Source organism: Cervus canadensis, chromosome 1 (assembly GCF_019320065.1).
Source record: "Cervus canadensis isolate Bull #8, Minnesota chromosome 1, ASM1932006v1, whole genome shotgun sequence".
NCBI lineage: Eukaryota > Metazoa > Chordata > Mammalia > Artiodactyla > Cervidae > Cervus > Cervus canadensis.
In genome coordinates, this window is record NC_057386.1 from 45118890 (window position 1) to 45385566 (window position 266677).

General features: G+C 46.9%; 8 protein-coding genes, 1 long non-coding RNA gene, 3 other non-coding genes and 1 pseudogene across 22 annotated transcripts; 6 read left to right on the plus strand and 7 right to left on the minus strand.

Annotated features, from left to right (window-relative positions):
- Positions 1 to 10269: 10269 nt before the first annotated feature.
- On the plus strand, positions 10270 to 34043 carry LIG3 (DNA ligase 3). 5 transcript variants are annotated; one of them, XM_043480856.1, is made up of 20 exons: positions 10270 to 10406; positions 12717 to 13264; positions 15221 to 15364; positions 18110 to 18316; positions 18933 to 19084; positions 19903 to 20069; positions 20169 to 20246; positions 20747 to 20915; positions 22250 to 22405; positions 23795 to 23926; positions 24309 to 24388; positions 25319 to 25406; positions 26428 to 26505; positions 26748 to 26871; positions 27435 to 27577; positions 27905 to 27979; positions 28630 to 28776; positions 29245 to 29452; positions 29797 to 29879; positions 31044 to 34043. In XM_043480856.1, exons 2-20 carry the CDS (start codon positions 12721 to 12723, stop codon positions 31275 to 31277), a joined length of 3009 nt encoding a protein of 1002 aa, XP_043336791.1. In that variant the 5' UTR covers positions 10270 to 10406; positions 12717 to 12720; the 3' UTR covers positions 31278 to 34043. The 5 variants fall into 5 exon arrangements, with proteins under 5 accessions (XP_043336791.1, XP_043336800.1, XP_043336787.1 ...); XM_043480865.1 differs by lacking the exon at positions 31044 to 34043 and adding an exon at positions 30043 to 30191; XM_043480852.1 differs by lacking the exon at positions 31044 to 34043 and adding an exon at positions 30043 to 30191 and having other exon boundaries at positions 10301 to 10402.
- Positions 33866 to 108298, minus strand: RFFL (ring finger and FYVE like domain containing E3 ubiquitin protein ligase). Of its 5 annotated transcripts, XM_043480901.1 has the most exons (8): positions 108052 to 108298; positions 107452 to 107588; positions 55967 to 56154; positions 45166 to 45558; positions 41302 to 41385; positions 40223 to 40433; positions 39015 to 39038; positions 33866 to 36530 (listed from the first exon to the last, which is right to left on the minus strand). In XM_043480901.1, exons 3-8 carry the CDS (start codon positions 56144 to 56146, stop codon positions 36349 to 36351), a joined length of 1074 nt encoding a protein of 357 aa, XP_043336836.1. In that variant the 5' UTR covers positions 56147 to 56154; positions 107452 to 107588; positions 108052 to 108298; the 3' UTR covers positions 33866 to 36348. The 5 variants fall into 5 exon arrangements, with proteins under 5 accessions (XP_043336836.1, XP_043336827.1, XP_043336817.1 ...); XM_043480892.1 differs by lacking the exon at positions 107452 to 107588; XM_043480882.1 differs by lacking the exons at positions 107452 to 107588; positions 108052 to 108298 and adding an exon at positions 87406 to 87539.
- Positions 108299 to 114948: 6650 nt separating this feature from the next.
- RAD51D (RAD51 paralog D) lies at positions 114949 to 128989 on the minus strand. 2 transcript variants are annotated; one of them, XM_043480911.1, is made up of 10 exons: positions 128697 to 128985; positions 128362 to 128423; positions 128055 to 128173; positions 123463 to 123544; positions 123072 to 123206; positions 122458 to 122553; positions 119921 to 120011; positions 119723 to 119793; positions 115996 to 116160; positions 114949 to 115831 (listed from the first exon to the last, which is right to left on the minus strand). In XM_043480911.1, exons 1-10 carry the CDS (start codon positions 128776 to 128778, stop codon positions 115718 to 115720), a joined length of 1017 nt encoding a protein of 338 aa, XP_043336846.1. In that variant the 5' UTR covers positions 128779 to 128985; the 3' UTR covers positions 114949 to 115717. The 2 variants fall into 2 exon arrangements, with proteins under 2 accessions (XP_043336846.1, XP_043336855.1); XM_043480920.1 differs by lacking the exon at positions 115996 to 116160 and having other exon boundaries at positions 128697 to 128989.
- LOC122425649 lies at positions 117476 to 117602 on the plus strand. Its single transcript, XR_006264943.1, has one exon.
- Positions 128990 to 130471: 1482 nt separating the features above from the next.
- On the plus strand, positions 130472 to 142080 carry FNDC8 (fibronectin type III domain containing 8). Its single transcript, XM_043480930.1, has 4 exons — positions 130472 to 130742; positions 138538 to 138904; positions 140908 to 141144; positions 141661 to 142080. Exons 1-4 carry the CDS (start codon positions 130534 to 130536, stop codon positions 141811 to 141813), a joined length of 966 nt encoding a protein of 321 aa, XP_043336865.1. The 5' UTR covers positions 130472 to 130533; the 3' UTR covers positions 141814 to 142080.
- Positions 142081 to 143695: 1615 nt separating this feature from the next.
- On the minus strand, positions 143696 to 152262 carry NLE1 (notchless homolog 1). Its single transcript, XM_043480875.1, has 13 exons — positions 152184 to 152262; positions 151910 to 152053; positions 150213 to 150430; positions 149553 to 149632; positions 148637 to 148713; positions 148366 to 148463; positions 147856 to 148048; positions 147161 to 147296; positions 146948 to 146994; positions 146041 to 146243; positions 144404 to 144563; positions 144220 to 144290; positions 143696 to 144037 (listed from the first exon to the last, which is right to left on the minus strand). The coding sequence occupies exons 1-13, from the start codon at positions 152211 to 152213 to the stop codon at positions 144025 to 144027; spliced, it is 1470 nt and encodes a 489-aa protein (XP_043336810.1). The 5' UTR covers positions 152214 to 152262; the 3' UTR covers positions 143696 to 144024.
- A 6508-nt stretch (positions 152263 to 158770) lies between these two features.
- Positions 158771 to 190481, plus strand: UNC45B (unc-45 myosin chaperone B). Of its 2 annotated transcripts, none has more exons than XM_043480945.1 (20): positions 158771 to 158922; positions 159603 to 159770; positions 160469 to 160505; positions 162564 to 162739; positions 164167 to 164256; positions 167949 to 168116; positions 168946 to 169114; positions 170936 to 171106; positions 173569 to 173740; positions 176645 to 176945; positions 178201 to 178295; positions 178448 to 178589; positions 179302 to 179442; positions 180934 to 181061; positions 182122 to 182188; positions 183006 to 183119; positions 183453 to 183568; positions 184682 to 184799; positions 187843 to 187998; positions 189679 to 190481. In XM_043480945.1, exons 2-20 carry the CDS (start codon positions 159603 to 159605, stop codon positions 189937 to 189939), a joined length of 2790 nt encoding a protein of 929 aa, XP_043336880.1. In that variant the 5' UTR covers positions 158771 to 158922; the 3' UTR covers positions 189940 to 190481. The 2 variants fall into 2 exon arrangements, with proteins under 2 accessions (XP_043336880.1, XP_043336889.1); XM_043480954.1 differs by having other exon boundaries at positions 158836 to 158922; positions 159527 to 159770.
- Positions 190482 to 190833: 352 nt separating this feature from the next.
- TRNAE-UUC lies at positions 190834 to 190906 on the minus strand. Its single transcript has one exon. It is a non-coding gene; the product is annotated as a tRNA-Glu (tRNA).
- Positions 190907 to 214626: 23720 nt separating this feature from the next.
- Positions 214627 to 218789, plus strand: LOC122433364 (annotated as a pseudogene).
- Positions 218790 to 226347: 7558 nt separating this feature from the next.
- LOC122449429 lies at positions 226348 to 233043 on the minus strand. Its single transcript, XR_006271940.1, has 3 exons — positions 230015 to 233043; positions 229031 to 229298; positions 226348 to 226389 (listed from the first exon to the last, which is right to left on the minus strand). It is a non-coding gene; the product is annotated as an uncharacterized LOC122449429 (long non-coding RNA).
- LOC122425660 lies at positions 229023 to 229185 on the plus strand. Its single transcript, XR_006264946.1, has one exon. It is a non-coding gene; the product is annotated as a U1 spliceosomal RNA (small nuclear RNA).
- Positions 233044 to 233844: 801 nt separating the features above from the next.
- Positions 233845 to 258345, minus strand: LOC122449459 (schlafen family member 12-like). The gene is made up of 4 exons (XM_043481028.1): positions 257938 to 258345; positions 238797 to 239875; positions 237824 to 237904; positions 233845 to 234542 (listed from the first exon to the last, which is right to left on the minus strand). The coding sequence occupies exons 2-4, from the start codon at positions 239848 to 239850 to the stop codon at positions 233962 to 233964; spliced, it is 1716 nt and encodes a 571-aa protein (XP_043336963.1). The 5' UTR covers positions 239851 to 239875; positions 257938 to 258345; the 3' UTR covers positions 233845 to 233961.
- LOC122434086 (tripartite motif-containing protein 6-like) lies at positions 248247 to 250897 on the minus strand. Its single transcript, XM_043457577.1, has 2 exons — positions 249784 to 250897; positions 248247 to 248266 (listed from the first exon to the last, which is right to left on the minus strand). Exons 1-2 carry the CDS (start codon positions 250772 to 250774, stop codon positions 248247 to 248249), a joined length of 1011 nt encoding a protein of 336 aa, XP_043313512.1. The 5' UTR covers positions 250775 to 250897.
- Positions 258346 to 266677: the final 8332 nt, after the last annotated feature.

A 266677-nucleotide genomic window follows, 5' to 3' on the forward strand; every position in this document is an offset into this window, starting at 1 on the left:
CCCACTATTCCCATCACACATCACCTCCTTCTCCTTGGTGGCAGCTCCCACTTCTCGAAGGTCAGGCAACTGCCAGCTTTCACACCTCATTCAACTCTATGGCTGGCGTCTGAGTCAAAAGATCATTAAGGGGTTCCTTGGAGCTCTAATCAAGCTTAATATTTATTTTTTTAACATGTTCACATATTTATTTTTGGCTGTACTGGGTCTACATTGCTGCCAGGGGGCTTTCCCTAGCTGCAGTGAGCGGAGGCTGCTCTCTAGTTGCAGTGCATGGGATTCTTATTGTGGTGGCATTTCCTGTTGCAGAGCATGGGCTCTAAAGCTCTGCTGCTGCTGCTAAGTTCATCAGTCATGTCCGACTCTGTGCGACCCCATAGACAGCAGCCCACCAGGCTCCCCCGTCCCTGGGATTCTCCAGGCAAGAACACTGGAGTGGGTTGCCATGTCCTTCTCCAATGCATGAAAGTGATAAATGAAAGTGAAGTCGCTCAGTCGTGTCCAACTCTTAGCGACCCCATGGGTTGCAGCCCACCAGGCTCCGCCATCCATGGGATTTTCCAGGCAAGAATACTGGAGTGGGGTGCCATTGCCTTCTCCTGGGCTCTAAAGCTCAGGCTCAGTAATTGTGTAACATGGCCTTAGTTGCCCTGAGGCATGTGGGATCTTCCTGGACCAGGGATGGAACCCATGTCCCCTGCACTGGCAGGCAGATTCTTAACCACTGGACCACCAGGGAAGTGCAAGCAGAACATTTACAGCCTAAGTCTTTTTGCACATTTATATCCAACATTGTCAAAGATACAACATAATGAACATCCTCCTGAGGGAGGTTTATTACTCTCAGACTCATTCACTCACAGGTTTCATTCATGTACTCATAAACACTTGCACAGTGCCTACTATGCACCAGCTCCTATTCTAGGCACTGAGGATAAAAAGATGCATAAGGCACCGATGTCACCCTTCACAAACAGGTTTGTGAAGTCTGGGGTGGTGTTCTATTGGATAGCACCACAGAAGTGGTGTTGGGGCCACTTGCAATTTATTTTTGGCCACCCCAAGACATCTTAGTTCCCCAGCTAGGGATCCAACCTGTGCCCCCTGCATTGGAAGTGTGTAGTCTTAACCACTGGACCAACACGAAAGTCCCCCTCTTTTGCAGTTTTATATTCTCTTGTCACTGCATTTTCAAAAAACTAAACCGTTAAAATTAATGTGAATAATATATCTTACTGGACCCAACATATCAAAATATCATTTCAACATGTAATTAACAACATATCTTACAGTCTTTTTTTGATAATACGTCTTCAAAATTCACTGTGTTTTACACTTATAGCACATCTTGATTTGGATTTTTTTTTTTTTTTTTTTGCCACACTGCTTGCAGGATCTTAGTTCCCTGACCAGGAATTGAACCGAGGCACAGCAGTAAAAGTGTCGAGTCCTAAGCCACTGGACTGCCATGGAACTCCCCATGGATTTTATTTTAATTGAAGTGCAATTGATTTACGTGTTTTGTTAGTTTCATGTGTATAGCAAAGTGACTCAGTTATAGATACGTGTTTTCTCAGATTCTTTTCCATTATAGTTCATTACAAGATATTGGGTATAGTTCCCTGTGCTATACAGCAGATCCTTCTTGGTTATCTATCTTATATATACTGTGGATATGTTCATCCCAAACTCCTAATTTATCCCCCCCCCCACCCCCCTGCCCAGCACATCTCAAAAAGGACTGGCCACATTTCAAGAGCTCAACAGTGATGACAGCATCTAACAGCACAGGGACAGGGAAAAAGTCAGACGCAGTCTAGTGGACTTCCAAAACACTGTAGTAAATGCAGTGACATTATGTTCAGGATTGCTCAACCTCCAGAGTTGGACTTGAACCTCCAGTGACCTTCCAGCCCCAGACCTGTTCATGCTGCCAAACACAAGAGACTTTGCCCACTTCAAACAGTGACCTCATGGCTGGCCTCAACCAACCAAACAATACAACCAAAATAAAATTCATCCTCTTACTCCAAATACCTCCTGCTCTCTCATTTTCTCTCAGTTGATGGCACCATTATCTACCTGTTCATTCAAGTCGTCTATATTACATCTTCAGACAAATGAGCACTTTACCTAGAAATTTAAATGCTTATCAAACGATGCATCCATCCCAACTAACTGAGCTTGTCCAGGGCACTTACTTTCACATGCGAGTGTGTGCTCCTCTGTTCTTTGTCTCGTCACAACAAGAGGGGGAGGCACAGAACCGAGGAGCATACACTCGCCTGACATCTATGGTGCCGTGACTCGGGTTTAACCTGGCTGAAACAACCTCCACGCGGAAGAGGCCAAGTGCAGCAGGAGCCCAACTCAGTGAAGGTCCCGCGGTAGAAGCAGAACGCGAAGAAAACCCAGCGCAGAGGAAGGCCCGTCGTGCTAGAAACCGGGGCAGCGAAAAACGAACTCAGCAGAAAGCCCACGCGGCTCAGCCTCAGATTCCAGAAGACCTCCGGTTAGGGTAGGAGGTCCTCGCTCCTATGGCTGGAAGGACATGCCTAACAATTACAGTCTCTTGTTTCCCGTTTCCTTGAACTCCCCCGCGAACAGGCAGGCGGCAGGGGGCGCAATTGAGGGACTCTGGAGAGGCTACTCTTCGGTGTGTTCCAAAGGCACTATCTGCTGAGCCCCAGTAGCGGTTACCCAAGCCGGTGGGCATTCTTCTGTCCTTACTCTTTGTGCCAAAAATCAGGCCAATGAAAACTGAGCACAGGTCAGATATCTAGCAAATTTTCCAGCAGGCTATGAAGGGGATTCCTTGGCACATTCTTCCCACTGCTTTTTCCTCCTGTCCTTCAGCTCTCTATCCCGGGACGCAAGCCCGACCAAAACCCAGGATGCCCGACTCAGGCTCTGAGGTCTTATTGCAAAAATTCAGTAAGAGACAAAGTGGTAAGTGGGAGGTGCATTTGTTAGGATTCAGAGAGAAGCACATGCTTCAGGGTGTGGGCCATTGCTGAGGGCAAGGGTTCAGGTCGTGGAATGCAGCCTAAGTTTTGCAAGAGCGAGGTTAATTCATATACTAATGAGTGGGAGGATCATCCCAGCTATTGGGGAACCACCCACTTCTCCCTCTGTTGACAGTGCCTTAGGGCTGTTCTGCCACCTCTGGGTGTGTCTTTTGGTTTACAGATTTCATTGGACCCAATTGACTTTAATCGGTTTATGTTATGCCCTGGTGCTATGTCATTCTTTCAAAGGTTGTGCTCTATCCCCACTTCCTTCCTGTTTCATGCTCCTTTCCTCAGCCCCATCCGGGCCCACAATGTTGCCTCTACAATCTACTAGAGGGATAACCAGAAAATAGCTGGCCTTGGGAGGGAAGAACTGTATAATATCCAACCCCTCAGTCCTACCTAGCATTGGTCACACTGGAGATCTTGGGGACGCCCAAACTCCAGTCCGGAGGTCCCAGGAGGTCATCACGCCTTGACCTGCCTAGGGATCTGGTCCTCGAAAGGTTGTCACGCCTCAGCCTTTCGGGGATCCTCTAGTCCCAAGGGTCCCAGGAGGTCGTTATGCCTCGACCTGCCTGGGGATTCGATCTCTAGGAGGCTGTCACGCCTCAGTCTGCCTGGAGATCTGCATCCTGACCTGGGGACGCCTGGCTCTCAGGTTGCCACAGTACTAGGTAGGATGAGCTTACATCACGGTATCTATTCCCATCCACGGTGGACAAACTAGCAATGAGTTACAACCCCTTAATTCTATCCAGCACTGGTCACACTGGAGATCTTGGGGACGCCCAAACTCCAGCCCGGGGGTCCCAGGAGGTCATCACGCCTTGACCTGCCTAGGGATCTGGTCCTCGAAAGGTTGTCATGCCTCAGCCTTGCGGGGATCCTCTAGTCCCAAGGGTCCCAGGAGCCCGTCACGCCTCGACCTGCCCGGGGATTCGATCTCTAGGAGGCTGTCATGCCTCAGCCTGCCTGGACATCTGCATCCTGACCTGGGGACGCCTAGCTCTCAGGTTGCCACAGTACTGGATAGGATAAGCTTCAAAAAGCCTATTAGTTTTTTTCTTTTCCTTTTCCTCCCTAACATGACTGTTTTTCAGATGGGAAATAACCAATCCACTTCCCGGCAGACGCCCTTGAGATGCATCCTTGATAACTGTTCGATCCTCTAACTCTGAGGAGGAATCGTTTAAAATTCTTTTGTGCCACTGCGTGGCCACCGTATCCACTGGGGGCAGAGGAACACTGGCCCAAGGATGGGACTTTAAATTACAATACCATCCTGCAATTAGAATTCTTCTGCAAAAGACAAGGGAAATGGACAGAGATCCCCTATGTCCAAATTTTCTTCAGACTGAGAGATATGAAGGAACTTTGTCTTAAGTATGGGATTGTTGTACGCCCTAAAAGTGACCCCACTAGGCAAATGGTGTTAGGCACAGGCAACCAAGAGAAGGAACCTCCCCCCCCCACCCCCCACCCCCACCCCGTGAAGGCTCATCTCCGACAGCTCCTGAGTTGCCTGGTGCTTCTTCCTTGTATCCAAGCGTGCCTGCATACCCAGGAGCACCCCCTCCACAAAAGCCAGCTCAAATATGTCCCTTAGTTGAAACTGGAGGAGAATTCGGACCAACCCGCATCCATAAACCCTTCTCCCTCTTAGAACTAAGATCAAACAAGACCTGGGAAGCTATACAGATGACCCAGGCAAATATATAGATACGTTCCAACATATTACCTTGGCCTTTGACTTGATGTGGAAGGACATCATGGTCATATTTAGTCAAACTTTATCCGACCCTGAACACACTAGGATCTTAAAGGAAGCCCGGAGGTATGCAACAGGGCTTCACATGTCAAGCGATAGATACCCAGGAGGGGAAACTGCAGTCCCCTCCTCCGATCCTAACTGGAATTATAATGACCCTGAGCACATCTGGGAAAGGGATCATTTTCTAATCTGTGTAAAGGCAGGACTGAAAGCAGCCCAGCAAAAAGTAATCAGCTATGCTCGGGTCTCAGCAATAACTCAGGAGTCCAATGAGAACCCCATTGCCTTTCTAGAAAGGCTAAAAGAGGCCCTCCAAAAGTTTACCAATTTGGACTTAGACTCTTATGAAGGACAGGTGATTTTAAAGGACAAATTCCTGTCCCAGTGTGCATCAGATATCAGAATTAAGTTACAACAGCTGCAGCAGCAGGACCCTGCTGCCTCTCTAGATGAGATGATCCAGCCAGCCACCAATACCTTTTATAACAGAGAACAGGAGAAGGAGGCCAAGGCCCAGGAGAGGGAGAGAAGGAAAGAGACAAGGCATGCCCAGATGCTGGCCACCCTCCAGGGAAGCCCTATGGCACACCCCGAGTCCCTGAAGGACAAGGCAAGAGGCAAATGCCTAATCTGTAGACAGGCGGGGCATTGGGCCAAAGAGTGTCCTAACCTGACAAGTCTCCTAGAACAGCTTGCCACAAATGCCATCAACTGGGACACTGGGCGGAACTCTGCCCTGGGGACCCAAGAGCCTCAAGATCAAGCGCCAAGCCTTCCCTCACAATGGTTCAAGAGGACTGAAGGCCCGCTCCAGCCAGCCCGCCTGTCACAGATAACCATCATGGGGCTGGAGCCAAGGGTGCAACTGGATGTGGCAGGTAGGTCCGAGAATTTCTTGGTTGACACAGGGGCTACCTACTCTGTCTTGATCTCCTACTCCGGAGCCCTCTCCTCCCAAACCTGTACCATTTTGTGTGCTACAGGAAAAGCAACTACTAGAAGATTCACCCAAGCACTTCTTTGTTGCTGGGATGGACAGATATTTTCCCAGCAGTTCCTGATGGTCCCTGAGCGTCCTACTCCCTTAATGGGAAGAGACGTACTCACTAAACTGGGGACCACCCTTGTGATGGGAAGCTTTTCAGCCCCTAGGGCCCTATAGCTTCTGGTTACTACTGAGGAACCCATTACACCTCCAATAGAGAGAGAGCAAAGACTATGGGAGGACAAAATTAACCCCCAGGTGTGGGACCAGGGGATCCAGCCCACCAAGCTGAATCGGTCATCATTGTCCTCCGAGATCCCACTGGGTTTCCTAACCGGAAACAATATCCTCTCAAATGTAGGGAGGGACTACAGCCTTTAATAAATAAATTCCTTGCTTGTGGGCTATTGGTCCCCACCAGTTCGCCATGTAACACCCCAATCCTCTCAGTAAAGAAAAAAGATGGAACCTGGCGAATGGTTCAAGATCTCTGGATTGTAAATAAAGCCGTGGTCCCCCTCCATCCCACAGTACCTAGTCCCTATGTAATCTTGGGAGAAATCCCACCCAGTGCCAAGTGGTTTACAGTCTTGGATCTCAAAGATGCATTTTTTTGCATACCACTAGCTAAAGAATCCCAATATCTTTTTGCCTTTGAGTGGGAGGCCCCAGGAGAAAGACACCAACAGATGACTTGGACAGTATTACCTCAGGGGTTCAGAGATAGCCCCCACTTGTTTGGACAGGCCCTTAGCCGGGATCTCCTAGATCTGGACCTGGGACCTAATGGGAAAATATTACAATATGTAGATGACCTACTAATCTGCTCTCCAGATGAGAGAAGTGCCCAACAACATGCAATTCGGGTTCTAAACTTTTTGGCAGAAAGGGGATATAAATTCTCCCGTGCTAAGGCACAGATGGTCGAGACAAAGGTCACTTACCTGGGAGTTCAGATTATACATGGGTCCAGGAGGCTGTCCTCTGATCCCGTACAAGGAATCCCCCAGTTGCCCTCCCCCACGACTTGAAAACAATTGTGAGCTTGCCTGGGACTAACTGGGTACTGTAGAATCTGGATACCCAACTATGGTCTAATTGCCCAGCCCTTATATAAAAGCTTAAAGGGACGAGATGATTCAATCCCACTAATGTGGGGAACTCCTCAAAAGAAGGCAGAGGCTACACTAAAACAAGCCTTAACTCAGGCACCTGCCTTGAGGTTGCCAGATCCAAAAAAGCATTCCAACTTTATGTCCATGAAAGAGAGGGAATAGCCTTGGGAGTGTTAACTCAAAGGTTGGGATCTGAGCCCCAGCCTGTAGCTTACTTATCCAAGAGACTTGATCCAACCGCCCAAGGCTGGCCCCCCTGCCTTCGAAATCTTGCAGCTATTGCAATCATGATAGAAGACTTTTTGTTTATGTCAATGACCTCTTCCTAGATCCAGAGGTTCAGACCCTCCAGTCTTATACCATGGCCTTTGGGCAATTCCAACAGGATATATGCTTGTGGGGTATGAACCAGGACCCAAAAGACGCTAAGGAGTCACCACTATATGCTCCAGGGACTCAAGTCCTAATTAAAGTCTGGAAAGATGGGTCCCCAAAGGCTCAACTCCAGCCCACATGGAAGGGCCCCTACCCTGTAATACTTTCTACTCCCACAGCAGTCAAAGTGCCAGGACATGACTCCTGGATTCACTACTCACGAGTCAAGCAGTGGAAGAAAACAGAAGAGGACACTCAATACACCTGTGAGCCCCTGGGAGATCTCAGATACCTATTCAGAGCTACAAATGAGTGCCATTCTAATAAACAATCCCAAAATCTGGTCTCTGGGGATAAGATTTCTCAAGACAGCTCTAAAGAGCCAACACAGCTTGGCAGAGATTGTACTCCAAAACAGACAGGAGATAGATCTTCTCATCCCTGAACAAGGAGGGACTTGAGCCATCCTGGCAATGTGAATTTGAAATTGGCTAATGCCCCTACTAGTCCTTGTTATGCCATACTGACGCTGCTAGTGATTGTTCCATGTACTGTCAATTGTCTAACCTGTCTTGTCTCTGCCCAGGTCAAGCTACGGCATGCAGCGCCAGTTCAACAAAGATAGAAAACTACAGCCAACCACGGAAAATATCAGTCACCCTTAGATGGCCACCACTATAAGGACTCTGAGGCCTGAGACTAGCAAGAGGGGGAGGCCCAATGCCCCTTGCCATCCGAGTTCAGCAGGAAGTATCCAGAGAGACTTCGACGCCCCTATTCCCAAAGAATTGGGCCTCCCATCCCTTGAGGGGGGAATGTTAGGTAGTTAGAATAGGGAAAAGGAGTCCAAAATGGCGGTGGCTAAAAGACCTGGAAGGGAAAGCCCGCAAAAATAGAACAAAGGAAGGTCCAAGGACCTCTCTCTCTCCCTCTCTCTCTCCCTCTCTCCTCTTCCCGTCTTTGGATCGAAGTGCCCTCACACCTCGAAGATGGATTTTCCTGCTATCATCCAAATAAAAAGAGCTGTAACACTGAGCTATAACACTGATTTATTTAAGAGCTATAACACGGTCTGTCCTCCGAGAGCTGTGACCCGTCGAGGGGCTTTAATGTCCGTCACTCCAAATCTTTGTTGTGACGAGACAAAGAACCGAGGAGCATACACTCGAGTGACACTTGTATCGTTCAGGCACTAAGTCTTTCGACTCTTTGCAACCCCATGAACTGTAACATACCAGGCTTCCCTGTCCTTCACCACCTCCCAGAATTTGATCAAACTCAGGTCCACGGAGTCAGTGATGCACCCTTGTATGGTGCCATGCTGATCTCTGTGTCATTCCATTTTCATGTTCTGCCCAAGCCAGCACTGGTTGACTAATTCCCTCACTGCTTCCTAAGGCCCTTAATAGCTCTCCATCCTCTATATAACAAAGGGCATGATCTTTTTAAAAAATTTTTTGGCTGCACTCCAGGGCATGCAGGATCATAGTTGCCCAACAGAGACCCAACCTGCACCCTCTGCTGTGGAAGCCAGGAGTCTTAACGACAGGATCTTTTTTACAGAGCACAGAATATTCCCCAGGGTCTGACCTTTGCTTACCTAACAATGCCCAGTTGCTCTACCTTTCCTAGACTGTGAACAAGTTCTCTCACCTCCTCTGAGTCTGCTATCCTTTTGTAAAAACAGCCGTTCCAATCTCTCAAAAAGTTGACCTTAAAGTTAACCTGAGGTTTAAAATAAATACACTTAAACAACACACCATCAAGGGTTTACTGTACCCATGACTCCTTAATACTGATACTGATTATCTGTATCTATCTGATACTGATACTATATCTGTATCTATCCAGTGTCCCTTTTCAATTCAGTAATATTTACCAAATACTTACCATGTGCTAAGCACTTTGCAGGACACAAGACAGAGAGAATACAGAAAAACAGAATAAATCTTTGCTTTCCCCGAGCTTATTACAATATAGTCTCTCAACCAGTACCTTTCAGTTCAGTTCAGTTCAGTTCAGTCACTCAGTCATGTCCGACTCTTTGCGACCCCATGAATTGCAGCACGCCAGGCCTCCCTGTCCATCACAAACTCCTGGAGTTTACTCAAATTCATGCCCATCGAGTCAGTGATACCATCCAGCCATCTCATCCTCTGTTGTCCCCTTCTCCTCCTGCCCCCAGTCCCTCCCAGCATCAGGGTCTTCTCCAATGAGTCAACTCTTTGCATGAGGTGGCCAAAGTATTGGAGTTTCAGCTTCAGCATCAGTCCTTCCAATGAACACCCAGGACTGACCTCCTTTAGGATGGACTGGTTGGATCTCCTTGTGGTCCAAGGGACTCTCATAGAGTCTTCTCCAGAACCACAGTTCAAAAGCATTAATTTTTCGGCGCTCAGCTTTCTTGACAGTCCAACTCTCACATCCATACATGACCACTGGAAAAACCATAGCCTTGACTAGACGGACCTTTGTTGGCAAAGTAATGTCTCTGCTTTTTAATATGCTATCTAGGTTGGTCACTTTCCTTCCAAGGAGTAAGTGTCTTTTAATTTCATGGCTGCAATCACCATCTGCAGTGATTTTGGAGCCCCCCAAAAATAAAGTCTGACACTGTTTCCACCGTTTCCCCATCTATTTCCCATGAAATGATGGGACCAGATGCCCTGATCTTAGTTTTCTGAACGTTGAGCTTTAAGCCAACTTTTTCACTCTCCTCTTTCACTTTCATCAAGTACCTTTAAGGACTAGATAATCTCTAACATAAAGAGCAAATGAGGTAAATTGGCAGGGGGTAGGGTAAATGCCCAGAAGTTGAGAACAGTATGCGCCTCAGGGCGCCCCCACATCCCGGCACCTCTGCTTTCTCCAGTCGCAGTGGCACTTCGCGAGCCAAGCCCATGGCCCAAGACCTAAGCCCTGGGCCTCATTCAGAGCACCCAGGCCACCTCCCACGTGGCAGGCAAGGGGCGGGGACGCGTGGCGCAGCGGTGGAGGTGGGGCGGGGCCTGGGCCCCTGCGCCTGCGCGCTGAGGCCAGCTCGAGGACCCGGATTTAAAGAGACAGGCACTACAACCGTCGTGGCTGCGCGCGGCCTGTGGGCGCCTGGTCCGAGGCCTGAGGTGGCGCCGGAGCCGGGAAGGCAGGTGAGGGGGCGGCGCGGCGGGGCCTGCCTGCGGGAAAGGGGGGCGGCCGGAGTGCGGGGCTCGGCGCGGCCCGGGAGCCAGCCCCCGGTCTCCTCCCCCGCCCGCCGGCTAGCAGAGCCCCGGGGCACACCCTCCGTGACGTGGCGGCCCCCCGGGAGTCCGCGGGGGTTGGCTCCCGGGACCCCCGCGGCCCCACGCCGGGAAGGCAGGGCGCCCCCGCGGGGCTCCTCTGGCCGGGTCCGCCCAGCCGCCGCCCGAGTCGGGGCGCTGCGGACGGAGCTCGGGAGCCTCTATCTTCCCGTCGCGTCCCCTTCAGCCTAGCCCGGGGCTGTGCTCTGGCCGCCCCTCCGGCTCGCGTCGAGGGCCTCGCTGCGTCTCGCTCTCCCCGCAGCCCCGGCGGGTAGCCGGTGTCCCCTCCCGAAAGGGGAGGCCCCTCCGGGAGCAGCGGCCGCGGGGCTCTCACTTCCCGGCCCGGCTGCGTTCAGGCCTCAGCGGTTTCCCTTCTCGGGTCCCTCTGAGGAAATGCTGAGTGGCGGCCGAGGGGGGCCTGTGAGCCAGGCGGAGTTCCCCAAACGGCTCCGTGCCTCCTGGTGACCAAGCGCCTCCCGGACCCTGCGGAGGGGAGGGCGCGGCTAGGTGCCGTCCCCCCGGCTCCTGGAGTCCTGGGGGCGGCTTTTCATAAATCGCTTTACAGGAAGGTGGTGAACCTTAATTGTTTTGTTTTTTTTTTCTTGAGCGCCTCTTGCGGGCCTGCTTACTTTCACATACTCTGTGGTTCAGCTTCTAGGGGTTTACAGAGCCCTTTGTGAAGTTTCATGAAAACGTTGACCGTTTCTCCCCCAAAACGAACAAAGCTGAATGCGCACCTTTTGTGTACATTTGCAAGGGAGTTCAGAGCCCTACCCCCCCCCCCCCCCCCCGCCATTCACCCATCCACAGACCCATTGTCATTTTCTCCCTTCTCTTGAGGTAGATATTTTGCCTGTTTTAGGAATAAGAAAGCGGACTCGGGAGGTGAAGGGAAATTCTCAAAAGATAACATAATCCCAGAACTGCATGGTCACACTTGTGCTCGCGTTTCTGATTCCCAGTTACCTGCTGTTCTCTGCATCACGTTTCACTTCAGCAAGTAAAGCCTGCTTTTCATTATCACCCACAAGCAATTTGACGACAAAGCCGGGTGCAGGCTGAAAATAACTTCCAGTCTGTTGAAAGTTGGAACTGGGAGGATACTTTAGAAAATAAGGATAAAAGAAAGTGGGGGATACTATGTGGATATGGTCCTTGTTTCCATGTAGACTGAGCGTTTCCTTTGATTCTTGCTGTCCAGTTACTTGAGCATTTCCAGATTGAATTTGCTGAGTTGTAACCCGGCTTATTGCACACAGGGAGCCTTTGCTTAAAGGATAATCGCTTCATTGACTATATAAGGGCTTTATTCTTAGAATGACAACTCTGAGTTAGATACTATTATTATCCACATTTTACAGTTGAGGAAATTGAGGAACTGAGAGATTAAGGGAATTACCAAGGTCTTATGGCCAGTGAGCTAGGATTTGAAACCAAGGGGTTAGGTTTTAGGCTCCATTTAATTGCTTCTCAAAATAGGGCTTCTGATTAAATCCCAGATATATATAGTGGCTTAATTATTTTCTGAGGATAACAAATATTTTATATTTCACATTAAAGACTTCCTGAAAATAATATCTTTTTTTTTTAAGCTGCACCACTTGGCTTTCAAGATCTCAGTTCCTCCTCCAGGGTTTGAACCCTGGCCATGGCAGTGAAAGCACTGAGTCCTCACCACTAGGCCACCAGGGAACACCCAGTGTAATTTTTCTTGATGATTAAAAAGAAACTTCAGAATCTTATTATGCTGAAGGGTCACCATCCATTTTAAGGCTTAGGGTTTGCTGATGGCCTGAGAAAGGGTTTTATGTTACTTGAATTCTCTTGATTGTGATTTACTAGATATACTTTAGAATATATCTAAATGTTCAATTAGGTCATTGAATGTCCTGTTGTAGACTGAATTTTCCTGTACAGGAATTCTTCATCCTGTAGGCAATAAATCTTTCATACCTGGCCTTCCCCGGTGGTCCTGTGGTTAAGACTCCAGGCTTCCACTGCAGGAGGCGCAAGTACAATTTCTGGTCAGGGATCGGACAGCAGCCAAAAAAAAATCCTTCATACTTTGGGAAATGTTTGGTTGGTCAGCATGGATTATTGTGTTAGGATGTCAGCCTTTGAGGAAATTAGAGGCCTAGCTCCTCTGTAACTCACTTTTCTGCCTCTCCCCCTTCCATGCAGCTGTATGACTTTGGCTTTTAAGATCCTCCTCCCACCAACCCTCCGTGCACTCAGGAAAAAAGAACTGTTCCTATTCCAAGAACATCACCGGCCTGACATAAGACACTTTGGCCAGTGGTCAGAAACAGTTCTTCTTGGACACCACCTCCTCCAGAGAAGAAAGCCTGTTCCGTCCTTCCAGAAAAGCAACCTAAGACCACGTGCCACCTACCTTGTTTTCTTGTCAGGATCGCATGTGGGACGCTGCAGTGGCCCCTGTGAGATGGCAGAGCAACGCTTCTGTGTGGACTACGCCAAGCGTGGCACCGCTGGCTGCAAAAAATGCAAGGAAAAGATTGTCAAGGGCGTATGCCGAATCGGCAAAGTGGTGCCCAATCCCTTTTCAGAGTCGGGGGGCGATATGAAAGAGTGGTACCACATTAAATGCATGTTTGAGAAACTGGAGCGGGCCCGGGCCACCACAAAAAAAATTGAGGACCTCACCGAGCTGGAAGGCTGGGAAGAGCTGGAAGAGAACGAGAAAGAGCAGATAAGTCAGCACATTGCAGGTGGGGTGGAGAATACTGCTTTCTCATCTTACTGGCTCTGAGAGGCAACGAGATGAGAGTAGAGCCCAATTTCTTTCTTCCTGTCTTTTTTAAGTTTATTGTTCAGAAATAACTTCAAACTCACAGGAATGTTGCAAGAATAAAAATAGCACATAGTACAAAGAATGCTCATGTTCACCTTTTTTTTTTTTTTTGCTGCGCTGTGAGGCTTGTGGGATTTTAGTTTCGTGACCAGGGATTGAACCCAGGTCCTCAGCAGTGAAAGTGCAGAGTCCTAACCCCTGGACCTCCAGGGAATTCCCTCAGATTTACCTGTTGTTAACATTTTGCTCTCTTTGCTTTATCATTTGTGTTCATGTTTGTGCTTACTCTTTTGCTCTCTTTGTTACTCTCTTCTTCCACACAGGTGACTTTTTTTCCCCCAGAACCATTTGGGCATGCATCATGGTCCTTTGCCTTTAAATACTTCAATGTGTATATCTTAAAAATAGGATATCGTGACTGTAATACAGCTATCAACCAGTAAATTTATCTTTGATATAATGCTTTAATCTACCATCTGTATTCTAGTTTTGTCAATTGCTCAGATAATTTATAACTTTTCTCTCCCTTCAGTATGGAATCCTGATACAATATCAAGTATTGCACTTAGTTGTCGAGTCTGGCCTCCTTTAATCTGGAACATCTCTGAGGTCTTTTTTTTTTTTTTTATGACATTGACGTTTTTGAAGAAAAGAGTACCTACACTATACTACTCCCTTTTCTCTCTCAACTTATTTTCTGTGTGGACTCAGATTACTACTTTTTCCTGGTGGCTTATCATTATCCTGTACTTCTTTATTAATTTGGTACTAAATTGTCTAATATTTAGTCAGTTGGGAATCCCTTTGAGCTAGTTTTTGTCCTTGATGTCCAAATCACTTTTTAAAAATTGTTTTAAAGTACTTCCTTGCCTTCTGGCCTAACAGTATGCTCGCTCTTAGGATTACCTATCTCAGCCGTGAAATCAGCCATTTCTCTGAAGAGTCCTTGTTCCTGTTAGTGGGGGAAATGGCATTAGAGACAAAAATGTTGATACTCTATGTCCTGGGTGCCATGAGATATCCTTGCTTTTGGGCCCTTTCAGCAGACAGAACTAGAAAATACATGTTTGTATATTACACAAAAACATATATGTGCACATACATGTGTATTCAAATGTATGCTATTTTAGAAATCTGACACTGATAAATCCAGTTAGTCCTTTCTGACCTTTTATGTCTTTGTAATATTCATGTCTTCAATTCGGTTTAATTCTAGTTAGTATAGGGGGACTAAAATGGACATCTGTCCTTTTTCTCTGAGAGGAAAGTTACTTCAGGGAGAAAACTAATACATTTTTTTTCCCAGCTCCCCTCCTGCTCTGCCTAGCCTTAGCCATTGGCTTCAGCCTTTGTTACTTCTGGACCCAGCTCATTCAGAGGAAGAAAAATGCAAGGGAGAGTTAAACTGTCACACAGCTCAAATAACTCAGCAGCTACAAGTTTTCCTGCACGTACCAGATCAACATGCTCTGTTTATCCAGCTTCATTTTACTTTCTTGTTTATCTTTAAATTGGGGCTAATTCCATAAGCTGAGGTCCTCACATTTTATCTGTTAACCCATAATTTCTGACTTCCTCTGAATAATCTGAAGGTTTTATGTGAGATAAGGGGTGGAGAGTATTGAGGAATATTTAAGTTACTAATAAAAGTAAAGAATAACTGGGTCTTTTGTCCCTAGAACACCCTCTCCCCAGTACCCTAATACCTACTACTTCCAGTCAAGAAGACCAGCCAGCCAACAGTCACCTTTTGGTTAATACCATGGTGGTAACTTAGCTAGCCAGGCTGTAAGAGCAACTGATAGAGTCTTTGAAAGCTTTCTCAGGGATTTTTCACTGAAAGATATTTCCCCTTCTTTTTGGGGCCCTACAGATCTGTCTTCCAAGGCAGCAGGCACACCAAAGAAGAAAGCTGTTGTCCAGGCTAAGTTGACAGCCACTGGCCAGGTGGCATCTCCGGTGAAAGGTGCCTCATTTGTCACCAATTCCAATCCCCGGAAGTTTTCTGGCTTTTCAGGTAAGATAGGTTAGGGCTACGTGAGCTGTTGTAGCCCTTCTTTTAATTAGGTATCCCAGGATACCAAAATTTGGTACTCTGGTTAAGAGTGACCATTCTGTGCCATCTAGCCTCCTTAATACAGTTGACTATTAAACATCACGGGCATTAGGGGCTCCAAATCCCCTGCGCAGTTGAACTTCCAAATGTCATTTATAGTCTGCCTTCCTTATCCGAGGTTCCACTTTATGCATGGTTCCACCATGCCCTCAGTTCTGCATCCCTGGGTTCAATCAACTACCGACTGTATAGTACTTATTTGCTATTGAAGAACTCTGCGTGTAAGTGGACCCATGCAGTTCAAACCCATGTTGTTCAAGAGTCAACTGTAATTTGCTTTCATCTGAGCAGAGAGGTAATGGCCAGCTAATTCTCAGCACCCCACATGTATAGCACTTTGTATATTTTAATCTCTGTTGCAGCAAAAAGATGTTTGTTCCGTCAAGACTTTCTCCCCTTGAAGTAGTTTACCTGGATCAGACATTAATACAACCTGCCATTGACTTCCTTGTTTTGGGGTTTTGGTTTTTTTTTTTTTTAATATTTATTTATTTATTTGGCTGTGCCAAATAAATAAGGTCTTAGTTGTGGCACACGGGATTGTTTATCTTTGCTGCAGAATGCAGCATCTTTAGTTTTGGCATTTGAACTCTTAGTTGCAGCCTGTGGGATCTACTTCCCTGACCAGGGATCAAACGTCAGCCCCCTACATTGGGAGCATGGAGTCTTAGCCACTGGACCACCAGAGAAGTCCCACTTCCTTGCTTTTTGATAATGGAAGAATTGTGAGAAATTGCATCCCTCCACTTGCCCAAATTGGAGATGAAAGTAGAGAAGGGAGATGTCCTGCATGTCCTTGTGTAGCAGACAGCGTTGGGCTGGGGGCTTTTGCATGTGTGGTTTCATTTGTTCTTCATTTAACGTTGGGGAGTATTTTTATTAGGCCCATTTTATGAATGAGAAAACCAATGCTCAACGTCATTATGGAGTTTTTAATAGTTACCCTGAAGTCTGTTTAACTTCAAAACCTGTGCTTTTTTACTCTCCAACCTGTTACCTGTTTTATCATTCTTATGACTGCCTCAGCTAAAGAAAATAAAATCAAAACTCAGGGGCTCAGAAGTTGTTGGAGGAGGTTGCTCTGTTTGAGTAAAAGAAGCCCAGACTTGAGGTCAGAAGACCTCGGTCCAGGTCTGAGCCTCTGTGGCGTCATCTGTGAAGTGGGAATGGCAGCACCTACCTTGTGGACCCCATGGTATCTCACAAGGAATAAAGAAGAGAAAGTTGCAAAAACAATGCCTGACTCTATGATTTTTTATCATTTTTAAACTCTGAGGTTTGCTTGGTTTTTGCCTAGTGGTAAACCAAAGATAGAAATATGGAAGAGTTCAGGTGACAGTAAGGACAGTGTATTTCTGGAAGAGCTTGGTTCTGGGGAGGGAATTTCAGGGAAGGCAGGTGTTCCATTTCTTCCAAGCTGCCGAACAGTGACACTTTGGAGATTTTGTCCCTTAAAGTCCTCTTTAAATGCCAGGTCAGAGATGAGGATAGATTTCTAATTTATAAACTCCAGGCAAGAAGATGCTTACATCAGCAGACAGCGTGGTAACGACTGTCTGCTGCAAGCTTTCAGGGTGAAATTTACTTTGTAAATGGTCACAAGAAGGTAACAGGATCACTTGAGAGTTGTTTGGGGTGTCTGGAGAAAAGTCCTCCTTGTTGCCTACCTTTTTTTAAAAAATTTTATTTATTTATTTGTTTGTGTTGGAATTAGCTGCAGCCTGTGGGATCTAGTTTCCTGGCCAGGGATCAAACCTGGGCCCCTGCACTGGGAACTCGGAGTCTTAGCCACAGGACCACCAGGGAGTTCCAAATCTAGAACTTTTTGTTATTGTTGTTGTTAGTCGCTCCATCGTGTCTTAACTCTTTGTGACCCCGTGGACTGTAGCCTTCCGGGCTCCTCTGTCCACAGGGATTTCCAGACAAGAACACCAGAGCGGGTTGCCATTTCCTTCTCCAGGGAATCCCTTCTGACCCAGGGATTGAACTCACGTCTCCTACAAGTCCCCTGCATTGCAGGCAGATTCTTTACCACTGAGCCACAGGGGAAGCCCCCTTTCGTTTTTACAGGAAGAGAGAAGAAAAAGTGGTGCTGGGGGTGGTGGGGAGGGGCAGGGGGCTAGTGATAAGCGACTGAGAATGCTTCTGTCCTCATGCCTCGGTCTCCTCACCAACAAGAAGAGGTTGAGCTAGATCATCTTTAAGGCTTCTTCCAGTTCCAACAATCTGCAGTAGCAGTAGTTTCAGAGTAACTAAGGCGTCCCTTGATTTCTTTTTCCTTCCTGATTCCAACTTTTCTGGGTTCAGCTTTGCAATTGCACTGAGATCATCCTGACCACTCTTGGCTTGAAAATGGCCTTTGTTCTTCGGTAAGCACTCATATAAAGAAATACACGTCAGCTGGTCCTTTGCTTCAGTGTGAGGCAGTTGTTTCTTTACTCTTAATAGCTGTGAGATTTGAGGTAATCACTTGACCTCTGTTTTTTCACCCACAAAATATGTATAATGATATCTGCTCCCAAAGGGCTCTTTGGGGAGATTAAGTAAAGCTACACATAGAGAACCAGCAGAGTGCCCATTAGTTTGTCTTGCTTCCTTTTCAGCAAGGCAAAATGAATTATCTCTCCCTTTTTCTCTCTCCAACAGCCAAGCCCAACAACTCTGGGGAAGCCCACTCCAGCCCTACCCCCAAGGCCCCTAAGACAAGTCTGTCCTCAAGCAAATGTGACCCAAAACACAAGGATTGTCTGCTGCGTGAGTTTCGGAAGTTGTGTGCCATGGTGGCTGAAAATCCTAGCTACAACACGAAAACCCAGATCATCCAGGACTTCCTTCAGAAAGGCTCAGCAGGAGGTGGGCCTCGAGCACCCTGGATGGGCTTCTCTCAAGAGCTCAGAGTCAGGGCCGGCTTCATGGGCACGTGAGCTGTACAGTTGCACAGGCCTCGTGCTTGGTTTGATGCTCTGCTATTTTGCTGTCTTGAAATTCATTGTGTAGCCAAATCTGTTCCAAACACATGGGCATCTTTCTTCCTTCCTTTCTCTGCCCCCTAGGAGGCCAGAAGAACCTCTCCCATTTGACCAAAAGGAAAATTCACTCTCCTGTTTGATTTGGGTTCTGTGAGCCACTTGCACAGCTTGGAATAGAATCTCCCAACTGTGTTCCTTTTCATTCGTCTGACAAATGATCGTTGAACATCTGTGATGTGCCCATCACTGGGAACACGACAGTGGAAGTCATGCCTCTGCCCTGCAGGAGTTCATCCAGGGGCTAACAGGGAGGCAGACTCACAGACCCCCAGCTGCTGAATGCCGTGGCCTCTGCCGTCGTGGTGAAACGCACACCCTCCCCTGAGGGCCTGTGCGGCGAGGGCAGCAGTGCAGACATCTCTCTTGGTTCTTTGAGTTTATGTATTTATTTGTTTAAGCTCCATGTCTCAAGAAAGGTTTCTTTCTTCTGTCTCCTCCAGATGGTTTCCACGGCGACGTGTACCTAACAGTGAAGCTGCTGCTGCCGGGTGTTATTAAGAGTGTTTACAACTTGAATGATAAGCAGATTGTGAAGCTTTTCAGCCGCATTTTTAACTGCAACTCAGATGACATGACACGAGACCTAGAGCAGGTCAGAGAAAGGGGAGGGTAGGTGGATTCCAAGTGGGGTTCTGCTGAGCCAGTCACCTGCACTCTCTTTTTTTCTTGGTGGAGCAGATACTGTTTCAGAAAACTGAAACCCACTTGAGCAAGCTTTCATTATGAGAGGAGTTGAATGGGAGGCTACAGCTGTTAGTTTCACAAGGTTCTGAAGAGTGGACTTAACATTACTGCTGAGCCTGAGAGAAAGACCTAGACTTTGAGAGTGGATCTTGGACTTCCCACTCTCTCTCCAGGGACTTTTGTTCTAGACCTTTATTTGGCCACACCATGTGGCATGTATTAATAGGGTCTTAGTTCCCTAAAAGGGATCGAACCTGTGACCCCTGTGCTGGAAGCTCTGCGTCTTAGCCACTAGCAGGGAAGTCCCTCTGGGCCTTATTTTTTCCTTGCTTTTATTTCCCTTATAACTTGGGCTTGCCATTCAGTTTTGGTTTGTCCATGACTCCAGGCTTGGCACCTAGAAAATTGCTGTCCAAACACCCCCATAATCTGATGACTGTGTCTGTCTCATAATTCAGATTCTAACAGGACTCACATTGGCTTGGCCCTGCATTAGTTTTTACATCATTTCTCAGCTCAGGCAGGTGGCCAGATCCTGTGGTGGATGGAGGTGCCGTTTCTAGGAGCTGTGGGTGGGATAGATTCTCTAAGCAGTGAAATCAATATTTGTGAGTTTCGGACAGGAGCAGTGATTGAAATCTCTAATTCACCTGTAGTCATGAGGGCTTGGGGGTTACACACGGCCACTTTGGGGTTGTTGCATGGTATTTTGGTTTTTGGAGACAGGGTGACGTGTCAGAGACAATCAGAGTCTTCTTTGAGCAGAGCAAGTCTTTCCCTCCAGCTGCCAAGAGCCTCCTTACCATCCAGGAGGTGGATGAGTTCCTCATGCAGCTCTCCAAGCTCACCAAGGAGGACGAGCAGCAACAGGCCCTGCAGGACATCGCCTCCAGGTGGGGGCACTGCCCACTGAGGATGGGCCTGGGGAGATGGAATCACTAGGGAAGGAAGGTTTGGGAGCTTTTTAAGTTGAATGTGCCTCTTCCCTCTAGGTGTACAGCCAATGACCTTAAGTGCATCATCAGGTTGATCAAGCATGATCTGAAGATGAACTCAGGTGCAAAACACGTGTAAGTACCAGGTCCTCTGATGGTGGAAGCTGCCCATTTCCTGTGCTATCAGCTGGTGTCAGGACTTGGAAGCCCCAGTTTGGGTTTGAATCCTGATTCTGCTTTCTTCCTTCCTGTGGGACCCATCAGTTGACCTAGCTCAGCCTCCATTTTCTCGTGTTAAATGGAGATAACAGTACCCTTTTCACAGAATTGTTAGAGTCAAACATAGGGGATATGTTCAAAAAGTATGGTATGAGTTGCTTGCCTACTCCAGCCCCCTCTTTGCTCGGGCAGCATCCAGGTAGCATGGTATCTCAAAAGAGCTGAGTTTTCCAAGATCTTTTTCTCCTGTGAAAGTCTTTAGACAGTAGGACATAACCACTTCCCCATATATTGGGATCCCAGCAGTTATGTCCTCTTGTTGCTGGACATAACATGTTGCAGCATATTGCTACTATCCAGAGCAATAAGGTCAAGAACAGTGGTGTTTGTTTCCTTGCTCCTATTGGCCTCGGCAGGTTAGATGCCCTAGACCCCAATGCCTATGAAGCCTTCAAAGCCTCGCGCAACCTGCAGGATGTGGTGGAGCGGGTCCTCCGCAACGAGCAGGAGGTGGAGAAGGAGCCAGGCCAGAGACGAGCTCTGCGTGTGCAGGCCTCTCTGATGACCCCGGTGCAGCCCATGCTGGTAAGGACCTTGCTCTTGCCCTGCTTCCTGCTCCTGTGTGAGGCTGCTACCCTTCCCTGGGAGACCTGAGAGGGTTTGATGCTGAAGGCCGTGCAAGAAAGATGGCTGGAAGATTTCGGGGAGGGAAGAGTAGAGTTGCAGCGGGTGTTTCTCCTGGGGGAGATAGCGTGAGCAGTGGAAAGACCTGAGAACTCAGCCATCTCTGCCCTCAGCCAGCTGTGGAATCTTGGGTGAGGTCCTCAGTCTCTCTTGATCCTTAGTTTTCTTAGTAAATGGTGTCTGAAGTGTCCACCCTGAGCGGTTCATCTGTCATCTCTCCTGAAGTCAGGTGGATATGTGCAGTAACTCCTGAGTCTCTGTGACTTGCCCTAAAGTAGCTCTGAGAGTTGGTGACAGAGCCAGCCTTCCTGTGAGAGGGTACCTTAGGTCTCCTTTTTTTTTCCTGGAAAGAGAAGACGCTTAAGGAATGCAGACCAGCTCTCCTTGGGCCTCTGCTTGTTCCATGATAAATGGGATTTCCTTCCTGGCGTGGGTTTTCCTGTGTGACAGGACAGGCCACGCCTGCTGCTGTGCCTGCTCCGAGCACCTTGGATTGTCTCAGTGGGGTGCACTGCTCTTTTTGGAAGCCTTGTGGTGTGTGCCTGAAGTGCTGGTCTAGGGTTCTGTGTTGGGATAGCCAGCACCAAAGTAGTAAGATCGCCACTTGAGGGACAGGACCAGTCACCTCCATTAGTAGACTTTCTGATTTTTATAAGAATTTTTTTTGGAATCTGTTCCACAGTCTCATTTGAAGCATGGCATAGCTTATACTGGGCTTCCTTGGTGGCTCAGTGGTAAAGAATCCACCTTCCAATGCAGGAGACGCAGGTTTGATCCCTGGGTCGGGAAGATCCCCTGGAGAAGGAGTTGGCAACCTACTCCAGTATTCTTGCCTGGGAAACACCATGGACAGAGGAGCCTGGTGTACTACAGTCCCTGCGGTCACAAGAGAGTCAGATACAACTTAGTGACTAAACAGCAACAATAGGTTACACGCTTACTGGGTAACCACCCAGGCTTTGGAGTTGGGTCTAGATTCACATCTCATTCCTGCCCTTCACTAACTGTGTAATAGAAAGTGAGCACTTAACCTCTGTGAATTTCAGTTTTCTCATTCATAAAGTGAAAACAATATATCGGAATATGACGCTGCCCAGCCTTTTCACTCCCTCCTGCCCTGAGGGTGTGCTCTGGCTAAGGGGCCCCGGGCTCCGCGCTGTCCCTGCCGAGCCACCTCTCTGGGAAGAGCACCTGTAAGTCTCCAGGCTTGTCCTCCCCCTTCCCCCGCCTCCAAGGCTGAGGCCTGCAAGTCCATCGAGTACGCCATGAAGAAGTGTCCCAACGGCATGTTCTCTGAGATCAAGTATGACGGGGAGCGAGTCCAGGTGCATAAGAAGGGGGACCACTTCAGCTACTTCAGCCGCAGTCTCAAGCCCGTCCTGCCGCACAAGGTACAGACCCCTTCCTTTCTGCCAGGACTCTTCTGCCTGTCTCTAAGGATCTCAAAGCATGTATTCCAGTGCCTTTCCAGCTCTGGTGCAAAATAGAATCTGTTTTGTATTTGAATGGAAGGATGAATTGATTTACTCATTTTTGGAATCTTCGAATACCTTGGGGCTGCTCAGGAGGAGCAACCCAAGAGCGTAGCTGGGGGTCAGCCATCGTGGAGCCTAGGGGCAGTGACGCCAGGACAGCGAGTTCAGCCGGTGACAGCTTGCTGTGCTTGTCCTCTGCCGTTCTAGGTCCTGTGTGCTCGCCCTGAGCTGCGTCACGGCTCAGGTACAAAGAGCTGTTAGGCAGCCAGTCATTAATTCGTTCAGCTTCTTTTATTTTTACTGTTTTAATGTTTTGTCTGTGCCACACAGCATGCAGGATCTTAGTTCCCCCAGCAGGGAGCAAACCCGTGCCCCCTGCAGTGGAAGTACAGAGTCTTGGCCACTGGACTACCAGGGAAGTCCCCTGTTCAACAAATATTTATCAAGGGTTGATGCCAGGCACTGTCTAAGAGAGTGGGCATCCAGCATTTAATGAAAAATTTCGAAAAAGAATGGAAGTTCTGTGCCTCCAGAGGCTTACATTCAGACATAAACACAATCCCATGGGGGCTTCTGAGACCCCAGCTCCTGCCCTTAATCAGGGGGCACTGAGAACCTCACCCCTTGGCCCTTCTCAGCTCCCGGGGCCTCTGGGATCCCTTGGGGGTTGCCCAGGGAAAAGCAGTGGGGACAGCCGGCTCCAGTAGCTGTGGGGTGGGTGGCCCTCCTGTCCCTGCTCCCCCTTCTGTCTTTGCTCAGAGTCCCAGGGGAGGGGACGCCCACACCCTTGCCTGGCCTCGCCTGCCTGGGCAGTCAGGCCAGGCCGTCAGTTTGGAGTGTTTCTGAGAGCTAAGCACGACCTCCTCGAGCGCACTTGGGGAAGACCCGCCTCATGTTTTCTCGCTGCTCCTAAGGGAGTTCATTTCTCTTTTTCCATCCTTTTTCCCACTGGTCTGTTCTGCACAAATCCCACCTGCCCACCTTCCCTGTCCACCTTCCCTCCCTCTGTTCCATGTTTGTCTGCCTCCCTTCTTCCCCTCATTTTCACTTTCAGACTGTTCCTTTTTCCTGCAAATGCGCTGCAGCCAATAGAAACTGACCCCAATGTGAGCTTGATCTCTTCCAGGGTCTGGGCAGAGGTCTTGAAACGTAGCTGATTGTTCTTGTCTGGCCAGCTGCCAAGACCTAAGTTTGTTTTGCACATCAGCTAGGCTGGCACATATTGGTGTTCTGTGTTCCCTCAGGGGCCCGGCTTTTGCTTTCTGTGTCCTGGCTCCCTCCTCTGAGTGACCCTTCTGCCTCCAGGTGGCCCACTTTAAGGACTTCATCCCCCGGGCTTTCCCTGGGGGCCACAGCATGATCTTGGACTCTGAGGTGCTCCTGATCGACAACAGGACAGGCAAACCACTGCCCTTTGGGACTCTAGGAGTGCACAAGGTACTGGCTCAGGCCCAGTGAGTGAGCGTGAGTGTGTGCAAGAGTGTGTGCTTTCAGTCCAAATGCAGAGGAATGTGTCGCTTACTTACGGTCACGCTTATCTTCATCTTTGAATTGGTACTGACTTTAGCCCTAAGTTTAGACGTGTTTTGTTTCTGTGTTTTGCATAAAAAGACCTTATAGTGGCACCTGGCTTATAACTAGGTCGGTCTCCACTTAGGACGTGTCTGCCAAGCGCCCTTATGGCCCAGAGGCTCCACAACACAAACACGCGTTATGCACCACACGCTTCAGAGGGTCTGGGAAGTGGGCTGCTTCTCCCGCATTCCATGCCCTCTTACTTTTGTCCCTCGTGTACCTATGACCTCCTTTTCCCTTACAGAAAGCTGCCTTCCAGGATGCTAATGTCTGCCTGTTTGTTTTTGATTGTATCTACTTCAATGATATCAGCTTGATGGATAGGTGAGGAGTCTGTTTTTGATTCCTGGGTAGGGAGGTGGGGGCTTCAGATTTGAAAGGAGAGAGGGCAAGGGGCTGGTGCTGCAGCTCTGGGCCCAGGCGTTGCATCGGGAACGAACAATTACTGCACAGCCGGCTCCCCATTCAGTGTTAGGAAGAGCCAGTGTGTTGACTAGATCTCGACTCTGAAAGCTTAAGTCACAGAGGAAACCCTGCCATCCACAGCAAAATGGACTGTTTACGAGATACCAACTACGAGCACTGTAGGGTTTCAGTTTATCTCTTCAAAAGCATCTCCGGGTGCGTAACACAGATGAATTTCAGTTCAGAGGCTTTAGTCTTGGGAGAGGCTGACAACCAGAAGCTTGCCATTGTCAGGCTCTGTGGTTGGGACTACCTTCGGGATAACTCACAATCTTGACCTCTTGAGTCCCAGAAACCATTTTGGCCCCCTCCTCCCTTAGAGAGGCATCCCTACCCCCACCCCAGCCCCCAGCCCTGAGTTCGGAAGGGGAGGGAGATGGAAGGAGACAGAACTGCCAGGGGAGGAGCTGGGGCTTGGGCTTGAGGTCCTGAGGCCGGTCAGCCTGCTGACCCACACACCGCCCGCCTGGGGCCTGGAGTGAGACAGTACAGCCAAGGAGAGTCAGGGCTATTCTTCAGAGGGGACCAGGGTTTATACAGTCTGTCTGGGCTGATGAGGTAGAGACAGGACCTATAGCAGTGAAGTGACTCTGTGCCGCAGCTCATAACCATCCATCTTTGGTCCCGATGGAGCCCTGGTCACCCTGGATGGGCAGAACTGAGACACGAGGGCCCAGAGCCATGGCATGCGTCTCAGGAAACCAGTCCATCCTTGTCCCCATCTCTCCTCAGAACTCGGGGGGGTGGGGGAGCATCCAGGCCTGACCTCAGCTCTCCTGTCCCCCTCAGGCCTCTGTGTGAGCGGCGGAAGCTTCTTCATGACAACATGGTTGAAATTCCCAACCGGATCATGTTCTCAGAAATGAAGCAAGTCACAGTGAGTGAGGATCCCACCCTCGGCAGAGCAGAGTGCCCCATGGGTCAGACGTGGTTGGGAGAATGGGTATTAGTTATTTTCTTAAGAGGGAGGCTGATGTGGATACGAGCAGAAATTGGAGATATTGTGGGTTTGGTTCTAGACCATCACAGTAAAGCAGTATCACAGAAAATAAGTCATGTAACTTATGAATTCCCAATACATAGAAAAGTAACATTAACACTCTAGTCTATTAGGTGTGCAATAGCATTATGTCTAAAAAAACAATGTACATACCTTAACTAAAAATACTACTAAAAAATGGTTACCATTATCTGACAACATTTTGTCAAAAAAAAGAAAACACAGTATCTGCAAAATGTGGCATAGCAAAGCACAGTAAGACAGGCTGTGCCGGTGTTCATGAGCCCCACCGGGGAGGGCGGGGCGTGAGAGGTCCGTGCCAGGTGGGCGCCCAGTCACGGCTGAACTGGCTCTCTGGTCGTCCCTGCTCTGCCGGTGTTCATGAGCCCCACCGGGGAGGGCGGGGCGTGAGAGGTCCGTGCCAGGTGGGCGCCCAGTCACGGCTGAACTGGCTCTCTGGTCGTCCCTGCTCTGCCGGTGTTCATGAGCCCCACCGGGGAGGGTGGGGCGTGAGAGGTCTGTGCCAGGTGGGCGCCCCGTCACAGCGGAACTGGCTCTCTGGTCGTCCCTGCTCTGCCGGTGTTCGTGTGCGAGCCCCACCGGGGAGGGTGGGGCGTGAGAGGTCCGTGCCAGGTGGGCGCCCAGTCACGGCTGAACTGGCTCTCTGGTCGTCCCTGCTCTGCCGGTGTTCATGAGCCCCACCGGGGAGGGCGGGGCGTGAGAGGTCCGTGCCAGGTGGGCGCCCCGTCACAGCGGAACTGGCTCTCTGGTCGTCCCTGCTCTGCCGGCCCTTTTGTTCTTGTGTTCAAGTCAGCGTGTTTGCAGCAGGCGCTTAGCTGGTGTGTGAAAGGGAACCACCTCCACCTCGCTGCCAAAGCCCTTCTCTGTTCTCCCGCAGAAAGCTTCCGACTTGGTGGACATGATCAACAGGGTGATCCGGGAGGGGCTGGAAGGGCTGGTGCTGAAGGACGTGAAGGTAAGGTGGTCAGGTCCTTTGCTCTCTTCGGCCCTGGCCAGGACGTGGCTGTGGCAGTTTGAGGTGCTCGGGGGGTGCCGTCGCAGGATTCTGGTCTAAAGGCTGGGTTGGTGCTCGTCGCCTGAAGGGCCCTGATGGCACGGGAGGGCACTGCGACAGATGCCGGCTGTCATGTGAGCAGGTGAGACGCCCCTGTCTCAGCGCCTCCATGCCCGTTTGTGGTCTCTCTTGCCTCCCCTCAGGGAACTTACGAGCCTGGAAAGCGCCACTGGCTGAAAGTGAAGAAGGACTATTTGAACGAGGGCGCCATGGCCGACACAGCTGACCTGGTGGTGCTTGGGGCCTTCTACGGGCAAGGGAGCAAAGGTCAGGGCAGCCTCTGGCCCCTGGGGTGGTGCGTCTTTGAAAGGCACCACTCAAGGCACAGGCCGGCCTTTTGCTGGCTGGATGTGCTGGCATGGCCAGTCGTGGCGTCCGGAGCTCATGAGCCGGCCTCGCCCATGCCGCCTCAGGCAGGAACAGGGGGCGCTGCAGACCCAGGCCGGGGGAGGTCAGGCAAGAGTGCCCTGGGCTCGCCGGCCCAGAAAGACACCAGCCACTGTTTCTTCAAGGCCTGGTGGCTTTCTCCTCAGGGAATATCTCCATTTCCTAACTGGAGGGGAAGCTGTGATCTGAGGAAGTAGTACTCACAGCATCTTTCTGGGTGCCAGGCACTATTCAGTTCCTTTTACCCAGCATTCAGTGTGATTGTCCCGAATGCACTGAAGTTGGGACTCCCAAAGGTTAACCTCACATGGCTAGTAAGAAGTGAATCCAGGAGGTGGTCTCCAGCACTCTGATGCCAAGGCCCGGGCCCCTTCCTCCGCAGGCTGCCTCTCACAGGGCCGGCGGGTGCCCTCCACCCCCAACCCAGTCCCTCCTCCCCCCAGGTGGCATGATGTCCATCTTCCTCATGGGCTGCTATGACCCGAGCAGCCAGAAGTGGTGCACGGTCACCAAGTGTGCAGGAGGCCACGACGATGCAACGCTCGCCCGCCTGCAGACAGAACTGGACATGGTGAAGATCAGCAAGGTGAGGGGGGCCCTGGGGCCCTGGCCTCTGGACCAACCATCATTTCTGAGACGGGCAGTGTTGTGGGGGGTGGGGAGGAAGCTGTAGGTCTCGCTTGTCTCCACAGAAAAGAGAGCTGCTGCTTGCATAGGAGCAGTGTTAGGCCCTCAGATCCTCTGAGGACCTGGCCTGTGTGCCCTCCAGGCCTCAGCCTCTCTGGGCAGGGAGGATGCCAGGGGTGAGGGGCAGCCTTTTGTGATAAGTCACCTCTTCTCACAAGCCTGCCACCAAGAGCACATTTAAGTCCTGTTTTGGCAACAGCCCAGGACAGCATCCTTTCTCCTCTAGGATCCCAGCAAGATACCCAACTGGCTGAAAATCAATAAGATCTATTACCCTGACTTCATCGTTCCAGACCCAAAGGTATTATCCCATGGCCTGGGGTTCTCCAGCCCCCAAAGTGAGTTTGTACATTGTCTAGTGCCACAGAGACGTCATCTCAGCATCACTGACAGTCCACCCCGGGGTGGGGAGCCAGGTGACAGGCACAGAGATGACCAGTCAACACTGAGGGGTCATCCTCACCAGAGAGGAAGGGCCTCTCCCTCCTCGAGTCACAGAGGGTCTGTTCTAACGTGGCCTGGCCCAGTCGTCCTCAGACAGGGAAGCTGAGGCCCGGGGGAGAAGCGGGGCTCTCGAGGCCACACGGCACCAGCTGCGGGGCTAGAACTTGTCTCGATCCTGTTACCCACTGCTGTTTCGGTCCCAATTGTGCTCTGTTGCTTTTAGCTGGGCTTCCAGGTGAGGCTCAGTGGTAAAGAACCCGCCTGCCAAGCAGGAGACACAGGTTCAGTCCCTGGGTCAGGAAGATCCCCTGAAGGAGCATATGGCGACCCACTCCAGTATCCTTGTCAGGAGAATCCCATGGACAGAGGAGCCTGGCGGGTTACAGTCTGTGGGGTCACAAAGAGTCAGACATGACTTAGCAGCTAAACAGCAGCATCACCATTGCTTTTACCTGATTGGAAGGTGTTTTCTACTTACCCAGTGAATGACCTGACTTCTCCTGACAGAAAGCTGCCGTGTGGGAGATCACAGGGGCTGAATTCTCGAAATCTGAGGCTCACACAGCCGATGGGATCTCCATCCGATTCCCCCGCTGCACCCGAATCCGTGATGATAAGGACTGGAAGTCTGCCACGAACCTCCCCCAACTCAAGGTGCCGGCGCCTGGGCTACGTGTGTGTCCTGTTCCCCCCTCCCAGCTCTGGCACCCAGGGCACCTGCCCTCCTGTGTCCTCGTCTTCTTTCTCCAGCGTGCTGAGAGGGGCCAGGAGGGCAGTTACTGGAAACGGGGAGCAGCACGTCCCCCAGGAGAGCGCTCTGCCTGCATCAGGCGCCCTGGGCAGCCCTGGGCCCTGTCTCACAGCCTCCTGGGGAGGACTTCCCTCCAGGCTTCAGGCTCCACATTGCTGAGAGGGACTGGGGAACAGAGAACAGTGATCTGTGCAGATTACTGCAGAAACAGGGCCAGAGCTAGAAAAGCCCTGAGGAAGCCAGCTGCCTTTGCCTGCTGTGTGTCCTCCCATCATTTTCCTCAGCCCTGGGCACCTAAAACAGACCACACAGGTTGCCTGAGCCCCGAGGCTGGGAAAGGAGGGATAACCCGACATTCTCCCCCCTCTCAGGAGCTGTACCAGCTGTCCAAGGAGCGGGCAGCCTTCGCCATAACGGCAGGGGATGAGGGGAGCTCCACCACAGGGGGCAGCAGTGGGGAGAACGAGGGCACCTCAGGGCCGGCTGTGCCTCACGCGGCCCCGAGAGCCTCCCCCAAGCAGCCTCCCACCAGCGCCAAGAAGGCTGGGGGCAAGCCGGGCGGCTGCACCAACAGAGGTGGTAAGGAGGGAGGGAGGGGGCTGGGGCACCGAGGAGTGGGCGTGGGGACGGGGGCCCGTCTCCCAGCAGAGCCCTGAGGCCCTGGGACCCCCTGTCCACTGCAGCCGGCGTTGGCTGCGTTCCTGCTGTGCGCATCCGACGGCCAGCCGCTGGTCTGCAGGTTCCCCTCCTGCGCTGCACAGCTGACAGACAGGGCCCCTGAGAGCCATGGGGGCTGGGGGTGAGCGCCTCTGCTTAGGGCTCAGCGGACAGCCCCTCCTGTCTCACCCGTGCTGATCGCAGAGGGGCCTGACTTCACAGCTTCTGCCCTCTTCTGGGTTCTCACCCCGAGCTCTCGCCTGCAGGCAACCCGCCAACTGCAAAGCCCTCCCCTGTGAGAGTGGGAGTGAAGCGGAAGGCTCCCGATGCGACCCCGTGCCAAGCCAAGGTGAGGGTGTGCGTCCCGCGGGCCCAGCCCTTTGCACTTGGCCTCTGAGCCATGAGCAAGGTGTGGTCGGGCTGACTGCCCACCCCCGCCCCTGCAGCTCCCCTGGCCTTGGGCAGGGCCGCAGTCCGCTGGCTCCACCCTGTGCCCTCTTGTTGCCTTGCAGAGGCAGCCCGCCAGCAAGCAGAGAGGAAGGAGAGCTGTGCCCACAGGCAGGCGATAGAACAGCGGGCCCAGCCGGCAGGCTGCAGGGACCCACCCAGCTGCCGGTCCCAAATCCCAGTTGACATTAAAGGGGAGAAAGCCCAGCCTGGGTGTGGGAGTGCAGCCGTGTGAGTTTGTGAACAGGGCCAGCCAGTGAGGAGCAGGAGAGGGCGCTGTTTCAGTGACCATCCTCCTCTCCTCTCGTACTCCGTGGTCAGTTTGGTGTGACAACCGCTACTGAGCGCTTACCAAGGCCAGTGACTCAGTTCTACCCTGGAGGCGCTGCTGGCTCAGAGGCAGACAGAGGTGTCGGCATCCGGTCAGGACAGGGAGGCTGTGCCACCCCGCCCCCGCAGTCAGTGTGGAGGTCGCCGTGGCACCCGGGGACCTTGCTGTCCTTCCCCTCCTGAAGCCCTGGAATCCATCAGTCTCGAGCAGGGCTCCTGGCCCCTCGGCGCGCACAGGGCTGCTCGTGGGTCGGGCAGCATCACTTCGAGCCCCACAGGCCCTGCCCACCAGTCCTTGGGTGGTTCCTGAGACATGTGCTTCCCCTTTTCCAGGTGCCTGGTGGGGACCCGTCCCCTCACCCCTTTTCCTCTCAGCAAAGATGGAAAGGCATGTCAGTCATGCGTAACCTGGAGTGGCCGGAGGATGGGGGTTTTTGGTTTTTTGTCTTGTCTTGGCTGCACCAGATCTTAGTTGTGGCACATGGGGTCCTTGTAGTACGTGGGACCTATTTCCCTGACCAGGGATCAAACTGGGGCCCCTTGCACTGGGAGCTCAGTCTTAGCCACCTGACCACCCAGGGAAGTCCCAGGATGGGGGTTTTAGGCCGTTACTTTTTCTCCTGTAAACCCTTTCCCCATGTCCTGACCACTAGTCTCCATCTCTCAGCTACTTCCCAAGCCGGGTCAGAGCCATCTGCCCCAGCCCAGCCCGGCCCTGACTGCTGTGCGTTTGCAGGTGCTGCTGGACATCTTCACTGGAGTGCGGCTCTACCTGCCGCCCTCCACGCCAGACTTCAGCCGCCTCAGACGCTACTTTGTGGCATTCGATGGGGACCTGGTGCAGGAATTTGATGTGGGCTCAGCCACACACGTGCTGGGTGGCGGGGACCGGAACCCCGAGGCCCAGCAGGTCTCCCCGGAGTGGATTTGGGCGTGTATCCGGAAACGGAGGCTGGTGGCTCCTTGCTAGGACTGCCGCCTGCCCCTCCCTCGGGTGTACTCCCCACTGCACTGCTTCTGGACTGGGCGCCGGCCGGGCGGGCGGGCAGGCGCCAGCCGAACCCAGGGTGGGGGCCGCTCTCTCCACCAAGCTATGCATCTTCCAGAGCCCACCAGCCACGCGTGCTGTCTTCCAGACTGGAGTGAGTTGCTGTGTACCACCAGTGAAGTCAGGTTCTCCTGCCAGTTTACATAGGTCTTTCAGATCTGGGTGCTGGTTTTGACCTTTTTTTTTTTTTCTTTGAAAAGAAGCTTTTTTAAAAAAAGAAAACTGGAACCCCCTCGGAGTTCTCTTTGTCCTTCCCCAAACACCTCCTATAATTCTGGTGATTAAGGAATGGAGGGGAGGCTGGCTGTTGAAGTTCCCCTTCTACTTCCAGGCTCCTTTTAAAGTTGTATTTAAAAGAGTATCCTCAGAAATGCTTATAGTGGGCAAAACTTGTATTCAGCCTGGCCATTTTTGCCAGGAATGAAATTGCATCTGAAAGAAAACAAAATGGATTTTTATGTCTCGCTTCTCCGTGCTCTCCTGTTAAACAGTGTGTGGGTCCCGGTTTGAAGGGAGGGGAGCAGAACCAGGAAGGACGGACAGGGAGGTGGTGTGGGCTCCGGGGCCGTGGGCTCAGGAGCCCACCCCATCTGCAGACAGGACCGCTCTTTAGAAACCCACCTGAGGACAGATCTCCGCAGCCTGCTTATAGAGAACGCCTCCTGTGCCACTTGAGGTGGACTCACGTGAATAAAGGGAAACCAGCACAGACGAGTCCGGTTCAGAACTTTCTACGGCACCAGAAGCAGCATCCTGGCAACCTCCATTGGCCAAGGGGAACCAACCAATTCAGCTGCTGAGCATGTAGAACATGCTGGTGACACAACTGAGAGCTGGACTTACCATCTTCAGCTTCAAGTAGTCACGTGAGGCGAACGACGCTCACAGTGGACACTGCAGGTACAGACAGAGCTGGTTCGAAGCAAGCCCTGAAAACTAAACGGCTGTCACCCAGAGGCACACGGACCGGAAGTGCACCTGAATCACAAGGTTGCTGAAAAGAGGAAGTGGACTGAAGGTGCGGCCGCGCACATGGTGATCGAGAGTTGGGGAACTCAGCCCAGGTGTGTGGGCCCTGGCCTCTGCCTTCAGGGCCTGCGAGACACCACCACAGCCTCACGTCTGTGCATTACTGTGTGCACTCTGGTCTGAGTGCAGGCTTCTCATGTCAGCATCTGGTTCTGAACTGGCTTCCATCTAGTTCTGAGGGGCCATCCTGTTTTTCCTTATCAATAGTCGGCAGGCTGCTTGTCCGACCCCTGGAAGTGAGGTGACTGTGGAGTATACCTGAGTAAGAGGCTAAGCAGGGGCCACTGCCTACCCCCTGCCTTCCAGGGTAATCAGCTAAGGTCACTTCAGCCTGCCTGACCTGGGTTTCCACCTGCTGCTTGCAGTGTGTTAGGAGGAAGGGGCAGGGGGAGGTGCCCTGACGCTAGGCCAGGACATTTGGGGTTTCTGAATAGGCACCATTCAGTCTGGCTTCACTGTTGAGAATAAGACACTTTTTATTCTATCCTCTGTGGAGACAAAAGCTGCTGCTCCTCTGAGCACTGACCTACATAAATTTTCACCCCCTCTCCAGCCTCCTCAGGCCAAGCAGCTGGACAGAGCTCTCCCCTCAGGATTTTGCCTTTGCTTGGCTGGTCTCCAGAGTGCACCCACGCAACAGAGGGGGTCATTTCAGTCGTGAGCTCGGCCCCTCCCCACCTCGCTGGGTATGTTGCTTCAGCTCAACGTTCAGGGTGTCGGTTTCCTTCCCGTCTTTCTGATCCGTGTTCCTCTTTGCTGCTGAGATTATATACGATTTTGTATCTCACAGACCATAAGCAACATCATTTTAAACCTCCCCAGCAGGGTGCTGGAGGCCTGCCCTCCTTTGAGCCTTTGTTTACTCGCTGGTTGGCAGCAGGCAAGAGGTCACCCTGAGTGCTGAACGGGTCAGCCGCCCAGAACAATGAGGACAGAGTGCTGTGGCTCAGCCTTGAGCTTCTACGCCCTTCTGGCAAGATCCCTTCCTTCTGCAGTCACAGGGCAGATCTGCACTCAGTCCGGCTCTCCCAAAGGCTGTGCTCTCAGGAGTCCCCTCCCCTGCGCACTGGTCAGACAGGTGTACCCACCTGCACGGAGACAGGGCACGCTGCCCTCGAGGAGGGGCCGGCCTCTGAGCCGCAGTCCAGCCATCTCCCGGGGTTGCCTGAAGACACCTGCGCACCCCACCCCGGCTGCCCTCAGACTCCTTTCCACCCACATCTTGAAGGTCTGCTCCTACCAGATCAGGGTCCATGTCTGAACTCGATGCTGCTCTCTGGGCTTGGTCCTTTTTCCTGCCCAGTGCCCATCCTCTTCTGGGCTTTCCCATGCCCAAGGCCACATGACCCAAGCATCTCCAAAAACAGCAGTCTTGCAAGAGCAGGCCTGTGTGCATACAGCCTGGGATTAGCCTGTGGCTTGTGAACTCAGGTCAGTCTTAACTATGACACCTGGCGTCCTCACACCAGATTGGACAGGCATCTATGTTGAAACTTTATTACAAAATTATAAAGCAGAGCTCTGTAACAAAAAATACACATTTGGGTTTGGTCTAACACCCAAGTAAGTCTGAGAAAAATCTTAATATAAGCCACTTGAAATAACACATTCACGTCCAAAAGATTTCAACAAATTTATACAATATACATTGAGCACTAATTCCTGTACAGCTTATTCTTTCTTGTTTGGATCCAGCTATTCCAATGTATTATGAGCCAGTCAGCTGTCCTGTCTTTTAAAACAAGTCGCAACTGAAATCTCAGAACAATCAGCAAAAGCCATGGGATAATGGAAGAATTAGATGTTTCCATGGTAATTAAGACCAAGGATCCATGAGGGGCAGAAGAGAGTATCCAAGGATAAAAATCAAGTTTGCTACCTAAGTTAGATAGTAACTGAAATGGGATCTTAAGAATTCCCAGCCTTTATTTGGTGTAGTAATAAAGAAGATACAAAGCAGGAGTGGGGGGGGGCGCGCTTAGGGTTAGGTTGTTTTAACACCTTTTCTCCTAAATGGAAACCTTCACCAAAAGGGATTAGAAGACTTAAAGGCAAGTTCTTTCTCCAAGATGAGTAAATGACATCAGTTCTGATTCTTACTGAGGTTACAAACCAACCATCAGGATATTGTTAACTCATGTCTAAGAGGGAAACTGGGAGGTAGGGAGTGGTAAGGCCTCAGCAGAGAAAGCAAGTTTTAAGCAGGGAAACAGCCAGCTTCTGCCCTGAAGTTATTGCTAGGTTGTAGCTGAGCTGCTATGTGCAGACCTGTTTCACAGTGGAACTAAGGAGTAGCTGAATTCTTTGTTAAACTGGTAGGCACCGTAAACTATAGTATTTACTGTCCAGCAGAAAGATGGTGTCTTTACAGGGAAATCTCCATTCCCCCCAGTTCCTACAAAGGCTGTAGCCCAAAATCAAACTATCTAGGACTTGATATAATGTCAAGGTAGGTGGTTTAGTGGTTGATGGAGAGAAAGCATTAAGTATATCCTGTACCAACCAACAGGTGCCCTTACAGGTTTCCCACTGCTTTCCAAAGTCGTGATTGGTTCTGGTCTGAGAGATCTCAGCTGTACGGGGTGGGAATAGGGGTGACTGCCGAAGCCCTCAGCTGTCTGAGGGTTTGCATAGCTCATCCAACGGTAATGGCGGCACACGCAGCTCTTCTGATAGTGCACAGAATGTATGTTTGGGCTTGGCTAAGCTTCTCCAGCAAACTTGAGCTCTTGCAGTGGTGAAGAGACCCTGAGAGGGCTCAAGAACAACACTCACTCATTGCACGGCCCTTCCTAAAGAGCCAAGGGAAAGCTTCTTCCTGACCTGCCCCTAAATCAGCAGGGTGAGAAAGGAAATGGGATTCAGGAGTCCCTCCCAACCTGGGGAACAGACACGGGCAGCTGTCTGCTCAAGGGCTGATACCTCTGAGTGCTCAGTCTTACATGCTTGTCTGACGAGTAGAATACGCCCTTTGCCTAAGTCTCTTCAGTGAGACCTTCAAGCGAGACCATGTTTAAAACCTCCATGGGCAAGAGGGACCTCGTACTCAGGGGAAAATGGTTTAAGGCTGTCCGCTGGAGAAGTCAAAGCCAAGCAGAGAGCCACTGCTTCCACCCAACGCTTTCCCTTTTTCTCATCAACTAAAACAGGATGGCACAAAGTCAGACCCCAGGAGAAGCAGCAGAGGTGACCCACGTACTGTCTTTCACAGACTGGAATCTCCCACCAGTCTGAAAGTCAGATGCTTTGCTGACTCCCAAGGTCAGCTCAGGAGAGGGAGAGCTTCCCAATCCAGCACTTCAGGAAGCAACTCTTAATGACTTGAGGTTTTCCAATCGCATTTGCGTTTCATTTCTCACCAGAAATAAGTTTACTGGTTCAAATTTCTGTCCCTAGGAGGATCACTATTGGTCTGGTAAGCTACCATCTTTTTGGTCTAAAGAAACAAATGAATTTTAGGTTAAGGTATCAAGATACTTTAGCAAAGGTCGGTTAAAGCACAGGGAGCCAGAGAGACCAGAAATGAATCCAGGTGTGCCGGGGAGGAAGAGAGCTGTCCCCACCAGGACTCCTAGTGGGTCAAACAGAGGCACGCTGCTCAGGGGGGTGGGCGGGCTACAGGAGGAAGGGTGAGACTGTTTAGGTTCGCAGAGGAAGGGAGGAAGATATGGTCGAAATTCTGTAAAGTCCTCTCCATCAGTTACCATCGTCACCCCAAGATCACCAAAACAGGGACTGGCCTGTGCGATCTGTACCAGTTTCCACTGGCCTGGGGCTCGGCCAGCCGCACGGTGTACCTCTGAAGCAAGACAGGCATGCCCAGAGGTGACAGCATCTTTGCTCGCCCTGGTCTTGGGAACACTGCACACTTTCTGGTTAGCTTGCCGTCTGCAAGCCGGCCCACCGTGGGCCCAGACACCTGGAGCTCTGTCCCCTAAGGCACTGCAGAAGCCCGCGCGAGCCCTCAGGACCGGAAGACGTGCACGGCTCGGATCACGTACTGCCGGCAGATGGGGCACTCGTTCATGCGCTTGCCGCACTTGGTACAGGTGACCATGTGGCCGCACTCCAGCAGAACGCAGTCGATGGGCGAGTCCATGCAGATCCGACACAGGTTCTCCTCCAGGCTGGACGGCACTGCTCCCCCTGGACACGGCAGAGGGAGAGTAAGGAGACTAAGTGTGTGCGCCGGAGGCACAGCCCCCCAGATCCACACACCCCACTCAGGGACAAGGAACCGCCTCCCTAGGAACTAACTCCACCCGCTTGTTTAATCTGCACCTCCATAGGTTAGGCTATAGATATGAAGAGTCAAGTACTTATAGATCAAAGACATCCCAGAACATGAGAGTAAGGCAAAGGCCTCAAAGCTTAAAAAGAAGTAACGTTCAGACAACTGAGGCTGCAATAAAGCCAGGGAGTGCCACAGAGGGACTCGATATTCCCTGAGGCAGAACATGCTGAAAAGATATAAAGCTGGCTGAGAAGAGTTTAGGCATCAACAGAGTTGTAATGAACAGCTCGTGGAGGATCATGAGGCTCTGTAAACATACCCCCAACTGAATAAAGCAAGCCAAGGACTGCAGGGCCCCAGCTGTGCCACGGCCTGCTTCCTCAGGCTTCCTCGGAGGAGACTCCATGGTCCCAGAGCCCAGCAGAGACTATAGCTCCCTCTTCTCTGCTTCCCACACACACTTCACCCACACCCCGTGACTGCTCCTCAGCGCCTTCAGGATTGTGAGTTTGCCTCCTTGTCTCCCCACTAGATACGGACTCCTAAATCCAACAAACAGAATCAATTTCTACTGAGGTAATAATATACTTAGCATCTGCTGTGTGCTCTGAGGTCTGACAGTCATCTTGAATCCCTGAAACCAGTCCCGAGATGAAAGTGAACGTGCTAGTCTGACTCTTTGTGACCCCATGGACTAAAGTCTGACAGGTTTCTCTGCCAATGGAATTCTCCAGGCAAGAATACTAGAGCAGGTTGTCACTTCCGCCTCCAGGGGACCTTCCTGACCCAGGGATTGAACCCGTGTCTCCTGCACTGGCAGGCAGATTCTTCACTACTGAGCCCCAACAAAAACTATGAAGTAGGTACTCTCGTTACTCATTTGATAGGTGAGGCAAGTGAGACCAAAGGGTTAAGTAGCTTGCCCAAAGATTCAAATCCAGGTAGGCTGGCTTCTAGGAAAGTGGCCTGAGGGCAGGGACTGCGAAGACAGTACTAACTGCTCAGCACACAGTTCTCAACAAGGCTAACCGGCTTATGCGAGTGGGAGACACTAGGCCTGAGCTACATCCTAGGTCAGCTGCAGGAACAGAACCTTCGTGTCCCCAAACCCAAGCCTTCCCAGCACGTTTTAAATGGCAGCATGAATCAGGCAGCCATAAACAGGGAACTGCTCTTACCACAGCCACCTCTACGGTCCCACAGGGGATTCTCATACTCCACTGCTTCTGCACTTCACCTGTTCCTTGGACTATTCATAAAGTCAAATCACTTCAGGTGGGCGGGCTGTGAGGCAGTGAAACCTATTTACTCCTGTGAGGAGTTGATGGCCCTAACAGGGAACGCTTGGAAACAACTGAACAATATAAACACCTATATATATAAATAGGAATACCTGTAGATATAATAGATAGTATGGGCTATATAAATAGCTCATCCGTAAATATATAGATGAGCTGGAGTAATTTACAGAATTTCATTACAGATTACTTCTGTCAAGATTAACAAATTTAACTCAGTTGCCAGCATTCTCCCAGGGAATCAGAAAGACCCCAAGTGGATGGCCAAACTTTGGTATCAGGTGAGGGTCTAGAACTCCAAATGCTCAACTCTCGGGAATGTATCAGCCAGAAGACCATGCCCCATCCTGAGCAATATGGTGAGAGCTCTTCCCCAAGAAAGGATGTTCTCAGAGTAGTGTAGGGGCCTGAAAAGCACTTTAAAACTTTTTCAGAAGACACTCCAAATTTTTCACTTAGTAAAACGGATGTATAGCCTTGAGGCTTTCACAAAAAGGTCTAGCATGTTTCAGAGTGATTGCATCTGCAGTCAGATTCCTGCAGTGCATTCTGGGGGTGCCCAGAGACCTGTGGGTGGTCTTTAACACACAGGTTGGTACATGGCAGCTGAGTGCCACGAAGTATGCTATACACACAAGGCTCTCAGCTCGCCACTCCTGCTTTTCAGCTGGTACCAGAAGCTGACGAACATCCCAAGTGATTTCCCTGAAGGTACACACAGAGACCCTCCCATACAGACCAAGACGGAGTGAAAGCTATGGTGCCTGAGCCCCAGGACTACGGGCAATGCACCAGAAGTGCCACCCCTTGGCTTTGCTGAAGATTCTACAGAGGCTGGCTTCTGAGCTCTGACAACCAGAGGCCTGCAGATCAGGCTGCCCGAGGTGTCCGCCACTCCTGCCTTCACAGGGACAGGGATGGGAATTTTCAAAGATGCTGAGAAGCCCTGGTTCCCAGTGAACATCCCCCCCAGCACCGCTCCCCCGCCGGGATGTGGATATGCTCAGAGTTCTCAGACGGCTAATAGGAATCAGGGCTGAAGGGGAGGAAGAAGAGTGAAGGGCCTCAGCCCGACGCGGAACAGTAACAGCTACGTACCGTTTTGGTCTTCAGCGCTGCACACTGCAAGGGAAGGAAAGAAGGTGTCTGAATACATGATGACGAGGAAAGCCTCCAGCCACCCTGGCTTCACTTCCGAACTCTGACCGCTCTCCTGCTGGGAGCCAGGCCACCCTCCTCAGACCCTCCACACATGGGAGACTCACCCACCGCCCCTGCTGGGGTGTCTGGTCTAGTCTTAGAAAAAGGGCTTCCACTGCTTTACCATGAACAAAACTGCCAGGCAGGAAGGAGAGTGCACAAGCACAGTGTCCTTTTTCTCTGTTGCCTCGGAAGCCGGCGTTAAAGCCAAGAAAGGAGAAGCAGCCTGTCCCGGTTGGCCAGGGCGTCTGGGTGCGACTCCCCAGAGGCTCCATCTCCTAGTCCCAGGCCCTTGTCCCTCTTTTGGGGAGGTTCTGGGGACCGTCCCAAAGGGAAGAGCCTGTGATCAGGTGACCAGGCAGATGTCCCCTAACTCTGATGAATCTAAGCTCCTGGGAGAGGAGAACCCGAATCTGACTTCAACTACTGTGAGCAGGCAAGTCAGCACAACATGGACCTGCAGGACCCCAATCAGCTGGGGAACGAATGGGTGAAGTCATTTCAGGAAATGCGGAGTTCCAGACAGCTAGACTCTCTCCTGCAGGGCTTTTCTGCCTTGACTGGTACAGTCTTCATCTTACCACGAATCGGCAGCATGGACATAACAGCAAGTTTTTTTCTTCCCCAAACTCATTTGACTACAGACCTTGTTTTACTGTGCATCACTCTAAATGATACCATGGAAAATGCTTTGGAAAATGAACAGCCCCAGGCAGACAGGACACACACAGCGTGCCAGCACCTGTGTACAGAGTTTGAGTATGTCCAGAGGTAGTGGTGAGTCTGACGGGGCGACCTAAGGCAGGAAAGGCCATGGACTTAGATGCAGAATTCCTCAGGGCCAATCTAGGCTCTCCAGTGAAGGGAAGATGCTAACAATGCCTATTTCACAGGCTGCCCTGAGGATTAAATACATATACATGATGCCTGACCCCCACCCGGGGAACTCAGCTCCAAAGGACCGTTATTATTAGAGGATGCAAATGCATAAGGTGGCTCCTTCCTCAGCTAAAAGCACGGAAATCGAGTCAGGTCGATGTGGACCCTAAAGCGAGAGAGCAGGCGCTCTGGAGCTCTGCGCTGCTGCCGCCCACACGGCCCCTCACCCAGGTGCTGGAGTCCCTTCTGGTCCTTGTACAGCCGCGTCACCCTCTCCATCAGTTCCCACTTCTCACAGCAGCCCTTGTAGTTGACGAAGTTGCGAGCCAGGATCTCCTTGAGCTGTCGCACAGTGAGACCTTCGATGTCCTCCAGGTCGGTCAGGTCAGACAGCGAGGCCCTCCGGCCTGGGACAAAGCTGTCCTCTGAGTCGACGGACTGCAAAGGCAAAGATGGGATGGATGGGCTCCCCGCCCCCGCCCTCATCACTCCCAGGACCCCAGAGCTCTCATCACCCTGTGCTTTTGGTGACTGGCCTCAAGGCAAGCAGGAACAGGGGCACGTGGAGGATTATGTGGCCCCAGGCTCTGCATCGCCAGACAGACCTCCGTCTCTTCCTGCCCCGAGGGCTATGCTCAGGCCCAGCTGGCCACAGACCCACCCCCAGGCCAGGCAGGAGGAGCAGCACCAGGCTGAGGCAGGTGGTTTTGGATCCCGATTCCTCCTCTGACTGATGCTGAGCAGTATCAAGCATGATGCTCACCCCTCTGAGCCCATCTGCCCCCCGTAAAGAGGCGGCAGCAGTCCCACCACCCGGGCTCCCCGTGGAGATGGAACGAGGCAGCACGAGAGACTGCTGCGCTCGGCCTGGGTCTTTCTCCCCTGGAGAGTTCTGCTTTCCCACAGAAGAAGCCCGCTTCCCAGGCAAGGATCCTCTCTGCACACCGGAGACCACAGCTCTGCGGCCCCACGGCAGTGCCCTAAATGCCCTCTCATCTTTCCTCCCGATTATCTGACCTCCTTCCCCTGACAATGGCCACCGTGTGCTAGAAGCAGAGGAAAAGAACAAGACTGGCACAGCGGCACCAGGAGCCTGCCCTCCGGCTGCTCCCCAGTCTCCATTGTGACACGGACCGCTCCCGAGGTTCACCAGGAACGCTCACTGAACACCACCCCTGAAGACAGGACTTCAGAAGGACTGTCATCACAGCCTGCTCCTCCCCTCTCCCCCGTGAGGCCACCCAGAGGGTCCTGACGAGAACAGCAGCGGGAGCAAAGGCGGAGGCACAGGCGCCGCAGGGCCCACCTGGGTCTCGTCCTCAGCAGGGGCTCCAGCCGTGCGCTCCAGGTAGACGGGCTCCTCTTGGTCCTGAGACACATGGCCATTGGCCTGCGGGGAGAGAAAGATGGCGTCACATCCGCAGAACTGTCCCAGGGATGGCATGGGGCTCTTGCCAGCTCACACCATATCCAAACGCACTCCTGTCTCCCCGGGAACCTGGAGTCTCCCTTAATAGCATTTTAGAAGCCTGACTCTGTCAGGCAGGGAAGCGATACGCATAGATTTCAACTCTAGAACAGGATGGCATTAATTCTGCCTACTGCCAGGATGGCATTATCTGCCACTCACCATCGGTGTCGGCTCAGCTTGCACTCAGCTTGCGCACTCCGAGTGGAAGGAAGATCACACGGCCCTCCTCTGCCAGACCGCTGTCAAGTCCGTTCCTGACCCACTGACGCCAAAATGCCAACCCTACAACTTCCGCCCGCCATCCCTGGTTTTGCCCCCAGATCAGTGTCAACTCTTTTCTCCCCAACTGTTCAAACTATGTCTTCACTTCTGCCACATGAAATCTCCCCGGCTTCCTCATCTGGCCCAGATAAGATAAAAGTTTCCAGACCCTCACCACGCCCGCACCCCCCGCCTTCTGGCTAGTTACTGCTCTCATTAGAAATTCTAGAAATATGCTCAAAGCAGCAGAGTAGACTGTTACTAAGAGCTATCTTAAAACCCAGTCAAAACTTATTTTAAGGCATCAAAGAGTCTATTAACCTGAGACTATATAAGACTAATGCCTATGCTTAAGAAGTTTCATTCGGCTCAGAAGTCTAAACTCTCAAAAGGTTTCCCCTAGGTATTCCTTCAGGTTTTGCCACAGAGTAGTCAGAACTGGGAGCCACAAATCCCTCACCTAGATCGTTTCCACTCACAGCCCCCAAACAGGTGATGGGTCTGGTGTGAGCCCAGAGCAAAGAGGTGTTCGAGCTCACAGGCCTTTTCCACTGGACTCTTCAGAGAACCAGCAAAGGGACCACCTGGGAAACCAGTCACTCACTGCCCCCGCTGCTCACCTCAGGTCAGAATGCATAATATGGAGCTAATTAAGAAAAGGCACGCAACCACAACAGAAATGAAGAGCAGAAATAACTGTCACCAAAAATGCCAAGTGACAATAAGCTCCTGTACACAGCACACATGGACAGAGATGCTTCCCAAACAACGCCCAGATTTTTCTTGGCTTTACGTCAGCGTGGCACCCACTGGCCTCCTGGTGTCACCTTGGAGTTCCAAGAAGCTGTTAGGAGCCTAACCTCTTCCTAAGTAGCCAGTTTCTGTATGTCTTCTCTTTTCCACAAGAGAAACACGGTCTTGTGCTGCAGAGTACGCGCCTGTCTTTCCAGTGTGCCCACTGGCTGAACCCAGGTCTCCAGTGAGTGTCTGTCCGCAGCTAGCTCTGGTCCATGCGCTTCCTTCACTAGCAACTACTGCCGGGGCGTTACAGGCGCAGGGAAGGGCCCCGGTGGGCGAGCGTTGCCAAGCAGACGCGCAGCCTGTGTGCGGCTCGCTACAGACTGTCAGGCCGCCCTGCACAAGCTACTGCGCTCGCCCTGTTTTTCTGGCTGGCAAAATGCAGGCCTCACCAGAACAGGGGACGTGAGCTGACCTGAAGGCCTTCTGGAAACATCAGAGGAGAAGCACCCAATGAAGCTCTGGCACATGGTGTGACCTATGCGTGCAGTCTGCAAACTTCTGATTAATCAAAGGAACCCACTTGAAGGTTCTTTCAGGGAAAAAAAATTCCCTCGAGGCACTCTACTGGCTCCCCATAAACAGAGAGAAAACCCTGGACCAAGCAAAGGGAGGCAGTCAAGACAGGCGGCCCCGCCTGTCCAGCAGGCAGAGCAGAGCCGAGGGGCAGTGGCGTCCCAGGGCGCGTGAGGGGAAAGCCCGCTCAGACCACATGCGCTTCCTGCAGGGGAGCGTGCGGTCACAGCAGCCTTCATGGCCCAGTGCCCGTCAGGGCTGAGTCAGGGGCCCCGTCCCAGCAGAGGTGGGGGTCAGAAACGAGAGACGGCAGCCCCGCACGTCCTGTGTGGGGGACGACAACACTGGCATGCCTGCTCTGGGCAGCTCAAAGCCCTTCAGACGTGGGATCACGCCGCCAGTCAGTCCTCCCCACATCCTGGCAGGAGCCAAAGTTGTCTGGATTACTAACCTCATTGCCTTGTTAAAGGCTCAGACCTCCCGGAAGTGACCCGAGAGTCAGTGACCAACAGGATGTGGAAACTGGATCTTCTAGGTCCGAATCCTCCCACTGTTGCCCAAGTCAGATGACTAAAAGGCTCACTGACATACTGAAGGATAGCTACAGGACGTCACCACGCCCCGATGACAGTGATCCTGGCACTTCGGAGGTGGTTAATACATGCTCACTGAATAAACAAATGCATGGAAAAATAGCTCCTAGAGACCCAGCACCTGGAAGCTAGAGGCTGCCTCTTCACCCAACCCTCCCCTCTCCCCACCATGAGCACCTAGTCTGCAGAGCCGGCCCTCTGCTCACGTCCTGGGAGCCCACTTCCTGTCGGTCCTAACCTTACAGGGTCCCCTGGGGCTACACACACAGCTTCCAGCTACCTCCCATCCTCTGTCCAGTGCCTCTGCCACTGGAGGCGGGGGACCACTTCCCCCGTCCCCACCCCAGACCTCTGGCTGAAGCCTCCTGCCTTCCCGGCGCTGGGTCCTCCCCCGCTCCCCACCGAGTGTGTGGGTGTTTGCTTCCTATCTTATAACTTGACACCAGTCTTGCTGTCTGACACCCTATCCTTTCCTCTTTCACCCACCTCAAACCTCTCCTCAGTGATAACCACCATTCAGAGCATTGTTATTGTTTAGTCACTAAGTCATGTCTGACTTTGCAACCCTATGGACTGTAGCCCACCAGGCTCCTCTATCCATGGAATTCTCCAGGAAAGAATGCTGGGGTGGGTTGCCATTTCTTTCTCCAGGGGATCTTCCTGACGCAGGGACAGAACCCAAGCCTCCTGTGTCAGTGGGCGGATTATTTACCGCTGAGCCACTGGCATCACTCGAATCCAACAGTTGGTTTCCACACCTACTTCCCCCTCAGAGGGCTTTCTCAGCGTAGAAGCGACATAATCCTCGTTTCTGAGCTTTCCAAGCCTGGTTCATAATTCAGTCCAGGTGCTGCTCTGAGCCCACCACCCCCAGACCCTGCTGGGATGCTGACAAGGCTGCCTACTGTTCAGTAGCCCTCCAACCACACCCCAGCCCAGACAGCGCTGGCAGGGGCCATGCTCGTGTCTCAGTCACAGCGTTTCCCTCCTCTGCCTTGCCTCCACATACTCTTTTTTTTGGCCTCACCACACGGCTCGCAGAATTTCCCCAACCAGGGATCAAACCTGTGCGCCCTGCACTGGTAGCTCACAGTCATAACCCCTGGACCACCAGGGAAGTCCTACGTGGTCCTTTTTGCTCCCTTGCGCCTTGTGATGATCATTGAGGAACCGAATTCCCCGTTGGCCAAGGAAGACCATAGGGTGAGAAAGCAGGAGGGTAATCTGATCAGAACCAAATGTGGAGACCTAACAGTGAATTTTCTCAAAATGTTTCTAGAACAACCAATTTTTTTAAACTCTCTAAATGGGATAGGAACCTATTACAAAGAAACAGAAAAACACAAAAACCCAGTACTGTGCATCCATCTAAGAAAAGCCCAAACGTGAGTCTGCAGTCCAGAAAACACCCTCCGTCGGCGGTAGGCAGAAAGGCGTCCCGTGACCCACGCACTGAACCCCTCTCCCATGGTGCGGGGAGAGAGGGACCGGAGCCCGCCCTGGAGAGATGGGAGGCCGCGCGTGGCTGTACCTGCTGCCGGCCCTGCGCCTGGCCGGGGGGTGCAGACGGGAGGCCGGGTGAGGTAGGCGGCACGGTGCTGGTGTGGGGCCGGGTGAGGAAGGCCTGCTGCTCGGGGAAGTCGGGGCCCAAGGGGGGCGCCTGAGTCCTGCCCTCCTGGGAGATGACGGGCTGCTGGCTGAGCACCAGGAACACCAGCTCCTCCTTCTCCCGGCACATGTCGGTAGAGATGTCGTGGAGGCTGAGATAGTCCCTCAGGTCCTTCACCTTCATCTTCATGAGCTCCTCCCGCCGGAAGCCCGTGGCGCAGACGCGCTGGCAGAGAAGGCAGAGCCGGGGACCGGCCCCCACTTGGCTCGAACAGGTGGTGCAGAAGTTCTTCTTACAGTCCAAGCAGGTCTGCTGCTTAAGAGCGAGAGGCAGAGAAAACCACATCAGACCGTGCAGACAAGACAGCGTGACAAGGGCTGGGCACGACCGCCCATGACTCGTCCTTTCACTGGGGGGTCGGGCCACCGGGCAGAGTTTGGGGTCAAACCCCCGAAGAGGCAGCAGGGCCCGCGGGCAGGATTCCACTGGAGGCTCACGTCACTCATGCTACTCACTGGTAGAGAAACAGGCTGTTAAATAAGAGTGACAGCTTCAGGATAAGAAAAGCCCTGCCTTTTATGAAGTCTCCCTCCTCCGCTTCTTGTGGAGTCACCTTGGGGCTGTAACTCAGCCTCTCTGGCCCTCAGTTTCCTCATCTGTAAAGTAGGGGGTGATGAAAACAACTACTTCATGGGACTGTTGTCAAGTTAAGAGATAATGCACTTAGCATATCGGACATGTGAGTCTTCCATAAGTGTTTAGTGTTTTAATTATTATTTCTAGGAAATACAAGCCAATGATGAGAGTCAAGATTCAAATCAGTATCATGGAGTAACTCTCCTCCAATAATTGTATTTTGTTCTATACTTCTCAATACTGTACAATCTTTGATAATTACTACTCCAAATATATATATATATATATATAATTAAATGACTAAGGGGCTAATATGTGCCAGAACTGGACTTGGCTTATCATTTAGTTCTGAAAGCAGGTATTTTCCTACCTCCCTGCTTCCGGGACAGAACATTCGAGGCCTGGAGAGACGAAGGCACATCCTGAAGGGCAGGCAGGGGACGATGGGTCTGGGATTCACACCTGAGGTGGGTCTGGGTTTGGTGCCCACACTCGTGCTCTTTCCACCCAGCCGCAGGACTGACTCAGCCCCATGCCAGACCCCGCCGTGCCTGGCCAAGGGCCTGGCTCTCCCTCTCGGAACTCCGCAGACACTGGGGCCCAGGCCCCCGCCCTGCCCCGGGAAGGCCCACTCCGAGTGCTGGGAGCACGAGGCTGCATAAGAGCAAACCCAAGACAAATATTTAGTCAGCGACAGGAGGCCCTCGGACACGAGGGGGGAGCTCTCGTCTGTGGAAGTACAGGGTGTCTCGGGCGGCTGACGAGAGTGCCGGGCAGGCGAGCTGGCACCGCCTGGCAGCAGCTACTCCCGGCATCACAGACAATACAGGGCACCAGGGCGTGCTCGGCCCCCAGAAGGCAGCTTCCGGCCCCTCGCCCCAGAGGCTGAGCAAGCGCAGGGACAGCCGATGAGCCCTGTTCCGGCCACGAGCAGGCCACATGCCACCACGATGGTGAGCCCTGGGCCCCCCGCGCTGGTCCTGAAGAGGCGCTCACTAACCCTTTAGAGAAATGAACAACTTTTCATCCTGGGGTGACTTCAGAATTAACCTAAATCTTTCTGCCCTCTCTTTTCTAAGTATAGAAAGCTGTTCAAGCAAACAAGAATGCCCAGGAGACTCAGATTCCCAGAGTCGAAATCACAGGCCCTCTGGTGTGGCGCTGAAGAAGTCTGCAGAGCGGAGGGGGTTATATTTAGTCTTTTCTAAGTGTCGTTTGAGCAGTAAAGGGAAGCGAACGTAAGGCTGTGACTGCTGACACTTGGAAAGACACATGTCAAGCTCCCTCACTCTCCACCCAGTGATAACCACACAATACAACGTTCACATGGCTGCACGCACTTTAGAACAGTTCTGGGACCAGTCGCGCTTGGGTGGAAAGGAGATGTTTTGGAGTACTTTGGGGGTTCAGTCACATCTAAAGCTTTTCTAATGGGCGATAAGATGTGTTTAGGATGACACAGTGAAATTACAAGGCTTCCATGTCATAAAGCTGTAGGTCCTGACATGGAACACTGCTTACATCGGTACAGTTTGACAAGACCTAGCCTGACACAACTGAACAGCCCCGAGTTGCTCCATCAGCCAGATCTAAACAGCTGTCTTCTACGGTGTGCGGCGCACTGGATACCAGATCAGAAAGCAAAGACAGCAACCCACCCAGCTCCTCCGCACCCCCCAGGGGCTCTGAAGCCTGAAACACACCTGACAGGAAACAGTAAGTCAGTGCTCGCTTGAGGCTAAAACCCCAGTTTGAAGAGTCAGGAGAGAAGAAAGGAGAAGGAAAAAGCAACTGTCAACAAATGCTGGCAGAACAAGTAAAGGAAACACGTAAGTATAAATTCCAGCAAATGGTACACGCTGAGTAGCGAGGTGGCAAGAAAGATGACCGAGGGGAGCCCGGGTGCCCGAAGAGACACCCGGAGCACCGGCAGGAGTGCCTGCGTGTGGCTCCCCTCTGCCAATCCACCCTTCCTCTGCTACCCCCCACCCCAGCCCCGTTCCCTGGCACAGGCCAGGCCCATGTTCTCAGCCCTCCTCCTTGCCGTCCTGCCCAGAGGCAGCCCCTCCTAGGAGGGAAAGGGCAGCAGGGACACGGTAGGATTAAGTCCTGGCTGGCTGCATCCCCACAGGGGGAACTTTGCAAACAGACAACTTCCCAGAGCATCAGAGGCTCACCTGCAAAGTCGGTGCTCAAGACTTCCCTGGTGGCTCAGTGGTAAAGAACCTGCCTGCCAATGCAGGAGACACAGGTTGGATCCCTGGTCCAAAGAGATCCCATGTGCCGCGGAGCCACTAAGCCTGTGTGCCTACAAGTACCGAGCCTGAGCCGTAGAGCCAGGGAACCGCAACCAGCCCTCACGCCGTAGAGCCCGTGGTCCACAAGAGGAGCCACTGCCGTGAGAAGCCCATGCACCGCAACTAGGGAAAAGCCCTCGCAGCAGCAAAGACCCAGCACAGCCCCAAACAAGAAAAAAACAAACAAAATGAAAGTCGGATGCTCAGCCTACCTCAAAGGACTACTCAGGTACTACATGAGCTAATGCACAGCGAACCTCAGCATGAGGTAGGCACCCCACCCAGTAAAAGGTAACACAGTCACCTCTAGTTCCCTTCCCCTTGGGCCAGGACCAAGGAGCCACTCCCTCTTTCTACTCTGAGACTTGATTATCTCTTCCATGTCTAAAAACACAACCTCCCTGCCAGGCCACCCTATCCTCCCCTTCCTCCACCTGGTCAACTAAAGAGGCTGGGCGCCAAAACCCCTCCAAAACCGTCAAGGCTGCTGCTAAACCACATGCAGGTATCACCAATACAGACAGGATATGTTACTTCCAGCTAGTCCTGTCCTGCAATTTCCAAGACTGGAAGCTCTGGGAAGCCAGGGCTCCATATTTCTTACGTCCTCTCTTATAAAGTCCTTAGTGCTCACTGGGTTTTGTACCAGTGAGCATTCAGCAAATACTGACCACAATGAAGAAAGGAAAAAGAGACAGGAGGATCCATGTCATCATTTCAATTCAAACACTTCAAGAAAAGACATTTTGAAAGCTTGCAGCTGTTAAATGCCAAACCCTTGAGATAAGATGCCGATCCACTCAAGCACGAAAGTACAAGTGCAAAACTCTCATAGGAGAAAACATCCTTAATATTCACAGAATTCACTGTGAATTACACAAAATTAATCCGTCCCTTTGTGGCAAGAAAATATTGTACCAATAACCATCTTTTACCTTCCAACTGGAACTTCCTTTCCGCCTACAGAAGCTCTTCTTGGGATTTGCCTGGTGGTCCAGGGGTTGAGAATCTGCCTGCCAGAGACACGGGTTTGATCCCTGCTCCAGGAAGATTCCACGTGCATTGGAGCATCTACTGAGGCCACGTGCTGCCAACAACTGAGCCTGCGCTCTCGAGTCTGTGCTCCGCAACAAGAGGAGCCCGAGCAACACAACTAGAGTCGGTAGCCCTCCCCCAACTGCAACTAAAAAAAGCCCAATCGCAGCAACAAAGAACCAGTGCAACTAAAAACAAACAATTACTTTTTTTTTAAGTTGTTCTTCTTGGTACAGAAGCTTTCTTCCCGTCTCCTCACACAGCTGCGCCTTTGCCCTCATCCTCCTGTCAGACTTTGAGCTCCCTACTGTGGAGGGATGACTCTCTTCATCTTTACCTTTCCAGCCCAGGCAATGCCTAACACACCTAACACGCTGAATATTTTTCACTAACTAAGAAAAAAATTACTTTATTTTTTAATTTTGGCCACACCAGGCAGCTTGCAAGATCTTAGTTCACCGAGCAGGGATCGAACCCACACCCCCTGCAGTGGAAGCTCAAAGTCTTAATCGCTGAGCCACCAGAGAAGTCCCCAGAAGTTCCTTATTTTACTCAGTGCCATGCCTCATTTTAGACAAGACTGATATCCTGGCTTCTTCGGTTTGACCTCCTCCTCCATTTCATCCGTCTTCGCCGCAGTCCCCTGTATCTTAGTAGCTGAAGTGCCTTTTGTGTCTGAGTCTCTTCCTTTTCATCTGTAAAATGGGTTGACAACCACTCCTTCACAAGGTCTGGCACAAAGAGCCGCTCACCAGATAGAAGCTACCTGGATCGGTCTCGGCCTCCCCCAGACCAGGCTCTGGGAACTTCCCACTGGTGTGCAGAAGTTGCCTCAGTGCCTCTCCTACGGCTCCGGCAAACCACCCTCCCCGTGAAGCCATGTCCGCCTGAAATACAATCAGTCCGGCTGTGGCTTTGTTCAGAATCCTTCAGCGCTTCCTTGTGGCCTGGTGGCTACAGGCTCCTCACTGTGGAAGCCCTGGGCCTTCACTACTGAGGCCAACTTTGCTGCCCTCACCTCCCCAGTACCCTGCATCCTGGTTGAACAGGCCACGCGCTCTTCCCAGGTCCAACCTGCATCTGCTCCACCTCTGGTGCTGTTTCCTCAGCCACTGCTTTGCAAATCAACAAGCCTTTCTCTGTGGCTAGAATGATCCCTTTACCAACAGTGCCTGATGCCCTCATACTTAACTTATGCAACTGACTCTTGTTAGTTCTTTGTAAATGGAGGCCTCCTTAACCAGACAGTAAGCTCCCCAGGGGAATGCCCTATGTCTTGGCCCTCTCTCCACAAAAGCATGACCTCTAGCTGCTACCACGCTGCTGGGACAGAACCGGGCCCTCAGTGAAACTCTTCAGCATGGAAATGCCAGCCATAGAGTGATGAAAGTAGAAACTCTCTGATCTACTTCCTCTTTTGCAAATTCTTCTCAACAGTCCATTCATTCATTCATTCATTGGAAAAACTGTATTGCCCACCTACCATGTCAGTCTAGATAGACACTGGGAAAAACTTGTAGGCAAAACCGACAGAATCCCTTACTCTGTGTACCATCTGAAAAGACAGGCAGTCCATAAACACATGTATGTTGGGTGGTTAAAACCACTATGAAGAAAATATAGCACCTTCCCATCCCCACCCAACCATCCCTCTTTCTTCTGGGGCCGGTTCCCTCATCCATCCACTTTCCCTCTTCTGGCTGACCAATGTCAAAAATGTGCTGGATCTCCTGATTCTCCCAAGTTGTTTTTTTTTTTTTTTTTTTTCAGTTAGAAGATACAGAAAGAATCAGGGCAAAGGCTAATAGAGTTCTGCCAAGACAACGCACTGGTCATAGCAAACACCCTCTTCCAACAACACAAGAGAAGACTCTTCACATGGACATCACCAGATGGTCAACACCAAAATCAGATTGATTATATTCTTTGCAGCCAAAGATAGAGAAGCCCTATATAGTCAGCAAAAACAAGACTGGGAGCTGACTGTGGCTCAGATCATGAACTCCTTATTGCCAAATTCAGACTTAAATTGAAGAAAGTAGGGAAAACCATTAGACCATTCAGGTATGACCTAAATCAAATCCCTTATGACTATACAGTGGAAGTGAGAAATAGATTTAAGGGACTAGATCTGATAGAGTGCCTGATGAACTATGGACAAAGGTTCATGACATTGTGCAGGAGACAGGGATCAAGACCATCCCCATGGAAAAGAAATGCAAAAAGATAAGATGGTTGTCTGAGGAGGCCTTACAAATAGCTGTGAAAAGAAGAGAAGCCAAAAGCAAAGGAGAAAAGGAAAGATATACCCATTTGAATTCAGAGTTCCAAAGAATACCAAGGAGAGATAAGAAAGCCTTCCTCAGAGATCAATGCAAAGAAATAGAGGAAAACAATAGAATGGGAAAGACTAGAGATCTCTTCAAGAAAATTAGAGATACCAAGGGAACATTTCATGCAAAGATGGGCTCAGTAAAGGACGGAAATGGTATGGACCTAACAGAAGCAGAAGATATTAAGAAGAGGTGGCAAGAATACACAGAAGACCTGTCCAAAAATATCTTCATGACCCAGATAATCACGATGGTGTGATCACTCACCCAGAGCCAGACATCCTGGAATGCAAAGTCAAGTGGGCCCTAGGAAGCATCACTACGAACAAAGCTAGGGGAGGTGATGGAATTCCAGTTGAACTATTTCAAATCCTGAAAGATGATGCTGTGAAAGTGCTGCACTCAAGATGCCAGCAAATTTGGAAAACTCAGCAATGGCCACAGGACTAGAAAAGGTCAGTTTTCATTCCAATCCCAAAGAAAGGCAATGCCAAACAATGCTCAAACTACCACACAATTGTACTCATCTCACACGCTGGCAAAGTCATGCTCAAAATTCTCCAAGCCAGGCTTCAGCAATACGTGAACCGTGAGCTTCCAGATGTTCAAGCTTGTTTTAGAAAAGGCAGAGGAACCAGAGATCAAATTGCCAACATCTGCGGGATCATCGAAAAAGCAAGAGAGTTCCAGAAAAACATCTATTTCTGCTTTATTGACTATGCCAAAACCTTTGTGTGGATCACAATAAACTGTGGAAAATTCTTCAAGAGATGGGAATGTCAGACCACCTGACCTGCCTCTTGAGAAACCTATATGCAGGTCAGGAAGCAACAGTTAGAACTGGACATGGAACAACAGACTGGTTCCAAATAGGAAAAGGAGTACATCAAGGCTGTATATTGTCACCCTGCTTATTTAACTTATATGCAGAGAACATCATGAGAAACGCTGGGCTGGAAGAAGCATAAGCTGGAATCAAAACTGCCGGGGGAAATATCAATAACCTCAGATATGCAGATGACACCACCCTTATGGCAGAAAGTGAAGAGGAACTAAAAAGCCTCTTGATGAAAGTGAAAGAGGAGAGTGAAAAAGTTGGCTTAAAGCTCAACATTCAGAAAACTAAGATCATGGCATCTGGTCCCATCACTTCATGGCAAATAGATGGGGAAACAGTGGAAACAGTGTCAGACTTTATTTTTGGGGGCTCCAAAATCACTGCAGATGGTGACTGCAGCCATGAAATTAAAAGACGCTTACTCCTTGGAAGGAAAGTTATGACCAACCTAGATAGCATATTAAAAAGCAGAGACATTACTTTGCCAACAAAGGTCCATCTAGTCAAGGCTATGGTTTTTCCAGTGGTCATGTATGGATGTGAGAGTTGGACTGTGAAGAAAGCTGAGCACCAAAAAATTGATGCTTTTGAACTGTGGTGTTGGAGAATACTCTTGAGAGTCCCTTGGACTGCAAGGAGATCCAACCAGTCCATCCTAAAGGAGATCAGTCCTAAAGAGTTCATTGGAAGGACTGATGTTGAAGCTGAAACTCCAATACTTTGGCCACCTCATGCAAAGAGTTGACTCATTGGAAAAGACCCTGATGCTGGGAGGGATTGGGGCAGGAGGAGAAGGGGACAACAGAGGATGAGATGGCTGGATGGCATCACCAACTCGATGAACATGAGTTTGAGTAAACTCTGGGAGTTGGTGATGGACAGGGAGGCCTGGCGTGCTGCGATTTATGGGGTCGCAGAGTCGGACACGACTGAGTGACTGAACTGAACTGAATTACTTTACAATACTGTGACTGTTTTTACCGTACCTCAGTATGAATCGGCCACAGGCATACATTTGTCTCTCCATCCTGTACCCCCGCCCTTCCACACCCCAACCCTCCAGGTTGTCACAGAGCACCAGCTTTGGCCGCCCTGAGTCATGCATCAAACTCCCAATGGCGACCTATTTTACACATGGTAATGCATGTTTCAATGCTATTCTCTCAAATCAGCTCCCTAGTTACCACCACTATCTTCTCTGTGCTCTCTCCGTTTCCACTCCAGAGTATAACTGACTTTAAAAATAAGGGGGGGAGGGGGCAGGTGGAGGATCAAACAAACCTACTGCAAATTCATGCTGCTGCTTTTTTTTTTTTTTTTGTCTGCACTGCATGGCTTGCAGGATCTTAGTGCCCCAACCAGGGAGTGAATGCACAGTCAAAGTGCAGAGTCCTAACCACTGCACCACCAGGGAATTTCCCATGCTGCTTCATTCAGACAAGGGTTTTCCCTATTCCTTTCTTGCCAGTTACTTTGCCACTTCTACTGATTGTTCCTAGCATTGCTCACAATGTAGCGATGAAAACAGCAGGAGCTCTGACCATCCAACAGACTCCTGATGTGCTTAAGGAGTCCTTGAAATGACTGCTTTAGATAAAGAGGACAATTCCTTCATCTGTTATATGGGAACACATAACAGTAGCACGTACGTTACAGAGTGGTGTAAGGATGCAGGGACACCACGCATCTGAAATGCCTAGCTTGGTGCCAGGCAAGTGAACAGGACCACACGGCCCCGAGTTCCTCCTCCTCTCCACCTCAGCCTCCACCTACGGACTGAACCCCTCAGTCCACGTGTAAGAGAAGGCCACCTGCCCACGCACCCACAGCGCCCTGGCTCTGGCAGCCTCTCCGGCTGAGTCCTCAGCGACTGGGGCAGCCCAGCGAATCACAACAGAGTTTGGCTGTGTGCTCTCCTCCCCGCACGGCAGTGAGGGACAAGCAAAAACCACCCACGAGGCCAACTGCCCGCCTCCCGTCTCACAGGCACAGAGGGTGGCTGGCCAGCACTTCGGGCTGCAGAAAGTCTGACACGCCGTCTTCAGGGAGAGGACCTGAGAGTCAGAGACATGTGTCTGAATCCTGGCTCTGCCTTTTAATAACCACGCAGCTGTGGGGCACCACCTAAGCGGAGGGGAAAGGACGAGTATTTTCATGTCTCGGAAGCTATTTGTCAGGAACTTGACAGATACAGTTTCCTTTTTCTGTTAAACTTTAAGCCTTAGTTTCTCATATTTAAAGTGGGAGTTTAGGGCCCCTGAAACCTACATCATAGAACGTCCCTGGGGGTCCAGTGGTTAAGACTCTGTGCTTCCAATGCAGCGAGTGCAGATTCAATCCTCAGGCAGGGAATTAACATCCCACATGCCATGTGGCACAGCAAAAAGAAATCCAAAACAAAAAATCTACATCATAGAGGTATTGCGAGGATTAAATGAAACCAAAACTCTACAAATTTCTTAAAATAGTCCCTGGCACACAGCAGATGGTTTAGAAAGTATTTTTTCCTCTCAAATTTCCCATTATCGTCACTGGAACATCACATTCTGGGCTGCACACTTCTCATTCTGCAGAGTCCTTTCCCGGGTCAGGGCTCACCTTTGGCCCCCGGTGTGCTTGCCCAGACAGAGGGGAAGCCCACACCCACGCACACCATCGGCCGGCCAGCAACTTCACCTCCTGCTCACTAATCTGGAAACCGCTATCATGCATTTTAAATGATATGGCTACAGGACATAAACAAGCTCCAGTCTTCACCTTGTCAGGGTCCTGATGTATCTGAGATGTTCCTGACACTGCCTTCAATTAAAAGAACAAGATCATCTCGAGTCAGGCTTTTTACGACGGCAGCTAATGAGGGAAACAGCAAGTGCCTGCTGCACCCAAAGCACCGCGCCAGGCCCCCTGAACAGCTTAGCTCACTTTATTCCTAGGACACTGTGGGATGTGATTTACGTACGACTATGATATCCCCACTTCAGAAGCGGGAAATGAATCTCAAGAGGTGAAGTCATACAGCAGGGAAGTGGCTGAGCTGCCATCTGAATTCAGATCTAGCTGTGTCCAACTCTCTGCAGAAATGCTTTGATTTTGCTTGGTCAGTTTTCCGGCCATACCTTGCAGCATGTTGGATCTTAGTTCCAACTCTTTGCAAGTTCCAACTTAGCTCCAACTCATGTGGGATCTTAGTGCTGACTCTTTACGACCCCATGGACTATGGAATTTTCCAGGCCAGAATACTGGAGTGGGCAGCCTCCAGGGGATCTTCACAATCCAGGGATCGAACCCAGGTCTCCCACATTGCAGGCGGATTCTTTACCATCTGAGCCACCAGTCAGGGAAGCCCTTAGTGCCCCAACCAGGCATCAAACCCATGCCCCCTGCACTGGAAGCGCACAGTCTTCACCACTGGACCACTAGGGAAGGCCCCGGCTAAGTTAGTTCTAATACTCATGCGAAAGGACGGGTTGGGTCTGGGTTGCCAGCTCTGCACCGGCAAAGGGAAGGGCAGGCATCAAGGAGGGGAGGCCTGCCCGAGGGCCCTTAGCTACAGTGGCTGAGCAGGCCCAGAAGTCGACACTCACCTTCCTGGCCATGCTTGCAAAGTGGGCCCCACAGGCCTTGCAGCTTGGTTCTGAGCCTGTGGGGGAAGGGAAGGAGCTGTACCCAGGGTTGGAATAGGCCTGAGTCCTGGCACCCTGGGGCGGTGGGGCCTCCTCAGGCTGTCCATCCAGGCAGAACCAGTTGCAGCAGGTTGCCCACATGATGAGATCTGATTTGAGGAAGAAAGGGGAGAAAGGTCAGAATTAAAAAGACACACCCTGACTGGGTTCCCACCCCCTGAGGGCACAGGGGAACGGCCAGTATAGGTCCACACCTGCAGCCAGAGGCAAGGTGAGGACGGGCTTTCATGGGCCACATCCTGCACCTCCCCCCGGCTGCCCTTCTAGATAAAGGCGCACACGGACAACTGACTCGCCAGGACAGGCCAGCTCGATCTACTGAGACAACTTGCCATCCTTTTCAAAGGAAAGGGTGCTGATGTCTCTTTGGGTTTCATCTGAGATCTTCACTTCAAATAACATCTTTTGTCTTAGCGATTACACCTGGCCTGATAGCTCTGTCATTCAGGAACATAACCTTGCCCCTAGAGCTCAGACAGAAAGAACTCTATCCTACATTTCCACACTCAGACTGACACGGGGCGGAGGGATCAGTATTTCCTTTACTCAGATGAGGCAACCCAGGCCCAAAGAAATCAATGTCATATCTAATTACAGAGAACTGAGATTTGGAAAACCCAGCTCTTCTGACCCTTAACCTAACGTTCTCTTCCCTGTATGACGGTGCTCCCTGGTTTCTGCTCCCATCAGCCAGCAGAACTAGCTGACAGCTCTTAACATGTACCTCGGACTCGACATCAGCTTCTACCACGGCACCTGTGATACCTGTAATACTTGTGCTTTTTTCTACACCTAGGCCACCCGTTCTTTGAGGACAGGGACCACTTATTCACATCGGTCCTGTGCACACAGCAGACACTCCACAGATATTGGCTTCCTTGCTGAATCAGTGCCTCTGCGGACTTCAAAAGAACTTCTGGGTTATTATTCCCATTCTAAGTATTAAATATAGGAATTAGGGGCAAGGAAGTTGATGGTTTTTTTAAGATCACCAAACAAAGAGGATCCACTCTCTCAAATGTCAGAATAAACTAAATGCTACAAGGGGTTCCACTCAAATGCCAAGCGCTGCTGCGATAAAGTAAAATGCCCTGTTCTCAGTAGACCGAGGCAGTCAGGGTGACCTTGTAGGCCTGAACTCTCCACTCAAGGGGGTAATGAATGAAACATGTAGCGTATTCATAATCAGCTCACACAAAAGAATGGTACTTTCAGTTCTGCCTCCTTACTCACTGAAAGTGCCTTTGTTAGATTGGAGTTCAAAGACCACAGTGAGCTGGAAGGAACTATGAAGCCACTGGTTCCACCTTAGTTATTTTTTAAGAGGAAAAGAGGAAGGCCGAGCACAGTGAAGGTCGCAGATATGACCTTCGACCTCAAGATTACTCCAGAGTCTTTCCAGCTTCCTAACACTGCCTCCAACACAAGCATTCACTTCTGCAGGCATGTCCCATTAACACCTGTCTCAGCTGCCTGCCTATGACCCCCTGGGAAAGGGGACCATGACAGTCATACAGTGCCTGGCAGATGGGTGGCTCAACTAGGACTACTGAATGAATGACTCGCACGCAATATTTAAAGCTTAACTAACCACACATGCATTGTTTCCTGCACATCAAAAACATGTCTCTCTGGCTCACTGTGACTCGTCTGAAGACTCTCAGTTCCCAGAAAACAGACCTAACCTGCCTTGTGAATTCACATGGTATAAAGCAGCCAAGAGTAGTTAAATAAGCAAGCTATTTGTTGGCAAGAGACTGGAGGCAACAGCAGAGTATTGGCCCTTTGAAAGAGGAAGTTTGTAACTCTTCAAAAAAAACCACCTGTTGGGCTTCCCTGATGGCTCAGGGGTAAAAGTCCACCGGCCAATGCAGGAGAAACAGACTCAATCCCAGATCCAGGAAGATCCCATATGCCTCAGGGCAACTAAGCCTGTGCAACGCAACTACTGAGCCTGTGCTCTAGCGCCTGGGAGCTGCAACTACTGCAACCTGCACAGCCTAGAGCCCGGGGTCCACAAGGAGAGAGGCCCCCGCAGAGAGGAGCCCACGCACAGCAACTAGAGAGAGAGCCCGGGGTCCACAAGGAGAGAGGCCCCCGCAGAGGGGAGCCCACGCACAGCAACTAGAGAGAGAGCCCGGGGTCCACAACGAGAGAGGCCCCCGCAGAGGAGCCCACGCACAGCAACTAGAGAGCAGCCCCTGTTCGCCACAACTGTAGAAAAGCCCGCTCAGCAGGAAAGACCCAGCACAGCCAAAAATAAAAACAAACACATAAAATTACTTCTTTAAAAAGTCTAAGAAAAAGACCTAAAAAACATCCCAAAACGAGATGTTGACGGAAGCATCTGAAACAGTGTGGAATAATACAAAGATCATAAAACCTGGAACCAGAAGACCTGAGCTATTACCTACTGCCAACAAGTCACGGCCTTTCTGCGCTTCATGTTTCTCGTCTGGACATTCTTCAGTCTGGAACGCACTAAAGGAACCTCAGTGACTGCCACTAGCATTGTAACGATGCTTTCACTGTGATCTCTCTGGGAAGGCACAGGTAAAAAGTAAGCCTAGAGGGACTTCCCTGGGGGTCCAGTGGCTAAGAATCCGTGTTCCCAACTCAGGTGGGCCCAGGTTCAATCCCTGGTCTGGGAACTAGATTCCCCACACCACAATGAAGATCCAGGATCCCATGTGTCACAACTAAGACCCAGCACAGCCAAGTAAATAACTAAAAATAAATATTTTTTTTAAAAGTTAAACCCAGTGATTTCACCACAATTACCATTTGGCTTTCCAGGCTTGTCCCAAATGTGGACAGATTTCTGACAGAGTCAGCAGGATGTGTCAGTTAACAGAATGAGGTGTGGGCAGGGGAGTAGCAGAACAGCCTGGAGACAAGGCTGTGGGTGGTTCACTGAACTTGTCAGAACTCCGCTCATTTGTGCCTGCCGCCTTTAGAGGGGCCAGTGCTTTGCTATGCTAGGTGAGCATGGTCGAGCGCCTGCCCTCATGGAGTTCATGTCTAATAGGGGAACGAGAAATGTAAAACCAAACACGGAAACTTCAGGGTGCTTTAACAGAGGTCTGTGTAGTGCAAGGCGGTGTGTGCATGCTCAGTCGCTTCAGCAGTGTCTGACCCTATGGACTGTAGCCCACCAGGTTCCTCTGTCCCTGGGGTTCTCCAGGCAAACCCTCTTTACTCAAGAGTAAACCCTCTGGAGTATTTACTCAAGAGGGTTGCCATGCCCTCCTCCAGGGGATATTCCTGAGCCAGCAATCAAACCCACATCTCCTCTATCTCCTGCATTGCAGGTGGATTCTTCACCCACTGAGCCACCTGGGAAGCCGGGGGGTGGGGGATTGAGGGGAGCAGGGGAAGGGTGACAAAGATAAGAACAACGATCAGCTCCTTCCTCCGGGGTGGAGGAATGACCAGGGAAGAGAGACCCTGTTGAGACAAGCTGGGACCTGGGACCCTGTGTCGCAATGCCTGAACCAGGATAAACATCTCCTTGAACCACAAAATACAAAGAAAACTGTAAGGGATTAAAAATAACCTTGTGCATGTATTGGGGCAAATTATGGACAACAAGACACAAAAAGACCAAAGACACCACTGCCACTTCTGAAAAGCTGGGAGCAAAAGCAGGGCACTGCACATGCCCTCTGCACACAACACCACCACACGGGTGGGCAAACCACCTAAGCCACCCCTCCAGCCCAACCCCAGGATCCACCCAGCCATTTAAGGAAGAGCTCTCATCCCCCTCAGCAAGCAGGCAAGGTAACCTGTTGCCTGTTCTCGCTCCCTCCTGCTGCAGCAGGGGGCCTAATAAAGCCTTGCTCAGATTTCTTGCCTGGTCTCTGATCAATTTCTATTAAGGAGACCAAGAACCCTGCTCAGTAACACTGTTACGGGCCAGAAAGTCAAGAGCAAAACGACTTTTGGAAAAAAAAAAAAAAAACCAACAGCATGGACCAGGGCATCAAAGAAACTACAAAATGCTTGGTTGGGTCAAAGGTAAGGGTAGGGATGGATGAGAGTACAGTAAGTAAACAAGCAGCCACGCAAAACCTTGTATTCCAGGGCTTCCCTGGTGGCCCAGTGGTTAAGAATCTGCCTGCCAATGCGAGGGATGCAGGTTCAATCGCTGGTCGGGGACGATCCCACCTGCCGCAGAGCAACTGGGCCCGTGTGCCACAACTACTGCGCTTGCGCTCCAGAGCCCGCGAGCCCTAACTACAGAAACCTGCGTGCCTAGAGCCCCTGCTCCGCAACGCGAAGCCACTGCAAGGAGACGCCCGCGCGCACTGCAACTAGAGAGTAGCCCCCGAGCTCTGCAACTAGAGAAAGACCACGTGCAGCAGTAAAGACCCACAGCAGCCAAAAAAAAAAAAAAAAACCCCACAAAACTTTGTATTCCTTGGTAAGGAGGCTGGAATGGTAGCGGGACACCATTAAAAGTTGAGGCCATACCAGGCTTTGTGACCTTACCTGCATTTTAGAATGGCCACTACAGCAGTCAGCAGTGTGGAGGACCAATCTGTGAGGGGCGGGTGGGAAGTGAGATATGAGGATATGGGTAGAAGAGAAAGGGACAGAGATCTGCGACAGACTCAGCAGGATGTGGCCATGAACCGAAGAGCTGGGGGCGGGGAGAGAGACCGGCTCTCTGAGTGACACAGCAAGAGCGAGAGTAGAACCCCTGACTGAGCTGCAGCCCTCAGGAGGAGCACACGTCTCCGGGAGGAGGGGCAGGTTAAGACTGAGTTGAGTTTTAGTACTTGTGGGGGCCTGCGGATGTACGCGCAGCACCGCGTCCGCTGAAGATACAGGCTTGGGGATCCTCGCCTACTGGAAAGTACCTAAAGCCAGAGAGGGGCAGGAAGATGGTTAGACCGTCTGGGGCAGGAGAGAGGACGGCCTGGGAGAGCTCTCAGGAACATGTGATCTAACGCGCAAGCAGCAGAGGACCAACCGGCGCAAAGGAAGGAACTATGCTCAGAGGTGGGAGAACTGGAAGACTGTGTGGAATTTCAAAAAGAAATGTTCGACGCTGGCAAATGACCCAGAGAGCAGAAAGTGGAGAGGAACGTGATGGACCTAATTTTAGGAAACTGAGTGTCCTCCATGCCCCAGCCCTTTAGGAAGAGAGAAGCTGATGGATAACCATAGGTTGGGAAGCAAGTGAGAAGTGAGGACTTGCCAGACTCTAAGGATAAATTATTCTCTCTCGAAACTTTTGACAGTGAAGGGAAGAGAGAAGGCAGCAGGTCTCAAGATAAGAGAAAGGCAGACATATTCAGAGACCACAAAGGAAACCCAACAAAGACTCAGAGCTGATAGAGGAAGGGAAGGGAAGCTGGCAATAAATATAGGAACAAGGGCCATGAGGGAGAGAAAAGTGACCAAGACATAGGGGTGGACTCCCCCAGGGCAGGAGAAAGGTCACCTCTTTCCACAGAGACTGGAGCAGAGGTGAAGGCAGATGGAATCAAAACTAAGCTGACAGCACTAGCAGAGAGAGATGGAAGAATGAAATATTTAACCACAAGAAGAAAACAAAGGGTGGGACAAATTGGAGACTGAGATTTATATACAGTATTGATATTATGCATAAGATAGATACTTTGGCCACCTCATGCCAAAGAGCCAACTCATTGAAAAAGACCCTGATGCTAGGAAAGAGTGAGGGCAAGAGGAGAAGGGGGCAAGAGAGGAGGAAGGAGATGGTTGGATGGCATCACTGACTCAATGGACATGAGTTTGAGCAAACTCAGGGAGAAAGTGAAGGACAGGGAAGACTGGTGTGCTGCAGAGTCGCACACGACTTAGTGAATGAACAACAAGACAGATAACCAAGAACTTACTGTAGAACACAGGAGACTCTCCTCAATGCTCAGTGGTGACAAAGAGGGCTTATATGTACACGGATAAACGATTCACTCGCTGTACAGCAGAGACTAACATTGTAAAGCAACTACATACTGCAATAAAAATTAACTTAAAAAAAAGAAAACTTTTTCTTCCGCACAAGGAATGCTGTAAAGTTTGTGCACAAAATTGCACATGCTACATTTTTTTCCTAAGAGGTAAGGACTTGGCCACATCATGGGTAGACCCCACTGGGTAAGGTACCATTGGGAGGGAAAAGTGGAAAGGTGGCCAGCTGTATAGTGTTTCAATTCCTGTGCTTTTACAAGTGCTTGGGAAGCACCAGAGGTGCTGGGCCCCAGGGAGACCAAAAGTGATTTCCACAAGGTCCTTGCCCCCTGGGGACTTGGCCCCATCAGGCATGATATATATAGCTCAGCTCAGCTCTCTGGGTACAGTAGCTAAGAAAGCTCTTCCTTTGCCGGGAGTCAAGAAGACCTGTCTTCCTCAGCACTATTTTCATCCTCTTAACTTTGGCTCTAATCTCAACTGCCTCCTCTGAGCAGCTCTGAAAGAAAAAGCTGTCAGCCCGTCCGGGTATTTGGCTGCACTTACAAGGAACTGCTTCTGTGGGAAGATGTGAAATTTGCCCCGTGGTTACTCCACAGGCCCCATGTGTGGGTGGAGAATGTGGCCTCATCCTGGGGACGTGGACGTGTGGGCAAGGGGTCACTGGGGAAGAGCCTCCAGTGCTAAAAATAACTGAGGCCTGCCTGGCCTAACAGAACAGGTTCACCAAGGTTAGCAGACAAGGCCTCGACTCTCTGTGACGTGTATTTAAATATCAAGACACATTTCTTAATGAGAGTCGTGCCAAAATGGAAAGCCATATAAGTCTAAATAACAACTATGATGTTGTTGTCTACTAAGTCTCATCCGACTCTGCAACCTCATGGACTGCTCTGCATGGACACCTCCCCATGGACTCTGCGACCCCGCCAGGCTCCTCTGTCCATGGGATTTCCCAGGAAAGAATACTGGAGTGGGTTGCCATTTCCTCCTCCAGGGAATCTTCCTGACCCAGGGATAGAACCCACATCTTCTACATCCTGGGTGGCGCTAGTGGTAAAGAATCCGCTTGCCAACGCAGGAGACTCAAGAGATGCAGGTTTGATCCCTGGGTCAGGAAGACTCCCTGGAGGAGGAAATGGCAATCCTCTCCAGTATTGTGGCCAGGAAAATTCCACAGACAGAAGACCCTGGTGGGCTGTCCACGGGGTACCAGAGAGTCGGACATGACTGAGCACACACACACTCCTGCGTTGGGAGGCAGATTCTTCACCACTGAGCCATCAGGGAAGCCCAAATAACAACTATATCCAGGGTTATTTCAGAAAGGGAAAGCAAAAGGTTTATCATTTTAACACTGCCAAACAAAACAAACACTTTTCTCTGGGGAATATGTTTCATCCTTTAGCTCTTAACAGAGACACACATGTGGCATCCAATTATGTTCCTATAGGACAAAGTGGAACCACCTATGGGGTGTACAAAGAATTTTCCCCCAAAAAATAAAAGTAAAAAAGAATTCTCCCTGAATGGATACATGTATGTGGTTGGCTGAGTCCCTTCGCTGTTCCCCTGAAACTAGCACAACACTGCTAACCGGCTATACCCCTACACAAAATAAAAAGAATTTTCCCTACATTGACAACTTGAACAATTTCCCTCTGTGATCTGCAAACATCCTCCTGATCTGCAAAGAAAATTACCACCTAATCTTTGCCAAGGGCTTGAAAATCCCTCCCCCAACTTTCCTCACCCTCCTCAGAAAAAAAAGGACTTGGCAATTTAATTTTCAAATACAGTCTGACTGCTCTTTTACTAAGTTTGTTTGAAACCTACCAGGCTCTCCTCTTCCAATATGCCTAAAGGGTAAAAAAGGTGGGAGATGTAGGGCTGGGGTGAACAAGAAAATGTACCATTCCCTGTGGAAGAACCCTGTGGTCTGAGGCCAGAGTGGCTAGCTGGCACATGGGATTCTGTCAGCTTGGTAGACCGAACCCTGTTGAACAGGAAAATAACAGTGCTAATAACAGGGTAAGAGAAATGACCCATTCCAGGTAGGCTGAGTACAGCCACAGTTAGAGGTGAGAAGGCAGATAATGTGATTTGTCCCTGTTAAGTCCTAGAATCCTAAGTAATTTGAAAACAATCACTTCTCCACTTGTCCGCCCACCCAACACAAATGATTTTAACTGGATCAGGGGTGGCCATGGACTTTCCCATGGAAAAGAGAAGGGTCAGAATGTCAGTATCTCAGGAAAATCTCCAAGTTTGCAATGCAACTTCAAAACTATTTTGCTAACCCACCAAAATCCAAGGCACTAAACTTGAGGTCCCCAAGGTTCTCATCCAGTTTCTTCGGAGTTTAGTTAACTGCTCTGTGAGCCAAGGTACTTCTGCAACAACAGGCTTTACCCCGATACACAGACGGCAACATCTTGGAATTAAGATACTTACAGTGAACCCACCGTATGTTGTCACCACTGTTTAGTCACTAAGTTGTGTACAACTCTTTGCGACTTCACAGACTGTATCCCGCAAGCCTCCTCTGTCCATGGGATTTCCCGGGCGACAGTACTGGAGTGGGTCTTCATTTCCTCCTCCAGGGGATTTTCCTGACCCAGGGATTGAACCCTTGTCTTCTGAACTGACAGGCAGATTCTTTACCACTAACCTACCAAGAAGCCCTCTCGAACGCACTATAGAAGACATCGTAAAAAACCCTTTGAAAAAAAACCTAATTAAAATGCCCCCTATCCTCAAAGAAGTATTTTTTATTTTTTTTAATACGTACTTTTCTGACATGGCTTCCCTGGTAGCTGAAATGGTAAAGAATCTGGCTGCAATGCAGGAGACCAGGGTTTGATCCCTGGGTCAGGAAGATCCCCCAGAGAAGGAAATGGCAACCAATCCAGTATTCTTGCCTGGAGAATTCCATGGACAGAGGAGCCTGGCAGGCTACAGACAACGGGGTCGCAGAGAGTCAGATACGACTGAGCGACTAACACTTTCACTTTCAGACTCAGCAAATGAGAAAATGGCTAGTTGCAAGCCTTACAGAATCATCTCTTGTTTTCTGAGTGTGGTTTGCTTCCTATCACTACCGTAACGCTAGAATTATCAAAAGCATCTATGCTATTAAGTGTAGAAAGGAAAGTACCCCCACGTTCTGCATCATTAATATAGAATGGGCTTTGCTTCATCTTGTATACCATCCTTAAAAAGCAATTAACATACAACCGCAATGACTTTGAAAGAAAATGCTATGAAAAACCTGTCAATATGGCTTAGCCATACCTCTTTGAAATACCTGTAGAAGTAATTACATTTTCTAAGAAGTAAAGAAAGTACCATTCTCCACTGGAGGAATACTTCTCATCTCCAGGCACTGAGCTGGGTTAGGCAGTGCCTGGTGTTATCTCATATGGTCCTCACAAGAGTCTGGCAAGGCAGGTTGTGTTTTAGTCGCTCAGTAGTGCCCGACTTTGTGACCTCATGGACTGCATCCCACCCACCAGGCTCCTCTGTCCATGAGATTTTCCAGGCAAGGATACTGGAGTGGGTTGCCATTTCCTTCTCCAGGGGATCTTCCCAACCCAGGGATAGAACCCGGGTCTCCTGCATTGCAGGCAGATTCTTTACCAACTGAGCTACAAGGGAAGCCCATAATTAGTCCCATTTTCAGGTAAGAAAACCAAGGTTCAGAGAACATAAGTAACTTGCTTACCTAAAGGTCATACCCAGAAGGTAGAAAGCCAGAATGTGAACCTAAGTCGCTTAGACCCTAAAGCCCACACTCTGTAAATCACAAGAAAAGTTTTCTCAATTCCACCCCACCCCCGCAAAAAAAAAAAAAAAAAAATAATCAGGGCTTCCCTGGCGGCTCAGTGGTAAAGACTCCCTCCACCTGCCAATGCATGAGACAGAAGTTCGATCCCTGGTCTGGGAAGATGCCACATGCCAAGGAGCAACTAAGCCTGTGTGTGACGACTATTGAGCCTGTGCTCTAGAGTCCAGGAGCGGCAACTACTGAAGCCCCCAAGCCCTAGATAGAGCCTGTGCTCTGCAACAAGAGAAGCCACCGCAATGAGAGGTCTGCACACTACAAACTAGAGAAAAGCCCACTTTTTCTAGAGAAGAACCACTGCAACTAAAGAAAAGCCCACACAGTAATGACCCAGCACAGTCATAAATAAATAAACTTAAAAAAAAAAAATCAGTCTGTCTGCCCTGCTGCCCATTCCCCTCTGAGCGTCTGTTTTCTACATCTACTGGAGATTTCGCATTAGCATACAGGCACTTTCCAGGACCTCTCAGTTTAAAAAACTCTTCCCTGTCCTAAGTAGAGATTACAATCACAAAGTGTTATCACCGAACACCTGCTGGAATGGCTGAAATGGAAAAGACAGATACTAGCAAGTGTCGACAAGGATACAGAGTAACTGGAACTCTCACACTGCCGGCAGAAAAGTGAACTGGCACCACCACTTGGGAAACACACACATTTGCACACACAGGGCTTTGCAATTCCACTTCCAGGTATACACCCAACCGGAAACATGTTTCTTAAAAGAAGTGGACAAGAATGTTCGTAGCAGTACTGTTGTAAGAGTCTCAGGCTGGAAAAGATCCAAACATCAATCCACAGTAGAAAAGACACGAAGGTCTACTCAGACAGCAGTGAGAGCAAAACCACTGCTGTGTGCAGTGGGCTGGAGATGAATCTTATAATGCTGAGTGAAAGAAGACAGGCACAAAAGAATACACATTAAGTGATTTGATTTACATAAAATTCAAATACAGGCAAGGCTTTCAGTTCCTCAAGGGCGCCAGGCTCGCTCCTGCCTCGGGATCCCCACACCTGCTCCCCTACTGCTGCTACTCTTCCCAACCTCAGTCTTTGCTCAAATGTCGCCTGTTTGGAGGCGTCCTCCTCAGTCACCCACTTGATCGGTGCCCTTTCAGTTTCCTTCAGGAGAATGATCACAAGCTGTAATTACATCCGTCTGTCTACAGTGTAAACTCCAAAGGCAGGAACCTCATCTGCCTTCACATTTCTATCCACGTCAGCTAGCACAGGGCTACTTTATAGTAGGCCCCCAAATAACTTGCAGAATGAGCAAATGGGAGAAATAATCCATACTTTTATCAATACAGTCTGAGAGACAAGGACTAGTTATCTCTCATTAGGGCCCAAAGCATTCTGCCAATATTTATAATGATATAAGGTGACTACAACAAAGTCCTTTATCAATTACAAAGGTAGCTTTTGGGCTTCCCTGGTAGCTCAGCTAGTAAAGAATCTGCTTGCAATGCAGGAGACCCTGGTTCAATTCCTGGGTCAGGAAGATCCCCTGGAGAAGGGATAGGCTACCCACTTCAGTATTCTTGGGCTTCCCGGGTGGCTCAGCTGGTAAATAATCTGCCCACAATGCAGGAGACCTGGGTTCTATCCCTGGGTTGAGAAGATCCCCTGGAGAAGGGAACAGCTACCCACTCCAGTATCTCTGGCCTGGAGAATTCCATAGACTGTATAGTCCGTGGGGTCGCAAAGAGTTGGACACAACTGAGCAACTTTCACTTTCATGAGACTTCCCTGGCAGTCCAGTGGTTAAGACGCCACACTTCCACTGCAGGGGGCACGGGTTCAATCCCCGCTCGAGGAACTTAGATCCCACATGCTGCAGAGTGCGGCAAAGAAATTAAAAACCAAAAAAGAAACAGGACTTCCCTGGCAGGTGCAGTGGATAAGAATCCACCTGCCAGTGCAGGGGAGATGGGTTAGATCTCTGGTCCATGAAGATTCCACAGGCCTCAGAGCAACGAAGGCTGTACACCACAGCCACTGAAGCCCGTGTGCCTAGAGCCTCTGCTTCTCAATGAGAGAGGCCACCGCGATGAGAAGCCCACGCTCACAGCTGGAGTCGCCCCTGCCCTCCGCAACGAGAGAAAGCCTGAGTGTAGCGATGAAGACCCAGTGCAACCAAAAAATAAGTATTTTTTCTTAAAAAAGAAACAACAAAAAGGTAGCTTGCCTTGGACAACAAGCTTCTTAAGTTTTTTGAGTCCGTTTTCTCACCTGTATGAGATGGGTAACACCTCCCCGGCTGGCAAGTGCCCAACCTACAGTATGTGCTCCACAAACAGCAAATCAAAATAAATGGTCATTAAACTGCACGTCATTACAAGTCTAAAATGGCAACAGCCAGGCTGTTCAATGGCGATTGTTGGCTGGCAATCCCAATGTCCCTCACTCCCTCTGGTCATACAAAGCCTGAGTTCCCCACCGCCCAAGGGACCGGGCTGGATGGGGCCTCTGACACAGCTGATCACATCACCCACACAACAAAGACATAATCATTATCTGGAGAACTCACCTGAAGTTTAAAATCATCTCTCAGCTTGGAAGGCTGCTAATTTTTAAAAAGAAGTTAGTGTAGAAAGAAACTCGAATTCCCTCAAAAACTGTTTAATGTAAAAAAAACTGGATCTTGGAGTTGCAAGTGGAATTTTCCAGGAAACCTGCCTGACCAGGGTCTATCTCAGAAGGGGAAGATTTAAAATGCTGGTGACAACACAATGCGCATAAAATAGGGTGACTGTGGCACTTGTAAGCAGGCAACCTGTGGGGTTAACCACGCTACAGACTGTCTGTCTCCCTTGCTGGGTATGGGATGAGGAAGCATGTTCTCTGTGGTACTGGGACTATCTCTGAGATGTTTATTTCAGAATGAAGAACTCAGAACACCTAAGTCACAGAGGAGACAAGTATCCTGTGCAACTTTAGAACTCCAAGATCTGAACGGGAGCAACAACTCTGCTGAGGTGGTGTACAGGCTGGTCGTAAACAGGAGAGACTTCAAGGCTGGAACATTTCCAAAGCTAATAGGGGTCTTCCATCCTCCAAAGCAGTCCTTTAGATGTGGGTAACAGAAAATGCATTTCCTAGATAAGAATTTTCCTTTCGGGCTGAATTTTTAGAAAATAGAAGAGTAAAAGTATATATATGAAAAAAATAAAATTACCAACTCTGTTTTACTTTGGTTTTAGACTCAGTCAGTGTGTACGTGCATGCTCAGTTGTGTTCAACTCTGTGCGACCCCATGGACCGTAGCCCACCAGGCTCCTCTGTCCATGGGATTTTCCAGGCAAGAATACTGGAGTGGGTTGCCATTTCCTTCTCCGAGGGGATCTTCCTGACCCAGGGATCGAACCCATGTCTCCCGCATCTCCCACACTGGCAGGCAGATTCTTTACCACTGGACACCTGGGAAGCCCAGACTCGGTCTGACCTTAAACCCTAGCAATAAGGAAAGGAAGAAGCTTGAGGAAGCTGCTTCTCTGAGTGTCACTGCAATGAATACACTTGCCTGAACCTCACGGGCTGGACAAAGAGTAGGTGCTCCATGTGGAAGGAGCAGACCTTATTGGGCTTTCAGTTTTGCACAATGGTGGAAGGCGGCATTAGCCATTCACTGAACGGCAGACACTAGAGTAAGGCATGAACTAATGGGGATCGCGCCTGTGCCTCTCCCCAGACCACTTCCGGAGCCTGCATCCACACCGAGAAGTCCTTCCAAGGCACCTGGGTCTGGCTCCCCTCTCCTCCAATCCCCACGCTACCCTTCAATACAAAATGATCGAAGCTTCCGGTGAGGGGATTCCCTGGTGGGTCCAGTGGTTAGGACTCTGCGCTTTCATTGCTGAAGGCACAAGTTCAATCCCTGGTCAGGAAACTAAGATCCTGCATGCCAGCACCACACAGCAAAAAAAAAAAAAAAGTTCGGGTGGGAGAGAGAATCTCCTGTGCCGTTATTTGAGGCACAGGCAAGGCACAGGCACAGGCCTGGGGGGAGGTATTCAGATTTGAGGGTCCTGAAGTCCCTTCTCAGATGATCCTAGAAATTTTTACTTTTTAAGGAAAAGGTAAAAACACTATAGAATACTTAACATGAACCAAGTGAGTTGTTATATTTCCATCTAGCGTCTCATTTAATATAATAACGCAGCCAAAAACATCAGAACTGAAATGCTCATTTTGTAAATGAACACTGGGCTCAAGAGGGACCAGGGTCGCACCAATGGAGGGCGATCGCATGTAAGTTCAGGTCCTTTGAGTTCTTTGTGGTCCTACGGAAAGTGGGGTAGAGGGGCTGCTTTCACCATCCACATTCCCCACCCTGAACACCAGGGTTTCAAGGGCCTCTGCACTGGGAGAGGGAGGTGAACAATCAACTGACGACCAACCGGGAGAAGATTATGGACAGCCTCTCAAGGGGGCGGTGGGGAGAAGTCCATCACACTACATCCTGCCCCCTTCCAGGGACGCCCAAATGGGTACCTACGCACGAAGCCAACCTTCAGCACTCAAGGGCCTTGTGAGAGGCACTGTAGACAGAAAAACCCTCCCTGGGAAGCCAGCATTTTAATTTACACGTCCAGAAAGTCATCTTCATTTCCTGCTCACTACCACCTTTGGGGACCACTGCGTCACACAGACCTCCACTTCCTGAAGATAAAGCTCTTCCTTGACATTTGGAATGTGTTTCAGTTCCTACTCTTGCCCACCTGTGCTGTTCCCGTGGAGGACGGAGGGCTTTCTGACTTAATTGTCTCAAGTACAACCAATGCTCTATCATCTTCCCTTTTAAGAAGTGCTTTCACTGGTAACCACTGAATAAATGAAAACCCCTCATTGGTGCTCTGGGGCCTTCATCCCCCAAAGGCCAAGCTTACTGCGGCCTCGGGAACCTGCCCCCAGCTCCTCTCTCAGCCCCGGCGACCCTGCTCGCACCCCGCCTCCTCCAGTGGCACTTACTTCCTCGGGGGAACCTTCTGGGCCCCGTCTGTGCTCTCACAGAGTCTTGAACGCCTCCTGACAACTATCACGCGTTCATCTGCTCAGCCCTCGTCCAGCCGCTAGTGATTCCAAAAAGACAAAACCCGGCGCGGTCCCCAGGCGACACCGCGAGTGCATTCTCAGAGGGTGAGCGTTGCGGCAGCGCCGCGTTGAAGCACCTGGCTGACGATTTGTATGATTCTTTCTAGACTGTTCATCTCCCGTGATTAGGGAGTAGAAAGTGAAACAGGAAACAGAAGCGAGTCACTTTATAGCTGTATTCCCAACCTCAGTGCCAGGCAAATGTGATCATCAGGTATTTGTTGAAGTCTGACTAATGATAACGGCATCAGAGCTTTCAAAACTGGGGGGAAGGGACAAACATTCGCTCCTGAAAACTCCACCATCATAATTCCAGGGTGATGAGCAAATTATGGGTTTTCAACCCACAGAACCACAGCAGTCCCTTTAAGGAAAGCTCTCATGATAATGTGCCTACCTCACACATGCTGAAGATAATTTAGGCGTCTGCTAAGATTACTTGAAAAAAAGAAAAAAGAAGGGGAACAGACTGACCTTCGAAAAGTAACAGAAAAATGTTACAACTGGCAGTTATTACAGCATTAAAAAACCAGAAAGGGAGAGCCTGGAAGATAGACAAGTTCCTCACTTCCATCCCTCCCCTGCATCCCAAGGCACAGAAGGCATCAGTGCCCTCCTGGAGGCTGTGGTTTGAAACGGTGCTGCAATGAATCGGCAAAGAATACACATAAAGATGAAAACAACACATGGAGAAGATAACAGAGAAAAGAAATGAGACAGACTTTGACCAGACACGGTTCAAGCAGACCTCTGCCTGTCACTACTGAGCACACAGCCTGAGCCAGGTGGGAGAGAAACAGAACAAAAGGCAGGTAAGAACCAGAAGAGCACCGGGTCTCAGGGGGAGAAAGGGTTACAATGACAACAGGAAGGGAAGAAGGAGTGGGAATTCACTTTCCACCAGTAACAAATGAGTTCTTTTTCTGAAGTGGTAACTGTCTGCTGTAAACAACAGAAAAACATACATAATAACCACAAGTTATAAATGTTCCTGGAAACTCCCTGGTTCCAACTAGTGGATGACACATATCTGCAGAGGGAGCAACTGCTCTGAAGTTCAGGGGAAAGTAATTCTAACCAATGGAGCTGCGCCAAAATAGCACCCTTGGGGTCTGACCGATTAGATGGCTGCTTCTCCGCCTGGCTTTCAGGAGAGATGACAGACTGAACAGTGCAACAGAGAAACCTATGCATTTAATTTCAGCCCAAGCATTCTGCCCCGAAGGGCGAGTCAATCAGGGAAGAAAGCAGTGCAGAGTGAAGTCTTCGACAACACTGAAAACAGAATAAACGGATCTGCGGTTTAATTACTGAGGATCCTTCTTTCCATCAAAACTGATGAAGACTATCAAGATGAAAAAGACTCTGCTTCTCCTTGTTCTCTCAGTGCAGGGGACAGGATTTACCAGATAAGCTGTTCTGCACCTTCTGACTGAAGAAGCTGCTTTCACTAGATACTGGGACAGCCACTGACAAACTGGTAATCAAGTTGAAGAACATTCACAGAGGGAGGGACCTCTGTAACTATGTATTGCACTCAAGTCAGATGGGATTTGGGGATAAAGGCAGGACGAATTCAGACCAACTCCTTAAGACCTTTGGGTGGTTCGATGTATATAATCTCAAACTGAAAATTATGCCGACTTTCTGAAATGCTGTCTGCTCACTCCAGGATGTGAAATGCCCAGTATCTATCCCAAAAAGCAGAAATGGAGATTTCCAGTTCACCTAGGACCACAAAGAAAACCTTGTATTCACTCCATACTATCTCCTTGTGAAGAAAACCGTGCTTACCTGGCCTTCGGGTTTTACTCTGCCTGTATATCCCACAACACAGTACAAACTGCCTCATGTTCACCACTCCTTGACAGAGTGAAGAAACTGACATCCGTCCCGATACCAGGAAGAGATGCTGTTTACATGGATGTTAGGATGTGCTACTTTTATCCATCTGCTCCTGGAATTATCAGTACAAAGTAGGACAGTCTTCTTTGCAATGTGGAAAGGATACAGGTTACACAAAATAATATTACCCAAAGCTTTACCTGCCCTGAACTCATTAGTTCACCAGAATGGTGCTGCTCTAAAATAACTCAAGCATTTTTTAATAATCCACAAAGACCCCAAAAGAGACATAATAAAGCAGATTTCACAGTGGGAAGCAATGAGGAATGGAGAATCAGAAAACAGGAGTTCCGAAGATTGTTTACCAGCTGAGTGACCCCCAAGCAAATTATTCCAGAAACTTGCTGAGGTGTAAAACAGTTCAGCAGTTACAATTAGATCCAGCCTCCACACTCAAGGAAATTTTGAAAGACTAAAAAAGACCCTGGGGTTATTTGTAAACCACCTAACTCAGGAAACACTCAAAAGGAGATTTAGAAATCCTGGAATTCAACAAAAAGAACCTGTAACTTAAAAAGTGACTTAGAGGCTAAAATTTCCTATTGTTATCAAAAAATAAATAAATAACCAAATATAGCATGAATCTTGCATCTATCAAAAGTACACAGATTAGCAGTCAATTCAGGGGTTTCATTTTGTAAAACACAGATGCAATATGGAATAAGCTAGGAAGAACCACCGTGTGCCAGGAAGAGCGACCTGATCCCCAGAAAAAAAGATTGCACCTCTAATAAGGCAAGGCCAGTATAGGTCTTGTTGCCTTAGCTCCTTTTCAAAGCAGAAACAGAGACTTCTTCAGCCAAGCTCAACTCTTGACTTATTAACCACACCAAGTTTCAAAATGCAGGCGTACAAGTCACAGTAAAGACAAGCACATCCTGTTTGCACTTGACTTCCTGTTCTGGGCCGCCTGATCGCTTTACAGGGCTGCTCCCCAGCCACAAATGGTAACCTTTCATATCTGCCAATGGTTCACTGGACAGCATTTCAGTGACAACAGAATACATAGTTCTAGGAGTCGGGTAAAAGATGCACCTAAAAAGCACCCAAAATCCATCATCAACCTCTCAGACACTTCCTGGATTTCCCAGGCTTCTTCATACTGACATCTGACTTGGAGTAAACAATAAAAACTTAACACAAATAGTGCTGAGATAAGAAAATTAAGCCTGGAATGAAACTTAGGATGTGAGGGCTGGGAAAAAGAACAAGAAAACTTGGAGATGTTTTCATTATTAAACGTTGGCTTATTTTCAAATGTCGAAGAAGCCAGTCTGTCGGCCAGTCCCCAGTGAGCTGATTCTCAGAAGGGAACTTTGCCGAGTGATCACAACAGTTAACAGGACCCTTCTGGTGAACTCAGTCCCTGATCCAACCTGCTACCAACCTCAGTCTACTTTTCAGCACTGCAGAAGCCTTCAGTTTGAGAGACCCGGAACCTCCACTTCAAGCCAAACTTCCACTGTTTTCAAAGAGCCCGTGGTTCCCCCAAGCCACATTCAGTGTTGGGAATAAACGCTGGACAACGAATACCCCAGTTTTTATGGACGAGTCATTTAGCTTCTTTGCGTCTGCTTTTCCATCTGGAAAAGAGGACAATCGCACTACATTCATCTCTAATGTCTCTTCCAGCTGTGGAAAAAATGCAGGGATTCATCACTAACAGCAAAAGATTCCGTGGCTTCCTGCATTATTCCCTTGGTCAACAAGATGCCTCTAACATCCCATACCCCGCAGTGTGAATATACACCTTGATCTACCTCCTTAGCACCCAAGGATTTTTTATTGCGTTCCCTTGAAATGGATATCAGAAAGTTTCCCACTTGAAAGCCATATATTAACAAACCTTGAGGACTCTTCTTTACACACGGTCTTTTCATTAAGATCGGAATGTAATCACCACTTGGTTCCCATGCTGGTCATAGGATTCCTGGAGAGAATCTGGAGCCACAAAGGATGCAGAAAACTGACCAGTAACATGTGGTACTCCCTCCCACACAGTGACTGCTAATGGGGAAAGAATGAGGCAAATCTGGGTAAGAAAAGGGAGTGGTGAACACAAGTTCAGTGAGTCAGTGCAAAGAAAGAAAGAAGGAAAGCAAAGGAAGAAGAGAAGCAAGAGGGAAAAAAGCTACACCAGCAAGCTTTTTTTCTTAAATCTGAAATTCTGCTTATCCATTTATCCAACAGATATCCACTGCCTACCATGTGCAGGGAACAAAACTAGAGGAGAAACAAAGGTCAACCAGAGAGACCTGCTCAACGATGTTATGGTCTAGCAAGAGAGAGAAAGGCATGTACACAAACAACTGAAATATATGGCATAAAGTGTGCTGTGCCATAAAGGAGGCATAAAAGAATCCTCCACTGTGAGGCTCAGAGGAGGAAATGATTACTACCAGGGAGAGATAAGACAAGGCTTCATAGGAATGACATTTCAAGCTGAAAAGACAACAGAAACAAGGGCACGCAAGTAGGAAATCAAGGACATATAGTTTCGGCGAGTAACTAGATTTGTTTAGAGATGTAAGCGGCCATGAAGGGAAAGATGGTAATAACAATAATAGCTAAATGATCCAGTGAGCCGGGGCTCAACTGGACAGCTGGACTGGAGCCAAACTGAGTATTCCAAAATCAGACTCAGAATTTGAACTTAAACCCAGTGGAGAAGGGATGGGAGGGGGGACTGGAGCTCGAGGAAGCCCATAATTTAACCCGTAAAATTAAGATAATAAAATCATCACAAAATCAATGTGTGCAGATACCCGAAGTCCCTCCAAAGAGATGCAATGTCTTCCAAACCAAAAGCAAAGAAGAAAGGAGGGCAGAAAGGCTTGGATGATGGCATTCATATATTTAAACCAAGAATGTGGTCACATCAAAGTGTGGTCAATGAAAGAACCTAGAAAAAAATAGAAGGAGCCACATTGACTCAGGACCACCCAAGGCAGAGAAATACTGCAGTAAGGTAACATGCCATCCTCTCTGCAGTGGGACAAGGTTCTTTCATGAAGCTTAATGGGAACAGCATATAGCAGCAGTTACAGGTATGGGTTAGATAGCATCACCGACTCAATGGACATGAATTTGAGCAAACTCTGGGAGATAGTGAAGGACAAGGAAGCCTGATGTGCTGCAGGCTATGGAGTAGCAAAGAGTCGGACACAACTTAGCGACTGAACAACAGCAGGGGTATGAGTTTTTGGAGTCAGAGGGACCTGGTTCCAATCTCAGTTCAGCCTCTTACCAGTTTGAACACAACCTTGGTTTCATCTGTAAACTGAGGATAACTGTGTCTCCTTTGCAGGAGGATCACTGGGAGAGTTAAATGTCTTCCTTCAGGCAGCGTGCCATCAAGAATCTCAGCTTTTTTGTAACTGTGTTCTCTCCTACCAACTATTCTATCACATTAGTCCATGCTCATGAAAGCAAGCCTGCTATTATTAAACATCAGTTTTCAGATCTCTTGATATTGAACAGCAACGTCCCAGACAAATCCAGGATCCAGTCAACAGGAAAGGAATCCACTCTAAAATAAAAACTGGCATTCCACATTTCCTCGTAGCTCAGTCGGTAAAGAATCTGCCTGCAATGCAGAACACCCGGGTTCAATTCCTGGATGAGAAAGATCCCCTGGAAAAGGAAATGGCAACCCACTCCAGTATTCTTGCCTGGAGAATCCCATGAACTGAGGAACCTGGCAGGCTACAGTCCATGGGGTTGTAAGAGTCGGACACGACTTAACGACTAAACCACCACCACCACTCTGAGCTCAGTCACTCAAGTCTGAACACAATCCTGTCTCCAAAATCCTGATCATTTCCAGGTACAAAACGAAATTCATTTAGGAGAACCAGACCTAAATTGTAACAACCAAAACCCTCAGATGGCTTCCTGAGATGCTAGATGGAACTCAGCAGGCCAGTCCTATGTGATGCCACCTCCAATCTACGATGAGCCAACCTGGACAATACGTTCCCACACCTCTCCTTGCCTTCCACCTCTCTCACACGCTCCAATCACACACTGTGGTGAAACACTTTATCCATCTCCCTCTCTAACCTTCTACAGGTCACAGATCCTATCCGATCTTATTCATCTCTGCATTCTTTTGCTCCACATCCCAAAATACTGTGCATCAAACAGAACCATGATAAATATTTGTCATAAAAATGAACTTCAAACACGACTTTTCTTAGATCAATTTTGATCTGCCATTCCTGTATTCTGAGGCCCTCTTCCAATCTACTGAATTCTTATTCTACCCCTTTCTTCCCCCTCCTTCCTCAATCTCTCCACACCTGAGCTACCAAATGTTACAGAAAAGTCAAAAGACTTTACTTACTGGGTTTCCAACAAATTCATACAACTAGGACCAAGCCATCCTCGGGCTTGGAAATCTTTATTCATCTCTAGTTGATGTCTCATAGCATCTCTCTGAAGAGCAGAGCCATGCAGGATTTAGGACATGGGACCTAGAGTCAGACAGAACTCAAAGTCTTCCTATGCGACATCAGCTGAGGTGCTTAGCTTCCCTAAACTTCATCTTTCAGATCTGTAAAATGCAGGACCTAAATGAGGTAATGAACCCAAAGCCTTAACAACACAGTAAGACCTCAAAATATGGAAACCATTACTCTTTTCTCCTTTGTCTAAGAATCTTCCAACCCCTGTGCCCTCTTCCACTCCTTTGTCAGATAACTAGAAATCTCTTCTACTTCACCAAAACAATTCAGCTGGGTTCCATCCACTGGAGAGGCAATGGTGGTACAGTGGAGAACGCTGGGGTCAGGAGTTCATCTGAAGCCTCAGATTCCTCAAACTGCAGAAGTTATTTTAATCTGTTCCTTGTAGAATCACTGTCAGCATTAATGGAAAAATATGAAAAAGCAGTAAGCAGATAAAGAGCGGGGAGAATAAGTGAAGTGATAAGGCTTTCAAGTAAAACAGATCCAGTTTCAAATTCCAGTTCTATCACTGAACTTGTGTGATCTAGGGCATGTTAATTTCTCTAGACCTCAGTTTCCTGTCTGTAAAATAGGGGAAATAACTTCACAGGGTTCTTAAGAGGTTTAAAACACTGTGTAGCCTAACTGGCAGGTTAATTTCCCATCCTTCTCTCTACCTTTTCTTTTTTTTCCATCTCAATCACCAGACCAGTAGAATCCACCATTTTTGACCACCAATTTAAAAAAAAAAAAAAATTAGCACATCTCCAATATATCTATATTTAACAGCAAATTAGACAAGAACTGTACAAAAAAGCTCTTCAGGACCCAGATGTGTGGGTCTGGGTCATTGGTGTGGTCACTCACCTAGAGCCAGACATCTTGACGTGTGAAGCCAAGTGGGCCTTAGGAAGTATTACTATGTACAAAGCTACTGGAAGTGATGAATTCCAACTGAGCTATTTAAAATCCTAAAAGATGATGCTATAAAAGTGCTGCACTCAATATGTCAACAAATGCGGAAAACAGCAATGGCCACAGGACTGGACAAGATCAGTTTTAATCCCAATGCCCAATGGGCAGTCCCAAACAATGTTCAAACTACAGTACAAGTGTGCTCATTTCACGTGTTAGGAAGGTTATGCTCAAAAGCCTTCAAGCTAGGCTTCAGGGGTACATGAACCAAGAACTTTCAGATGTACAAGCCGAGTTTAGAAAAGGCAGAGGAACCAGAGATCAAATTGCCAACATTCGTTGGATTGTAGAGAAAGCAAGGGAATTCCAGAAAAACATCTACTTCTGCTTCATAGACTACGGTAAAGCTTTTGTGTGGATCACAACAAACTGTGGAAAATTCTTAAAGAAATGGGAATACCAGACCACCTTAACTGTCTCCTAAGAAATCTGTATGCAGGTCAAGAAGCAAGAGTTAGGAACCAGACATTGAACAACTGACTGGTTTCAAACTGGGAAAGCAGTACATCATGGTATATATAGTCACCCTGTTTATTTATCTTATATGCAGAGTACAACATGGGAAATGCCAGGCTGGATGAATCACAGGCTGGAATTAAGATTGCCAGAAAAAATAACAACCTCAGATATGCAGATGACACCACTCTAATGGCAGAAAGTGAAGAGCAACTAAACAGCTTCTTGATGAGGGTGAAAGAGGAGAGTGAAAAAGCTGGCCTGAAACTCAATTTTCAAAAAACCCAAGATCATGGCATCTGGTCCCACCACTTCACGGCACATATAAGAGGAAAAAGTGGAAGCAGTGACAGACTATATTTTAGGGTTCCAAAATCACTGAGGATGGTGACTGCTGCTATGAAATCAAAAGACTCTTGTTACTTGGAAGGAAAGCTATGACAAATGTAGAGAACGTATTAAAAAGCCAAGACATCACTTTGCTGACAAAGGTATGTATAGTCAAAGCTATGGTTTCTCTAGTAGTCATGTAAACTTGTGAGAGTTGGACCATAAAGAAGGCTGATCGCCGAAGAATTGATGCTTTCGAATTGTGGGGCTGGAGAAGACTCTTGAGAGTCCCTTGTACTGCAAGGAGATCAAACCAGTCAATCCTAAAGGAAATCAGTACTGAATGTTCACTGGAAGGACTGATGCTGAAGCTGAAGCTCCAATACTCTAGCCACCTGATACAAAGAGCCAATTCATTGGAAAAGAGTTGGGAAAACATCTCTCCCTGATGTTGGGAAAGATTGCAGGCAGGAAGAGAAGGGGGTGGCAGAAGATGAGATGGTTGGGTAGCATCACCGACTCAATGGACATGAGCTTGAGCAAACTCCGGGAGATGGTGCAGTCCACGGGGTCACAAAGAGTCAGACACAACTTAGCAACTGATCAATAACACTACACAAATAAACTGTGTTCCATCTAAAGCATAATACTAAAAAGAAATTTCAAAGGGTAAGATAAAAATATAGAAAAACTTAGCTCTAATAATTTCTTCCCATACTCCAAAGGAAGGTTATATCTGTCCCAAGAATTTGGAAATTTATCTTGGAGATCACCATACTTCTGTGGAAATTGTTTTGAGACAAAGGCAAACAGAATAGACTTAGTATAGCTCCCAGCACCGTGAATGACACAGAGTACATGCTCAGTAAATACTGGTCCATCACAGATTTTAGAAAACCTGCCTCTACACACACACTTCTCTCTACACACACATGTATGCACAAAGTAAGCTCTCAGTTCAGTCTTTCTTCCTCTTCAATCCCCAGCTTCCCCCCGATCCCCCAGAACAGATGGTGCTCCACTTCACTTCCACATCACACAGTTGTTCATGAACTCTGCTCCTCTCTGCTAAAAGCCCTTTCTCCAAGGTCATCAATGATCTTGTGATGACTAAATGTGTGGCTTTTTCCTACATCAAACCTCGACAACCTCCCAGATACCAATGACCTACCTACCTTCTTCCCTTTGGTTCCCACTGAAAACACAATAGTCTGGCTCTCCTTTGAAGACCCATTTTCCTCCCTGTCCTTCCCTGGCTCCTCCTTTTGTCCCCTAAATGTTCCCTGAGGCTCTGCACTAATCATTCTTGCTTTCCTTCTCTAGTGAATGCTATTGGATTTACTTTTAAAATATATCCTGCAAACATCCCGCCTGTGTCCATGGCCATATCATGTCTTCTATGTCATTATCTTTCTCAAGAACTAGAGCAAATTCCTCCTCACTGACCCCTTCTTGTTGTTGTTGTTTGGTTTTTTATATTTACTTATTCATTTATTTTTGGCTGCGTCGGGTCTCAGTCACCACATCGGGGCTTAGTTGCCCATCAATGTGTGGAATGTTAGTTCCTTCGACCCCTGCATCGGCAGGCCAATTCTTAACCACTGCGCCACCAGGGAAGACCCTAGCCCCCTCTTTAACACTCTATTCTCCACACAGTAGTCAAGGTAAATTTCTCTATATTAAAAGATATATTCTGGAAAAATAAATAAAATATAAAATACTGTTACTCTCCTGCTTGAAAGCCATGGTGTCCTTTTGTAAAGCCTAGACTCCCTGTATGGCCTACAGAGGCCCCAGGTGATCTGGACCCTGCCTGCCTCTCCCACTTTACCTCATGTCGCCCATTCCCATCGGGGCTTCCCTGGTGGCTCAAACCAGAGTCTGCCTCCAGTGTGGGAGACCCGGGTTCAATCCCTGGGTCAGGAAGATTCCCTGGAGAAGGAAATGGCAGCCCACTCCATTCTCCATTCTCTTGCCTGGAGAATCCCATGGACAGAGGAGCCTAGCAGGCTACATGGGGCTGCAAAGAGTCACACACGACTGAGCAACTAACACACACACCCACCCTCTTTACCTGCCATCACTCTCGTTCACCTCACTCTAGACCCTCGGTGGTCTCCTTTTATTTTGACTCCATCAAAAAAAAAAAAAAAAAAAAAAACCAATTTTCATGTATTACTTGTGGCTCCTCTCCTGCCAGGAACATCCTCCAGAGCTCTTCACAAAGTCGGCGCCTTATCAGTCAGGCTTCAGCTCACCCTCCCGACAGTGCTGTTGTCTGGCACACAGTGGAAGCTCAGTAAGTATTTGTTGAACAGATTCCTCCGTCTTAGTCAGACAACTCCAAATCTAAGTATCTGGACTCAATCTCACCCTTCAGTGTTAGCAGCCATTTCCAAATGCCTGCTCGACATCCAGACCTCAAATCTAGCACACCAAGGACACTCAAAACCAAACCCTTCATCTTTCCCCAAACGAGTTGCTCCAATCTTCTGAAATTATATGGTAACATAACCCACAATTTCTGCTTCAGGAATGTGAATTTCCCATTCGTTTGCTACACCTGTCCAAAATTCTAATCACCCATGAAAACCAAATTCAAATCTCACTTCATTCATTCACGTTTTCAATCAACCACTTATTCATTCAACAAATAGTTACTGAGTACCTTTTATGAGACAGGCACTACATTAAGATACTGGAAAGCAAAGCAGACCTACTTTTGTCTATTATATACCAGTCAAATAATCACACAAATATTTCATTATAAACTAGGAATTGCTATGAAGGAAAAAGTGCTAGGAACTTTGAGAAAACACAAGCGAGGCATCAAGAAACACTCGTCTGGTGATCGCTGGCTCAGTGAGATGTAACTCACAGGCTCCAGCCTGGAAGGTGGAGGCTGCCAGGCAAGGGCGTCATCGGCCAGGTCCCAGAAGCACGGGGACGTCAGCAGGCCTCTGTTAGGGCGCCTACCATTCTTCTTCTTCATCCCCCATTTATGTGGCTGCTCGGAGTCTCAGTTGGGGCATGTGGGGTCTTCAGCTGCAGCATGTGGGCTCTAGTTCCCAGACCAGGGATCAAACCAGGGCTCCTGCATTGGGAGCCAGACGTCTTAGCCACTGGACCACCAGGGAAGTCCCCACCTGCCGCTCTGCTTCATATACTATACCTGCTCGATCCGTCTTGTTCCCTCCCCTCACCCCAGCCTCATTTTACTGACAGTTACCTGAGAGAAAGGACACAGAATGTGTGAACACCCGCAGGAGATTCTGAGTCACATGTGTGATACCTAAGGAGACTAGGCTTATAAAAATCTCCCAGATGACTCTGATATGCAGCCGAGTTTGTAAAGCATACGCCCAAACTATCTACTCAATAAATATGTATTGATACAATTATCTCACTTAAAATCTCTAAGGTCAGTGTAGTCAATTGTTTCCAAAACTGACCACGTTAACTCCAAGCATGCTGCATGCCCTTCTGCAGTGTGACTTGGACACTCTACCCTGTAAGAGGTGGCGTCCATGTCCCCTCCCCTTGGACGTGCGTTACATGCATGACTTACTTTAACCAAAAATGGGGCAGAAGTGTCTGTATGAAACACGGGCCTAGACCTTGAGAGGTCCTGCAGCTGCACTGTGGCCCCCTGGGAAGCCAAATACCACATGTAAAAGCTGCCCAGTCTGGATTAATGAATGATGAGAGGCCATGAGAGAGAGGGACCTCATGGAGGACAACCAAAATGTCCCAGCCAACAGCACCAAGGCCCAGATACGTGAGTGAGGTCATCTTGGATCCTCCAATCTAATCAACATCAGTGGAGCAAAGCAGTACATCCTTCTCCTCTGAATTACTAACGCACTGAATCACAAACAAAATGTCATTTGAAGCCACCAAAAGTTTTAGGACACTCTATTAAACAGTCATGGATAACTGACAGTCAGAAATTCAACACTCTTTCAGCAGTCATTCAAAGGTTTCCCAACTTTGATGATCAAGAAACTCTTTCTCATATTCATTAAAATCACTCCTCCTTCAATTGAAGCCCATTTCCTCTGAAATCTTTGAAGTATAGGAAGACCAATTAATCAAAATCCTCCTGGCAAAAACTATTCTTGTACTTGAAGATGGTAATCAGCCACCCCTCAGCTCTTGCTTCTCTAGGCTAAAATCTTTTTTTTAAACATATAACAATAAAGACTTTTTAAAAAACTTTTTAATTATTTTTATTCCTCTCTTAAGTATGGGAGGACCAAAATTGGATCCCGCATGCCAGTATAGACCAGAGGTTATGTCCCAGCCCCTGATGGTTCCTCTTTTTATAATCAAATTCCACAGTCCCACATATGGCATGTTAGTCCCCCAAAAGTTGTGAATAAACATAATCATTTACTGGAATTAATGTGAAACTCCTCCTGTTCTTAACACTCAGCTTGTCCCATTTTATGATGATTCCCTTCACTCCTCAACCTGGTCTGACACTCCACTATTGAGTAGATTTTAATAAATTCTAGATATCTGAAGCACAACAGAAAAGCTTGAGAGGCTGGAGTGCGCGTACCATTCCTTTCGAACAAGGTCTCCGACCACAGTCCAGGCCTCTTCAAGGCCAAGCAGGCTCTAGGTACCTCCTCCATCCACCCTGAAGATAAAGTGACCTTACAAAAAGATAAGACCTTTAGCACTCACCTATTGAGCAAAGGCACCTTTTCTGTCCAGGCTTTCCTCGTGGTCCAGTGGTAAAGAATACACCTGCCAATGCAGGAGACGGGTGCGATCCCTAGGTCGGGAAGATCCCCTGGAGAAGGAAATGGCAACCCACTCCAGTATTCTTGCCTGGAGAATCCCAAGGACAGAGGGGACTGGCAGGCTACAGCCCCTGGAGTCACTATATGGACACGACTTAGGAACTAAACAACAACAGCCTTCTCTGTAGAACCCAACAAGGTATATTTAACTACAAAGAGAGAAGCCACAGTGTAAAAGCATGTTTTCCCTCTGAGTCTTACCTGAATGTATGCTTCAATCAGAAGCAGTTTTACAATCACCGATAAAATAGGCATAATAAAGCCTACCCAACAAGGGTCTTATAGGTATCAAATAAAATGACACAGGGGAATAATTCTGTAAGGTACTCTACTACTTAGGTGATGATCTAGAACTAGGTTTCAGGAAGTCCTATCACTCTTCAAAATAACTTTGGATGGTTATTTGAGGGTTCCAGGTGACATATACGGAACAGGCACTATGGGCTCAAGTTCATTAAACAGGAACCAAAACCACGCTTTCTAACTAGAGAGCTTATGGATTTTCTAATACTGCCAAGTCTAATAAAGATGTTTAGGCTAGTGGTTTGACCCTGGGGATCCACTTCAACCACTGTCTGACAGTGCTAAGCTTTAGGTCAAGGACCAGGTTCAGTGAAGGAATTCAACAATCCAGCAGAAGAGACAGGCAGGCTTTGCTGCAGAAGTTCAAATAAGGAAGAACTCTACCAGAGGAAGTCAGGGAAGGTGTAACATATGAACTAGGTCTCCTAGGGGATGACTAGCTTTGCCTGTCAGAGAAGGAGGGACCCCCTAGGAAAAGGCAGTGTCCTAAAAGGACATGGTATAATCAGGGACTGGAGAAATTAAAAGGTCAGTGAGGTTGGAGAAAGGAGAAATGGCCGGGAAGAGGAGAGGGAGGGAGATAAAACAAGAAAGAGTTGAGACTTCCCTGGTGGTCCAGTGGTTAAGAAAGACTCTGCCTTCTAATGCAGAGGGTATTATCAGTTCAGTCCCTGGTTGGGGAACTAAGATCCCCCATACTACAACCAAAAAGTAAAAAAAAGAAAAAGAAAAAGTAAAGAAAATTTAAAAATTAAAAATAAAACAAGCAAGAGTAACAGGTAGGGTAGGGTCAAACTGTAAAGGATTTTACCTCTCCAGCTAAGTAGGAAACAGGGAACCAACGGCATTCTGACATCCTGAGAATAAAAAGGTTAGATTTGGCCTTTAGTAACACAACTTTGGCAACAAGAAATGAGAGGTACTGAAGCAGAGGAAGATGTAGGGTGACATGACAAAAGCACATAAGGTTTGATAAGGCTCTGAATCACAAGTTACAAAAGCAAATTCCTAGAGGCAAAGTACGTAAAATGTGACATCTTCATTGTGTAAGACCGGGGAGTATCTGTAACCCTGGCAGAGAGCAGGCCCTGCCTCAAAGTGTTCACACGCAAAATTTTAAGCTTCAGGGCTGGTTAAACAAAATATCTAGTTTTTGACCTCTGATAAATGAAAGCAGTACAGCGGGAATGAAGAAAAGACACACGTCAAACACTCTGATATAATCGAAAGGGTTGAGCAACCATAGATTTAGCATATTTAGAGATGTGAGGCATAAGAAGAATGAAAGAGGAAGATTTGGTGCATATAATCAACAGACTTCAAACATACAGCAACATGAGCAGATAACAGATACTGGGGAGGGAGAAAATGACTTGTTCTGTACGTGTTGAATTGAAAATGGCTTTTGAATGACTCTGGTAGTTTTGAACGACCCAGCTGGACAGAGCCTATCAAGATTTGTCAAGCTGGTGTTACTTAGTCATAAAAAGGAATGCACTTGATTCAGTAACTAATAAGGTGGATGAGCCTAGAGCCTGTTATACAGAGTGAAATAAGTCAGAAAAACAAACATCGTATATTAACGCATATATGTGGAATCTAGAAAGATGGTACTGATGAGCCAATTTGCAGGGTGGCAATGGAGATGCAGACACAGAGAACAGATGTGTGGACACAAGAAGGGAAGGGGAGGGTAGGACGAACTGAGAGAACAGCACTGAAACCTATGTACGCGAAACTAGACAGCAAGTGGAAATTTGCTTATGACACAGGGAGCTCAAATCCAGCACTCTGTGACAACCTGGAGAGACAGGATGAGGTAGGAGATGGGAGGGAGGGGACATACATATGGCAGAAACCAACACAATATTGTAAAGCAATTATCCTCCAATTAAAAATAAATTTAAAAAATTTTTTAAAGGCTTGTCAAGTTGGAAATAAGGATCTGAAGTTTGGGAGACACAACTGGGCTGGTAAGGCACACTGAGGACAGACAGCTGAATTCATGGACCTATCTGAGGTCTTTAGAGGAAGTGGGCGGGAGAAGAGGGAAAGAAACCCAAGACAAAGCCCTGGAGCATCTCAACATTTACGGACTAACCAAAAGAAAATGAGAATAAACAATGGAAGGATGCTCTGGAGACTCAGAGAGACAAAGTGGCCTCAAAGCCACAGGAAGAGGGCTGCTGGGGGCGGGATAAAAAGAACAGTTCGATAGTGCCAAATGGTAGGCAGAGATTGAGTGAGATGGAGGCTGAAATCAGGACAGACACTGGGTCTGGAAATCAGGAGTTTCCTTGCAATCTTCAGGAAAAGAGCAACAGGGTGATGGGGATAGAAGTCAAAGTAACAAAGAGTTGCTAACAGGATCAGAGCTGAGGAGGTTCAGTGGAGGTTTGTGTTCATGCTCCCCTTCCTGAGAACTGTGTGCCAAGCACATTGGATATAATTCTAACAAAACTGGTGCTGCTTCTCAAATGTATCCTGTGATGGAGGGAAACACAGGGTTCTCCCGAGCACTCATCCAGTCTTGGTGAGTAAGAGGAGACCTCCCAGAAGAAGTGATTTCCAGGCTAGCACTAGTTGGCCGGGTTATGCTGGGTCAGGGTGTCTCAGAGAACGCTTGCTTGTGCAAAGGCCTGAAGTAAAAGAGAACACGGACCATCCAGGGATAACTGCAAGAAGCAGGGGCAAACTTGAAGGGATGGATGGATTACTGCCCAGTGATGAGGCCGAAGCTCTCTGAAGTTTAGAGGTGAAGAACAGGAAGGAAATAGGGCAGCAGTCTGAACAGAGTGAGGGAAGAGGGGAGGTTCTTCATAACACATCAGAAACGGACTGCTAAGATAGTGTTCTCTACAATTCAGTCATCACAGTCAGTAAGCAGGAAAGCAAATGCATATGCCCCTCTCTAACAATGGGTTAGTGTGACTAAACTATTTCTTACACAGAAAGAACAGAGACTACAAGGGCAAAAGACAGATGAAGCTGTAAACCTAACATTTTTTATTTCTCTGAGGTTATATAAAAAGCAGTCTTATTAGGTCCAAAACCACATCCCATACAAAACGAACTCTTCCCCTCACGTCCCCTCCGAAGAGCTCAAGGACTGACTTTCAGACAACCGAATCCATCTGGCAGGGACTCACTCCTGAAGACCAAGGCTCACTCCCATCTCTGCTGCAGCTGGGTCTAGCTCATGGCACTCAAGAGAAAAGAGTCTGGGGTTACCTGATTTTGCCTGTTTCAAAACATGGCCAGGGCAGCCAGCCAGCTGCCTTCGGTTCCTGCCGCTGCTGAGGTCTTTGGAGCCCCGTTGAGATGAGATCATCTCGGGAGCCAACAGCAGTGGCTTTCAGGCAGTGAATGGTGCTGCCTGGGGACGTATCTTTGGTAAGCAAGATTGCAACAGAGCAGGCGGTTTACCCAGGGCAGTGCTGACTCATGCCAGGCAAGACTCTATTTCCCAAACAACTCAGCCTGAGCCAACCACAATCAACTGCAACCCAGAAAAGAAGAGGTGCCCCACTGATTCTTTTTTTAAATTGAAAGCTGGTTATTAGGAGGCAGGTGGACCTATTCCCAGGCTGCTGATCATCAGGGAAGCTCCTGTGGTCAGTCACCTTCTGAAATTTCATCTGAAAACAGCCTGGGGGCTCAGGACAGCAAGATTACTGAAATTCTGCAGATTACCCCAAGAAGCTGATAAGAAAGTCACTTCACGTTTACAAATTGGAGCATCTGGGTCAGAGGACTGAGGGAACGTGCCCAGTGAGGGCTGGCTGGTCACATCACTAGAGTGAATTTTGTCAGCTCTGACCAGGCCCACTGCTCCTTCCCCACCAGGCCTTCTTTGACCTCTCTGTTTCTGGAGACAACTCATGTTCTCTAATTAACACAGATACATGGGAGGGTTGCTGTTGTTGTTTCATCAGCTGTCATACAGTCTCTATGCTAATATCCACCATCACACCTGCTAGATGTTTAAGGAACCATAGGAGGCTGTGAAAATCACATTAATACTTACTTCGAAAAGAAAAAAGAATCCTTAAATTTATGGCAAGTCTCATTTATTGGTCAGCCTAAAAAAAAAAAAAATTGATTCTAGAACTGGCTCATCAACAGCTATTAATTATTATTGAATTTGCCCTGGCAGGCTAGAACTGGCAGTGGTGCTAGACAAAGAAAACAAAAGATTAAGTCCTTGCTTCCCCTGTGTGTTCACTTGACAAGAAAGAAACTGGAGTACATATCAGATCCTTCTGTTCCCTGCTCCAAATTTCCCACGGTCATCAGCTATTGCTCAGCATGGACTCTCAAGGCCACCACACCTAGCCTTGTTCATCCTGTCAGGTAGGTCTCTCAAGGCACCGGACTCTGGATGTAGCCGCCAATCCAGTCGGTCCTTCAGTAAACGTTAGGATTCATTAAAATGTACACGTAGATTGTCAAAATTAGGGTTTCAAAAACTATGTTATTTAATTCCTTTTCACGGAGCTAGTTTTTAAAAAAAAAAAGGTATTTATCCAACTCAATGTCCCTTAATTACATTATTCCAGCAGGATAACCATGCTGGGCTTTTAGAAGGTTTTATAAAATGTTCCCTCCTTTATTTCCTCCCCTTCGGTGTTTTTTTCTTTTTTCAGAAAATAGCTGTGTTTAAAGAAGTTCTCCTATGGTATGTGTTAATTAGTCTTTCCAATGACAGAAGCATCTTTACAGTGGCCGACAGCCATTATCTCACGGACCACACTTTAAAACATATTTCTGTTGCTGTTGATAAGTCACAAACATCCTAAGATGGAGCAGCTTTCAAGGTGCACAGAGTAGAGACGAATACAGAAACAAAGACGGAGTATTGTCAGAAGCTTCTGACTCATTCTATATCAGTAAACTTTAAATGAGGAAGAGAAAGTCCAGCTGGTTCTGTGCCCAGGAAATAAATGTAAATGATGTGAGGAGCAACAGAAGCATAGGAACTTCCTAATTCTGCTAAGATAAGCGCCGCTCAGCAGGTGAGGAGGGCTGTCTCAGATTACCCTTTCCCTCCGTGGGATTCTGCACAGTTCTGAACAGTTCCCCCCAAATATAACCGCGCTCCATCCGCGTTCCCTCTTTTAATCAGGAAAGGCTGAGGATTACAGATGGACAGCTTTAAAAAGATGCTACATTTGAACTAATGGCTTCAGGCACTTGAGATTTTATAAGATTAAATGGAAACTCTAAGAATGTGAGACTGGGGGACCTCGCTAGCCATCCAGTGCAGAGGGCATGGGTTCGATCCCTGGTCAGGGAGTGAAGATCCCACATGCTTCATGGTCAAGGAAACAAAACATAAAACAGAAGCAATATTGTAACAAATTCAATAAAGACTTCTAAAAAATGGTCCACATTTTTTAAAAAATCTTAAAAAAAAAAAAAGAATATGAGACTGTGTGAGAAATAAGCAAGATAATCGTGGCTTTGTGCTTAAGTTCTTTCAATACACTATCTTAAAACTCAGAGCAAAAAAAGTATATAGATAAATAAAAAATAAAAAACAAGTAATTCAGCACCCAAGGCTCTATAGGTTTACTTTTGATGTGCAGTCTTAAGAGGTATTTAATATATGCATGTGTGTATGTATGCATTTCTGTGTATGTACATACACACACATACACACACTCTTTCTACAAACATCATACCCATTGTTTTATGTGAACAAAAGTATGTCATGTCATTTATAGCCCACCTTTGGGGTTTTTTTCTGATAGATCTTAACATTTTAAACAAGCAGGTGTCAAAAGAAATTACTCATTTCTTAGGATTCTGTACTCTTTCAAATCCATAGAAAGTTACCAAATATGTACAGAAAGATATGGTAGGGAACTGAAATGGAAGCAGATCAAGAAGGTATTTTAGCTTTATCAATGTTTGAATACTTTTTTTTACAACAAGCATATATTCAAATATTCTTCGGCTGATCGCCGAAAAATTGATGCTTTTGAACCGTGGTGTTGGAGAAGACTCTTGAGAGTCCCTTGGACTATAAGGAGATCAAACCAGTCAGCCCTAAAGGAAATCAACTCTGAATATTCATTGGAAAGACTGATGCTGAAGCTCCAACACTTTGGCCACCTGATGGAAGAGCCAACTCATTAGAAAAGACCCTGATGCTGGGAAAGATTGAAGGCAGGAGGAGAAGTGGAGGACAGAAGATGAGATGGTTGGATGGCATCACCTACTCTATGAACATGACTTTGAGCAAACTTTGGGAGATAGTAAAGGACAGGAAAGCCTGGCGTGCTACAGTCCATGGTGTCCCAAAGAGTCAGACACAACTGAGCAACTGAACAACAAATTTAAAATCCAGTTTAAAGTTTTAAATTGTTTACTGTTTATAAACTACTTGAATCTTTTCCCCTTCTCTTTCCTCTCCACCCACCCCTTTTACTTGCTTCCCCATTTCTGGCATTCTAAGTAATACTGCACATTTCCTCTTTTTAACAAAATTAATCTTATTTATGTCCACATCCTTTTTCTATTTTTTCCCCCACATCCTTTTACCGATTGAGAAGACAGTGAATTGATAAACCAAAATTTCCAAGAATCAGTGGCTTTTCTACTTTGTTGATAATTAGAGACACTGCCAAATTCTAATCCTGGATGTTTAGGAATCTCATAACTCACCCCCCTTTTTTTCCTTTAAATTAGAGTACCTACTCTTCAAAAAAGACAATGAATGTCAACCAAATAGCAATCATCTAATAAACCACAGAAATTAAGCATGAAAAATGAAGAGGACTTTAGGATACTTGAGAATCAACTCTAGGGGTACTTGAGAATCAACAGGGGTGCTTACTGAAAAGTTATCACTTCCCAATCCAGTCTCTCAGACACTCTGAATTAGCAGAAGTGGAAGGAGGCCCCAGAATGGGAATGTTTAAGAAGCCTCTCCCTTTCCTAAGTGACTCTGGGTCAAACAGCCCTTGGGTCATGTTTTGAGAGACAGGTCATGGTTCTGTTCCCTAAGCGCTGTAAAATAAAGCATGTTTTCTTTGGTAGTACTGTTACCACTCCCTCCCCCAACCCCCCAACCCCACCAAAGACCCCCAAACTGAACAGGAGTCTCAGAGAGCAGGTCTTAGACATTAGTCCCCTCCCCCATGAGAACCGTCAGGAATATAACACCTGGACTTCCCTGGTGGTACACTGGATAATAATCTGCCTGCCAATGCAGGTGTTCCATCTCTGGTCCTGGAAGGTTCCACATGCCTCAGAGCAACTACTGAGCCTGCGCATTCTACAGCCCATTCTCTACAAGAGAAGCCACGGCAGGGAGAAGACCGTGCAGAGAGAGCAGAGAGCAGGCCCTGCTGGCCACAACTAGAGAAAACCCGTGCACAGCAACGGAGACCCCGCACTGCGAAAAATAATTTCTTTAAGAAGACTGTAACAACTGAACTGTATTTATTTTGGACCAGTATTTTCTTCAAGCCTCCAAAGGCAATTATCCTAACTACTCTTAAGGATTTTCGCTGTCACCCACAGCCCTGTTAGACCGAGATGTTTTCACAACTGGGATGCAATACAAGGGGCTTAATGGAATTTTTACAGCTGTGAAAATTAAAGTTCACTTGGCTCAACAGAGTAGTCAGATACAACAAAGGCGAGAACCTCCCCGAAGGCACGTGTTCAAAGGAGAGGCTTTCGATTTCCTCATGAGGCAGTTTTGCCCAGAAATTCAAACCATGGGGTGCTATAGAGCTCATATGTCTTGCAAGTACCCAGATGCCAACTTATCACCACAGCATCGGTCACCACAGGCTTGCTGTAACGTTTGGAAGCACAGCCCTGCCGGGATAAGATGGCCTCTCCTGGGAGTCAGAGGCTGTCGCCATGGCGGCAATCTTTCCATCTTGGGGCCAGAAGGGCCAGGCAGTCGGTCCCTTTAATCTTTAACGAGCCACTTTAGTGTCTGGATATAGGGACTGACTGACACTGAATGAGGCTCAACCCGCTTCACAGCACCCTGCTGCAAAAGCCCCCGCGAGCTGCAGGAGGGCGTGGATGTGAGCCAAGCCTGTCCCCGGGGGCGCAGCTCCCACAGTCTGTCCTATAATGTAATCTGGGCACTTTACTGTCCACTGTGGCGTAATACTTCAAAGGACAGAAAGGTATCTGATACCAAGGGCGCTGCAACTGCCTACCTCGGGCACAGTGAAATACTGGGAACTGAGAGAGGAGCAAGACCACAGGAAGGAAGACTCCTAAGCTGCCGGGACACAGTCTGACGGCCCGATGACAAGACTGACAGAAAGGAAGTCTGCAACGTGACCAAACTGCAACCCAGGCCAGCTCTCTTTAGAAACCTGGCAACAGAAATCTTGGAAATCACTGGATGGGTGTAATTTTCTATACAAAGCTATTTCTTAATTTTTTTCCCCATGAGCTGCTAATACAGAAGAAAGGCGGGGAGAAGGGCCCTGTCATCAAACTCCATCACCCAAGCAACCCCAACAGCTTCATAATGAAGTGACTGGTAAGCTCACGTCCTATTCCCCAGGAGCCACCCTCTCAGAACAAAGATCCTGTAATTCAACTTTGAAGATTTCCTTAATTCATAACTCACTTTCTTTTAAAGATATTTTTTGGGAACTTCCCTGCTGGTTCAGTGGCTAAGACTCCAGGCTGCCAATGCAGGGGACTGGGTTCGATCCCTGGTCAGGGAACTAGACCCTACATGCCTCAAGGAAGACTGAAGATCCTGCAGACCAGTACTAAGACCCAGTGCAGACAAATAAACATTTAAAAAAAAAAAAAAAAAAGATTATTTTGATGTGGACCATTTTCAAAGTCTCTATTAAATCTGTTACAATATTGCTTGTTTTATGGTTTGGTTCCTCGGCCCAGAGGCAAGTGGGCTCCTAACTCCCTGAACAGGGATCAACCCCCACTCCCTGCACTGGAAGGCAAAGTCTCAACCAGTGGACCTCCAGGAAAGTCCCCATAATTCTTATTTACTCTATAGCTCTGGATCCGTCTCTTCCCCAAATACACATCCACACATTCTCTCTCTCTCTTTCCCCTCCCCATCCTCTTCTCATTCTGTCTCTCCTTGCTCATGCTCTGCCTCCAGTAGGTCAAACTTCCTAAATTTTTCACCCGAGTTTCAACTAAAAATGCCACCAGATAAAGTTACCTTCCTTCAGCTTCCTAAGTCTAGAGGACATTTGTTGGTTCATCTTGATGGGTAATTGCTAAGCCATGCAGATAAGATTACCTGTTCACCTAAAGTTACTCTTCATACCGGCTTCTGTAGGCTATGGAAATAAAAAGGATAAGACTGCACAGCCCGAATGTCCCATCAAGGTAATCAAAGTAATGGAAGAGGCAGAGAAGACAGAAGGAGAGATTTCAAAATAAAAACCGAGCTGTGCATTTCAGCAGCACTTAAGAAAACACTCTATCTGACTAAGCAGCCAAAGAGTAGACAAATACCCAGAGGACTATACACTCTAATGATTACTGCACTCACAGTTCTTGCTTCCCTCAAGGCTCTGCAAGAGATCACATGATAAAGTCAGACCTGCATTATTTACAACAGACTGGAGAGACAGAGCCCAACACCTAGAATTCTAAGGATTTACTTGCAAATAAAGCCACACACTTATTTCAATTCAAACTCAAGTAACAAGGAGTAAAAGATATTATTTGGGTCTTTCAAAGTTATCACTCTCATCTTGTTTACAAAAGAACAAAAGGAGTTAGAGAAAGGAACCCAAAGTTTTGTGGTGGCTCAGACGGTAAAGCGTCTGTCTGCAATGAGGAAAACCGGGGTTCAATCCCAGGGTTGGGAAGATCCCCTGGAGAAGGAAATGGCAAACCACTCCTGTACTCTTGCCTGGAAAATCCCATGGACGGAGCAGGCTGGCAGGCTATAGTCCATGGGGTCGCAAATAGTCAGACACGACTGAGCAACTTCACTTAAACATTTAAAAAAGAATCACAGGGGAAAATACCCACAGTATACGATCCATGGGGGGGTGGGCGGGAATCAGGACAGGCAGCAGGTGGAGAACACACACACATACGCACACAGAATACATACACACATATATATAGAGAGACACAAAACATAGTTCAAGAGTCTCTTGCTGCTGCTAAGTCGCTTCAGTCATGTCCGACTCTGTGCGACCCCATAGATGGCAGCCCATATTCCTGGAATTCTCCAGGCAAGAACACTGGAGTGGGTTGCCATTTCCTTCTCCACAGCTTTGACTAGACAGCATAAAAGTGAAAAGTGAAGTCACTCAGTCAAGTCCGACTCTTAGCGACCCCATGGACTGCAGCCTATCAGGCCCCTCCATCCATGGGATTTTCCAGGCAAGAGTCTGGAGTGGGGTGCCATTGCCTTCTCCAAGTTCAAAAGTCTAGAGCCACTCAATAGTAGTTACTTTTGCTAGGGGTGAAGGTTTACTTTTTGTTTTCTACATATACTTTTGTGCTATTTTAGTACTCAAATGAGCAGTGTAAGCTAATTAACATTCAGAAATGAAGTAAATAAAATACCTAAGATAACTGGACAAAGAAAATGAAATTTGAAGGATAAACTGAACAAGTTCAGAACAATTTGAACAAGTTCTTAGGGCCATTCTTGGCCAAATTTTCAGCATATTTAAGGCTGCATTCACTGAGGCAAACCTGTAAAGAATTAGCCAGAATTCAGTGTTAGGACAGCAATTGGTTCGTTTGTTTGTCATTCTGAACCAGATGTAGAGATGTGCCAGGTCCTGCCAGGTAAGGGGGAAAGTGAGTCTCATGCTCATGGTCCATGCCTCCCCCAAGGTTAGTCTTGGTTAGTCTTCCCTCTCTTGAGGACACCAAAGTGAAAGTGAAAGTCACTCAGTCCTGTCCGACTCTTTGTGACCCCATGGATTTTATAGTCCATGGAATTCTCCAGACCAGAATACTGGAGTGTAGCCTTTCCCTTCTGCAGGAATCTTCCCAACCCAGGGACTGCACCCAGGTCTCCCGCACTGCAGGCGGATTCTTTACCAGCCAAGCCACAAGGGAAGCCCAAGAATACTGGAATAGGTAGCCTGTCCCTTCTCCAGCGGATCTTCCCGACCCAGGAATCGAACTGGGATCTCCTGCACTGCAGGCGGATTCTTGACCAGGGCAGAGGATTAAAAAGCAGGTCAACATAAAAAATAATAATAATAATTTAAAAAAAAAAAAAAGCAGGTCAACAGACCACTGACCACTGTCCCGAGACACAGCCACATGGAGGACTAACCACAACTCAAAAATCTCTGCTCTCTGTCAATCAAATCAGTTTTACAAGTAAACTGATGAATTTTAAAACCAGATATGCTACTTGTTTTAAAAAGTTAAAAAATGAGAATAATACCAAATGCTGGCGAGGATGCAGAGAAACTGGATCTCATACTCTGCTGGTGGGACAGACTGTAAAATGGTACAGTGCTGGGCAAAATAGTTTGGTAGTTTCTTTAAGAGACTAAAGATATACTTACTCTGAGACTCAGCAATTACATTCCTGGGCACTTAACCCAGAGAAATTAAAACCTGTACCCACACAAATACCTGTATACAAATGTTCATAATGGCTTTATCTGTAACAGCCCCAAACTGGAAACAACTGAAATGCCCTACAATAGGTAAGTGGCTAAAAAACTGTGCTACATCCAAGGCATAGAACACAAACTTATGGCTACAAAGAGAAAAAGGGGTGAGGGAAAGTAAATTAGGAGTTTGGGATCAGCAGATACAAACTACAACATGTAAAATAGATAAAACAAGGTCCTACTGTACAGTACAGGAAACTATATTCAGTATCTTGTGATGAACCATAATGGAAAAGGAATATTTATTTATATATATCACTTTGCTATGCACCAGAAATGAAAACAACATTGTAAGCCAACTATACTTCAATTTAAATAAAATAGTGATCCATCCATCCATACTACTTATGCTATTTAGCAACAAAAAGCATTATTAAATACAACTAAATACAACATGACTAAATACAACTTGGATGGAGGGCGTCACGCTAAGTGAAAAATGCCAATCTCAGAAGGCCACATGTTGTTATGATTCCATTCCCATAACATTTCAAAAAGGATAAAATTATAGAAACAGAGCACAGATTACTGCCAAAGCTTAGAGATGTTGGGGGAAAGGGACGTATGTGACCATAAAGGTGCAATTACAATTACTTGTCCAAATATCCAACCACCATGGGGAAATAAGAGAGGCGAATAGTTTGTAAGGCAAGCACATTTCATATTATTCTGCTATCCCTTCGACTCCTGAAATAAAAAAGAAAAAAGGACTCTTTAAGTGTGGGTTGGTTGCTGGCTCAACCATTTGAAGTGTATCTCAGGTATTACCTGTGCCCCATCCCTCCCGGGGTTTTCTCAGAGCTTCCCTGGGGCCAGAAGCAAAGAGCCAGGAGGCAGCAGAGGTAACCCATGCAGAGTGAACTCTCACCGCAATTTCAGCTCAGCATGTGGCCCAAAGTGCCCTGCTTGAACTCAAAAGCATCTGAAAACTATGGCGATTAGACAAATAAACTGTGAAAGATGTGGTTACCGGGGTCGGGTAGTAAAAATAGCTTTTGCTACAAAAGTCTCAGTAGTCGTCTCTAAAACATGAGGGCGAGGTTGGTGGGAAAAATGTCAGTGATGCTTCCTCTGTGATTCTCTCAGCCAGATATCACATGTACAGAAGCAGGACACATGCCTCAAAGGACACAAGCCTCAAGCTCAAAATTTTACTTTCTGTGCTCATCTGGGCTTCTCTCCTGAAGGTGACCTAGCACCATGACTCCACCATCACTTACAACACGAGGACCCCTGGGGTAAAATATGACATAAGGAGAAGTACCATAAGGTTATAACGACCCAAGTCCTCCGTAGGTGGGCACACAGCCCAACAACATGCTATTCTACTGAACAGTCACTAACTAGGAAAGAAAAGGCCCAGGGAATCAATAGTCTCATCATAACCCCCCTACCCATCCCCACCCCCGTGAGAAAGACGGAGTTTGTTCTAGAGATGCTTAAAGGAAAAAAAAAAACTTGACTTAACTTAGACACACGTAAGACACACGTAATACCATTCTCCCATTTCTAGGTCTCCCAACTAGTCAGGAACAACCATAGACATTCTGGAATCAGAAACACAAATTGTTTCCCAAAGTGTTAAACAATGCTTGTCCAAAGGCCCCAGTAGAGCTAGTAGTTTAGACAGCTGTGCTAGGAACCACAGAAGCTGCATTTTGTAACTAGTACTGCTTCTGAACAATTGAAACTTTCTCCAGAGCAAAGTCCAAACACAGGGCGCAGTGTTCCTTGCAAACATCTAAACAGTTCCATTATTGTTTAACCTCCAAAATAACAGCCCTAATAATCTATCAAGTTTGACATTTCATCCAACCAAGCAATTAAACCAGGACGCAACGCATGGATGGAGAAGTTTTCTTCCCCCCCTGCTCCAAATCAACACTCATTTTTACATTATGGCCACAAAAACTAATAATGCTTGCTCCTATTTATAAAAGGGTTCTAAAAACCAAGCACTCTGAAGTGCCTCAAAGAAACAGCACACCCTTAAACATTATTTTCTGTCTCCCACCTTTAAGCATCTTTATTAACTCTAAGTCAAGTCACAGGCCAGAAAGTTGGAAACGCCTTTCCAATATTTAGACAAAAGAGGTAAATATCCTTCCTGATATAGGTACCAGACGCAAGGTCTATCAATAGATTCTTAAATACATTAACATTAAGAGTACTGGGACTTCCCAGGCTTAAGAATCCGCCTACCACTGCCGGGGATTTGCGTTCAGTCCCTGCAGGGAACTAAGATCCCACATGTCTTGGGGCAACTAAGCCTGTGTGCCACAACCACTGAAGCCTGCTCGTCTAAAGCCTGTGCTTTGCAACAATAGAGGCCTGCACACCAAAACGAGAGAGTAGCCTCAGCTCACCGCAACTAGAGAAAGCCTTCGCACAGCAACAAAGATTCACTGCAGTCAGGAAAAAAAGAAAGGTGTGTCCTCACCTTTTCTGATCTAGCAGGCACCAAGTGGTGGAACTCTCTCCAGGTAAGGGAGTTCTTAGTTGGTTGCTTCAATTACACGTAACCTATCAAGTTCCTGAATATTCATTGGAAAGACTGATGCTGAAGCTCTAATACTTTGGCCACCTGATGGGAAGAGCCAACTCAATGGAAAAAACCCAGATGCTGGGAAAGACAGAAGGCAAAAGGAGAAGGGGGCGACAGAGGATGAGATGGTTAGACAGTATCACCGACTCACTGGATATCAATCTGAGCAAACTCCGAGGGATAGTGAAGGACAGGGAGGCCTGGTGTGCCACAGACCATGGGGTCTCAAAGAGTCAGACAGGACTTAGCAACTGAACAACAACATCATCAAGTTCCTAAGATGTTCTCAGAACTACCTAGAACAACGCTGCTCAAAGGGTGCAGGCACACATCGTCCATGGAGATGTAAGGTAAACACAAAAAATTCATAGTAGGTATACACTGCTGTATGACTTTCTGGTAATTCATTTTTCTTGAACTTTATAAAAATATTAGATGGCAATAGACTGGATAAGCACTTCACAAAGCTGGTCCTTCACCAGTTTCAGAAGCACTATGTTTTCACTTACAGAAATGCCAATTGTGTCATTTATTGTTCGGAAGGAATCAGAGCATCCCTGCCCTATCCTACAGCTTCTGGTTTAAGGGCAATTAGAGAAATCAATGTGCTTTCCAGATGGTGCAGTGGTAAAGAATCTGCCTGCCAAGCAGGAGACTCGGTTTAATCCCTGGGCTGGGAAGATCCCCTGGAGAAGAAAAGGGCAACCCACTCCAGTATTCTTGCCTGGGAAATCCCATGGACGGAGGAGCCAGGCGGGCTACAATCCATGGGGCTGCAAAGAGTCAGACAGACAGGACTGGGCAAGCACACACACGTGAGGAGAAACCAATAAGGAGGTAAACCCTGGAGCAACCTCATGGAAACAGTATCCACTTAGACTCAACAGACCTCATTGCTGGTCTGCATGATCCAACTAACTTGGAGACTCTAGGTGAACTGGAGATTTTTTTACTTCCCTATGCCTTGAATTCCTCCTCTGCAGAAGTTTTAAAGGCAGCCCCCCAATATCAGCATTTCTCAACACTGTTCATTTTTTCTAATGTGTGGTTCCTTCTGACAGCAATATTTTTTTCAAGTGTGGTCTGCAGATAAACTACATCAGAATCCCCAGCTTCATCCCCAAATTCCCAGATTCTATAGCTGTAGGCTAGCAACCAGGAAACAGCAGTTTTTATAAGTACCCAGGAGACTCTGACACTTACGAAAACTCTGATCTACTGCAATAATAATCTAATGCCGCTAAGAATTAAAAAAAAAAAAAAGGTCACGATTTGGGTGTGATCCCTGATAAATTACTTTAGGTAAAGTATTTTTTAAATCAGTATATTAAAACTTACAGAAAGCGGACTTCCCTGGTGGCTCAGGAGTGAAGAATCACCTGCCAATGCAGAAGACACAGGTTCCATCCCTGATCCAGGAGAATCCCACATGCCAAGGAGCAACTAAGCCTGTGCGCCACAATTATCAAGCCTGCGCTCTAGAGCCCAGGAACCGCAACTATTGAGGCCGTGTGCCACAACAACCGAAGTCTTTGCGCCCTAGGGCCTGTGCTCTGCAACGGGAGAGGCCACTGCAATGAGGAGCCCATGCAACCCAGCTCGACAGTGGCCCCCACTCGCAGCAACTAGGGACAAGCCCATTCAGTAATGAAGACCCAGCACAGCCAAAATTTAAAAAACAAAAAACTTACATAAAGCATATTTTAACATGCTTTTATAATATCAGTAATACGTAACAACAAATTTCAACTTTTCCCCATTGGGGGAAGAAAAAAAGCTGGTTGGTTGGGAAGAGCAAATGTATATTAAAATACATATAAACATTTACAGGCTATGGTATCAAGATCTGCTTTCTTGACATGATACTCAGAACTCTCAAATTTTGTACCAGTCCCCTTCCAAACAAAACTAGTGACTTACTCTTATGTCTGTGCTGTTTCTGAAAATCTGAGAAGAAAGATTTCAGGTGGCTATTTCTGACTGTTTCCACAAATAACAGTGCAGGTGTGGATAGTTGGTATCTCAAAAACCAAATTAGATGTAAATGTCAATGTGTTTTCATTTTTAATATTAGTTTTAATATTAGTATTGGTAGTACAGGAGACATGGTGATGTGCTATACAGAAAAGTTTATTCAGATAAATAAAATTTAGGAATCTGGTGACGAGCATCTGGGGGTGAAGCTGCAGAAGTGTCTAACACCTCACTAATTGGCTGGTTCACGTCACTATTCCTCAAGCTGCCAGTCTGCAACTCTGTCACCAGTCCAGACAGTTGGGAAACACTGAACTAGATCAATGGGCGTGGAAGTGATGACTCAGGGTCACCTGGAGTGCTGGGTCCAACCATACGGTGAGGGAAGTAGGGAGGGTGGCCCTGGCCTTGTCAAGCCCTCTGGGAGCACTGGGGTAGCCCCTCCCCACCCGCTCTGCAGCCAACACTGGTCAAGGTAAACTTCAGCTGTGACACACGATGACTACGCAGGTTTTTCCATCAGTATAGGACAAAATGACCAAGAATGGCACCTAAATCTAATCACGCTCAAGAGGTAGAGAGGCAGACAGAAGTGAGAGAAGGCCCAAGAATTCTCCTAGTCCCTCAGTTATTCCTTCCCACCCCACACTCCCAGCACAAAATTTTAACCCCTAACTGTTCCTCTTCACCTTCATAAAATCCAAACTGCCCAAACCACGGCTGCTGGTCTGCAAAAATCAATCCCAAAGCAATTCCGCCCTCTTCCTGAGAGCCATTCTTGACAAGGATTCCTCAAACTGGATGAACAAAGCTGCCCCCACTCCCTCCAAAGCTCTGGAAAACGCTCCACCCTCTTTCCCCAAATCAGAAGATTCCTTTCATCCAGCATTTTCAAATAAAGGCTCACCCTCTAGTGGATCTTGTTCCATGCCTTGAAGATAATAATTCAGCATGATCAGGAGGGGGTGTAATTCACTGGCTACAGAACCACTGACTCAAGACCCAGGAAAAGGTTGGAAGACAACATAAGATGAGGTCTGGTTATTTCTCAAGCAGATTTCTTAATCAGGAAGAAAGTTTGTTTTTTATTTTTTTTTAAGGGAGGGGGAGGTGGAATTCACAGAAATTGCTGGAGGAACAAGAAGCTTTCTTATTGCATAAAATATACTGATTCATATGCCTTATCAGGACTAAGACTGGAAAGATTTTTCAAAGTAAATGAATAGGGGAAAACAAGAAAAAGCCAGGATGGGAGAGGAGGCTGCTCCATTTCCTTAAGAAAAGCTTTTCTTGCAAGTCTTTTAACATAATCCAGCAGTTGCAAACAAACAATGGTGCTGATTACAAACTAATTATGTTTAACCACTGGGGGTGGGGGTGGGGGCAGCAGAGCCTCCCGGTAACTAACTAACTTCCTGTAAATTTCAGGATGTCTAGGCAGTATTTCATCAAAGTGAATCAAGACAGTTAAAATGTTTCAGCAAATCAATCTGGCTTCAAGTAGTTCAAATGGGGTGGGCTTCCCCTACCCTGAGAACTGGCCTGGTGGAAACAAACAGTTGTCCCTAGGAGACCTGACCACTGCATGCATGCTCAGTTGCTCAGCCCTGTTTGCGACCAGTCTCTTTGCGACCCTATGGACTGTAGCCCGCCAGGCTCCTCTGTCCATGACCATTCACTCCACAACCCAGAGATAATGAAACCGTGTTCTTACATGCCGTTCGAGAAAAACCATGTGAAGGTCAAACTAGGAGATGTAGGCTTAATCTGTAGCACTGGAGAAGAGGCAGCTTTTAAAAGTCAAGTAACACCAGCTCAAAAAAATTCTGTAAAGTTCAAATTCAGCACATGCGTGCTGAAAGAGGCTGAGAGAGCCAAAAGGTTTTGCTTATCTTTTTACAGGAGAGGACAATGGAGAAATTACCAGACCAACATCACTTTCCCCTCCCGAAAAAAAAAAAAAGTTAGCAGGCTTAACCGAGGTAAAAACCTCCATAGGTCATAACTCCATGAAATCAGCAGCCTAGTGAGAATCTCTCCAAGAACGCTGTAGGAAATTAAGTGCGGATTAGAGTAATTAAATGTAAAGTCTCCTTGAGAGCGACTTCTGCTCCTGAAGACTACAGCCATCTCTGTGAAACGCATCACAGAAAAAAATTGTGAAGAGGATTTGCCAGGCATCACAGCCTTTTCACTTTCACATCAGGTCTGCACACGCTATGATCTAAAAAGAACAGTGGTGATTTGAGGAGAGAATTAAGTAATACAGCTTATCAGGGAAAACCACTCCATTCTCTAGCCTTCGCAAAAGTTCATGTGCTCATGTAATATACTGTAACTGTAATATACTTAGGGGTTTCCAAAAATTACACACATTTCCTCAAAAGAGATATAGGAAAATATAGAATCACGGGGTAAAGGCCAAACATTGTCTCTTCTGAATGCTTGAATAGCCAATTATGGGTCTTAACACATTAATTCTAAGAGAGAAAAAGAGACTATTACAGGAATGTTGAGTAAGACATCTTCAAAACTGTACCCTCGGGCCTAAGTTCGTTGGACTCACAGTAAAATCACCCCCTCAAAAAAGCAGTTTTATGCAAAATCTTGTATTTTAATTTCCCAGCTGCCAAGAGAAATATATAAGGAGCAGAAATTAAACTAATTATGTCAGCAGCACAGTGAACAAAACTTTAATTGTATTATACACAAGTTAGACATTGCCGAACAACACAAAAGCCCTTAAGGGCAGAAACTTCTTTAGAATATAAATGATTCCCAATCAATATGACAAAAATCAGTCTGTCTGGGCAATAAGCAGATTCACACATGGAAAAATCCAGCCAACATCCTAATTCAATATAAAAAAAATGGACGTCGAGTATAAGAAACAGATCTCCAAATGGCTTAAAATCACTCGGTCATTTACATATGTTACGTCATTAATAGGTCCTTTAAGCCAGTATTGTACTAATCAGCTTTTTTAACCTCCTGCCCACAAAAGATCCTATTCATTTAGCTGGGCGGACAGGTGTTAGCAACCAGCAACCTTTTTTAGCCTCAGAGTTCCAGCGGTCCCATCTGTGATTACTGTGGCCATGATTGGCAAGTCGAAAGGACAGGCAGTTTAAAAAGAGGGAAAGGGAGGAGAGAGGGAAAGAAAAAAAACAAAAAGGGAGGGGTGGAGGAAGACGAGAAAAGAAACGGCTGTCAGGTGCTATTTAATGAGCACCCTCCCCCCAACCCAAGCCTGGGAGCCTGAGTTGAGCTCCCAGGCTACGGCCCAGACACTGGAGGCAGAATTTGGATAATGTCATGAATTTATTCCCGCAGAAGGTCATTCTGGATATATGCCTACACTCCACTCGTTCTAAGAAAAAAAATTTTTTTTCAAGTATCTGTGACTCATTCCTCTTTACCATATTCTCTCGTTCTTGAGTCCTCACTCTTTCATACGTTTTCTAAAAGAGCTGACCGAGTAGATATTCCTGGAAGGAGACAGGGGGAAGGCCAGATTTAGAAAAATATCTGAAGCCTACGGAATAAAAATCCTCTGAGAAAGTGGGAGAAGAGAACGTTCATTGAGCTCCATACAATGTACAAAGAAGAGATTTGCTCGCTTTTCATCCACTGATCAATGCCACCAGGTATTATTTTCATCTGGCAGATGAAGAAAAGGAAGCCCACAGAGGTTAAGTGACGTGTCTAAAGCAGCCCCGGGTTTGATCCCTGGGTTGGGAAGATCCCCTGGAGAAGGAAATAGCAACCCACTCTAGTATTTCTGCCTGGCAAATCCCATGGACAGAGGAGCCTGGCGGGCTGCAGTCCATGGGGTCACAAAGAGTCAGGCATGATTTAGGGACTAAACAACAACAAAAGCAGCCCAGCCAGGAGGTGGAGGAACTGGGACTCAAAGCCAGGTTTGTCTCTTTTCTAAACTGTTACATTTTCCCCAAATTGAATTCCCAAATTAAGTGCCCCATTCTGCTTTAACTCAGAGGGTTCTGGATTTCACCTTTTCTTCCTTCATGAACTCAGCAAAGGACCTGTGACTAAATTTTATTGCCTATTAAGCATCCATCATATCCAATAAGTGCTTCAGTTAATGTAGAAATGAAACATCTGGCAAACTGGCTTTATTTTAAAATCTTACATACAGAGGATGACCAGGCAGCTCTCCTATGCAACACTGATCAGAACTAGATTTGACTACCCGTTCAGTCCTCCAGTGGTTTCCACATTATCATTCATTTGTCCACTCAGGAAATACAGGAAGCTACTCTCACCAACCCTCACTCATGACTCCTGACAGATAATAAGGCAGACAGGGCCCCTCTGGAAAGTAATTTACATAAAAGTTATAAAAGCTCTTTGTTATCTGTCATGACTCGGAAATGGACTATTCTAGCAAATCAAACATCCTGAATAACATAATGACGCTTTTAAAGGGACTACCAATTTATAAAGAATTTCAAAGCAATGCAACACTGGTTCCTAAGCCCAGTTGCAGATCAGAATCACTCGGGGAGCGTTTTGTAAGTAGCTGCCCAGAGTGGCTTTTAAAATACTTATCCACGCAAAACAAAAACAAAAAAAACACTTCAGGAGGTGGAGCTGGGAAATCTGTATTTTTAAAGAACCCCTCAGTGACAAAATTGCTATGTAGCAAATCTTTTAAGGAGTGGCTGGCTTTGGGAACTCCTTATAATAAAACTCACTTTTGAGTTACAAAAGGCTAAAGCTACACTGAATATAATGTGTAGCTTTGATGATTTGGGAGATCTTGGGTTTTCCCGTGCCTCTGGATCATCATTCACTAGTCACTGTACTGGTAAAACCAGAAAAGAAAAGGTTAAGAACAATCAATTGTACTTGTAAAAAGCTGGAAAAACCAGCTTTTGTTTTCCTATTAGATTTTTAAAGAGCTGATTTTCCCCAGAGGAAACTCAAGATTTTTATGCTTGCCTTGAAAAAGGAGAATGTTTAAAAACAGGTAGATTCTCCTAACCAACTGCTCCAATTCTGAACATTAGTGGGCCCAAATGCATCAAACATGTGGAACCTGAACTAGAGAAAACTAGAGAAAGCAGAGAAACTTCATGACAGTCTTAACAAAGATAAAGGAGGATAATGGGTTTAAGCTAAGAACGGCATCATAAGGACTAGATAAAACCACTGTCCTAACCACAGCAGATAAATCCTGGAAACTGGGAGAGCTGAAGTCTTTCAACACGTAAGGCCAATGATTCCAACCCATCTAGGACGGCTTTCATGTAGGATACAACAGGATACTCTATTAAGAGTCCAACAGGTTTTAGGGTTTTAAAACTCCAAGTAATATAAACTCACAAAACAAGAAAAGGGACCTCACCACCTCCCTATTGAAGGGATGGGAATTTGTGATTGCATAGAAAAAGACTGTCCTTCAGATTGCCAGAATCTTTCTTACAGAAACACAAGTCACACCTACCAAATCAGTAACCAAACAAAAATAATAACTGGTAACCATTACCAAACAATAATAAGGAAGCTCACACCTTGCGGCTTCAGCAACAGCAATTTAAACTATGCATTCTCATTAAACTCTAAATTATAACTCAGTTCAGTATTGCAGAGGTTATGAGATTTTAAGGTGCAGAGGTTAAATCTTTCCTCTCAAAACATAAACCCTATAGCCAGTACAAGTTTCATACAAAAGTCTCTAATCTTTTAAAACAACAGCAGTATTTATTACAGGTTCTAAGAATAAAAAATCTAGGTGGAATTAGTTTCCTTAACACTCCTTAGATTTACGAGGGTGTTTTCAGAAAGTTCTAGGCACAACACATTTTGTGTACTAAACATCACAATGGACAGGTAATTAGGGAAGAAACTGTACCCTTTCTTTGTTATTGCTGTTTTTTGTCTTTTTAAATGTTGGTCACAGAAAATGCTTTTTCCACTGCTATCTTAAGACAGTGTTAAGCAGAGTGGTATCAACTGGCTTGATCGTGAGAAAGTTTTGAAAACAAATTAATTTCTAACCTTTTTGTGAACAGCTCTCTTTTTGTGCATGTTATCTTAGCAATGGGTTAAATTAAGTCGATTTCAAAGATTTACAATCCCTGACCCCAAGGTAAACAGTCGGGATAACAGCTGTCTTCCTGATCAATATGGAAGTTTCTAGTGGGCTGATCTTCCTAAACAGACATCAAAATGTGTGTGTGTGTGTGTGTGTGTGTGTGTGTGTCCAAGATTAATGGAAACCTTCTTCATGCACAATCAAGTTATTTCAGTTAGGCCTGCCACATCAAACTATAATTGTCATACCCAATTTTCAAACTTAAGAAAATAACACCTCTAAATAAACTGTAATTTATGACTTGTACTCTGAAGTCCGGAATTATTAGGAAATACGCTATAGAGTTTCAGAAATGCTTGCCATCATCTATTTCCTTGAATGTGAGGCAAAACACAATCAAGAAAAAAGGATAAAGAAGTCGTCAAACCTGAAATCCCCTGAACTAGCTCCCAACCCTAGAATTCCATACACAAACTCGGCCAGCACCGTGTCCCCTGCCTGCTTCCATCCCTAGAAAAATGTTCCTGTAAGTGGACAACCTTGGCCTCACTATCTTGAACTGTCACTGGGAAAACAACTGCTCCCCACACAGTTGTAGCCAACGGGGGGTGACAGGGAGTATCTGCCCTCCAAACCATCTGTAAAACTGGATGGGCAAGAAACTTACTTTCTTAGAAGGCCACATAACACCTGGGGATGTTTATTCCTTATGTTCTGGTGGCCTTTAGCCAGGGGGCAAAGTGACAATTGTGGGTGAAGCCCTCAGTCGGAGCTAACAGTAATTCTTCCCTGGGGTGGACGGGGAGGAGCATGGGACACTCTTCCTTGATTACACAAGCAGTTTTTCCTCTAGAACAAATGACAGGCCAACAGAAAGGGAAAAGTATACTGTTGTTTCTATCTTCAGCCAGCCTGACATCAAGCTCTGAGCAGACAGAAGCCTGCGAGGCTGTGCCTCCCCGGGCCCAGCACTCTTCCCCATGTCTAGTCAAATGTCTCGTGGGCAACCGGCTGCAGAGGCCCCCCCCGTTCCTCTCCGTCTTGGCCACTGGCGGCCCCATACAGGTTACCTCAGGGGAACAGAAGACAACTTCCACCAGGGGCCCCTAGGTGGGGAGGGGGGCACGTGGTTGGGAGAAGCATATCCCCAAACTTCTCCATCGAGCCTCCGAACTCCTTCTTCCGAGCAGCCCGCGGGGCTCCTGCCCTGGAAAGTAGGGTCAGGCTAGTTGCTGAACGCAGGCCGCCGCGCGCACCTGCCTCAGTTTCCTCTGCTTCAAAAGCCGCATCTTTCCCCCCAACCCCCACAAGCCAACTGAACCTGCCGATCGGGAAGGACGTTTGGAGATATATGATAACACACGGCTCCCGTTAGTGCTCCCACAGGTGAAGTGCTTCCGTGAGGGGCACTTTTTAATGGGACAGGTGCGGGCTATCGTGAATGCGCAGACTTTTCAGCGACGGAGGGCTTCCCCCCCCCATCCCCTGTGGGCAGCGAGCGTCTCAGGCCGCGCCCCGCACAGAGGAGGCGCCCCCCGCCCCCCACCCAGGACCACAGCCTGGCGAGACCCTGAGGCCGAGCCGCGCTCTCCCACTCCGGTCTCCCCCAGAAGCCCAGCCCCAGGCCGGGCGCCCCGCGGACCCCAGCGCGGGCGCCGCTGCCTCCTCACCTGTCGCGGCCGCCTGCCCGGCCCCGCACCTGGGAGGGGAAGGGGAGGGGAGGGGAGGGGCCGGATCCGGGCCGCGGGCGCCTCAGGCAGGGGCGCTGCGGGCTGCGCCGCGGCGGCGTCTCTGGGGCTGAGGGGCGCCGGGGGGCGGTCGCCACATCCTCGCGGGCGGCCCCAGGAAGTTGGCCCCCCCGCCCCCCCTCAGCCATCCCCAGCCGCCGGGGCCGGTCCCTCCCGCCCCTCGCGCAGGCCCCGCCCCTCGCGCAGGCCCCGCCCCGGCGCGGCCCCGCCCCCCCCGGGAGCGCGCCGCCGCCGCTCCTGCCGCGCCCGAGCCACCATAGAGAGGCGGGAGGCGCGCAGCGGACCGGAGGGCGGCCTCCGCGCGCGCGCGCCCCCTGGCGGAGCCCCGGGCCGCGGGCGGCCGACCCCCGCCCACGAGCCTGAGCCCGGGTGTGTGGCGGCGGTACTCCGCTGTGCCGGCATCTGCTGATTCCTAGTCGACCGGGGTCACCGCACTCTGCGCGGGGAGCCGAAGGGTCCAAACCGTGGTCCAGCTTGGTGACCCTAAGCAAGGCTGTAACATCTCAGAACTCGTTTCAAAAGAAAATTTTGAAAGTTGCCTCACTTCCATATCCCATTGTTCCTCACCACAACGGCTATCAGCAGGTGATGGCTCCCCCAAATTACAATGAAAGAAACCCAGGCCCATCGGGGTTCACTATCTAATTCAAAGTCGCATGGTTAGGAGGTGTTAGAAGCCAGATCTGAAGGACATCAAAACCCATGTTTGTCCCATGCACTTTATGGCACCTCCCTCTCAAGCATTTCCCAGTCTAAGGCCGCAGTGTTAGCTAATTTCACCTTGAGAAAGTGAGGAAACTGCTCAGAGGGAGGCCCTGGTAGAATGAAGATGACTGTAGGGAGGAGCCCACCCCAGCCATTTTCATCAGCTGTGTAGCTTTCAGCAGGTACTTAACATTTCTGAACTCTTCTTGCCTCATCGCTGAAGAAATTGGTACCCTTGGTGTCAGGCAGGTTGGTATGAGGACTCAATTAGCCAATACATATATTCAGAAGTGCTCAGCAAACTATAAGGGGGCTTCCCTGGTGGCTCGGTGGTAAAGATTTATGCCTGCCAATGCAGGTTGGCGAGTTCCCTTCTTGGGTCTGTAAGATCCCCTGGAGAAGGAAATGGCAGCCCACTCCAGTATTCTTGCCTGGAGAATCCCTGGGCAGAGGAGCCTTGTGGGCTACAGTCCATAGGGTCACAGAAGACAACCGAGCGGTTGAGCATGCACACAGTAAACTATTAATACAAAGCACTAGAGTTGCATGGGGAATTGTTAGCCAGGGTGAACTAATTTTCTTATGCCTTAGGTTCCTATGGAGACCTCTCAGAGTTGTCCTGAACAATTTGTATTTTAACATAAGGAATGTCACAAGGAAAAGTAAAGTAAAAATAAATTTATACAGGCAGACTCTGTCACTTTACAAGTATTATTTCCAGTCTTCACAACCCAGCAAACTGAGTAGTAGTATTCCCATCATTTTTTTTAATATTTATTTATTTGGCTATGACGGGTCTTAGTTGTGGCATGTAAGTTCTTAATTGCGCATCTTGTGGGATCTAGTCCCTTGACCAAGCATTGAACCCCAATTCCCTGCATTGGGAGTGAGGAGTCTTAGTCACTGGACCACCAGGGAAGTCCATATTCCCATGGAGGAAGATCTGCCTATTAAGAAATTTACCCAAACCACACAGTTAGGAAAAGGCCAAACTGGAATCTGAAACCAGGTCTTTCCACCACCAGAAACACATGGAAAGACTGGCCTGCCAGCGGCCTCCAGCACCTGAATTAACTGTGCCCATCTCTTTCCTCTCTATTTCGGTAACTTTCCTTGATGCACTGCCTTGTTCCCTCTGCTTCTCCCCAGGGGTTTATCTTCCCCCACAAAGGTATTTATTGTCTCCTCTTTTCCCTGCTCTGACTCCTTTTCTCTTTAGATGCCATCCTCTCTTATTTCTGAAAGGGCTTTGTGACCCGTGATTAAGACACATCCAAACTCTCCTTCTCTTGATGATGTTATCATAGAAAGTTAATAGGTCCAGAACAAGGATGGGGTGAGACCCAGAGATGTCTTTTTGTGAGCTTAGTTTTTAAGCTTAAGTGCACAGTTCCGAAAGGGAGTGCACTTAGCCACTGATGGGCCTGATAATTGGAGTCAGAATTCATGACATCCTGTGGAAATCACTTTTTCTGGGCCCTCTGGTCCATATTACAGCTAAATCATTGAAATGCTGCTAACTAATATGCGTGTCACTAAAGCAAGGAGGAGCTCAGAGCTGCATTTACCCACACACCTCCTTTCTCCACCTTTCATATTATCACCATCATTATTTTTCATCTTTATTGTGCCCTTCCACAGAGGCACTCCATAATGTACCCGTTGTGCAAGTAATCTGAAATCCTTTTCAGCAAGCAATAGTATTTAGTAGTAATAAAACACTAATTTGTCTACCAAGTGACATATTTATAGGAGCTGTTTACTTTGACGTATTTTTATTATTTCTACTCATTTGCTAAGTACTTTTCGATACATATTTATGAAGCACGTACATTTCCCCAAACAGCAGTGAAAAAATAAATCTTATTATTTCTTGTGTTAGTAGCAGAGTGGCTTGTAAGTCCTAGAGTCTTGATTTTTGTTACGTTTGGCAAGAACTGGAAGAATTAATGGTGATTGAGCACCTACTATGTGCCAGACTCTGCGGCAAGCACTTTACATAAATTATCTGTTTCATTTCCCTGAGACATTTATTTTACCAATGAGGAAAATGTAATTCCTCTGCAACATATATTTTATCAATAAGCTAGAGACATTACCTTGTCCAGGTAATTTAGCCAGGAAAAGTCCAGAAGGGTTTTGAGTCTAGATTTTCTCCTGACTCCAAAATCCCAATGGAGAAGGAAATGGCAGCCCACTCCAGGATTCTTGCCTGGACAATCCCATGGACAGAGGAGCCTGGTGGGCTGTAGTCCATGGGATCACAGGAGTCAGACACAACTTAGTGACTAAGCTATCAAAATCCCAAATTATCACTCCATTTCACCAGCCCCCTCTTAAATTCTCTGGACCAATAAGTTTTGTAAAATATAAACTATTGCTTTCTGAGAGAGGTGGTGTAGGTTATCCCAGAATGGAACACTAAAGTGACCAATAGACACAGGATGCTAACTCCAATTTTTCTACTGGAAATTATCCTCTGACTGAATTACTCCCTAAGAAATCAACAGTAGGGTGTTTGCCAAAACGAAGGGCTGATACAAGGGTTCGACTCAGGACTTCCCTGGCTGTCCAGTGGTTAAAAATCCACCTGCCAACGCAGGGGACATGGGTTTGATCCCTAGTCCGGGAAGATCCCACATACCACGGGGCAACCAAACCCGTGTGCTACAACTACTAAGCCTACCGTCTAGAGCCCATGCGCCACGAGAGGCCACCACAGTGAGAAACCTGCACACAACTAGATACTAGTGCCTGCTCGTGGCGACTGGAGAACGCCCATATGCAGCAACGAAGACCCAATGCAGCCAAAAATTAAATAAATAAGAGTTTTCAGGGGACAGTGCAAATGTGGGACCCTTGTTCAAATAGCAATAAGAATTTCTGAATGGCAACAGAAAAGCATTTTTAAATTAATTTTTATTGGAGTAGAGTTGCTTTCCCTGGAGCAGGGCATGGCAACCCACTCCAGGATTCTTGCCTGGAGAATCCCATGGACAGAGGAGCCTGGAGGGCTACAGTCCACGGGGCCGCAAAGAGTCAGACACAACTGAAGCCACTCAGCACGCATGCATAGCTACTTTACAATGTGTTTCTACTGATAGTTTCTACTGCATAGCAAAGTGAAGAGCTATACATATACATATATCCTCTCCTTTGGGGATTTCCTTCCCACTGAGGTCACCACAGAGAATCAAGTAGAGTTCCCTCTGCTATACAGGAGGTTCTCATTAGTTATCTATTTTATACACAGTATCAATCGTGTTTATATGTCAACCCCAATCTCCCAATTCCTCCCACCCCCTTGTTCCCCCTTCAATATCCATACATCTATCTATGCTTGGCAAATATCACCTGTACCATTTTTCTAGATTCTAAACGTGTTAACATACAATATTTGTTTTTCTCTTTCTGATTTACTTCACTCCATATGACAGTCTCTAGGTCCATCCATGTCTCGGCAAATGGTCCAACCTTGTTCCCTTTTATGGCAGAGTACTAGCCCCTTGTGTCCATGCACCACGTCTTCTCCAGCCATTCCTGCTGATGGACAGCAGAGCTTTAAACTAAGCCCAGGGCTCTGTGCAGCCGCACTGGTCACACGACCACGAAGCCGGCCTTGTAGATAGAAGGAAGCAGTCTCCAGTTCCTCCCAGGTATCCCAAGCCTTTCAAGCAATAGGAAAGTGAGGGCCTATGATATGCCTGGGGAAGTATCTGGCATTTTACATAAGCTATATGTCCCTAAAGCAATTCTATGCAATAGGTATTATCTTCCCCCTTTCCTCAGTGGATGAAACTAAGGCTTAAAGAGGCGGATTGATCCAATGGCATACAGTAAGTGTCAGAGCTAAGACCAAGTTAGATGAGATGGAAATCTTGTTCCTTGACTTTGTATCCTTCTCAGCATATACCTACTGTCTTCCTGCAAACCCCCAGCTTATGTTGAGACTCTTACACCCAGAAACTAGGCAAGCAGGGAAGAGCTAGGATTCAAAAGCTACTCAAGGAGTGAAGTTTATGCCCAGGTGAAGTGCACTTGTTCAGCTCCGAGATGCACTGAATAAGAGGTGGACAGGACTTCCTTGGTGGTCCCGTGGTTACGACTCTGCTCTCCCAATGCAGGGGGCCTGGGTTTGATCCCTGGTCAGGGAACTAGATCCCACATGCCACGACTAAGACCCAGGGCTCGTTGTGAGGGGCAAGTCCTGTAGGAATGTCACGGGTAGTCTGGAGCAACAGTGAACGGTGCTCCTCCTCGTGGCCAGAGAGGCTGCCTGGGTGAGGCTGTGTGGCTGGAAAAAGTCCCCACCAAGGGCAGAGCTGTACCAATTGAAAACCAAAGGCAACGTGGACACAGAATCCTGGCTGAGGAATTGAGGGTCCTAGGTTCCAGCCCCTGTTCTGCCATGGGGACTGTCATTTCTGCTCTTGGACCTCTTTCCTTCTCGGCTAAATGACAAGATGGGGCATATGGTCTTTATTTATTTGGCTGCCTCATGTCTTAGATGCAGCATGTGGATCTTTGTTGCGGTACAGGCTTCAGTGCCCTGCAGAATGTGGGATCTTAGTTCCTCGACCAGGGATCGAACCTGCGTCCCTTCCATTGGAAGACTGATTCTCAACCACCACACCACCAGGGAAATCCCAGGGCATATGATCTTTACGGGCCTCTCAAATCTACAATTCTGGGGTCCTGAGTCAGGGACAAGGCACCTGACACCACATAAAGGAAATATGGCAGATGTGCCCAGGGCAGAGATGGCAACCAGGCTCCACCTTGAACATCAATTTCCACTGACTGGTGGTGGCTGCCTGGAGTGTCACGTGGAGAAAAACTAAAATTGCAAAGGCCTCTGAGCTCAGCAAAAGAGAATGCTTGATTTATTGCTGATGCCTGCGTGGGTTCAAGATTCCCAAATGGTACAAGTGACAGGGATGTGCCATCCCCAGCTTAACATTTTGTTTCCTACTATAGCTGCAACTAGCTTCCCAGGTGGCGCTAGTCATAAAGAATCTGCTTGCTAATGCAGGAGATGTAAGAGACAGGAGTTCAGTCCTGGGGTCAGGAAGATCCCTTTGGAAATGGCAACCCACTCTAGTATTCTTGCCTTGAGAATCCCATGGACAGAGGAGCCTGGTGGGCTACAGTTCACAGGGTTGCAAACAATCGGACACGACTGAGGCGACTTAGCATGCATGCACAAGGCTGCCACTATGCACCCACTGCTCCTAGTAAGGAGGCTGCAGGTTCATTTCTCCCGAGAGCCTGTGGAAGCACCAGCGCCAGGGTTCCTCCAGTCTTGGCTCACCAAGCCTGTCCTCACTCAGGCAGATACCCTCGGGGGCTGGGTTGCCACTTGCAACCTTTTATCCCTCCTGTGCTCATCATCTGTAAATGTTATTATCTTCTGCCTCTAACTCTGACCCCCTTTCCTGCAGCCAAGACACAACTAATTAACTACACAACAGGCTCTCAAACCGAGAAAGGCTACCTTCCTTTAAAAACATGTGGTCAGTAAACAATCCTGATCATGTTCTGCCTTTGATTTCCCCTTCCCTGCTGTCTTCCCCTCCACCCAGCCGGGGCTCCAGCTCGCAGAGAGATGGTCACAGCACCCATAACAGACCAGGGCGGGGGCGGGGGGATTATTTCATACGCTGTGTTACAGCTGGCAGGAAGAGCGGGGTAATTACATTGCATCTTGGAGCCACCGGCAATGAATTTCTGCATAAAGGACTAGATTTGCTGTGTATTATTTACGCCAGCATCAATTTTCCCAGCTGGCTCTATTGACTGTGCAAATTCTCCCCTGTTTATGGGCAAGGCCATGGTTCAGCACCTTGGCTCACTCTCACAGGGGAGGGGCCCCCCAGGGCCCCACGCACATTAAACAGGCGGCTGGATTCACCGGGGCCAGGTCACGTCCTCCCCTCCTCTTAGGTTATATCCCTGGGACTGCAGTGAGCTCCCGGTCTCACCTGGTCACGGCGATGCATGCAGGTGTGTGAAACCAAATCGACAAGAGGGAAAGAGGAACAGGGGTTCTCTGGGGGGCCTCACTCGGGGAAACTGAAAAACCACCGTCTGGGGGAAAACAGATGGCTCTGCAGCTCAGTGAATTTCTTTTGTATTAATATGTTTTAAAGAGCAGGATCTAGATAAGGAAGAGTTTTGGCACTAGTGGTAAAGAATCTGCCCACCGACGCAAGAGATGCCAAGAGACACGGGTTCAATTTCTGGGTTGGGAAGATCCCCTGGAGGAGGAAATGACAACCCGCTCCAGTATTCTTGCCTGGAAAATTCCACGGACGGAGGAGCCTGGTGGGCTACAGTTCATGGGGTCGCAAAGAGTCAGACACGACTGAGCATATATACACATGGGTTGCATTTACCAAGATTACTTCACCCGGTAAGTCAAAGTCAGAGTTAAGGGGAAAGAAGCCCCATCTTACAGATGGAAAAACAGAGGCAAAGGAAAAAAAAAAGAAGGGAAACAAAGGCAAGCCGGAGGCCTCAAGCTCAGTCACTGTGTCAGGATGGAGGGTAGGACAGTGATGTGCAGGGTTTATCCATCCAGGCACCAGGGTGCCTCTTGAGAGATGCCCAAGTCCATGAACCCGGCTCCCGCTGGAAACACACATGGTAGATACAAGGGATGAAAACCTGGTACCAGCATGAATTTCTGGGTCCTTCCACAACAGCATCCTCTCTTGCCAGTAGCGCTGTGTTTCTGGAGAGAGGAGCTGAGGGCTGAGATGGCTTCCAGATGAGACAGTGTCTCTAGCGCCCCAGGGGCTGCCGGCAGCGAGCAGCAGGCATTATTACTGTGCAGGTGAGTTGGGGGCCTTGCGGCCTGTCCCTTTCCCCATCAACAGCACCATCACGTGTGATCTCCCGGGAACACTGGGCTCTGCTCCCAATGTCCTTTGTGATCTCCCTGGAACGCTGGGGTCCCCCAGCTCCCTAAGTCCACTGTCTCCTGGCAACCTGTTGGCTGGAAGAAGACAGGAGGGAAGCGTCAGTGTTTGAGTTGAGCAGCCCACGTGGGTAGCTTCTTTGGCTGCAGGGTCTCAGCCTTCAGGAATTCACAGACATCTGCAGGCATGGAAGCCACCCTCAAGGGCCTGGATTCCTGGCTTTCCCCAGGGGCCGGCTCACCAGACGGGGGGATTTGGTCAGACACGCCACGCGCCAGCTGCCCAGAGCTCCTGAGCCTTGGGCGCTGTCCAGGAGAAGCCGGGTGCTGGGCACGAAGCTCCAGGAGCGTCCCAGGGCAGGTTTGAGCTGCCCGCTGTCCCTGTCTCGGGTCGTGTGATTGGTCACCTGCGGCAGAAGGAGTCAAAGGCTTATAGACCCATAATGCTGGGACATTTGCTCCTATGGCTTCATTTTACAGATGGGAAAGCTGAGGCCAGGTACAAGGAAACGACTTCCCCAAGGCTCCAAGACTTATCACCAGTCTGGAGTCAGAACCCTGGGCTCCTGACTTGCACAGAGCTCTTGCCACTTAACCATGATGCCGGGACTTCCCTGGTGGTCCGTGGTTAAGAATCTGCCTGCCAGTGCAGGGGACATGGGTTTGAGCCCTGGTCCAGGAAGATTTCACATGCCGCGGGGCAGCTAAGCCCATGCACCACAACTACTGAGTCTTTGCTCTAGAGCCCGTGAGCCAGAAATACTGAAGCCTGTGAACGCTAGAGCCTGTGCTCCGAAATAAGAGAAGCCACCGCAGTAAGACTGCACTGCGCCCGCTCGCCGCAACCAGAGCAAGTCTGCATGCAGCAATGAAGACCCAGCACAGCCAAAAATAAACAAATAATTAAAAATAGATAAATAAACCACAAGGCCCCACAATGGCTTGACTCCAACAAAAGGTAACGGGGCAAGTGTCTGAGGATAAGCAGGGCTGTCTGCTTAGGTCTACTACACTTCCCAGGTGGTACTAGTGGTAAAGAATCTGCCTGCAATGCAGGAGACCTAGGTTCGATTCCTGGGTCAAGAAGAACCCCTGGAGAAGGGAATGGCTACCCATTCCAGGATTCTGGCCTGGAGAATCTCATGGACAGAGGAGCCTGGTGGGCTACAGTCCAAGGGGTCCCAAAGAACTGGACTCGACTGAGCGACTTTCACTTTTCACCCTCAACTCCAGCAGACGGGCATCCTGAGACCACGTCCACCCACCCCTTTGTGTCAGGGTGTGCATCTGTGTATAGAGGTAGGAGGGGTTTGCGAAGGCAGGGGGATCCTATTTCGGTCGGTCAGCTCTACCCTGCCCAGGCTAGTCTTACGTAAGGGACTTCAACCTCACCGTATCCTCTTGAGGTTTTCCCCTTGCCCCCCAACTCCCACCCGGGGGGGCAGAGGTGTGGCTTGTTCATAACTGAATCTCTGCTGCCTAAGCCAGACCCTGGCACAGAGCAGGCGAGGATGGCCTTGGGATCCGTAAAAGAACAAAATAATAGGAAAACAGATCCTTTTACACTGCACAAAAAGCAGTGCCATATCTAGGCTATTTACAAATACATGTGTCCCTGACTCACTGACTGTACTTTTAGGAGTCTGAAGAAATATGAGATATATAAAGAGATTTAGATATAAGGATGTTCACCATGGTCTTATTTAAAATGGAGGAAAACTCTTGTCCTGCCCTATGCTTTTTCTGCTCCCCTGTACTCAGTTCTAAGAGGGGAGTCCAGCAGGACACATGGTAACCTCCCTGATCTCAGTTTAGGATGCCATTCTAAGAACAGGGCTGAGAGGATCATTTAACATAAATAAATAAAAACTGGGACTTCCCTGGTGGTTCAGTGGTTAAGAATCCATCTTGCAATGCAGGGGCATGGGTTCGATCCTTGATCTGGGAACTAAGATCCCACGTACCGCAGAGCAACCAAGCCTGTGTGCTGCAACGACTGAGCCTGCAACGCCACAACTAGAGAGCCCACGTGCAGCAAAGAAAGATGCTCCAGGATGCAACAAAGATCCCACGTGCTGCAACTACGCCCTGACACAGCCAAGTAAATATTTTAAAAATAAATAAAATAAATAGAGGAAAACTGTTAATGACCCATAAAGTCCCCAAATCAGGAAATAAGACTGTTATGGTATTCCAGGGACTGCAAACTACTGTCCACAGGCCAAATCTGGCCCCAGAAATGTTTCTGAAAATCAAGTTTTATTGGAACATAGCCATGCCCACTTGTTTAGGGATTGTCTATGGTTGCTCTCATGCAATATAGGCAGTTAAGCAGCTGTGACACAGACTATTTGACTGTAAAGCTCAAATATAGCCATCCCTCATTATCTGCAGGGGGATTGGTTCCAGGACCCTACGGATAGCAAAGCTGCGGATGCTCATCTCACATGAAAAGGTGTAGGGACTTCCCTGGTGGTCCAGCGGTTAAGAATCCACCTTCCAATGCAAGGGACACAGGTTCAATCCCTGGTCTGGGAACCAAGATCCCACGTGCCTCAGGGCAACTAAACCCCCTGTTGCAACTAAGACCTGATACAGCCAAAAGAAATCAATAAAATGGTGCAGTTTAGTTGGCCCTGCATATCCACAGGTTCCCTATTCGCCGGTTTAACTGTGGATTCGAGCAGTGGTTGGTTGAATCCACAGATGCAGAACCCATGGACAGGGAAGACCAACTGTATTTACTACCTGGTCCTTTAGAGAAAAAGTTGCCCCCTGTAACATGGTATTAAACAAAATAACATGCAGCCTGATTTCCCTGGTGGTCCAGTGGGGTTTGATTCCTGCTCTGGAAAGATTCCGTATGATGCGGGGCAACTACTGAGCCTGTGCTCATGCGCCAGTGCTCCACAATAAGAGAAGCCACCGCAGTGAGCAGCCCCCACTAGCCGCAACCAGAGAAAGCCCACGCCCAGCAACAAAGACCCAGCGCAGCCCCCCACCCCCAAACATGTAGCTGCTAAAAATGGCATTCTTAAAGAATCTATTAAAAGATTCGAGAAATGGTGTCCTTTAAAAAAAAAAAACCATAAATTACAGTTTAGTTGGAAAGTTGATTAAAAGTATATGTATATAGGTAGAGAAAAAAGATTCAATGAAGGTATATAAAAAAAACACTTAATATGGTCTCTGTAGATGTGGAGATTGATTACAAACTGGACACTTATATTTAACTATTTTTTACCCTCTTCTATGAGAAGCGTGAAGACTTTCAAAAAATTACTGCATAAGCAGCGTTGGTGGTATAGTGGTGAGCATAGCTGCCTTCCAAAAAATTACTGCATAAGCAGAAAAAGTTACTCTAAAAGCAAAAAAGATCCCAAATCACCTTTGGACATTTTGGACATTTGGACAGAAACCAAATCACCTTTCCGGGGTGACTGAAATATTCTGTATCTTGATCTCCTCAGATACCACGGTGTCAAACCTCAAACAAAGAGAAGTTACTGTGTGAATTACACCTCAATAAACCTGACTTAAAAGAAAGTAAAAAGAAAAACAAGACTGTCCCTGGACTTCCCTGGTGGTTCAGTGGCTAAGACTGTGCACTCCCAATGCAGGGGGCTCGGGCTCGATCCCTGCTTGCGGAACTAGATCCAGCATACTGCAACTAAAGATTCCACACGCTGCCACTAAGTCCCAGCACAGCCAAATAATTAATTTTTTTTAAGTGTTAAAGATAACATTGCCTGATCCCCTGGCTGTTTACGTGTCTGATCCCTTCACAGTCTGGCACTCGAGATGACCCACAGAAGTTGGGCTATGACCCTTTCCCAAAGGGTCACTCTGGGGGTTCAGAAGCTGCTGTTTTAAAGAAATAAAGAGCACCTAGAAAGAACACCTCCCCACTTGGTGAAGTCCAGGGAGCAGAGAGAAGGCAAGCACGGCTGGCCAAGCCCACTTCCTCACCAGCACTGCCACACTGAGGTCCCGGGCCAGGGTTTTCAGCTCTCGGGCCAGCTGCATCATCAAGGCCAAGCCTGGAGGAGAAAGAGCAAAGAGGGTGGGCAGCGGGGCATCGGGGACCAGGCTGGCCGAAGACGGGACACTCCAGAGCCGGCAGGCAAGATCACGACCCTCCACCCTGCGCTCTGCCACACCACTCACCTTCCCTCTGCTGACCTCCCAGAAGTGGGGCGACCACCGCAGCGACGGAGTCCACAACCACCACCTTCAGAGTCCCGGAAGAACTGCGGACCTGGCGGGTGATGGGAAGCAGGTGCCACCAACCAGTTGGCCTCCAGGTGGGCGCCCGTTACCAGACAAACCTGCTCCTCTATCAGAAACTGGTAGGAAATACCCTCTCCCACCCCAAATACAGCTGCCCCTCAATGATGGAGCTCAAGCAATGCCTTCTCCCCCCACCCTCGTGTGTATGTATAACAGATTATACTGAAGACTTGGGCTTCCCTGGTGGCCCAGCTGGTAAAGAATCTGCCTGCAATGCAGGAGACCTGGGTTTGATCCCTGGGTTGTGAAGATCCCCTGGAGGAGGGCATGGCAACCCACTCCAGTATTCTGGCCTGGAGAATTCCCCCGACTGTATAGTCCATGGGGTTGCAAAGAGTCGGACACGACTGAGCGACTTGCACTTTCACTTTCACTGAAGACTTGGATGGACAGAGAACGTTTAAATCACAGGATATCAGATACTCTAAAATAATTAAATTTGAGAAATCCGTGCTCAGATCCTATGGTCCCCGATCAGAAGATTTTTTCTTTCTTTTCTGTTTTTTAAAAAGATTTTTTTGATGTGAACCATTTTTAAACTTTTTATGGAGTTTCTTACAATACTGCTTCTGTTTTATGTTTTAGTTTTTTTGGCCCCGAGGCATTGAGATATTAGCTCCTTGACCAGGGATCGAACCTGCACTCCCTGCATTGGAAGGCGAAGTCATAACCACTGGACCACCAGGGGAGTCCCAGATGTCACTCTTTTGATTAGGCTTCAGTATATGTCAAATAGAACGCACTGCCAGCCCATGGTCACATTGTCACACAGGACAACCTGTTGCATTCCGCTCTCACAGGTGTGCTGTCTTGCAGAAGCAAGCAGCCTTGCTGTGAACTGCCGATGGAAAGCACATGGCAGGAATAGTGGGCAGCTTTGAGGACTTGAAGATGGCCTCAGCCAACAACCAGCTGCCAGCAAGAAGCTGAAACCTCTAGGAAATGAATTCTGACAACAATCTGAATGAACTTCTAAGTGGTTCTTCCCCAGCTGAGCCTACAGATAAGAGTACAGCCCACCTACCACCTTCATCACAACCTAATGAGACCCTAAGCAGAGGACCAGGCCAAGCTGTGCCCAGACTTCTGACCTACAGAAATTGAGATAATAAATACATGTTGTTTTAAGTCATAGTTTGCAGTAACTTGCTATGCAATAATAGAATGCATATCATCTAACAGTGCTACAGTAAAAAAAAAAAAAAAAAGTCTTTTGACCTGGGAGTTGAGAGGTTTGGGTTATAAGCTTTGCTCTTAATGTTAAAAAAAAAAAAAAGGTTTTTTGGCCATGAGGTATGTGGGATCTTAGTTCTCCAACCTGGGATCAAACTCATGCCCCTTGCAATGGAAGTGCAGCGTCTTAACCACTGGACCACCAGGGAAGTCCCTAAGCTTTGTTCTTATCCAAAATATGCGGTGACTGTGGGCAACTCACTCAATGTCTCTGGCCCTCACTTTGCTCAGTTCCAACAAGAGAGTCGGATTAGGTCAGGACTACTTCATGTCCCAACACATGGGGAGGCATAACCTGCTATGATTCCTATGCCAAGTATTTGTTCAACCATTATATTGTCTAAAGTTTGTTAAAACGATTTATGTTACATACAACACTAGTAACATGATATGCTTTGGGGTGAGACAAAAAGTTTAAGATAAATTAAACTAGTCTAAGGTTTCTCCCAAATGTAAAGGTGTATAAATCATGCACCATATCCTATCCAAGCACCTATCAGGTAGGATACCAATGCAAATTCCATTCCTAACCTCTCTCTCTTGTCAACAGGACTCTGAATGTGTTCAAGCACTGGGCAGAAAATCTCCTGACATCAGGGAAGGTGGGCCCAACCTCTGGTCTAGGACATAAAAACACAACTCAATTTTTGCCAGTTAGATGTAAAGGGAACTGGGACGTGTAATGGTGGGTTCCAGAGAAAGAGGTACAGAAAAGAGGCCTCTATCACTGCCCTGGATATGGATGTGTGAAGACATGATGCTCGGAGCCATGGCAGCCACTCTGCAATCATGAGGGGGAAGAGCCAGAGAATCAGGCACACCAACCTAGAGCCCTGATTTTATGGGTGTACCAACCTCCAGACTCATGTGAGATAATTACATGTCTTCAAGGTTCAAGTGTCTGTCAGACAGACTCTATTATTTGCAGCTGAATGGACCCAGTTGGAATGCAGAGATGAACAGGACTGATCCTTGCACTCAAGAAAGGGGCTTACCCTTTAGTGGGGAAGATGGGCATGTGAACAAGGAGGCAGAGAATTGAGGAGGGAAAGGACTGAGCACCCAGAAATCCCATCCTGGGAATGGCAGGCACAGCTAGAGTCACCCGATTGCACACCTGCCCACACGCAGACAGCATGGGTGAGCTGCGGGGAGCAGGGAGGGCAGAAGATCAGGCTCACCTGCTGGGACACAGCGCCTCGCAGGTCCTGCAGCACGTCCAGCATCTGGAAGATGTCAAACGCACGCACCACCTGGATCCTCTGGAGAGCTCCTGCCTGAAGGGGCAGGAGAGAGAAGGGAGGGCCTTGGAGAAGAGGAGCCGGGGGTCACAAGAGAGGAAGAGGAATTCTGTGGTTGAGAGAGAAGAGGCACTTAAGACACAAGGACTCAGGTAGAGATGGCGATGGGCTTTGTCTGATGGGCCGGTTCTCAGCATGCTGGCTGCCTGGGTGCTAAGCTGCAAAGCCAAGTCAGAGCTCTGTGGGAAGGAGTGGCAGTGATCGGCGTGTCTGCCCTGGGCAAGATACGGGGGAGAAACACAGAGGCTGGATGTGTGTCTGCCCTGAATGAGGGGATGCCAGGGGCTGGGTTTCTAGGAAGGATCCTTGCGGGTAGCATCCAACTGGGATGATGTCATAAAGGGGAGGCTTTACAATACAGGAAGCATTGGCTGAACGGCAAGTTTCAAAACCAGAAATGACTAGTCACCCAAATGTTCCAAATTCTTGCCATGTTAGATAATGGAGTCTTATGGTGTCAGAACCTCAAAAGAACCCAACCTTCCTGCCTTTACCTGCTCCTCCTCATCCGGGGTCCTAGCCTGAAGCAGCTGGAGGATGCGGGAGGCTGTGAGCCCTCCATTGGAATCAATGTAGAGGACGTTCTGCTGCAGGCCATGGGCCACGTTTGCTGCCACACAAAGACATACCTGAGTAGAGACAGGCCATTGGGTGAACCTGAGCCCTCAAGAAGGGCCCAGAATGGGAACCCCCCCGCCACCAAATCTCATCCAGATCCCAGAGGCGTGAATGGGCCCCAAGACGCAAGTTCAAGTCCCGCTCCTCACCAACCAGCTTCTCTCTTCCAAGCTCTGAAATCACAGGATGCTGGCAGAAGCTTCCCCAGAGATCCAGGACTATGCATCCCCCTCCCCCAACCCTCCTGGCTGCTGGCCGCAGGTGTACCTGAGTTTTGCCGCTACCCGGGGCGCCTACAATTTCAGTCACTTCTCCAGTGTAGAGACCAGCATCTAGCAGTTTGTCCAGGCTGATGGCAGAAGAGGAGGGCAGAGCATCAACCGAAGGGCTTGGAGGGGAGGGAGGAGAGGAGGGGAGGAGGAATAGCAAGACATTCCTTCCAAGCGCTGTTCTGTCCAGAGACCTTCTGACATCTCTGGCCAGGAGGCTTCTCCTTGTGGAGTCTCCTTTGGGGAAAGCCGGCACGGCCGAGTGTTCCCCCTCTGGCCCCTCATCCTTTCACTCTCGCCTTAAAGACCACCTCTGGGTAATCACTCCTCTGCGGAGGTCTCTTCGCTGCCCCATTCAATGGTTCTCCTCTCAATCTCCATCACAGCCCCTGCTGGGTTTCCTCAATAGCACGGCCCATAATTTGTCATGTTTTAAAACTCTGAAATAATTATAGATTCACAGGAAGTTGCAAAAACAAACAACGTGTAGTGAGGTCCCGTGTACCCTTCAGCTGGTTTCCACTAAGGTAGCATCTTTTACGCTAAGATGTATTGTACTACATCTTAGTGCAACATCGAAAAACAACACCGGTGCGGTCCAGAGCTGCACCTGCTTTCCTTCCACGTGTCTTCACATGTACAGTTCTGTCGTTTCATCCCACATGTGGGTTTATGGAACCACTGCAATCAAGACAGAGCATTTCCATAGCCGCAGGGCTCCCTGGGCCACCCTTTTATAACCACACCCCCACCCATTCACCCCTAAATCCCTAGCCAGCCCCTGGCAACTGCTTAATCTGTTCTCCATTATTATCATGTTATTTCAAAAATGTTGACTTCCCTGGTGGTCTAGGGGTTAAGACTCTGCGCTCCCAACGCAGGGGGCACAGGTTCCGTACCTGGTCAGGGAACTAAGATCTCACATGGCGTGGCGGGAAAACAAAGAATTTCTAAAGAGACCCAAGCATGAATATTTCTTAAGCTTCCCAAATGATTCTAATGAGCAGCCTGGGCTAAACCACAGGTCTGGACTCTACAGTCAAGAATCAATCACATTCCTGGCCATGAGGATCTCCATAAGGAATTCCCAAATCCACCTTGACATGGATAGACCCCACCACCACCTGCCTTGTGGAACAGAAGTACAACTGAGCCTAACCCCCTGTTTTGAACACAAGTGCTGTCTGGAATTTATCCTTCACCTTCCCCCCCGACTGGCTTTCATTCATTCTTTCAGTCACTCACTCAAACATCGTCTGACTGTCTCACATTTCCTAAAGGCCTTTTTCTAAAACAAGGGGGAGGCAGAGATGAACAAGACACAGTTCTGGCCTTCAAGGAACCACCTATCTCCCCCAGTCAATACAGCTGCTTCCGAGGCTTGCTGCCTGCTCTCCCACTTGTAAGATGCCCCCAGCACTACAGGCAGTGAGAAGATCTACAGCAGAGGGACATTCCTGGCAGTCCAGGGGTTAAGACTCCTTGCTTCCAAGGCAGGAGGCTCAGGTTCAGCCCCTGGTTGGGGAACTAAGATCCCACATGATAAATGGCATGTCCAAAAAAAAAAAAAAGAAGCCCAATAAAAAAACAGAGAAACCTGCTTCATTTGGGTTAACCAGCATTTTGTGAGCTGTTGACTACAGAACTCCCCTCCCCTCCCATGTCAGAGTAATACCCATCAGGTGTCCAAAGACCACTGTGACAAAGGCTAGAAACCTAGAGGTCATCTTTGATTTGCCACTTTTGTATCCCCCCAGCAGGAAGGCTTACAGCATTTCTTCAATATGCCTCCTGCTGTCACCTGCCCCAGATCTGCTCACAACACCCTCCCCTGCTGTATCCTCCTGGGCCTCTCCTGCCAGCCTCCCCTGCCCCATCCACCCCGCCCACCTCCACCGTGCCTGTAACTCTACTTTCATGACATAGCCTCCTGCCTGGAGGGAGCAACAGGGCAGATGCCTTAGAGCTGAGTTCTTAGGCTTAGCAGTGTGACAGGTGTGACCTCAAGGGCCTGGTCTGCCACTTACTCACTGCGGGATCTTTTTTTTTTCCCCTTTGGCTGTGCCACCGGGCTTGTGGGATCTTAGTTTCCAAAAAGTGAAGTCGTAAAGTGAAGTTGCTCAGTCGTGTCCAACTCTTGGCGACCCCATGGATTGTAGCCTACCAGGCTCCTCCGTCCATGGGATTTTCCAGGCAAGAGTACTGGAGTGGGTTGCCATTTCCTTCTCCAGGGGATCTTCCTGACCTAGGGATCAAACCCAGGTCTCCCGAATCATAGGCAGATGCTTTACCGTCTGAGCCACCAGGGAAGTCACCTTAGTTTCCGAACCAGGGATCAAACTGCGGTGGAAGCACAGGAGTCGTAACCACGGGACCACCTGGGAAATCCCTAGCTGGGGGATCTTGAGCAAGTCTCTTAACCTGAGTCCCAGTTTCCTTATCTATAGGATGATGGCTTTCATTTCTTTTTAAAGAATTTTTGATGTGAATGAGCCATTTTTAAAGCCTCTACTGAATTTGCTACAATATTGCTTCTGCTTTATGTTTTGGTTTCTTGGCCGCAAGGCATGTGGGGTCTTAGCTGCCCGACCAGGGATCAAACCTGCACCCCCTGCATTGGAAGGTGCAGTCTTAACCACTGGACCGCCAGCGAGGTCCCAGGGTGGTGATTTTCATAGGCACAGGCTCACTGTAGTTGTGAAAGTGTTAGTCGCTCAGTTGTGTCTGCCTCTTTGTGACCCCATGGACTGCAGCCCACCAGGCTCCGCTGTCCATGGGATTCTCCAGGCAAAAATACTGGAGTAGGTTGCCATTTTCTTCTCCAGGGGCTCTTCCTGACCCAGGGATCGAACCCTGCAAGAGACACTGTGTCTCTTGCACTGCAGGCAGATTCTTTATCCACCGAGCCATCGGGGAAGTAGATGTGAAGATAAATAATGTACCTAGAGTAACAGTACCTGCTTCCTGATGAGCACTCCGAGAAGGCCCATCCATTCCTCACTGCACAGAGCGGTCCTGAACCTCTCTGATCTCCTCTGTAGTGACCCATGGTGGCTGCCATCCTGCCAGTTTACCACCTGACCGCTCTCTCTGTATTTTATAAACTCTGGTTTTATAAACTCCCAAAGGCCAAGCCTGCTTCCTTTTAATTACCCACTCCTTAGCTGCTTGCAGGCATGCTCACACCTCTCTCGTGTCCACCTGCTCTTCTCCACCCAGTGCACCCCAGCCTCCTTAAGGGCAGGGGCCTCACCCATACCCATACCATCTGCACATCTCTGGTACCCATGCTTAACACTGGCTAGTGCCTGATGAATGACAGACCTGAACCCTCAACCCAGGGAAAGCAAGCACTGTGTTATGTGAACCCTGCCAAGAGAACGTGTTATGGAAACAGCGAGGGCCAAACCGATCCAAAGACCTTTGTGGTGGCAGAGTTCTTTATCAAATTCCACACAAGCAGGCCAGGGAAGAGGTCAGACTCCCTTGGCCAGAAGCCGCCTGTTTTCTTCCAACTCTTTCTCTCTCCAAACATGGCAGAAGGAAACTACTCTCACCCCTTCCTGCTACGGTCTACGAGGAATGAACCAAGTTCAGGAATAAGTACCCCAGGGCTGGAGCCCCACCACTGCCCCTAGCTCCTCCTGTGCTAAACTCAAGTGGGGTTAATAATCACGAACTCACAGGGTCACGAAGAGATCATACAACCTATTGTATAGCCTTGTTGTTGTTGTTCGGTTGCCCAGTTGTGTCTGACTCTTTGCGGCCCAGTGGACTGCAGCATGCCAGGCCTTCCTGTCCTTCATTGTCTCCGGAAGTTTGCCCAAGTTCATGTTCACTGCATCAGTGATGTCATCTAACCATCTCATCCTCTGATGCCCTCTTTTCCTTCTGCCTTCAATCTTTCCCAGAATCAGGGGTTTGCATCAGATGACCAAAATACTGGAATTTCAGCTTCAGCATCGGTCCTTCCAACAAATATTCAGGGTTGATTTCCCTTAAGATTGACTGGTTCGATCTCCTTGCTGTCCAAGGGACTCTCAGAAGTCTTCTCCAGCACCAGAGTTTGAAGGCAGCAATTCTTCACTGCTCCATTGTATAACCTACTACGCTGTCAATGGCTGGTACTTAACCTAGTCCTGCCACACTCTCTTGCCCCATCCATCCTTAAATGGATGGGGAGGTAGGGCCAGAGAAGAGCTGCCCTGATTTGCTGAATAATAATGAAATACTGACATCTTGTGTTTCAGTGGTTCTCAACCAGCTGCAATTTTGCCCCCAACCCACCCAGAGGTCACAGCTGGAAACATTTTTGACTATCAGACAAGGGGAGAAGGGAGGTGCTACTGGTATCTAGCAGGCAGAGGCCAGGGCAGCTGCCAAACAACCTACTCTACACGCAGGACAGGTCCCCCCCAATAATTCTGCATCCCCAAAAGTTAGGAGTTACGAGAAACCTTATAAGGTAAGAGCAGTCAGAAGTCCTGACTGTCCTCAGCACTGCCTGAAAGAGCCTGCTGGCTCCAGACTCCAGCATCCAAAGCCCAGCTAGAGGCAGTCTGACCTGGTCCCGCACGTACACACACAAACCTTCCAACGCCGGTGGACAGGATGGCCGTGGAGGTCTTCAGTTCCTCGTAGAGATCAGCGCCATTGAAGGGGAAAGCCGAGAACTGAGCCAACAGCACCCGTCTCAGGGCGACCAGGGCCTGCGGAAGGGGCGGGGCGGCTCAGGATCCGGGCTGCAGCAGCCCAAAAGTATTCGGCAACGATACGTCAAAAGAGCGGGCCTCCCGGGGTCTCAGACCCCCGCAGCTATCAATCTTCAGGAACCCCTCTGCTCGGGGATGGGCATTTAGAGACACCCAGGTGTGGAGCGTGGAGACGGTCAGCTCACCTTGTAAGACAGGCCACATTTCTGGGCGACCTCCTCCAGGTCTGCAGAAACCAGGTCCACCACTGAAAACGAAACACGTGGGGCTGGTGGGCAGGGAGGGAGACCCAGGACGTCCCGCACTTGACTTTCCCGCGCCCGCGCGGACTGGCGGAGCCGTGGGACCCGGCGCGGGGCCGGGCACACTGTTGGAAGGTTCTACCCTCCCAGGGGCGTGGCTCGCTCACGCCCACGTTTCCGGGCTCCCCGGGGGCGCAGGAGGGAGGGGGAGGGGAAGGGCCCCCCCGGGTGTGCCGGGGCCAGCCGTGTGGCCCGCACTGGCGCGCGCCCGCGGTCACCTGTCTTGATCCCGCGGCTCCGCAAGATCTGGACCATGTCCTGGGTGAGGCCCGGGCACAGTCCCGCCCGGAGCACGCCCATGTTCCCTGGGGGCCTGGGGCCGCTGGTCCTGGGGGCACCCGCGGGGCTCTCTCCAGTCGCCTCCCCGTTCCCCCGCCCCCCGGCGCCCCTTTCCGGACGGGCGAGGAATGCAGGAGGCAGCGACCGCGCGGAGAAGGCGGGCCCTTCGGGAGCTCGGACGCCCAGGGCCAGCCCGCCCCAGCCGCGCCGCCGCTTCCGGCTTCCAGGCTCCAGGACCCGGCCTGCGGCGCCACCTGCCGGCTGCAGCGCGGACGCGCGGGCCGGGAGGTCGGGGCGGAGACGGTGCGGGCGGCACGGAGCTGGGCTCCAAGCGCGGAGGTCACCGCGTCCGGCTCGGCGGCTCAGCGCCCGCGTGCGCCTCCGCCTTCTCCCGGGCCACGCCCCACCCAGTGCAGCTTTCGGTTCTGAACGCTGAGCCAGAACGTTCGATCGGATCGACCATCCCTACGCCCAGGGACCTACCTGTTAGCGAAGGAAGGCAGTAAAGAGCAAATCAAATAAATCAGATAATTACCGAGATTATGATGGCTGCTAAAAAGCAGCAGAGCACAAAGAGGGCATCTGCTTCTCTAGTTTGCAAATAAAAGAATTTTTACACATACGACGATAAAACCCCTGAGTGTATAGAACACACACACACGCGGATTTTAAGCGTCCTTGGCTGGACCTCATCCTCTGGAAGAAAGAAAACAACTTTACAAGGTTACCTCCGCACAGTCTAGTGAGGTGATGGTGGTGGTGGTTTGGTCGCTAAGTCGGGTCCGACTCTTGCGACCCCACGGACTTGCGAGCCCGCCAGGCTCTTCTGTCCATGGGATTCTCCAGGCCAGAACACTGGAGTGGGTTGCCATTTCCTTCTCCATCTAGTGAGGTAGGTGCTATGTTTATCCCTGTTTTACAGATGAGCGAACTGAGGCTCGGAGGTGAGATCATTTGCCAAAGGCTTCACAGCCTCTGAAGCTGTGGGCAGAGCTGGACTTAAGAGCTGACGAATCCCCACCCAGGTGCAAAGCCATCGCTCTTTTAACAGCTGCCGGCTTCCTCACCCCACAAAGCTGTGTGTGTGTTTTCCTCCCGGTGACATGGTTTCCTTGAGAACAGAAACAACCTCTGGCCCATTTCTGTATGCCTCTGCACCACCCACCATGTCTTCATACCTGAAGGCACTTGAAGTGGGGGTGGGACAGAATTTAGAATTCCAGCAGTAAAACCTGGGTATGTGGGTGCTCTGAACCCCATGAGCTATCCCAGCTTTCCCGGCTGTGCCCACACAGCTGGGCACGGGGTTTGCTGCCTCCCATGTCTGGATATGAAGTCTCAGAATTCCATCAGCGAGGTGTCCCACTCCCAGGGACCCAGTCCATCCAGTACTGCCTGCCTCCCTCCACGCCCAGGTACCACTGTTTCACCATCCACCTCCTCCTTCCCAGGGCAGATCGGAAGGGCACAGGTGGTGAGCATTTTGAGATCTTAAGAGAAGAGCAGGGCCGCTGTAACCACAGAGCTTTAGCCCAAGGGGCGTCGTCGACTATTCTGGGGCTCTGCGGGCTCCTGGCGTTGGCCCTGGGCTGCAGCAGCCCCCAGTCAGGGGGGAGGGTAGCTCCTAATTGTTACACTCTGTGATAATTATGAAGTCAGCTCATCGCACCCCCATCCCACCGCAACTAAGGGTGTGTCTGCTGCCTGCAGTTTCTCTCTGCTTCCTGTCAGCTTGGTTGTCCTGCATGGTGCCGGCTGCGGTCCCAAACAAACTCGATGGCATCACAGACATTCTACAAAGTGGGAGATGGGGAGGAGGCCCTGCTGAAGAAGGAAACCCTCAATGTCTTGAATGCACTCAATCAAATGTCGAAGCCCTTTCCAAACCCCAAGTCAATGAACAGGACCGTCACGACCAAAGGCCTCCCGCTTTCCTCAAGGGGCAGTTTGGTGAACTTCTTAGAGGAGGATGCCATCAATCTACCGTAAGACCTGAGTCTGGTCCTTTTCTGTTTTCTAAGGCCAGAGCTGGGTGGGCGGAGGAGCGGGGGCAAGGAAGAGGGTGTTGAAGAGGCGCCACTTCCTTGACTTATCACAGTCGAGACTCCCAGGGAAAAGCACGTAAGCAGGTTGCCTATGGATTCCTGACCCCAAATCAATTCTTGGAGGCATGCCGGCCTCCAGCTCCGGGAGACCTTCTGGGATCAGCTGGAGATGGGTTGGCGGTGCTCGTCATCCTGTTTGGTCCTCACCATGAAGCCCCCTCTCCTCTCCCCATGATTCCTTTGCTCATCCTCCCTATTGTGCGTTTACCTGCCTGGTTATGTCCTCCCCCCAGCCCCCAGAAACCTGCCTGCCTTCAGACTGAGGTCTGTGTTCCTCCTCAGTGATCACGGGTTTCCTTCACTTCATTTCACAAAACTCTTTGGGCACCTACAAGGTACCTGGTCCAAGGTTAAGTTCTGGGAATGCAGAGCTGGAATGCAGTCTCTACCTTTAAGGGGTTCCCAGCCTGGGATGTGTGTGTGTGTGTGTGTGTGTGTGTGGTGGTTGGGCATGGGTGGCTGTCAGACAAGAATTGAGACTGTTACAGCATGGTCTGGGCTATGACGGGACAACTGGAGGAAACAGAGGGAATTCAGTATAGTTTGGGAGGGGGTGAAGTTAAGGGAGGCTTCGTGGAGGAGGTGACTCTCAGAGGAAGGGAAGGAGTTAGCCAGTGGAGGGACAGAGAAGTGGGCTGACATGGGCTGAGGGAACTGTCTGTCAGGAAGTTTCACGGGTATGTGACCTGTGCAGTTAAACACAGCCCGACACTTGGAAGGACCCTGTTTAGTTTAATGCTTGGATGTTACTGTTTTGAAGGTCTTAATAATTTCTGAAGAAGGAACCCCACAAGTTATGTAGCTGGTCCTGATGACGTGAAAGGGGCTGCAGTGGTCACTCCCTTAGGTACCTGTCAGTAAGCAGGTATGGCTAAAGTGGCGGGGGCAGGTAGGAAACTTCCTGGTATGGGGAGAAAGTCTTAGACTGGGAACCAAGTTTCAATCCAGATTCTACCACTTAGATATATGACCATAGACAAGTTCATTAAGATCAGCGACCCTTGGTCCCCCATATGTAAAGCGAGACCAGCCCCATCCAGCAGGGCTGCTGTGAAGATCACGAGGAGTTGTTGTCCAGCATATAGCCCAGTGTCTGGCTGCCCCTTCAGCACTGGTGTTTCCAACAAGTAAATCTTCAATAGAGATTCCTTGGGGCTTCCCAGGTGTTCCAGCAGCTAAGACTCCATCCTCCCAATGCAGTGGGGCTCAGGTGTGATCCCTGGTTGGGAAACTAGATTCCCACATGCCACAATAAGAGTCTGCAAGGTGCAATTAAAGATCCCACGTGCTGCAACTAAGACCTGGTGCTGCCAAATAAATACTTTTTTTAAAAAAATAATAAAAAAGTAAAATAGAGATTCCTAAGGACAGTTTATGGACTTCCCAAGTGGCGCCAGGGGTAAAGGGCCCACTTGCTAATGCAGAAGACATAAAAGACCCGTGTTCAGTCTCTGGGTCGGGAAGATCCCCTGGAGAAGGACATGGCAACCCACTCCGGTATTCTTGACCAGAGAATCCTATGGAGAGAGGAGCCTGGCGGGCTACAGTCCTTAGAGTCACAAAGAGGCGGACACGAGTGAGGCAACTTAGCACATAATATAGGACAATCTATAGCGTAACTGACATCCATACCCAGACTCTTCGGCCTACAAAGGGCCTTGGAGGGAGAATCACCTATTCCAAGTGTCCACCAAGGGCTAGCATAGGAGGTTTGGGTTGATCAGGATTTCGCAGGAGGAGGTTGATGGGGCTGGGGCTCAGGGTGGAAAACTTTGGCCTCGATCAATCAACCTCGAAGCTGGAGGCTGGCCTGGTGTGAGGGATCTAGGGGTATGTGTGGGTCACTGAATCTGGCTAGAGCAGCCGGGGGAGGTGGGGAAGGAAGCAGGGGAGGGGAGCCAGAAAACACCAGGGGCAGACAGGAGCTGTGTAACATGGGGCCCGGGAGATCCGGCTTCTGTTCCAGCTCTGCCATCTACTACCAAGGTGACCTCCGTCAAGGTGCTTGGTGTCCATAGGCCCTATGGCTGCTTTCTCTAGACAGGGCTCTTCCCACTGAGGGCTGTGACCGATGAATGTGTCAGGAACTCATCCTAGTTGATGGAGACTAGTATTATAAAAATGAACTAAGTAGAATTTAAATTCCAGAGAACATCACACACAGAATAAGTACTGGTTTGTGAAACCAGTTAGTACTGGATTGTGAAACATTTTACTTATGTGTGTGTGTGTGTGTGTGTATGCATATACTGGGGTTTCCCAGGTGGCGCTAGTGGTAAAGAACCCGCCTGCCAATGCAGAAGACATAAGAGACTCAGGTTCAATCTCTGGGTCAGGAAGATCCCCTGGAGAGGGCATGGTGATCCAATCCAGTATTCTTGCCTAGAGAATCCCATGGACAGAGGATCCTGGCAGGCTACAGTCCATGGGGTCACAGGCATGCATGTACTAGCTTGTTAAGAAATATATATTTCTTACTTTCAGTTCAGTTCAGTTCTGTTGCTCAGTCGTGTCTGACTCTTTGCAACCCTGTGGACTGCAGCATGCCAGGCCTCCCTGTCCATCACCAACTCCTGGAGTTTACTCAAACTCATGTCCATAGAGTCGGTGATGCCATTCAACCATCTCATCCTCTGTCGTCCCCTTCTCTTCCTACCCTCAATCTTTCCCGGCATCAGGGTCTTTTCAAATGAGTCAGCTCTTTGCATCAGGTGGCCAAAGTATTGGAGTTTTCAGCTTCAACATCAGTCCTTCCAGTGAACACTCAGGACTGATCTCCTTTAGGATGGACTGGTTGGATCTCCTTGCTGTCCAAGCGACTCTCAAGAGTCTTCTCCAACACCACAATTCAAAAGCATCAATTCTTCAGCGCTCAGCTTTCTTTACAGTCCAACTCTCACATCCATACATGACCACTGGAAAAATCATAGCCTTGACTAGATGGACCTTTGTTGGCAAAGTAATGTCTCTGATTTTTAATATGCTGTCTAGGTTGGTCGTAACTTTCCTTCTAAGGAGTAAGTGTCTTTTAATTTCATGGCTGCAATCACTATATGCAGTGATTTTGGAGCCCAAAAAATAAAGTCAGCCACTGTTTCCACTGTTTCTGCATCTATTTGCCATGAAGTGATGGGACCAAATGCCATAATCTTAGTTTTCTGAATGTTGAGCTTTAAGCAAAATTTTTCACTCTCCTCTTTCACTTTCATCAAGAGGCTCTTTAGTTCTTCTTCACTCTCTGCCATAAGGTGGTGTCATCTGCATATCTGAGGTTATTGATATTTCTCCCAGCAATCTTGATTCCAGCTTGTGCTTCCTCCAGCCCAGCGTTTCTCATGATGTTCTCTGCATATAAGTTAAATAAGCAGGGTGACAATATACAGCCTTGACATACTCCTTTCCCTATTTGGAACCAGTCAGTTGTTCCATGTCCAGTTCTAACTGTTGCTTCCTGACCTGCATACAGATTTCTCAAGAGGCAGGTCAGGTGGTCTGACATTTCCCATCTCTTGAAGAATTTTCCACAGTTTGTTGTGATCCACACAGTCAAAGGCTTTGGCATAGTCAATAAAACAGAAATAGATGTTTTTCTGGAACTCTATTGCTTTTTTGATGATTCAGTGGATGTTGGCAATTTGATCTCTGGTTCTTCTGCCTTTTCTAAAACCAGCTTGAACTTATGGAAGCTCACGGTTCACGTATTGCTGAAGCCTGGCTTGGAGAATTTTGAGCATTACTTTGCTAGCTTGTGAGATGAGTGAAATCGTGTGGTAGTCTGAGCATTGTTTGGCATTGCCTTTGTTTGGGATTGGAATGAAAACTAACCTTTTCCAGTCCCTGGGCCACTGCTGAGTTTTCCAAATTTGCTGGCATATTGAGTGCAGCACTTTCACGGCATCATCTTTCAGGATTTGAAATAGCTCAACTGGAATTCCATCACCTCCACTAGCTTTGTTCATAGTGATGCTTCCTAAGGCCCATTTGACTTCACATTCCAGGATGTCTGGCTCTAGGTGAGTGATCACACCATCGTGATTATCTAGGTCGTGAAGATCTTTTTTATATAGTTCTTCTGTGTATTCTTGCCACCTCTTCTTAATATCTTCTGCTTCTGTTAGGTCCATACCATTTCCATCCTTTATTGAGCCCATCTTTGCATGAAATGTTCCCTTGTATCTCTAATTTTCTTGAAGAGATCTCTAGTCTTTGCCATTCTATTGTTTTCCTCTATTTCTTTGCACTGATCACTGAGGAAGGCTTTCTCATCTCTCCTTGGTATTCTTTGGAACTCTGCATTCAAATGGGTATCTTTCCTTTTCTCCTTTGCCTTTCACTTGTCTTCTTTTCTTTTCTTTTTTTTTTTTTCACTTCTCTTCTTTTCATAGCTATTTGTAAGGCCTCTTCAGACAGCCATTTTGCTTTTTTGCATTTTTTTTTTTCCTTGGGGATGGTCTTGTTCCCTGTCTCTTGTACAATGTCATGAACCTCCATCCATAGTTCATCAGGCATTCTGTCTATCAGATCTAGTCCCTTAAAACTATTTCTCACTTCCACTGTATAATCATAAGGGATTTGATTTAGGTCATATCTGAATAGTCTAGTGGTTTTCCCTACTTTCTTCAATTTAAGTCTGAATTTGGCAATAAGGAGTTCATGATCTGAGCCACAGTCAGCTCCCGGTCTTGTTTTTGCTGACTGTATAGAGCTTCTCCATCTTTGGCTGCAAAGAGTATAACCAGATGGTGTTGACCATCTGGTGATGTCCATGTGTGGAGTCTTCTCTTGTGTTGTTGGAAGAGGGTGTTTGCTATGACCAGTGCATTGTCTTGGCAGAACTCTATTAGCTTTTGCCCTGCTTCATTTTGTACTCCATGGCCAAATTTGCCTGTTACTCCAGGTGTTTCTTGACTTTCTACTTTTGCATTCCAGTCCCCTATGATGAAAAGGACATCTTTTTTGGGTGTTAGTTCTAGCAGGTCTTGTAGGTCTTCATAGAACCGTTCAACTTCAGCTTCTTCAGCATTACTGGTCAGGGGATAGACTTGGATTACCGTGATATTGAATGGTCTGCCTTGGAGACGAACAGAGATCATTCTGTCGTTTTTGAGATTGCATCCAAGTACTGCATTTCGGACTCTTTTGTTGACTATGATGGCTACTCCATTTCTTCTAAGGGGTTCCTGCCCACAGTAGTAGATATAATGGTCATCTGAGTTAAATTCACCCATTCCAGTCCATTTAGTTCGCTGTTTCCTAAAGTGTTGACGTTCACTCGCCATCTCCTGTTTGATCACTTCCAATTTGTCTTGATTCATGGACCTAACATTCCAGGTTCTTATGCAATATTGCTCTTTACAGCATCGGACTTTACTTCCATCACCTGTCACATCCACAGCTGGGTGTTGTTTTTGCTTTGGCTCCATCTCTTCATTCTTTCTGGAGTTGTTTCTCCACTGATCTGCAGTAGCATATTGGGCACATACTGACCTGGGGAGTTCATCTTTCAGTATCCTATCTTTTTGTCTTTTCATAGTGTTCATGGGGTTCTCAAGGCAGGAATACTGAAGTGGTTTGCCATTTCCTTCTCCAGTGGACCACATTTTGTCAGAACTCTCCACCATGACCCATCCATCTTGGGTGGCCCTACATGGCATGGCTCATAGTTTCATTGAGTTAGACAAGGCTGTGGTCTATGTGGTTAGATTGGTTTGTTTTCTGTGATAGTGGTTTTCAGTCTGTCTGCCCTCTGATGGAGAAGGATAAGAGGCTTATGAAAGCTTCCTGATGGGATAGACTGACTGAGGGGGATACTGGGTCTTGTTCAGTAAATCTTTAATCCAATTTTCTGTTGATGGGTGGAGCTGTGTTCCCTCCTTCTTATTTTAGCTCAAGGTTAAAAAAAGAAAATTTGAAAGTTAAATTTTTTGGATCCTGTACTTCATCAGCAAAAAATTTAAAGAGTGGGGAAACATGGGCAAGGTTTTTCTTTGTAACAGCCAAGAATTGGTAATGATAACAAATATCTGTGTAACAGAACACCATACAACAGTTAAAATGACTGAACCAGAGCAGATTAATCTAAAAAATACAATGTTGTAAGTAAGAAAACAGCAAACTGCAAATGAATATGTACTGAATGATACTATTTATTTATATAAAGTTTAAATTATGCAAAATAGTAACATACATATCTAACAAACCTATAAAAACACATGGGGAGTAATAAACACAAAATTTTAAATTTACTGCTCCGGCTGCCTCTGAGGGAGAGCATCAGGAGAGCGGTAGGGGAGCAGAACACAAGGGGCTTTAGCGACACTGACACAGCTTTAGTTCTGAGTTGGATAGATGCTAAATGGAAGCTTAATATAATACGATCATTTTTTCCAGTTTTATTGAGACACAATTGACATTTAACGTTGCATTAAAGTATGCAACATGATTTGATAATTGTATGTATTGTGAAATCATTACCCCAATAAGCTTAGTTAACATCCATCACCACACAGTTACAAATTTTTGTGTGTGAGATGAGAGCTTTTAAGACCTAATCTCTTAGGAACTTTCAAATATACAATATTGTTAATTATAGCTACCACTTTGTACATTGGTGTGGTGGTGGTTTAGTCACTACGTTCATGTCACTTTGTACATTACCTCCCCATGAACATATTATCCTTGATATCTTGAATGAGTCTGAAATATTTCACAATTAAAAAAAAACATTAGAGGACTTCCCTGGTGGCTTAGTGGTAAAGAATCCGCTTCCCAATGCAGGAGACATGGGTTCAGTCCCTGGCCCTGGAAGATCCCACATGGCATGGAGCAGCTAGGCCCGGGCATCACAGTTAATGAGCCTGTGCTCCAGAGCCTAGGAGCTGCAACTACTGAAGCCCGCACGCCCTAGAGCCCATGCTCCACAACAAGAGAAGCCGCTGCAGTGAGGAGCCGAGCACCGCAACTAGAGAGTAGCCCTGCTCCCTGCAGCCACAGAAAGCCCGTGCAGCAATGAAGACCCAACACAGCCAAAAACACATAAATAAACAAATAGTTTTTAAAAATAAAAAAATTAGAATGGAAGAAAAGTTTTGAGCATTCACCCCAATAAATGTATATTTATCTGTGCCGTTAATCTTACATGCTGTGTATTAAGACATATTGGTAACTGTCATAAAAATTAAGTAAATAAATGTAGTAATTACATATTAAACAACAGTAAATAAATATTTAGTAAAACTTATTATTTTTCTTTTAGATACTTTTAGATATTTTTCCATATCCCAGTAGATCGTTATGGTCATTCCCTGGGGTGTTTGCACCCTACCTTGGAGGAAGGACTTGGAGCTTTAGTGGTGTTTCTAAAAATGTTGGTTCTCAGAACACTTACATCAGAATCATCTGAGGATGTTATGAGAGATGCTTTAGCAGCTTCCCCAGTGCCATCCCAGCTGGGGACCAGGGACCAGGAGTGTGCATTTTCCACTTACTAGTGTCCCGGTGAGTCCACTAGTAAGTGCATTTTCCACTGATGCGGAGCAAGAGTGTTCTGAGTGGCTCAAAAGCAGTTGAGGGTGTTGGTAAGTCCTGCCCAAGGCCTGCCTGCCCCTGGGAGCTTCCAGGTGGCAGGGGCTGGGGCAGCTGCCTCCATCTGTCTCCCCCTCCCCTCTCCCTCCAGGAAGCACATGCCAGTGGAGGATTCCGAATGCAGCTCCGATGACACCAGCATCTCCCCCATGTCATCTACCTTGTTGAATCCCATCAAGTTGGCCGTGACCCAGCCCAACAGCAGCTTCTTTGCGGGCATGCTGGAGGGCGAGCTGAACAAACTCAGCCTCTCCTCGATAGCCAAGGGCACAGAGAAGGGGCACCTGGCCCTCTGCCCCCAGTCTAAGTCCAAGATGGCCCCTGGGGGCCTGCTGGACCTCGACAACCCTGAGGTGGACACAGACACGTCCTCGACGCCCTCAGAGTCCTCTGTGGTCTTGGATGTGCCGGAGGCGCCCTTCATCTGTGAACACACGGTCAGCGACTCCACAGCTGTGGTGCGTTCCCCCCATGTGCATCTGGCAAACGCTTGATGCCCCCCCCCACCCCCACATGCCCGGCATGGAGCTGAGCTCACTGGGGAGCGTGTGGATACCTACTGCCTGCATCCTGACCTCTAGTGCATGGGTTAGGAGAGAGGGCGTGCCTGCAAAGAACTCCAGCGCAAGCTAGAGAAGATTCAATGCTGTAGGAAAAGTTCAGACCAAGTGCCGCTGGGGATTCCGAGGGAAAGAAACGTTACTTCCAGCTGCAGGAGTAAGCTTTGGTGGTGGTCAGTGACATTTGAGCTGGGACACAGAGGTCGGACTTAGACATCTAGAGATGAGGAAAGGCATTCTGTGTAGGGCTGACACTAACTAGCAAAGGCTTGCATGTGGGAGGAAACATCCACGTCCTCATTCAGGGTTGCTCACACTTTCCATCACCTGCAGATCTGATCCTCATGTTACCAACAAGATTCCTCGTTCCTCGAGGTTCTGACTCAGTAGGTCTGGGGTGGGGCCTGAGACTGCATTGCTAACACATTCCCAGGTGGTGCTGATGGCCCACAGACCACATGCTGAGTAGCATTGTTCTGGATACAGGAAAGGAACAGCAGGAGGGGGTCATTTTCCAGAGGTCCTGTAATGTTAGGCTACTGTATGGAATTTTTCAGTAAGCAAAGAGGACCAGCTCTATGCAACGTTTTGTATCAGGTGAGAGATGCAATATCAGTTACATATTGGAAAATACCATCTGGTGGCTCAGACAGTAGAGCGATGCAGGAGGCCTGGGTTCGATCCCTGAGTTGGGAAGATCCCCTGGAGAAGGAAATGGCAACCCACTCCAGTACTCTTGCCTGGAAAATCCCATGGATGGAGGAGCCTGGTAGGCTACAGTCCATGGGGTCACCAAGAGTCGGACACGACTGAGTGACTTCACTTACTTTGGAAGATAAATCTGGAAGGACCATTGTTGGATAGGCCAGCGCAGTGTTTCTCAAAGTGTAGTCCTCAGACCACCAGTAGCATCTGCATCATATGGCAACTTGTTAGAAATTTTAATCCTTGCTTTCCCCACCTTCCTGATTGGGCCTGCTGAATCAGAAGCTGGGTGCAGGGGCCAGCGGTCCTTGTTTTAACAAGTCCTCTGGGGTATTCTGATGCATACCAAAGTTTGAGAACCACTGGCCTAGATGGAGGAGAAACTGGAAATGGGAGACAAGGCAAGTGACAGCAGGGCCAGGAATCTGCAGTGTTAGAAAAACCCTCTGCAATCCTTAGTCTGGCTTGGCAACCAGGGCTGCAGTACAAAGTGCATGGACTCAGGAGCAATTGGTCTGAACCTTGACTCTGGCACTTAATTGTTGTGTGGCCATGGGCCGGACCAGAGAAGGCAATGGTACCCCACTCCAGTACTCTTGCCTGGAAAATCCCATGGACTGAGGAGCCTCGTAGGCTGCAGTCCATGGGGTCTCGAAGAATCGGACACGACTGAGCGACTTCACTTTCACTTTTCACTTTCATGCATTGGAGAAGGAAATGGCAACCCACTCCAGTGTTCTTGCCTGGAGAATCCCAGGGACAGAGGAGCCTGGTGGGCTGCCGTCTATGGGGTCGCACAGAGTCGGACACGACTGAAGTGTCTTAGCAGCAGCAGCAGCAGCATGGGCCAGACACCTGCTCTCTCTGAACTTGTAACCCCATCTGCAATGAGTGAGGTGGATGAGATGATTGCTAAGGTCCCTTTCAACGGACACACAGTCTATAGAATATGGAGTTGAGGGTATACACTGAGGTGGGTGCGGCTGCCCAGGGAGAATGTATCAAGCTTTGGGCTGGTGGGGCCCCATCTAACGTGGGGTGTGCCTACCACCCTCGGACACACCTGCCTCCGCTCCAGCAGGAGCAGGGAAGGGAATGGGATCTTCTGACCCACATTGCAGAGGGACTGGTGGGGTGGTAAGGGGAGGCCAGGCCAGACCAGGTCTGAGGAAGCCTTGGGGGTTCTCTCCCCCTAGATTTCCTGGACCTACGCCCCTGGCAAGCAGCAGGTCAGTTTCTACCAGGTCCTGTTACAGGAGGTGGTCAGGAAAAACAGCGGTGAGATGCCCAAGGCAAAGAACCGCCCCTGGATCTTCAATAAAATCCTGGGCACCACCGTCAAGCTGATGGAGCTGAAGCCGAACACGAGTTACTGCCTCACCGTCCGCGCAGCCAACACCGCGGGGGTGGGGACGTGGTGCAAACCCTACAAAGTGAGCCCTGCGAGGATAGGCCCGAGGGTCGGGGGGAGGGGTCTGGACAGAGTCCTAGAGGTTGGGAACACCCCTGTACCCCAGGACCTCTCCTCCTGCTGGCTTTCCCTCTCCCTGGGCAGAGAAGCCTCAATTCTAGTCACTTTGGGGCCCCCTGGAAACTGACCTGTTCATTCATCCCTAATGTGTGTCTCTCAAAGCCAGTGGCTTCTGGGTTCTTCAACTTAGTTATCAGTGGTTGTGAGTGGGTTGGGAAGTCAAGAGCACTGAGGGAAAAAGAGAGGGAAGAGGCTAACGGGCGACAAAGCAGGAAAGAGCCTGGGGGTGGCAGGGCAGGCCCGAGGAGACCCTGCTGAGCTTGGAAACAGCACACAACCAGGGAGAAACATGTCAGTGAATACGCTGGTAGGGCCCTCGGAGACCCCACTTCACAGACAGACGAGGGGGGGCCATGTTGGAGTGGTGAGGTCAAGGTCAGCTCTGCCAATGAGTTCTGAGGACTTTTGTTTCTTTCAGTTTGCAACCGTGGCCACTGACGTGAACAGCTTCCCCGAGAACAACCCCATCCAGATTACCGTGCAGCGCAAGGAGCCCCAGCGGAAGACCGTGTCCCTCGGGCTGGAGGACATGCGCAGGCTCGAAGATCTGGAACACCTCTTTCCTTACTAAGGGGGAGGGTCCCAGGAAGCCCCTCACCCACCTTCAGCTTCGGCCCAGGGCCCTCAGCAGTCAGAACCACGAGATGCTCCACCAGCCGAGTCAGGGAACCAAAGACCACCCTGCTGGTCCCGGGCCTGGGGCCGAGGTTAGAGGGGAGCTCCGCTCACCCGGAGCCTCTGCAGGCCAGGCCAGATCAGCCTCCACTGCCCGTAGCTGCTAGGCCTCCTCCCCCAGATCTGGGCTGGTCCAGGTCCCTCATTAAAACCTGCAGGTCACCCGGCACCCTGAGATTCTGCTTCATGCCACTGATGGCCTCAGCTGGGCCACAGACAACCCACCCTCCTGGCTTCTGCCGGGACCGAGTCCAGGTGGGTCGGGGGGACACGGGGCCATGAGATGCCATCGCCCTTTCCCAGTGGGAGAAAGAAATGGTCCCCAAAGACTACAGCACTCGCCAGGAAAAAGTGATGCTGGACAGAGGTAGTGACAGCCTGCACACTGCCAGCCCAACTCAAGCTCAGGGGGACATGGGGCAAAGTGCCCGAGCTCTGAGCGAAGGGTTTAATCCCTTGTTTCACGTCGGCTCTTCCTGGATGTGACGGCTCAGACAAACCATTTACGCTGCTGGGACTCAACTTCCTCATCAAAAATACGGGGATGTGGGACTTCCCTGGCGGTCCAGCGGTTGAGACACCGCACTTCCAATGCAAGGTGTGAGGGTTCAATCCCTGGTCGGGGAAACTAGATCCCACATGCTGTGTGCCGTGGCCAAAAAAAAGGTGGGGGGGGGGGAGGGGGCCCGGGGCGGCGATAGCACAGCAACCTGCTTTATTTGGCTCTAGCCAGCATTTCCCAAGCTGTTGACGATAGAATTCCCCTCCTCTCCTGTGTGAATTACATCCATCAAGTGTCCAAAGAATACTGAGGAAGGCTAGAAACCTATTTGGTTCTTTGATTCTTCACATCTGTATCCCCCCTGGGGGCATGGCATGGCCCTTCCAGGCATGGCTGCAGGGTCGCTGGGAGGCTCAAGGGAGAGCTCAGCAGCAGAGAGCCTGGCACAGAGCGGGCCCTCAGAGCCCGTCGCCTCCCTTCACCCCTCACACAGTCTCACTGCAGAGACCAGGCAGGCAGAAGCCGAGAACCAGAGCCAAGCAAGGTGCAAAATCGTAGAAGCACAGATGTGGGTGGGGGAGGGTGAGGAGGGCCAAGAAGTCAAAAAAGGCTGTGGCCCCGAGTGCTCCGTACAAGGATGGCTGGAATTCAACCCGGGTAGAGGCACCTGGCCCTGGAAGAGGAGTGACCAAGACCTTGGTCCAAGGTCTGAGCACGTCCTGGTGGGGGTTCCCTTCACTCTGTGAGTCTTTGGGGGGCAGAGAGCCACCCTCCCCATCACACCATCCATCCCCACTTCTGCCCGAGCCTGCACCACCGCACGGCCCATTAGGGGGAGCCCTCGGGGACTGCCTCTCTGTACCCTGAGAGCCCAGTGACACTGGATGAGGTCAGCGAAAGCACCCCAGAGCAGCAGGGCTGGCACAAGTCCCTGTGATGGTCAAAGCGTCCCCTCTGTGCGCTGTCCAGACCAGGAAGTAGCCTTGAGCTAGTGTGACAAGTGCATTTCTAACTGGGCTGAATTCTAGTTCATGCAAACAGCTACACGCGGCTGGTGCTGCCAGAAGGGACAACACAGCCTCGACAGCCTCCTCTGGCTACTAAGAGACGGGCCTCAGCGGGTCGCCCCAGCCTCTCCCTCGTAGGCACGGTGGCGAGAAAGGAAGGGCCGCTTCCTGCTCAGCATGGTACTGGTGTAGCCCAGAGGGAGGGGCTGCATGAACTGACCCAGCATAGACCCCTGGGCATCGAGGACAGGAATCGTAACCCAAACACACAAAATATAAGTCATTTATTTGGTCACAGAATCCAGGGCCTGACCCTGAAGAGACGGCATTTAGAAAAGGCAGCAGCTGGTCATCGCCCAGCCTCCCGCCACCCCTGCTCACACCAGCGAGGTACTGAGGATGGCCAAGGACTGGGTTCAGTGATGACCTCCTGCAACCTTCGACCTTCTGTTCTGCGGAGGGACCCCTGTGGGGTCTGAGCGAGGACAGCAGGCCACGCTCGTTCTCAAGGTCATCGCCCAGCCTGAGGCCTCCCGTCAAAGCAGGCAGCAGGTGGAGGCTGAGTCCAGGTGGGGATCCCGGAGACCTGGGGGGCTTCTCATCTCCTCCATCTGTGAACAAGGGCAGGGAATGGGATGGGGACCCCAGCTCGGCAAAGGGAGGCACCACACAGTCCCAGGAGCCCCCGATGGGGGAGAGCCTGGGCAGGTGGAGAGCCCGTGGAACTCTCCACCACGAGGGCGGGACAGCCGAGCACACCGGCCGCCACTGCACCCCCCACCCCCAAACTCACATCCGGAGGCACTTGTCCTTCCCACCACTGGCCACTCTCTGGCCATCGGGACTCCAATCGACAGCATATACCTAAACAGGGGAGGGGCACAGTGGTGCAGTGAGCAGGGTTGGGGGGCGGGGGGCAGGCTTCAGTCCCCACCCCCCCGCCGGCTCAGCCAACTGCCCACGAGGGTTGGCCGTACCTCATCTGCGTGGCCCGGCAGGTCCGTGGACAGCTTCTGGGCCTTCACGTCCCACACTTTCAGCGTGCTGTCACTGCTGCCGCTGACCAGGAGCCGGCTGTCGGCCGACCACGCGATCTGGTACACGGCAGCCACATGGCCACGCAGGGAGGCCAGGTACCTGGGCCGGGGGGGAGGGCAATTAGGATGGACGTGAGATCTCGGAACACGTCTGAAGGGTCCTCGAGGCCCCCAGCAGTCGTTCTCAACTGTGGCTGCATGTCAGGGTTACCTGGGAACCTGTACAAAATCTCACTGCCTTGCCCCCGCCCTACAGTAATTTAATCTCTGCTGGTCATTGCGATTTTGTAGAACTGCTTCTAGGATGCTTCTTGCTGGGCCTCCACACTTGCTCAACTTCGCAAGCCTTGGACTCCAATGCCCCCATCTGCTTGGCCCGTCTGCACGACACCCCCCACTCTGCCCACCCCAGCAGGTGCCTGCTGACAGGTGACGTGGAGGAACAGTGGGCCGGGCCACTGGGACCTGGTCGGGACAGACTGACTGTGTCTGCTGGTGCAAGTCGTTGGGCCTGAGACTGTTTCCTTGTCTTAGAAAGGAGCTGGGGACATCCTTGGGGATCCAGTGGTTGAGAATCCGCCTTCTAATGCAGGCGACTCGGGTTTGATCCCTGGTGGGGGAACTAAGATCCCACATGCCACGGGGCAACTGAAGCCCACGTCTGCAACTAGAGAAGGATGCATTCTGAAATGAAGACCCCCTCATGCTGCAACTAAGACCCAACCCAGCCAAGTAAATGAATTTAAAAAAGAAGGGAGCCGAACAGCCTATTTCACAGGGCTTTGGCGTGGAGATGCACAGAGACGGACGCGTGAGTCCCTCTTCGGCCTCAGGAGTGTTTCCCTGCTCCTTTCCCCACTCGCGCCTCAACCTCTCCTCCTATCGACCGCGAGGGCACTGTGCCTTGTCACACCACTGCTTCTCGGACCTGAAAGGTGACCTTAAATGGCAGGTTCTGATCCCCAAGCTCTGGGCTGGGGCCCAGGGCTCTGCAATTCCATCAAGCTCCCAGGTAACGCACTGTCTGGTCTGTAGACTCCACTGCAAGGGCCAAATAACGACTAGACCACAAACCTACACTTTCCGCTGCATCCCTGGCCCTTGGCCAGCTTTCAGACCATTTTTCTCCCTAGGTGTACAATGAACTAGCCATTTTCAGTGCCCGCTTAGTGAGGGTGCTGAACATACCACCTCACTTAATCCTTGTGATAAGGCTGAGAGGTAAGGGGTCTGCACACTCAGAAGAGGAAACAGAGGCTCAGAAAATCCAGGGACTCCCCTGCCTGCCAACGCAGGGGATGGGTTGTTGCTCCACAACAAGAGAAGCCACTGCAATGAGAAGCCCGCACGCCACAGTTAGAGAGTGGCCCCTGCTCACTGCAACTAGAGAAAGTCCGTGAGCAGAAACGAAGATCCAGCAGAGCCAAAAATAAAAACAAAATAAATAAAAAATTTTTAAAAAGAAAAGAAAAAAAAAATCCAACTGCTTGACAGAGCCACACAGCTAGAAAGCAGCAGAGCCGAGCTCCTTCCGGAGGGGGAGTGCCCCTCCTCCCGGGCCCACGCCCCCCACTCACTTGCCCGTCCTGCCGTCCCACAGCTTGATGGACTTGTCGAAGGAGGCGCTGGCGATGATTCGGGAGTCTGGGGAGTAGACCACCTGGTTGATGAGGGCCTGGTGCCCCGTCATCCGTGCCAGGGGCTTCTTGTCCTCTGCTGGGGACCACAGAAACAGGGTGAAGTCGTCTGAACCAGACACCAGCCTCTCTGGGCCCCGGCCCTGCGGAGACAGGAAAGCGCATATGGTCTCAGGGAGGAGACCCGACCTCAGAGGCAAACATACCACTGTCTGCTCAATCGTGGACTCTTAACACCAGAACCGCCAGGGAAGTCCCCACAGTGGCATCTTAGAAGGGGGAAGGATTTTATACGTGGGCTTATATATGTGTGCAGAGTGTACATACACATGTATGTGAAGTCTCAGAAAGGAGACACGAGACACTGGTAGCACTAGATGCTTCCAGGAGCCACAGAGATGAAAGGCTTTCCACCATCTACTTTTTTTGTGTTCTTTGAACCCTAGACTATCTGAATGTGTTACTGAAACTAAATGAAATTTAAAAAGAGAGAGGGACTTCTCTGGTGTCCAGTGATTAAGACTGCATGTTCCCAATGCAGGGAACATGGGTTCTATCCCTGGTTGGGGAACTACGAGCCTCAATTCTGAGGCCAAAATAAATCAATAAACAGAGGTACCTTAGAATTAGAAATAAAAAGATAAGCAAAAAAAAGAAAAAAAAAGAAAAGTGAAATAAAATGATCCCCAGCACACTAGAATTTTAGAATTGTAAAAGAAGAACTTTGGGGGAACAGTACATTCTGTACTGGGGCTAGAAGGGAGAGGGGCCTGAGCCTGTGCAGGGTTTGGGGTTTGGGGGACGAGGAGAAACAGCACATGGAGCTGGGGGTGCTGGGGACGCTCACCCGCACGAGGTTGTAGCGGCTCAGAGCCTTCTCCTTCAACTCCTGCACTGTGTCCGGGCACCAAAGGAAAGAAGGAACAAGGCTGATGAGAAAATTCAGCACAGACAGCAAGCACCCCGCACACCCGGCTGAGCTCGGCCCCTCGCACGTGAAGCCGGAGAGTCGGCTCCATCTCAACCAGCCCTTCCTCCCTGCCTCCTTCCGCTCACTCACAGGACCCTTGGAGGTCTTGGGCGTTCACTGAGGCCTCGGCGGGCTCAAAGGCCCCTGTGCGCAGGGCGTAGTCAGTGCTGAGGGCCATGGTGTTCACCCAGTGGCCGTGGCCTTGCAGAGTCCGGCACAGCACGCCCTAGGGTGGACGGAGACAGGTCAGACGCTCACAGAGCCCTCTGCGCCCCTGGGAATGCGAATGTCCAGGTCAGCCCCAGGAGACGGGGGGTGGCCCACAGGACTCAGAAGCAGGGCCCTCGTTTACTGTGATCCGAATCAAATCAAATCACTGTGATCTAAATCAAATCACCCATCAGCTCCTCATCGTGATCTGAATCAAATCTCAAACCCTCTAGGTTCAAGTCTCTCATTTGTGAAATGAAGGCATGGGCCTGGATCAATGTTTCTGAAAATAGGTTTCACAGAAGGGAACTGTCAGGAAAAAAGGGCTCTAGTCCAGTAAGATTGCGCTATAGCAGGTCTGATAAACCTAAATAGGCTTCCGACAGCAGGAAATTCCAGAGCCTGACCATGCTCAGGGGCCCTGGACCCTCCGCTATAACGCGGCACCGACCCCAGGACCCACTGTTCAAAAGCACCTCCCTGACCAGTTCCCGGAACAAGTTCAGGAAACACTGGTCCGACATCCCTGACCCGCGATTTGCCCAGGCTGGTTGCGGACCCCTCCTAGCTCTTACATCGTGAGCCCTCCAGACTTTGATAGTGCGGTCCTGGGAGGCCGAGTAGAGAAGCCCATCCCCTCCCCAGCGGAGACAGGTGACTGACTGCGTGTGTCCAGTGAGGATGCGCTCGCAGCGGCCCGCGGTCGTGTCCCAGACCCGCACGCTGCCGTCCTTGGAGCTGCTGGCCACGTAGCGGCACTCGGGGTTGCTGGGGAGGAAGAGACGGGTCCTCACTTCTGACCGGGCAGTGCCTGTCTTCCCACGCTCCCTCCCGATGCCCAGCTCGAACGCCGGGGATAACGTCTCGACGGCTTCCTGACCCCACCATCCGGGGACGCGTCAAGGTGGCTCTCAGGACCCGGGATGAGCGCCCTCCACCCCCACCCACGGGTGCAGGCGACCTTCCACGCTGTCACTGCCCCTCAGAGCCCCCACCGTCCCCTAAGGCTCCTCTGCACCGAGCAGGGGCGGGGTACAGCTCTGAACCTCGGCTCCTCATTCACCCCCGTTGTCAGTGTCACTTACGCGTGGAGCGGCTCCCAGCTCAGGGCTGTGACCCACTTGCTGTGGCCAGTGAGCGCCCGGCCGACTTGCTTCCCTGTGCTTGGGTCCCACAGGAGAATCTGCGGGACAGAAGCTCAGCAAATAACACTCCCCAGCCTTCCGCTGGCCCCACCCAGGGCCCCCGCCCATCGTCCCCAGCCACACCTCCCCGAAGACCCCAGTACCTCATTCTGACCCATCTCCCAGGAAGGGACTCCAGGGTCCCCACCTAAATACTCCAACCATCATCTACCTGGCCATTCTTACAGCCTGAAGCCAGCTTCTTGCCGTCTGGGGACCAGGATATGCTAAGGACCCAATGTCTGTGTCCTAGAAAAGCAGGGAGGGGAGAAAGGGGGACCACACCTGTCTTTATCCCAAATGCTCAGCAATGCCTGGCACACTGCAGAAGGTGCTATTTGGCACATAGCTAGCTGCCAAATAAATGAACAATCAAACACCAATCGAAGGGAGGAGACTCCCGAGGCAAATGGCAAACCCTCCCCAAGTGCGAGAGCCATGCGCCTGCTGCACAGATTACACTGCCACTTTCTAATAGTTCCTCACATGCCACGTGAGATAAAATTCCTGTACGTGTCAGGCCTTACAGTTCTCATGATAGCTCTAGAGTATGGAACAAAGCCAGAAGTACCACTCCCATTTTCCAGATGAGAAAACTGAAGAGTAGAAAGGAAGCAAGGCCCACACACAAGGTCACCTCGCTAGTGTGAGGATCCCAGGCCAGCAGCATCAGTACCACCCAGAACTTGAAATGCAAATTATCAGGCCACATCCCAAACAGGAGGAGACCAAAATTCTGGGGGTGGGACCCAGAAATCTGTATTAACAAGCCCTCTAGGTAATCCTGATGTATGTTCAAGTGTGAGGACTCCTGTGGCAGAGACTGGACTTAAGCCCAGTTGTCCTTGCTACCAGCCAGCCAGTCCCTGCCCACATCCTCACGCTGACTTTTGGGTCCAGTCTCTGCTTGTTTGTAAGTGGCTGGTGGGGCTCAAGGGTAAGGTCTCCACCTAGGAACTGACAACCACTAACTGGATGTGAAAAGGCTGGAATGTGCTCTGGGCCTCCCAGGAACTAAAGAGCTGAACGAATCACCTGCCTGCCACTGTATCAACACCTGCCCTGGGGGTAACTGCGTGCATACCGACCCTGGCATGTGAAGTGTGGCGTCTCAGTGCTGAGATCCCAGAAGCGAACTGTCGTGTCTCCGGAGCCACTGGCCAGGTACCTGGGGAAGAAGAGGGGCAGCCTGACCTCTGCACTGGGGACAAGGGGTTGGGCCCCACCCAAAACACTGTACATGTCCATTCCCGTGGCCTATTCAATTGTCTTCTGGAAACAGAATCAGGGAGTGGAAATTTCTCTCTCTTCTGAAAAGGAGAACCATAACACCCAGGCCATCTGGGAGAAGACTCTAGGAGGTAATTTCTCTCCTTGTCCTTCCTGAAAGGAATGGCCACAGCCATAACCAGTTAAAGCTTCTTATTATCCTCAGAGGATTGTGAGAAGCAAATAAACCCTGTTTCTCAGATGAACAACTGACTCAGAGAGGTTAAGTGACTTGCCCAGGTCACACAGCTAGGAAGGGGCAGAGGTGAGCTTGCAGCTCAGCTCTCCTGAGAGCAAGTCCAGGAAGGGCCCCTCCAAGGCAGGTATCCTTGGCCTTTGGGGACAAAATTCCACTGGACAAGTCCCTTACTTACACCCTGAGCCAGCCAGAGGACCCACTAAGCATAACTTGGGGGTCCCCTCAGCCCAGCCAACAGCTGCACCCACACTCCCCTCCATGACTCTGCAGCTGTCCTTACTTTCCTGTGGGGCTGAAGGCCACGGAAATGACCGCCTCACTGTGACCCTCCAAGGAGCTGGTGCAGCGGGTCACAGCGCGAACCCTGAAGATAGCCTGTGGCTGGTAAATGATGTCCAAGACCTTCTCTGTCTCCACTGCCTGTGACTCCAGTGTCCTCCCCAGTGAGGAGACGATCTCGGCATCATGGACATAGAAAGCCAGTGGCAGGGGATCCTCCTGGAGGACAACAGCAAAGGGAAGCCCCCCATGAAATGACAGGCAGAGCAGCCTCCACTGGGGGACCCTCCCCTCCCCACCCTCTGCAAGCTGTGTGCAGGCAAAGCCTTCTTTTCAGCCACCCTGCTTGGGACACCCCCATTATTCCCCATTGAGCAAGACCTTTTGAGTCCTTCAAGAGCAAGTCCAGAATATTTACAAATCACTTTAGAATCGTTTATCTTCATCTCACAACTACCCTGACAGATAGGCATTCATGCTGAAAAAACAGAGCAACTAAGTGCTTAGCCCAATGTCCTATGGCTAATGACTAATTCAGGTTCTTCAGACAGAAGTCCAGGGTTAGAATTAGTATATAGCATTTAAGGCATGTTCTAAACCACCACACCAGGCTCTATAATGTGTAAGAAGCATCCAAAAAGCCGACTGAAAATGCACTCTCTGCTTCACCCCTGGGTCTGGTGTAGTAGTGTAGGGTGGGGCCCAGGTACTGCATTTTTAGTATATGTGCTGCCGAAGCGAGCACTAGGTACTGCATTTTTAAGCAACTTCCCCCACCTCCAATGTTGTTGTTCAGTTGCTAAGTCCTGTCTGACTCTTTGGGCCCCCATGGACTGTAGCCCACCAGGCTCCTCTGTCCATGGAATTCTCCAAGCAAGAATACTGGAGTGAGTTGCCACCTCCTTTGCCAGGGGATCTTCCTGACCCAGGGATCGAACCCGTGTCTCCTGCATTGCAAGCCGATTCTTTACTTCTGAGCCACCAGAGAAGCCCACCTCCCATAGAGGGCAGCATTTTGATAAACACTAGCAGCTTAGAGGAAATCAGTCCTGAATATTCATTGGAAGGACTGACGTTGAAGCTGAAACTCCAACACTTTGGCCACCTGATGAGAATAACTGACTCATTTGAGAAGACCCTGATGCTGGCAAAGATTGAAAGCGGGAGGAGAAGGGGACGACAGAGCATTAGATGGTTGGATGGCATCACCGACTCAAAGGACATGAGTGTGAGTAAACTCCGGGAGTCGGTGATGGACAGGGAGGCCTGGCGTGCTGCGGTCCATGGGGTCGCAAAGAGTCGGACACCACTGAGCTGACTGAGCAGCCTAGGAGAGCAGAAGTTTTGAGTCTGACGTTTGAGTTCCAACTCCAAATCTACCACCTACGGCGCGGCATCTTACACACAATCGAATGATCGTAGGCAACAATGTAAAATGGGGAAGTTAATGACAACGGGGAGACAATGACAGGCTGCGACAAGGAATCACTGTGATGATGCGCCCAATGCGTTCAAAACGCGCTTTCTCTCCGCAGGTGGGCCCTGATGGTGGGCGTGTAAATTGCTCCCTCTTCTCACATGTTCCGACCCTCCCCAAGGGTAGACCGCACGGCCGGGCTGCAGCACTGCGGAGGAGCGGTGGGGGCCCTGGTACCCAAGACCTCCGGCCTCCCGATCCCCCGCGTGCCCAACGCTCACCTGGGCCAGCAGAGCGTTGCACACGAGCTGCAGCTTGTCCGGGGTGATGTCCACGGGCACGTCGAACGGCGAGCCCAGCAGCTGCCCGCCCTCATCCTGGAACTGCACGAGCAGCCGCTGCACGTCGCGCGTCGCCGCCTCGTCCTGTGCGGACAAGCGCGGTAGGCGTCACTCCCGCGGCTAGGTTACCCGAGGGCCCCCACTCCCGACTCCCTCCGGCCTTGGGAAAGCAGGCGCGAGACCCCGGCCGCGGGCCCCTCCCGCACTCACGCACACCCGCCGCTGCCGCCGCGGCCGCCGCCATCCTGCGTCCCCACGTGGAGGAGGTAACTCCGGCGTGATGGAGCGCCGCTGCCGTGGTTCAGCGGCGCCGCAGCTCGCCGCATCGCCCCCTGGTGTCGCGGCGGGGAAGTGCCGTGCCCCGCCAGGCCTCCGGCATTGGGCGTGGGCTCACCTGGTACTCGCCTCCACACCCTACCCTTGGACTGGTGGCTGCCTCCGCGTTCTGGTCTCTCCCAGAGCCTTGCAGGATCAGTTCAGTTCAGTCACTCAGTCGTGTCCAACTCTGCGACCCCATGGACTGCAGCACGCCAGGCCTCCCTGTCCATCACCAACTCCCGGAATTTACCCAAACTCATGTCCATTGAGTCAGTGATTCCACCCAACCATCTCAAGCTCTTTCGTCCCCTTCTCCTCCTGCCCTCAATCTTTCCCAGCGTCAGGGTCTTTTCAAATGAGTCAGCTCTTCGCATCAGGTGGCCAAAGTATTGGAGTTTCAGCTTCAACATCAGTCCTTCCAAAGAACACCCAGGACTGATCTCCTTTAGGATGGACTGGTTGGATCTCCCTGCTGTCCAAGGGACTCTCAAGAGTCTTCTCCAACACCACAGTTCAAAAGCATCAATTCTGCGCTCAGCTTTCTTTATAGTCCAACTCTCACATCCATACATGACCACTGGAAAAACCATAGCTTTGACTAGATGGACCTTTGTTGGCAAAGTAATGTCTCTGATTTTTAATATGCTGTCTAGGTTGGTCATAACTTTCCTTCCAAGGAGTAAGTGTCTTTTAATTTCATGGCTGCAATCACTATATGCAGTGATTTTGGAGCCCAAAAAATAAAGTCAGCCACTGTTCCCACTGTTTGCCAATCTATTTGCATGAAGTGATGGGACCAGATGCCATGATCTTTTCTGATTTTTTTCTGAGTTTTCTGAACGTTAAGCTTTAAGCAAAATTTTTCACTCTCCTCTTTCACTTTCATCAAGAGGCTTTTTAGTTCTTCTTCAATTTCTGCCATAAGGGTGGTGTCATCTGCATATCTGAGGTTATTGATATTTCTCCCAGCAATCTTGATTTCAGTTTGTGCTTCTTCCAGTTCAGTGTTTCTCATGATGTACTCTGCATAGAAGTTAAATAAGCAGGGTGACACTATACAGCCTTGACGTACTCCTTTTCCTATTTGGAACCAGTCTGTTGTTCCATGTTCAGTTCTAACTGTTGCTTCCTGACCTGCGTACAGATTTCTCAAGAGGCAGGTCAGGTGGTCTGACATTCCCATCTCTTGAAGAATTTTCCACAGTTTGTTGTGATCCACACAGTCAAAGGCTTTGGCATAGTCAATAAAACAGAAATAGATGTTTTTCTGGAACTCTATTGCTTTTTTGATGATTCAGTGGATGTTGGCAATTTGATCTCTGGTTCTTCTGCCTTTTCTAAAACCAGCTTGAACATCTGGAAGTTCACGGTTCACGTATTGCTGAAGCCTGACTTGGAGAATTTTGAGCATTACTTTGCTAGCTTGTGAGATGAGTGCAGTTGTGTGGTAGTTTGAGCATTGTTTGGCATTGCCTTTGTTTGGGATTGGAATGAAAACTGACCTTTTCCAGTCCCGTGGCCATTGCTGAGTTTTCCGAATTTGCTGGCATCTTGAGTGCAGCACTTTCACGGCATCATTTTTTAGGATTTGAAATAGCTCAGCTGGAATTCCATCACCTCCCCTAGCTTTGTTCATAGTGATGCTTCCTAAGGCCCATTTGACTTCACGTTCCAGGATGTCTGGCTCTAGGTGAGTGATCACACCATCATGATTATCTGGGTCGTGAAGATCTTTTTTGTATAGTTCTTCTGTGTATTCTTGCCACCTCTTCTTAATATCTTCTGCTTCTGTTAGGTCCATACCATTTCCGTCCTTTATTGAGCCCCTCTTTGCATGAAATGTTCCCTTGTATCTCTAATTTTCTTGAAGAGATCTCTAGTCTTTGCCATTCTATTGTTTTCCTCTATTTCTTTGCACTGATCACTGAGGAAGGCTTTCTCATCTCTCCTTGGTATTCTTTGGAACTCTGCATTCAAATGGGTATCTTTCCTTTTCTCCTTTGCCTTTCACTTCTCTTCCTTTCATAGCTATTTGTAAGGCCTCTTCAGACAGCCATTTTGCTTTTTTGCATTTTTTTTTTCTTGGGGATGATCTTGCTCCCTGTCTCCTGTACAATGTCATGAACCTCCATCCATAATTCATCAGGCACTCTGTATATCAGATCTAGTCCCTTAAAACTATTTCTCACTTCCACTGTATAATCATAAGGGATTTGATTTAGGTCATATCCGAATGGTCTAGTGGTTTTCCCTACTTTCTTCAATTTAAGTCTGAATTTGGCAATAAGGAGTTCATGATCTGAGCCACAGTCAACTCCCGGTCTTGTTTTTGTTGACTGTATAGAGCTTCTCCATCTTTGGCTGCAAGGAATATAATCAATCTGATTTTGGTGTTGGCCATCTGGTGATTGCAGATCACTTGCCGGATACTGACAACCTTTTGTCTTTTCCGAACAGAGATTCTTAGCCCCAGTTTTACCGATGCATAATTGAAGGCTCTCGCTGGTTGATTTCCCCTGAGATCACAGAGATAGGCAATGGGAGTGCCTTATAAATCCAGAGCCCATGGGATTGAAGGCGGAAATTAGAATTCTTTTTAAGTTTAAAATAATTAATTAATTTTTCCTTTTGGCTGCTCTGGGTCATCGGCGCTGCACACAGGCTTTCTCTGGTTACGGCCAGCGAGGGCTGCTCTCTATTACCCTATGCGGACGTCTCTTTGAGGTGGCTTTTCTGGTTGTCGCTCATGGGTTCTGGAGCGCAGGCTCAGTAGTTGTGGCGCTTAGACTTAGTAGCTCCAAGTCATGTGCAATCGCCCCAGATCAGGGATCAAACCCATGTCTCCTGAATTGGCAGGTGTATTCTTGACCACTGGGCCACCAGGGAAGTCTAGTATTCTTTTTCAAATGGCTCAAATCATTTAATAATACTTGAGGATAGAAGCAAAAAATTCTTGCAGTCTTCAACAGTGTGAAAGTGAAGTCGCTCAGTCGTGTCCGACTCTTTGCGGCCCTGTGGACTGTAGCCCGCCAGGCTCCTCTGTCCATGGGATTCTCCAGGCAAGAATACTGGAGTGGGTTGCCATTTCCTTCTATAATAATAACAATATGTATTGTTGTTTACGATAATAACAACAATAACAACAATAGCAATGTGTCAGGCATTGTTCTAAGTGCTTTACATATGTAACTCATTTAATCGTCATGACTCTTTTCATCCCATATTACAGATGAGGCCCTAAAGCAGAGACGGACCAGAAGAACTCTTACTGGAAACCTAGGATCTTTGGTCAGCTTCTCTCTCTGTCTCCCTCCTTCCCCCTTCCCTCCCTCTCTTTCTCCCTCCCCTGTATCCAGGGCATCTCAAGCTCCGCCAGGGCTGCCTTATTACCCTGTCTAGAATCTGTTCCCTCCATCTCCATTGCCACACTGATGCCATGCAGGGCCCTTTGGGGCTCCCAGGCACAGAGGCCTTTTTGTCCCTCATTTCACGGAGGCAACACTCCACCTTCCACAATCTTCTCTGAGCTCCAAAGAGTAGATTCAAGCAGTTGCTAATCAAGGGAGGAGCAACCAGGAAACCACCTGAGTCAAGATTAAAGGGACCAGAGAAGCTCTTCAAGGTCAGGAGACCACCTTAGACCCTGCACACACCCTAATCTTGTCAGCAACCCACCCTTTTGAAACTTTGCAGAGGAAAGAAGGAAAGACTGTTACCGGACTTCCCTGGTGGTCCAGTGGTTAAGAATCTGCCTGCCAATGCAGGGGATATGGGTTCGATCCCTGGTCTGTAAAGATCCCACATGCCGTGGAGCAGCTAAGCCCGTGTGCCACAATGACTGTAGCCCATTCTATAGAACCTGTGCTCTGCGGCAAAGAGTAGCCCCCGCTCGCCACAAGTAGAGGAAGCCCACTCGCAGCAATGAAGACCCGTCACAGCTTGAAAAGAAAAAGAAAGATGGTTATTGCCTTGATCCTTATCACATTCTCCTGCCTGACTATGTAACCTCTCCCTACTCACCAGAATCCGCCTGCAATGCAGGAGACCCCGGTTCGATTCCTAGTTTGGGATGATCCCCTGGAGAAGGGAAAGGCTACCCATTCTGGCCTGGAGAATTCCATGAACTGTATAGTCCATGCAGTCCCGAAGAGTCGGACACGACTGAGCGACTTTCACTTTCACTTTTCACTCATCAGGGCAGGGGGGCACAGCACTTGAGATGCCAGCGTACTGTGTTCCCCCTTTGTCTGACAAATTAATAGAGTCACTCTTTCTTCTCCACAATTCTGTCTGCATATTGCTCTTCCGTATCAGTGCACAGAGAGCCTAGATTTTGGCTGCGATACTGGTTCCTACAGTCTCTACATTTGCCTACCTGTCTTTACCCTGCCTCCTCCTCTTCACCTGACAACCAGGGTGATGTTTCAAACCAAAAATCTGGTCAGTTACTTTCTGTCTTTGTTACCCTACAAAGCCTCCCATTACAGGCAGGAAAAATCAGAAATCACAGATTCATGGAATTCTTTCATGCATTCATTCAACAAATATTTCTGAGCACCTACTACATACCACTCCAGTACTCTGGCCTAGGAAACCCCATGGACAGAGGAGCCTGGTGGGCTACAGTCCCTGGGGTTGCAAAAGAGTCAGACATGACTTAGCGACTAAAACAATAGCCGCTACATGCTACACACTGTTGCAGACACTTGGAATATGTGAGGGACAAAATAGACACAGATCCTTACCCCAGGAGTGTTTTCTGCTTCCATAATCATTCACAGTTCCTGGCAGATAGTAGTGGTTTAGTCGCTAAGTCGTGTCCGACTCTTGCGACCCCATGGACTGTAGCCTGCCATGCTCCTCTGTCCAGGGGTTTCTCCAGGCAAGAACACTGGAGTGGGTTCCCATTTCCTTCTCCAGGGGATCTTCCTGACCCAGGAATTGAACCCGGGTCTCCTGCATTGTACCAACTTTACCAGCTGAGCCTCGAGGGAATCCTGGCACATATCAAATGCTTAAGAGATGCTTGTGGAATGAATTACTGAATCAGAATTTGAATCCGGGTCCCCTGGACTTGAACATTTATCAGGGCTGGACTTTGCGTCCAGTAGGACAGTAGAACTTGTCCAAGGTCACAGAGCTGTGTTTTCAAGGTCACAGAGCTAAGAGCAGAATCTGGTGTGAGTGATCCCACCTACACTTTTTTCCTTCAGTGTCTTTTCTTAGCCCTGGTCAGTCAGTCTGAAGCAATGTGGGAGAGGGGGGCAGAATGGTAGCAATGTGAAGCAAAGCGTCAGCACGAAAAACTCATTCATTCATTCATTTAAGAACGTGCATTGGACACTGAGTCTTCCAGGCTCTGTGCCAGGGAAACTCAAACTGCATGAGACGCTGTACTTGTCCTCTGGGAGAGCACTCACTGCCCAGTCTCAGAGACACAGAAAGCTGGGAGAATTCTATATCCAAGTGGGGGACAACCTCATAAATTTGTCTTAGGAACCCTCAGTTGAAAAAGGAAAAACAATTCCTGTCCCAGGGGAGACCCTCTCTGGTGGCAAGTACATAGTGTGTTTTTTTTTAATTAAGAATTTTTAATTTAATTAAAATTTTAACATCACAGTAGAGTTGATTTACAATATTGTATAAGTGTCGGGTGTGCAACACAGTGATTCACAATTTTTAGTGAATATACAGTTCTCGTCCAAGGAAGACCCCACCCCCCCCACCCCCCTGCCTTCTCTGATGAGGGGTCAGGTAGGGGGGCACAGTTCTGGGTCGCAGGGAATTCCCAGGCTGCCTGGGATTCTGCAGGAGAAGATTCAGTCCGGTGGGGGACATACAGAGCCCATCCTCAGGGGGCTCCTAGCCTGGGGGCGGGGAGGGATGCCAAATACAGACCCTCCATACAGACAGGGAAGAGCCGCAGAAGATGCGCAGAGTGGAACAAACCACCCACTTCCACTCAAGTGAGACAAAAGGTCCATGGATCTTTCTGAAAAACAAGGCCGTTTTCAATGGGTGGAAGTGGCAGGGGAGTTGTGGACAAGGGGGAGAGGGGAAGGAAACTTCCTCCCTCCCTCCTCTTCCCTCCTCCCTCCAGAAGGGCGCTTCTGGAAGTCTCCAGCTGGCCTGGGACCTGGGCAGCTGCTCTGCGTGTGTCGAAGCCTGCCAGCCCCTCAGCTGTCACTCTGCTCCCAAAATAGCAGGGGTGGGGGGAGGGGAGAGGAGGTTGTTTATCTGGGAGGGAGGTGGAGAAGGGGCATCCGAGCTGTGCCTAGGGAGCGGGGGTCTGCTGGGGGTGCTCCCGTTCCTCTGGATCTATCATTCTTTGGGGGGTTAGGAGCACCTGTGCCCCCAGGACTGGCCCTGAGTGGGATGCGGGGGCAGAGGTTCCTTGGAACCTCCACGTGGTAATGACCGTCCAGTCTGGGGAGGGGGAGGTCCCGGAGTATCTCTGACAGACGCCAGGGGCACCTGCCCCTGTGGCCAAATATGGTCCGGAGCCACTGGCTGGGGTGATAAAGTCTCCTGGGTGGGGGCTGGGAGGGGCAGACTGACGCTGGCCGGCTGGGGGTTCACACACAGAGGAGCCGCACCCCAGGAGGACGGACTGAGAACATTGTCCTTGAGAGAAAGTGAGCTGGCCCGGAGTGTTCCTGGGACTGGGGAGGGGGAAGGCGGAACCCAGGCATTTTAAGGCCTGCAATGAGAATTCAGGCCCTTGGTGTCGTGGCTTTGCCCATCCTGCTGGGAGGGAGATAGAGGGAGGAACAGGGACTCTTCTTTAAAAAAAAAAAGTCAGAGTATAGTTAACAATTTTGCGTTAACTTCAGGTGTACCAAGTGATTCAGTTATACATATATCTATTCTTTTTTTAAAAAAATTTATGTATTTTTATTTATTTAATTATTTAGCCACACCAGGTCTTAGTTGCAACAAGTGGGATCTAGCTGCCTGACCAGGGGTGGAACCCAGGCCCCCTGCATTGGAAGCATGGAATCTTAGCCACTAGACTGCCAGGGAAACCCCTTCTTTTTCAAATTCTTTTCCCGTTTAGGTTGTTACATAATACTGAGCAGAGTTCCCTAGGAACAGAGATGCTGAGACCCCTCTCAACTTGGGCCCCACTCTTAGCAGACGCTGTGATGTCCTCCTGGGCAGTGGATTGGCGGGGGTTGAGGGGTGGGTCCCTCTGGTTCCCTCCCTCCCAGGTAGCATCCTCCCCATCCATCCTGGTAGGTGGGGACCCCGGAGCTCCAGACCTCAGACCAGGAGCCCAGCCCCGGGTCTGGAGGGAGCTCTCCTGTCCCGACAGATGGCCGAGGCAGAAGCGATGCAGCTGAAGGAGGAAGGGAACCAGCATTTCCAGCTCCAGGACTACAAGGCCGCCACCAAGAGCTACAGCCAGGCCCTGAAGCTGACCAAGGATAAGGCCCTGCTGGCCACGCTCTATCGGAACCGGGCGGCCTGTGGCCTGAAAACGGTCTGGGATGGAGAGGGGTGGGAACTGAGGGCTGAACTGGGATGCAGGTGAGGGGCAGTTCCCTCCTCCCGACAGTCACACCCTCTCCTGGAACCCTCAGATTGGAGCAGGGCGCCTCCCCCTGCTTTCTGGTACCCATCGCCTGACCCACTCCTCTGGCAAACGGGGAAGTCATCCACGGAGACAGTTCTTATCCCATGGGAAGCAGCCTCGTGGAAACTGGCATCAGGACAGGGACTTTTCAGAGCTTATTTCATGGCATCTTAACCACAGACCACGAGGTTGCCACTACTCTTGTACCCATATTGCAGATAGGAAGCTCAAGACTCAAGAGGAGGGCTCAATAACTTCCCCAAGAGCTCTAGGTAGTTAGCAGCAGTGTGTACATGCTAAATCACTTGAGTCGTGTGTGACTCTTTGCGACCCCACGGACGATAGCCCTCCAGGCTCCTCTGTCCATGGGATTCTACAGGCAAGAACCTTGGAGTGGGTAGCCACGCCCTCCTCAGTCAGCAGCAGAGCCAGGTTCAAGCATGAATGTGCCTGAATCTTGTCCACTTTCCCATGCTCAGCAAGGAGCTTCTGGCCTCTGACAGTGACAGCGGCCAGCAAGCCCTGTCTCCTCACCTCAGGACCCTCTCTGGCTGTCTCTGTGTTGGGTCCGCATTAACCAAGTTTTCTCCTTCCCCATTCCTCAGGAGAGCTATGTTCAGGCGGCTTCTGATGCCTCGAGAGGTGAGCCCCCCCTTGCTCTGACCTTGCCCTCCACGACCCCCCTTGGCATCCCTGTTTAGTCTAAGAGGCTCTTGACACTCACAGATTGTATAAATGCCATCCTGGATGTTGTAGGCAGAGCTTCAGATGGACCATCCTTGTGTGAATGGAATGCTCCAGGAAAGCCATCCCTAAGTCACATTTTTACACGTTAGATATGCTGGGGTGGCTTCTTTTCTTAGAAGAATGCTCCTGGAAATCCTTTTGTCACAGCGAGGACATAGGCACTTTGTTGGAGGCTAGGATGTGTTCATGGGTTTATTCCACGGACACTAGGAGAAAGAAACACAAATCAGCACTGGTTTCGGAGTGCCTCAAGGTCTGAGAGAGCTTATGTAAGAGCATGATCAAAATGGGACGATTTCCGGCTGCATTTTTAGGGTTATAATATGCAGAATGAAGGGGGTTCTCTGCATAGGTCTGTCTTGGCTTTTTTTTTTTTCATTTATTTTTATTAGTTGGAGGCTAATTACTTTACAATATTGTAGTGGGTTTTGTCATACATTGACATGAATCAGCCAGGGATTTACATGTATTCCCCATCCCGATCCCCCCTCCCACCTCCCTCTCCACCCGATCCCTCCAGGTCTTCCCAGTGTACCAGGCCCGAGCACTTGTCTCATGCATCCAACCTGGGCTGGTGATCTGTTTCACCACAGATAATATACATGTTTCGATGCTGTTCTCTCGGAACATCCCACCCTCGCCTTCTCCCACAGAGTTCAAAAGTCTGTTCTGTACATCTGTGTCTCTTTTTCTGTTTTGCATATAGGGTTATCATTACCATCTTTCTAAATTCCATATATATGTGTTAGTATACTGTATTGGTCTTTATCTTTCTGGCTTACTCACTCTGTAAATGGCTCCAGTTTCATCATCTCATTAGAACTGATTCAAACTGAATTCTTTTTAATGAAGAGTAATATCCATTGTGTATATGTACCACAGCTTCCTTATCCATTCATCTGCTGATGGGCATCTAGGTTGCTTCCATGTCCTGGCTATTATAAACAGTGCTGCGATGAACATTGGGGTGCACGTGTCTCTTTCAGATCTGGTTTCCTCGGTGTGTATGCCCAGGAGTGGGATTGCTGGGTCATACGGCAGTTCTATTTCCAGTTTTTTGAGAAATCTCCACACTGTTCTCCATAGTGGCTGTACTAGTTTGCATTCCCACCAACAGTGTAAGAGGGTTCCCTTTTCTCCACACCCTCTCCAGCGTTTATTGCTTGTAGCAAGTCACTAATTTTTAAGGAGAGACAGAGATAGTCTGGAGTGAGTTTAGAAGGGAAGGACTTAGCTGGAGAAGGAACTGGAAACACAACCTATGAAAAGCAGAAAAGTGGCAATATTTAGCTCAGAGAAGGAACTCCCAGGTGGGATGGGGAGCTGCTTTCAAATTCCTGAAAGGCTGGTCACAAGGAAGAAGTATTGGATTTCATCTCACAGTTTCCAGGACTGGACTTAAGACAAAAGGGCAAAGTTACAGGGAGATAGATTTCAAGTTGGAGGAGGGAAGGGCTTTCTGAAGGAGCTGTCTGCCTTGAGATGGAAGGTGCTCCCCACAGCTGGAGGTATGTAAGCACCAACTGGATTAGTACTTGGCCGGGATCAAGGAGCCGAGACTGGTGAGTCAGGAATTGGACAAGATGAGCCTTAAGCTCCCTTCCGACCTTGAGACAGTGATTCTTACCACCTCCCTAACTAAGGGGAGCCTAGGACCAGATGGTCTACCACAGGGCTTCCCAATCTCTGGGATCTAATGCCTGATGATCTGAGGTGGAACTGATGTCCTAATAATAGAAATAAAGTGCACAACAGATGTAATGCACTTGAATCATCCCCAAACCACACTCCACTTACAGTCCGTGGAAAAATTGCCTTCCACAAAGCTGGTCTATAAGGATGCACACTCTCCAAGGGAGAGTTGGAAGCCCTGGAGTTGGGGGCAGTGGTGGGGGAGGAGGGAAGGTGGTCTGCTGCCCGGCGCCCTGAGACTCTGCCTACGTCCCTCACTAGCCATTGATATCAACTCCTCGGACATCAAGGCTCTGTACCGGCGATGCCAGGCATTGGAGCACCTGGGCAAGCTGGACCAGGCCTTCAAGGACGTGCAGCGCTGTGCCACCCTGGAGCCACAGAACCAGAGCTTCCAGGAGACACTGAGGAGACTCAACACCAGCATCCAGGAGAAGGTGGGCTGGACCCGGAAGGAGGCCTTCCCGCAAGCCTCGGCCACCTCTCCCCATTCCTAGTAGGGACCCGTTAGGGCGGCGGGACACCAGGGCTGGCCTACCGCCACTCCCTTGGATGGAGTGGTCACGTGGCACAGAACAGCCGGGCAGATGCACCTATCTGTGATCAGAGTGATCAGAGATGCCGTGATGCTTGTTCAAGGGTACAAGCCAGACAGGACTAGCATACCAGTCTTTTCAATTCCAGATGGAGGCTTAAAAAAAAATCACAACTTAGTACGTCTTCACTATGATCTTCCTCTCTTTCTAGGAGGACCAAGGCAGCATGAGAAACCTGGGAACTGGGGGGAGGATGTTGCTGGGGGGATGCAGGAGAGCCAGGAACCAGCAGGAACAGGGAATCTTTTCTAGGAAAATGGAGCGGGCTCAGGGAACTGGGACCAGAGATGAGGAGTCCTGCGCCCTCTGTCCTCACTTAGCTACCAGTTTTCTGAGGGACGCACTGGGGTGTCAGTTCCCCACTGTGAGAGCAGAAGGGTAACTTGATCACGCATCTCCTTGCTCCAGGTCACAGGGACTTCTGGATGCCTGGGGCAGCCCCATAGAGGGACCACAGTGTACTGTCCAGAGTGCAGACTCAAGGGCTGTCAAAATACAGACCAACCAGTGACCAGAGAAGGGGTGGTGAATGAGCGACTTCCTGAAAGGAAATGACCTCAGGATGGAAATAGGTGGCACTGTAGCCCAGCAGAACAAAGCTTCAGAGCAGTGGGGTTGGGACTGGGATTGGGAGAGTGAGGGATGAGACATTCCAAAATAATCATTTAGGGACTTCGCTGGTGGTCCAATGGCTAAGACTCTGTGGTCCCAATCCAGGGGGCCTGGGTTCGATCCCAGGTCAGGGACCTGGATCGCACATGCTGCAACTAAAGATCTTGTGTGCTGCTGCTACGACGACCTGGGCACAACCAAGTGAATGAATGAATGAATATTTAAAAAGGAATAAAGAAGGAAAAAATGGTTTACATTTATTTCAAGAGGTACTTGAAAGCTGCTTCATGTTTCTGACCCTGGAGATACATTCCTGTTTTAGCCCATATTGAAACGTCTAACAGCGAGGCTGCAAAATTGGGGTGATGATCTTTTCGTCTTCCAAGACTTGCCTTGTTAAGACTAAATGGGACCTCGAATGTAAAGTGTAAGCTTTATGGAGCAAGGATTTGATTTTGTCCTCCCGTTCTATCCCTAGCATCTGCCAGCATCTGACCCGGAGTAGTAGTTCAGTAGGTGTTTGTTGGATGAGCGAGTGATGGAGGCAGGCAGAAAGAGTATACCCTAGTGTTAACTGAGATGACCTTTAAGTGGAGCTGTCTGAAATGATGGGGATGTCCGCCTGCCTTCTTCTCCACTCCCTCCTCTCTCCTCAGCTCCGGGTGCAGTTCTCCACTGACTCGAGGGTTCAGACGATGTTTGAGATTCTCCTGGACAGGAACAGTGAAGCGGATAAACTGGAGAAGGTAAGTGCTGGGCAAGCAGCGAACCAGAAGAGGGCGCTCTAGGGGCGCGCAGATAACTGCTTCTTCTGCGGCTCCGCCCCTGTGTCCGGACGGTAACGCCCCCGTCTCGTGCCGGTGGGCGGCTCCTGGGAGAAAGGAGACAAAGGTGGGCCAAACGTTAAGCTCTTTAGGAAACAGCGTGAACTCTAAGAAGGGCCAGGATTAGGGTGAGAACCACGAGGAGAGTCATGCTCAACACAAGGGGTGCTCATGTTGAGTCATGCTCAACAGTGAGAACAATGAGGGTTGAATCCTGTCTTTACATTTCTGGCATTTTGTTCATGTATTGTTTTTTGCAGTGCATAGATTTTGATATTTTAAAACATTGCATTCAATACCATTTATCTTGATTACAGAAGTTTTTTTGTACCCCGTAAAATCGGCACCCAAGGCGAGTGTCTTACTTGCCTCACTCTGGTTTTGGGCCTAAGAAACAGTGACACGTCAAAATAATGCTTTATTCCATTTCAAAATATTGCAGCATCATTCTGAATTGTGAAGATGTTTATTCCTAATACCATCTTCTTAACCAAATTTGCTGCATTTTTAAATGTTTCTTTTTTCCTCCTTCAGAGGGAAAAAAATGAATATCTGAATATAAGAATTTAACAGAAGATGCATGGGGAATTTTTATTAGTTTTATGATCAGTAATCATATAATATGCAAATATTGGGGCTTCCTTAGTGATCCAGTGGTTAAGACTCCGCCTTCCAATGCAGGCAACTTGGGGTTGATTCCTGGTAAAGGAATTAAGATCCCACATGTGGCGGATGTGGTAAAAAAAATTTTTTTAAATATGCAAGTATCTTTTATAATAAACTCTTATAAGGACTTGATGAGTTGTTATACATATAAAAGCAGTACTTTGTACTCTGAAGAGTACTCTGAAGAGTACAAAGCCCTTGACTGATAGAGTGATGATGGTTCTGCTCATGCTTGCCTGGAATTCTTTAATCAGCCTCCTCCCCAGCCTCTTGGGGGGGTTCCCTGGTGGCTCAGACGGTAAAGCATCTGCCAGCAATGCAGGAGAAGGGGGTTCAGTCTCTGGGTCAGGAAGATCCCTGGAGAAGGGAGTGGTTACCCCACTCCAGTGTACTTGCCTGGAAAATCCCGTGAACAGAGGAGCCTGGCCAGCACAATCCATGGGGTAGCAGAGTCAGACACAACTAAGCTTGCGCACCAACCTCTTACTCTCCACCTGTTTGCCCACCTCCTCCTTTTCTTGCTTCATGAATTCTTTGCCCAATCTCAGGGTCTCAGGTCCTGCTCAAGCCCTTCTCTCCAGATCTGGGGCCTTTTAAGGGATTTCAACACACAGTTGGTTGCCTGCAGTTAGGAGGGTCAACTGTACTACGTCATTTGATGTAAGGGACTTGAGCATCCGTGGATTTTGTTATCCACCAGGGTCCTGGAAAAAATCGCCTGTGGATACTGAGGGATGACTATGAATGCATCCTCAAGGTGGAAGGCTTTATATCCTTTTATATCCTCAGTTCAGTTCAGTTCAGTCACTCAGTCGTGTCCAACTCTTTACCACCCCCATGGACTGCAGCACACCAGGCCTCCCTGACCATCACCAACTCCCGGAGCTTACACAAACTCATGTCCATTGAGTTGGTGATGCCATCCAACCATCTCATCCTCTGTCATCTCCTTTTCCTCCTGCCTTCAATCTTTCCCAGCATCGGGGTCTTTTCCAGGGAGTCAGTTCTTCGCATCAGGTGGCCAGAGTATTGGAGCTTCAGCTTCAGTTATCAGTCCTTCCAATGAATATTCAGGATATCCTTTATATACATATACATATACATATATATATATATATAGAGAGAGAGAGAGAGAGAGAGAGAGACCCTGAGGACTCACACACACACACACACACACACACACACACACACACATATACAGAATATCTTATATCTATATCCTATATATATATATGTATATATATATATAGGAAGAGACTTGAAAATGCAGCTCAACTGTCTATTTTTACGGACAGGGATCTGAGACCCAGAGAATGCTATGCCTTGCCCAAGGTCATGTGGCTAGCATGTGGCAGAACCATCACCCAGGGCTTTCAAATCCCATCTAGCGTTCTCTGTCCATCACAACCTTCAATCTTCCTGAGAACCTCCTGCAACTTCAGATTTTCTTGAACAATAAAGATGCCAAAACCATATTCAAGGAACATGTTTAATGGAAAAGAATCCCCAATGTAAAAACCAATTCTGTTACAAGATAAACTAAGACATATTAAAAACTCTAAGAGTTTGAGCAAAATTTGTTTGAACTGGGTAGCGTAAACCAGAAGTGGTCGAGAGTATTCCACCAGCAAGAGCCAGGGAAAAGGCTTTTATCGAAAAGAGGTGTGTGACTTCCCTGGTGGTTCCGTGGTTAAGAATCCTCTTGCCAATGCAGGGGATGTCAGTATGATCCCTGGTCGGGAACTAAGATCCCACATGTTGTGGGGCAACTAAGGCCGAGTGCAGCAACTCCTGAGTCCACGTGCTGCAAATATATAAACAAAACAAAACAAACAAAACCAGAAAAGAGGTGGAAGCAAAGCAAGGGAATTATTTTATTGGCTGTAGCTTAAAAGTGTGCATGCCTAGTCGTGTCGAACTCTTTGCAACCCCCTGGACTGCAGTCTGCCAGACTCCTCTGTCCATGGAATTCTCCAGGCAAGAATACTTGGAGTGGGTTACCATTTCCTTCTCCAGGGCATCTTCCTGACCCAGGGATCGAACTGACATCTCTTGTGTCTCCTGCTTTAGCAGGCGGATTCTTTACCCCTAGGGCCACCTGGGAAGCCCAGGCTATAGCTTGAGCAGTTGGCATTATTTGGGAAAGGCTCGTTAGCTATTTGTGATAGGTTGTCCTTCTTAACCTTGAGACAATATAGGGTTTGGGTTTTTTCATTGTAGTTGTTTTGTTTTTAAATTGAAGTATAGTTGATTTACAAGGTTGTGTTAATTTCTGTTGGACAGCAAAGTGTGGTTTGGGTTTTCTTACTTAGTTGCTTAGGCACTGAAGCCACCTCAGACTAATGGCCTCCTTGATGAATTAATTTAACATTTCCCTACTCTTCTCTAAAAACATTTTTATATGGTTGTGTTGGGTCTTTGTTGCGGCCTGTGGGACCTTTTGTTGTGGTTCACAGGCTCAATTGTTCCTCGGCATGCGCAATCTTAGTTCCCCAACCAGGGTTAGGGGTACTGTGGGATCTTAGTTCCCCTCCCAAGGATTGGAAAGTGGAGTCGTCACCACTGGACCACCCTTTCCTACCTTTTAAAAGTCCTTATCCACAAGCAAATACGCACAGTTTTGTTTTACCATAAGTGCCATCAGAGTGAACCTGTAATTCTGTTTCTGCAAACCCATGCTTTTTCCAAGTTGCCTCTGAGTCGTTTCATTTATGTCTTTAATGGCTGCAATGTATTTTCATCCAGCTGGTCTTTATTGCAAGTTACTTTGTTTCTTGTTCTGAATTATGTTCTTGGGCTACATTCCCAGGACCAGGGCTATAGGGCAAAAGAATATAAAGAAGTTTTGAAGACTCGTTCCTTGCCCCAGCCCCTGCACTTGGCTCACAGTCAAGGCCTCAGGAGCCAGACTTCACCCCTGACCTTCGTTGCTACCTTTGCTCCTTCAGGCCGCCAACAACCTCATTGTCCTCGGCCGTGAGGAAGCGGGGGCGGAGAGGATCTTCCAGAACAACGGCGTGGCCCTGCTGATGCAGCTTTTGGACACGAAGAGGCCTGAGCTGATGCTGGCTGCAGTGCGGACACTGTCGGGCATGTGCAGTAGCCACCGAGCTAGGGTGAGGGCAGGGGCGGGGTTCGTGGAGCAAAGGGCTGCCAGTCTGAGGACAGGGCGTTGACTTGTGGGCTGGGCATGGCTGGCGTGGATAGACCCTGATATGACCCTGATACGACATCTAAAGCGGCCCCCCTCAACCTTGGTTGTGTGGTCCCAGATTCAACGGAGACTGATTCTCTGGTTTGTTTCTTTGAGCTGAGAATGGGTCTTACTAAACAAAGAATAAGGGCTTCCCTGGTGGCTCAGATGGTAAGGAATCTGCCTGCAATGCAGGCAACCCAAGCTCGATCCCCAAGTTGGGAAGATCCCCTGGAAAACAGAATGGCTACCCACTCCAGTATTCTTGCCTGGAGAATTCCATAGACAGAGGGGCCTGGTGGGCTATACAGTCCATGGGGTCGCAGAGTCGGACATGACTGAGTGACTAACATTTTCACACTCAAACAAAGATAAGTTTATTGAAAGTGGTTTCTGAGGAAAAGCTGAATGCAATGGCTGTGACAGTTCATGGTTTTTCATACTAAGTCTTGAAAACCCAGTGTGTGTTTTACACACACAGCCCATCTCAGTGTGAACTTGCTGTGTTACACACGTTCAGAGCCTCCCCTGGGGCGAGAGGCCACCGTACTGGAGGGCGCAGCTCTAGCCCTCTGGAAAGGGGCATGGCTTGAGTCCGGGGCTTGCCCGGGGCCACAGGCCCCATGAGACAGCGGCTGCCTGGGCTTCTGTCCCGACTGCATGGGGCAGCCCTCACCCGCTCCCTAACCTGCACGACAGTTGGAAGGGAGGGGCAGCCAGCTGACCATGTGCTTCTCACTGGGGGTGTCTAGGCCACAGCAATCCTCCACGCAGTCCGGATAGACCGAATCTGCAGCCTCATGGCCGTTGAGAACGAGGAGATGTCTCTGGCCGTCTGCAACCTGCTCCAGGCCATCATCGACGCTCTGTCTGGGGAGGACAAACAGGAGCCTCGGGGGAAGGAAGAGGCCCTGGTTCTGGGTAGGAGATGGTTTTCAACTTTGGTTTGGGGGGGTGGGGGCAAGGAAGTGCCAGTTACTACCTCAGACTGAGCATTCGCGTACATGGAGGTGGCCCGGTTATATTTTTCCGTTTATTTTTTGACTATAAAAATAACAGAGGCACAGTCACATTTACGAGAGCAAAAATGTTGGAAGCAACTCAAGTGCCCATCTATGGATGAATGGAGAAATAAAACGTGGTGTCTGTCTCTACAATGGAATATTGTTCAGCCTTAAAAAGGCAGGAAATTCTGACACAGGCTACAACATGGATGAACCTTGAGGACCTTATGTTAAGTGAATAACCCAGTCACAAAAACACGAATACTGTATATGCCACATATATGAGGCTTCTTCGTTCTCCTTTCAGCTCCAGACCTTAGTTTCCTGACTAGGAATCAAACCCGTGCCCCCTGCAGTGGACGCATAGAGTCCTACCCAGTGGACCACCAAGGAATTCCTTGTGTTTTCTAAAACAGTCAAGCTCATAGAAACAGAAAGGTGCATGGTGGTTGCCAGGATCGGGGGGAGGAGGAAATGAGTTGTTTAATGGGAATTTCAGTTTTGCAAGATGAAAAAAGTTTTAAAAAGTAACTGGTGGTTCAGTGGTAAAGATCCCACCTGCCAGTGCAGGAGATGTGGGTTTGATCCCTGATCCAGGAAGATCCCACACGCCTCGGAGCAACTATTGAGCCTGTGCTTTAGAGCCGGTGCGCCGCATCAGCTGAAGCCTCTACACCCTAGAGGCTGAGCTCTGCAACAAGAGAAGCCACTGCAAAGAAAAGCCTGCACCTGGCAGCTATAGAGTAGCCCCCATCCACCGCAACTAGAGAAAAGCTCACGCAGCAACGAACACCTAGCCCAGCCAAAAATAAATAAATAAAATAGTTTTTAAAAAAGTAACAGAGGCTTATTAGAGAAACTTGGAAAATTTTAGAAATACGTAAAGATGAAACAAAAGCCCCAACGACCTGAAAATATCCCTCCAGATAACGACTATGATCACTGCCATGGGAAAGTTTCCAGTCTTTTTTCTTTTTCTGAAAACTCATTTTTTTACACTAACTAATTACTTAATTTTATTTTTGGTTGCACTGGATCTTCACTGCTGTGCATGGGCTTTCTCTAGGTGTGGTGCATGGGGCTGCTCTTCGTTGTGGTGTAGTGGCTTCCCTTGTTGCACAGGCTGTAGACACATGGGCTTTAGGAGTTGCGGGCTCTAGACTGGGGGGGCAATAACTGTGGTGCACGGGCTTAGTTGCTCTCAGCATGTGGGATCTTCCCAGACCTTCCCAGTAAGATGTCTGGATCGAACCTGTGTCCCCTGCATTGGCAGGCAGATTCCCACCCACTGTACCACCTGGGAAGTCCTTTTCCAGTCTTTTTTCCCCCCATCCATTCATATAAATATCTATTTAATGACACTGGAATTCAACTTGGATGTTGCTGTTATTCAGCCACTAAGTCATGTCTGACTCTTTGTGACCCCATGGACTGCAGCACGCCAGGCTTCCCTGTCCTTCACTATCTCCTGGAGTTTGCTCAGATTCATGTCCATGAATGATGCCATTCAACCACCTCATCCTCTGCCGCCCCCTTTCTGATCACCCTTGGGGGTGTTGTCTAGAAGTCTCCCTCCCTTCTTTGAATGAGACAGGATGCTCTCCTGGGAAATTCCAAGATCTGGGAAGCAGTGGATTAGATATTTCCAGAGTCCTTCCAGAAGTCCCAGCCATCCTGGGTCCTGTATACCTCAGACACCGTAGTCCTCTCCATTCACCCCTGTCCTCTTCTTCCTCAGACTCCAAGAAGGACCTGAAGCAGATCACCAACCACCTGCTTGACATGCTGGTCAGTAAGAAGGTGTCGGGCCAGGGCAGGGATCAGGCCCTGAACCTGCTCAACAAGAACGTCCCCAGGAAGGATCTCGCCATTCACGATAACTCCCGCACCATCTATGTGGTTGATAACGGTGAGGAGGTGGGAGGGTCCGGGGCTCACGCCAGCCTTTCCAGTGGGCACCACGGTACCAGGCAACAAGCAGAAGGCAGAAGGAGTGTGGCTCTTGTCTGGGAGAGGTCTTCATTCCCAACTGAAAAGCCAGGAAAAGACATTAGCATGTTAGGACCCTCCAGTGGACTGGTGAAGGTGTAGGTCCAGGCTCTGAATTCAGAGTCTGAACGCACACAACACAGTCAAAAACATCTGGGCGGAGTTTGCTGACAAGTGAGGCAAACCAAAAAATCCAAACAAAACTCCACCAATGGGAGTAACATTGCTGAAGTCTCACACTGGTAAAATGCAGGCCTTCCAGAAGGGAGCAATGACTTCAGTGTACTTTGTACAAAGACCAGTAACAGTGCTCCAGAAAACATCCATTAAATTTGTCAGCTCCAGGGCGTCACCCCTGGAGATGCCCTAAGTCACTTTCAATTGTTCAGGAATCATACTTACGGCTTTATGATCTGTTGTGATAAATTCTCCCACAGGTATCATGACATTTAGACCATACCTTTTCTAAAATGTTCAGGCCAGCTTTTATCAGCTTGACCTTTATTCTGTTTTGATACAGCACTTCTCTTGTTTGGTTTTCGCAGATCTCAGCAAAGTTCATGTGCAGGTGCTTAGACTTGAACATATTCCTCTAGTGCTTAAGCCTCCTCCACTCAACACTCCCCTCCCTCCCCGCCCTAGTTCTGGACTTCTTTGCGTATATCACAAAGGCTGGGCATTGACAATAGACTTCTCTCTGCACTAGGATCTAGGCCGAACAACACGGTTTATGGGATAGAGTGGGTGAGGAACAGTATCTGTTATTCTAGGCACCGAAATGAATAGCATTTAGGTAAAAATGGCATAGACTTTAAAATCTAGGTGTCTGGTGAAAAGCTGCAATGTGGAAGTTGTTTGTTGTGAAAACTGGGCTGGGGGACTTGGGTAGGGGGAGTCATCAGGATGTCAAGGCTGAATTGAGTTTCTGGGCTCAGGGAGGGGCAGACATGGACAAAGGGGAGGTCCAGGGTGTTCCAGCAGAAGAGAAATGAGATGCTCAAGATGAGGGCAGAGTGAAGGGAAAGCTAAGAGATGAGGCTGGGTAGGTGGATCAGGTGCATATGATGAAGGCTTTGGAGAGCCAGGCTGGGAGGTGGGGTTGGTTCATCAGGCACCTTCCAATGACTCTTCAGTCTTGCCAGTGCTTTTGTGTTGGTGTGCTAAAATACACAGCACAAAATTTACTGCCAGGCACTTTTAATCGCCCCCGGCCCTGATCCAGAGTATCATGCCTTGCAACGTTTACCTGGAATGTCCCCCCTCCCTCTTAACCTGTGCCACCCTAGGTCTGATCAGCTCCTAGCCACCACTACAACTTGGCTCTGAAATCAAGCTATTGTCCCCGAGGCAGTGTAGCCTCACAGTTAACATCGTGGTCTTTGAAATCAGACAGGGAGGGTCCCTGCTATGTCACTTGCCAGCCTTGTGATCTTGAGCAAGTTACTTGACTTCTCCATGTCTTGGTTTTCTGCTTTGAACAATGGCAATAGTAATTTCTACTCACCAGTAGGGTCAGTGTTAGGATTAAATGAGATAGCGTGTAGAAAGCTCTTGGCACACAGTAAGATTACCTTATTGTAATCTTTATACATCTGTCTTCTCTATTGTATTGTGAGCTTTTTGGCATCAGGGTTGTCCTTTATTTTGGTAGTTAGCACCTCGTTTACTCATTCATTCTTTTATTCAACAAATATGTAATGGCTGAATTAGCCAGGTGGGTAGTAGGAAGCCCTTGGAGATTCTTCAACAGGAGAAGGGATAATAACCATAATGGTGAATATCCTATTTGCTGAATAATTAATAAATATTTAGTGTCATGATGTGTCTAGATCAGCACTAGGCTAATGTTTCCGTGCTTTATCTTGGTGAATCCTCAAACTTTATGAGGTAGGTAGTATCATTTCCATTTTACAAAAAAAAAAAAGAAACTGAATCCTGGGGAAAAGAGACTATAAAACAGTATTTGAGGAAGATTATGCATCAACCTACAGAACGTTAGCACTGGTCAGGCAGTTCAGTCTCTCAATCGTGTCCGACTCTGTGACCCGGTGGACTGCAGCACGCCAGACTTCCGGTCCATCACCAACTCCCGGAGCTTGCTCAAACTCATGTCCATCGAGTCGGTGATGCCTTGTAGAGTCCTCTGAGCTCAACTAGTCTTGACTGTGTAAATGTGAGAATGAGGCCCACGACGGGAGCGAATGGCTCAGCTAGGGGCAGAGGCAGGTGTGAGTCTGGGTTTCTAGGCTGCATCCCAGTGCCCTTCATGCTGGCTGAGCCGCGTGCTGCCTAAAGGCGGGCTGCAGAGAGCTGGGCGAGGAGGGGCGTTTGTGAGGGCGGGGCCTGGCCGGCATCTTAGACTTGCTGCCGGCCGTCCTGCAGGCCTAAGGAAGATCCTGAAGGTGGTGGGGCAGGTCCCAGATCTGCCGTCCTGCCTGCCCCTGACCGACAACACCCGCATGCTGGCCTCGATCCTCATCAACAAGCTCTACGACGACCTGCGCTGTGACCCCGAGCGCGATCACTTCCGCAAGATCTGCGAGGAGTATATCACGTGAGTTTCCCGGAGGCTCGTGTAACCGAGTGGGGGTCTGGCTGCTTGCCTCTCGAAAGCCAATAAAGAGGCAAGGCTGGTGGAAAGGAAAGCTTGCTTTATTTCAGAGGCCGGCAACCCGGGGGTGGAGGGGAGGGCGGACTCCTGTCCAAAGGCTGACCCCTCCCCCGGCCCCCACCCTGCAGACAATCAGTGGGCAAGAATTTTTATAGATGGAGGGAGGGGCGCTACACACAGAAACGGCACAGTCAGCTCTTGACAGTCGCCTTGAAATTGGTCATCAGTGGTCTGACCAGCATCGTCTTGATTGTTTTCAGTCCAGTTAGTCTTTAGTTCCAGGGTCGGTTTATTCCCATTTCTTTGAGGCCAGTTCTGAGAACTGTGGCACCATATATCATGGCCACAGTCCAGTCATCACATAATTGACTTATTCCACCTGGCGAGGGTTTCAGTATCTATAAGACAGCTCACAGGATATGGCTCAGAATTTTATCTATGGCCCTTGAGGAGAAACTAAAGGCTCTTGACTTTAGCTTAATGACTAAACTATTATTATTTGGTCTCATTTCACTGTTTTCCTTTGTTTCTGCATTTTCCCATTTCTCTGATTAAATTTGTTGTTTGGCTAAAGTTTCTCCACAAACCAAAGGCAGGCTGAGGACATGGTGGGAAAGGACCATTGGGTTCTGTATTAGTCAAGTTTAGCAGCTTAAAACAGAAGCATCATTTATTATCTCACAATAGGACGGCAGTTTGGCAGAGGTTCGGCTGGGTGTTTCTGGCTTTAGGGTTTACAAGTTAGTCACATGTTGGCCTGGGCTACTGTCATCCGAAAGCTGGACCAGGGCTGGAAGACCTACCAAGATGCTGCGCTCATGTGGCCGGCACCTTGGTGCTCACCCTTGGGTGGAGCCATAGTTCTTCCCTGTGTGGATCTCTCCTCGTGGTAGCTGGCTTCTCTTTTCCTTTACTCCAGTAATCCTCAAGCTTGGAAATTATTTGGATTTCTGGGACTCAGTAGTCTGGGTTGTGGCTCTGGAAGCTGCATGTTTTAAAAGCACTAGGTGAGTCTTGGGAGGGTGGAAACCCTGCCTTCACTGTGCTTTCCTTTCTCTATTCCAGGAGTTGACAGACTTTTCCTATAAAGGGCCAGAGAGTATGTTTAGGTTTTATGAAACACGTAGGTCTCTAACACAATGAAAAAAAAAAACTAATTTAAAATGTAAAAAACATTCTCAGCTTCCTTTATTTGGGTCCCAGCGAAGTTGGCTCAATCCCATAGTTTCTCCTGATCCCGACTTAGAGTCACTTTTAAGGCTCCTCAGGGCTTCTCAATGGTCTTTTTCTATCTCAGCTTCAGTGTTTTCAGCTAACTTGAGTCTTTCATGAAGGCCCAAACCGAGTTCCAGTAACTATCTTCCAGCCAGTTAAGTTTGGATAGAGGTTTGCCTGTGAATGCCGCCTCTGTGGTCACCTGGCCCTGAGTCAGGGGGCCACCACCTTCAACAAGTGGAGCCTGAGGCTGCCACCTCCCACCCCTGGGGGGTGCTTTGCCGGGGGCCAGGGGTTGGGTGGAGGTTCAGATACCACCTGGCATTGGTTTAAAGGGCAGACCTCAATTCATCATTATTTTTTTTTTTAATTTATTTGTTTATGGCTTCGCTGGTTCTTCACTGCTGCATGCGGGCTGTCTCTAGTTTTGGCAGGCGTGGGCTACTCTCTAGCTGTGATGCCTGGGCTTCTCGTTGCGGAGCACAGGCTCTAGGCCCTAGGGCTTCAGTAGTTGCAGCTCTCAGGCTCTAGAGCACCAGCTCAGTAGTTGTGGCCCAGGGGCCACAGTCAGGAAAGGCTCTGGGTTCCCCAGCACTGAGAAGGGAGGTGAAGCACAGGGCACAGATTGTCTGGGCTGGAGGGGCTCTCGGAGCTCCCAAAGCCAGCCCCTCTCCCCCAGATGGACCCACCCACTCACCCAGCCAGAGGCAGATGTGGGACCGGAGCCCAGGCCTCAGACTCTTGCGCCATGCTCTCTTTCACTTGTACTCCTCTGCGTTCGCACTGTGTAGGTCTGCCCTGATCCCCCACAACGAACAAACCTGGGCAGATCTCGGATCAGGTGTCCTCAGATAGAGATCTTCCTGTAGAGTCGATGATAGTGGATTTTGAAAGCAAGACAGAACCTGCCAGCTTTTCTGGTCCATCCCTTCCCCCTAACTCAATGGGGGAAGGGCTAGGACCAGACAGGGGAGCGACTGGGCCAGGCTGCATTGTGATTCAGCCACATCGGGGAGTCAGCTGGTGTGCCAGGTACCATGGTAGCCCTGTTGTGCTGGGGTGGCGGCTGTCCTGTCCCACCAGACACCCCAGCTTCTGGGAAGCCTGTTGGCTGACAGCTCTCACCTGTCACCTTTCTTTGGGGGCTTGGTTCAGCAAGGGATAGCTATTCACCTTCCCAGGGCAACCAGCATCCCGTGGTTCGTCCCTCACTCCAACTTGAAACAAGTTTGAATGGTTTCTCAGCTCTGGAACTCTTTGCAAGCTGAGGCTTTGTCATGACTGCATCGCAGTCCAGCGCCTCCCTCCATCCCGTCCTGATTTCTTCCCTTTTCCAACAGGTGTTGAGCCCAAGATTGCTCCCTAACAAACGTCCTGAGTGTCAGTCCTCATCTGGGTGGGATTCTTGAGGAACACAATGCCTGGCACATCCACTATGTCATCTATCCTCATCATAACTCTGAGAAGTAGTAGTGCTGTCCTCAGTTTCCAAATAAAAAAGCTGAGGCTCAGAGAGGTTCAGTGACTTGCCTTAGGCCACACAGCATATGAGTTGTGGATCTAGGATGCACAACCAAACCTGTCTGCCCCCAAATCTCCCACTCCTCTGACCACACTGGCCTTCTGTTTTAGGGGCACGTTTGACCCCCAGGACATGGACAAGAATGTGATTGCCATCCAGACAGTGTCGGGGATCCTGCAGGGCCCCTTTGACCTGGGCAATCAGCTGCTGGGACTGAAAGGTGTGATGGAGATGATGGTGGCGCTGTGCGGCTCGGAGCGTGAGATGGACCAGCTGGTGGCCGTGGAGGCCCTCATCCACGCCTCCACCAAGCTCAGCCGTGCCACCTTCATCATCACCAATGGTGTGTCGCTGCTCAAAGAGATCTACAAGACCACCAAAAACGAGAAGATCAAGATCCGTGCGCTGGTGGTGAGTGGGCTGGGTACCAGACACCGCACCAGGTACCAGGGATGCCGGAATGAATGGGATGTGGCCCCTGTCTTTGAGGAAACCAAGCTGTAGGCACCCAGACCCACCCACAGGCCTCTGCAGAGCAGAGTGATAAGCAGAAGACTGTGAGAATGTGGATTCAGGATGGGAGACCATGCTATATAATGACTGTCTCCTTTTTTTTTTTTTTTTACCACGGGGTATGCAGGATCTTAGTTCCCCCAACAGGGATCAAATGCCCCCTGCATTGGGAGCAGAGTCTTAACCATTGGATCACCAACAAGTCCCTGCTCGACGCCTTTGAACGACTCAAATGCTGATGAGCTTTTGTCCAGCAAGTACTTTCAGTGCAGATTCCAAAAACGCAGTTAGTTTCCTTACTTGGTTTCTATATAGCACAGTTACACCTACTGCATTTTCCCCCATTTTCATTATATAGAAATCACTTTCATTGACCTTTTTCTTGTCAACAATTACAGTGAAGATTTGAGCCATTGATCTGTTTTTCTTTTTTAGTTTATATCAGTTTTTTAAAAAACGGATTTTAGCTTCTACTATTGTGAGTTTTCTCTTATGGAAGACAGACTTTTTTTTTTCCCCCCAGCAAGAGTCCAATTTTTCCTGGGTAAAAATGTGCACATCTGAATCTCCCCCCCACCCAAAGTGATTTCGTGGTCAGCTTTTGTGCCATAAGTTTTATCACTGAGGTTTCAGTTGTGTTAGTATTTGGGCTTCCCTAGTGGTTCAGATGGTAAAGAATCTACCTGCAAGGCAGGAGACCCAGGTTAGATCCCTGGGTCAGGAATATCTCCTGGAGTAGGGAATGGCTACCCACTCCAGTATTCTTGCCTGGAGAATTCCATGAACAGAGGAGCCTGGTGGGCTACAGTTCATGGAGTTGCAGAGTCAGACACAACTGAGCGACTAACACTAATATCATCCTAGCTGATTTTTCAAAACGACATGACACGAAGCACCTATGGGGATAAAATAGCGGGCAGGGGACAAGGGGTAGAGTAAAAGCCTCCAGGTTTGTGGGCATCCACCCTAACCTGGAAGCCTCAGGGAAGGCATCTTGGGAGAGGTGACACCTGACCAGAATTCTGTAGGATGCAGAGAGGTATATCCAGAAAAAGCAAGTGGGCAGAGTGTTCCAGCCTCAGGGACGTGTTTGAGGAGGGCCTGGTCCCCAAGCCTGGTGTCTCTGATCCTACAAACCTCTCCTTCTCCTCAGGGACTCTGTAAACTCGGCTCGGCGGGCGGCACAGATTACGCTCTCAGGCAGTTTGCTGAGGGCTCGACAGAGAAGCTGGCCAAACAGTGTCGCAAGTAAGGTTTTTCCCCAAGCCCACCATCTCCTCTCCGGGATGTGCCCTAGCAGACGCCAGATCCTGAAAGGCCGCCCACCTGCCTGCTCCCCTGGATCGCCTCGCTCTTGCCCGGAGCCCCGGGACCCTTCCCCAGTGCCTCCCCTCCCCCAGGTGGCTGTGCAATGCATCCATAGACACCCGGACCCGGAAATGGGCGGTGGAGGGCCTGGCCTACCTCACGCTGGACGCCGACGTGAAGGACGACTTTGTTCAGGACATCCCTGCCCTGCAGGCCATGTTCGAGCTGGCCAAGGCAAGTGTGGCCCTGAACTCTGGCCCCGGGATCTGCTGGATTCAGGCCCGCGGGCTGTCCGCTGAGCCTGGGAAATTGGACATCCACCCATCCTCATCCTGACTCCACCCCCTTCTCATCACGTAAACCTGGGTTGGTCATTTCCCTGTCTGGTCCTCATCTTTCCTGACTGTGAAATGGACTCACAACTCCTTATGCCTTCCAGGCAGTGGGAGGATGAACAAGATGATGGTAGTTTTTTCCTGGAACCCCCTCCGGGAGTGAGGTCTTAAGGGACCAAGAAGTCCTTTTTTGGGCCCCTTCCCTCCTTCCCAGCCCCTCCCAGATGCCTTTCTTCCTCTGTTGGGCCACCACCGGGCCCCCCCCACCCCACCAATGGCTCTTTCTCACCACAAAAGGCAGAAGTGTGGAAGGGCGTTTCCATCAGAGGGTGTCCAGGTCCCGCCCCATCCCGCTGGGCTTTTGAAAGGAGCACAAAGCAATGGGAACACTCAGAGGACTTCCGTGCATGCTCTGGGTGCTGTTGAGGGGGCAGCAGAAATTCCTGCCGCCCGCTGTGAGCGGAGCCAGTTCCTCTGCTTTGGTGCTTCACCGGCCACACTCCTCCCAGAGCAGCCTGCCTGCGAGGGAGCCTCTGGGAAGCAGTGGTTTGTTCTCAGGTTTCCTTTCTTCCTGTCTCCACCTGCCCACTCCTACCACCTCCTGTCTCCAGACTCCCGACAAGACCATCCTGTACTCCGTGGCCACCACCCTGGTGAACTGCACCAACAGCTACGATGTCAAGGAGGTCATCCCCGAGCTGGTGCAGCTGGCCAAGTTCTCCAAGCAGCATGTGCCCGAGGAGCACCCCAAGGTGGGGATGAGGACGGCCGAGAGGGGAGGGGGCTGTCCACCACCAGACCACCAGAGAGGTGGGACGGAAAGTTAGTGATATTCGGGTGGTGTGTGTGTGTGTGTGTGTGTGTGTGTGTGTGTGTGTGTGTGCGCATGCGTGTGAGGATTTGACAGAAGATGCAGATAAAGTGCAGGTTTGCTGGCTCTGATGGTAAAGAACCTGCAATACAAGAGACCTGGGTTTGATCCCCAGGTCTTAAAGATCCCCTGGAGAATGAAATGACAACCCACTCCAGTATTCTTGCCTGGAGAATTCCATGGACAGGGGGACCTGGCGGGTTACAGCCCAAAGGGTTGCAAAGAGTCGGACACAGACTGAAGTAAAGTAGCACGCATGCACGCAGATAAATTGAAGAGAATCACAGTCAATTTCCCCCACTAGGTGGCACTTGTGTTTTTTCTTAGTTAAATGTTCCATTGAGGTGGAGGGGGAAACAATTTATAGTCTGAGAAACCAAATGGAGTCACCATGAATGTTTTGCAACTTATGTGGTTGATTTCATGGACACAAGATAGTTCGTTATAGTTCATGTTTTCAACATTCATACAAATTTTATTTTCTGGGATATCTGGATTTTGGTGTGCTGCATTAACTACCTAAGGCTTTTTATTCTGTGTTTTTTTAAAAAAAAAGTTATAATCAGAACGTATCTTTCATCTTGTATCCAGTTTGGGGGAAATACTTCAGGTCTTTAGGCATGCAGGATCTTAGTTTCCTCAGCAGGGATCGAACCCAAACCCCCCTGCAGCGGAAGCTTGGAGTCTTAACCACCAGAAGTCCCACTGAATCATTTTTTAAAAATTAATTAATATTTATTTTTGGCTGCACTGGGTCTTTGTTGCTGTGCAAGGCTTTCTCTAGCTGTGTCGAACGGGGGGCTACTCTTCATCGTGGTGCACAGATTTCTCATTGCGGTGGCTTTTCTTGTGGAGCACAGGCTCTAGGCCAATCGGCTTCGGTAGTTGTGCCTCAGGGGTTTAGCTGCCTTTCAGCATATGGGATCTTCCTGGACCAGGGATCGAACTCTTGCCCCCTGCATTGGCAGGCAGACTCTTAGCCACTGGACCACTAGGGAAGTCCCTGAATAATTTTTTAAAGCCGCATAGGATTTCTTGCAAGCAAGGGCATATAGCTAGCATGTTCTGCCACTGTGAAGTTCAAATGTGGCTGCCAGAGACTGTCCACAGCTGTCAGCAGCCTCTTCTCAGACACTCTTTGGATTATCTATAGAGACTATTCAACCCTGAGGCTGACTCTGGGTTTCCTGCAAAATCCAATCCATTGTTTTGTGGGTTTTATCTGCTCTCTCTCCCCTCTCACTCTGCCCCCAGGCGTAGCCTAATGGAAAGCCAGCCTTTTGCAAGAAAAGGAACACACAGGTCATCTAGAGTTTGGGATGATCTTCCTTATTCCAGGATTGATCTCCTTGCCACCTTTTCATCTCCCCAGGACAAGAAGGACTTTGTGGACATGAGAGTGAAGCGGCTTCTGAAGGCCGGCGTCACCTCGGCGCTGGTCTGCATGGTGAAAGCAGACAATGCCATCCTCACCGACCAGACCAAAGAGCTGCTGGCCAGGTGCGACTGCAGTGGCCCGGAGCTGGGGTCTGAGGGGCCTGCAGGCAGGAGGCTGGGTGGGGACATAGAGATGGCCGGGGGAGTAAATGAGGGAGTGAGCCACTGGGGCCTGGAGAGGAGGCTGAAGGGGATCAACACGGAAGAGCGACATGTCGGGGTGGGCCATCCCGGGTGCAAGTTTGCACTGGGAGGAAGGAGGTCACTGTCCGTTCTGGTGACCTGGTTCCCAGACCCTGACATGCCAGAGGGGAAAGGCACAGTTTCCGTACAGCCTGATGGGGAGGCAGACAGGCTCACAGTCAACGCGGCGGGTGCCGTGATGGGGGACAAACAGCACAAGCAGTGGCAGCCCACTGGCCAGAGGGGAGGGCATGTAGGTGGGCAGCCAGGAAGGCCTCCTGGAAGATGTGACAACTCAAGGGAACCCTGGAGGAAAGAAGCTGCTCACATGCAGCGGAGGGAAGGGGTCCAGGCAGAGCGAACAGCACATGCAAAGACCCTGAGGATGGAGGGAGAAGGAATGAATGAGGTCACGGTCCTCCAGGAGGGTGTCTGGAGCGTGGAGTGCACAGGAGAGAGCGGTGCTAGATAAGACCAGAGAGGAAGGCAAGGGCCAGATCATGGAGGTCCGGGGTCCCTCTAGGTGGAAGAATTTCTCCTGGGTGGTGGACTGTAGCTTGTTGGGTTCCTTCATCCATAGGATTTTCCAGGCAAAAATACTGGAGTGGGTTGCCATTTCATTTTTCAGGGGATCTTCCCTGGGATCGAACCTGGGTCTCCTGCATTGCAGGCAGACTCTTTACCATCTGAGCCACCAGGGAAGCCTAGTGAGCCATTTGGTATCCCCCTAAGCAGGGATGGGGCCACTTGTTGCAGCTGCCTTTGGCCTCTCTTCCTCCCCAGCCACTCAGGTCCATGGCGGTATCTTCCCAAGGTTGGTTCTGGGGCAGGTGCACACTGGGAGTGCTTCCCAGGGTTTTACTGGGTCTCATGGGTTGGCATGCTGATGCCCGGGAAGGGTGTGCTCACGTCCTGCATGTCCTGTATCCTTGCCCTCCAGGGTATTCCTGGCACTGTGCGACAACCCAAAGGACCGAGGTACCATTGTGGCTCAAGGTGGTGGTAAGGTAATTGGGAGAAGGTTCTTGCCGTCCAAGAAGGTTCTCCCCTGGGGAGGAGCTCTCTCACGTGTGTGCATGTGTCTCCGTGTGTGTGTGTGTGTGTCATGCATGTGTGTATCTGTGGGTATGTGTGTGTGCATGCTCTTTGCCTAGCCCAAGAATAATGCACCCCTTGCCCCGGCCCGACCTCGTGGAATACAGTTATTCAGGAACCTCTGTTGTCTGTGCCTGAGTCTCTGATGTGTCATGGGATCTCCTGTGGAATCCCATTTATCCTCCTTGCTATTGGAAGGAAGCAGTGCAGATAGAGACCATGGGCTTTGCCCTGGGAGGCTTGTCATCGAGTCCTTGCTTGTCCCTTTTCAGCTGCACAGCTTTGGGCAAATTACTTATCTCTCTGAGTCCTAGTTTCCTCTCTGTAAAACAAGGGAAAAAACATCACACAGTCAGACTGTAGAATGTCACAGGATTAGAGAAAATACACTTAAAGTGTTGGCTCATGGGGGGTGCTCAGTCAATGGCTGCTGTTACGATTAGCTTTGACTTAGGCAGAAATGAAAACATCAGTGTCTTGATTTTTCCAAAAGCCAAACGAATGTATATGGGTTGGGGAGAGTGCCTGCAGAGACCCCCATGTGCGCTGGGGACCAGGGGAGGTGAATCAGTGATTAAGAATTTAACTGTTTTCTGTGATGCTCAGGAGTTGACTCCGTTGCTGAGTCTTCCTGAACTTCTGATGGAACAGACAGCGGCTGGACAGGGAGGCTGGGAAGAGAGGCTTCTGTATCTGTGACCGAGGACTGCCTCTGCCCTTTTCTTGCAGGCCCTGATTCCCCTGGCATTGGAGGGCACAGACGTGGGCAAGGTGAAGGCAGCCCATGCTCTCGCGAAGATCGCTGCGGTCTCCAACCCAGACATTGCCTTCCCCGGGGAGCGGGTGGGTGGCCAGAGGTGGAAGGCAGGGAGGTGATGGGAGGTGTCTGCTCCGAGGGGCCTTTCTCCTTGTCACCCTCCCCCTGGCTTGGGAGGGGGCATGGTGCCATCACAAAGAGGGCGATGAGTTGGAGGGGCATGGATTCCACCCCTGGCTCTGACAAACAAGGCTGTTTTATCTGCAAAATCAAGGAAATAACCCCACCCCTCGGGATCATTGTGGAGGTGGAATCAGACAATGGGTGGGCAAGTGCATTGGAAATTCTAGAGCCGGGCACCTGTAAGTGACTGGCGGAGGTGGTCTCCATCTGATGACTCCTCGACCCCTTCCTCATAGGTGTACGAGGTGGTGCGGCCCCTCGTGAGTCTCCTGAACACACAGCGGGATGGCCTCCAGAACTACGAGGCTCTCCTAGGCCTCACCAACCTGTCTGGGCGGAGTGACAAGCTCCGGTGAGTGGGTGGAGGGAACGGGTGGGGAGCGGTGTCACGTGAAGTGTCGGTGGAAATGTCCCAGGAACTGTGTGCGCTCCTCCGAGGACAGGCTGGAAGGCCGTGGGTAGAAATGGTAGTTGGGGGGACATGAGTTAGCACTTGGAAAAACTACAGTGAAGGTGCAAAGTCAAAGGAGACTGGAAAGACACGTCCTTTGGAAGTAGTAAAAGAGATACCAGGTGGTTGAGGGGTGGGATAAAGTGTATTCCTCCTTGGAAGCAAGGGGATGGTGGAATTGGGCTGAAATTCTTTAAGTGGCAGAAAACTCAACTCCAGTTGGTCTCAGCATAATGGGGAATTTAATGATTCAGGATATTGGGAGTCATACTTAATGACTCATCTAGGATAATCCAGACTCGGGCAGCTTGATGCAGGGGTTGCAAAGCTGTCCCAGAATCTACTTCTCTCCTGTCTGTGTTGTCTTAATTCTCAGACAGGCTTTTCCCCTTTCTCATGATCACACGAGGGTTACTCCAGACCTCACATCATGGTTTCATCTCCAGCAGGAGAGAGAAAGACTTTCTCCAGCGATAATACAGGAGGATCGCCAGCTGGGTGACATGTTCATCCGAGATCCCACTGCTATGGCCAGGATGCTGTGCTGTGTTGCTGGGGGCCCCTCCTGGGGGTGGAATTGTTGTTGGTATTGTTTTAGTCACCGAGTTGTGTCCAACTCTTTTGAGACCTCGTGGACTATAACCTGCCAGGCTCCTCTGTTCATGAGCTTTCCTAGGCAAGAATATTGGAATGGGTTGCCATTTCCTTCTCCAGGGGCTCTTCCCGATCCAGGGATCGAACCTGCGTCTCCTGCACTGGCAGGCAGATTCTTCACCACTGAGCCACCAGGGAAGTCCCGGGGTGGGATTATTGTCATCTAAACGATGCTGGGGTCACTCTTGCTGGGGTCACAAAGAGTGTCACAAAGAGTTGGACGCAAAGAGTTCAGAGCGACTGAACTGAACTGAAACTGTGCTGACTGAGGATGTTGGAATGGCCCCTAGGTGGCTCAGACCCCCAGTGATCTTTACAGAGGACTCAGCAGACTCTCCTCCTCCACCCCTCACACCCTAGGAAGAAGATCGTTAAGGAGAAGGCCTTGCCGGACATTGAGAACTACATGTTTGAGAACCATGATCAACTGCGGCAGGCGGCCACGGAGTGCATGTGCAACATGGTGGTGAACACGGAGGTGAGGGGCTCAGGATGGGCGTGATCAAGGTGTGGAAAGTGGGGCCTAGATGACAGCTCCCCTCTCCAAGGGACCCCAAGGCGAGTGTAATGCACAAAGGAGACAAAGGAAAATACGCACAGTGATGTTATCCCTAGCTGAAGCTTTGATCCCAAAGCTTGGGCAGGATTGGGAGCGGGGCGAGTCCCGTTTCCCCAAGTTATTTACTAAATAATCTCATAGCAAAAGATGAGGCCAGGGTCTCTTGGAAGTCAAGAGAGGTTAGACCATTTGCAGCTGTTGAAGCGCCACACATATAAAAAAAAGGAGAAATGCAAGAACAGCTACAATCAAGTTTAGATTATGTCAAATGGTAACATTTAATGACAGATCGCTGTTTCCATAGAAACCGCAATGCACTGTAACAGTGTTCGTCACAGATTAACTATAGGATTTGTAAAAATAAAATGAATTCAGAAGGCATCAATGGCTGCACAGTCCAGTAGTAGGAGAAATCATCACCACGTGATGAACGAATGTCTCTTCTTTTCCATCCTGGCAGAGCACTGCTGCTCTAGTAGGTTGAACCTCATCAGAGGTAACAACAGGGTTGAAATCTGAGGCCCTTTGTGAACGTGACAGCCAGACCAAGTGGCACTCTTGGGTCCAAGTGTAGGGCCACGTGTGAGGCCCACTTCGTTCCCCCTTAATTTTTTTTAACTTTTTTGACTGTGTCCCATGGCATGTGGGATCTTAGTTCCCCAAACAGGGACGGAACCCACACCCCCTGCGTTGGAAGTGCAGAGTCTTAGCCACTGGACCGCCAGGGAAGTCCCACCCCTCAATTCTTAATTCAAGTCTTAGATGTTCTCACAGTTAAAGGAGGAAAACTTGATCCATGAAAGCCTTTTAAAGTCAAAAGAAAGCTACCACGGTCCGTCAGGGAGCTGGTCTGAGGCTGGGCTGGAGGCCTGGCAGCCACATGGGAGAAGAGAGTGTGTCCAAAGACGGCAGAGGGGACAGTGATGGGAGGGGGAGCAGCTTCCCTCGGGGAGGACCAGCTGTCACAACAAACAACCAAATGAACACTTGTCCCAACAGGACAGAGGTTCATTTCTCAGTTCAGTTCAGTTCAGCCGCGCAGTTGTGTCCGACTCTTTGCAACCCCACGGACTGCAGCACGCCAGGCCTCCCTGTCCATCATCAACTCCTGGAGTTTACTCAAACTCATGTCCACTGAGTCGGTGATGCCATCCAACCGTCTCATCCTCTGTTGTCCCCTTCTCTTCCTGCCTTCGATCTTTCCCAGCATCAGGGTCTTTTCCTATGAGTCAGTTCTTTGCGTCAGGTGACCAAAGTACTGGAGTTTCAGCTTTGGCATCAGTCCTTCCAATGAATATTCAGGACTGATTTCCTTTAGGATGGACTGGTTGGATCTCCTTGCAGTCCAAGGGACTCTCAAGAGCCTTCTCCAACACCACAGTTCAAAAGCATCAATTCTTCAGTGCTCAGCTTTCTTTATAGTCCAACTCTCACATCCATACATGACTACTGGAAAAAAACCATAGCTTTGACTATAGAAAACCATAGATGGACCTTTGTTGGCAAAGTAATGTCTCTGCTTTTTTTTTTTTTTTCTTTTTTTTGTCTCTGCTTTTTAATATGCTATCTAGGTTGGTCATAAATTTTCTTCCAAGGAGCAAGCGTCTTTTAATTTCATGGCTGCAGTCACCATCTGCAGTGATTTTGGAGCCCAAGAAAATAAAGTCTCTCACCGTTTCCATTGTTTCCCCATCTATTTGCCATGAAGTGATCGGACCAGATGCCATGATCTTAGTTTTCTGAATGTTGAGTTTTAAGCCAACTTTTTCACTCTCCTCTTTCACTTTCATCAAGAGACTCTTTAGTTCTTTTTCGCTTTCTACCATAGGGGTGGTGTCATCTGCACATCTGAGGTTATTGCTATTTCTCCCAGCAATCTCGATTCATTTCTCGCTCACATCATTTCTTGCTCACGTTGCAATCAGGTGACTCACTTCCAAGCAATGACTTGGGGGTGCAGGTTTCAATCATCACCCTGCCCCCATCCAAAAAAGAAAGGACTGTCTCCCCCTCTGCCCCTTGGGTGTGGTCTCCATTCAGATGGGGATGGGCAGGCAGACCAGGGGAGAGATCCCCCTAGCACTCTGCCGCGGTGGCCTAGAAGTGACACATCACTTCCCTTCATGTTCTATGACGAGAGCAAGGTCATGGCCACAGTTAGTGCAAGAGGTGAGCGTGTAGTTCTTCTGGGGCAGCTGCTTCCCTGTCACACCTGTCCCTGTGAGGGGACTGTACTGAGCATCACTGCACTCTTACCTCTGAGGACCACTGCTCCAGCTTCAGGGAGATGCAGATAGAGGTTTAAAACCTGAGCAGCTGTGACCTTTGACTCCTTTTAGCATTTCACTTCTAGGACACGTCACCCAGCAAAAATGCCCTTAAACTTAACCAACCAGGGTTTCCTGCAGAGCAGAGGGGCAGGAGGCTCCTCTCCTGGCTCTGGGGGCCTTGGGAAGCCTCACCCCCCACCTGGTAAATGGTACAGCAGCTCTTGACTACCATGTAAACTACCCAACTACCCAGAGATGCTCTTGCCAAGCCTCTGTGCCTTCAGGGACCACAAAGGCATTTTATGGCAGACCCTGAAGGCCCATCTGTTGTGGGAGAAACATTCCAGTCTTCTCCAAAGGGAAGAGATGGGGCTTTACAGGCAACATCCACCCTGCAGAAGTCTGTACCTGCCCTTTCCCCAAGGGTGGAGAGCTGAATGCAAACAGAGGTGACAGCGAATGCTATGTAAGGAATTCCTTATTCTCTATAACCTGTAAACTGGAGGAATCTGTAGTCTTTTCATCTAGGTAGTCAGAGAAGACTTCCTGGAGGAGGTGTCAATGAGTGTGCTGCTCGAAGCAAAGCTCTGAGTGATCTTGGGTCAGAGAACATGGCTCCAGATGCGTCCTTCCCTCTCCAGGCTGGGCAGGTGGGGGCCTTTTCCTCTGAGCCGTGTACTTGCCCCCTATAGGTACAGGAGAGGTTCCTGGCCGATGGCAACGACCGGCTGAAGCTGGTGGTGCTGCTTTGTGGCGAGGATGATGACAAGGTGCAGAATGCGGCTGCGGGGGCCCTGGCCATGCTGACAGCAGCGCATAAGAAACTGTGCTTCAAGATGACTGAAGTGGTGAGAGCAGGCCCTGGGAACCCCGCAGCCCCCGACCACACTGCCCTGGATGATCCTCTGCGGGGGAGGCCAGCCCCCGTGGTAACCCTTCCCCGCCCCCTGGGTATCTGTTCCTACCCACAGAAGAGGGGAAGGTATATGCTGCAACCTCTGCACTCCTTATGTGGACACCCTAAATGCGCGAACTCACTTTGGTGGTGCTCATAACTCATTATGCAAGAATTATAACAATAATAACAGCACTAACTACGGCCATGGGGTCCCTAAGCTCCTCAAGAGAAGTGGGGATGTGGATGGGGTACCATAGGAGCTCACAGTTTGGCAAAGAGGCTCTTAGATGATGGCCAGGCCCTTTGTGGGACTGTGGCTGTTTCAGCAGGTGTAATGAGAGCGATATGGACATAGCCACAAACATAGGGGTGCAAAATGAAACTTTCCTTATTTCACCAAACTGAACTTAAGTTTGTGGACCTCATAGTCACTGATGGTGAAAAAATGTGAACATCTCAATTTAAATGTATTAAAGCAAGTCTGCTTTACACAAATCCCCCCGGGAGAAGAACCTCAGCAGAGTGGGAAGCACACGGAACTTATGGAGGTGCTGGGGATTGAACCCAGGGCCTCGTGCATGCTAAGCAGCAAGTCTGCTTTAAAGGCAGGCTCCTCGGTGCTCTGTGGCAACCTAGAGGGGTGGGATGGGGGGAGGAGGTGGGAGGGGGATTCAACAGGGACAGGACGTATGAATACCTACGACCAATTCATGTTGCTGTGTGTCAAAAACCATCACAATATTGTTAAGTAATTATCCTCTAATTTTAAATACATATATAAATATAAATATAAATAAATATAAATATATATATATAAAAATAACAAAAGGCAAGCTCTTAGATAGCCAGCTCAAGGTGGGGCTGTGTATGTGTGTGTGTGTTTTCTAAGTTCCATGGAGACTCATACTGTCCTGGCACCAGGGGAGGGTCTCCTTCCTGAATATAGCTCAACCTGCTTGGTCCCTGGTCTTCAGCCATTTCCGTAAGGCAAGCTTCTCAAAACTGTAACGTGTGTAAGAGTCACCTGGAGGGCTGGTTAAAAAACTTTCCCCAGAATAATTCTGACTGTGTAGGTCAGAGGTGGGGTGCTTCCAGCCTGGGGACCACAGGCTGCTGCCCTAAAGCAGCGTTTCCCAGGGCACATGGGTTGGCAGAAGCAGGCGTTGTGCATGTGCCCAGAGTTAGAATCCTCCTTTCTGAACACCCTCCATCCCCATTCCACTCAGGCATGCAGCAGGCCTGTCCCTCTGCTTCTCATGATGCTTAAAAATTAAGCGGATGGGTAGATGTTTATTCTGTACTATTCCAGATGTGTGACCATAGCTAAGTTACTTCCTCTCCCTCAACCTCAATCCCTCCACTTACAAAATGAAAAGGACTGGATTATTTCAAGTCTCTTCTAATTCTCCAACTCCTGCCCTGGTAAGCAGATAGGCATCATCCAGCTAGTTCCAAGAGGCTCAGCTGGGCATATGCTGAGTCCATAGAGATAATCAGATGTGCACTTGCCCTTTCAGAGCTCAGAATCTGGGCTTGGCCAACGCCTTCTGTTTATCTTGTCCAGAATCTCCCTTCTCCATCCCCTCCACTGATTCCTCCAATCTGTCTTTATCCTCCTCCCTGCCTCCAGACAACTCAGTGGTTGGAGATTCTACAGCGGCTTTGCTTGCATGACCGGCTGTCCGTTCAACACCGGGGCCTGGTCATTGCCTACAACCTGCTGGCGGCTGATGCTGAGTTGGCCAAGAAGCTGGTGGAGAGTGAGCTGCTGGAGATCCTGACTGTGGTGGGCAAGCAAGAGCCGGACGAGAAGCGGGCAGCGGTGGTTCAGACAGCTCGGGAATGTCTCGTCAAATGCATGGATTATGGCTTCATTAAACCAGTGTCTTAGACAGGGGCCCAGAGGGAGGCTGGGGCTGCTCCTGTAACTGTGCAGAGTTCTGAGCTGAGAGCTCTTGGGGTGTCAGTTCCGTTAGGGATCATTGCAGCCACAGTGAGGTGTCCATGAAAAAGAAGGACTGTGGATTGTCCCCTGAGTTGCGCATCTTCCCTTTTGTTCCAGGAAAGTTTGCCTATTTCATTAGCTCTCTTGCTCCTTAACATCTGTCAAGTTCCAGAAATTCCTAGAGGAATTTTCATCTGTGATTAGGAAGACAGGTTGGATAATTCTTTCTGTACCCATTCCAAAGGCCGGGATAATGGGCTGGAGTTCTCTACATTTTGGAAAATGGATTGTGTGGTCCTACTTTAAATATGTAAAGTAGTGTGACTGTAAAGGTAGCTGGTGCACCTGGATGTTGATCTGGTTTTTATATCCTGTCTCCCCTGCTGTTTGAATATGGCTGCCTAGAACTGCATGTTTCAGCGGCACTGCCCGTCCCAGACCCATGCGCATTCCTGTGATGGAAATACAGCTGATGTTCAATAGTCTGACATGACTTTTGCAATTTGCTTGGGGAAATCGTCTAAGCAAGATGGATGTGATGAATATAAATAAGATCAACTCAAAGTACTTCAAGTGAAAAAAAATTTCATTGGTTCATATATTTTGTCAAGGCAGGGAAAGATCTGACATTGTTAGAACTAGGGTTCAAATATTGTCATCTGTATTCTTTTTTTTCTGTGTGAGGGTGTCTTTCTGTCTCTCATCCCCTACATCATGATTTTTATTTCCTCTGGGTTGGGCTTAATCTCTGGCAAGCTCTTTCCATGTGGTGAGATGTTCCCCAGAAGCTCCAGATTTCCATAGTTTTTTTTTTTTTTCCCGTGACTTGTGGGGTCTTAGTTCCTTGACCAGGGTTTGAACCTAGGTCCTTGGCAGTGAAAGCACAGAGTCCTAACCACTGGACCACCAGGGAATTCCCATACAGTTGTTATAGTTCATAATTATGCAAGAGAAGAGAAAGGATCATTCTCAGTAACCCAGCAAAATTCCCAAAGACAACTCTGGTATGTCTAGCATGCATCACATTTCCATATAGCACATTAACAGAATGAGAAAAAAAAATGATTATTTTAATAGATGCAGGGAAAACACTGGATAAAATTAAATAACTCATGATAAAAATTTCAGTAAACTAAAATTAGGAGACTCTGTTAGTCTGATAAAGATTATCTACATAAAAGCTACAGTTCAAATGATATTTAATAATCCACCTGAGATTAAGAATGAGATAATATTTGCTATTACCGATTCCATTAGGCTTTGTACTGGAGGTTAAACTAGTACAATAAGAAAAGGAAATGAAAAACATAGACTGAAAATCAAGAAATGAACCTTTCAAATTAATCATGCAACAGGTCTGTACATGTATATGTGTATATGTATATGGGAAAAGTCTACAGATAAACTCAAATAATAAGTGAATTTAGATACAAGATCAGTTTACAAAAATCAATTGTATTTCTGTATACCTGTAATGACTAGGAAATTTAAATGTAAAAGATGATGCCATTTACAATTACATAAACCACATCAAATACCTAGGAATAAATCGTGTGAAAGATGTTGAAAGGCTCTACATAGAAAACTATAAAATATTATTTAGAGAAATAAAAGAAAACCTACATAAGTGACAGACATTACCACATTCATGGACTGGATGACTCAACATTACATTGGAGATGCAAATTCTTTACAGATTGACATAAAGATTCCATTAAATGCTAATCTAACCTGAGCCTTTGGGGGACAGAGATTGATAAATTGTTTCTAAAGTGTATATGAAGGACTTCCCTGGCAGGCCAATGGTTGAGACTCCTTGCTTCCACTGCAGAGGGTGCAAGTTCAATCTCTGGTGAGGGAACTAAGATCCTGCATGCCCCGTGGATGGCCAGAAAGTTAAATAAATAAATAAACAAAGTGTATATGAAAGTGCAAATAGTCGAGAATAGTAATGTCTATCTATCTAGAAGAAGAATAAAATTGGAGCAAACTTTGTGAACAGGCATGTCATAAAAGAGGCCAATAAGTATATGAAAAGATGCTCAATCTCACTAGTCATCAGGGAAATGGAAAATGAAAGTATTATGAGATGCCATTCTAGAATGGTTAATATCGAAAATACTGCCAAATCAAGTGCTGGTGAGAATGTGGAGTCACTGGACTTCTTATACACTGCAGGTGGGAATTTCAATTAACTACAACTGCTTAAGAAAATGTATTTGGCAGTATCCCCTGAAAGAGGCAGCAACACTTTTAAGTACAGAGTCAACAGAAATAGATATTTATGTGCACTAAAAGGCATGTATACAACAAAAGGGAATATTTCAATCACAGCTCCCAAGTGGAAATAATCCTAATGTCCATAGAACATGGGTAAACTGTTCCATCCTCATACAAGAGAAGATGACACACCAATTTAAGTGAATAAACTACGGCTACACACAATAAGGAGGTCGCTTACATAATACTTCGTGAAAGGCGCTGGCCTAACACCATGTACTGCATAGTGATTGATTCTGCTCGTAATAGGTTCAAAACCAGGCAAACTGGCTTATGGTATTCAAAGTCAGGGTACTGTTTACAGTACTTGTAGGGAAGAGGTAGTGGAGAGTGATGGAGAAGGACTCTAAGAGGGAGTCTAATTTTTGGTCTGGATGGGTCCACTTTCTTCAAGCTTATGATTTGTGCCCTTTTCTGTATGTTGTTTCATTCCTCGGTGTCTCAGATGGTAAAGACTCCATCTGCATTGAGGAAGACCTGGGTTCGATCCTTGGGTTGGGAAGATCCCCTGGAGGAGGGAACGGCTACCCACTCCAGTATTCTAGCCTGGAGAATTTCACGGACTGTACAGTCCATGGGCTAGCAAAGAGTCGGACACAACTGAGCAGATTTCACTTCAAAAAGTGAATAATGTTTTTCTCTCGAGTGTGAGGATTACATAGAAGAATTGATCTCAAGCCCCTGGTATGTAGTATATGACTACTCAATATTAGTTAGTTCCCTTCCTTTCATCTGATGAATATTCCCTGTTCCTTAGGGTAGAGCACCCCAGTTGACGGATGTGTACTTCAAGGTCACTTAAGGGAATGGGGGACTGGTTAGCAAGCCAGTTTATATTTGCAAATTCACTCAAGGAATGGCAGCCACCTGGCCTCAGTGTGTTTAGGAAATGTAAGGGTTCTGGGCAGGAGAGCTAGCAGTGGTGAAATGGAGAAGCATCCGTTCACCGAGGTTCCAAGGCAGAGTGGCCACAGGGCCACGGAAGCAGGAGCTGGAGCCGGAGCTGGGATTGCTCTCAGTGACACCGGAACCCTACCATACTGCTTACTTTCCCAGAAGTGCAGGTTCCCATGACCTCCTTCTGCAGCCTTGTTGAACCTGTCACCTCCTTCTGTGTGGTTCTGCCAAAAGGCACTTTGGCAGTGATCTTTGAGGTTCTGAGGTCTGTGGGTTTCCCTCTTACTGCTGAAGTTCAAAACCCAAGCCACTGAAACATCAGGGTAATAGATTTCCTCGTGATTCATAAAACCTTTCATAAAATGTTTCATGTTTTATGAAAGGTTTTAGTGCAAACAGCCACACTACTAGTCAAGGTTCTGGGATCCAATCTAGGTAAGTGAGTTCTGGGTCTTGGGGAGAAATACAGTGAAAACCACTCAGTCGTGTCCGACTCTATGCAACCCCATGTGCTTATACGGTAGGTCCAGGTTGTTTATCTATTTTAGATATAGAAAGTGAAAGTGAAAGTTGCTCAGTCGTGTCCCACTCTTTGCGACCCCAAGCTTGGTGGTGGATTTTCAAGAGGGACTAAAGGGAAGAAGTCAGAATGTCAAGGGAACTATGCTCTTTGGGTGGGTGGGTAGGTGTTCTGGGATTTGTATCACAGGTACTTTACTTTAAAAGAAACAGAACAGCTACCAACTCTGTAGGGGCTTTCCAGGTGGCTCTCCGCCTGCAAATGCAGGAGACTCGGGTTCGATCCCTGGGTCGGGAAGATCCCCTGGAGAAGGAAATAGCAACCCACTCCAGTGTTCTTGCCTGGGAAATCCCATGGACAGAGGAGCCTGGTGCGACCCCTTGGACTATACAGTCCATGGAATTCTCTAGGCCAGAATACTCGAGTGGGTAGCCTTTCCTTTCTCCAGGGGATCTTCCTGACCCAGGGATTGAACCCAGGTCTCCCACATTGCAGGGAAACCTGATGTTTCCAATATTCAAGGGAAGCCCAAGAATACTGGAGTGGGTAGCCTATCCTTTCCAGACCCAGGAATCGAACCGGAGTCTCCTGTATTGCAGGTGGATTCTTTACCAACTGAGCTCTGAGGGAAGCCCAAGGGTAGAAACAGGCTCCTGAAATCATTTTACAGCGGGCTGTGTTCCAAATGACTGCCTGTGAGCTTCTGTCTTTGAAGTCTTTGAAGATACCGGCATTGGATGGGGTGGGCAGGTGGAGATTTCTTCTCCCATTTACTCATGGTAAGAGTCGGGGCTAGAAAATGAATCTCTAGGGCAGAGTCTGTGTCAGGGTGCAAGGGGTGTGCTTAAAAGTGGGTTGAGCGTGTTCCCTGGGGTCTGGGAAGGGCAAGTGTTAGACATAGCTCAGGGGTTATTGGATTGCTGCTCCTAGGAGTTGGTTGTTGTTGTTTAGTCACTGAGTCATGTCCCGACTCTTTTTGTGACCCTGTGAACTGTAGCCCACCTGGCTCCTCTGTCCATTGGATTTCCCAGGCAAGAATACTGGAGTGGGTTGCTATTTCCTTCTCCAGGGGATCTTCCCGACCCAGGGATCGAACCGGAGTCTCCTGCATTTGCAGGCGGAGAGCCACCTGGAAAGCCCCTACAGAGTTGGTAGCTGTTCTGTTTCTTTTAAAGTACCTGTGATTCAAATCCCAGAACACCTACCCACCCACCCAAAGAGCATAGTTCCCTTGACATTCGACTTCTTCCTTTTAGTCCCTCTTGAAAATCCACCACCAAGCTTGGGGACTTCACCCCAATGAAATTCTAAGTGTCATCAGGTTTTCGTGTAAGATTCTTGTGGTGTGGGTAGCTGGATTGGTGGATGACTCATATAGCCATCCGTGGTTACCAGTTACACTGGGGTTGTAACCCCATTTTTGCTTTCTGTACAACAAAGTTTTGTAAGCATACTCCTATAAAAAAAAAAGTAATAGAGATCATGGGAAAGGATGAAGGAGCTCGCTGTCACCTTCAGGGGGCAGTGCAGGGCATGCTGGCCAGCTCAAGGGGAACCGAGTCCCTGGTTTCTCGGGGATGGTGTGAGAGTTCCAGGTATCACAGCATCAGGGAAGGTCAGCAGTGCTTCCTGGGTAAGCAATGTTCATTTAAATGAAACATAAACTCTCAGACTCTTAAGAAACTTAGCAGAAGCACAAGTTTTATTATCTCCATGCATGTGGGAGACAGGAAAAAGCTTCTTCTCCTGGCTTGAAAAAGCAGATTTGTAAGTGCATATTCCTTCCAGGAAAAAGGTGTCAGTTTAAATGTTATCAGAGCTGGACATCATTTAGTTAAAAAAAAACCCATCAAACTTTTTAGCAGTTTGTGATTATTTTCATAGGAGATGCCAACAGTCTCTGAATTCCAGGGGTCTATACAATTCCCCTTTGTCAGAATAGCATTTAGAAAGACAGCTTTCTGAGTCGTATCTGCTTTTTATGCAGATATGACTGCATAAGGTACAGGAGGTCTTCCCTGGCGGGTCAGATGGTAAAGAATCCACCGGCAGTGCAGGAGACCTGGGTTCTGGGTTGGGAAGATCTCCTGGAAAAGGGAACAGCTACCCACGCCAGTATTCTGGCCTGGAGAATTTCATGGACAGGGGAGCCTGGCATACAGTCCATGGGGTCACAGAGTCAGACACGACTGAGCAACTTTCACTTTCGCTTTAAGGGACAAGAAGATATTATCTGTTTAACTTGCTGAATTTCTGTTCTCCACCCAGTTCTGTAATTTCCCGAACCAAGCACTGTATTCACTAATTGCTTTGGAGAAAGTGAATGCTAGACTCCAAAACTCAAAACTTCCAATGTGCAGTGAGAGGTCAGGATGGGGTTTTTATTATTATTTGACTGTAGATTCTGCAGTGTTTTATATTCACAGGAGTGCCAAGAATCTGGGACTATTAAACACAGATTGTATCAGAGGCCCAGGATATATGGGGCGGGGGGGGGAAGTTCCAAAACAGGAGACAAACACATTGTCTTAATACTTTCCAGATAATTGGAAATAATTTTTTTTTTATAAAATTAAAAGATCAAAGTTGCCCAAGCACTTGGTATTGAAAGTCAAATCGTTCTCCAAGGCTTACGATAAAATCAGTAGTCTCCTGTCCCACCCCTCTTCCTGCTCCTAGAAGTGATCACTTTGATGTTTCTTTTGGATACACTTTTCTGTAGGTGCAGTTTTGAGTTTCAAATGGGTATTATCTATTTACTTCCTGAAGACTTAGTTCAATTACGCTCCCTCCCTGTCTTCCCTTCCCCATACCCTGCCAATGTGCTTTTATCAGCATTTTGGGTTAGAACAATCTTCAGCGTGTACCTTATTTTGACTCTTTTCACAGCTGTGCTAGGTGATATACTATGTGTACATTTCATTTCCTGTACAATTTTCTGCTTTGCTCAGAATTTATAATCATCTTACTTTCTGTCTGTTTAATTTTATAATTTTCTAATTTGCCTCCAAATTCTCTGCCTCATACAAGGAAACTTTCTGTTGGTGCTGTTAATCAAATGTATTAAGTATACTATCAATTAACAATGTATTAAGTATACTATCAATTAACATCAATTTCTATCCTTAGGATGTATGTTCCCTGAGCCCTTTCCCCTGGGATCCTGACTGGGGCCTCGCTGGGCTCACTCCTGGGTTCTCCCTTCATGTACATGCTGTTTTTTGTTTGTTTTGCTTTTCCCCAGGGCTATATCCTTGTTTCCTCGATCAAACTGCTGCAGAAGTATTTGGTGGTAGCAGGGTCAGGGCAATGTTTCAGGCACCAGAGTTTCCCTGTAGGTGCTTTGAAAGTCTCTCCTATCCATTTAGTTTTTAAATTTTCTCGGTTTATACTTTGATGAAACAAAATCTCTAATATTTTTAGAAAAAAAAATGCCTATCACCAAATTATTATTTTTTCTTTAAGCCTGAAGGGATAAGAGATGGTGATATAGTCTGCTGGGGTTCCTCTGACAAACAAAAGACTCAAGAGCTTTCAGTTTGAATACAGTTACTTTACCAATGAACTAACACAAAATCGGTTTAAACTAAAGATTGCAAAACATGGGAAAAAACTTTAATGCTTTGAAGGCTAGATGTCTCAGATGGGACTTTTTTCCCCCTAGTAGTTTCACTACACTTTTTTTATTTGGCCACGCTGTACAGTTTGTGGAAACTTAGTTCCTCAACCAGGAAACTGAACCCAGGCTCTTGGCAGTGAAAGTGTGGAGTCCCAACCAGTGGACCACCAGGGAATTGCCTTTTGTTGTTTGTATTTAGACTTCTTCTAAATAATCTTCAAGCATCCTTTAGTACACAAGTCACAAATATGGCTTTTCACAAAGGGTGTTTCCATTAGACAAGTGTATGTGACTGTGAGAGTTTTGGTCTTTATTTACCTATAAACTCTGAGAATCCACCCACCCCACCGTGATATCCTGACACATGCTACCATCACTGATGATGGGCGGTTTGCTCTATACAGCTCACCAGTGTTAGTACACTGTTGTGCTTCTTACCAGGCACTTGACCCCCCACCTGGAAACACCCACATCCCTGGGCTTCCCTGATATAACTCTCACAGTATCCTGTTTATTTCTAAAACTGTGTTTTAAAAAAAAACTACATAAAAGTTGTCATCTTAAATGGTACAGTTCAGTAGTGTTAAGTATATCCAGATTGTTGTCAGATAGACCACAGTTTTTTTATTTTGTGGAACTGAAACTCTACCCATTAAGCAACTGTGACTCATCTCTGCCTCCCCCAGCCGCTGGTAATCACTCCACTCCTTTCTGTCTCTATGAATTTGAGTACTTCAGGTACCTTGTGTAAGCAGAATCATACATCATTTGTCTTCGTATGACTGGCTTGTTTCCCTCAGCATAATGTCATCAAAGTTCCTCATGCTAGAGCACATGCTGGGATTTTATTCCTTTCTAAAACTGAATAATATTCCATTGTATATATTTACCACATTTTGGTTATTCATTCATATGTTGATGGACATCTGGGTGTCCACTTCTACCTCCTGGTTTTTGTACACAGCGCTGCTATGAACATTAGTGTGCAAATACCTCTTCAAGATCCTGTTTTCAGTTCTTATGGGTATATACCCAGAAGTGGGATTGCTGGATCCCATGGTAGTTTTCATTTTTTGAGGAACTTGTATACCGATTTCCACAGGACTGTACCATTTTACAATCTCACAAAATGCAGTAGGGTTCCAATTTCTCCCCATCTTCACCAACACTTGTTATTTTTGGCTTTTTTTTTTTTTTTTCTGATAGTATCTTTCTGTGGAGAGGGAAATGGCAACCCATTCCAGTACTCTTGCCTGGAAAATCCCATGGACAGGGGGGCCTGGTGGGCTACAGTCCATGGGGTCTCGAAGAGTCGGACACGTCTGAAGCGACTTAGCAGCAACAGTATCTTTCTAATGGGTGTGAGAAAATACTGCCTTTTGGTTTTGATTTCCATTTCTCTGGTGCTCTGAGGATTAGTGATATGGATCATCTTTTTACACATTTGTTGGCCATCTGTTATCACCTCTGGAGAAATGTCCATTCAAGTCCTTTGTCCATTTTTGAATCAGGTTATCTGATTTTTTTTCTGTTAAGTTGCAGAATTTCTCTATATATTCTGGATATTAACCCCTTATCACATATATGGTTTGCAAACATTTTCTCCCAGTCTGTCTGCTGTCCTTTCACTGTGAGGTCCTTTCATGCACGAGTTTTGTTTTTTTTTTCATTTATTTTTATTAGTTGGAGGCTAATTACTTTACAATATTGAAGTGGGTTTTGCCTTACATTGACATGAATCAGCCATGGAGTTACATGTATTCCCCATCCCGATCCCCCCTCTCCACCCGATTCCTCTTGGTCTTCCCAGTGCACCAGGCCCGAGCACTTGTCTCATGCATCCAACCTGGGCTGGTGATCTGTTTCACTATAGATAATATACATGTTTTGATGCTGTTCTTTCAAAACATCCCACCCTCGCCTTCTCCCACAGAGTCCAAAAGTCTGTTCTGTACATCTGTGTCTCTTTCTGTTTTCATGCACGAGTTTTAAAGTTTGATGTAGTCCCGTTTGTCTAGTGTCTCTTTTGTGGCTGTCCTGTTCATTTTATTTCCTGAGTATCTCCCTGATGCGCTCGAGTCTCTTCTCCACTGCAACTGGTCTAGTCTATGTCACTACCTCTCAACAAAACAGCTGCAATGACCCTCCCCCTTTGCTTTTAGTCTTCATTCCCCACACCTTCCCTCCACCCTGAGTTAATAATATGACACTTTGAAGTGCAGACTGGAACATGTTTTTTTCTTACCTAAAGATCTTCATATAGGTGTAACCCATTGCTTCAGGAGCCCATTGGTCCAAAAGACAATGGATCTTAAGGATAGAAAAATGCATCTTGAATAAATGAATTGTTTTTACATTTATATTCTCTCTGAATACTGTTAGATTTTTTATGACAGAATCAGCTTTGGCATATAGTAGTTATTCAATAGATTGCTGAATGAAGTGGATGAGAAAATGGTTGTTGAATGTTCCTAAGATTACAGTCGTTAAGCCAACAACTATTTACTAAATCATAATGTGCAGGGCTGTATGCTGTCTTCTTTCGGCAATACAAAGTTTCTCTTTCCATGAAACTTACAATTCATTCATTTATTCACCAAATATTTATTGAGCACCTACTATGTGGCGGTTACTGTGGCAATGATGGGTATACAGTGTTGTACAATATACCTGACCTCATGGAGCTTTTGGTTTAGTAGGGAAGATCCCCATGAAAGCAAATACATAATTATTTAATTAGAGTTGTTGTAAGGGTTATTAGTGAAAAGCACAGGAATCTATGAGAGCATTTTCTAGAGTGCCCTAATCTAGAGTTAGGGATGGTAGATGTGGAGAGGGGTAGGGTGGGGGAATAAGACATACACACAGCTAAGTATAGCAAAAGTATGTGACAAGTTCCATTAGAACCTCAAGCAAAGCACTAATGAGACTTAGAGAAAGGAGAATCGTACTGAACAGAGAAATGTATTCCAGATCCAAAACAGCTCTTCTTCAGTGGTGAATCCCTGGGCATGGAGCAAAAGCATGCAGCACAGGCAGTAACTGTCCAGACAAACAAGAGAATGTATGTGTGCCCAATGTCTTCTCCAAGCATCGCTTGGGAGCTTGTCAGAAAAGCAGACTCTTGGGCCCAATTCCAAAACTACTGATTCAGGAGGACCTGCAGGTCTAATAAGATCCCCAGGTGATTCAGGCAGATCTTATAGATACAAGAGTGAATGAAGTTATCACATCAGAAGACTGTGATATATTTTGCACCTCCACCAACAAGAGGAGGTTCTGTTGTGAAGCACTGTACCCCTGAGTGCTTTTTTTTTTTTTTTATAGCACACAAAGGAAGTGCATTTGTTAGGTAAAGTTAGTTTCATTATCTTTATTTTTTTCATTATGTGCCTCACTTGTATCTCATTTATTTTTAAACGAATACACTTACTTTTCAGAGCAGTTTTAAATCCATAGCAAAACTGAGCAGAAAATACAGAGTATGTTCTGTCACCGCACACATAAACCTCTTCCCATTATAGATTTTCTGCCCCACGGTGGTACATTTCTTACAATCCGTGAACCTACACTGACACATATTCATCACTCCAAGGTCCACAGATGATGTTAGGGTCCACTCTTGTAGTTGAACAGTCTGTGGGTCTCAACAAACATATAATGACATATATCCATCATTACAGTATTATACAGAGTGGTTTTACTGGCCTAAAAATCCTCTGAAGTAGGTTCTTCATCTGTAACAGGTACAGCACATGCAGAAGTCACTGGTTGGGTAAAGTCAGTTTTCATTTCAGAGAGAATTTCAAACATTCTTTCAGCTGGGGATGAGACAGACTATGTTTTGAATAAAAGGAAGCAGGTGAGCTCAGAGGAAAGGGGGCCAAGGAAGGAAGAATCTATTTCAAACTCAGCTACTTATGCTACCTTATAAGCCTGGTCCTTTTTGCTCATCAACTTTCAACCACTGCTCTTTCAAATCTGATATTACCTTGGAATTATTTTCTTCTCCTTGAAGTAGTTCAGAAGTTAAAGCTTCACTCACCTTCAATCCAGTTATACAATGAATCAAGTTCATTTGCTTTGGCTTTTTGAAACTCATTTTCAAAATGAGTACTTTTAAAAGTGAATTTCTGAGTGTGTTTCTTCACTCTTGCAAGTGCAAGTGTGACGTATTTTTGTGCGTGTGAGCATTCATTATGTATTATATATTTTAGCTGAGTTTTAATTTTCAGGTTATTTTTTAACAGTTCTTCAAGTTTAAGTCTTAATTCAGGGTACAAGGAGCACTAACATGCACGTGTCCCTACCGGATTCGCCTGTGTTCAGGGATAGTTCATTCAATTTTCCCACCTCTGAGAAGTAGGTCTGTATTATCTATGCTGAAGAGAGTGAAGCTCAAAGAAGTCAAATAACTTTTCCATCACTTCCAAGGGCCAGAAACAGTCTGACTCCAAGGACCACAGTCTTTCCACTGCAGCAAACTGTTTCGTGCTTACATTTTAAGGAGTTCCTATAAACCAATAAGTTATGTATTTGCTGAAGATGCTATCTGCTATATAACGCAGGTCTTTCTTTCCCTTGCAAAGGAATTTTCCTTACAAAGGGACTGGTTGTGTGGTAGACAACCAACCAGCCCCCAGTGCTACCTAGCCATCCTAGGGAAGAGCTATGAGGGTTTGTAACAAAGCAGATTTAAGAAGAATACAAAGGATACCCAACTGGAGGACTCAAAAAGGAAACTGCAATATACAAAGTGTTAGTTGCTCAGTCGTGTCTGACTCTTTGTGACCCCATGGACTGTAGCCCACAGGCTCCAGAAGTCCATGGAACTTTCCAGACAAGAATACTAGAGTGGTTAGCCATTCCCTTCTTCAGGTGATCTTCCTGACCCTGGGATTAAACCCGGCCTCCTGCATTGCAGGCAATTCTTTACTATCTGAGCCACCAAGGAAGCCCTTAACATACTGTGTTTATGTTAATAGTATTCTGAGCCATTTTTTCACTAAAACTTCTACTGTAACAAAGTATTAAAATTTGTTTACAAAGTTTCTACTGCTGCTGAATCTAATCAGTTCAATGTAATCAGTTCTAATCATGATTTTAAAATTAACATGAGGAAAATGAGCTCACAAAATGCCCAAAAGTCATCACGTTTATACCTTAATACCAAGTCGTCCAAAACTCATGGGAATATATACTTGACAACTCTCTCATACAACAGTAAAAGGCATTTTTTCCTCACTAAAAAAATCCATAACTAATGTTATAGTCCTGACTTGGAAGCATCTCTGCACTTACACATGAAAAAATATAATAGGTATAAAATAATGTTTTTATACAGAACTGTCTGTGTGTATGTATGTGTGTGTTTTCAGGAAATTAACTGATATATCACTATCTCTCCTAAAATGTGTGTTTCCAAGATTTTGTGAGAGGTAGAAGGAGTTTTCATTGTTCAGATTTCATCTAAGAATTTGATTTCCCAATTATTTTGCTAATAGAAAATGACAGCTACTTTAAGAATGACCTGAAAATTCATTAAAAGAGCAAAATAAACACTTGAAAAAAAAGTCAACTAAAATTGAAGAAGATAATGAAAGTAACATACTCGTTAGTTTATGAGAACTGTGCTATATTAGTCACTTGTCTAAGACATTTCAGTAATTAATAATAACAATAATACAACCACCATGGCAACTTCAATAACAATACACTGTAGCTATCATCTACCGAGTAGCTACTCTGTGCAAGGTGCTTAGACCCATTGTCTCTTTGAGGTTCTACCACAGCCCTATGAAGGAAGCATCTCTAGATGAGCAACACAAGGGGCTTAAAGAGAGATTAGCTTGCCCACATCCCGTCCACGTGGAACTCCAGTTTAGTCGGGCTCAAGTATATACTCAGAAGCACTGCTACCTTGTGTTTCTTACAGTTAGCCTTAAAACATGCTCTTTTGAAAACTTTCAAGAGGAAAAATGTGTATTATGTGGCAATCTGTTTACATCAGTGACTCCCAGTGGGCTATGTGTTCATGGTTTGGGGCAGGTTCCTCTTCTTGAATCTGGGCTGGGTTCAAGACTGGCCTTAATCAACATGAGATAGAAATGATGCTACGTCAGGTCCAGGCCTCAGTCTTAAGAAGTCTGGCAGCTTCTGCTTTTGTGCTCTTGAGAGATCTGAACTGTCACATAAAGATGGTTACCCACCTGCAGAGCCCCCACGGAGCGAAAGAGAGGACCAGCCAAACCAGCGCTCCCACTGCCTCCTGCCCCTACCCGTGACCTCCACGGCACCAACAGCGTGAGTGCGAAGCTCTATCTTGGACACTTCAGCCCAGGCTGCTCTTCTTCTCCTTTAAAATATGTGCCTTCATGACTTTGGGGTCACAACGGAGAACAGCAGCGGAACTGCCCAGCTGAGGCCCGCTCAACTCACAGAATCCCAAGGAGAGAGAATGGTTCTAATTTAATCCACTAAGTTTGAGGGTGCTTTGTTCCATAACAATAACTGAAATAAAAATTCACACCTGGAACTGAGGTACTGATGGAACAAAAAATCGAGAACATGAGTCCTTGGTTTTGAGCCTGGATGAGGCTTAAAGCTGTCAGAGTGATTTCCTGGCAGTCACAGAACCAGGCAAAGGCTGAGTTAGGACTTGAATCTAGGTCTCTCTCTCTTTTCATAACACTTCATTAGCTTAAGCCAAAAGACCACTTCTCTCCACTGCTGAGCAAATGCAATTGTAGTCCTCGATGGCGGTGTCACACAGGATTCACTTCAGCATTTACTTTTTTTTCTTTACTTGCACAATGCTACACTTTCCTCAAGGAAATCACATGATTCCGGAAGACAGGAAGTGGTTCCTTTATGTCTTTTGTTTTTCACATAGTAGGTAGAAAACCTGGAAACTAACACAACATTGTAAATCAATTACACTCTAATAAAAATTTTTAGGAAAAAAAATAACAGAGACTTAGGGGTCAAAAAAAAGAAGAAAATATGGGGGCCCAAAAGCATCCCCAGCCCCTATGCATTTTGCATCAGCTGCATAAGGCTGTTCACCACTCTCCATGTAGTTTGGGATCTCTGAGCCTATAAAAAGTGTCCTTGGTGCCTCTGACGCTGTGCTCTCTTTGTTCACCTAACAATTCCTCACCCTTCGAGGGTTGCCACACCCTCCTTCAGGGGATCTTCCCAACCAGGGATCGAACCCAGGTCTCCTGCATTTCAGGCAAATTCTTTACCAGCTGAGCTACCAGGGAAGCCCCATTTTCTAGATTTTAAAGCAAATCCTAGACAGTATATCATTTTACTTATACACATGACAGCAAATGTCTTCATCAGATAAGACTGTCACAAGTTTTGCTTTGTTAATTTTTTTTTTCAAAAAATCAGAATCCAAATAAGGTCCACACATTGCATTTAGTTGATAAGGGACATAAGTCTCTCTTAATCCTCAGCCTTGATTTCATATTTGAAATCACCTGGGGACCTTTACAGTCAACTCAGAGGTTCTTGTTTACTCGGTCTGGAGTGCAGCCTACACACTGAGACTTTTTTTTTTTAGTATTTATTTGGCTGCGCTGGGTCTTAGTTGCGATACTCAGGATCTTTGCTGGTGTTTGGGGGATCTAGTTCTCTGATCAGGGATTGAAACCTAGGTCCCTTGCATTGGGAATGTGGAGTCTTAACCACTGAACCACCAGGGAAGTCCCCACATTGAGACTTTTTAACAGTTTTCCTGGGCAGTCAAGGTGTAGATCCACTATCCTTGTAGTTTCAGCATCCACTGGTGATTGTTACCTAGATCCATCATTTCATTAAAATATGCCCTTGAGACATCCTACTATTTGTGACAATATGGATGAAACTTCAGGGCATTATGGTAGGTGAAGTGAGTCAGACAGAGGTAGACAAATACTGCAAGATATTACTGATATATGGACTCTAAAAAGCTAAACTCATAAAACAGAGACAAGAATAGCGGTTACCAGGGACTGGGAGGTGGGGAGAAAGACAGTATCTTCCTAAAATACTATCAAAAATGACATTAATGCCATGTTTTAATGAAAACATATTTTCAACAAAAATTTTAGTGAGACGAGTGACATTCTTTCATAATTCTGCAAAGCTCTGATATCTGGTTTAAGAGAAGATAGCTAGATTTTTGATCTGCTTTTGTATTGTCTATTAAATATCAGGTATCATGAAACCCCTGGAAAACTTCATTGTGTATTTGTGAAAAAATGAGAGTGATGAGGTAAATAATGTCTTGGTATTAAAACAAAATTAGTTTTGACCTACTGGCTCCTCTGAAAAGGTCTTGGTTCCTGAGACCACATCATGAGAACTGTTTTTAAATGTCCTATTTCTCTCACAAGATATTGTGGAATCATTGTGATCCTTTGCTGAACCAGAGGACATGTCAATTAATGACAATGGTACCGTAGTCTGAGTCACAATTTTAGTTTCCATTGGCTTCTGTATCAAATTACTACAAATTTAGCGGCTTAAAGCAATGCAAATTTATTACCATACAGTTCTGGGGATGAGGAGTCCAAAATGGGTCTCACTGGCTAAAATCAAGATGTCAGTAGGACTGCCTTCCTTTCTGGAGGCTTTAGGGGAGATTACACTTCTAGCTCTTCCAGCTTCTAGGTTGCCAGTATTCTCTCATTGTAGCCACGCGTTCTGGGAAACAAACTCACTCGGAAGGACAATGCAGATAGTGAAGGGCAGCCTATTACATCGGCGAGCCCAAGGCAGAGTCTCCTGTTAGCCAAGGACCTGGACCAGTTTTTGTGAAAACCTTTTATACCCTAAGTGTATAAGTTTCCCTGAAACTAGTCTGGACAAAGGATCAAATGCCTTCAGCCTAGGTAGTTAACAGTGGACAATTATCAATAGGCCTGTGGTCATACCCCAATAAGCATAATAGAATGTATGATTCTATTCAGTTACACAGATAATTAGAGTATTCTTTTAGGTGATGGAGAGCCCTGGGACTCTTCCTTTTGGGGGCCTGGTTTTCCAGTTGATACGTCGTTTCCATAGATATTGGGCATATAGCTCAAAGTCCACAGACTTTGCCCCTCGCAGACTGAAATGGAATCAGTTTCTATTTCCCCAACCAAGGGAGGCATAGCTTCGCACCTTCCAATACAGGAAGGTCAGGCAAAAGATAGAGCCTGTTCTGTTTCCTCCTTCACCCTAGCTTGTGATCTCTTCTGTCTTCAAAACTAGCCATGGATGGTCAAGTGTTGCTTCACTCTGGATGTGATGCACAGCATCATGGCCTAAATTTCACCAAACCAAGCCTTGTAGTGTTCAGTTAAATACACATAGCCCGGAAAGCCCGGTACCCGCCTCCCCCCATCAAATGGCTACCTAGAGCTCTGGTGTGTTCTGTCTGCAGAGGCTAGGCTTTGGTGATTCCATTTCCTTCTGCTGTCAGGAAGGAAATTCTTGAGGACTAGTACGGTAGGGAGGAGAGGCTTGACAGTGGAATTTTTGTGGTAGCTCCTCCCAGTTCCCAGACCCATAGTGGGTCTCCAGAGGGTGGAGCTGCTAGAAGGACATGGGGCGGTGGTTAACGTTTTCCTGACCTTCCTGTATTGGAATGTGGGGAAGCTACGCCTACCTTGGTTGGGGAAATAGAAACTGATTCCATTTCAGTCTGTGAGGGGCAAAGATGAGAGTTCTTGTGGCCAGAGAAGCAGGAAAGACAAGCCACTGAGCCTGACAGTTTCCTGTCTCAAAAGTGTTCACTTCAGTGTCACAACTCTTCAAGTCTTTTGTTTAAATAGGAAAATGAGCAGTTACAAATTTTAGGCCATTCTTACAAGTGGACAAAGGGTGAAATAAAATGATCCACTTGTGCCCCGATTATGAAATCTCAAGGTGTGTATGTCTATCAGAAAACAGAAACCAGTCTCAGTATTCTTTTCTTGGTAACAGGACATTAAGTAAACAATGATTCATAGTTACAGTATCTCTCAAGGTTAATACACAGTTCACAGGTCAGAGTAACAGCCTCTAAAGACCAGGTGTCTTAAAGGATTCCTTTGCTAGCAAAAGAAATCCGTAAGAGCAGTTTTATGAAATGGAACACTTTCTGTTTTAATGCACCTGTAAGGGAGGAAAGAGCATTTTCTGCTATTTTGTTGAGGTAATTTTCAGTAGTAGTTAGATGGGCCTGCTGTTTTCTACACCAAGCACTTGATTTCCACTGAGAAAGGACTTGGCAGGTGTGAGAAGTGTAACCTTACAATATGCAAAACAAAGGATAGGGTGGGGTGGTGATTGTAAGGTAGTTCTGGCCGAGGCAGAAAAGGAAAGATGACCTCAACAGAAGTAGGTTACCTTTATTCAGGCAAGGAGGGGCGACAGTCAGCCTAAAGACCAGGCTGAGCGCCGAGAGGGATCAGGGAGGTTTCATATTTATAGGGAGGTTTGTGGAAACGGTAAGGAAGACGTTACCTGATGGTGGGATATTTTGAGTATTCTTTAGTTGAGATGACATTTGTAGTTGGGCAGGGAATGATAAGTCTTCTGGGCAGGTGTAGGGTGTGGAAGGTTTCTGGACAGGGGGTGATAAATCCCAGATAGATGCAACCGGCCTGGAGCATCAGGGCGGAATTAAAGTTCTGTTGTTTTCTCCGAAGTTAGATGACTCAGCAAGGGCCTTTGAGACTGTTGTTTTCTTTTCTAGGCCCAAAAGACTCCTTCAGTGATTGTTATCAAATGAATATGGGGGCAAAGACCTCCATCTGGAGTATGCAGAATTTCAGACTCTATATCACTAATTCTTTCAGAGATATAGTTCCTGTGGGAAAAAACTTACCAATAGCAGGCACATAAATAGCCTACTGATTTGTGAACTAATTATATTACAGTAAGGCCCCTACTCTCTGGTTGGATCCATTGGGATGGCATCACCAATGCAATGGACATGAACTTGGGCAAACTTCAGGAGACGGTGAGGGACAGGGAGGCCTGGGTGCTACAGGCCATGGGGTCGCAGAGTCGGATGTGACTGGGTGACTGAACAACAACAAAGGCCCCTATTTACAAATCTTCCAGTTTCAAACTTTCAAAGATGTAAATGTGCATTCACAAGTTTAAGTTAGTTCATGTGTCTGACATATGTTTGTCATATGTATTGTCAACTACAAACTGGCACTTAACAAGAGTATTGCCAATCAGTTTTCATTCCAATCCCAAAGAAAGGCAATCCCAAAGAATGCTCAAACTACCGCACAATTGCAGTCATCTCACACGCTAGTAAAGTAATGCTCAAAATTCTCCCAGCCAGGCTTCAGCAATACGTGAATCGTGAACTTCCAGATGTTCAAGCTGGTTTCAGAAAAGGCAGAAGAACCAGAGATCAAATTACCAACATCCGCTGGATCATTGAAAAAGCAATAGAGTTCCAGAAAAACATCTATTTCTGCTTTATTGACTATGCCAAAGCCTTTGACTGTGTGGATCACAATAAACTGTGGAAAATTCTGAAAGAGATGGGAATGCCAGATCACCCGACCTGCCTCTTGAGAAATCTGTATGCAGGTCAGGAAGCAACAGTTAGAACTGGACATGGAACAACAGACTGGTTCCAAATAGGAAAAGGAGTACGTCAAGGCTGTATATTGTCACCCTGCTTATTTAACTTGTATGCAGAGTACATCATGAGAAATGCTGGGCTGGAAGAAGCACCAGCTGGAATCAAGACTGCCAGGAGAAATACCAATAACCTCAGATATGCAGATGACACCACGCTTATGGCAGAAAGTGAAGAAGAACTAAAGAGCCTCTTGATGAAAGTGAAAGAGGAGAGTGAAAAAGTTGGCTTAAAGCTCAACATTCAGAAAACTAAGATCATGGTGTCACGTGAATGTATGCTCCTCGGTTCTTTGTCTCATCACAACAAAGATTTGGAGTGACGGACATTGAAGCCCCCTCGGCGGGTCACAGCTCTTGGAGGACAGACCGTGTTATAGCTCTTAAATAAATCAGTGTTACAGCTCAGTGTTACAGCTCTATTTATTTAGATAATAGCAGGAAAATCCATCTTCGAGGCATGAGGGCACGTCAATCCAAAGACACAAAGAGAAGATGGCCCCATCGCGCAGGAGACAAAGAGGGAGAGAGAGAGAGGGAGAGGGAGAGGGAGAGAGGGAGAGAGTGAGAGAGAGGGAGAGAGAGAGCGCGAAGAGGGCTTTGGCTCCTCTTTTTATATGTTTCTCTGTCCCTGGGCCTGTGTTATGTGAATTGGGCCTAGGCAGGAGCGCTGTTTGTTTTACCTGAGGTTCTCACTCCGGTCGGTCGTCTGACCTTCCTTTGTTCTATTTTCGCAGGCTTTCCCCTTTCAGGTTTTTTAGCCACCGCCATTTTGGACTCCTTTTCCCTATTCTAACTACCTAACAATGGCATCTGGTCCCATCACCTCGTGGGAAATAGATGGGGAGACAGTGGAAACAGTGGCTGACTTTATTTTTGGGGCTCCAAAATCACTGCAGATGGTGATTGCAGCCATGAAATTAAAACACACTCCTTGGAAGGAAAGTTATGACCAACCTAGACAGCATATTAAAAAGCAGAGACATTACTTTGCCAAGAAAGGCCCGTCTAGTCAAGGCTATGGTTTTTCCAGTGGTCATGTGTGGGTGTGAGTGTTGGACTGTGAAGAAAGCTGAGTCATGAAGAATTGATGCTTTTGAACTGTGGTGTTGGAGAAGACTCTTGAGAGTCCCTTGGACTGCAAGGAGATCCAACCAGTCCATCCTAAAGGAGATCAGTCCTGGGTGTTCATTGGAAGGACTGATACTGAAGCTGAAGCTCCAGTACTTTGGCCAATTCATGCGGGGAGTTGACTCATTGGAAAAGACCCTGATGCTGGGAGGGATTGGGGGCAGGAGGAGAAGGGGACGACAGAGGATGAGATGGTTGGACGGCATCACTGACTCGAAGGACATAAGTTTGAGTAAACTCCGGGAGTTAGTGATGGACAGGGAAGCCTGGTGTGCTGCGATTCATGGGGTCGCAAAGAGTCAGACATGACTGAGCGACTGAACTGAAATAAACTGAACTGAACTGAAGAGCATTGCCAATGACAAGGAGTTTGCCATCTGCCTCTACAGAGGTTGAACCCCATGCTGCTATAGCTGGTGACCTTCAACCACCCCTGATGGAGTTCAGGGTGGAGTGAGGCACTCTGTGCTCCAGAGAATCTGGTGGGACAGGTCTTTAGATAGTTGCACGTTTTTAGGAGCAGATTTTATGATCTCAATCCTTGCATCTCCTCATATCTAGAGAAGCATTAAATCCCTTCATGGTGACATCAGACCCTCATGACTAATAAAAAACCTTTTGTAAATTGAATGCTTCATGGTATTGAACTCCCCTTTCACCAAAACCTTATATATTGACTTTCCCCCACTGCTGCTTTGGAGCAGTCTCTCAGAGCTATCTGAGATGCTGCCTCCCGGGCTGCAGACCTCATTTTGTCCCAAATAAAACTTAACTCACAACTCTCAAGTTGTGCATCTTTTTTTGGTCAACAGTGAGCATCCTCTCCAAGTGGTTGTGCTTTGGTGTACCTAACTGCACAGTACTGTACAGAGGACGGTAGTAGAGCATCTTCATTTCAAGCCCAGGATGTCAGGAAATGAGCGTAAAAGCAGCATGATGGAGCTGGTACTGTAAGATTAAAAATGTTTTATTCTTTGTGTTGGGTTGCTTTTTATGTGTTATTTGTGTGAAAAGTATTCCTATTTCAGCACACTACCATATAGCTGATTGTGTTAGTTGGGTACCTAGGCTAACTTTGTTGGACTTACAAATCGGACTTAAGAAACGGAAATCTTTCGTATGCAAGGGACTTACTGTATGATAAAATGTTTTTGCTTATTTTCTCAAAATCATTCATGTATGTAGTTTTTAATAGCATTTTTGGGTATTTTTGACAAACAACAAACTGCACATATTTAAATATTTGTTTATTTATTTATTTGGCTGTGCTGGGTCTTAGTAGCAGCATGTGGGATCTATACTTGTGGCATGGAAACTTATTTGCAGTATGTGGGATCTATCTCCCTGACCAGGGATTAAGCCTGGGTGCCTGCTTTGGGAACTCAGAGTCTTAGTCACTAGACTACCAGGGAAGTCCCCTGCACATATTTAACGTGTAAAATTATATAAATTTTGACATATGAAACCATCACTGCAATCAAGATATCGAACATACATACCATCCTCTTTGCAATCTCTCTCTCCCACTTTTCCATACTCTGCTACCATCTGCAAGAAACAATTGATTTGCTACCTGTCACTACAGAAGAGTTTGCACTTTCTAGACTTTTATACAAATGGAATCAAATATGCACTCCTTTTTTGTCTGGCTTCTTTCACTCAGAAAAATTGTTCTGAGAATCATTCATGTTGTGGGTACCAATAGTTCTTTCCTATTTTATAGGGAGCAATAATTCATCATATGGATAACTAAAACTTGTTTCTGTTGATGGGCATTTGGGTTTTCCAGTTTATGACTTTTACAAATAAAAGTGTTATGAACATTCGTGTACAAGTCTATGTTTGAATATATGCTTTCATTTCTCTTGGGTAAACACTTAGGAGCAGAACGCCTGGGTCTTACAGTAAATGTATGAAAATACCAAACTGTTTCCGAAAATGGTTGTACTTTAAGTTCCTACCAGAAGTATATTGAAGGAGGAAACAGAACAGGCTGCATCTTGAAAGCAGGACTCCATCTTGGGCTGGACTGCGGACTTTGAGCTCTATGCCCAGTATCTATGGAAACGACATATCAATGGAAAACCAGACCCCGCCCCCACCCCACCCCCAAGGAGCCTCAGGACTTGTACCTAGACTCTCCGTGGCCTAAAACAATATGCTAATTATCTCTGTACCAGAACAAAGTCATAAATCCCATTATGCTTCTCAGGGTATGACCACAGGCCTATTGATAAATGTCCACTGTTTAACTATCTAGGCTTATGGCACATGAATCATGGGTTAACTTTGATTGTATCTCTCTTTTATCTTGTCCAGACTAGTTTCAAGGAATTTGGGGAGGTGGGTTTGAGCACGTACACTTAGGGTATATAAGGTTTTCACAAAAACTGGTCAGGGTCCTTGGCTAAGAGGAGACTCTGCCTTGGGCCCGCTGGTGTAATAAACTGCACTCCACTATCTGCATTGTCCTTCTGAGTGAGTTTGTTTTCCGGAACACGTGGCTACAACAATATGAGAGTTCCCTTTCCTCCATAACCTTGCAGACACCTTGTATGGTTTCATTTTCACCATTCCAATGGGTAGGTAGTTTTGATTGGTATTTCCCTAATGACTAATGATGTTATCTCATTATAGTTTTTAAAAAGCTATTTATTTAATTAATTAATTTTTGACTGTACCACACAGCTTGTGGGATCTTTAGCTCCCTGACCAGGGATCAGCCTATGCCCCCTGAAGTGGCAGTGTGGAGCCCTAACCACTGGACTGCCAGAGAATTCCCTCTTTTATCCATTTTTAAATTGTTTTCCTATTATTGCCTTTCAAGAGTTCTATATATAATTGAGATACAAGTTCTTTTATCATGTAATCAATTACACATAGTTTCTTCTGGTCAAGGGCTCCTATTTTAATTCCCTTAAGAGTGTCTTTCACTGTTAAGGAGATTTTTTTTTTTTTTTTTCCTAAGGAAGCATTTTTAAAGTCCAATAAATCAATTTTTTTTTCTTTTATGTTTTGTGCATTTAGTGTCAGCTCTAAGAACTGTTTGCTGAACCCAAGGTAAAAATTCTGTTTTCCCCCGGAAGTTCGGAAGTTGAGAGATTAAACATACAAATGGATACCGGCCAAACCATAGATCAAAACGGACCTCTGATCACAGCGCTCAGTTGTGACTCAAACCTGATTCACAGCTTTGACTTCCCAACCTAACCACAACCTCTGCAGCAACTGGTCAAACGTGGTCAGGACTTGATCAACAGCTGCTAAATTGCTTCCCCCACTTCCAACTCTGGCCCAACCAAAGCCAGATAAGGTCTCCAAACCAGTGACATGAGATAACCCACTTCCAGGAAGCCCACTTCCAGCTTCCATAAGTGAAAGTTGCTCAGTCATGTCTGACTCTGTGTGACCCCATGGACCATACCATGGAATTCTCCAGGCCAGAATACTGGAGTGGGTAGCCTTTCCCTCCTCCAGGGGATCTTCCCAACCCAGGGATCAAACCCAGGTCTCCCGCATTGCGGGCGGATTCTTTACCTACCAGCTGAGCCACAAGGCAGCTTCCTTAGAACAACCTCAAATCAGGTCATCCCTGAGCCCTCTCTCTCTCTTTTCACTATAAATCTTCCGAGTTTCTGCCATCACAAACAAAGGATGGTGGCTGATTCTCTTGATGTACTGAGCTCTGAATGAACAGAGCTCTACTTGTTATCATTTGGGCAGTCTTCATTTATTTCCACATGATTTTAGGCTTTACATTCAGGTCTATGACACATTTTAAGTACACTTCTGTAAATGGTGTAAAGACTTCGAATTGAAGTCCTTTCTTTGGTATGTAGATATCCAATGGTTCCAGTCCTATTTGCTGGGACAACTGGATTGCATTTAGAAAATGATGAAACACACCTCAACCTGCCAGCCTGGTTGTTCCCAACAAATAGTCAATAATTTGTTAGTTCCAAACAAACTAAATGTGTGTGTATATGATATATTTTTATTACATAAAATATAATATATTAAATATATAATATACTTTTTTTCCCTCACAAAGATGGGAACTGCTCGGACCAGAGAAAGCTAAGGAATGTGTTCCATTGCAACAAAGATAAATGACCAACTCAATCAGATTTGCTCCTTTCAAAACTTGGGCTATAAAATAATCTGAGATTGCCCAGGTCTAAGTGAGAGAGGAAAGACAAAGCACCAAGAAAAGCCATACCCACAGCATACCCTAGAAACACCCTGACCCTGAAAGCTTTCCAGGTCCAAGAAGAATGTTGCAGAAACTGTTACCAAAATCACAGCAGAAAAATCACCTCTTGACCATTTTTCTGGTGGCCATGGGCTCATGTCAGACTTGGCTTCTCCACCTGTCTTCCACACTTAATTCCTGTATGAATCTGGGCTCAAGTTCTGTGGGAATAAACGAAGTGAACCAACTTCAGAAGAGTGGCCTCAAAATAGTAATTTGCTTGCCTTCCCTGTGCTTGTCCTATTCTAATGGTGTGTCTTCCTGTATTTTAGGAGAACATTTCAGGCAAAGAACAGGACAATTGCTGAGAGTATGAGTCTCAAGACTGATTTGAAAATGAGTTTTGCTGTGTATGTTTTAAACGCAGGAAAAGTCACCCCTAGGAATGAGCACAGGAGAGGAATGAACCCTCAACTGCAGAAGAAAACAGAAAGAAAGCATCATGCATGCAACATCCGCCTGCTGAATTCTGGAGGGGGAGTGACCAAGGCTCAGACTGAGAACAAAGTCTACAATTATGAAAGCCGTGGAGTATGACTGTATCTGCCTTCAACTTTCAAAAGGCTGTTCAGATGAGTTGCACCAGGGACATGTCTTTCTGATTTCTGTGAAATCATGGACCATCAGAGGCCTCTGTTATAGGACTTGCTACCTCTGCTCCTCTTTGAACCACAGACAGCGAATATCTACTGTTGTCATGAATTCTCAGGAAGCACTGGCCTTCCTCAAAGGCAGGATTCAGACTCTTAGAAATGTTCTAATTTGTTAAATCCATAGAAAGCTCAGGTTCATGTACAAAATAAAGGTAACCCAGAGGCTTCAGCTGCTGCTTTATTTGATAGTGCTCACCGCCTTCAGTGCCTGGAAAAGCTCAACCTTACTTCAAGTCCACACAGGTTGAATTTAAAATGTTCTCAACAAAAGAGTCACAATGCTTTACTGAGTATCTCCTCAGGTGTTTCTGCATTTATAAACACTGAGGGAGGGTACATATTTTTTGGTGTGCATGATAAGACCCATCGAGTCACTGTCCTTGGAAGTGAAAAGAGAAACTAGATCTTTCCGCCATGAGTGCTTCTGTTGATCACTGTATTAGGAAGTTACCAGTCCATCACTTCTGAACTCAGAGGTGTGAGATAAAATATGCCATCAAATTCCTTGAAGTGCACAATCAGGAGGCCCTCCATGGATAGATATGTCTGTGCAGTCGAGGTGGAATGATTCTGCAGTGTAGCGTTTCTGCCTAATTCCAGGCAGGTGAAGGACCACTGTGTGAGACAGCTGGCCACAAAGAACAGGCAGCATGGATGGTGTAAGAAGACTGAGGTCAGGGAACAAAATCAACAGTGGTTTTCATGTTTGCTGAGGTGGGAGGAGGTGGGGAAGGAGGAAGGGGAGGTTATTATTTTAGTATCTGGGGAAAGAGAGGTACCTTCTGATTTGCAGATGCCTGATTTATTAATTCCTATAGACACAGCGGGTGGGTCATTGCCCCTCTTTCCCTCTGCCTATCTTGAATATCCTGCATTCCACAAATAGATGCCCTGGCTTAGCAGACCTACTAGATGCTGGTGCAGAAAGCTGTTTAACAGTTTGTTATCTTCACACCCTTTCTTGTGTTCACATTCAAGTGTCTTGCTTCCCTTTCTGATTATGAATTCACACTTACTTCTTCAGGAAGTTCCTTTTTCACAGGTGCATATGTGTCCTCTCTAATTTACTGCCCCTTTCCCCTGCCTCCCCATTCTTATAATGGTTCCATGATCAAATCTTTCTTACAACCCCACTTCCATTTTTGAACCAATATACAATCAAACCTCTCTTTCTTCACTTTTCCTTTCAAAAGTCATGACTTTTGATGTTAACCATGACTAGAGGCCAAAAAGGTGATATGCATGCACCTTGGAAAAGGAAATTCTGAGATAAAATCAGACAAAAGAAAATCAATGGTAACTTCTTTAAAAGTCCAGAAAAACAAAGTCCATTTCAGGGTCTTCTTAGAAATCTATATTCATTTACCTTCACTTCTTCTAGTCATATATATATTTTAAATATATTTTTAAAAATATATTTAGAGATATGCCAACATGTACACATCGATTAACTGTCCTCAATGGTCCCAAACAGAAAACAACCAAATTATCTATTGATACAACAATGGATAAATATAGTATACTCGCATGATGGAATATTATTCAGCAATGAAAATGAAATAGGTCTAGAGAAGGATAATTAAATTGTTTCAAAATACCACTAAAGGGTTAAAGAAAGAGAGGGAATTTTAAGGGGGTCTGGGAGACTGTTCTAAGGTAATGACCACTCAAGAAAAGAATCCAGTAAGCTAGCAACAATCTACTCTACCTTGAAGTGAGACCAGGTGCATCTAAGCACTAGACACACTCAAGCCACAAGATCTTACAGTTAAAACACAAGACAACAGACATGGGGTCTGAATCTTGTTCCATGAAGTCAGAAATGCTGAAGAGCAGCATTTCTACATTTAGCTAAGACAGGAACACAGATGAAAGGAGAAAGAAACCAGGTAAAGGGGGGCTTTATACTGAAACCTGGGATGAATTACCATATTCTAGAATAGGTTACCACCCTTTTGCTAATATATATGATCTGAATAGCACCCTAACAGTCCTGGTTATATCACACAGGGATGGAGGAGAAATTAACTATATAAGCCTGCAACAAGGGCAGGGTAGGCATGCAGTAGTTAGCGCTCGACCCTTAGCCAGGGGTCCCACTCCACTAGCAGTCAGCCTCGCAGTGGTCCTGGCAGCAGAGAATGTGGTGAAAGGTGGATCACGGCCTTCTCCCCAGGGTCCTCCAGGCCCTCCAGCCTCAGGACTGGCAGGTGAGTTGGGGCCCCCAGGGACAGGCTGAGAGCTGTACCTTGCAGAGCTCCAGAGCCCTCACCAGGGCCGCCCACTGGCCAGGCCTGGGCCCTGGTGAGAGAACGAGACCAGGTACTGGATGAGTGCTCCCAGGCAGGGTAACCGGCCTGCACAGGGAGACCCTCCTCTTAGCCAGGGCCTGGGCCTGGGAAAACGAAAGTTGAGTCTTGGGACCTTGCCCTTTCTTGTCAGAACAGAGAACAACATTTTCTTTAGTGGAGGTTTACCGGGACATTGTGATCTGACCATGACCTGATACTGAGAAATTTGCAATAACTAACCCCTCTCCTCACATTTCCTATAAAAGGGCTTTGCTGAAAACTTTCTGGGAGTTCAGGGTTTTTAAGGCATGAGCCACCCATCTCCTTGCATGGCCCTGCAATAAACCTTTCTCTGCTCCAAACTAATGTTTTGCTATTGTTTGGCCTCACTGTATGTCAGGCACACAGACCTAATGTTTGGTAACAAGACTTGATGTCTACTCAGGAAAGAGAAAATGATAGTCTTCTCCCCTCCCCACTCTTTCTTTGATTACAAAAATGTAGCCCTCTTTGTTCTTGGGGTTGCACTCCCTGGACTGCCCACTAGTATCTCTCACAAGCATCCTATGCTAATAAACTCACTCTTTGCCAACTGCTTTGCCTCACGTTGACTTCTTTCTGTGAGGAGACAAAACCTGAGCTTCAATAAGTCAGACACCAGATGAGCTGTTTTAATTGAAAGACAGTGGGCTTGAATCCCCTTCTGAACTAGGGATCTTGGGTTCAAATTCTAATCTGAGGTGCCGCTGGGTTCCAGTCCTATTTGACAAGAAGTGTGGCTTCAGAGCCTGCTCAGAACTCTTTCAGACACAGATCCAAACCACTAAATAAAATATACAATGTTAGGAACTAAATGGTTTGAAAACAGTAATGATTTTAAGGCAGTTTATAAAACACTCCTTTGACCTTTTGTGAGAAAAGACAAAGACTCAATCCCTTAATCTATGCCAAAGAAAACAGTCAATGTTGACATTTAAGGAGAGACTGCAGGATTTTTAAACTGTGGTTGTAGATTTAGATACACATTATATATTGCATTAGACTAAGTCTTGTCTTATAAAAATCATGTCTTAAGGAATAAGAAAAATTAGCAATTCCCCAAATTCAGATAATATAAAGATTTTTTAAATCTTAAACTTAAAAATTCACTCTCAAAGGTTTCAATGGGCCTTTTCCAAACATATTTATGTGCTCTTGCTGCCTATTGAACTTCTGCTCCAGAAAATATAAAGGTTGACCACCACAGTCCTCTCCTCCAACTCATGGGCCCTCTGGCTCCTCAAATGGACAGAAGGTGTGAGATCCAGGCAGCGGCCCCACGGAGGCCTAGATCCAGCGATGGGTCTCAAGGCCTCCTCCCGAGCCCCGGCTTTCTGAAATGGGATGTGGGTCTGGACACGGATGACCGGCAGGCACAGAAGACCCGAAAGTGTCTGCTCCGCAGCGCTGCACCACGGCCTCCGGGTCCTAGTATTTCAACCTGAAAGTCAACTTCGAGCTTTGCTTTGGACAGACCCTCCAGGCCAAGTGAAAAGGACCACCAGGGAAGTCCCCGTGTGGACATGTCTTGAACCTCTTTGGGTAAAAACCAAGAAGTGAGCTGCAGCACTTTTCAGTGCCCACTACAAAGAGGGCACTTGAAAAAGCAAGAGAGTTCCAGAAAAGTATCTACTTCTGCTTTATTGACTACGCCAAAGCCTTTGACTGTGTGGATCACAACAAACTGGAAAATTCTTAAAGAGATGGGAATACCAGACCACCTTACCTGCCTCATGAGAAACCTGTATACAGGTCAAGAAGCAACAGTTAGAACTGAACATGGAACAGACTGGTTCCAAATAGAGAAAGGAGTATGTTAAGGCTGTATATTGTCACCCTGCTTATTTAACTTATATGCAGAGTACATCATGCAAAATGCCAGGCTGGATGAAGCACAAGCTGGCATCAAGATTGCCGGGAGAAATATCAATAACCTCAGATATGCAGATGACACCACCCTCATGGCAGAAATCGAAGAAGAACTAAAGAGCCTCTGATGAAAGTGAAAGAGGAGAGTGAAAAAGTTGGCTTAAAACTCAACATTCAAAAAAACAAGATCATGGCACCTGGTCCCATCACTTCATGGCAAATAGATGGGGAAACAACAGAAACAGTGACAGACTTTATTTTGGGGGGCTCCAAAATCACTTCAGATAGTAACTGCAACCATGAGGTTAAAAGATGCTTGCTCCTTGGGAGAAAAGCTATGACTAATCTAGACAGCATATTAAGACATTACTTTGCCAACAAAGGTCCATCTAGTCTAAGCTATGGTTTTTCCAGTAGTCATATATGGATGTGAGAGTTGGACTATAAAGAAAGCTGAGCGCAGAAGAATTGATCCTTCTGAACTGTGCTTTTGAAGACTCTTGAGAGTCCCTTGGACAGCAAGATCAAACCAGTCCATCCTGAAGAATCAGTCCTGAACATTCATCGTAAGGACTGGTGCTGAAGCTGAAACTCCAGTACTTTCGCCACCTGATGGGAAGAACTGCCCCATTGGAAAAGACTCTGATGCTGGGAAAGACTGAAAGCAGGAGAAGGTGATGACAGAAGATGAGATGGTTGGATGGCATCACCGACTCGATGGACATGAGTTTGAGCAGGCTCTGGGAGTTGGTGATGGACAGGGAGGCCTGGTGTACTGCAGCCCATGGTGTCACAAAGAGTCGGACATGATTGAGCAACTGAATTGAAATGAACAAAAAGGAAAGCTTCGTGGTTGGTTGGTTTCTCTGAATTTTGGACATGCAGCTCTAATCTACATTCTGGTGACCAGTAAGGTTGTCCAGGGAGCAGGACTCTGTAGCAAGACCAAAGCAAGGATGCCTGGCCATTTTCACATGATGACCCAGCAGACCCAGTGGGAATGGAAGGCTCTGTAGAAGACAGAGTTCTGAAGAAAGTTCCCTAACAAGCCCTGTGGTTTTGGAGGAAGACCACGCTCACTCCTGCCAGTGAGAGCTGTCCATGTGCATTCAGTCTCTGGCTTCCCACAGAGTCCTACTGAGACTGAATCTCAGACCATGGGGCACCAAGTAACTGTGTGCACTGACATCCCGTCACATCCTAGGGGTCAGCTGATCCACTGAATCACACAGTGAAGGTACAGAGTAGAATTCCATCGTAAAATGGAACTCATTTATACGAGACTGGACACAAGCGGGTCTGCAAGACCAAAACAAGTTACAAAAGCAGGCAACTCGGACCCCCATAGCATCTCCATCCACTATCTCACTGGCTTTCCCTCCACTCACAGCACTACCTTCAACCAGAATGGATGGTTGCTGCCCTCTGCCACACTCGGGTAACCCTGAAAGACAATGCCAAAGGGAACTTCTCTAGGTCAGCAAACAATCATTGGGGTGGAATGAGAGATCTTCAAGGACTAAGACCCCACAGGAATAAAAGTTTAGCCCCATGAGGTAAACACTCCCATCCCACTGAGATGGGCAGAACTTGGAGGAGTTGATGGGAGAAGGGAGGCTGCTATAATTACCACCCGAGGCCTAAGGTCAGCTCCAGAAGTGGGTCAGTAGCAGCCAGGATTTGTGCTAATTGATGTTTCTTTCTCCCCCACTCCTCCTGATGAGAAGATCGGGGATTGATGACATTTTTGGTTTCAGATGAACATTTGACTGAATTGACACCACGGTATGGTATCTTCATTTACTATGTTGGGGATATTAACCCTTCACCCACAGGAAGGATAAGAACAGATGCTTGGGAGGGTGAGAAGGTGTGTTGTGAACATCTTCCCTCTGGGATCCATTCTCCATCCTGTTCTGGACCCAAGAGGCTGACTGGATGATATCATCACCTGAATTCCGGTTGATTTCGTCCATGGAGACAATGACTGAAAATTAGCAGGAAGGAGGAGAGTAAAGCAAGGCTTTTTTAAAAAAAAAAACAACTGCCCATTTTACAACCATATTTTGCTCTGCCATTTTTTATAGTCCTTTGTTCATGTATTTGAGTTTGCCTCTGCCACAGGATTCCCAGCACCTAGAACAGCTAGTTTCACACACAGGCATAGTTTCTTCTTAGACGGGAGGCCTTCCTTTCAGTTATCATCCTTCTGAATATACAGACATGTTTCCATCCTGGAGGCTGGAGAGAGCATAAGAGTCTGTGCAACAGTTGTCCCAGCCAACCTTAGAGTAATCTCAAACGTGACCTCCCTTGGAGTGATCTCAAACGTGACCTCCCTTGGACTGATCTCAAACATGACCTCCCTTGGAGTGATCTCAAACTTGACTTTCCTTAGAGTGATCTCAAAAGTGACCTCCCTTCCCAAGTTTGGAGCAGACATCACCGTCCAACCTGATGTGTTCATCCAGCTCCTCAGATACCTTGTTGCTCTGGACCGTACCCTTTGCTTCCTCACTTGTTTCAGGAGCTTTGTCTGCTATGTTTATTAAAAGGTCAACCCCTTGCGGGAGTGATCCTTTTTTAAAAAGACCTGGCATAGCTCTGCCACATGGGTCTCCTCATGTTCCAAATACAGTGCACTCTAACCTCTAAAGTGCCATCCACACCCTAAGTCCAGGAAGCCCCCAGAGAGTCACAAGGGATGTTAGGTGGGGAATTTTCTCTGACCTCCTGCACTGCTCTTTGCTTTTGGATATCATCACAAAACACTCTATTAAATATCATCATCAAAACACTCTATTCCTGAATGCAAGGGTAGGGAGTGGGGAGGCCCCTGCAATCCAAGCAGCAAGTCAGAAAGTGGACCAAGAAAATCCAGAAAAAATTCCTGGGCAATTTTTGTCCTTTCAGTGATTTTTTTTTTTCTTCTCATATTAGTCTCTGTTGTCATTGTGGGAATTCTTAGTTTCATCAGTCATGACATGTTGCATCTTTTCAAATGTACTTTTTCATGGTTTTCTGAGTTATTGCCTGGCAGATGTTTCTTGTGTGTGCTTAGTCATTCAACCATGTCCAACTCTCTGCAGCCCCATGGACGGTAGACGGCTAGACTCCTCTGTTCATGGAATTTCACAAGCAAGAATACTGAGCAGGTTGCCATCTCCTTCTCCAGGGGATCTTCCCCACCCAGGGATCGAACCCCATGTCGTGCCTCTCCAGCATTTGCAGGCGGAACATGCTATTAAAAATGCAAGAAGAGCTCTTCCTGCCGTCTTTCAGTGCTGCCATAATGGTGCACGAATGTCCTGGTTGATGCTCTGGAGTACCAACAATGGCAAAAGGAAAGAGGTAAATGACAGGTTCCAATCAGGCCATGCTCCAAAGTCATCATCAGGTTTCTAATTATGATGATGAAGCATAGTTACATTGGCGAATTTGAAATCATTGATAATCACAAGGCTGGTAAAACTGTGGACCCCACAGGCAGGCTGAATAAGTGGCAAGTGGTCAGCCCACGATTTGATGTGCAACTCAAAGAGCTAGAAAAATGACAGAATAACCTTCTCCCATCTTGTCGGTTTGGTTTCATTGTTCTGACAATCTCAGCTGACATCATGGACCATGAAGAAACAAGATGAAAACACACAGGAGGGAAAATCCTTGGATTCTTTTTCTAGGGATGTACTACGTGCATGCAAATAAAATGCCTCAATGGTTAAAAAAAAAAAAAAGATACAAATGCAGGTCTTCCTAATGAAATAAAGAAAGCAGATGATTTTTAAAAATTCTTTAAAAATCAAAGTATAGTTTATTTACAATATTTTCTTAGTTACACGTGTTCAACATAGTAATTTATTTTTTTTACAAATTATGTTCCATTTGGTATTACAAAATAATGCCTATATTTCTCTGTGTTGTATAATATATACTTGTTGCTTATTTATGTCATACACAGTAGTTTGCACCTCTTAATCCCATGCCCCTTCCCCTCTCTCTCCCCACTAGTAACCACTAGTTTGTTCTCTGTATTCGTTTCTGTTTTGTTATACACTTGTTTGGTTTATTTCTTAGATTCTACATATATTTGATGAATATTTTGGACAGCAAGGAGATCAAACCAGTCAATCCTAAAGGAAATCAACCCTGAATATTCATTGGAAGGACAGATGCTGTAGCTGAAGCTCCAATACTTTGGCCACCTGATGTGAAGAGCCAACTCATTGGAGAAGACCCTGATGCTGGGAAAGACTGAAGGCAGGAGGAGAAGGGGACGACAGAAGACGAGATAGTTGGATGGCATCACCGACTCAATGGTCATGAGTTTGAGCAAACTCCAGAAGATTGTGAAGGACAGGGAAACCTGGTGTACTGCAGTCCATTCATGTTGGTGCAAGTGGCAGAATTTCATTCTTCTTTTATGGCTGAGGAGTATTCCATTGTGTATATATGTACCACATCTTCTTTACTCATTCATCTATTGATGGACACGTAGGTTGTTTCCATATCTCGGCTGTTACAAATAATGCTGCTATGAACATTGGGATGCATGTATCTTTTCGAATTAGTGTTTTTGTTTTCTTTGGATATAAACCCAGGAGTGGAACTGCTGAGTCATACAACAATACATACATACAGTTTTTTTGAGACGCTACCATTCTGTTTTCCATAACGGCTGCACTAGTTTACAGTCCCACCAACAATGCACAAGGGTTCCCTTTTCTCCACATCCTCGTCAAAATTTGTTATTTGTACTATACTTTTGATGATAGCGTCCCTGGTGGCTCAGATGGTAAAGCTGGAATGCGGGAGACCCGGGCTCGACCCCTGGGTTGGAAAGATCCCCTGGAGAAGGAAATGGCAACCCACTCCAGTACTCTTGCCTGGAAAATTCCATGGACTGAGAAGCCTGGTAGGCTACAGTCCATGGGGTCGCAAAGAGTCGGACATGACTGAGCAACTTTATTTACTTACTTTGACGATAGCTATTCTGACAGGTGTGAGGTGATATCACATTGTGGCTTTAATTTGCATTTCTATAATGATTCCATAATGATTAGTGGGGCTTCCAAGGTGGCACTAGTGGTAAAGAACCCGCCTGCCAATGTAGGAGACGTAAGAGATACAGGTTCGATCCCTGGGTTAGGAAGATCCTCTGGAGGAAGGCATGGCAACCCACTCCAGTATTCTTGCCTGGAGAATCCCATGGACAGAGGGGCCTGGCGGGCTACAGTCCATGGGGTAGCAAAGAGTCAGACTCGGCTGAAGTGACTGAGCCCACATGCAGTGATTAGTGATGCTGAGTATCTGTTCACGTGCCTAATAGCCATTTCTACGTCTTCTTTGGGAAAATGTCTACTCAGGTCTTCTGCCCTGAAATTAATGTTTACATCTCTTTGGTCTCCTTAAACCTGGAAGAAACAGAGAAAAGCATAGAGTTCATCTGGATACTTTTTAGGTACCTATGACGTATCAAGCTGTACAACAAGCAACTAGACACAATAAAAATATTTTGAGCTCAGATAAAAATTACAGCCCATTAAAATGTAATCAAATGAGTGTATTGGTTATCTACTAAAATTTTAAGTTTTATTCTGAAATACTGCTATTAGTGCACAAAACTGGTATGAAGTAATGAGTAGCATGTGGCAAACCAACATTTCCACTAAGAACAGTTAGAAAAGGCTGTTATCATACATAAAACATCTGTCTGAAGGCAATTTAAAGCTGAGGCAACCAGCTTTGCTTTGCTTTAGACAAATTAGAGATTTGCAAATACAAATCAGAGATAAACAAAACTGTCAAAACTCTCCTTGAGTAGCTAAGTCTCTAACTGGATTAAGATAATCATATGTTACTCTGTTGGCCTTGCAAAGAAGAGCATGAATCTTCTTGCGAGGAAGACAGTATCATCTAGATCCTCTATACCTTTTTTCATACAGTGTCTAGGATTTAACTGAAAATTACCTGGTATGCCAAAATATAGGACTGTATGGTGAAGACCAAGAAGGAAAAAACCATACAACAGAAACAGACCAAAGTTAATCCAAATAATGGAATTATCAGACAAGCTATTATTTCTGTGCATAAGAAAAAGAGGAAAAGAGGGAGAAAAAAATCATCAAAGAATTGACAGACTCCAGTAGGAATTCTAGAATTGAATTGAAATTAGACATTAACAGATAGGTTTAACAGGAAATTAGACAGCAAAAGAGAAAATTAGTGAACTAGAAGGCTGATAAAATCAATATTTAGATTTAAGCATATATATGGCAACCCACTCCAGTATTCTTGCCTGGAGAATCCCATGGATGGAGGAGTCTGGTTGGCTACAGTCCACGGGGTCGCAAAAAGTTGGACACGACTGAGTGACTTCACTTTCACTTTCACTTTCAGAGAAAAAGAAGAGTGAAAATTCAGTTTAAAAAATAGCCATATGGCACACAACAAAAACATCAAATGTATACACAACATGGAGAGATGCGAGAAAGAATAAGAGTAATATTTTCTTTAAGAGATAACTTTTGAAAAATTCCAAAGCTGACAAGACAGAAAAAGCTGTGAATTGACATTCTGTGAATCCCAAGCAGGATGAATAGAAACAAAAATATACATAGGCACAGCATATCAAACTGTTAAACATCAAAGACAAAGGAAAAAATATTAAGATGAAGAAAAAAGTACACATCACTTTCACAGTAGTAACAGAAAATATTCTGTTGACTGTTTAAAGTTTTCATTTTATGTTGGACCATAGTTGATTAACAATGCTGTGTTAGTTTCAGGAGTACAGCAAAATGATTCAGTTATACATGTACCTTCTTTTTATTCTATTGACTTTTTACAATTTAGATATAATTGGCATATAACATTATATTAGCGACTGGTATACAACACAGTGATTAGATATTTCTGTATATTGCAAAGTGATCACCACTGGACAGTAAGTCTAGTTGATATCCATCACCATACATTATTACAACATTTTTTTCCTTGTGAAAACTTTTAATATTTATTCTCTTAACAACCTTCAAATATACAGTAGAGTATTACCATAGTTGGGCTTCTCTGGTAGCTCTGCTGGTAAAGAATCCACCTGCAATGCAGGACACCCTGGCTCGACTTCTGAGTTGGGAAGATCCAGGAATCTGAAGGAGAAGGGATAGGCTATCCACTTCAGTATTCTTGGGCTGTCCTGGTCACTCAACCGGTAAAGAATCCACCTGCAGTGTGGGAGACCTGGGTTCAATCCCTGGGTTGGGAAGATCCCCTGGAGAAGGGAACAGCTACCTACTCCAGTATTCTGACCTGGAGAATTCCATGAACTGCATAGTCCATGGGGTCACAAAGACTTGGACGTGACTGAGCAAATTTCACTTTCACTTTCATTACCATAGTCACCAGGCTGTGTATAACATCCCATGACTTATTCATTTTACAGTTGGAATTTTGTGCTTTTTAACTTACTTTATCCATTTTGCAACCCCATCCCCACCCCTAATCTTTGTATTCATGAGCTGGGAGCTTTTTTGATTGGTTGGTTTTTGTCTTCATATTCCACATATAAGTGAGATCACATAATATTTGTTTTTCTCTGTCTTATTTCACTTAACATCATGCCCTAAAAATCCACCCATATTGTCAAAAATGGCAAAATCTCCTTCTTTTTCTATGATTGAATGATGTTTCATTGTGTGTGTTTAATGGCTATACAGAATATAGGAACATAAGTTTCTTCCATATCTTGGCTATTGTAAATAATGCTGCAATAAACATAGGGGTCATGTATCTTTCAGTTAGTACTTTTTTCTTCCTTTGAATAAACACCCAGACGTGAACCTGTGGGATCATATGGTCGTTCTACTTTAAATTTTTTGAGGAACTTCCATACTACTTTCCATAGTGGTTGCACAAATTTATACTCCCACCAACAGTGCACAAGCATTCCTTTTCTTTCAATCCTCACTAAAACTTGTCATTTCTTGTCTTTTTGATGATAGCCATTCTAACAGGTGTGTGGTGATATCTCATTGTGTTTTTGATTTTCATTTCCCTAATGATTAGTGATGTTAAAGCACTTTTTCATGTACCTTTTATTGTCTGTATGTCTTCTTTAGAAAAATGTCTATTCAGATTCTGTGCCCATTTTAAAATTAGATTGTTTTATTTTGTAGTTATTGAGTTGAATGAATTCTTTATATACTTTGGATGTTAACCCCTCATCAGACACATGATGTGCAAACATATTCTCCTATTTGGTATGTTGTCTTTTAATTTTATTGATGATTTAATTTGTTTTACACAAAGTTTTAAGTTTGATGGACAGGGAGGCCTGGCGTGCTGTGGTTCATGGGGTCGCAAAGAGCTGGACACGACTGAGCGACTGAACTGAACTGAACTGAACTGCTTGTTTATTTTTGCTTTTGTTATCTGTGCTTTTGGTGTCAATTCAAAAAAACAAAATCACCAAGACAGATGCTAAGCAGCTTACCACCTATGTTTTCTTCTAGGAGTTTTATGATTTCAGATCTAACATTAAAGCTTTTAATCCATTTTGAGTTAATTTTGTATGTAAGATATGGATTAATGGAACAGGATAGAAATCCAAGAAATAAACCCAAGCACTTGTCAGTTAATCCATGATAAAGGAGGTAAGAATATACAGTGGAGAAAAGACAATTTCTTCAATAAGTGGTGCTGGGAAAACTGGACAGCTCCATTTAATAATAAAAGAATGAAATCAGAACATTCTCCATCACCATTTACAAAAATAATATCAAAATGGATTAAAGACTTAAATACAAGACTGGAAACCATAAAACTCCTAGAAGAAAACACATGCAGAATACTCTTTGAAGTAAGTTGTAGAAATATATATATTTTTGGATCTGTCTCTGAAAGCAAAGAAAATAAAAGCAAAAGTAAATAAATGGAACCTAGTGAACCTTAAAAGCTTTTGCACAGTAAAGAAAACTATTGACAAAATGAAAGACAGTCTACTAAATAGGAGAAAATATTTCTAAATGATATGACTGATAAGGGGCTACTATCCAAAATATTAAAATAGCTCATACAACTTAACATCAAAAAGCTAGCAATGTGATTTTTAAATGTGCAGAAGACCTGAATAGACAATTTTCCAAAGAAAACAAACAGATGGCCAGCAGGAACATGGAAAGAGGCTCCACACTGTTAATCATCAGAGAAGCTCAGCTTAAAACCACAATGAGACATCGCCTGATACTGCCAGAGTAGCTACCATTAAAAAGAACACAAATAAAAAATGTTAGCGAGCATGTGAAAAACAGTAAGGAGCTTTCTCAAAAGACTAAAAAGAGGACTACCACATCACCCAGAAAATCCACTCCGGGGTATATATCCAAAAAATGAAAAACTAATTTGAAAAGACATATGAATCCCAATGTTCATAGCAGCATTATTTATAACTGAAGCAACCTAAGTGTCTATCAACAATGAATGGATAAAGAAGATGTGCTATATATGTACAATGGATTACTCAGCCATAAAAATGAAACCTTGCCTTTTTTCAACAACATGGATAAAATAAGTCAGACAGAAAGACAAATACTGTATGATATCACTTATATGTAGAATCTAAAATATAAAGCAAACTAGTTAAAACTAGTAGCAAACTAGTAACAAAAAAGGAACAGACCCACAGATACAGTGGGGAGAAGGAAGTGGGGGAAGGGAAAAATAGAGTAGGGATTAAGAGGTACAAACTACTATGTATAAAATAAATGGGCTCCAGGGATATATTGTACAACACAAGGAATATAGCCAATATTTTATAAAAACTATAAACGAGGGATAACCTTTAAAAATTGTGAATCATATACTTACCCAACAGGGGAGATAACGTGATCACGAAGGTGGTTTTCCCAGGGCAAGGCTCATCCATTGCACTCCAGGTGTTGCACTCCTGCGATTTCCCCAAATGTGGGGAACTCGGCTGCATAATTTGTAGTAGGGAGGAGCTGTATTCATGCTTCCCCCTGGTCTTTGTAGGTTTTGAAAAACATCTGGGAATTTCCCAGTGGTTCAGCTTTTAAGAATCTGTGCTTCCACTGCAGGGGGCACAGGTTCAATCCTTGGTTCTGGAACTAAGACCCTATATGCTATGTGGTACAGCCAAAAAACAAAACAAAACAAAAAACAGAACAAAACACTGTGAATCGCTGTGTTGTATAGTAAAACTTATATAATATTGTAAATCAACTATTTACATAAATACATAAACATTTTAAAAAGAAAGTAATTATTGATAGGTTTGTATTTAGTACCATTTTGCCATTTCCTGCTGTTTTGTAGCTCATCTGTTTCTTTTTTCTTCTCTCACTCACTTGCTTTGTGATTTGATGACTTTCTGTAGTAGTATGCTTAGATTCTTATCCCTTTATCTTTTGGAGTGGAAACGGAAACCCACTCCAGTATTCTTGCCTGGAGAAGTCTATGGACAGGGGAGCCTGGCCAGCTACAATCCATGGGGTCGCAAAGAGTTGGACACGACTGAGTGACTATCAATTATACTTTCATATGTTTTCCTATTACAGATCTCCCTTGACTTGTGATGGTTTTATGTCCCAATAAACTCATCATAAGTTGAAAATATTTTAAGTCAAAACTGCATGTAATACAACTAACCGACTGAACATCATAGCTCAGTCCAGCCTACCTGAAATCAGCTCAGAACAGTTACATTAGCCTACAGTTGGGCAAACTCATCTAACACAAAGCTTATTTTTAAATTAAAATGTTGAATATATCATTTAATTTATTAATCACTGTACTGAAAGTGAAAAACAAAATGGTTGTATGGATACTCACCATCAAAGCAGACAGCTGAAAGCGCAGCAGGCCTGAAGAATGTTTGAAACATTGAACTAAAATCAATTGCTGGATGATATTGATGCTACAGTGACAGGATCATCAATTCTCTCTCGATGAGGCTTGAGAATAGCTGGTAGGAGGCACTGGGGCATCTACACTTGCTGATGGTTAATTAGGCACAGTATTCTTTAGGAAAGTTTCAAGCTTTGATTGTATAGTTGTTTCTTCTTTTCATCATGAATTTCCCTACAGCAAATAAGAGCATCCTGTATCTGCCTGTGAGCTCTTGAGAACCTCTTGTAATTGACATCCATTTCTTCTAATATCCATATGCCCCTGCTCACAGTAGTAAATGTCTCTGCCAGTTTCTTTGCTGTTAACTCTCTTGGTGCCTTGGTATAACTTCTTCCTCTGCCTCAACTTCGTTACCTTTTAAAAAGTTTTTATTGAATTTGTTACAATGTTGCTTCTATTTTACGTTTTGGAATTTTGGCCTTGAGGCATGTGGGATCTTAGCTGCCCGACCAGGGATAAAACCCACACCCTCTTCTTTGAAAGGCAAAGTCTTAACCGCTGGATGGCCAGGGAAGTCCCCCAACTTCTTTACTATTTTTCCCTCCAGTTTGATGAGCTCCTCCCTGGAAAGCTCTTCAGCTTTGATGCCACCAAAGCTCATGAATATCCTCTATATCAATGTCCAATTCTAGATGTTTCTCAAGCACTAGTGTTTTGTGAGGTGGCTCAGTGGTAAAGAATCTGCCTGCCAAGCAGGAGACACAGGTTCAGTCCCTGGTTCAGGAAGATCCCCTGGAGAAGGAAATGGCAACCCACTCCAGTATTCTTGCCTGGAAAATCCCATGGACAGAGGAGCCTGGCAGGCTACAGTCCATGAGGTCACAAAAGGGTCGGACACGACTTAGTGACTAGACAACAACAGAATATCTTGTTACTTAATATTTCAGAATCATTTGAATATTCACATATGTCTTCATTCATTGCTGTGTGACTTTGACCCACACTACAACAATGCTCCGGATAGATTTAGCATGTGAAAATCTTTCCAAATCTCTGAGAGTGTTTGGCCAGATTCACCACTTCAAAAGCATATGCAAACCTTTGGCATAAATAGGATGCTTTGAACGTAGCTGTTGCACCTTGGTCCATTGGCTGTATGAGTACCGTTGTGTTCAGTAGCAAATGCACAGCTTTTATAGCACACTGCTGATATGATGTGGATGCCTTGGGGCATTGTCTAAGATCAGAAGGGTCTTAAATTGAATGTTTTGCCTGCCACATTGTCTTGTGTGCAGAATAAGACAGTTCAAAAACCAGTTTTCAAACAATGCTAATGTCATCCAGGCTTCCCTGTTACAGCAACAATAAATGGGAAGTATATGCTTTTTTTGAGCAGGCTCTGGGAGTTGGTGATGGACAGGGAAGCCTGACGTGCCGCAGTCCATGGGGTGGCAAAGAGTCGGACACGACTGAGCGACTGGACTGAACTGAACCTATATGTTTTCTCATATTCCTACATGCTCTAGGGTTTTCCAAGTGGTAGGTTAAGAAAGGTTTTAACTTGAACCTTACAACATCTCTATCCCAAAGCAGCATTATATCGTCTTCGAAAGCCTTGAATCCTGGCATTGTCTTGGACTTTTGATGAATGTACATATGCTCTGGCATATGTTTTCAGAACAAGCTGATTTCATCAACATTACATATGTGTTCTCATTGACAATTATTCTACGCAGCTCTTCCTTAAACACTTTGGTATCAGCAACCTGCTGCCTCACCACCGACCTTCACATTATGAAAATAACAACGCCTCTTGAAACACTGGACATTTACTCACTATAAACATTCACGTATGTGTAAGATCGTCAGCATACTCTTTAAGTGTATGTAAAAAACTTGCCTCAGTAGACTACGTGGAGTGCGCCTCTGTATCTGGTCTTCCATTCTAGCGTCGAGAAATTTTCCCATATCATCGATTAGCCCAGGTAATTTCTTCGCAAAGACAGTGGATTTAACCAATGCTGACAATTTCACTGCATCACCGATTCGCTTATCCTTTAAGACGGTCGAGATCATCAATTGTGAAAGTCCTAATTCACATGCGATGGCCATTGCTGACTTGCCACTTTCACGCAGGGAAATTATCTTGAGTGTCATCTCAAGAGTAATTGCTTTCCTCTTCTCCACATCAGAAGCAGGAAGCGACACAGTACACTATAGAGTGTTGATTGTTTACCCTCATGATCGCTGACTGGGAGTTGTGGCTCACTGCCAGTGCCCGGCATCATACGAAAATATTGTATCACATACAACTAGCTCAGGGAAAGATCAAAATTCAAAATTCGAAGTATAGTTTCTATGGAATGTGATGCGCTTCTGTACCATCGTAAAGTCAAGAAATCCTAAGTCGAACCATTGTAAGACAGAGACCATCTGTGCTAATTAGCACCCTTTCATTTCAGCTTAAGTCCCTGTCACATTTCTTGCAGCACCAGTCTAGTGGTGATGAACTTCTTTAGCTTTTGTTTGTCTGGAAGACTATATCATCTTCAATTCCGCATGTTAAACTGACTATTCCGCTGAGTTCTTAAGGATGCCAGCTGAGTAATTAGAAACGTCATAACTTCTCCTAGAGAACAGTGTAAAAGTAGTCCAAGAAGATTCAGAGAATTTTGCAGGGAGGGGAAACAAATTTTGGATTCTTCTTCATTTCCTTATAAAGATTGTAAACATCATAATTATAATCTTTTCCAAGTTATAAAGGTTTTCTGGGTACGTCTTGGAAATTTCCATTGCTGTTGTTAAAAATAAAAGTATTGAAATTTTTTGCAACTTAAAAGTGGAAGAAAACTTATCCATGAACTATGCACAGAGTAATTAACAAATTAATTTTCCTAATAACTTTTAAAGGGGCTTCCCAGAGGGCTGGGTGGTAAAGAATCTGCCTGCCAAGCAGGAGATGCAAGTTTGATCCCTGGGTTGGAAAGATCCCCTGGAGAAGGAAATGGCAACCCCACTCCAGTATTCCTGCCTGGGAAATCCCACGGACAGAGGAGCCTGGTGGGCTACAGTTCATGAGGTTGCAAAAGTGTGGGGTACAATTTAGAGACTAAATAACAACAAAAAGTCTTGAGTAACACCTATGAAAACCATTTAGAAAGAAACAAATTGAAAATTAAATTAGACTTTCCAAGATCCTATCAAGTTGTTTTCCTTGCAAAGTTTTTCAGAGGTATATTTTCACATTATTTGAGAACAACATTGACGACATAATGAAAAACATCTTTGTAGCCTGGTCCACTTTTCATGATTCAGATGAGCCTTGCACAAGATTTTCTTGGGCTCCAAAATCACTGCAGATGGTGACTGTACCCGTGAGATAAAAAGACACTTGCTCCTCGGAAGAAAAGCTATGACAAACCAAGACAGCACATTAAAAAGCTTTGCCAACAAAGGTCCATCTAGTCAAAGCTATGGTTTTTCCAGTAGTCATGTATGGATGTGAGAATTGGACCATAAAGAAAGCTGAGCGCCGAAGAATTGATGCTTTTGAACTGTGCTGTCGGAGAAGATTCTTGAGAGTCCCTTGGACTGCAAGGAGATCCAACCAGTCAATTCTAAAGGAAATCAGTCCTGAATATTTATTGGAAGGATTGGTGCTGAAGCTGAATACTTTGGCTGCCTGATGCAAAGAGCTGACTCATGAGAAAAGAACCTGCTGCTGGGAAAGATTGAAGGCAGGACGAGAAGGGCACGACAGAGGATGAGATGATTGAATGGCATCACCGACTTGATAGACATGAGTTTGAGCAAACTCCGAGAGATGGCAAAGGACAGGGAAGCCAGCGTGCTGCAGTCTGTGGGGCTGCAAAGAGTCGGACACAACTGAGCGACTAAAGTGAACTGGACGATATTTAAACAACCTTTTGTCATTCCTCAGAAAGTAATCCCTGCTGATTGCTCAGGAGATGGTGAAAAATCTCAGAATCAAATTTATCACTCAAAGTTCCAAGACTCTTCAAGACTATAAAAAGGGCCTTCTTTAAGTCGTTCATTGTTTGACTGGTTATAAGGGTGTAGGACTTAGGGTAAATTGCAGATAAGCTTGAATCATGAAGAAGTCTTGCACTGCCTTCAGTTAATATAGAAGATTCTTCACTCCAGTAGATCTTTGTCATGACACACACTTTACCAGTGTAGCCACCAATTTTTACCAGTTTCTTCTTTAAAGTTAAGGCAGTTTGTATAGAATAACCTTTTAGTTCCTCATTCAGTTCCCTGAGGAAGGTGTATAAGACTGGTGGACGGTCCTGGGAAATTAGAAGTGCATCACAGATGACGCTCTGGTTCTCTTGCAAGTCCAGATCCAAAGACCAACTCTTAGAAAAGATCAATGTACCATGATGAACAGAGCCCATTTCTTTACGTATTAACTGTGCAAGTCCTTCATGTTGTGAGAACAGTCTCTTGCAGAGGATTTCTGGAATATACGTCACCTTTTCTGATGGCACTAGATATGAAAATAATCATAATAAATGTTTAAACATTGGAAGCTTCCAATTCCAACCATGACAAAGTAGCTTGTACCAGACCAATCCCTCCCACCAAACACAACTATAAAAGTTGCATAACATATAAAAATAGAAATTTAAAGAACTAGAGAGCAACCAACACAAGCAGGACTTAAAGGGTCACAATATTTGATGGAAGCACAGGAAGCAGCACCACATTCATCCCAGCTTTTTGCCTGAGGATATTTTCCATATCATGTCATGGGTAAATACAGCGCAAGCATAAATCTTCAGTTTTACTAGGCTGAGGAAAAAGAGACTGGCATTCAGGGCTACCAGAGGAACTATAATTCGAGAAGGAAAATCTAAGATAAAACTGCAGAAAAGCAGCCAAACTCTACATACACATTTCCTTCAACTAACTGGCAGATACAGGGTGAGATGCAGACAACCCAGAAGAAAATGTCAACTGGGAGGTTAAAAAGAGCGGAACCTGAGTTTCATCAACCTCATGGTGGTGGGGTGACTTAGACTGGAATTCAAGTCCCTGAAAAGCGGAAGGCCCGTGGTTAACACCTCAGAATTTGAGACTCAAGAAGAGCCATGACCTAATAATGGTAAGGGCAAAATTTAAAGATATTATTGCTAGAAAAGTATAAAACAAACCTTAAAACAAAAAATCAAGGTTATCACTGGTACTCTATCTACCTGCAGAAAGAAATAGAATCCCCTTTGGAGGAATGGTGCATCTTCCAAAGCCTCTGTAGTTTTTTCTTTTATTTTAATTGGAGGATAATTGCTTTGCAAGGTTGTGTTGGTTTCTGCAAGACAATATCTTAATGATATTTTCTTAGGTCCGGAAAGCAATGTTATTTAAAATATTTAATTTTAACAAGGTGGTGTGAAATCAATATATAAAATCAGTTACATTTCTACACACTAGCAACAAATAAGAAAGAAATGTAACTTTTAAAGTAAAATGCTGAGAATTCCCTGGTGGTACAGTGGTTAGGACTTTGTACCTCATTCATTCCTGAGCGCACAAATTCGGTTCTGAGTCAGAGAACTAAGATCCCGCAAGCTAAGCAGTGCAGCCAAACAAAAAGGTAACATCAGTTACAACAACAAAACATTTTAAAAACCTATGCTCAGTTGTACAAAGGCCAATTGATATAAATTATGTCACTATGCCACTTCTGAAATGGCATATATGGATATTCAGTGTAACTGCGATAAACATCTTTAAAGGGCTTTTTGTGGCACTTAAACAGTTCTAAAATTTGTTTCAAAGATTAAATGATTTTTTTTCTATGTACAGTAGATAAAAGTTTTATTAGACTGCAGAGTGTTGTTTCATGGAAATTAAGATAAACATGTTTCACACAAGACATTTTGCCATAAAGTGAAATGAAGTCGCTCAGTCGTATCCGACTCTTTTCGACCCCATGGACTGTAGCCTACTAGGCTCCTCGGTCCATGGGATTTTCCAGGCAAGAGTACTGGAGTGGGTTGCCATTTCCTTCTCCAAGATTAAATGATTTAAATTGCCAAGACGCTCTCCAGGAAAAAGAGTACTAGTAAGGAGGCCTGCCCTGCTAAGTACTTAGAACAATATTACAATATTAAGACAGTATAGTGTGTATAAGGACAAATTGACCAAATGAACATAATAAGGATTCTAGAAACATAGTTATACATATACCTAGTAATATTGCTGGAGTTGGCATGGCAAATTGGTGGGTGAAAATGGGAACTGTTCAGTAACTGGAGTTGGGTAATGTGGTTACTGGGCTTCCCTGGGGGCTCAGTGGTAAAGAATCTGCCTACCAAGCCAGGAGAACACAGGTTTGATTGCGAGGTTTGGAAGATCCCCCTGGAGAAGGAAATGGCAACCCACTCCAGTATTCTTGCCTAGGAAATCCCATGGATGGAGCAGCCTGGTGGGCTACAGTCCAGGGAGGTCACAAAGAGTCAGACACGACTTAGTGAATAAAAAACAACAATGTGGTTATCCACATGGAATAAAATGAAATACCACCCTTACATCACCACTGAGATAGATTGAGGCTTTAAATATTAAACATAAAGTGCAAAACCCTAAAACTTTTAGAAGAAAATGAAAGGAAATATGGTTCTAACTTTCTGGTTAGAGAGGATCTCATACACAAAGCAGAAAGAGCACTGAAACAGAAAATTTAAATATTGGTAACTTGGACTATTTTAAATTTAAGTTATAATCAGCAAAACTATCAAGCTGCTGATAATCATCATATGCCTGAAGGAGTCGGATACGACTGAAGCAACTTAGCAGCAGCAGCAGCCTCAAGAAAAGAGAAAACAAAAGCTACAAACTTGGAGAAGATTTCTGTAACCTGTAATACCTATGATCAGAAGAGGATCTGGATTCTAGAATCTCCTACATATCAACAGGAAAAAGACAAAAGCCTAATAGCAAAATGGGCAACCAACAGAATAGGCATTTCATAGGCAATAAAATACATACCGACAGTAAGTACACAAAGAGATGCTCAACCAAATTAATAACCAGGGAAATGCAGATGTAAACAGATACTACTTTACACCTATCTGAGTGGGAAAAAGGAGGATGAAAAGAAAGATGAAGAGAAGCTGACAACTGGAGAAGATGTGCCATTTCTAACATGTTGGTGGGAGTAAAGTGACTCATCTACTTTGGGAAACAATCTGGCATTACCTTATTGCTTGGATATTCATATACTTCCTGACCTAGCAATTCTACTCCTAGGTGTGCACCCTAGAAAAACCTTCACAAATATGCCACAGAAGGCTGAAGAAAAATATTCAAGATAACACTGTTTAAACAGCAGAAAACAACAAACATATTGCCCATAAACAATAACAACAAAAACAGGTAAATCAGAGATTCTGAGTATTGTTGGTCTTTCTTCAATAATGTAATATAGCCGTGTATGAAGCTGGGTCTCAATATAGACTTCCTACTGACATGATGGATTTCCTTTTTGTTTAAACTAAGTTGACTTGGGTTTCTCTTACTTCCAATGAAAGGAGCTCCTATTACACCAAGAAAAAGTCTACTCAAAATCTGAAATATTACATTTTGATATAGTCCACGCTAAAAACACCAGAAGCATTCCCCTGAATGCCAGAATATGCTTTGATGATAAGTTTCAAGACAGAGCTGATTTGAAGAGGAGATTTGAAAACACAAACAAGTCCAAAGAAACCCTAATTAAATTACCTCTAAAGTGATATCTCTGCTGATGACTTTCTAAATTCTTACCTTTATCAACAGACCAATCATGGGGAATTGGTGATAACATACTTCGTTGAAGGTTCATCTCTTCAAGCAACCTGGAAAAATCTTAAAAAACAAAAACCACTTTCTTAATTTGTCACAACTAAATGCTTAGTATTTCAACTAAATGCTTTGTATATCTAAAGTCTGGTTAGAAATGACCCCATTTTCCCAATAGAAATATTGTTAAATATCGGGGATAGATTCCCAGGTCAGACAAAAGTTATAAATTTATTCCTTGAAGCTGCTGAAGCATACTATGTTGAATATTAATAGGAAAGTGCATGAATAGTAATTGAATACATTACCATATAACTGAGCTCATTTAAAAAGCAATTAAAATTAGAAAACATGATGGCTAGTGAAGGAGAGTCTAATTTCATGCAGATTCTAAGAATAAGGCTTGCAATTTCAGAGATTTTTAAGTTGCTAGTGCTGGTCCAATTTCACTGGATGCTTTCCTTTTCCAAAAATCAGATAAAATACCAACATTATCCTTTTCTTATCTGTCCAATTTAGGGTTATATGTTGGCCCACAAATGGAAGAAACAGGAGAGGAAGAGGGAAGAGGTTTTAAGGGAAAGGTGTAAAGAAAGATGAAGGAGCAAGTACATAAAAGAGGCAAGTGTTCCTGAGAGAAAGAAATGGTCAGTTACTGAAACTGAGTTCTGAAGGGAAAGGGAGAAGGAATTCACAGGCTTTCCTTGAAAGTGAGTAGAGGTGATAGGGAAGAAAAATTACACCAGGTAGTGCTGTGGAGAGAAGATAATGTACTTCTGTGTATGGAATCACTACCTTCTAAACAGGTAGAGATAGCAAACTATTGCTTGTATCTACCAAAGATTAGTAAATTAGGTGTTGAAATCTGAGGACTATTGATCTTGCCCCCAATCTCAGAGAACAAAAAACCTTGCTGCCGCAGCCAAATGCACCATTATTTCTAATCCCCCTTCCTCACCCGGCTCAGGATCCATCATTAATTGCACCCACTCCTCCACGGACAGCTGCATCACTTGATTGTCTTTCACATGCCAGGAATCCGGCTTTTTGGCAAACACTGCACAACAGAACGGCTCTATTTTGAGCATACAGACATATCCACAAAGATTTTCTTCGTCGTATACCTCAAGGAATTTGCATAAATAATTTATCTTCTTCTTCTCCATACAGAAGTGATAGACAGGCAACTTGCTGATGCATTTTTCTATTTCTCTTTCTAACTTGTCAAGGTCACTCTTCTCTGCTTTAAAGCCAATTACTTCTTGTCTTTCTTCACTTAAACCAATAAACAAATACCCCCCACGAGTATTTGCAAATGCAGAAACGTTCTGAGGGAGAATCTCTTTAATGCGTTGTAACAGCTTTTGTGTTGAGAAGTCTTTAATTTCCACATATGTGGATTCAGTAAAGGTGAGTTTTTCTCTGTACCCGAGTTGCGTCTTATTAAAAAAATCAGAAGCCAAGGCCTTTGTGCTACTTTCTTCTGTTTCTTCTCGGCACCTCTTTGAAGATGATTTCGACATTAAAGAAAATCTCTCTCTAGTTTCTACCCTGTCTTTGAGGAATTCCAGTGCCACGGTAGCATTCATGACATTTACAGAGGTTATATCTCTTTTGTACAAATTGGAACTCAAGGTGGCAATCTTCATCCCAGGGATTTTGGAGCTCCACGATTTGACAAAAATCAGAAAATATTTACCTTGTTTCATAAAGTCAAAGTATTTATGAACAATTGGAACCATATCGGCTAAAGAATGTTCCAAATCTAATCCTATTCCATCTTTTTCATAACTATAATCTTCATTCTCAATTTCAATCTTGCTCATCCCCCCTCCAGAATTCAGCAAAGTAATCACACATTTTGAGAGGTTTTCATTCTGCTTTTTTCTCAGTTGAGAATCTCTCATTTTTTTTCTCTTCTTCTCCCCCAAAGTGACTTTTCCCACATCTAAAACCAGCTCAGCGTAGTTAGAGTCCGAAACAATACAGTTGGTCATTTTCTCAGGAGCCATTCAATTTCCAAGCAGAAATTCTTTTCTGTAAAACAGACAGCCATTTAAAATAGTACCTGAACAGAAGAGATAGCAAATTCTGTATTGTGAGGCAAACCCAGCAACATTCTTTCTTTTGCTTTACCCTATATCCCACTGAACAGCACGGTAAGGATACAAAGTATGTTTTTTTGAACATATTTTGAATTAAGGTGATAATTTGTACTCCTCTAAAATTTTTCAATATTTTACCATAGTTTTATACGACCCTCTTCTAATTGTTTGAATCTCATATTTATCTGTTTATATTATATACTTTCTAATTCCATATATATAAAAAACTTATTTCTCTCTTCTTTTCTTAAATAAGGCCCTGAGGAGAGCCTATCTATATTTCTGATCTCAGTGAACCAAGTTTTAGTTTTATATATTACATATATTTTAATTTTTAAAATAATTTCAACTTCATCTTAATTATCTTATTGAGGAATCCTTTGGTGAAATTATCATTGTTGAGTATAAACACATTTAGCAATATACCATTTTTTTCTTTTTTTAGTTGTAAAGCAACATTGCTTTACAATGTTGCATTGGTGCAATATGCCATTGTAGTAATTTTTCCTTCCTGCAAGGATGAATCAGATTCACAAATTTTGGCCATTGATCTTAAGCAAGGTGGGCCAAGATTTTCTATTTTCTATCCATTTTCTATCAGATATCACATAGCCACATATTTTCAATGAGGTAAAATTCTTATATACAAAAACATCTGCTTTAGTATAACTATATACATAATCCATTAGCTCTGTCCCTTTAAGGTCTATTGGGATTATGGTTTTGCTATATGGCTTAGAGACAACTGAGTGTAAAGTTTATCACAGATAGAAATAACTACACTGGGAAAGGATATAAAGGGTCCAAATATTCCTATCCTTTGCTGGACCAGTATCCTGAGGAGGCTCAGCTGTGGGTTGTAGATACCACCTCAGTCTCCATAAACTTTTGATCATTTGTAAATAACTGTATGGACTGAATATTTGTTTCCCTCCAAAATTCGTACGCCGAACCCCTGCCCTACCATGCTGAAGATATTAGAAAGTTGGGCCTCTGGGGGGTCATTAGGATCAGATGAGATCATAAGGTTCGAGCACTCATGAATAAGATTAATGCCTTTATAAGAATCTCAAGACAGCTTGCTTCTCTTCTCTGCTCTCTACCATGTCATGAAAAGTCAGTAGTCCGCAACCAGAAAAAGACCCTCTTTTCAACCAGACTAGAACCTGACCACACTGGCACCTTGATCTTGGACTTCCCAGCCTCTAGAACTGTGAGAAATAAATTTCTGTTGTTTATAAACCACCCAGTCTAGGATAGTTTTGTTACAGCAGCCAGAGCTGAGACATCGAAAATAACTCTTTGTGCTGTGTGCTGAGTCGCTCAGTTGTGTCCGACTCTTTGCGACCCCATGGACCCCAACCTCTGTCCATGGGGATTCTCCAGGCAAGAATACTGGAGTGGGTTGCCATGCCTTCTACCAAGGAGGATCTTCCCGACCCAGGGACAGAACCCAGGTCTCTCGCATTGCAGGCAGAGATTCTTTACTGTTGAGTCATCAGGGAAACCACCAGGAAGTTTAGAGTGGTTGTTTTCAAACTACAGGAAATCAGGTGGGGGCTTCTAATCAGAACACAAACAGGAAAGATCTGGGGCTGGTTCCTGCCATGGACTCTGAACCTCCGGGGTACAGAGCACTCTTCATGCTCTGGAATGTCGTCCATGAAATTTTCTGAGCCCTTCCAGTGCCTGGGACCAGCCAGGGCCAGCAGTGTCATCCTGGAAGGTTGCCCAAGCCTGGACAACACTGTAAGGTTTCAGGTCCAACATTCCTCTCTTTGGAGTTCTCAACGGCCTCTACCCAAGGAGCCCTGGGACTCATGCCAACATGTTGTCCTGGGACCTCATGACTGGATCCTGGTTCCAGAGAATAGCCTGGTACTATAAATTTAATGTTTGTGTGCCCCTAAAATTCACATGTTGAAACCTAATCCCCAGTGTGATGATGTTTGGGGTGTGGTGTGATTAAGTCATAAGGGGGGTGCCTTCCTAATTAAGATTAGTATCCTTATAAAAGGTTCCCCAGAGAGCTGCCTGACCCCTTACACCATGTAAGGACAGAGAAAGGACAGTCATTTAAGAAGCAAGAAGCCGCCCTCATCAGACACCAAATTTGCTGCACCAACTTCCATAACTGTAAGAAATAAACTTCTACCGTTTATAAGCCACCCAGTCTATGACATTTTGTGATAGAAGCATGAACAAATTAAGATATCTGACAAGTGGATCACCTTAGTATTTCTTGCACAGGACTGAGACTGGACAGCCAGAATGGTGCTAATGTTCCGATTTTAGTTGAGAAAATTATTTTTATTGGCAAGAATCCCACACACACACAAAAATTTAGCCAGGCAGAATTCACCAGTGAAGCCATCTTTATAGCCAGGTAGAATTCACCAGTGAAGCCATCTTCATTTCATCTTCTTCTGACCCTCATTTCTTATTTTTTTAAGGAATATATTATGTCTTTATTGATTATTTTGTTGAAGCGTTGAATGAGATCCTTTAACTTACATTCATCCAGTTATCCTTTTGCTTTTTTTTTACCTCCTTCCTTCCTTTCTTATTTATTTATTGCCTCTCTCTTTTATTTACTTTATGACATTAGAAAATTTTAGTTTGATAATAAAACAATAGTGATATCATCATGTCTTATGGCAGGCAAAATTATAATCCTTAAAGATGTCCATGCTCTAAACCCCAGATCCTGCAAATATGTTACCTTATATTATACCAACAGCCTCTACAGATGTGATTAAGGGTACAGATCTTATTTTTTTTTTCATTTATTTTTATTAGTTGGAGGCTAATTACTTTACAATATTGTAGTGGTTTTTGTCATACATTGACATGAATCAGCCATGGATTTACAAGTATTCCCCATCCCGATCCCCCCTCCCACCTCCCTCTCCACCCGATTCCTTTCTTTTTTAATTGAAGTATAGTTGATTTACGATGTGATAGTTTCAGGTGTATAGCAAACTAATTCAGTTATACATATGTGTGTGTATGTGTGTGTGTAAATCTAGTCTTTTTCAGATTCTTTTTCGTTGTGGGATATTAACAGATATTGAATATAGTTTCCTGTGCTATACAGTAAGCCCTTGTTGGCTATCTATTTTATATATAATAGTGTGTATATGTTAATACTAATTTATCCCTCCCCCTGCCTTTTCCCTTTGGTAACCATAAGTCTGCTCTCTATGTCTGTGAGTCTATTTCTGCTTTGTAAATAAGTTCATATGAATCATTTTTTTAAGATTCCATATATAAATGATATTAGTCTTTCTCTGTCTGACTTAACTTCACTTAGTATGATAATTTCTAAGTCCATCCATGTTTCTGCAAATGGCACTATTTCATTCCTTTTTATGGCTGAGTAATATCCCGTTTTGTGTGTATGTGTATATATTTATATGATACATCTTCTTTATCCATTCACCTGTCAATGGACATTTAGGTTGCTTCCATGCCTCGGCTACTGTAAGTAGAGTTGCTATGAGCACTGAGGTGCATGTATCTTTTTGAATTAGTTTTCCCTAGAAAACTGCCTGGGAGTGGGATTGCTGGATCATATGGATACTGTTCTCCATAGCTGCTGCATTAATTTACATTCTCACCATCAGTGTATGAGGGTTCTTTTTTCTCCATACCCTCCCCAGCATTTATTGTTTGTAGACTTTTTAATGATGGTCAGATCTGACCAGTGTGAGGTGATACCTCATTTTAGTTTTGACTTGCATTTTTCTCTTATAATTAACAACCTTGAGCATCTTTTCATGTACCTGTTGGCTATCTATCTTTAATAGATGTCTATTTAGGTCTCCTGACTACTTTTTGATTGGGTTGTTTTTTTGACATTTGGGTTATATAACCTGTTTGTATACTTTGGGAATTAGACCCTTGTCAGTCACATTGTTTGCAAATATTTTCTCCCATTCTGTGAGTTGTCTTTTCATTTTGTTTATGGTTTCCTTTGCTGTGCAAAGTATTTTAAGTTTAGTTAGGTCCATTTGTTTATTTTTCCTTTTATATCCATAACCCGAAGAGACAGATCCAAAAACATGTTGCTGCAACTTATGTTGAAGATGTTCTGCCTATGTTTTCCTCATTTCCTATTTTAATGCCTTCCTTTGTGTTTATTTTTTCCCCATAGTTTACCTTAGGGTTCACTCTTGGTGTTGAATTTTCTATGGGTTTGGACCAATGTATAATAACATGTATCCATGATTGCACTATCATACAGAGCGTTTTCACTGCCCCCCAAAATCTTCTGTGCTCCACCTGTTCTCCTCTCTGCAACCCTCAGTCCCTGACAACTACTGATCGTTTTACTGTCTTAGTTTTGCCATTCCCATAATGTCGTATAATTGCAGTCATACAGTATACAATCTTTTCAATTGACTTCATTCACGTGATAATATGCATTTAAGGTTCTTCTGTGTCTTTTCATGGCTTGATAACTCACTTATTTTTTAAAAAAACTTTTAATTTTATATTGGGGTGTGGCCAATTAACAATGTTGTGATAGCTTCAGGTGAACAACAAAGGGACTCAGCCACACATACACATGTATCTGTTCTCCCCTAAACTCCCCTCCCATCCAGGCTTACTTATTTTTAACTCTGAATAATATTCCATTGCCTGAATACACCACAGTTTATTTATCCATTCACCTACTGAAGGATGCTTTTCAGGTGGTGCTAGTGGTAAAGAACCTGCCTGCCAAACCAGGAGACATGAGGAGACATGGGTTTTGATCCCTCGGTCGGGAGCATCTACTGGAGAGGGGAGTGGCAACCCACTCCAGTATTCTTGCCTGGAGAATCCCATGGACAGAGGGGCATGGTGGGCTATAGTCCATGGGGTCACAAAGAGTCAGACACAACTGAAGCGACTGAGCACTGAAGGGTATCTTAATTGCTTCCCAGTTTGGGCAGTTATGAATAGGGCTGCTAAATCATCTATATGCAGGTTTTTGTGGAGACAAAAAATTTCATTTCCTTTGGAAAAATACCAAGGATCAAAATTGCTGGATTATACAGTAAGAGTATGTTTAGTTTTGTAAGAAATTGCCAAGCTGTCTTCCAAAGTAGCTGTGCCATTTTATATTCCCATCAGCAATGAGTATGAGTTCCTGGTATTTCACATCCTTGCCAACATTTGGTGTTCTCTGTGTTCCGGATTTTAGCCATTCTAATAGATAAGTGGTAGAATCTTGTTTTAATTTGCATTTCCCTGATGACATATAGTGTGGATCATCTTTTCATATGCTTATCTGCCATCTGTATATCTTCTTTGGTGAATGATTGTTAAGATTTTTTAGCTCATTTTTTAAATAGAGTTATTTTCTTATTGTTGAATTTTAAGAGTTCTTTGCATATTTTGGATAACAATACAATAACTATGTTTCTTGGAAGTATTTTTTCTTAGTCTGTGCCTTGTCTTATTCTCTTGACATTTTCTTTTCAGAGCAGAAGTTTTTTAATGTTAATGAAGTCCAATTTATCAATTCTTTACTTCATGGACCATGCCCTTGGTGTTGTATCTAAAAAGTCATTGTCAGCCAAGGTCACTGAGGTTTTCTCCTAGATTATTTTCTAGGCGTTTTATCATTTTGAATTCTACATTTGTTAATACACCCCATGATCCACTTTGAGTTAATGTTTGTGAAGTGTATAAGGTTACTATCTACATGTTATTTTTTTTAATTTCTATGTGGATGTTCAGTAGTTCTACCACCATTTGTTGAAAAGACTATCTTTATTGTATTGTCTTTGCTCTTTTGTCAAAGATCAGCTGGCCATATTGATACAGGTCTACTTCTGAGTTCTCCATTCTGTTTCATTGATCTTTTCTGTTCTTTCATCAGTACCATGCTGCCTTAACCAGTGTAGCTTTATTGAAGTTAAAGTACTTTCTTGAAGTTGGGGAGTATCAGTTCTCCAACTTTGTTCTTCTCCTTTAATATTGTATTGGTTATTTGAGGTTCTGTTTTTCTCTCCATGTAAACTATAAAATCAGTTTTTTGGTATCCACAAAGTAACTTGCTGGGATTTTGATTGGGATTGCATTGAATCTTATAGATCAAGTTGGGAAGAACTAAGATTGTGACAATATGAAACCTATTCACAGATACGGAGTCCCTATTTAGCTCTACTTTGATTTCTTTCATCACTGTTGTGTGGTTTTCCCTGTACATATCTTTTACATATTTTCAAAGATTTATACCTAAGCGTTTCATTTTGGGTGGTGCTAATGTAGGTGATATTGTGTTTTTAATTTCAAATTCCACTGCTCATTGCAAGTATATAGGAAAATGACTGACGTTTGTATATTAACCTTGTATCCTGAAAACTTGCTATAACTGTTTATAGTTTCAGTAGTTTTTGTTTTATTATTCTTTCAATTTTTTGCAGAAATGATTGTCATCTGTGAACAAATTTTATTTCTTCTTCCCAATCTGTATACCTTTATTCTTTCTTTCATTATTATTATTGTTTTAATAAGGACATCCAATATAATGATGAAAAAAAGTAGTGAGAGGGGATATCTTTACCTCAACTTAATTTTAGGGGGAAAATTTCAAATTTCTCACCATTAAGTAGGATGTTAGCTGTAGGTTTTTTTGCAGGTCTTCTTCACCAATTTGAGAAAGTTCCCCTCTATTCCTAGTTTGCAGAGAGTTTTTTAATCATAAATGGGTGTTGGGACTTTTTTTTAACTATGTGTCTCAAACCCAGAGGATTTGATGAAGAGTTTATTTTTTAATAATGTTATTTATTTTTGGCTGTGCTGGGACTTCATTGCTGTCTGGGCATTTCTCTAGTTGCAGCGAGCAGGGGCTACTCTTTACTTGCAGTGTGCATGCTTCTCACTACAACAGCTTCTCTTGTTGCAGAGCATGGGTCCTAGGGCACTCGGGCTTCAGTAGTTGCAGCTCCCAGTTTCTAGAGCACAGGCTCAATAGTTGTGGTGCATGGGCTTAGCTGCTCTGCAGCATGTGGGATCTTCCCAGATCAGGGATCGAACCCATGTCGCCTGCATTGGCAGGCAAATTCTTCACCACTGGGCGCCACCAGGGAAACCTCATATATAACATTTTAAAATGATGACAATCTGCCTTAAAATCATTCCAATTTAACTTCAGTCACATAGGAAAACTCTACCTCTTTATAACTCATCACTCCCTCACTTTATGTTACTGATGTCACAAACTGTATCTTTATATACTATGTACCGGTAACTTAGATTTATACTACTTATGCATTTTTCTTTTAAATCCAGTAGAAAATAAAAATAGTTACAAACCAAAATTATAGTAATACTTTTGTAGTATTTGTCTACATATTTTCTTTTACCAATAACTGTTATTAGAATTACTATCTGACATCCTTTCACTTTAACTTGAAGAATTCCCTTCAGCATTCCCTTTATTGCTAGCGTAGTGGAAATAAATTCCTCTAGCTTTTGTTTGGGACTATCTTAATTTCTCCTTTATTTTTAAAAGACAGTTTTGCCAGAGATAGAATTTTCAGTTGACAGGTTTTTTTTAAAATATTTTAAATATATATCATCCCACTGCCTTCTAGCCTCCAAGGTTTTCTGCTGAGAAACTGGCTATTAATCTTACTGAAGATCCTGTGTGATATGACAAGTTGCTTCTCTCTTGCTACTTTCAAGGTTCACTTTGCCTTTGGCTTTGACTGCTTGATCATAAGAAGTGTTGGTGTGAATCTCTTCTGGTTTATCCTTCTTGGGAGTTTACTGAGTTTCTTCTGTAGATTCACATATCTCACCAAATTTAGGAAGTTTTCAGTCATTATTTCTTCAAACAATCTCTTTTCTCCTTCTGGACTCCCATAATGTGTATTGCTCTGTGTGATAATATCCCACAAATCCCCAAAGCTTTGTTTGCTTCTCTTCATTCTTTTCTTTCTGCTCTTCGACTTCGATCATCTCAATTGTCTTGTCTCAAAATTCATCGATTTTTTTTCTTATGCCTTTTCAAGTCTACTGTTGAATTTCTCTACTTTTTTTCAATTCAGTTATTGTATTTTTCAGCTCCAGATTTGTCTTCCTTTATTATTTCTATTATTTTTGTTGATATTCCTACTTTGTAAATATACTGTTTGCCTGGTTTATTTAGTTCTCTGTCCATTTTTTCCTTCGGCTCTTTGAGCATACTTAATCTAGTTGTTTTAACATCTTCATCTAGTATGTCTGATATCTGAGTTTCCTCAGGGGAAAGTTCTGCCATTCTACCTTCTTATTTTGCATGGGCCATGTTTTCCTGTTTCTCTCTATGCCTTACAAGTTTTTGCTGAAAATCAGATGTCTGAAAAAACAGCCCCCTCTCCCAGTTTTTGCAGACTGCCTCTGTGCCAGGGCAGTCTTTCACTGATTAGCTGAACATGGTCTGAGCATAGTGAGTCTGCCTCACATGAGAGGTTAAGAAATTCTCAGGTCTTTTACTGATCACAACTCCTACCTGAGCTTTATTCAATTTCTCCATATACATAATTGCTTTGCAATACCTTCATTTCCCCAAAATCTCACCCCAGCTCTTTCTCCAGGCTTTAGATGGTTATTGTATGTCTTCAACTGTAGTCTTTTGTCCTAGACATCTGTATGTTTATAGTCTCCTTGAAGATTTCACAAAGAGTGGCTGCCACTTTTTCCCACCTGGGGTCTGAATGAGGTGATATGGACACCATCCCTCAGGCAGTCTTTAAGACAGGTTAGAATATCACATGTAAGGCCTGTTCTGGCACCTCCATGTCAAGGAGGGAAGTGGGAACTGAGTTGCTATCTCATCCAGACCAAGATCTTGCCAAGCCAGGGAGAGTTTGAGCCAAGGGCAAGCAAAATTGTCATGCAATTTCTTACAGTTTTGAATGCTGTGTCTTCTTGATATACTCACTTGACTGCCTTTAACCACTTACTATTGTTCAGTTCAGTTCAGTCGCTCAGTCAAGTCCAACTCTTTGCGACCCCATGAATCGCAGCACACCAGGCCTCCCTGTCCATCACCAACTCCCGGAGTCCACCCAAACCCATGTCTATTGAGTCGGTGATGCCATCCAACCATCTCATCCTCTGTCATCCCCTTCTCCTCCTGCCCTCAATCTTTCTCAGCATCAGGGTCTCTTCCAATGAGTCAGCTCTTCACATCAGGTGGCCAAAGTATTGGAGTTTCAGCTTCAACATCAGTTCTTCCAATGAACACCCAGGACTGATCTCCTTTAGGATGGACTGGTTGGATCTTCTTGAAATCCAAGGGACTCTCCAGAGTCTTCTCCAACACCACAGTTCAAAAGCATCAATTCTTCGGCGCTCAGCTTTCTTCACAGTCTAACTCTCAAATCCATACATGACCACTGGAAAAACCATAGCCTTGACTAGACGGACCTTTGTTGGCAAAGTAATGTCTCTGCTTTTTTTTTTTTTATATATACCTCACTACACACATCTATTAAAACACATAAAGGGAAACAAAATCAAGTTATAGCAAGGATGCAGAATAACTTCTACAATGATAAAAAAAGATATTAAATGGTATAATTACTTTGGAAAATAGTTTGGCAGTTAAAAAATTAACCATATACTACCATATAACTGAACTATTTTACTACTGTGAATGAGTGCATGGGTGTTAAGTCGCTTCAGACATGTCTGATGCTGTGACCCCATGGACTGTATAGCCAGCCAGTCCACAGGATTCTCCAGGTAAGAATATTAAGAATGGGTAGCCATTCCCTTCTCCAGGGGATCTTCCTGACCGAGGGATCAAACCCAGGTCATCTGCATGGCAGGCAGATTCTTCACCTCTTGAGCCACTTGGGAAGCCCATTATCATTGCTATCTGCCTCCGGTTCTTAGACAGGACAAGATTTAAATTAGCCGTGTGTGGATTCAGGGTCACGTCCACCCAGTAGCTCTGGACATCTGTCAGCTCTCTAAACACTCGCAGCATCTTTTTCAGATCTGGAGCTCGAAACATACTCTTCAGCTTGGTGGGGAGAGCCTCTGGCTTCTTCAGGGTCCAGAACTCACTCCTTTTCACAACATCACTCACATGCTGCAGGAGCTCTGTTGCTGACCCCTCAGAACGGCACTCCAGGTCTGAGATGAGCTCTCTCAGGGACTGGCTCTGCTGGACCAGCTCGACCTCAGCTTCTGCTATCATGTTCAGCCCCCTCCTCTCCTCCTCCTCCAGCTTCTTCAGCTGTCGCTGCTCCTCTTTGTCCAGGATGCTCCTCAACTGATCAAACTGTTTCTGGATCCTGTGTCTCTCAGGTTCCATCTGATTCTTCCAGGATGTCCTCTTCTCTCTGATAACAGCTGTTAATTTCTCAGCTTCCTGCTGCTCTTGCCTCAGCTTCTTCAGAGACTCCTGGAACTTCTCCTGGTACTCCTGGGCTATCTCCTCCATGAGGAATGTGTGGTGACCACGGTGCTCCTGAGACCGCTCGCAAAGCCAACAAATGAGCTTCCCATCCTCCTCACAGAAAAGCTGGAGTTTCTCTCCATGGTGTGCACAAAGAATCACCTTCAGCTGCTTCCCTGAGCCCAATACCACCTCCCTGAGCCTCTCAGCTATGTTGGCCAGGTGCCGATTGGGCCGCAGGTTCCCAAGCCAGTAGCTGGTCTGGCACACGGGACACCTGCTCTGCCCATCTTGGCCAGGCACGGACTCCTTGTTGTTTGCAGTGATGCAGGCTTGGCAGAAGTTGTGTCCACAGTCTATGCTCAGGGGTTCGGTCAGGAACTCCAGGCAGATGGGGCAGGTCACTTCATCTTGGATGTCCACCAGGACTGCTGAAGTCATTGTAGCCACTTTCCTGGCCTCTGCCTGGCCAGCCCTGACTTCTAAGGTGCTTCCAGCGTTTAGAATCCTGGAATCTGTGACTTGGATCAGAGCCGAGGCTTTACAGCTGCTGCCGCTGCCACCGAGGCAGAGAGGCTCGGGGCTGTCTCTGCTTTTTAATATGCTGTCTAGGTTGGTCATAACTTTCCTTCCAAGGAGTAAGTGTCTTTTAATTTCATGGCTGCAATCACCATCTGCAGTGATTTTGGAGCCCAGACTATTGAGCCATCTGGTTTCTTGTTTTTTTTTATTTTTTCCTATATTTTCATGGGGAGTTGAAGCTTCCTTATCCACCTTTTTGCTGACATCACTCCTGTAATCATTTCTTTTTAAAAAAAAATATTTACTTAGTCTATTTATTTGGCCATGCCATATCTTAGTTGCAGCATGTGGCATCTTCCTTGTGGCATGTGGGATCTTTCAATTGTGGCATGCAAACTCTTAGTTGTACCATGTGAGATTTTAGTTCCCTGAACAAGGATCAAACCTGGGCTCCCTGCATTGGGAACACCAAATCTCAGTTACCGCACAATCAGGGAAGTCCTTCCTCCTGCTATCATTTCTTAATATTGAATCTGACTTGTAATATTTTGTTTAAGATTTGTATTTATGATCATGGATGAGATTGTAAAAAAATTGTCCTTTCTCATATTATTGTTGACAGATGTTGGTGTCAAGGTTATAGTTCAGTTCAGTTAAGTTGCTCAGTCATGTCCGACTCTTTGTGACCCCATGGACTGCAGCATGCTAGGCTTCCCTGTCCATCACCAACTCCTGGAGCTTGCTCAAACTCATGACCATTGAGTCAGTGATGCCATCCAACCACCTCATCCTCTGTTCCCTTCTCCTCCTGCCTTCTGTCTTTCCCAGCATCAGGGTCTTTTTCAATGAGTAGGGTATTTTCCAGTGAGTCAGTTCTTCGCATCAGGTGGCCAAAGTATTGGAGTTTCAACTTCAGCATCCATCCTCCCAGTGAATATTCAGGACTGATTTCCTTTAGGATGGACTGGTTGGATCTTCTTGCAGTTCAAGGGACTCTCAAGAGGCATCCCCAACACCACAGTTCATAAACATCAATTCTTTGATGCTCAACTTTGTTTACGGTCCAACTGTAACATCCATACATGACTACTGGAAAAATAATAGTTTTGACTATATGGACCATTGTCAATAAAATAATGCCTCTGCTTTTTAATATGCTGTCTGGGTTTGTCATAGCTTTTCTTCCAACAAGCAAGCATCTTTTAATTTCATGGCTGCAGTCACCATTTGCAGTGATTTTGGAGCCCAAGAAAATAAAGTCTGTCACTGGTTGCATTGTTTCCCCATCTATTTGCCATAAAGTGATGGGACCAGATGCCATGATCTTGGTTTTTTGAATGTTGAGTTTTAAGCCAGCTTTTTCACTCTCCTCTTTCACTTTCATCAAGAGGCTCTTTAATTCTTCACTTTCTGCCACAAGGGTGGTGTCATCTGCATATCTGAGGTTGTTGATATTTCTCCCAGCAATCTTGATTCCAGCTTGTGTTTCCTCCAGCCCAGCATTTCTCATGATGTACTCTGCATATAAGTTAAATAAGCAGGGTGACAATATACAGCCTCGACATACTCCTTTCCCAATTTGGAATCAATCCATTGTTTCATATCCGGTCCCAACTGTTGCTTCTTGACCGGCATACAGATTTCTCAAGAGGCAGGTGTGATGGCCTGATTTTCCCAACTCTTGAAGAATTTTCCACAGTTTGTTGTGATCCACATGGTCAAAGGCTTTGGCATAGTCAATAAAGCAGAAGTAGATGTTTTTCTGGAATTCTCTTGCTTTTTCTATGATCCAACGGATGTTGGCAATTTCTCTGGTTCCTCTGCCTTTTCTAAATCCAGCTTGAACATCTGGAAGTTCTTGGTTCACATACTGTTGAAGCCTTGCTTGGAGAATTTTGAGCATCACGTTGCTAGTGTGTGAGATGAGTGCAATTGTGTAGTAGTTTGGACATTCTTTGCCATTGCCTTTCTTAGGGATTGGAATCAAAACTGACCTTTTCCAGTCCTGTGGCCACTGAGTTTTCCAAATTTGCTGACATATTGAATGCAGTACTTTAACAGCATCATCTTTCAGTATTTGAAATAGCTCAGCTGGAATTTCATCACCTCCACTAACTTTGTTCGTAGGAATGCTTCCTAAAGGCCCACTTGACTCTGTATTCCAGGACGTCTGGCTCTAGGTAGTGATCATACCATTGTGGTTTTCTGAGTCATTAAGATCTTTTTTTTTTTTTTTAAGATCTTTTCTGTATAGTTATAGTAGCTACATAATATAAATTAGAGATGTAAGCTGTTTTTCTGCTCTTTTAACACTTTACCCAACATGATGAGCTTTTTCCAATGGAAGAGTTTGTATGGTCTGGTCCATACTAAACTTGACAAACAGTTTTAAATCTTGTTTTTCCAGTGTAATAATATGTTATATATACTCATTTTGTAAAATAATGATTAGCTATTTTTAAAAACCTTACTAACTGCTTCATAACTTCATATATATTATTAGCATAGTATTATTTATTTTTCTACAGCTGGGAAATGAAATTGTTTTAAGATTTTTTTGGGGGGCGGATGTGAAACATTTTTTAAAGTCTTTACTGAATTTGTTACAATATTGCTTCTGTTTTATGTTTTGCTTTTTTTGGCCACGAGGCATGTTGTATCTTAGCCCTCCAACCAGGAATTGAACCTGCACTCCCTGCATTGAAAGACAAAGTCTTAACCACTGGACCACTAAGGAAGTACCCTGAAGTTGCTTTTAATTATTCAATAAATTATACTAGGATCATAGATCAGTTATACTGAGGCTTGGATAGGCTAATTACATCTTCTACTTTGCAGTGAGTCTAAGAGTCTCCTGACAAAGTACTTCAATTCAGTATACAAATATGATTCAAACATATGTAAAGGCTTTTTAGGATGGGGAATGGAGGCCAGAACAGAACATTTCTTCTGTTCTAGAAATGGAGGATTTTTCCCTAGGGGAAAAATCATGTTAAGTGAAGAAAGTGTCTAGATCTGTGGAAATAAAGCTTGGCTCTAAAACATGAGGTTACACTTGGTCTTAGGTACATAAATAAGTGAAAATTATAAAACTCTGGAAGTAGATGAAGTATATACAGACACAGAGATTTCTAAAAGTTGAATCAGTAGATCGAGTGATGAAATATTTAAAGATCTAAATATATATTGTCAAATGGTTTCCTAAAGAATGGTATAAGATTTTTTTTTTTTAGTGAAAAAATATAGTGTTTATTAGGAGGAAAATAAACAGGCACGCACATGGGCAGACAGACTCAGCTAGAGTCACACCCTCATGGTAGCCTGAATCGCTTATATGGAGATCTTTTTGTGTGAATAAGGTGCGAAAGGAAAGCATAGTGGAGGGTTCTACATGGGACAGAGAGATTGAAAGACCCTTTGGGCTCCTTCCCCGTCAGAAATCATGTTTCCACTAGGTCCCAGTAGACAGCGTCAGCTGTCACTCAAGCATTATTTGAACCTGCATGACCTGGGGTATCCTTAATTTGAGGGTGGCCCTTGTCACTCAATTTGAGTGGACCCATAAGGCAGTGAGCAGACTGAGTTTATGCTCTGCATGTCTTGAATAGAAAGCAAAGCAGAAAGCAAGAGAAAAAGGACAAGAGCAAAAGTCAGGGGCCTCAAGCCGCAGCTGGGCAAAGGCTGCGGTTTACCTTGAATTCCTGGGTTTCTGCACCAAATATGATCTCGGGTGGCCTTGGACTACAGCAGATTTAAGCAGGATTTCAGTTCCCAGCCAGAGACTGAAGTCATGCCATGGCAATGAGAGCTCTGAAACCCAGGCACTAGACCACCAAGGACCAGTGGCTAGTGACAAGGCCCTGGCCCATCAGCTGTGAATAAATGGATTTCCAAGAGAAATGGGAAGTAGTGAAACAAGTTAAGCATTTATTAGCGGGCAAAAGAGCACATGGGAATAGGCACACACAGACAGACTCAGAGACAGAGAGTTGTCCAGATTTTTCTTTAGCAACTTCATCTTTGGGAGGATTACTGGGCTCTGCCCTGTACCTTTTGGAGGGAGAAGGCTGTGGTTCCAAGTCTACTAGAAGGCAGAACCATTTCCTCAAGGTTGCCCCAAAACTCAGAGCTGGACCAGAGGGAAGATGCCCTTCTAAGAGATGAGGACCTAGTAATCCATTCAAACAGGACTCCTTGGCCCAGGTCCCTAGAAGAAAAGCTTTTGAACATGACCCTGAAGGAAGGAGTGAGTGAAAGTGAAAGTCACTCGGTCATGTCCGACTCCTTGCCACCCCATGGACTATACAGTCCATGGAATTCTCCAGGCCAGAATACTGGAGTGGGTAGCCCTTCCCTTCTCCAGGAGATCTTCCCAACCCAGGGATCGAACCCAGGTCTCCCGTATTGCAGGTGGATTCTTCACCAGCTGAGCTACTGGGGAAGTCCTGAAGGAAGGAACATTCCCCCCAAAAGAGACTAACAGAGGAAGTATCCTCACCTGGTAGATAAACAATGATAAAGCCAGCTAAACAAAGTCATTTAATTATAACCCTTAATAAAAGTCTTAATGTTGCATAAACAGATAACCAGCAAAGACCTACTGTATTTGTACATACAGGGAACTCTGCTCAATATTCTGTAATAACCTAAATGGGAAAAGAATTTGAAAAAGAATAGATACATGTATAAGGGAGTCACTTTACTGTACACTTGAAACTAACACAATATTGTCGATCAATTATACTCAACTGTAGAACAAAACTTTAAAAATAAAATCATTAAAATAAATTAATAAAAAAAAGAAAAGAGCAGAGAGAGATAAGTATGCCTGCCATCCTATGCTTTCTCCACAATATTGCAGTACAACTAGTATTCTTTAGACCCAGTTTCTTTGTATTTCTTAGACATGAGGGCTGCCTCAAACACAGGTCCACATTTCCTGCTGACCTGACAGAAAAGATTCTGCATCTCTATCCCAAAGGGAGAATCAGTTCTACTCATGCCCAAGAACACAGTCCCAGTCCTAGTATCTTCTGTAATACAAGCCCTGCCAAGAAGTCCCTGCATCCCAGTCTTCTTGTAGCTTCTGCATCGAGTCCTCTCACCTTTCCTCCCAACCTTAACACCCTCTGCATCAGGCCCTACCACTGGTGAACCCTTCTGGTTCACTCACCATATGTACTGTCTCACCCCCCAGAGTGCTTAAGGAGGATGCCTTCTCATCCTGCTGGGCAACCTGGAACCCACGGAAGCTGGAACTGAGACACCATATAGAAAAAGGACCCAGAGCTTGTGGGTGAGCATGACATCCTGGCCGTGCAGGTCCAACTCTGTAACTATGGAGAACTTTCTACAGTTCAAAACAACTGCCTTTAGGTGGTGGAACACAGTCCTTAAATATGCTGGGAACTGAAGCCTACCAAATCCATAAGAGCCTAAAAATCATTGACCTCACCTGGAACCTTGGATCTAGTTTTACAGGTAAGTCGTTTTTGAAATCTTCCACACTTCAGACTTTGGGGAAAATTCTATCCGACCTGGATTAGGGATTTAGCCTGAGTTGTTAGCTATTTTTAATGGGCAATGGGATGGCATTCACATCTCCTTAGTTATGCCAGAATGAAGGTTGGTGGTAACTGCACAGAAAGGTGGGCCAGAAGTGACAGGAACTAACTCCTGAGAAATAAAAACCAAGATGCCAAATACACACACATACACACACACACAAACCACAGACCACAAGCACATGGTGCATTCTTTGGCCTTCTCCCTTAGCACTTTGTATTTAGTTTAAAAGGGCGTGGTTCTTCTCCCCACTCCCTTTTAGACTATAAGCTCTGGCAAAGCACTAAGGGCTTGGTTTCTCTTTCTGGATTTAGAAGACAGTTCACCAGTGACTGCCAGCCACATTTCTATCCACAAAACCCTAACTCCCCTTATTCCTGACCTGTCCCTTGCCCTTCCTCCCTCCCTGTGATATGCTGCTGCTCAGACCCCAACTTTCTCTCCCTAGGTCCATGCAGGGGAAGATGCCAGCTCTGACCTCAAGCTCCCACGTGTCCCAATCCCAAGTCCTTAACAGTCTGTAGGCTTTTGGTAGATGTTGCTACAGAGACGGAGAAGGCAATGGCACCCCACTCCAGTACTCTTGCCTGGAAAATCCCATGGACCGAGGAGCCTGGTAGGCTGCAGTCCACAGGGTCATGAAGAGTTGGGCAGGGCTGAGTGACTTCACTTTCACTTTCCATTTTCATGCATTGGAGAAGGAAATGGCAACCCACTCCAGTGTTCTTGCCTGGAGAAACCCAGGGAAGGGGGAGCCTGGTGGGCTGCCGTCTATGGGGTCGCACAGAGTCGGACACGACTGAAGCGACTTAGCAGCCTCAGCAGCTACGGAGACAGGAGTCACGGAGCCAAGACTCAGACACGAGGGAACATCGGGCCAGGGTCTGCCCGGGGACAGCAGGAAGTGAGCTGCTGGCCAGCGAGGGAAGTTTCATGTGCTGCTCCCCATCACTCGAATTACTGCCAAAATCACACCCCCTCACCCCACCCCCATCCCCACCACGGTGGTGGTAAAATTGTCTTTCTCTAAAAGAAAGGTGTCAAAAAGGGTTGGGGGCGGCTGGATTAGACTTAGGATAAGAAGCTGAGGTCCAAATATGTGGCAGTAGTGAAAGTCGCTCAGTCATCTCCGTCTCTTTGCCACCCCATGGACTACACAGTCCATGCGGTTTTCTAGACCAGAATACTGGAGTGGGTAGCTTATCCCTTCTCCAGGGGATCTTCCCAACCCAGGGATCGAACCCAGGCCTCCATAAGGGAAGCTCAAGAATACTGGAGTGGGTAGCCTATCCCTTCTCCAGGGGATCTTCCCAACCCAGGGATCGAACCCAGGTCTCCACAAGGGAAGCCCAAAAATACTGGAGTGGGTAGCCTATCCCTGCTCCAGCGGATTTTCCCAACCCAGGCATCGAACCGGGGTCTCCTGCATTGCAGGCGGATTCTTTACCAACTGAGCCACCAGGGAAGCCCGTTTGGCAACTGCGGGGGCAGGGCGGTGGGGGGAGGGACAAACTTACCCAGGTGCGCTGCTTAGAACTTTGCAGGATCCTTGTTGTTCCCAGTTTGAAAGGCGAGCTGATAAACGCTAGGCGAGCTGGCACATCCAGCCAATGGTGACGCCGCCGCCTCCGCCGCTCGAAACTTTGCGAGTGAAGAGCCCGGGCTTTAAACACGTGAGTGTCCGAGTGGTGGCGGGAGATTTCTCCTTCTGGGCCTGCTTATCTGTACTTTCGAAGATACTATGCACGATAGGGCTAAAAGAACGAAGCTCACTTAAAACAAAGAAATCGAAACTGGCGAGGTCCGCTTTCTGGTCCCGGTCGCGGTTCTTCCGGGCTCGGCGTCCCCATCCGCCAGCGGCCGTTCCCGCCTGTTAGCGCGGCAGCCAATCAGCTTGTCAGGCAGTGTCCCCCACGCGCCGGGAGCCACCCTGAGCGTTTGCTCGACTGTCCTTTCTTTGGCTCATCACAGCCGAAGGGGTATCAGGTTTTCTACTCGGGACTCTCTCCAGCTCTACTCGCCTCGTTCCAGCCGCACCGCTGTCCCCTGGACTTAAAGCCCAGTCGCCGCTGGGGACCGGGTAAGAGCCGTCTGTGCACCTAAACGAGGATGGCGCGAAGATCCGGAGGCAGATTCGGGCACATTCCCCGAGGAGCACCTCAGGGCCATTTGGGATGATCGGTCCGGAGCCGGCTCCATTTGGTTTCTCTCAAAGGGGTACTATTTTCTTGATACTTTTCTTAGGCCCGCTTTTTTATGGTAATTATGGTAATAGATGTTTCTGCAGCTCAGCGGGTCTAAGACCTGTGATCGGAACCCGCAGACTTTGAAACTCTCGGAAGCCGCGTTTTAAAACCGTGAGAGAGAGAGATGAAGGAGGAGAGGGAGGGAAGAAGGGAGGGAGGTCGGAATGCCTAAGGAACCCCCGAGTTAGTGGCGTCTCCTACCATCAGCCGCAGACTGAACCTTCGGAGGATTCCAACCCCAACCTTCAAGTCAGTTGAAAATGAATGGAACAACATATCCCCTGTCCGGATTCCGGGCTCTCAGGATCTGTGAGTCTGGTTATTTTATGCAGCTGAGTTTTGGGATCATTTGTTATGCACCTTAGTAACGAACAATAGTATGTGTGTTCTTCTCAGGCTTCTTTTCCTGGTTCTCTAAGTCTTTCCAACGTTTGCTATTTTCAGACTTTTTTTTTTTCTTTTTTCATTTGCCCTACAAGTATCTGTAGATCAGTTTGGAGACAATGACATCTGTATGAGATTACAGCTTCTGTAATCTGTAATCTATAATCCCCAACTTTCTCTCCCTACGCTCTTTAAGGCACTTCCCAGTCCAAGCAGGGGAAGATGTCCAGCCCTGACCTGACACATGATATAACCTATACTTAATCACATTTTCTTCAATGTCTCACAATAAAGTTATGTACAATTTTCCCAAAGGATCTCGCACCTGTTGTCAGATAGTCCTATGTCCCTAATTTTTGAGGCAGTTTTAGATAGTTATCTTCAAAAAATAATTTTGGAGGACATCCCTGGCGGCACCGTGGCTAAGAATCTGCCTGCCAGTGCAGGGGACAATCCCTGGTCCGGGAAGATCCCACATGCCACAGAGCAGCTAAGCCTTTGGGCCACAACTGCGGAGGCTGCGCTGTAGTCAGGGAATTGCAACTACTGAGCCGGCTTGCCTAGAGCCCCGTGCTCTGCCACTAGAGAAGCTACCGCAATGAGAAGACTGTGCATCCAACGAAGAGTAGCCCCTTACTTGCCTCAACTACAGAAAAACCTGTGTGCAACAACAAAGACCCAGCACAGTCAAAAATAAATTGAAAATTTTTTCCGTTTGATAATATAAATACAATTACTTTGCACACATAGATTTCTGCAACCAGAAAATGGACACACTTCCTTATTATTCTAATGATTTTTCTGCACTTTTTTAAAAAACATAGGCTTCCCTGATGGCTCAGTGGTAAAGAATCCACCTTGCAATGCAATGGACACAGGTTCAATCCCTGGTCTGGGAAGATCCCACATGCCTCAAAGCAGCTAAGCCCACACACCACAACTACTGAGCCTGTATTCCAGAGCCCCCGAGCCGCAACTACTGAAGCCTGTGGAGCCCCTGTTCCACAACAAGAGAAGCCACCGCAACAAGAAGCCCTCGGCACTGCAATGAGAGAGTAACCCCCGCTCACCCCAACTAGAGAAATTCCGTGCAGCAACAAAGACCCAGTACAGCCAAAAATAACTAAATAAAACATAGTCGATCAGCGAATTCCCTGGAGATCCAGTGGTAAGGACTCAGTGGTTTCATTTATTGCAAAGGCCCAGGTTCAATCCCTAGTTCGGAAACTAAGACCCTGCAAGCCAAGCAACTCAGCTAAAACACCAAAAGACCCCAGAAAACAACAGTCAGTCATATCACCTTCTTTTCAGTACCCATTTTCTATTTTTCCTGCTCAACTGGATTAGCTAGAACCTCTTGGGAGGCAGTGAATAAGTGTTGATAGTAGGCACTCTTCCTGTGTTCACTATCTTAAGGGGATATCTCAGTAGTTTCTCAGCATGAAAACTATTTGCTGTGTGTTTTCTCATAAACTCCTTTTACCACTTCCCAAAAGGTTGGTCATAGTTCTAATTTGCTCAGAGACTTTATCACGGATGAATATCCAAATTTATTAGAAGCCTTCTCATCTATTCAGCTGATCACATGATTTTTCTCATTTGATCTTCTAATCTGTCAAGTTACAAACTGATTGATTTTCTAGTGCTAAAATGAACATTAAATTCCTCATTTAGATACAGTGCTGTGTGTCAATTATATCTCAGTAAAACTAGAAGAAAAAAATAAACTAATTCCTGATTCAAATCACCTTGGCCATGATGTATTATCATTTTTAGATATTGTTGGATTTGGTTTGCTAAAATTTTATTTAGAATTTTTTTCATCTAGACATTGAGTGATGATGATCTGCAGTTTTCCTCTCATATTTCACTTGTCCAATTGATTATCAAGATTATGCTAGCCAGTGTTCATAACAGCAATATATACAATAGCCAAGAGGTAGAAGCAACCTAAGTATCCATCGACGGATGGATAAAGAAAATGTGGCATATATATGTATATAAATGAATACTACTCACCCATTTTTCAAAAAGGATGAAATAATACCATTTGCAGCAACATGGATGGACCTAGAGACTATCACATTAAGTGAAGTAAGTCAGACAGAGAAAGACAAATACATGATATCACTTATATGTGGAATTTAAAAAGTTAATACATGTAAACTTGTCTACAAAACAGAAACAGGCTGATAGACATAGAAAGCAATGTTACAGTTTCCAAAGAGGAAATGGGTAGGAGAGGGATAAATTAGGAGTTGGGGATTAATTTCACATCCCTATATATAAAATAGATAAACAACACGACTGAGCGACTAAGCACAGCACAGCATGAATACACATATATAACTGAATCAATTTGCAGTACAGAAGAAACTAGCACAACATTGTAAACCAACTATACTTCAATTAAAACAAGAAAAATGTCAATCCAGGAAATTGCTAGGAGAAATATGCAAAATAAAGGGATTTAAAAACAAGAGTATGCTAGCATCATAAAGTTATTTAGGCAGTGTTTCCTCTTCTGTTCTTGTGGGTAGTTTGTGTAATACTGAAACTCTCACTTCTTTAAACTTGTATTTTAGAAGTTGCTGTGACAGAGTTATTAAGCTTGTCTGGATTTTTCCAATGTATGCATGTGTGTGTGCTAAGTTGCTTCAGTTGTGTCCAACTCTTTGTGACCCCATGAACTGGGGAACTAGAGAACCAATCCAGATTAAAGGAGATTAAGAAACATAAATATTATATGTGTTCCTAGATTGAATCCCAGACCAGATTTTTTTTTTTTTTTTTGCCATAAAATTCAAATAAAGTCTGTAGATTAGGTCATAGTAGTGTATCAGTTTTAATTTACTGGTTTTGATTATTGCACTGTGAATGTCCTTATTCTTAAGAAATACCCACTAAATTAAAGTACTAGTGAAAAATGAAAGTGGTAGTCACTCAGTGTCTGACTTTGTGACCCCATGGACTATAGCCCGCCAGGCTCCTCTGTCCATGGAATTCTCCAGGCAAGAATACTGGAGTGGGCCGCCATTCCCTTCTCCAAGGGATCTTCCAGACCCAGTGATCAAACTCAGGTCTCCTGCTTTGCAGGTGGATTCTGTACCGTTTGAGCCACGAGGGAAGGAGTATTATGTCTGCAACTTACTCTCAAATATTTCAGGGGAAAAACAAATGGCAGTAGAAGGAGGATAAGGAGAAAAAAGCCATCAGGATAACCTGTGGTCAAAGGACTCTGGGCACAGTGCTATCTAATATCTAATTTAAAGTATTTCCCTGTCACTCTAATCAAGTCTTTACTATGTTTTGCTAAAATCAGGGTCTGATATTTCATGTAACTTGGGAAACAGAGGAAGAGATCTTTTTCTTCTTGGGATACAGAGCAGCATGGCAGGGGCAGAGCTTGCAAGAGTTGTCGGGTCAATCAAGGAGGTAACCAGCAGAGGTCTTGACATAGCAGTTCAGAGCAAAAAGTGAGAGGAGAGGACTAGAAGAGATCTGCGGAGCATGGAAGCATTCCTGGCACTCTCAGAATTCTTAATGCAAGGAAACTAGAGAAAAGACCAAATTTTCTGTATTTACACATAATGAGAGCCCAGACAATATCAAATGGGTGTTAAAAATCTCAATGTCACTGATAACTAGAGAACTACGGTCATTCAGATTGCAAATGGGTGGGCTTTTTCCTGCTAGAAAGAAAAGAAATTGAACAAAACATTTTGAGCCTCCCTCCATTCCCCTTGTGTTGATTATAGAAGAAAGAAAAGCGTAAAAAGAGGTGCTGTAGAATTTTTGGTTATATAGATTCTCCAGTGTAGAAAGGCAACGGCATCCTGGTCTTTAGAACTATGTGAAATACATTGTAAATGTGGTTGCTCCCATGAACCCCAGAATAGATCAGAGTTATATGTGGGTAAGACCATTTGCAGCAACATGGATCAACATAGAGAGTGTCATACTGAGTGAAGTAAACCAGACAGAGAAAGAGAAATATCATATGACATCCCTAATATGTGGACTAAAAAAAATGATACAGAACAGAGACTCACAGACTTAGAAAAGGAACTCATGGTTGCCGAGGGAAAGGGATAGTTAAGGACTTTGGGAAGGACATGTACACGCTGCTATATTTAAAAGGGATAACCAACAAAGACCTGTTGTATAACACATGGAACTCTGCTCAATGTAATTGAACGGGAGTGGGGTTTGGGGGAGAATGGATACATGTATATGTGTGGCTGAGTCCCTCCACTGTTTACTTGAAACTATCACAACACTGCTAATCAACTACAGCCCAACACAAAATGTTTTGGATGTTAAAAAAATTAAAATAAAATAACTATACGTGGGGAATGAGATCATTACAGCCTTGTGCATAAGAGAATAAAAAGAAGTTGTAGGAAGGTGGAGTATTGTGGATGTAGGGATGCACCACCCACATCCCTGTCAAAGGAGACTTCCTGCCCAGACTTGGAACAAGGCAAATGGCAGACCAGCCTCTAAATGTCAGCTCCTTCAGGGCCCACCTCAACTGCAGTGAGCTGCCTTGCTTGGAGTCACAGACCACTCCCAGACTCACAGCTCACAACTGACAACTGGAGAAATGTTATGGACAATGTCAGACCTCAGCCATTCAGCTCAACGCAGGACAGCTCCCTTGGGCACAATTCACTGCACCGCATCCTGCTAGAATGGCTGAGGTTCGTGGAGGGCTACATCTCATTCAACATCTTTCTCTACCCGAGTCTACTTCCTCCTGTTCTTTTCAGGGGGTTTGCTCTGTTGTAAACATCTTGCACCTGATAGAGCAGCTCAGCATCTGCTTCCAGAGAACTTCAACCTGCAAGAGAGTGTGAGAGGATACAGCAGAGTCTGCTACATGGTGCAGCAGATGTGAGTTGACATATGAATAAAGACACTTCACTACCTAGGATGAGTAGGAGGGACAAGGAGATGAGAGTAAGATTGGCATGTGTTTGGGTTCTGAGATTGGTTCTGATGCTTTTACAGAAACCTCAAATTAACAATGGCTTAAAGAATTTAGAAATTTATTTCTCATGAAAGTGAAGGTGATAGTCACTCAGTCATGTCACATCTTCTTTGTGACCTCACAGGCTGTAGCCCACCGGGCTTTTCTGAGAATGGGATTCTCCATGCAAGGATACTGGAGTGGGTTGACATTTCCTCCTTCAGGGGATCTTCCCGACCCAGGGATCGAACCTGGGTCTCCCACATTGCAGGCAGACTCTTTACCACCTGAGCCACCAGGGAAGCCCAACAAGAAGGAGGCAGAGCTGGGATTTGAACCCAGGCAGCTGGCCCCTGAGCCCTGGCACTTACCAATTTTGCTATACTGCCTCCTATTTCTCATAGAGAAGTAAAAAATGATGTGTTACTCCTCTGTTGTTTGTTGTTCTTCAGTTGCTAAGTCGTGTCTGACTCTTTTGTGACCCCATGGACTGTAGCCCACCAGGTTCCTCTGTCCATGGGATTCTCCAGGCAAGAATACTGGAGTGGGTTGCCATTTCCTTCTTCAGGGGATCTTCCCAATCTGGGGAACAAGCCTGTGTCTCCTGCATTGGCAGGCAGATTCTTTACCACTGAGCCACCAGGGAAGCCCACTATTTCTCTGAGAAGTCATCAAAGTCCAAGACCCCTTCCATTTTGTTGCTCTGCCTCACTTGACATGCTTCACATACTCATCAATATAGGCCAGGTCATGGTGCAGGGAAGACTCATTTCCAAACATCAGCGGCTTACAACAAACATTTTCTCACTTACACTGTAAGTCTGTTGGGGATTCACCTTTGCTCTGCTCCATATTCTTCTCACATGGGGATCAGGCTGCTAGAAAACCCCCTATCTGAGACATCACCACAATGCAGAGGAGATCACAACAATTAAGCAAAACACAAGCAATAACTGCCTTCAGACATAATACCACACCTGCCTGTGGTTTTTGTCCCAGTCTGCAATACAGTTCAGAAAACTCAAGTTTTAGAGCTAATCAATGAATATAGTAAAGTTACAGGATATAAAATTAACACACAGAAATCCCTTGCATTCCTATACACTAACAATGAGACAACAGAAAGAGAAATTAAGGAAACAATTCCATTTACCACTGCAATGAAAAGAATAAAATACTTAGGAATAAATCTACCTAAAGAAACAAAAGACCCATATATAGAAAACTATAAAACACTGATGAAAGAAATCAAAGATGACACAAATAGATGGAGAAATATACCATGTTCATGGATCAGAAGAATCAATACAGTGAAAATGAGTATAATATTCAAAGCAATCTATAGATTCAATGCAATCCCTATCAAGCTACCAATGGTATTTTTCAGAGAACTAGAAGAAATAACTTCAAATTTGTATGGAAATACAAAAAACCTCAAATAGCCAAAGAAATCTTGAGAAAGAAGAATGAAACTGGAGGAATCAACCTGCCTGACTTCAAACTATACTACAAAGCTACAGTCATCAAGACAGTATGGTACTGGCACAAAGACAGAAAAATGGATCAATGGAAGGAAATAGAAAGCCCATAGATAAATCCACACACCTGTGGACACCTTATCTTTGACAAAGGAGGCAAGAATATACAATGGAGAAAAGACAATCTCTTTAACAAGTGGTGCTGGGAAAACTGGTCAACCACTTGTAAAAGAATGAAACTAGAACACTTTCTAACACCATACACAAAAATAAACTCAAAATGGATTAAGGATCTAAATGTAAGACCAGAAACTATAAAACTCCTAGAGGAAAACATAGGCAAAACACTCTGATATAAATCACAGCAGGATCTTCTATGACCCACCTCCCAGAGTAATGGAAATAAGAGCAAAAATAAACAAATAGGAACTAATTAAATTTAAAAGCTTTTGCACAACGAAGGAAACTATAAGCAAGGTGAAAAGACAGCCTTCAGAATGGGAGAAAATAATAGCAAACGAAGCAACTGACAAAAAATTCATCTCAAAAATATACAAGCAGCTCCTGCAGCTCAATTCCAGAAAAATAAATGACCCAATCAAAAAATGGGCCAAAGAACTAAACAGACATTTCTACAAAGAAGACATACAGATGGCTAACAAACACATGAAAAGATGCTCAACATCACTCATTATCAGAGAAATGCAAATCAAAACCACAATGAGGTACCATCTCATGCTGGTCAGAATGGCTGCTATCAAAAAGTCTACAAACAATAAAGGCTGGACAGGGTGCAGAGAATAGGGAGCCCTCTTACACTGTTGGTGGGAATGCAAACAGTACAGCCACTATAGAGAATAGTGTGGAGATTCCATAAAAAACTGACAATAGAACTGCCATAAGACCCAGCAATCCCACTGCTAGGCATACACACCAAGGAAACCAGAATGGAAAGAGACACGTGTACCACAATGTTCATCGCAGCACTGTTTGTAAGAGCCAGGACATGGCAGCAACCTAGATGAATGGATAAGAAAGCTGTGGTACATATACACAATGGAATATTACTCAGCCATTAAAAGAATGCACTTGAATCAGTTCTAATAAGGTGGATGACACTGGAGCCTATTATACAGAGTGAAGTAAGTCAGAAAGAAAAACACCAATACGGTATAAT

Bases quoted from the DNA above. Each gene is read 5' to 3' on its own strand.
- RFFL (XM_043480882.1), bottom strand. From the start codon at position 87,505: ATGATCTCATCTCAACGGGGCTCCAAAGACCTCAGCAGCGGCAGGAAC. The intron at 39,039-40,222 runs GTGAGGGGCCGT...CTTCCCTTGCAG, and splicing joins GAAGGGACTCCAGCACCTGG to TGTGCAGCGCTGAAGACCAA. The intron at 36,531-39,014 runs GTACGTAGCTGT...TGCCGTGTCCAG, and splicing joins CAGCGCTGAAGACCAAAACG to GGGGAGCAGTGCCGTCCAGC.
- LIG3 (XM_043480856.1), top strand. From the start codon at position 12,721: ATGACTTTGGCTTTTAAGATCCTCCTCCCACCAACCCTCCGTGCACTC. The intron at 23,927-24,308 runs GTACTGGCTCAG...TTTCCCTTACAG, and splicing joins GGACTCTAGGAGTGCACAAG to AAAGCTGCCTTCCAGGATGC. The intron at 24,389-25,318 runs GTGAGGAGTCTG...TGTCCCCCTCAG, and splicing joins GATATCAGCTTGATGGATAG to GCCTCTGTGTGAGCGGCGGA.
- NLE1 (XM_043480875.1), bottom strand. From the start codon at position 152,213: ATGGCGGCGGCCGCGGCGGCAGCGGCGGGT. The intron at 148,714-149,552 runs GTCGGTATGCAC...CTGCTTTTCTAG, and splicing joins GCCACACTTCACATGCCAGG to GACACAGACATTGGGTCCTT. The intron at 146,995-147,160 runs GTGAGTGAGCGG...GCCCGGACACAG, and splicing joins CCAAGACCTCCAAGGGTCCT to TGCAGGAGTTGAAGGAGAAG.
- FNDC8 (XM_043480930.1), top strand. From the start codon at position 130,534: ATGGCATCACAGACATTCTACAAAGTGGGAGATGGGGAGGAGGCCCTG. The intron at 130,743-138,537 runs GTAAGACCTGAG...CTCTCCCTCCAG, and splicing joins GAGGATGCCATCAATCTACC to GAAGCACATGCCAGTGGAGG. The intron at 138,905-140,907 runs GTGCGTTCCCCC...CTCTCCCCCTAG, and splicing joins TCAGCGACTCCACAGCTGTG to ATTTCCTGGACCTACGCCCC.
- LOC122449459 (XM_043481028.1), bottom strand. From the start codon at position 239,850: ATGGCTCCTGAGAAAATGACCAACTGTATTGTTTCGGACTCTAACTAC. The intron at 237,905-238,796 runs GTGAGGAAGGGG...TTGTTTTTTAAG, and splicing joins AATGATGGATCCTGAGCCGG to ATTTTTCCAGGTTGCTTGAA. The intron at 234,543-237,823 runs GTAAGAATTTAG...TTTCATATCTAG, and splicing joins TGATTGGTCTGTTGATAAAG to TGCCATCAGAAAAGGTGACG.
- RAD51D (XM_043480911.1), bottom strand. From the start codon at position 128,778: ATGGGCGTGCTCCGGGCGGGACTGTGCCCGGGCCTCACCCAGGACATG. The intron at 123,207-123,462 runs GTACACCTGCGG...GTCTCTACTCAG, and splicing joins CGGGTAGCGGCAAAACTCAG to GTATGTCTTTGTGTGGCAGC. The intron at 115,832-115,995 runs GTGAGCCGGCCC...GTCTTCTTCCAG, and splicing joins TGACCAAATCCCCCCGTCTG to CCAACAGGTTGCCAGGAGAC.
- UNC45B (XM_043480945.1), top strand. From the start codon at position 159,603: ATGGCCGAGGCAGAAGCGATGCAGCTGAAGGAGGAAGGGAACCAGCAT. The intron at 173,741-176,644 runs GTGAGTTTCCCG...CTTCTGTTTTAG, and splicing joins ATCTGCGAGGAGTATATCAC to GGGCACGTTTGACCCCCAGG. The intron at 181,062-182,121 runs GTGCGACTGCAG...CTTGCCCTCCAG, and splicing joins ACCAAAGAGCTGCTGGCCAG to GGTATTCCTGGCACTGTGCG.
- LOC122434086 (XM_043457577.1), bottom strand. From the start codon at position 250,774: ATGACTTCAGCAGTCCTGGTGGACATCCAAGATGAAGTGACCTGCCCC. The intron at 248,267-249,783 runs GTGGCTCAAGAG...TCTGATTTTCAG, and splicing joins AATGATAATGGGCTTCCCAA to CAAAAACTTGTAAGGCATAG.